At 43.2% G+C, this 288,358-nt stretch overlaps 13 protein-coding genes and 2 long non-coding RNA genes across 19 annotated transcripts; 6 read left to right on the forward strand and 9 right to left on the reverse strand.

Annotated features, from left to right (window-relative positions):
• Positions 1-18,177: 18,177 nt before the first annotated feature.
• On the reverse strand, positions 18,178-22,571 carry myca (MYC proto-oncogene, bHLH transcription factor a). The gene is made up of 3 exons (XM_056434496.1): positions 20,569-22,571; positions 19,549-20,230; positions 18,178-19,238 (listed from the first exon to the last, which is right to left on the reverse strand). The coding sequence occupies exons 2-3, from the start codon at positions 20,195-20,197 to the stop codon at positions 18,583-18,585; spliced, it is 1,305 nt and encodes a 434-aa protein (XP_056290471.1). The 5' UTR covers positions 20,198-20,230; positions 20,569-22,571; the 3' UTR covers positions 18,178-18,582.
• A 48-nt stretch (positions 22,572-22,619) lies between these two features.
• Positions 22,620-25,208, forward strand: LOC130206499 (uncharacterized). Its single transcript, XR_008834131.1, has 2 exons — positions 22,620-22,704; positions 23,185-25,208. It is a non-coding gene; the product is annotated as an uncharacterized LOC130206499 (long non-coding RNA).
• Positions 25,209-35,629: 10,421 nt separating this feature from the next.
• LOC130206498 (uncharacterized) lies at positions 35,630-38,974 on the forward strand. The gene is made up of 3 exons (XR_008834130.1): positions 35,630-35,714; positions 36,761-36,904; positions 38,341-38,974. It is a non-coding gene; the product is annotated as an uncharacterized LOC130206498 (long non-coding RNA).
• Positions 38,975-49,157: 10,183 nt separating this feature from the next.
• On the forward strand, positions 49,158-58,809 carry ankha (ANKH inorganic pyrophosphate transport regulator a). Its single transcript, XM_056434495.1, has 12 exons — positions 49,158-49,722; positions 50,788-51,004; positions 51,145-51,263; positions 51,536-51,619; positions 51,740-51,910; positions 52,042-52,176; positions 53,053-53,145; positions 53,232-53,324; positions 56,417-56,546; positions 56,672-56,795; positions 56,943-57,042; positions 57,961-58,809. The coding sequence occupies exons 1-12, from the start codon at positions 49,627-49,629 to the stop codon at positions 58,081-58,083; spliced, it is 1,485 nt and encodes a 494-aa protein (XP_056290470.1). The 5' UTR covers positions 49,158-49,626; the 3' UTR covers positions 58,084-58,809.
• Positions 58,810-59,132: 323 nt separating this feature from the next.
• On the reverse strand, positions 59,133-69,989 carry LOC130206493 (uncharacterized). 3 transcript variants are annotated; one of them, XM_056434494.1, is made up of 11 exons: positions 69,668-69,989; positions 68,935-69,099; positions 67,038-67,700; positions 65,803-66,000; positions 64,762-65,145; positions 64,515-64,582; positions 63,787-63,893; positions 63,544-63,687; positions 62,174-62,305; positions 61,137-61,406; positions 59,133-60,616 (listed from the first exon to the last, which is right to left on the reverse strand). In XM_056434494.1, the coding sequence occupies exons 2-11, from the start codon at positions 69,081-69,083 to the stop codon at positions 60,404-60,406; spliced, it is 2,328 nt and encodes a 775-aa protein (XP_056290469.1). In that variant the 5' UTR covers positions 69,084-69,099; positions 69,668-69,989; the 3' UTR covers positions 59,133-60,403. The 3 variants fall into 3 exon arrangements, with proteins under 3 accessions (XP_056290469.1, XP_056290468.1, XP_056290467.1); XM_056434493.1 differs by having other exon boundaries at positions 68,935-69,226; XM_056434492.1 differs by having other exon boundaries at positions 68,935-69,229.
• A 1,511-nt stretch (positions 69,990-71,500) lies between these two features.
• Positions 71,501-73,153, reverse strand: otulina (OTU deubiquitinase with linear linkage specificity a). Its single transcript, XM_056434498.1, has 3 exons — positions 72,963-73,153; positions 72,690-72,811; positions 71,501-72,079 (listed from the first exon to the last, which is right to left on the reverse strand). The coding sequence occupies exons 1-3, from the start codon at positions 73,071-73,073 to the stop codon at positions 71,671-71,673; spliced, it is 642 nt and encodes a 213-aa protein (XP_056290473.1). The 5' UTR covers positions 73,074-73,153; the 3' UTR covers positions 71,501-71,670.
• Positions 73,154-82,324: 9,171 nt separating this feature from the next.
• Positions 82,325-152,156, reverse strand: pou6f2 (POU class 6 homeobox 2). The gene is made up of 11 exons (XM_056433943.1): positions 152,071-152,156; positions 149,357-149,425; positions 146,400-146,587; positions 132,411-132,505; positions 126,559-126,766; positions 111,689-111,999; positions 100,205-100,342; positions 94,249-94,458; positions 92,349-92,496; positions 89,276-89,444; positions 82,325-85,671 (listed from the first exon to the last, which is right to left on the reverse strand). Exons 1-11 carry the CDS (start codon positions 152,154-152,156, stop codon positions 85,164-85,166), a joined length of 2,130 nt encoding a protein of 709 aa, XP_056289918.1. The 3' UTR covers positions 82,325-85,163.
• A 1,157-nt stretch (positions 152,157-153,313) lies between these two features.
• On the forward strand, positions 153,314-171,347 carry vps41 (VPS41 subunit of HOPS complex). 2 transcript variants are annotated; one of them, XM_056433940.1, is made up of 28 exons: positions 153,314-153,500; positions 153,837-153,875; positions 157,732-157,839; positions 159,305-159,382; positions 160,441-160,515; positions 161,465-161,527; positions 162,187-162,252; positions 163,796-163,915; positions 164,011-164,157; positions 164,244-164,310; positions 165,318-165,415; positions 165,502-165,631; positions 165,766-165,881; positions 165,968-166,086; positions 166,852-166,933; positions 167,040-167,132; positions 167,231-167,358; positions 167,644-167,788; positions 167,882-167,923; positions 168,015-168,065; positions 168,151-168,288; positions 168,366-168,420; positions 168,510-168,650; positions 168,742-168,878; positions 169,235-169,334; positions 169,421-169,465; positions 169,562-169,641; positions 170,864-171,347. In XM_056433940.1, exons 1-28 carry the CDS (start codon positions 153,480-153,482, stop codon positions 170,942-170,944), a joined length of 2,565 nt encoding a protein of 854 aa, XP_056289915.1. In that variant the 5' UTR covers positions 153,314-153,479; the 3' UTR covers positions 170,945-171,347. The 2 variants fall into 2 exon arrangements, with proteins under 2 accessions (XP_056289915.1, XP_056289917.1); XM_056433942.1 differs by having other exon boundaries at positions 153,842-153,875.
• A 1,207-nt stretch (positions 171,348-172,554) lies between these two features.
• LOC130206137 (mucin-4-like) lies at positions 172,555-188,819 on the forward strand. Its single transcript, XM_056433938.1, has 10 exons — positions 172,555-172,852; positions 173,210-183,014; positions 183,104-183,191; positions 183,441-183,519; positions 183,608-183,716; positions 183,886-184,017; positions 184,783-184,872; positions 185,077-185,220; positions 185,334-185,518; positions 185,766-188,819. The coding sequence occupies exons 1-10, from the start codon at positions 172,842-172,844 to the stop codon at positions 185,932-185,934; spliced, it is 10,812 nt and encodes a 3,603-aa protein (XP_056289913.1). The 5' UTR covers positions 172,555-172,841; the 3' UTR covers positions 185,935-188,819.
• A 758-nt stretch (positions 188,820-189,577) lies between these two features.
• Positions 189,578-200,575, reverse strand: LOC130206138 (oxygen-regulated protein 1-like). Its single transcript, XM_056433939.1, has 4 exons — positions 200,497-200,575; positions 198,014-198,666; positions 197,222-197,378; positions 189,578-196,815 (listed from the first exon to the last, which is right to left on the reverse strand). Exons 2-4 carry the CDS (start codon positions 198,647-198,649, stop codon positions 190,334-190,336), a joined length of 7,275 nt encoding a protein of 2,424 aa, XP_056289914.1. The 5' UTR covers positions 198,650-198,666; positions 200,497-200,575; the 3' UTR covers positions 189,578-190,333.
• A 19,025-nt stretch (positions 200,576-219,600) lies between these two features.
• sox17 (SRY-box transcription factor 17) lies at positions 219,601-221,643 on the reverse strand. The gene is made up of 2 exons (XM_056433945.1): positions 221,183-221,643; positions 219,601-220,829 (listed from the first exon to the last, which is right to left on the reverse strand). Exons 1-2 carry the CDS (start codon positions 221,478-221,480, stop codon positions 219,964-219,966), a joined length of 1,164 nt encoding a protein of 387 aa, XP_056289920.1. The 5' UTR covers positions 221,481-221,643; the 3' UTR covers positions 219,601-219,963.
• Positions 221,644-244,200: 22,557 nt separating this feature from the next.
• Positions 244,201-245,472, reverse strand: sox32 (SRY-box transcription factor 32). Its single transcript, XM_056433947.1, has 2 exons — positions 245,166-245,472; positions 244,201-244,889 (listed from the first exon to the last, which is right to left on the reverse strand). Exons 1-2 carry the CDS (start codon positions 245,470-245,472, stop codon positions 244,201-244,203), a joined length of 996 nt encoding a protein of 331 aa, XP_056289922.1.
• A 6,752-nt stretch (positions 245,473-252,224) lies between these two features.
• Positions 252,225-255,734, reverse strand: mrpl15 (mitochondrial ribosomal protein L15). Its single transcript, XM_056433948.1, has 5 exons — positions 255,588-255,734; positions 255,251-255,408; positions 253,703-253,868; positions 252,779-252,902; positions 252,225-252,673 (listed from the first exon to the last, which is right to left on the reverse strand). The coding sequence occupies exons 1-5, from the start codon at positions 255,690-255,692 to the stop codon at positions 252,336-252,338; spliced, it is 891 nt and encodes a 296-aa protein (XP_056289923.1). The 5' UTR covers positions 255,693-255,734; the 3' UTR covers positions 252,225-252,335.
• A 486-nt stretch (positions 255,735-256,220) lies between these two features.
• On the forward strand, positions 256,221-259,530 carry lypla1 (lysophospholipase 1). 2 transcript variants are annotated; one of them, XM_056433950.1, is made up of 9 exons: positions 256,221-256,541; positions 256,659-256,690; positions 256,801-256,866; positions 257,052-257,099; positions 257,187-257,257; positions 257,378-257,451; positions 258,435-258,536; positions 258,849-259,025; positions 259,117-259,530. In XM_056433950.1, the coding sequence occupies exons 1-9, from the start codon at positions 256,473-256,475 to the stop codon at positions 259,174-259,176; spliced, it is 699 nt and encodes a 232-aa protein (XP_056289925.1). In that variant the 5' UTR covers positions 256,221-256,472; the 3' UTR covers positions 259,177-259,530. The 2 variants fall into 2 exon arrangements, with proteins under 2 accessions (XP_056289925.1, XP_056289926.1); XM_056433951.1 differs by lacking the exons at positions 256,221-256,541; positions 256,659-256,690 and having other exon boundaries at positions 257,011-257,099.
• Positions 259,531-260,082: 552 nt separating this feature from the next.
• Positions 260,083-269,831, reverse strand: LOC130206148 (regulator of G-protein signaling 20). The gene is made up of 5 exons (XM_056433953.1): positions 269,694-269,831; positions 268,641-268,801; positions 266,084-266,167; positions 265,759-265,993; positions 260,083-261,152 (listed from the first exon to the last, which is right to left on the reverse strand). The coding sequence occupies exons 2-5, from the start codon at positions 268,796-268,798 to the stop codon at positions 260,964-260,966; spliced, it is 666 nt and encodes a 221-aa protein (XP_056289928.1). The 5' UTR covers positions 268,799-268,801; positions 269,694-269,831; the 3' UTR covers positions 260,083-260,963.
• Between the last annotated feature and the right edge of the window lie 18,527 nt (positions 269,832-288,358).

Below are 288,358 nucleotides of genomic sequence, written 5' to 3' on the forward strand. Positions count from 1 at the left end.
GTCTCTCTCGTTTTACATTAACGAAGGAAAATGAGGAAGTCCAATTGCATCATATCGACTGATCCTCTCCCACACTTACAAAAAGAAAAAGATTCTTAACCTTTCTGTCCGGTCTAGAGAGTTGACACCAGTTTTCCAGCGGCACATCTAAAAGTACCTCTCTGACCCCCGCGACCCCTCGTCTCTCACACATCCCAGCATTTTGAAGAAATGGCTAACCCGGCATTACAGGACGGTTGAGTTTAAATCCGAGGCACATTAATCAACAACCGGTGGTGGGAAACTCCAAACTGGAAGCTTTGGTGTCCTACATTTAAAAGACAGGTTTGTGATTAATGGCGGCCCTTTCACAATGAAACTATAGGTTCTGCTGTAAAGTTTCTTTATGGACATTTTAATGCATCTTTTTTTGTTATTTATCCGGGTTGCCGAAGTTGAAGCATATCCCCCCCCCCCCCCCATTCATTTCTTCAGCCGCCTTTGAACTCGCTCAAACACAGAAGGCTAAATATTTACACGTCAGCCCTTGCTTGTTTAATGTTAAAGGCACACTCACACAGCAGAGTAAATGAATGAAAGAGCTCGAGACAAAACACCTCCACCGCCTGATGAGTACCAGGCCACTGCTGCAGAGCCGGTCCCACAGGTTCAACCTCCTTTTCAGGGCATGGGAGGCAGGGACCCGGGGGGTTGCACGGGGGCCTCGGCGGAGAAGCACAGCCCTGCTGACACCGCTGTCTCTGAAAAGCAGCGATCTGTGCATTTAGAGTTGGCTCGGGCCCAAAGAGATTAAACGGAGGTGCGCTGGAATACCATGTGAGGGTATTCCAGACAAAGAGCCTTCTGATCAGCTGCGAACGAACCATTCACCATCACAAAGGAAGGAGGTGTACAAAGACATGTACTCGCAGGGGGTTTTGTTTGTATTGATCGACTGTTCTCTAAACCCTCCCCCAGACAGCGATTGTCCAATCACAGTTTAGCAACCGTAACTAGGCCCGTCACACGTTGGATTCGTCTGCGTGTTAGATGGGGTGGTGTTCAAAAAAATTCTAAAAAGTATAGCTTTTCGAAGATTGAATGAAACGCTTCATTATTTTTATGTTTAGTTTGCAAATGACTGCCAAACATGGCGTCTTGTAATCGGGAGTCTTTAAGTACGTGACTGACCGGCAGCGGGCGTTCACACTCTTTCACCAGGAGGACTCCCCAAAGAGTCGGTCCCGTCTCCAAACCACTCGGTCAAAAACAGAGGGAAACTACTCGGTTAGGTTTCGTAAAATATCACGTGTTGGATTCAAAGTCCCTCGTCTGACCCCCTCGACCTCCTCACACAGACATATGCTGACTGATTAAACCAGGGGTGTCAAACTCATTTTCACTGAGGGCCACATCCGCCTCATGCAGCTGCCCTCAAAGGGCCGGTTGTCACGAACACGGGATAATTCTAACTACTCCAGAACATATTGTTAAATAACTGTCTTTGCATTTGTTTATTGTTTATTTAGGTGTACTTATATAAATGTATAACTATATATGCAAATGTATTTAATATTATAAAATAAATCTATTTAATTTCATTATATTTATTTTAACCCACATTACTTTATCAAAGATCAAACAAACATTATTACATTAACTTTGTTAAAAGCTTTGTCACAGTTGAGACAGGTCTGGGCAGTGGTTCTCCACTGGTCTGGGCAGTGGTTCTCCACTGGTCTGGCGCTGTGGTTCTCCACTGGTCTGGCTTTGGGACGCACTATCACCCCTGAATGACAAGCTGAGACCTAAATCGAGGGACATTTTTAACTTCTCAAATGTATTTAATGAAAAGATGGTGCAGTTTGAACCTGAGATCAGGATATCACAGTATGCACAACAACATTATTTAGTAATATTCCCTTTTACAGTCAATTATGAACCAACAAGTGAATCTTAAGGACACAAGGTAATACAACATACATTACTACTCAGTAACTTCAGACTTTAAAACATGTATAAACAGTGCTTTCATGCATAAACATGAAATTAAAAAGTCTGGTTTTAAAAAGCCTCAAAAGATGTAATGCATGTCTCACTCACTGAACCTCTGACACATAAAGCTGCTCTACAAGTCAGAGTCTTGAGGAGCAGCTTTTATACACAAACTATAAATGAATTAAACAAGGGTAATTAAAAAAGATTCACATATTCAACATTAACTTTTCTTCTGACTATATTATAAATACTGAACAACATGAAGCAGCACTCACTTCAACCTTAGTGACCACTGACGTAGACCTGATGGAGGAATTCATAATAGGGGAACTGGGGATGTTTGTTCATGCAAAGTCAATGTGGTCACACACTGACATCACGCGCGTCTGGATGTCCGCCGGGCGCGTGAAAGACAGGACGCGAAAAATGCGCCTCATTCGGGCTGATTTTTTAAACTCGGGCGGTAAAAGTACCTGAGACTGTTCAAATGCTCCGCGTGACGTCACTGACGTCATACCGTTGAATCAGAACCTACGGAGGATATCGATCGTCTGGAAGCGGCCGTCATCCAGACGCAGCTCCTGGAGAAGCTGCGTGCGGCTACGGATAATATAATATGTAATATTTATATTATTAACCCAGACTCGAGGGCTTGATGGTCCGACGTGTGTGGGACTTCCTCAACAAAGAGTGTGTATTTCTTCCGTGGTGGACGGTGGTAACGAACTGTTATATGCCACGATAAGCCACGCCCCCTCTCCGGCGCTTCTAGCGCGAGTGAAGAAAACGTGACAAATAGTCCGGCGACTGAACTCACGCGAGTACATTTAGTAAAGCAACGCAAGGGTTCGCCTCTCCTCTGGCGTGAACGCAGCATGAAGGAGAGTGAACAGACCGCAGTCCGCTGCAAAAAAAAAAGACCGTCAAAATAAAAGCACAAGATTTTTTTCCTCCCTTTTTTAAGAAAAGGCATCATATTTATTTCATGCCGTCGCGGGCCACATAAAATGACGTGGCGGGCCACATTTGGCCCGCGGGCCATGAATTTGACACGTATGGATTAAACGAACTATACGTGAACTATAATCCACGAGAAAATACATTCCCTTAAAAATATCATTGACAATACAGTCACCCCCTACGCCATGTGAGCTCCTTTTTTTTTAGCCCTCATTGGTTGGCTTATAATACTTATAATAATAATTCAAGGACTAACAAGCTCGACTGCAATTCAACAACAACCCCGTCTCTTCAAAAACATGTCAGACAAAAACATTATAAAGTCAGATAAACACATCATAAAGTAGGAGACAAAGTGTTCAACCAACTTATGGATGTAAAGAATTAACCTGAATTAACCTGATAAATCGACATCTGCCTCCGGGTGAAACCTGCCGTTTCAAAAATGATCAATTATGTAAATCTGCCATTGTTTTCATTGTAAACTGCTTAAGTACCAGTTACCCCGCGACCTGTATTTAGTGAACGCCAAATGTTTTCCAAGGTGTGAAAAGCTGTTGGATTTTAAGCCTTAAGCCCCTTCCTTATGTAGTGGTGCAACCAGAACCGCCCATGTGACCATCTTTGGCCAAATAAAAAAAACCTTGGAGGCGAAAAATGCAGTGAGGGTTTTGGCAAAATGTAAGATATTTGCTGCAGGAACAAAAAAGGGGGGAAAGAACAAAAGCTGTAAGGGAAGAAGTAAAGAGAAAGAGCTCCACTCCCTTAATCCTTAATCAGTTTACATTGAGAGATCTCGCTAATTTCCTCACATGCAGCATCGGTTTCACTTCCCACTTAGCAGAACAAATTTGCTCAACTTCACCAGGGAAAATGAATCATCGGAAAGCAGCTATTATTTAATGTGATCGGCTAAAATGCGTTACAAATGCTTTGGCCGCGGCCTGAATCGATGTCACGAGGCGTAAACGAGCCTTTCCTTTGTATTTCAAACGCGCGTTGATAAAGGGAGGCAGTATGAAGGCCCCATGTAACGTTACAGAGGGAAACCAAGCGATCTCATGCCCGGGGACAGCAATCTAATCTGTGGTGAATCAGCAGCAACTGAAAAGAAAAAAAAACACACAAAAAAGTCCCGTCCTGCTTCTGCCCTGATAGTGAAAAGAAACAACAGCCATCAGCAGGAAGTCGGAAACAATGTCCAATGTCACAGCAGAGGAGAGAGGAGGAGGAGAAGAAGACGCGTTCAATTCTCAACGCGAGAAAAACAAACCCCGGGGATTAAAACAAAGGAGTTGTACGTCTGCAACAATTAACGGGGCGTTTCAGAGACGTCCTCTCCATCCAAGATGTAGAATTTGTCTCGAGTCCGAGACAATCTGCCGCGTGAATGAAAGGCTCAGGAGACATGGCACAGACGAGATTTCTTTTTCTTTTTTTTTTCAGTCTGGTGCCGCATTTGTCTCATTTGGCAGAAGCTGCCGATTAGATTTACAAGAACAAGTGCAAAAGAAAAAGAAAAAAACACATTCTGGAAGAAACACAGAAAATGTTTTTAATTGGCCGTTGCACTAGCATGCTGCTCATATCCGACTCCTTCTTCATCAACACTTAGCTGCTTCTGTCTGACAGTGAAACATAATCATGTCAGTCAATGGATTCAATATATCGTCTCTACATACGGTGAAGAGGTCTGGAAGGTTTACAAACCAGCAAGACTACAAAGGTTTTGCACATCAATTTAGCGTTTAATTCACATTTTCCAAACAAAAATGTCCTCTGGTTTCAGCTTCTTCTCAGATGCCTTGAATGTTTCTGGGACTTTATAACAAATCTTTTTTTTCAGGTTTTTTATTGATTTGCGTTTGAATTCATCAGCTTTGGGAAAATGTTCATGTTGGTTTTATCTACTATTTTCTGACAATTCATAGGACCAATGAGTAATTAATCAATAGAGAAAATTAAGACAAAGAAAATAATCCTTTGTTTAACTTTAAACCCTCATTTGTATTATCACTCACTTGTGTAACTCAATCGCTACAAATTTTTGATCCTCTCAAACCAATTTTAACACCTCAGCTAAAAGTATTATCATCCCACGCTAATTAAAAAGCAGCGTACAACAACAACACTGTTTGTGTGGAAGACTTTAGGGATCTTAGGGGGAGTTATACGACTGAATGAAGAGAATGAAAAAAACTAAACATTAGATTTAACTCGGATGTTGATGACCAAATAGCATATTGGATTATTTTAATTCATCATTTAGTCCATACAAAGTAAGAAAATAGCAAGAAAACTTAAACAAATCCAAAAATAAGCAATTCACAATTCTAAAAAAAAGAAAAAAAGATGGTACACCTTCACATTTGAGAAGCTGTAACAGCAAATATTTCATAATTTAACCTACATATTTTTCTTTCTTCTTTCTTTTATCCTTTTAACACTAAATGTCCCAAAATGTGTTAAAAACAGTCATGAAAAGGGGATTACAATGCTGTGGACCAGTGCTGCAGCGGTACTCGCGTGTCATAAATAAAACGTGTCCAACATCCCACGACATTAAGACCCTGAAGGACCGTCCGTCTTTAGGGACAGACGTCGTCGTCCTCCTGCAGAGTGAAGACAAGACGGAGGAAGGAATGCCGGAGTAACGAGCCGGTGTTTTATAGAGGAAGGCTATAAGAATTTGGGAGGAAGGACAAGTCCCGGAGGTCACCTGTAGGTCAGGTGGCAGCGCTCAGGAACCTATTCACTGATGAAGATGAAGGATGGCGAGCGCATAAGGTGCAAACGAGCCGGGGGCCCCAGGGGGCCCATCTGTTGTGGGCTAATAAACGGGGGCTTCAGTGAATGGCAGAACGGCCCCGCTGTCCCCCCGCGAGGCCCAGCAGACAGCTCCATTAATCAGGAGCAGGATGAGCCTGCTGGCAGTGGCAGAACTCCTCCTCCTCCTCCTCCTCCTCCTCCTCCTCCTCCTCCTCCTCCTCCTCCTCCTCCTCCTCCTCCTCCTCCTCCAGGTGTTAACTGGCTGCGGCTTCTGCTCCTCTGTTGTCACTGTCTATGTTTTCACAGCTGTCCTTCAAGAATAACGTTAAAGAAGCGACACTGGAGGAGCCATTAATCCGCCCCAATAAACAAACATTTGCTTTAGCGGCTGGTTTAGTACTAAGTGACAAAAGGCAAACGCTTAACTTAGATTTGAGTTTGACTGTAAGAATGACTCGGTGGTGACGGATTTGGTCACAAATAAACAGTCAGTTTAAATTCCTTTTTTTTTTTAATGTACAGACTCCTACAAAAGACAAGACACATCTGAGGGGTCAGAGGAGAAGAACATCATATTAGACTTTCCTCTAATTGTGTACAATCTTTCTAATCAATAACTGAACTCATGAATATTTTCACCTCTTCCAGTGTCCAATAATGGAAATGGAGTTTCTTGAAGTCGGAGACAGCGTTTCAGTTTAAAGCCGGAGAGGTCCTCCAGTGCAGGTCCATTACAAATACCTTTGCAACAACGGCAGATGTATCCAGAACTAATAATAACTCCTGGCTGTATACAATCCTGTCTCGCAGCCCTCTAAACCTCTGTGGAGTGTCGCATCACATAAGCACCAGACGTATTCTTAAAAACGGACCATGACGTTCGTATTTCATCTTTTCACCGGCACTGGTCTATTTTCGATGCGAGCGCGGCCTTAGCCCCAACTGGCAGCCGCGCTCCTGGACCTCCAGCAGTAAGATAAGAAATGTACCCTCAGAAAGAAAGAGGAGGAGGGGGGGGGGGGGGCAGAGACAGTGGAAAGGAGGATGGAGGAGCACTTTAATAGTATGATTCAGCAGAGGTATCAATTCGCACAGATGGCAAGCTGGCCTATTGACTTACATAGGAGGGGAGAAAAGAGGCAATCAAACCCCCCCACGGGACAGACAGTCAGCACATCAAAAGGGGGCGGGATCAGTGTGTTCGAGGCGCCACGGTGGAGATCCAAGCGGGAAAGACTCCGTGTGAAGCGAACGTGCTAAAAACAAAAAAGACGAAAAAAAGGCCGACGCACAAAATGTTTAAACTGTAAACACAAACCTCTCCGTATTAAAGTATCTCTGCCGTCATGACGCTTTACTCTGGCGGGACTCGCTCCGCCGCCGGCCTCCTTTCGTCCTGAGCGACAACCGAACGAGGGCCTCGGTGACGCCCAGGTGTCGGGGGACGTCCCGCGACACCTCGACACAGTCGCAGGCGTGCCGGTTTATTTTAAGGCCGGCAAGCTTTTGTCACTCGGCCAGCTTTGAATAACACAACAAAGAGGAGGAGGCGAGAGGAGAGGTGAGAAAGTCGTGTTCCGCCTAAAGACGGACCCACCTGAGGATCTCGCCTCTGCGCCTCCTCGCACGGCGACAGCAGGCCGGTCTGGCTCCGGGAGTGAAGCGACATTAACCTTTTGCAGGGACTTTTAATCAGTCTGATGAATTCTACCAGACAGACAGCGGCCTGACCTCCGACCCCCGATGAGTGATTGAGGGAGTCGGCACTGGCAAGATACTATTAATATTTAATTAACGGTGCTTTAATGATCATTAAACCGCAGCGTGAACTCGGCTGGTTGCGTGATGTTCTGTCTGCTTCTCTTTGTGATAAGTAAGGATGAATTGGAATGAATCTACGGGCAAGAAAAGAACTGGCCTTGATGCAAATAATATCGCAAATACAGCTCATGAATACATTTTTTGATGAGAATAAGATAACGTAATGTTTAAGTAAATGTTGTAACCTGAATGCAGAAGGCTGCAGCAACAGAATGTCATCAGTGTGCATTAAGAAATTAAAATTGGTTTAAGATGCCACTTTATTCTGGGCACGAGCATTAAGTTTCTGATGTTAGTCTTTAAAAATGAGTTTTCATTATATCCCCCCCGACCCATGCAACGTGTGGCAAAATAGGAAAATCAAATAAAAGTTGTTCTTCATGCTAACGGATTATATCTGCAGCACAGTGCTTATGCAACGGCATCGGAGCGAATAGCATCTAAATGAGTTCGCTTGAAGTTTTGCATTCTGCGTTTGCACTTTGTGATACTTGAAACAAAAGTCAGACTTCGCTTTCCGTTTGTGGTTTTGCTCGAAATATAATAGCAGTGAATTATCCGTCTCGCTGCCGACAGTTATTGTCAACGTAAAAGCTGCAAATGTGGCCGCAGTTAATATTTTCCACGTCGGTACAAAAACCAAGTCCATTTGAAGAAATTGGCTCAAGGCCTCCAGGAACTAACACTTTGTCACAGTCGTCGTATACATTAAAAGGTACATATGTGATGTTTGACCTCTGCATGTAACCCATCTTAAGCCTTAAAAGGACGGGCTGGGTTACTTTAAGACACATAAGGAAGCAATTTAGGATTCAAAATGCCACTACAGAACACTTCAAGATATGGACGGCAGAGAATCGAACCGTTAACTTGCGGTTCGACCCCCAGAATCTAATCAGTTCATCCTTGAGATCCACAGATGGACATTTGGGCCACATTTGAAGGAAATTCCCTCCGGGCGTTCTTGAGATATCACGTTCGCAAGAATGGACCAGATGGCGTTCAAATGTGAAACGTGGGAGCAACTCAAAGGGACAAGATCCCTGCTAATAAATGACCTTCATGGGGACATTTATTATGGGGGTTATCTGCGCTGGTCAGACCGGTGAGAGGCTCCAGTGTCCCTTCGGCCAACGATGGTTATGAATCAAGCCACAGAGTGCTTTCAACTGAAAAACACATTTATAAAATGCCCCCCCGTGAGAGAACTGAAGAGGACGTACTTCTTCCGTCATATCGTTATCTTCCAACTCATTGCGTTTTCCACCAGTGGCTCTACCACGTGGCACAGCTCCACATGCTGGACTCGGTATATCCAGTCACATCCTGGAAGAACATGATCAGCTTGGAAGGCTTCAGAAATTACTCCAATTAAGAGCTTATTTTTTTAAACGCCTGTGTGATAACTTTGGATATCAGCCCTCTAGTGATCCACGACCGCAATAACGTAGAAACCAGCCTCCCCATAACATCCAACATGCTCGCGCTCCAGGAATGTGTTACAAGACACTCGCAGAGTCAACCCGCCGGCCTCAGAACACGCTCACTGTGGCGTTGCACAAGAACAATCGGCGTTCTCAGCTAAAAGGAGCGGCAAACAAGTGTTATCCATGTGGAGAAGTAGTGGCGGAAAGTCCACCTGAGCGGGGGAGTGAAGTCCCGCCCCCTCTGTGTGTTGTTGTCAGAGCTCCGCCTTGCTTTGTTGACTCAGCCGGGCCGGCCTTGAATGCTTTTAGTGCGTGTGAGCGTGCTCCGCTGGTTGGCTCACAATCAATTATTATTAGTAGAAATGATTCATTTGCTCCCGAGTGAGTCTGGTCCCGTCATGGACGGATTAAGAAACCACGGGCCCCTGGGCCTGGACGTGTCAAGGCCCCCCCCCCCCACCCGCAAAAAAAAAAAAAAAAAAAGTCAACAAAAAAAAGTCAAAAAAATATATATATATAATTTTTTTTTTTACATCGCTAACAAAACAGTCCGTCTGGAACAACGATACCGGAGCTGAGCAGACAACATAACGCGAATTATATGACCATGACATGAATGACTTAAGCCTAGCATATACCGGCTATGGCGCATCGTGTCATATCATCATATCAATACAAAGTTAATAACAGCTACTTCACGCAGAGGCTCTGGATTAGGGGCCCCCTGAGCTCACGGGCCCCTGGTGCCGGTAGGCTCGTTCGGTAATCCATCCCTCAGTAGGACTATTGGGGCCCTGTTACTGACATGAATGACTTAAGCCTAGCATATACCGGCTACGGCGCATCGTGTCATATCATCATATTCATATCAATACAATGTTAATCACAGCGACGTCACGCGCGGAGGCTCAGGCCCAGGGGCCCCCTGAGCTCATGGGCCCGGTGGTTAATCCATCCCTGGGTCCCGTCACAATTCTAACGCCACAGTGACGGTCGCATCGCATTCAATGACCGTCATCGGGACACACACACACACACACACACACACACACACACACACACACACACACACACACACACACACACACACACACACACACACACACACACACACACACACACACACACACACACACACACACACACACACACACACACACACACACACACACACACACACACACACACACACACACACACCTCGTGTTGACGCTCTCTATCCGCAACTGTTTTGTTCGGTTTTATTTAAGCCGTTTCCAAATCTTTTTCCACCCGTGAACTCTTAACACTAACCCACGTCTGCTCATCACCGAGCGGTTGTCGTGAAGATCAATCGATGCCCTCGTCTCAGACCGTTTCAACTGAACGATTTTAAGAGGTCTGAAGTGGTAAAACTTTGCAAGCTTTCACACACGGAGAAAGGAAAAACGTCTCATTTAATATTTGTTCTCTCCGATTCTCTGCCCTGATCGTCCTCTCATGACATCTCAGATTCATCTGAACCGCTGGAGGGAAAACATCCCGTGGGAAAAGGGCTCATGTGCCGCTTGCGGTAGAGCGCGTTGATCTGGTAACGTGTGAGATGGCTCATCGTCTCTGCACACAGAGAGTCGGCATGCGACGCGCATCCCGGCGACGCATGTTCGCTTCACCCTCCACCCTCCACCCTCCACCGCAGGCCAACAAGAGGTGTCTCTCCGCCCGCTCCGTCAGCTCAACAATGATTATTAAACGTGTGGGCATGTTTACTTTTAAACTCAAAGTCTTTCCACTGGCACGGCAGCAGGACACATAAACACAGTATGTAGGTCAGTTAAACAGTTTGTGCCTGTTCTCTCTCTCTCCTCCTCCTCCCTTTCTCCACGTCTGAGGTGAACCGACGGCAACATCTTAAAACACATTGTTTGCCGAGTGCGATTCATCTCAGCCGGAGAACCTGGGAAGTGGAGCTCTTGTGATGCGCGGCAGAAAGAGAGAGAGCGAGGTGTCAAGCGACGACAGCTGTTGAATCTATTGAGCGCATCACGCGGATAAAACACACGACTCTGCATTGGACGCAGTGGGACGGCCACGAGAAGCGGCGTCGTGGTTTGTGCGTTGCATTTAATACGAGTCGGTCAAAGCGTCAGTGGAACAGAATATATGGGATCATTCAGATTATTGCAATTTTTAAAAAAGGAAACGAGGGGTTCAAAGAGAAGTGACTCGTAACTAAATAAGCCTTTCGGACCGTTGGTGCTACATCTTAAAGAAATGAAGTTTCTTTCAGACACAGTATAGACTAATTAAGGTGAGCCAACTAATTTTTCCACAGCGAAGTATTTTTATTTGACTAACTCTTTTTTTTTTTTTACATACATGCTAGACTGCTTTCTCTTAGTAAAAACAGATGTGGACAACTTTATTTCAACCACAAAAAACCCGACAAAGTTTTAATGGAAATGCTGGTGCTCGTTGTATTTCCGGTTCTGGTGGGCGACGTTTTAAATACCCGCGTTTGGCAAAAGTTATTCTCTTTTACGAAGTTGAGGTTTTTCTCCCTTTCAAGTGAGGGAGCGGCATCCTCCCGAGACCGAGCTGAATGCTAACATCTGCATGCTTACGGTTGGAAGCGCCGCCGCGTTGGAGGGTCGCAGCAGACTCGGCACGACGCAACGTTTTGGTTACGTTGGGAGGGACGGCGTCCGCTCGACTTTAGAACATCTAGAAGAAAGCATTCGTTAATTGTCTTTCGTCAAACATCTTTTTGAATAATTGCAGGATTGTAATTCTCACCCATAAAGGGACGCCCTCCGTCAGTGGAACGAATCCTCATGGAAATTGAGCTTGTGAGACTTCCGGTTGGACCAGATTTCCCGTTTAGATTTGTTGACCCCCAACGATTTGATAACACATCCATATTCACCCTGTTAGCTTCGCTGAATATCATACGTTTTGCAAGGTTTTTAAGTCCCAATTTTGAGCTGATGATGCTCAAGGAAAAGTCAAAGTGATCCCCAAAGTTACTACAGTTAATCCTGCTGGGGAGACGTTACCAATATTCACGTGAATCCATCCAGTAGATGTGGAAACATTTAACTCTGAACAACAAGAAGGCCGCCTGCTGAAATCAGAGGAACACCGACGTCTACACGATTGATCTGTGCACGGCAATTCATAATATAATTGTTGACATATTTCAGTCTGCACCAAAGTGGTGAACCGACGGACCACCAGAGTGGGTACAGGGGCAGAATAGTTTGAGTTGACCCTCAACTAACTGCATCACAGGAGCCGCATGAATACTTTAGAATAGAAAAAGTCCCTGTGACAATTCGAGTTAGGATCATTTTCTAGTCATATATTCAGTTTTATGACTGGGGAACATGGAGTTCTCTCCGGATGAATTAAGAATGCCACATGACATCAGTTTCATTCACTCGTGTGGAGTCAAGGCCGCACGTCAGGATTGAAATACTGGGTCTGCGCTTCCTTTCCTGGACAACGTTAATGTTCACTGATCGGCGAGACCTTGGGTAGTTTTTCTTTTGAGGGCAATTCCACTTAATCATGTGGACCCTTCTACTCCTGCTGCAGACCGGCAGTCTCTTGAAACTCAACTCTACGACTCTGTGTTTCATTCACAGAAGAAACGGACACGGCTCCTCATGTTCGGTCCCAAAACACACACTTGGTATTCATGGTATTTATGATATACAAGTCACCTGCAGGCAGCGCCATCAAACACAACGCCAAGCCAGTTCACTGCAGGGAATCCTTCATAATTATTTCATGAATACAGCGACAGAAAATAGTGCAAAATTCCTTCAAATTGCTTGCAGAAGATTTTCTTTAGGGAAAAGCAGGCGATACTCACATTTAAGAGGCTGGTACCAACAAATATTGGGCACTTTTGCCGAATGGGTCGAATTCTTTTCAGCGATGGACCGATTCATTAACACAACAATCTTTTCAGCTTCCCAAGATGAACATTACAATCGTGCACACAAAAAGGAAGTACACTTTCACTCTGCTTTACATCTGTGATGAGACACGAAAGGAAATAAACGGCGTTTCTCAATTCAAAGTGCACGAGTACAGACTTGTGTTCTTTTGGAGTCTGGTTTTGGGAGTCCAGACTCCGGAGGACGGGACGACGGGAGAACGGTCTTTCTGCGATTGGAACAGCAGCTGACTTGATGACGTCACCACATCAGCTGTTCTTGCTCCTGAGTTTACTCTAATTATTCACTGTAAATTATTTTTTACAGTCAAATAAACAAAACATCCTAAAATTACATTCCGTGACTCAACAACAGTAGTATTTATAAAAAGTCAACCGTCAGTTGTTTATTTTCTCCTCCGCTATTGTTTCCGGTTGCTGGTGAAATGCATTCTGGGATATCTGCTGGCCAAAGTACGCACAAGTCTCCTCTGATGCATCCTCCGGAAAGTGGGAGGATCAAGTCACATCCGGGTGTTTTGACCGTGCTTTGCGAGAAGCGAACTTTGAATGTGAACATGTACTCGGGCTGAGACTGATGACGTTTCACGACTCACGAAGACACAAGTAGAGAAAAGTACGCACAAGTACGCTGATTGAGAAACGCCGAAAGTCAGCCGAAGACGGAAGTTAATTGCTTTAACATCTGACCTTCCCTTCGATAAACACAAGTGCATCTCCTCAACACTGCAGCATTCCTCTCCTGTGCCAGGACTTCACAAAACGCTGCCCTCCTCTTGGCCTCCGGGTTGGAGGTCTGCACACATCACGCCGACGGGGCGCTCCTGCGGGAGAATTAGCTCTAATCCAACTGGAGCGTCCCGCTTTGATGGGGATCGGCGGTACAATGACAAAGCCCTCCGCTACGCGCCGACGACGCCTGCATGCAAATAGGAAAAGAAGGGCTGACCGGCTACAAGTTGATTGGGGGGGACAAAAACAGGCTCGTCAGAAACCACTTTCTATGAGATGACGGTGATTGAAAGTCACCGCTACAACGTGCAGTGCTGTAACAGTATGCAGCTAAGCTGAAATACATATATATTTTTTTTTTTTTTCAAATCTTGATTTTCTTTCCCTAGTTATATATTTAAAAAGCATATGCGGTTAGCCAATGACATCATTCACCAGAGGGACCAATACGGTTATATAAAAGCCAGACATGGCTGTGAGCGCCCCACACAACTCTTTCAGGGGCTCCAAACAGAACAAAGGCCGACTCACTTATTTTAAATCATATCCGGTACAAAAGTCAATCTCCGGCTAAAGTAAGTGTCGGTGTTGCGTTCAAGAGCACACGGACCAAACTTCTCCCGCGTGGTAAAATTAAAACTCTGGGACATAATTTGCAAGCGAGGCCGCGTGTTCCCAAAGAGGAAAGTGATGTCATGTGATGATCGTGATGCATGTAAAAGGAGACGCGGCCAGGAGAGAGAGGCCTAGCTGGCGAGCGGCTACAGCTCTGACTACAGGAGTGCGAACCGCTTTAATCTACTCCGGTTCGGAAAAAACGCGGCTTGCATAACAGCAGACCTCCAAGTATTCCTGGGCCTCTAAAGTATATGAACACTGAGCGTAGTCGCTGCGGCGAGGCGGCGGCGTTTGGCTCAGTGTATGTGACTGGAAAACTCCAAGATACGCGTTTACGTGCCCGGCGTTCACGGAAAAACCAAATCCAGTGAAGAGTGCGAGTGTCCGACTGAGAGGTGAATCATGGCGACGCAGGGAAAAAGTTTTCCTGATGCGAGGAACAGAAACCCCACTGTATTCATTCATCAACATCCTCATCATCATCTTCTTACTCGTAGTCTCTGCCAGCTGCTATTATTGCAAGTTTAAATGTTACACATGATTTACATGCACAAGAACAACCTTTAGAGGCCAAATCCGCAATGATAGACAAGTTAATGATCATTCATCAACAAACAAAGACGTTTACAGATCTTTTTCTCGAAGATCTTTTTGTTTTGGACTGTTGGACGGACAAAGTAAGACCTTTGTGAAAGTGATGCTCCTCTTGAACTACTTTCTCTCATTTTACAGACTAAATGATTCGATGAATTCATGACCAGATTGATCGATAATCAGAACAATCAATAGTTTCCGCCCAGCCCCAATGTGTGCCTGTCGTGTGTTAGCATTAGGGTTGCATTTGACTTAGAGTATTGGTTTGTCTACATGATATAGAATTAACAGTTTCTGAAAAATTAAACCAGAAAAAAATTCCAACTATATGGAAAAGATTTTAATCATTATGCGTGTGCAGAAGATGAGAATATTTATCTTCTGTATGGTTAAAATATGTTTGAGGACTCTGGACACACCTTCAGAGAGGTGATAAGTTGTTAAACCTCCTTAAGGTTGAGACCTGAGTCTGTGACTTGAATGTAACACGAATACATGAGGGAAGTGAAGGAGGAAGTATTCAGATGCTTTACTTAAGTAAAAGTACTAGGACCGCACTGTAAGATACTTGGTTACAAAGTTTAATTTAAGTAAAAGTATGTCAGCATAATGATGCAAATGTACACAAAGCAACACAAAAGAACAGTAAACATGTTTTAAATCATTTTAAAATGAAAAGGAGAAAATTCTCACATCTGTTTTTATTTATAAAAGCTCCATAATCTATTTGTTCTATGTATGTTTTGTAAACAAATTTTTTTTAAGTAACTAAAGCCGTCATGTAACTAAAGTAAAAAGTATATATTTCCCTGAAAAGAAAACACTGGAGGAAAATACAAGTAATTTGAAGTTGTACTTAGTTACATTCCAGCACCGAATATGAGACGTAGACTGGGGATATTTCAGCCTTCAGGTAGGTCGTCAGTACAATAGTTCTTCTACCTGATGCTGTCGAGCCAGTTTGGACTCAGAAAGACTCGATTCATGTTATAAAAGCATGAAATATTAGCAGGAGCAGTTTTCAATAGATCGTCTACGCGAAGCAGCTGAATTACTGTGGGTCATTTTGCAGAAAAAGAAAAAGGCTCTCCAGATGCTCTCGATGACCCAGAAGCCATCTCTCCTGCAGGTGTTTTGCAGGTGAAAAGACATTTACACGTCAGAGTGAGAACTGGGGGTAAACGCCCGGTGTGTAACTGTCAAACGCAGCCACAGAAGTCTGGTTTAAAACTGCGGTTATTTATAACCAAGACACATAAACGTTCACTTTTCGCCCCCCAAACAGAGCCCAGTTTGAGCGTAAAGCACCTCCCCGTAGACGTCTTTGGAGGATCCTCGTTAAATTACATCAGCTCCTCACACGGTTTCAGTGTTTTCCAGGGGTGGATGGATGCACGTTGTCATGGAGGCTTGAACCCCCGAGGTCAGCCAGTCACAGCACACGTTCCCCGCTCACAATACCCCGTCCTGCCCACCCAGAAAGTCCACACAATGAAGCCACACTAATCCCATCTTTTGTGGGGTGCTCCCATGTCTCAGTACGGCTGTACCTCATGTCTCCACCATCTCTGTTAACTGCCTTTATATGCATTCACAGGCCAAGGGGGGGGGGGGGGGGGGGGAGGAAATAAAACAAATATAGAGTTTAGAGATCTTCTCTTGTGGCACACAAACAAAAGCTCCACATAAGATAGCTGATAGTGAATCCAGGAGTAGGGAGCCGTGAGCACTTTCAGATGCTATCACAGATGAATATTTAATCATCTTTTGTTATGATCACTGCACGATCACATCGGCAGCAGAGGTGAAACAATGCTGTAGAAGCAGCTCCACACGTTGTGCTCCGAGGGAGAATAAAGGATGAGCAAGTATATGCAGTAGTAGCCTCATATATAGCACTGGACAATAGACTCACAGAACATGCATGCTAACATCTCCAGCAGTATTATCAGGAGTTGGACAGACAATGGAGAAAAAGCCAGGCGAGAATAACATGGAAGAAGAACAATAGTTTTATATTCACATCTCATTAAACCGTATGCAAAGTCGTTGTGATCTTCACAGCGAGGGCATTGCCCCTTTAAATGAAGCTTGCATCAGCCACTCTGAGAGATAAGGAGATGTGACTTTACACGAGCATTAATCAGAGTGATTAAAAACACGTGCTTTGAAATGATGAATGCAATCGTGAAAAAAATAACTCTTACCGTTTCTTTCTTCTCTTTCGGTGTCGCCGTGTTTCGCTTTTATATTCCTTTTATTGTCTCTCCTCCCCCCCCTTGATGATCAGTCGCGCGTCTCACGGACACAAAAAAAATCTCGACCTCACTTCCCCATGTGCTCGCGACCAGGACCACGCGCTCAGGGGAGCGCTCGGGATACGGCGCGTGACGTCACGGCGACACTGGGAAAAAGCCGGTCGAAAAAAAGAAAAAAACGGCGCTATGTCAACTATCGTACAGGTATTTTATGATTATATACGACGTGATATCTCATGGAGAGACTTAAATGAATGTGGTACTTCACTGGGAGGTTATTTTGAGTATTTTATTAGATATTATCGATACATTTCTATTGATATGATCAGTAAATTATAGTTATATGTGTCTAATATCTTAATTTATAAACACACATATGGACTACTTTAGGTCGTCTGCACGTGCCTACATATATGTTTGAATCTGTAAACCAACCTGTTTTGTTTTCACCCAAATGTATTTGATTGAAATCTGATGTGGGGCTTATTTGATCAGTAAGTGCCCAAGTATGTTTAATCATACAAGGAATATGAAGTAACTTATAATGTACTTAGTTAGAATAAACAATGTTCAGGAGGAAAACCATGTTGGAAGTTAAGTCTTTGTGAATCATGTTTTCTTTTAATAACAAGTGTTGATGCATTCTGGGAGCAGAACTGGTCCAATTTAAAAAGCTGAATTTCCTCTTGTCCAAGAAACTAAGCGATGACAGCTCTAACGCGACCAATGTTCACGTTGGCATCGTAAATATTACATCTTCAATAACAAGCTTGCCAATAAAGTGACATGCAGTGAATCCGAGGCCATGGTTTGAGCTTACCTCGTCTTCTTTACGACCAGAAACTAGAACATTCAAATATCGCTTGAAGAGAAGAGATCAAGTAATATCAACCCTTAAACCCTAAAGTCAGAGGGCATTAAGTGACTTGGAGCATCATTAACATGAGCATCTTAGTTGATGTCAGTCACTTTATTCACGTATCTCCTTGAACCCGCTCTACAGCAACATGTACCTCCATTTCTAATGAGATGAAATGTGTGATGTGTGCATTTGCGATGCAAGAACAAAGACACAAAGTTAAGAAGAAACATTTTTTATATTTCAAAAAGAATCTAGGAACATAATGGAAAAAAACAGAACACTGGGTCTGAACATCCAGACAATTGAGATCCAAAAATACATTTTCTTAGGAAATATTAATTATATACAAAACATACAAATTTATATTTTAGTTTGGACCCCCTCAACAGGGTAGCCCCATTTTTTTGTTTTTACATTTTATTAATAAAAATAAACTTTTAAATATTTAATCCAACCATAACTTCAATTGAGGCAGTTTTAACATTGAAATCAAACAAGATTCCAAAAACAATTTAATCCGCTTTGCATTTGCATGCAACAACAACAACAACTATACACCCCCCCAAGTCTTGAACTTGCATAAAAAACAAAAAGGCCAAAAAGTCTATGATGATTCAAACTTTAAGCGCGAGAGCTCTGCAGATGTGCGAGTCGCTGCTTTAAAAAGTCACTTTTCCTCCTCAGCTGTTCCTTGAGCGAGAGGAGTCTCTGTTCGTCCTTCTGCATGCTGTAAATGCACTCTGTGGCCTTCTTCAGGATCACCACTTTGGCCGCCTTCTCGTTGTTGGCCACCTCGGGGATCTCATCCCGCAGGGCGAAGAAGCTCAACTTGAGCTCGTTCCTCCTGTGACGCTCCAGAACGTTATGAGTCCTTCTCTTGTCGTAGTCCTCCGTGTCAGACGTCCGCGGGCTTGAACACTTGCGGTTGCTGCTGATCTGTTTGAGGACCCTGCTGTTTCCACCACCGTTGCTGCTGTTGCTGTTGTTCTCCAGCTTCTGCCTCTTGACAGCCGGCTGCTCGTGCCTCATGGATGGATGGGCGGCGTAATTATGCTGGTGGGTGGAGACGTGGCACCTCTTCAGCACGAGCGGGCTGGGATGCCTGCTCTCTGCAGGGCTGGGGTCACACCGCTTCACCGCCTGCCTCTTCTCCACGGTCACCACGTCGATCTCCTCCTCGTCCTCCTGGTCCTCCTCATCCTCATCGTCGTCGTCCTCCTCATCATCATCATCGTCCTCCTCTTCCTCCTCCTCCTCCTCCTCATCGTCGTCATCTTCTGCAAGGCAAAAAATTAACAGACAAATCACACTCTGATTCAGCATCAAGGATGCAAACTCGTTCACACGGCATGCCACAGTCTCTCCATCAGTGGAGTGCATGGCCGCCTCGAGCTAATCACACAGCAGTCTAACAAGTCTGGACCTCCTGCCTGGAAATCTGACTGCAAACAACAGCAATTAAGCCAAGAGTTGGCCTCTTTTAAGACAAAAACAGCAGCGGCGGTAATGTTTGCTCACTCAGCAGAGGGAAATTCCTAATTGCCCAGAGGGGTGTGTCTGCGTGATGTGTGCATATTCTCAGCTTACCTGAGTCACTACAGCTGCTGCTGCTGCTGTTCGGCGGCGTCTCCAGACCCAAATCCTTGCTGGGCGGCGTCCCCGCGATCTGCTTGGGCGTCTCCGCCATCGGATACGGGAACACCACGGACGGATCAATGCATTCCGCCGCGGACGTGTTCAGGTCCTGCAGGTAGCAGCTGTTGAGCCGCCACGCTGCGGCGCCCGGGGGCTCCGGGCAGGTCTCGGCGGCCGCAGAATCCTTCCTCGCGGCGTGCAGGGAGGCGAGCCGCTCGGAGACCACCTTCTCCAGCTTGGCGGCGGCGGAGAAGCCGCTCCACATGCAGTCCTGGATGATGATGGACTTGAGGAAGGTCTGGGAGTAGTCGGCGTCGCAGATGATGCTCTGGTTGACCGCGTCGTCGCCCAGGAACTCGGTCACCATCTCCAGCTGATCCGCCGTGGAGGGGAAGAGGCTTGACAGGGACGGCCGGCGGCTCGGGGAGAGGGGAGGGGTCGGCAGCAGTTCAAATTTCTTCCAGATGTCTTCGCTCGGTGCCGGAGCCTGAAGCTGCTGAGGGTAGAAATCCTCCTCCTCGTTGTCGTAATAGAAATACGGTTGAAGAGAGTCGTAATCGTAGTCGTAGTTTTTACTCGCCAAACTTGAATTCAGCGGCATTTTGTCTCTGTTGCGTTTGTCCTTATTGTGAAGCTGGTTGAAAATGAGAACAAATGGTTGATTAGATGTGGATTAAAAAGAGAGGTCTGCAGGTTCAAATCAGCTGCGTTGGCACCGGCTCTGCAACGTTAAGTGTAAGCAACATCACATGGTCACTCCAAAACACCGATGCTGGTGTGCACGCCTCGCCTGCAGCGGGCTGCAGCAGCAGGTGCTCAACTGGGAAACTGATAGGAAATTAGAGGGGGAAACCCCGCCCCCACTTCGCTGCTACTTACGATAAAAAAAACACCTTTAAAAAAAAATGTTTTCACTAAACTGACGTGGGAAAAAGTGCCGTGCAAATCCAGAAACCCCCTGCCCTCCCTTACCTTTTAGATCGTAAACTGTCGGCGGAAGAAGACGAGGCTAAACCGAGCCAAGAGGCGCAAAAAAGGGTAGGAAAGTTATTCCGGTAAGAAAGTAACATTAAATCCTTCCACGGAGGTGTCGTAGGCGGTTTCCGTGAGTCTGTGTGAAGCATGCATGGAGCGTTGAATGGCTGCACTAGCGACCCGGTGAGGACGAAGAACAGTCTGTCATCAGTAGCGTGAGAATCACAGCTGAGAGCTCCGCCGGCTGCAATAAAAACGGCCGTAGCACTACCCCTCCGCTCCTCCGCTGTATCCCTCCGCTCGTTTTCCCGCGAAACGCTCGCCGGTCTTGAAACTGCCACTTATCTCAAATAAAATTCCCGCATGTATCGTCGGAAATAATCCCCACGCGACACAATGGTCGATATAAAGTCGAAACACGTGCTCGCGTCGGTTCATTTAGTCACTAGATTGTGCATTTTATCTTCACGCGGGGTCTATTTCGGGGAAGAAGTGGGAGGGGTCATAGTAGAGTACAGCTTCCATTGACGGGAGACATGCACACAATACTAATGCAAGGCGTAGTAGGCGATAAGTAGGACGAGTTATTGTACTCGTGCCGCCTAAAATATCGCCAAACATCCCATGAAATCTGGTGCATGTTTAGCTCCCATAGTAAATCTTCAATAAGTGAGATATGATACCTTTATTAACCTGCTTTTGCACAAACAACAACTTTGCGTTTTAATAATTTGTTGTTGTGTCCAAAACTGTCTGCAATGACAAACACATGTCAGGTTTGAACAATCTGTGCAGTGATACTGCAACGCAACGCTCACGGGTGCAGGAAGCTCACCTCGATCTGTCTGCGGGCTCTGGCTGCGCTGAAAACAGGTGAATTCAACGCGCGAGACACACTCAATAAGTGTAGTTTTTCACGTGACGCATGAATGAGCATGCACTAAAAATACATAGTGTGTGCGATTCTGACATTGTGTAAATGTAGCTCGGGGTTTTTGAGGCTGGACAGATTGGCACCAATTAACTGCAGGAAGGAAGCAATTACAGGAATCGGATGGGTACCGCAGTTGGATGGAGTTGCCCTCCTCCCCTTGTGATGGGGAGGGGGGGTGGGGGGATTGAACGGGCTCGGGGCGCCCTCTGCTGGGCAAAGTGCTCCGGCAGTGGACTGAAGCCAGGGAGGTGCGGGGTCAAACCCTGGGGGTAAACATGGAGGCCACAGACCATCACGAACAGGGGGATTATTGACTGAAAGTAGATTAAATAAGGATGTTTGGTGTAACACTATGAATGGCTCAGTAACACAATAGTGCCGGTTTAGTGGGTTAGTGGTGCTTTTATTTGGGTTACTGGGTCACTTCATTAAAAAACTGAGTTCTGGGAAAACATAAAAACGAATTTCGCTTCTGAAACTAAGACGTTGCGTTTGACGTCTGTGCTTTTAGTCCGTTTAGATCCTGAGCTCAACCGCCACCTGTTTATCCTTTGTTTACAATATTACATATACTCATTTAAGCTGACAGTATATGAGCAATTGCCATCAAATGGCAATAATAAGACTATTCGGCAGTGGTCTACGGATTCAAAGTATTTTCTTGGATTGTTTAAACAACAACAACAAAAAACTGAAAAACATTTTCAATTGTATTCTTATTTCTTTGTGTTTATTTATTGTTATTACATTTTTTTAACAACTATTAACTATAATAACTTTTTTCTTTGTTTTTTCAAAATTCTAAATTAGATCTATTGATTTGTGTGTGTACCTACCGAGTACAGACAAAACAAAGAAGAAAAACAAAACGCAACAACAGGGCTATGGATTAATTTAATTAAATTTACAAACAAAAACTCAGCAGAGCTGAGGGGAACATGTCAAATGAGAAAATGAAAAAGTACAAATTAACTTATATGTACGGTTTATAAATATAATAAATATGTACATATACGAGTGGCTTATTTGTCAACTAGCACCAGTTCATCACCATCTTCATCTGAGTCTCTGTCGTTGGAGAAGTAGCTGGCCTGACCTGCTGCCTCTTCCCAAAGGGTTTTATGTGGGCCTCAAACAGCAGAACCCTGTCTTCTGCATCACATCCACAGCATCACTGCTGCCATGACGACCCACATGTGGTGAGTAGGATTGTGAGTGTGACTGGGGTGGGTGATGGTGGTGGTGATGGTGGTAGTGATAGGAATGGGGGTTATGCTGCCCAGGGCAGTAAGAGTGAGGCTGTGGGAAATGGTGAGGATGGAGAAGAGGAAGGAAAGAAAAATGGTGCTGGTGAGAAGCCCATAGAAGTGGTAGAGCAGGTGGGTAGAGGTGTAGAGGCGGAGGAGGAAAGTGTAAATAGGTAGGGAGGGGCTGGGTAGGTAGAAGGAGCGGAGATGGAGGAGGATGAGGTAGGGAGCAGACTCCTCTGGTTTGAACTTATAGTTAAAAAAGAAGAATTTGACAATATCAAAGCTTTTCCACAAAGAACAAAAAAGAGGAGTTGGTGTTTGTACAGTCTTTAATTTATTTTCATGTCTTTATTTTGAAAAGAATAAATAACAAATTCAATATGTAAAATAATGTGTTCTTGAAACCCCCCACCCCCCTATCTCTCTCAGATCCCTCAGGTGAGCTACGCCTCCACAGCTCCGGAACTGAGCGATAACACCCGCGACGACTTCTTCTCCCGGGTGGTGTCCCCGGCCCAGGCCACGGTGGAGATGGTCAAAGCCATGCGCTGGAACTACGTCTCCACGGTAACTACGGAGAGACTGGCATTGATGCCTTTATTCCGAAGTCCAGAGAGGACAGTGAGTGTTTCCTCAAACATTCCTTCAAGCCTCCTGGGTGTAGATTACGTAACAATGTAGTAAAATATTCATGACACACCATGGGGACGGAATCCTGCCTGCTCTGAAGTGCTGAGCAAACACTTCGCCCTCAGGCACTCAAAGACTGAGGAGGATGAGGAAAAGCCCAAAAGTAAGGAGCTAAAAAAACAACTGCAAGCATGAACCCAGTGACAGTCAGGAAACCAATGATTTCCTTCATGAGGACGGCCAGCAGCGTGAGCAGCAGTCCTTCTATAATTATATCGCTGGTATATTACGTGTATTGTATGTTTACGTGCTCTTCTGTTCCAATAAAATCATGAGAATTTAATGAAGCAACTAACAAATACAGACGGCAAAATAAGAAACAAAGGACTGTGACACCTCGTTACAATTTATTAGGGTGTTCATCATCATCGTGGATTTTGTAGATAACAATCCAGTGGTTGTGGTAAATGCATTATGCATCATCATCATCATCATCATCTTGGGTTTAGTTTCAACCCAGCGAAAACGTTGTCAGGAGAAGAACCCGACTTTTGAAGTGGTGAGCAGTGAGACTCTCTCGGCCCCTCAGGGGAGTCCTACTTATGGTTTTATGTGAGTTTAATGATGGAGAAAAGAACCGGAACCGGCAGAGCCGTGCCGGAGTATAACACTAGCTTCACTTTAATACCAATATCCCGAGGGGTAACGGCAAGCACAGAGGATTGAATGAATTGTAATTGCGGCAGAGTATTTTAAAATTCCAATCGTATTTATTAAAATTGGCTAAGATTATGGAGAGAAATACTTTGAAGATGAAAAGCCACCCATCGTTTTATTTTGTACATACCCCTTTCTCCCTCAATTGATCTTCCTCTGCACCCATTTGTGATTACCTGCCTTTCCCACAATGCATCTGGACAATTGCCAGAGAATCGGCATTAGTTCCACCAGAGCCGAGAGAAAATTAAAACTCGGCCAACTTAATGGCCGACGCGCTCTAACGTCACTCTTGTTTCGTGGTAAAAGTAATATGTTGGGTTCATGTGTTTGCAAGAGTGATGTATAGCCTTGATACCAGCAACAACAAAAGGTTCATTCTTCCCCATCACCTGAACTAAATACAATTATTAAATGAAATATTGAAATCAAGTAAATTATTATTTTACAATCAGCTACATTGAGCACAGTGGGACCATTTCATCAACTTGTTTTATTAAATCCTGATGAGAAAATTACACAAACAAGGACATAACCTAAAACAAGAGGTGATGCATCTGCTGCACTCCAATATATTGAAAAACAAGTACCAGGTCGACTTCATGCATATTCACTATCATCTTGTGACTCGTGCAGTATTAACATTAATACAAACATTAAACCCTGTATTATTCTTTTCAACTGGGTACACTTCCGGGCCCCATACAAATCACATTTACACGGCTTCTTGTTTACATATAAGTGTGATTAATGCACATTTTTTTGCCGACGAAATGCAAGATAAGTCGATTAAAAGCTTTTAGAGCTTCCCAGTTCCCCACAATGTTTAACTGTCAGGATCTGGAGTTTTTGTGTCTTGTGTCCTGTTTTATTTTGAAGTCCCTGTCTCTCGTGTCCTCTGTTTTCCTGCACTTCCTGTCCCTGTGATTGTCTCCGCTGCCCCTGATTGTTTCCACCTGTGTTCAATCACCTGCACCTTCCCTGTGTATTTAAACCCTGTTGTCTCATCCCCAGTGTTGGTTTTAGAACCATGTGGATGGAGTGGTTTGACCTGTTATTGTGTATGAGTCTCTTCATTTGGAAGATTAAAGTTTCTGTGGAACGTCTTTGGCGTTTGGGTCCTCTCTCTCGGGCTACAACAGTCGTGATACTATCAAAGGGCCAGAGACATATTTTACAACTAAATTCAGTACAATTCCTATTAAATATTCACTGAATGATAGAAGCACAATTAGTTCATCCTTCGAGCCGGAATTGAACCGGCGACCTGAGGATACTGCATACTTTCCACATGGAAATGATACTACAGTCCTCTGCTCTACCAACTGAGCTATCGAAGGGCCTGAGACACATTTTTTTCTGTGTCTGTATTGACGCTGAAAATGAAGCCAAAGCAAAGGTTGTTTCCAAATTTTTGACAATGTAAAGATTTAAAAAATTACAAATAGCCTCCTGTTGTCTTCGTACCTGCACTTTTAAAAACTGTGTAAAGTTAAGTAGTAGCCGTTTACAACTACATTCAGTATAATCCCCTTTTTAAATATTCCCTGAATGATAGAAGCACAATTAGTACAATTAGTTCATCCTTCGAGCCGGAATTGAACCGGCGACCTGAGGATACTGCATACTTTCCATATGGAAAATAATACTACAGTCCTCTGCTCTACCAACTGAGCTATCGAAGGGCCGGACATACATGCATTTTTTATTATCTGGAAGGGAACCTGCATTGGAGATGATAATAATTCGCATTAGCCTAAATTTAAGAGAATATTTTTTTATTCTCTGGGAGGGAACCTGAGCACCAGGAGTAAACCTCAATTTGGAGATGAGAGTAGTTCGATCCATCCTACAGAGAATATTTTTTATTCTCTGGGAGGGATCCTGAGCACCAGGCACCAGGAGTAAACCCCAAATTGGACATAATAATATTTTGAATCATCCTACAGAGAATAGTTTTGTATTCTCTGGGAGGGACCCTGAGCACTAGGCACCAGGAGTAAACCCAACATTTAGAGATGATGATATTTAGAATGATCCTAAAGATAATATCTTTGTATTCTTTGGGGTGGATCCTGAGCACCAGGAGTAAACTCCAAATTGGACATGATAATATTTTGAATCATCCTACAGAGAATATTTTTTATTCTCTGGGAGGGATCCTGAGCACCAGGCACCAGGAGTAAACCCAACATTTGGAGATGATGATATTTAGAATTTCAAAAACCCTGATGAATAGCAGCACACGAGCTTCAGCTACCTCGCCCGGACAAGGGAAACCGGGGCACCCTCCCGGAGCCAGACCCAGGAGGGGAGCTCGTCGGCGAGCGTCTGGTGGCCGGGCCTTCGCTTATGGGGCCCGGTCGGGCTCAGCCCGAAGAAACAACATCGAGCAGCAACCCTGTGGACCCACCACCCGCAGGGACAATCATCGGGGTCGGGTGCTATGTAGACCGGGCGGCAGGCTGGGCAGGGGGCCTGGGCGAGCCGATCGCCGGCGACATAGACTAGCTCTAGGGATGTGGAACGTCACCTCGCTAGTGGGGAAGGAGCCAGAGCTGGTGCGGGAGGTGGAGCAGTACCAACTAGATCTAGTTGGGCTCACCTCCACGCACAGCGCTGGCTCTGGAACCAAGCTCCTGGAGAAGGGTTGGACTCTCTTCTTTTCTGGAGTTGCCCAGGGTGAGAGGCGCCGGGCGGGAGTGGGGATACTCACAAGCCCCCGGCTGAGCGCTGCCGTGTTGGAGTTTGCCCCGGAGAATGAGAGGTCGCCTCCCGCGCCTATGGGTTGCGGGAGTAAAGCTCTGACTGTGGTTTGTGCTTATGCACCAAACCGCAGTTCAAGTATCCGCCTTCTTGGAGTCGGTGGGAGGGGTCCTGGAGAGGGCACCGCCTGCCGACTCCATAGTTCTCCTGGGAGACTTCAACGCTCACGTGGGCAATGACAGAGAAACCTGGCGGGGAGTGATTGGGAGGAACAGCTTGCCCGATCTGAACCCGAGCGGTGTTCTGTTATTGGACTTCTGTGCTAGCCACGGCTTGTCTATAACGAACACCATGTTCGAACATAAGGTGGTTCATAAGTGTACTTGGTACCAGAACACCTTAGGCCGGAGATCGATGATCGACTTTATAATCGTATCATCTGATCTGCGGCCGTATGTCTTGGACACTCGGGTGAAGAGAGGAGCAGAGCTGTCAACTGATCACCACCTGGTGGTGAGTTGGATCAGATGGCAGGGGAGTCGGCCAGAGAGACCTGGCAAGTCCAAACGTGCAGTGCGGGTTAACTGGGAACGTCTGGTCGAGGACCCTGTCCGGGAGGTCTTCAACTCCCACCTCCGGATGAACTTCTCACACATCCCGAGGGAGGTTGGGGACATGCAATCCAAGTGGACCATGTTCAAAGCCTCTATTGTGGAAGCGGCCGACAGGAGCTGTGGTCGGAAGGTCATCGGTGCCTGTCGCGGCGGCAACCCAAGAACCTGGTGGTGGACACCGGGGGTCAGGGAAGCCGTCAAGCTGAAGAAGGAGGCCTACTGGGCCTGGCTGGCCCAGGGGTCTCCTGAAGCAGCTGACAGGTACCGGCAGGCCAGAAGGGCTGCAGCTGCGGTGGTCGCGGAAGCAAATCTCGGGCATGGGAGCAGTTTGGGGAGGCCATGGAGAAGGACTTTCGGTCGGCCTCAAAGAGGTTCTGGCAAACCGTCCGACGGCTCAGGAAGGGAAAGCAGGGTCTACCCCAGGCTGTTCTCAGCGTGGGGGGGGAGCTGCTGACCCGGACAGGGGACATCGTCGGACGGTGCAAAGAACACTTTGAGGAACTCCTAAATCCGGCCAACAGGTCCCCTCTAGAGGGGGCAGTGCCTGTAGTATTGGGGGGGGGGGGGGGGTCGCACCAATATCCCTGGCAGAGGCCGCTAAGGTTGTTAAAAAGCTCCTTGGTGGCAAGGCGCCGGGGGTGGATGAGATCCGCCCTGAGATGCTGAAGGCGCTGGACATTGTTGGGCTGTCTTGGCTGACACGCCTCTTCAATGTCGCATGGGGGTCAGGAACAGTGCCTTTGGACTGGCAGACCGGGGTGGTGGTTCCCATCTTCAAAAGGGGACCGGAGAGTGTGCTCGAACTATCGTGGAATCACACTTCTCAGCCTCCCTGGGAAAGTTTATGCCAGGGTACTGGAAAGGAGGCTCCGACCGCTGGTCGAACCTCGGATTCAAGACCAGCAGTGCGGATTCCGTCCCGGTCGTGGAACTGTGGACCAGCTCTTCACCGCAAGGGTCCTCGAGGGGTCCTGGGAGTTTGCCAACCAGTCTTCATGTGTTTTGTAGACTTGGAGAGGCTATCCGGTCTCTGTCATGCTGCAATGGAGCTGTGTGTTAGCATCTCGGCAATACCACATTCACGCGTTGTGGGTGTCCGCCAGGGCTGCCCTTTATCACCGGTCCTGTTTGTGATTTTCATGGACAGGATATCTAGGCGCAGCCTGGGGGTGGAGCAGGTCAGGTTTGGGGGTCTTGGGATCGCCTCTCTTCTGTTTGCAGATGATGTGGTCCTGTTAGCATCCTCAGACCATGACCTCCGGCACTCACTGGGGCGTTTTGCTGCCGAGTGTGAAGCGGCAGGGATGAGAGTCAGCACCGCCAAATCTGAGGCCATGGTGCTCTGCCGGAAACCGGTGGATTGCTCCTCCAGGTGGGGACAGAGTGCCTGCCCCAAGCGAAGGAGTTCAAGTATCTCGGGGTCTTGTTCACGAGTGAGGGTAAGATGGAGAGAGATCGACAGGCGGATCGGTGCAGCTGCAGCAGTAAAACAGGCGCTGTACCGGTCTGTCTTGGTGAAGAGAGAGCTGAGCCGAAAGGCGAAGCTCTCAATTTACTGGTCGGTCTACGTTCCAATCCTCACCTATGGTCACGAACTTTGGGTAGTGACCGAAAGAACGAGGTCGCGAATACAAGCGGCCGAAATGAGTTTCCTCCGTAGGGTGGCCGGGCTCAGCCTTAGAGATAGGGTAAGGAGCTCGGACATCAGGAGGGAGCTTGGAGTCGAGTTGCTACTCCTTCGCATCGAAAGGAGTCAGCTGAGGTGGTTCGGGCATCTGATTCGGATGCCTCCTGGACGCCTCCCGTTAGAGGTTTTCCAGGCACGTCCTACTGGGAGGAGACCCCGGGGAAGACCCAGGACACGCTGGAGAGATTACATCTCCCGGCTGGCCTGGGAACGCCTCGGGATCCCCCAGAATGAGCTGGAAAGTGTTGCGGGCGAGAGGGAAGTCTGGGTAAACCTGCTGGGTCTGCTGCCCCCGCGACCCGACCCCGGAATAAGCGGATGAGAATGGATGGATGGATGGATATTTAGAATGATCCTAAAGATAATATCTTTGTATTCTTTGGGGTGGATCCTGAGCACCAGGAGTAAACCCCAAATTGGACATGGTAATATTTTGAATCATCCTACAGAGAATATTTTTTATTCTCTGGGAGGGATCCTGAGCACCAGGCACCAGGAGTAAACCCAACATTTAGAGATGATGATATTTAGAATGATCCTAAAGATAATATCTTTGTATTCTTTGGGGTGGATCCTGAGCATCAGGAGTAAACCCCAAATTGGACATGATAATATTTTGAATCATCCTACAGAGAATATTTGTTATTCTCTGGGAGGGATCCTGAGCACCAGGCACCAGGAGTAAACCCAACATTTGGAGATGATGATATTTAGAATGATCCTAAAGATTCTTCTTCTTTTCGTTTCACTGAAGCGTGATAGTTATATGGCAGTTTCCCATTTCTTTACACAGTCCTTTGCGATTTTGTTGAATACTGCAAGGTCTTTTGGGCTGCAAGGGTTAGGTAGTAGAGGGCAGACAAGGCAGTGCTCCATTGTATGGTCTGCTTGTCCACATTCACAGGTGGTTGGGCCTGTCTTGTAGCCCCATCTGACCAGAGCATCTTTGGATCGTCCCGTTCTTGTTCTAAGGCGGTTGAGTGTTTTCCATTGAGCCCATGATGCTTCTTGGCCAGGGGGTAGGTTTTCAGTGGGGGGTATTCCCATGTCAGTTGGAGGTGGGTCATTCTCAAGTTTTTCCATCCAGAGTTGTATTCTGGTTTCTTCCCGAGACTTTGTTAGGGCCTGGACCTGGCTGAGAAAGCTTTTTCTTGACTTTAGCCGTTGGGCGGAGGGTGACATCCATGGAGGAGATGGCGTTCATCGCTAGTAGCTTTTGTTTTCTCGACTCGGCTGGCAACTTTCCATCTAATATCAGCAGGTGCAATGCCAGCGAGGAGGTGCAGGTTGCTTGTGTTGGTGGGTTTCAAGCAGCCAGTGATCAGACGGCAGGTGTTGTTCAAGGCTGGGTCAAGTTTCTGGGCATGGGTTGACCTCTCCCAAACAGGGCATGCATATTCTGCAGAGGAATAGCACAGGGCCAGAGCAGTAGATTTTAATGTGTGTGCTGTGGCTCCCCATTTGCAGTTGGTCAGTTTCCGTAGAATGTTGTTTCGGGAACCGACTTTGGATTTTGTCTTTTTGATGTGTTCTTTAAAGGTGAGAGTACGATCCAGGGTTACTCCAAGGTAGACAGGGTGGGTACAGTGCTCAAGTGGTGTTCCAGACCATTTGATGTTCAGTGGTCGGTTGGCTTCACAGTTCTTGAGATGGAAGGAGCAGACTTGGGTCTTTGTAGGGTTGGCATGTAGGTGGTTGCGCTCATAATAGAGGAGTAGCTCATCTAGGGCTGTGGTGAGGTTTGCTTCTACTGCTTCAAACGAGTTCTCTTGGGATGTTACACAGAGATCGTCGGCATAGATGAAACGCTCAGTGTTCTGGTCCATTGGCTGGTCGTTGGTGTAGATGTTATATAGTAGTGGGGCCAGCACGCTACCTTGAGGTAGGCCATTTCGTTGTTGTCGCCAGCGACTCTGCTTGTTATTCAGGACAACAAAGAAGCGCCTGTCTTTCAGGAGGGCTCCAATGAGGTCTGTGAGTGCCAGGTCTTTTGTCAGCTCCAATAACTTTTTTAGGAGGAGGCGATGGTTCAGTGTCATATGCAGCAGACAGATCAACAAAGACGGCTCCTGTTACCAGTCCTTTCTGGAATCCATCCTCAATGTGTTGAGTTAGCTTCAGAAGTTGGCTTGTTGTAGATTTGCCAGGTCGGAATCCTGCTTGTTGAGGGATGATGGCTGGTTCAGCAACAGGGGCAAGTCTGTTGAGAATCAAGCGTTCAAACAGCCTGTAGAGGTGGCATAGCAGGGAAATTATGAAGCTCTTTGCATGCGCTGGATCTTTGCCTGGTTTGAGGAGGGCAATAATTCTGGTTTCCCTCCAGATCTTTGGGATGTTTTTTGTCAGCATGCACTTATTCATCAGCTGAAGGATCCATTTCCTCATCAGAGGTCCAAAATGCTTGATCTCTTCATTGAAAATGTTATCCAGTCCGATGGCTTTACCGGTTTTAAGGGTATTGATGCTGATATTGAGCTCTTCAGGGGAGAACGGCTTAGTCAGTCCCATGGTTTGGGAGTGTTTTACTCGATCTACCTTTGGTCTTGGCTGTTTAGTGGTGGATTTTCCATTGAGCAGCAGCTGGTGCGCAACTTGGTTGGCAGTGGTCGTATACTGTTGCTGATTTGGGGTTGATGGGTCGTTGCTGATTTTTCGGATGAGGCTCCATGCTTTTTGCTGTTTTTTGCCATATCAGTTGTCTCCAGCAGGTTTAAAGATAATATCTTTGTATTCTTTGGGGTGGATCCTGAGCACCAGGAGTAAACCCCAAATTGGACATGATAATATTTTGAATCATCCTACAGAGAATATTTGTTGTTCTCTGGGAGGGATCCTGAGCACCAGGCACCAGGAGTAAACCCAACATTTGGAGATGATGATATTTAGAATGATCCTAAAGATAATATCTTTGTATTCTTTGGGGTGGATCCTGAGCATCAGGAGTAAACCCCAAATTGGACATGATAATATTTTGAATCATCCTACAGGGAATATTTGTTATTCTCCGGGAGGGACCCTGAGCACCAGGCACCAGGAGTAAACCCAACATTTAGAGATGATGATATTTAGAATGATCCTAAAGATAATATCTTTGTATTCTTTGGGGTGGATCCTGAGCACCAGGAGTAAACCCCAAATTGGACATGATAATATTTTGAATCATCCTACAGAGAATATTTGTTATTCTCTGGGAGGGATCCTGAGCACCAGGCACCAGGAGTAAACCCAACATTTGGAGATGATGATATTTAGAATGATCCTAAAGATAATATTGTTGTATTCTTTGGGGTGGATCCTGAGCACCAGGAGTAAACCCCAAATTGGACATGATAATATTTTGAATCATCCTACAGAGAATATTTTTGTTTTCTCTGGGAGGGACCCTGAGCACCAGGCACCAGGAGTAAACCCAACATTTAGAGATGATGATATTTAGAATGATCCTAAAGATAATAACTTTGTATTCTCTGGGGTGGATCCTGAGCACCAGGCACCAGGAGTAAACCCCAAATTGGACATGATAATATTTTGAATCATCCTACAGAGAATATTTTTTATTCTCTGGGAGGGATCCTGAGCACCAGGCACCAGGAGTAAACCCAACATTTGGAGATGCTAATAATTTGAATGATCCTAAAGAGAATATCTTTGTATTCTTTGGGGTGGATCCTGAGCACCAGGCACCAGGAGTAAACCCCAAATTGGACATGATAATATTTTGAATCATCCTACAGAGAATATTTTTGTTTTCTCTGTGAGGGACCCTGAGCACCAGGCACCAGGAGTAAACCCAACATTTGGAGATAATGATATTTAGAATGATCCTAAAGATAATATCTTTGTATTCTTTGGGGTGGATCCTGAGCACCAGGCACCAGGAGTAAACCCCAAATTGGACATGATAATATTTTGAATCATCCTACAGAGAATATTTTTGTCTTCTCTGGGAGGGATCCTGAGCACCAGGCACCAGGAGTAAACCCAACATTTGGAGATGCTAATAATTTGAATGATCCTAAAGAGAATATCTTTGTATTCTTTTGGGTGGATCCTGAGCACCAGGCACCAGGAGTAAACTCCAAATTGGACATGATAATATTTTGAATCATCCTACAGAGAATATTTTTTATTCTCTGGGAGGGATCCTGAGCACCAGGCACCAGGAGTAAACCCAACATTTGGAGATGATGATATTTAGAATGATCCTAAAGATAATATCTTTGTATTCTTTGGGGTGGATCCTGAGCACCAGGCACCAGGAGTAAACCCCAAATTGGACATGATAATATTTTGAATCATCCTACAGAGAATATTTGTGTATTCTCTGGGAGGGACCCTGAGCACCAGGCACCAGGAGTAAACTCAACATTTGGAGATGATGATATTTAGAATGATCCTAAAGATAATATCGTTGTATTCTTTGGGGTGGATCCTGAGCACCAGGCACCAGGAGTAAACCCCAAATCGGACATGATAATATTTTGAATCATCCTACTCATCTTTCTATTTGTTCTCCTGGGCCTCCATTTTCCTAATCATCTTCTGCAGCTCGGTCCTTCTGTCTGCCATCTTTTTGCCGAAGAAACCTCTGCTCTTTTTTTTCATTTTGAGACAGATGTTTTCGAGGATGATGTTGACGTCTGTCAGATTTTGAAATCTAAACCTCCAGTTTAGACATTCAGTGGACAGTTCTTCTTCCATCTCTTCGAATTTAGTGTGCTGCAGCTGGAGCTCTTTCTTCAGGCTCTGATACATCTCAACCATGCTTTCCGTTTCGGCCCGAGCCCTTTTTAAAGTGGCCTCCAACTGGTTGTTTTTGTCCAGTTCCATCTTTAATTGCTCGACCAGAGCCTTGTTTTGGGAGTCCTTCTCATTGAGGTCTTTGATGTTCTGCAAACGGAGGACATCCATCTCTTCGTCAAGAATAGCAACGATGTTGTTGTAATTCTCACGGCTGCAGCGCTGAGCGTCCTCCAGTTCTTCTTGCATCTCTTTGACCTTAGAGTGCAGCAGCTGGACTTCTGTCTGCTGGTTCAGATATATCTTAAGCACGCTCTTCGTATCGGCCCGAGCCATTTTCAAAGTGGCCTCCAGCTGGTTGTTTTTTTCCAGTTCCATCTTTAAATGATCGGCCAGAGCTTCGTTGTTGGCGTTAAATACTTGTTTACTATGCTCCAAAATCTGGTCCTTCTCCTTGAGGTCTTCGGTGAATTTCTTGATCTCTTCCTCAAACGTATCAACCATCTTGATGAAATTCTGTTGGCTGCGGCGCTCAGCGTCCTCAATCTTATCCTCCATCTTTTCGTCCTTTAATTGGAGTTCTTCTTGCATCTCTTTGACCTTAGAGTGCAGCAGCTGGACTTCTGTCTGATGGCTTTGATCTATCTCAGCCAGGCTCTTCGTATCGGCCAGAGTCATTTTTAAAGTGGCCTCCAACATTTTGTTTTTTTCTAGTTCCATCTTTAAATGATCGGCCAGAGCTTCGTTGTTGGCGTGAAATACTTGTTTACTATACTCCATCATATGGTCCTTTTCATTGAGGTCTTCGGTGAGTGTCTTGATCTCTTCCTCAAACTTAGCAACCATCTCGTTGTAATGTGGGTGACTGCGGCGCTCAGCATCCTCTGTCTTTTCCCTCTGTAGTTGGAGTTCTTCTTGCATCTCTTTGATCTTAGAGTGCAGCAGCTGGACTTCTGTCGGCTTGCTCTGGCTTAGTTTGTTTAAGAAACAAGCCGTGAATCCCATTTTCTTCTTAATGTCCACAGCACCAACGGTGGCCTGTGGCTGCTTGACGTGGGGGACCTGTTCATTAGGTGCAGGTCCTGAACAGTTCTGGAGGAGAGAAGCGCGAACGTCGACAGCACTGGACATTTTCTGTGGCGGTTTGAAGTACAGTGTAAAAACTTTGGTGAAGGTAAAAGAGTGTAGTCTGACAAACACTGCTTGTTTGATAAACACTGCTAGTCTGATACACACTACTTAACTTCTTGTATGTTTTCTTGAACACTGATTGTCTTGCAAACAAAGGCAGCACTGGAACACAAGAATCTCTCCTGAGCTGCTGGTATATACACTAAAAGAATAAAGCCACATGCTGATGTCACTGTCATGGATGACATCATCAATCAAAGGACGTTCCATTCAGGGGGTTTCCATGAGAAAATATTCTGAGTGGAAACGCCCTCTTTGTGACGCATTCCATCTCCATGGATACATCAGGGACTACACGATTGTCCAGTAAAATACTACACTGTATTTTTTATCGATGTTACATCATTTATTTAATTCACTTTTTAAAAGGCACTTACATTTGATACATACCCATGTATTCTCAGCTATTTATATAGCGATGCACCCTTGTGTTTCCGATCCCGTGAATCTGGCGTATATAAAGTGTTGAATCGTAATTCTCGCGGTACCTACTATGCTTCCTGAAGGCAACGTAATCGAGGCGGGTCCTCAGATCTCGCGAGAAGAAGGACCCGGAAGTAGAGCGTCCACAGAGTCAATAAGAAAAAGCCAAACATATCTATGTGCCGTTTGACAGCGGAGATATAAATATAACCACCGCGTAAACACCTCCTTCTCCCAACTCCAAACCACAGGTACACCTCATTTCCCGACACCCCACAGCAGGACAGTTATCAACTTCCACTTTTATTAACCATGTGTTGTGGCTCCTGACAAAATAAATAGTGGTCGGATAATTAGTTTCACAAAAATCTCCATTGTTTGTCGCTTGAGGCTATCTTTTAGGATTTATTAGTCAGAGGAGAGACAAGTGAAAGAAAAGCAGCACAAAGGAGGCGGAACTAAACGTGAACGAGTTTGAAGAGACGGATCTTCTCCAGTGGCGCAGGGGATGAAGGCTGCCGAGCTCACAGGCGTCGAGTCCTACAACTCCTTAAAGTGCCGTAGCAGCCCGTGAAATGTCTTCTTAAAGTCGCGTAACCCCATTTGTTTAACGGAGTGTATTCCACCACCGCCTCCGAATAAACCACTGAGCGCTGATGGCAGCGAAGCATACACTATACAGTCAATGTGGGCAGAGTCTTCAGGCTGTGCTGCTGTTTGTGTCCACTGGAGGCGTCTGGGGTCATGCATTACATTTATGTTGCCACGATATCATGGTTGAGAAAGAACTGCATATTTTCTTTGTCTCCATGTGAGGCCTGTGTCTTCAACTGGAGAGTTTGACTGATGATACTGATACGCCCTGGCACCGGTCCAGTCTGGGTGAGAGTCATTCTCTATAGGCACTGAGCACATCTGGGTAACACTTCCTCTATGCACTAAGCACATATGGGTCACACTTCCTCTAGGCACTAAGCACATCTGGGTAACACTTCCTCTAGGCACTAAGCACATCTGGGGAACACTTCCTCTATGCACTAAGCACATCTGGGTCACACTTCCTCTAGGCACTAAGCACATCTGGGTAACACTTCCTCTATGCACTAAGCACATCTGGGTTACACTTCCTCTAGGCACTGAGCACATCTGGGTAACACTTCCTCTAGGGCCTAGAGGGGGTCTCAGAATGTGAGTATAAATCTGCTCTAGCGCACCACACATCTGCCACTTCCTTTTCACTAACACTTCCTTTCGGCACCAAGTACATCTGGCTAACACTTCCTGTGTCGTCCTGTAGGCGACGTGTTTCGTGGTGACCGCCCTTCCCCACCTCTTGTTCATGGCCTCCTTCTCCTGGATGCTGATGGAGGGCCTGCTGCTGTGGAGCAAGGTGGTGTCAGTGAGGACCGCCGGATGAAGCTCTACTACGTCATCGGCTGGGGTGAGTTCTTCTTCTTCTTCTTCTTCTTCTTCTTCTTCTTCTGTGGTTTGTTACAACAACAGTGGCAAACTCGAGGCATGTGGAAGAATGATGGAGTAAGAGGCTGGCATGGGAGGATTAAACATGAGTCTCATAATGCATTCAGAAATATAGATCTTTTTTTTTTGCGTGCAAAAGTCCGAACACTTACTTACCCCCCAAAAAGAGTACTGCCAGGTAGGCCTACTATCAAAGTCTGAGTGATGCCTTTAGTAAAACTGTATGAAACAAAACAAAAACAGAGGTTTTGGTGCTTGAATTAGTGTTTCTGTTTGTTGTGATTGTTGGCAAGAGGCATTTCCTCACGTGACTTGCACGTATTTCTCAGAACAGAAACACGTAGATGAAATTCGACAAGAAAAACACAGACATGTGGAAGATTTCGACTCCAGTACAGAACACATTCCCACTGCTTCCCTGCATGCATGTTCTGTCACAAGCATTCCTTGATGACTGTCATCATATGTCAGCCGTTATTTCTAAAATGTGAGTTTATGGAGGGAACAGATGATGAAACAATAATGCTTATTGATGTCTTCTGGAATCCTGAGCTGCATAAATTGTTTGCGTGTTCAGCTTCATCTAATAGGTGCTGTTGTCAGCTTGTATCCTGCGGCGTTGTTTTAAGAAAGCGTCACATCTCATCAATCAGGGGAGGACATTTACATATTGTTAGGGGGCAATTTTTGCCCCACTGACTGAAATCTCAGGTCATTTAAAAGGAAATTGGGGGCACTTTGTGAAACGTGTGAAAAATAAAACAAAACATGTGTAAACCTGCAACATTAAATTTTTTGTCTGGAAGAAAAGGTGATTGAATACTTACGTTTTTATTTAATGCCAAATAGGAAATTTAGGGAAGCTATTGATGTTACATTAGAAGTGTATTTATTTATTTAGGCTCATTGCCACGATTAGGAAAAACAGATATGACATAACCTGACATTCAATTTGAAATGAATGCACACTATTTCACTTTGAAACGTCGGTCTCTTTTATCTCATAACTCCTTTTAAGTCGAAATGAGATTTCCTCATTATCATAAGGAGTGTCCAGGAGCTCTCTGAGGGGTGTGTGGTTCAGTAATGCACATTAAGTGTGCACTTCTTGAGGCAGCAGAGGAAATAAATCAATGAATCATTGAGTGGGCAAATGGAGGAAAGGAGACAAGAGGATGTAAAAGGAGAGCGGAGAGATTTCCCTTGTTATCAAAGGAAGTGAGAAAGAACACCTAAACTGAAAGAACACCCTTTCTCCTCTCTCCTCTGCACTCATTCCTTCTCTCCTTTCCTCACTTTGGGATGCTGTGTGGAGGATAGTGATCGTAACCGCCGGACTCGTGTGTTGGGGTCATTGTGTTCATCGGCTCCGGATGTTTCTTGTGTTACTGTTTTCAGAGCGCCCGGAGACACAGAAGGACGCTTTCAGACCGGCCGGCATCATTTCCTCCGATAAGTGGAGACCGACGGCTTTGGAGAAGTTTGATCTCAGACCAACTGGTTTTAGACCACTTTTGACTGACAGCGTCTGTAAACGGTGCAGGAGCAGTGATTAAAAACAGCAAAGAAGTGCTTTAACATCTCAGTGCTGCACAGATCTGTATTTTAAAATTAAAGGCAGGTGAATTTACTGGTAATTTCTAATATTTATTAGTAATTGTCGAGAACACTGCTCAGCTGAATGAGATGAGAAACCTGCTGTTGACCCCACAGCTTGAGATCACCGACCTCGCAACGAGACAACAATGCTCCAAAAATAGGGCACTATTCTACGCGGGCATTTATATAATTTTACACAGTGCTTTTATATAAGACATAACATAAGTTAAATAAGAAATAAGATAATAATTTAAAACCAAAATGGAATTATGCAAACTGAGAAAATAAAAAAAGAGGGAAGGACTAAAGGGAAAAAGCTGCAGGGATTTGAGATTTCTTCTGGTGTTCATTATGCAAAAAATAATACCATTAAAGCTGTGTGTTTAACAAACCACTGCAAGCACATATGGACGCAATTAAACGTTCTTATTTATGAATGAGTCGATTATATTTTCAGCAAATATTTGCTCAACAACCAGGCCGAAGTTATAAGATGTTGATGTTTTAATGATATCAAAAGAAGAGAAAGCTGTAAAGCCTCACACAACGAGTATATGATCAATATTGTGATTCATCAATTAATCAAGATCACAATGAGAGGAAAGGAGGCTGAGCCTGAAACGACTTCCTATTAACAATCTACTGCACAACATTTACTTTACACACATCATCATGAATGTCAGTAATATACAGGACTCTAGAAAAAAAGAATAATATTAATAATAAACATCTTTTATTTTCATTAAAAACAATTAAAAACAAAATGTCATGCATTCTGGATTTTTACAAATCAACTGAAATTTGTTGGCAGCTTATTGCTTTAATATATCCTATCTCATAAATTCTTTAATATTTCACAGGACCATCTAAAAAAATTTTTATAACAGCCGAAGAAAAAAAAAAAAAGATTTATAACAGCTGTGAAGTTAAAGGGCTCAGGAAACCCTTGCAGGTGTTTCGAGTCCTATAATTACACAATAGTATATTTTAATACCCTACTAGTATATTTTTCATTTTCATGATATTCTTATATTTAGGATATTTGAGTTTTCTTAAGCTGTAATCAAAGTTGAATCAGCAATAAATCAGAATAAAACATTTTGCAATTTAATTGTTTTTGTGAATGAATCCAGGAAATTCACATTTTTCTTTTTTTTTTTAGACAGATTAAAATAAATAACTTCATTCATCACAATATTCTAATTTTCTGAGACAGTCCTGTATATACAGATATATTGACCTAAATAAGTTAAATAATTTATTTAGCATACTACAAAACAACTATGTGAAGAGTTATGAAACTACACTTTCCAGTGAAGGTGCACAAATAATGATGCATAAGAATCTGTAGGGAAGAATATATAAGAAAATGACAATTAAACAAATAAAAACCTAAAGACTGTAGGTTTTGGGACAGGGATGTCTATGTGTACAGATTGTAAAGCACTCTGAGACCAATTTATAATTTGTGAAAATGGGCTGTACAAATAAACTGAATTGAAAAAAATATGTAGCTTCAATGATAAAAATCCCATATTTTACAGTTATGCCCTTGTTATAAAAACTATAATCGTTTAAAGACTTCTAGTCTGTGCTGTGGACACATGTCAGTTGTTTTCACATGGACTTTCCCATTGAACACAGGAGGTGTTCCCGCAGTGCGCAGCGGCCGCTGCTCTAACCGTTGACTCCTCTCTCAACTTCCCTAAACGTCTGACCACAGATCCGACTTCCCGTGGCCTCTTCTGAAAAAGCACATTCAGCGGATCGCGCCGGTCGTTTCCTCTTCCGTGTCTCGCGCGCGTTAAGTAACGCTCAGAGGTCACGTGGCGGCGCGTTCACACGCTTCCATTCATTCACAGATCGAGGGCCTGTCAGCGGATGAATGGAGGGCGTGTTGGACACGTTTCAGCGCGACGCCTCGGCGCGAGGCACGAAATCAATATCCGCTCAGCTCGCTCGGGGAGAGGAGGCCGCCGACTAAGCAGCCGACAACGAGATCGGTCAGACTACTCCAGAGCTAATTGTGTCATTAATTATTGACAGTGACAACGGGCCGTGATGGACTGGTGCTCGGCCTGCGGCGTGGACACGTGCGCGGGAGATTAGATGTTTGCACAGAACGTAATCCAAGACACGTTTAGTCCGATTAACAACATCAAAATGCCAGCAAGATGCCACAAAGAACATAACACATTGCTGTCCTGGCTCCTCAGTGGTGGAATGAGCTCACCACTGACATCAGGACAGCAGAAAGTCTCTACATCTGCCACCGGCTATATCTGGATTAAAACACAGATTAGCACTTCAGTGGCACTTACTTATGGTATTACTTATGGTATTACTTATAGTATTACTTATAGTATTACTTATGACTTTCTTGAAGGAATGGTACTTTCTGGATTCTTGTTGTTCTGAGTTTGTACTCTTGGTTGATTGTAAGTCACTTTGGATAAAAGTGTCTATTAAATGACATGTAATGTAAAAAAAACCATTGTTATATATTTGTAAAGAACATCTCTGAAGTTAAAAAAGAAGAAGATCATGCTACTGTCAGTATAACAAACGGACTTCGTAAACCTCTTTATTGTAACCCGACTTACAATAACGTTTTATTTATAAAAAACAGGATACCAGAATATGTAAATATAAAGGAAACATAGATGCCACTAAAGAAGGAGCTTTGACATGAACGTCCCCTTCAACCTCCTAGAGAGGTCTGTATTGTTTATACACAAACAGAGACAGGGGACATAAACCGTTGGATTTTCCCAGCTGCTCCTGAACGCATCATCTCACTCTTCCGGTAAGCTTTGCTGGCTGCTGTCAGCGAAAAGCATGACTTTCTTCTCCTCCCCTCTTGCTCAGTGTGTGTCTCATGTATAGTTATCCCCCTGCTTCCTCCTTTAATAATGATAACGATACATGTACAACAAGTGTAGTTTATTTGCTAGGTTGGCAGGTGGTTAGATGCACGGTTTCGCGCTTATCAAGGCTCCAGACAGTTATGTTAGTTAGCCTGCCCTCTCCCGTAGTCGCTGGAGCTACAGTCACAGTTAGCCAGCCCCGGCGGTAACCGTGGCCGGATGGTATGGCAACTGTTGCAGGAGTCAAGCTCTGCTGACAGAAGCTCCGCTGTGCACCAACCACTTCAACGCTTCGAACCAGTTTTCCTGCTCAGGCTTATTAACACCCGCTGAGGAACACAATTCCTGCTATCGGGAGATAGTCAGGAACGAAATAAGCCACGGACCAGAGTCGTGGTGTTTCCGGGGCCAGAGCGGGCGACGTTTGCTCAGCCCGCTGAGTTGCTGGCTAAGGATAAGCGGAGATACAGATTGTACATACACGCCGGTGGTAATCGAGCCCGCCAGCTCGGAACTCTCACTTCAAATTAATGTGGAATCGTGTGCTATGCCAAGACGTTGTCGGACACCGTCTGGCCCCTTCCCAAATTTGCAGACAGACGACTATAGCCGAATCGTCGCCTTTCAACCGCATTGGCTGTCGAGGTGGTGCCAGCTTAACAATGTGGGCTACGAGACAACTGGAAGACTCTGGGAAAACCTTGATCTGATGAGGAGAGATCGGCCATCCCACGTTGGACTTGAGCGGCCTCATTTCTGCGAATATGACCAAGTTGATCACCCGGACTTAACCTATGACAACCCAGGGTTCAGATCAGGAACCGGGAGCAGAGTTGTAGTTAACACCCTCTGCTCTTCCATCTTCGAAAGCAGTTACCTCACCCTTGACTTTAGAGTAGAGACTTCATGTCAATTAAATAACCCCACGGCCAGAAGAGGAGTCGTGACACACAATTAAATAAGTTATCAAAAGTAAGAAGAGGAGTCGAGACAATAACCTGCACAAGTTAACAATAATTATTTCAGCAGTGCAAACAAAATAGGTCTATTAAATGTGGTCTCCTAAATATTCGATCTCTGTCATCTAAAGCTGTACATTGAATGATTTTAATATCAGATAATCACATTGATTTGGTGTTGCTAACTGGAAACTGGCTCAAGTTCAAGAAGAATATGTCTCTGAATGAATCGAATTTCTTCTCCCAAGTCATATTAATACTCACATTCCTCGAGGCACGAGTAGCAGCCATCTTTGAACTATTAATATTAACAAAATTACACTACACCTCATTTGAAAGCCTTGTTCTTAGTCTTTCACATCCAACCTGGAAAACACTACAGCCAATTCACGATTCTGTACCGCCACCAGGTCCATATTCAGAAAGTTTATATTCTGAATTTCTCAGAATTTATATCAAGTTTTGGTTCCTCAAACCATGTTATTATTGTTGGAGATTTTAATATCCATGTGGATGTTGATAATGATTGCCTTTAGTGCTGCATTCATCTTCCTCGTTGACTCGATTGGCTCTCTGTCAGAGAGAACCCACCAGCTTTGGCCACACGCTTGATCTTAGTTCTCACTTTTCATGGCGTTGACATGAACGCCTTCCCACAGAATCCTCTTCTGTCAGACCACAATTTGAATTTATACTATCGGGAGTGCAATCTGCTAGTTCATAGTCAAAAGTTTCTACACTTAGATGTCTAACTGATAAGTGCCTGTAGCTATAATCTCTAAAGAAGCGATTCCTTCCTGTATTTGATCTCGATACTCACCTGGAATTAAGACAGTGCCATAGGCTCTCTGAGAATGACACCCTGTATAACCTCTGCAAACGTCGAAAGTTTGAACGACATGGATTCAACTAATCCTTCTAAGAATCCCCAGATAAGAAGAAGTCAAACAACCCCAGGTTAGCACGAGCATCTTTATAAACCTTAGTGGTAATACGACTTTATGAACTCAAGTGGAACAGCCTTTGGAAACCGCTATCAACCGTGACCAAATTATTTTCAACGGTTTCTATCACGCTCGACCCTATCCCGACGAGGTTGCCAAGACGCTTTGCCATTAGATATTATCAATGTGTCTCTGCTACCAGGCCACGTACTCACACACTCTGGATCCAGAGTGCATATCTCTAAACCTCCCTTCCTCTTGAGAAAGTATTCGCAAATCAGCTAAAGTACAGCTTATTTCGGAGAAATTTCCACCCAGATTTAGAATGATTCTCATCATTTGACCATGACATCTCTGTTACAGAGACTGTCATACCAGGCACGGCACTAATTTGGTTTAAATCCTATTTATCAGATTCCATACCAATTTTATTTACCTTATACATGAACTTAACAGCAGTAGCAGACAAAAACCTGTAGACGGCATTGCCTCTGGCATCCAACACCACTCGTAAAAGAATCTTTTTCATCTACGGTCAGGTTACTTCAAACCAAGAAAAGAGATCACATCACTCCTGCACTAGCTGCTCTGCCTACTCAGAGAGCTGGACTACTTGTAGTTCCTTTGAGGGCGGCAGTGACAACGGGCCGTGATGGACTGGTGCTCGGCCTGCGGCGTGGACACGTGCGCGGGAGATTAGATGTTTGCACAGAACGTAATCCAAGACACGTTTAGTCCGATTAACAACATCAAAATGCCAGCAAGATGCCACAAAGAACATAAAACATTGCTGTCCTGGCTCCTCAGTGGTGGAATGAGCTCACCACTGACATCAGGACAGCAGAAAGTCTCTACATCTGCCACCGGCTATATCTGGATTAAAACACAGATAGCACTTCAGTGGCACTTACTTATGGTATTACTTATGGTATTACTTATGGTATTACTTATAGTATTACTTATAGTATTACTTATGACTTTCTTGAAGAAATGGTACTTTCTGGATTCTTGTTGTTCTGAGTTTGTACTCTTGGTTGATGCACTTATTGTAAGTCACTTTGGATAAAAGTGTCTATTAAATGACATGTAATGTAAAAAAAAACATTGTTATATATTTGTAAAGAACATCTCTGAAGTTAAAAAAGAAGAAGATCATGCTACTGTCAGTATAACAAACGGACTTCGTAAACCTCTTTATTGTAACCCGACTTACAATAACGTTTTATTTTATAAAAAACAGGATACCAGAATATGTAAATATAAAGGAAACATAGATGCCACTAAAGAAGGAGCTTTGACATGAACGTCCCCTTCAACCTCCTAGAGAGGTCTGTATTGTTTATACACAAACAGAGACAGGGGACATAAACCGTGTATTTGTTTAATCTTTTTCATTATAAAACGCAATCATTGTTGTTAAAATAGTTGGATGATACGCAAACAAACAATACATTATTATTATTGTTATTAGTGATAAGTGGATCAAACCGATAGACCTTAAAGAATGAATCACTTTAGCAAACTTATCAAGCAAAAGGGAACACAAGTCTGGTTTAAACAATTTAGGTTAATTTATTTTATTCCCTTATACTGAATGAATCATAAACCAGCAACATGCATACGTATCCACATCTTTCCTACGCATGAGGCTTTGCAGGCCTGTTGACCCTAAATCAATAACCTGAAGGGGAGGAGAGACCAGCGAGAAAGACAAATAAACACGAGGGGAAGACAGTTGGAAGAGCACCATGCATTCAATGCGTTCCTATATTCTGAAAACAACATATATCAGCTGCAGAGAAACAGCTGGCAATGCCAGAGAGACGACCTTCAGGCTGTCGAAGGCCGTCTCAAGGTCATGTGACTCACATCTAGTTCCTCGTATGTCTCGTCACGGTGACAACTCAACATCAGAGGCTTTATTTGCTGCTCATTTTGAATGTTTTACTGAAGTGTCAAAAATGAAGTGGACGTTTCAAAACTGCACATTGCTGTTGAATTGTGATTAGATGGCAATGAAGGAAAGGTTGGCATATTAGAACACACAAACACATACAGAAGGATGTAATTAATTGGGACTGTGATAAACACAATAATACTGAAGTAAATATGTCGGATAGTTATGAGGTTTCGCTGTCCATTTTGAATGGCAGGACGTGTTTTCTCTTGAGTCAGTATAAACAGAAGGTATTATGAACTGAATAATGTGTATTCAGGACCTGTTGCTCAGAGCTGTAGTACTCCTAAATAGCCACAAGAGGGCGTGGTGTGTCACCTGTAAACATTTAACTAATTAAAAACTGCTGTGCTGGTGCCTTAAACTGACTTGTCTTCTGTACTTTATTACCATGTGGATCATTTATAATTGCACTCCAACTGTATTTCTGGTATATTCGATGTGTATTATTTAATTTCAAGTAATTAAATTTCATCTATCTTCTTCAATTCTAATCTGATATTTTGGTTATTTTTAATGTCATGCTTTTCTTTGTCCATGAATAAAATAATTAACTTTGAGCTGCATTGTCAACATGTGTCATTCATGAACAGTTAGTAAATATAAATGCTATGTATTACATCAGTTTAGTTTTGCACTTTGTTTAGTTTTGCACTTTTTTTGAAAATTCGACAACTACCATAGTTTTCTTTAAACCAATTCTTGCAAAGTATTGTCAAAGTTTAGGAAATGTGACCAATGTGAGATTAGATTACTAATCTCTCGCTGCCAATACTTCTGAAAATTAGAACACCATAAAAAACATCATTATAGGAAAAACATTTTTTTTATAGATGTTTAAATAAGTGATAAGTGACATCTCTAAAAACCCATAAACGATGCTCTTGTACTCCTTAGAAAGAACACAATATAATACATGAAGCAGTTTTTTCTTTTACAATCTGGGAAACTTTTAAACACGATTTTCCAAGTTGATAAAAATTAATACTAAAATTGATCTTCAGCTCAGATCTTTGAACAAAGATAACCGGGCACCACTCCACGCTTTGCACAATGTAATGAAACACTCACATCAAGTAATTTATGTTGTAGGGTTTAACACACAAAGTGTACTTGCAGGTAAACGGGTTCCATCATGTGAGTTTACACAGCTACGGGGGAAAGTGATGTGTGTTCGTGAACGGTTGTGTACAAAAGCTCCCTCAGGCACCAACATGCAACTCAACAGTAACTGTAAACCATCGATCGCGATCGACGTATTGAGCACCCCTGCTGTAAACCATACGTGTCAAACTCATGGCCCGCGGGCCAAATGTGGCCCGCCACGTCATTTTATGTGGCCCGCGACGGCATGAAATAAATATGATGCCTTTTCTTAAAAAAGGGAGGAAAAAAATCTTGTGCTTTTATTTTGAAGGTCATTTTTTTTGCAGCGGACTGCGGTCTGTTCACTCTCCTTCATGCTGCGTTCACGCCAGAGGAGAGGCGAACCCTTGCGTTGCTTTACTAAATGTACTCGCGTGAGTTCAGTCGCCGGACTATTTGTCACGTTTTCTTCACTCGCGCTAGAAGCGCCGGAGAGGGGGCGTGGCTTATCGTGGCATATAACAGTTCGTTACCACAGTCCACCACGGAAGAAATACACACTCTTTGTTGAGGAAGTCCCACACACGTCGGACCATCAAGCCCTCGAGTCTGGGTTAATAATATAAATATTACATATTATATTATCCGTAGCCGGCTGCGTCTGGATGACGGCCGCTTCCAGACGATCGATATCCTCCGTAGGTTCTGATTCAACGGTATGACGTCAATGACGTCACGCGGAGCATTTGAACAGTCTCAGGTACTTTTACCGCCCGAGTTTAAAAAATCAGCCCGAATGAGGCGCATTTTTCGCGTCCTGTCATTCACGCGCCCGGCGGACATCCAGACGCGCGTGATGTCAGTGTGTGACCACATTGACTTTGCATGAACAAACATCCCCAGTTCCCCTATTATGAATTCCTCCATCAGGTCTATGTCAGTGGTCACTAAGGTTGAAGTGAGTGCTGCTTCATGTTGTTCAGTATTTATAATATAGTCAGAAGAAAAGTTAATGTTGAATATGTGAATCTTTTTTAATTACCCTTGTTTAATTCATTTATAGTTTGTGTATAAAAGCTGCTCCTCAAGACTCTGACTTGTAGAGCAGCTTTATGTGTCATAGGTTCAGTGAGTGAGACATGAATTACATCTTTTGAGGCTTTTTTAAACCAAACTTTTTTATTTCATGTTTATGCATGAAAGCACTGTTTAGACATGTTTTAAAGTCTGAAGTTACTGAGTAGTAATGTATGTTGTATTACCTTGTGTCCTTAAGATTCACTTGTTGGTTCATAATTGACTGTAAAAGGGAATATTACTAAATAATTGTGTTGTGCATACTGTGATATTCTGAACTCTCAGGTTCAAACTGCACCATCTTTTCATTAAATACATTTGAGAAGTTAAAAATGTCCCTCGATTTAGGTCTCAGCTTGTCATTCAGGGGTGATAGTGCGTCCCAAAGCCAGACCAGTAGAGAACCACAGCGCCAGACCAGTGGAGAACCACTGCCCAGACCAGTGGAGAACCACTGCCCAGACCAGTGGAGAACCACTGCCCAGACCTGTCTCAACTGTGACAAAGCTTTTAACAAAGTTAATGTAATAATGTTTGTTTGATCTTTGATAAAGTAATGTGGGTTAAAATAAATATAATGAAATTAAATAGATTTATTTTATAATATTAAATACATTTGCATATATAGTTATACATTTATATAAGTACACCTAAATAAACAATAAACAAATGCAAAGACAGTTATTTAACAATATGTTCTGGAGTAGTTAGAATTATCCCGTGTTCGTGACAACCGGCCCTTTGAGGGCAGCTGCATGAGGCGGATGTGGCCCTCAGTGAAAATGAGTTTGACACCCCTGCTGTAAACAGACCACAGCAGTTACATGTGTGTGAATGTGTGTGTGTGTGTGTGTGTGTGTGTGTGTGTGTGTGTGTGTGCATTTATGAGTCGAAAACTGCATTCACTCATTTCAATTTAAAACAAATGTTGCACAAAAAGCAAATGTATCTATCTTTCATCTTTCACAAACAAAAGTAATTGTAGTTTATCAGCTCATACTTAAATATAGAGACAACACAAAATGCAGTCCATTTCAGAGATTAGAGTTGGTTTTATTAGACTGTGATCACACAAACAAACCTAGTCCAGATTTTGACACGAATGTGCTAAATGTCACATAATTTGGTCAAATACATATGACAGAAATATGCATATTACAGTAGAAATGAATATCAAATTCCGTTTTGCTGGGTGCCGATGCTTATTTACATTTTGTTGGGTTTTTCCTCAAATGTGATATGTTGTGACGTATTTATATCATAAAACAATCTTAATATATAAATACAAAACATTACAATAAATAGTCTCGGAATAAATGTATCTTGCTTTGTCCACCAGGGGTCAGTGTTTTCTGACAGATAATGCCATATCAGGGTTTATTTGTTTACTTGCCATCTTTAAAGGGGGGACGATGTAAAGATATATTTGAAACATTTAGGTATATTAGGCGGGTTCATCACCATTTTAATCCAGTTGTTCATTCAATGATACACCTTTCTACCAGAGTCCAGTTAAATCTCCCCAATAGTTGGTGCTATTCCAAACATGCACTCGTATTAACCACCACATGCTAGCTGCATCGATGCCTGACAGAAAAACAGCCCCTTTCCCCCGCGCGCCTGCCTCAATGTGAACACATAGCACGCGGTCCTGTGTGCCCGGCGAAAATAACACACACAGGTGTTTCTTTTTTTAAATTGCCGATGACGTCACAGCGGGGACGCCTGGCCCACGTGCGGGCGGCAGTGCGCGCGCTCCTCCTGCCTGCGGAGAACGGTCGACAGCAACCCGACCGCGCAGCACAGGCGCAGTGAGACGCGGCGCGAGGAAAAAACAACAACTAATCCAACCCGTTTCGGATTATCTCTTTCATCTAAACCTCCAGCCGCCAGAAACAGTGGCATACCCCTCTCTCCCACCACCCCCTTGAAGATGATGACTCGCGCGGAAGATGCCCACGTCTGACCTTCGCCTCTGCTCCGCTGCGTCGACGCATCGTGAAGCGCTGCCGCTACCGGAGCCCCTCGGCTCCTGCCGCTGCTCCACTTAGCCTCCTTTTTGCCCCCCCCCCTCGCTGGAGAGACACAGGTGCTTTGCCCGCAGACGAGCCTGCACATCTTTCATTTTATAATTTATTTTTTAATCAATCAAGAGCGAGGCAGATGCCCCTCGCTCTGTCATCCCGGCTCGTACTATGGTGGACTTTCCATCTCTCAGTCCTTACTGGCCTCTCATCCGCTTTCTGGTGCCTCTGGCTATCACCAACATTGCCATCGACCTCGGAGAACAGGTAATAACGTCTCTCGGTTTATTTTAATTCGTTTAGCTGGTTGTTGTTAGTGTCGCTTCGCCCTTTCGGCTCGTAACGGCTAACGGTTTTAATGGAGCTCCTTCCGCCGCGGTGTGTTTCAGTGGCTCTGCTTTTTATTTTATTTGTTTAAAAAAGCTCCGGCAACAACCGTTGGTCGAACATGGACGCGAACATGTGACGTAACTAGCTCTAGCTAGTTTAGCTGGCAGGCTGAAGACATCCGTTAGGTTTCATATACATTATGGAGGAGAGGAGGAGGAGGAGGAGGAGGAGGAGGCGGCCCTAGTTTGTTCAGATGTTTCTGTCTCCAAATGAATACGCTGCTGCGGAGGGTTTTCTGTCTGCGTTATCCAACCTATTTCATGACCAAAAGACTATTCTAGACGAGCAGCACAGTCCTTGACATTTGGTTATTCATTACACCTGACGCCATTTTCTCGATCATGGCGGCTCAAGTACACAAGTCAAACACACACCAGCATTTCGTTTTCTCTCATTATGTTTCCTGTCGTTTCTCAGCCAGACCTCTGAACTGCCCGCTCCCCAGAGACCTTGAGCAGATAGTGTGGGAGTTCAATAATAACACATAAACACACACACACACACACACACACACACACACACACACACACACGAACACGATGTGGCTGGGAGATGTGAGGATTAAGCTTATGTAATGTCTCTGTTGGCTGGTATAAATAGCACACACACACACACACACACACACACACGCAGTCCTGCAAGGAAAGCAGCAGCTGTGGTGGTTGTTCTGAATGACGATGCATCAGGAATCGAGTGTTGTGGGTGTTTCCTGTCCAGACATCGCGATGGCACTCGCTGCTCCGCACTAGTCAACGGTCTCACTTTGTGTATCGTGCGTGTGGAGGAGGTGGAGTACCATCTGGTCAGAGATAAAGTTAGGCTGAGTCATGGTCATGCGGGCTCACCCCCTCCCCCCCCCCCCGCCCATCATGTGCTGTCTCATTCCCCTGACACCTCACCCCCTCCCCACCGCACCCATCCCCTAATATCTTTCTGTTCCAGGCCCTCAACAGGGGCATAGCCACAGTCAAAGAGGATGCCATCGAAATGCTGGCCAGCTACGGCCTGGCCTACTCCCTGATGAAGTTCTTCACCGGACCCATGAGCGACTTCAAGAACGTGGGTTTGGTGTTTGTCAACAGCAGGCGGGACCGCAGGAAGGCTTTGCTCTGCATGGCGACGGCCGGGGTCATCGCCTTCGTCCTCCACATCCTGATCGGTGTGTGCTTCTGCCCTTAAACCGCATCCTACTCTGGTATTCGTTGCAAACCCTCCAGTGTCTTCATGCCGGCACCCTCCGACGGCTCTCCTCATCCCCCTAACCTCTGCTCACTCGTGGTGTCCTCTCTTTCTCCGTAGCTTACACAGAATTAGGATACTACATCATTAATAAGCTCCACCATGTGGATGACTCTGTGGGGGGCAAGACAAGAAAGGCTTTCTTATACCTGGCTGCATTCCCTTTGTTGGATGCAATGGTGAGTGCACAATATGGCAAGATTATTCTACATTAGTAGTCAGACATTTGTGATCATGCAATCGTGGATTTACACACACCGGAACTGGAAATCGCTAATTTTTAATCCTCTGTCCACGCTGGTGTCAAGCGTGAGTGTATTCACCGCTTTAACGTCGAGCTCTCCCCCGATGCATAACGCCTGGGATCCAGGCGCGGTCCTAAATAGAGCTTTTGTTTGTAGTTTCGAGCGTGTTAACTGCGCATAACACGATGCATTGTTCTGTTTCGAAGGCTTGGATTCATGCAGGGATACTTCTCAAGCACAAGTACAGCGTCATCGTGGGCTCGGCCTCCATCTCTGACGTCGTGGCCCAGGTAACGAGAGGCGCTCTTTTTTTATTATTTTACCCTGAGGGTGACATTTGAGGTGTTGGAAGAGAAAGTTGTCTGATCTCTGACTTTGCGTCCGTCTCTCGTCGCCGTTGTTTCCCGCAGATTGTGTTCGTGGCCATTCTCCTGCACAGTAACCTGCAGTGTGTGGAACCTTTACTCATCCCCATCCTGTCCCTGTATATGGGCGCTCTGGTCCGGTTCACCATCGTCAGCCTGGGTTACTACTGCAACATTCACGACAACATCCCAGACTCCAGTGGACTGGATGTTGGCGTAAGTGCTGTCTCCTTTTTCTCTCGAAATTATGAGGTTGGGAAACTTTACCTTTCACCAAAGGGACGACGGAGTTATTTCTATTTAGTCAAGAGTGAGAGTGATTTTCATATGTGTCTCGATCCCTTTAGGGTGATGCCACGATCAAAACGATGCTGAGTTTCTGGTGGCCCCTCGCCCTCATCCTGGCCACCCAGCGAATCAGCCGACCCATCGTCAACCTCTTTGTGTCTCGCGACCTCAAGGGGAGCGCTGAGGCCACAGAGGTGTGTGTGTGTGTGTGTTTAGTAAGGCGTGTGTGTGTGTGTGTTTAGTAAGGCGTGTCTGTCGGCGTGTGTGTGTGTGTGTTTAGTAAGGCGTACGTGTCTGTCTGTGTGTGTGTGTTTAGTAAGGCGTGCGTGTTTGTCTGTGTGTGTGTGTTGCTGTGTGCAAGTGCTCATGGGGTTTTGGTTTTGCTCCTGAAAGGAAACATTGAGGTGTGTGTGAACTGTTGCTCTCCAAAGCATTTTATTTATTATAATCACCAACTGTCTTGAATGATTAAGAATAACTCGTTTGTTTTTATCATTGAATATCCGATGTCATTAATAACGCAGCGACAAATCATTTTATATTAATGCTCGTGTAATTATAGAATGTCGTTGGACATCATAAAGAGGGACTTTACAGCCAATGGACTAATTCTCCCCTCAAGTTGGTGCAGATGAAAAGCCAGATGCTGACTCACTGCCTCTGGAGCTTTCTGACTCACAGAGACCCCCAAACCACTGGAGACAATACAACGCTGTGTACCAGAACCCACTGGAAACCATTGACAGCACTGGCTGCCACTGGTTTGAGTGATTCACCACGCTCACGGGGAACTCGGGGCATGATGACACCGAGGGAAAACATTGCTCCACGGCAGCTACTGTTCCTGCCTGGCGCGGCCCGTTGTTGTTGTTGTTGTTTTTGTTTGGGACAACAACGACAAAGCTCAATCATAAACTTGTGAAAAACCACATGGACGGGAAAGTGAGAAGCCCACGTGTCGCCCTCATGTCTGCTGTTGTTGGACAGCTGTCATTAATTTAGTGTGGTGTTAGCGGTTAATCGTTGTTGTGCCGATGACTTTTATAGCCGCCGTGTCTTTGTCATTCCAGGCCGTGGCGGTGCTCACGGCCACGTACCCGGTGGGTCACATGCCCTACGGCTGGCTAACCGAACTGAGAGCAGTGTACCCTGCTTTTGAAAAGGTAACCCGTTCCCAACCACTCTCCCCGTTTGCTGCAGTTCATCGTTCACGCCACTAACGCTTCCCTTCCTTCTTCCTTCTCAACAGAACAACCCCAGCATGAAGATGAGCGCCGGCACCTCGGTCACCAAGTCCCACATCCAAAAGTTTACATTCTGCTGCGTGGCAATATCAGTCACGGTAAAATGAGGGCGAATCTTTTTTTTCTTTCGAGGCCCTAAATTATACTCTCAGAATATGGCGGGAGGTAGCTCAGGCACAAGTTCTGGTCAACAGTTTATTTTCCTGGTCTGCGTGGAAACAATCCTGAACCTCTGGCTGGAATTCACTTTGGAAAAAAATGAATGCGGTTTGGAGGTGAAGCTTCTCAGATGTGAGGATCTGCAGCTGTTATTCTTTGTTTATGTCATAGATGATATAGAACAAAGCCCTCCCGACTCCCGAGGTTTACAGAAGTAATCCAGTTTCTTTTCAGGCATTGCTGTCATTATTCAAACATCTAACCCCACCCAGCTGAGACACTAGCATCACAACAGGCAGTGCTACACAGGCAACACATTTGTTTCAGTGTTTCGTGTCCTTCACTGAGATTTGACCTCCTAGTTGTCCTGTCATGGTGTCCTCCGATCCAAAGCAAGTCATTTCTTCTTTTTTAAACTTATTGATGCCTGATTATACTGGAGGCACCACATCATTTTTGACTTTTTGAATTCTAAATCGGGGTTGTAAATCTATTTCGGCACGTGCTCACCAACATTTCCGGGCATAACACTCCCCAGAAGACACCCCAGCTATATTTACCTTTTACTAATTCTGCTGCACCACAATGAAAGCTATTGGCTGGAGGTTCACATTCCTTCTGAGAACGACAGAACCAGTCCAGCGTTCTGCAGGAACATAGATGACATGCCTGACGGTGTATTTGCAAAGCTTGCTAAAGTCAATGCACTCTTTGAAGTTAACTGCCAAGAACACATTGACGTTAATCATGTGGCTACAGCTGCACACTAATGTTTATAGTGATGGAGGTTCACAGGAATACGGAGTGTACTTACTCAATTCAGTTTATTTTGTACAGCCCATTAGGACAAATTCCAAATGTTCCTCAGGCTTTACAGTCTGCACACATACGACATCCCTGTCCCACGACCTCACGTCGGATCAGAACAACTCCCAGCAAATAGAAAAAACCCTTTCACTGGTAAAAGGGGAGAAACCTTCAGGGGAGCAACGGAGGAGGGTCCCGCTCCACGATGGACAGAAGCAAGAGATGTCATGTGACCAGAAGGAAGCGTTACAGAGTTACAACACATTCAATGAGTATGACGGAGTGTATGAATAGTTGGTCGTCGGCATGGACCACGATCCAGACCGGCATGATCCATCAGGCAGATGGAGGTAGAATTATTCTTTGTCGTCATGTCGTGGTTTCAAGTTGCAGAAAGAGAGAGAGAGAGAGAGAGAGACATTAGGGTGGAATTTATGAAGGGTAAGCGGCACTCAAGTTACAAGTCTTTTATTGTCAGATGCACAGAATGACACAGGGTCAGACTGGGCACTGACATTCTTAGGACAAGGCACCATGACAACTACCATAGCAAACATAACATAACATGACATACACTCTGTACAAGTACTCTGAACATAATTTACATGTAATAACGTATAATAACCTTACTAAATAAGATAAATATACAATACAATATGCTAAAACATATACCAACCTATACATATAATACTAACATATATACATATAACATATAATACACATATAGTAACATATAATAAACTTAACTACAGACAAATGCAAATACAGACTCCACTCCCACTCAAGCTTTAAGAGCTTAACCCTTGTGTTGCCTTTGGGTCAATTTGACCCGATTCAATGTTTAACCCTCCTGTTACCTTTATATTTACTAACATATTTTACCCTTGAGGTCAATATGACCCCAGCTATTAAAATCTCCAGAAAATTATTAGAATTAATATTGTTTTCCAAGTTTAAGTGTGAGGTACTTTATGTTTGTTTGTTGACTCCCGAAAGAACACCGACATTAAACATTGAATCGGGTCAAATTGACCCGAAGGCGACACAAGGGTTAATAAAACAGGCATTCACGTAAATCACATTGTTTATCACATTCCAAAAGCTCCTCGCAGGATTACTTTAACTGCTAAATAATGAGCGCTGCGGTCACACCGTGTCCGTCTTGCTTCCTCAGCAAAATAGTTTAACGCTTCTCACGAACACTGTCGGATCCACGAGCTTTGATTATACTTGCGAAGGGCACGACTGAAGTAGAAAAAGAAGCGTTTGCCCCAGTCAGCGGAAACAACCGTCTGAATACGGAAAACGGGAAGTTTGTGGCCAAGGTTGGGTCTTTTCAGGAGGAGGAGGAGGAGGAGGAGGAGGAGGAGGATGTTCTGCTGCCGTGTTGTAAAACACAAGCGGGCGGCCGTCGTGTCGGAGCTTGTTCTGATGACACGGAGGAAACCCAAAAGAATGTAAACACCGGAGGAGGCCGCCCACATGTCTTTGAGGAGGGATCCGAGCGATGGCCCGGGAACGGTTCTGAAAAGTAACTTTGCAGTGAGTGTGGATGTCTCACTTTGTTCAGAGAAGCTGCTGCCGAGTCGGGAGGCGGCGGCTTCTTTAGAGCCAAAGAAGTGAGTTGCGTGCCGCCATCTTGCTAAAACAAGGCTAGAGGGCGAGGCGGTGTCGACGGAAATCACCACTTCCAAGTCATCTATTCGTCCATTTTGGCTCCGAGGATGTTCAGCCACAAAACCACAGCAAAGTCTTTTGTTATTAGGAATGAATCATTTCCTTCTTGAGAGTGAGATGGTGAAAGGTTTGTATTCTAATTTCTGTTCCCGTGTAGATCATCCTCTTCCAACAAGGGGTTGAGCTGGTTTGAACGTTGTGAGGAATGCACCCTGAAGCCAATATTCAGGGATGGAAGACAATGGCACCAACACATCTGTCCTGTTAGAGAGAGAGAGAGAGCGAGAGAGCGAGAGAGAGAGAGAGATTTTAAGATTAAGTTGCGTTGTTAGCCGAATTTTGCTTTAAAAAAAAAAAAAGTCTAGCTGGATGCTTTCATAACAACAACAATGTATGTGACGCGTTCGCTCGCCTGTTCTACGTGAGCTTCAAAGGCCCACATGAAATCCCAAACCCCTGGAGTTAATGAACCAATGAAGGCCAAAGAGGCGACTCTATTGTGGCCAACGCAAACCAATAAATGCTCTTTTGTTCATGTGGTTTCCAGCTTTGCTTTGTGGTGTTTTGGACTCCTCATTTATCAGAGAAGATCCTGACTGGCGTCATCGGCGTGGACACCGCTTTCGCCGACCTCTGTGTGATCCCGCTCCGAATCTTCTCCTTTTTCCCGGTGCCAGGTAAGACGCTCCATCTCAGATGTCTCTCAGCACCGGAGTCCGGCGGCTTCTTTCCTTCCTGCTGTGGCTTCAGCTCAGACCAGTGGGGTGATGTTTCCACTGTGTGTGTGTGTGTGTGTTTTCAGTAACTATTCGGGCTCATTTGACTGGATGGCTCATGACCCTGAAAAAGACCTTTGTGCTGGCCCCCAGCTCGATTCTACGCATCATTGTTCTCATCGCCAGTCTAGTTGTGCTGCCGTACATGGGGTAAGTCAACACGTCAGAGAACGGGGTCACAGAGGTCAGCACTGTGACGCGGGCGCACAGTATCGTATGTTTATTTTTCTTCTTCTTCCTATTTATTCCTGAAACGTGATGATGATCGACTTATTCTTGCAATGCTTTGTGTGTCAGGGTTCACGGGGCCACGCTCGGGGTTGGGTCCCTCCTGGCCGGCTTCATAGGAGAGTCGACAATGGTTGCCATAGCAGCGTGCTATGTTTATCGACAGCAGGTGAGGACACCTGGGTTGAGCTCATCGCAGAGACTAGAGCAACTATTTCAACCCTCACTTACACCCCGTTTAGTGTCAGCAGGGATGTAACGGAACGAATCCTTTACGGAGACACGCAATAAAAACGGTGCTCCGGATCACGTACGTTTTCACATACCACAGGTCCCCTTGATAAGTACATCAATGCATTTGACTTGAACTTTGACCTCCTTGCTCATATATGCCCTGTGCAGATAATCGTGAATCGTATAGTTAGAGAAGCTGCCTTGCAAAATGCAACCGTATGCAGTAGGACGTCCCGGTATTTCTGGCACACTGCATTTTGGGACGTACTAAATATTGTTTGGGCACACTCGTCCGTTAGTCTGGGTCTCTTTGACTACCAGACTATTGCACAACATCTACACAGTCGATACTGTGGGTGTGGACGCAAACGTATGTTTAACTTTTCGCTCCTTGTAGTCAGTCAGTGTCTTGATGAGTTTCAGATTAAAGAGTTTCTCTCATCTTCCCTGATGAGTTCCTTTCGGCAGCGTCTTGTTGAATCATCCGGATAATAAAAAGTAGTAATACAAAATAATTGGCGAGAAAAAGAAGTGCATTCCTCAACTAGTCAAACCATTTCTTTAATAGAGCGTGATTACATCATTCTCCATATCTTTGTTGCATTTGACACGCGTCACATGACTTTATACTGCATTTAGGTCCCATGTTGAACTTCCCCTTCTTCAGAAAAGCGTAACCAGAGTCACGTCTCCAGTTAGTAACTGGTTAACGCTGATAACCACAAGCTTCACTCCCCCGGTCGCTCTCCAATAATCCCATTAGCACAACTAGAAACGGCAGTTTGACAATTTTGCCCTTTTTTTCCTCCGATTTTGCGGTTCTCATTTCTCTCGACTTCTTCCGTCTCCGCAGAAAAACAGCGAGATGTCCACCGAGCTGGTGAGGGAGTGCGAGGACTGCGCCCCGATGAGCGAGGCGAGCTCCAGGGCTCAGATGGACTCCATCGAGGAGCTCCAGGAGGAGGAGCAGGAGTGAACCTCCAAGAGGCACGAAGCTGAAGAAGAGACGGCCGAGTGTTCAGAGGAGACCCGGGTACTGGTTTGGTTTCAGAGGTTCTCCCGACAGGATAAACCGAGTAAGAGCGAGGAGGTCTTCTTCACGTCGCCCTACGCACACTGTAAAGAAAGCCATGCGCCCCCACGCGTCGACTCATCCGTGTAAATACCGTGACGTCTTCCGGTCCTTTTCCTGCGTTCTCATAGTTTTGCATCCTAGTTTTGCATCACGCAGCGTCGGCTGCTGTATTAACCACTTTCATGCGTTTCCTGGTAAACAAGGGAAGGCGACACAGGAGATCTTTTCCCCCCGAAGCACGTCTGTCGAGTGGTAGTGGAGTTGCCAAAATACTCATTATTTTATCAAAGTTAAGCGGCAAGGCCTTGCTTGAATTCACATATAGACCTGTTGTGGGACTTGTTGGGTTGTGCAATCGTATTTTACATACAACGGTGTACAGATTATTGTGGTTTTGTATAGGTAATGCAATGTGTATATTTAATTGCCCAGAGGGGTCGGGAATCCCTCGTTATATCACTGCTGCGTGTGTTTCTGAATCCAGTTATGATCGTTCACTTTCCATGCAGTCTGGGAGTCCATCTACTTGTTTTGCAAAGCATTTCCCTGGTGTTCAGACTGTCGTACGTACTGTATATAATGTATAGGCATAATTATTTGGCGAATAAATAGCTTTATTATTATTAATGCTTGGGTTTTGTTGTTGGATTTAGGGCCTTATTGTTTGAGGTCCCACTGCTGTGCACATGCAAATATGTGTTCCCCCCTTTTAATAACACAATATACACAAACCAGTTTTAGTCGATGAACGTGATATGTTAAGACTTTAAATGTGGGATATGCATTAATATTGCCTTTTGCTTGCCAAAAAGTAATAAGTACAACCCATGCTCCGTACGTATCCTACAGCGAGGTTACTTTAGGCTCAAGAAGTTTAACTCCCAGACCCTTTTCTAAACTGGGATTTAAGAGGTAGAGCTGCTACATAAAATAAAATCCACACAATCAGATTTAGAGTTTAGGAAAATCCATCGTATTTAATCAGGTTTTACCGAAATGAGTCTATGAGACCCCAAACAGGCTTAACGTGTCATTTTTTTTGTAGCATACTTCACCTCAAATTCCTGTTAATACTTCTCAGAAAATAAAAGCTATACCAAGCTGATGGAAATCAAAGAGGAAGACAAAAAAAATGACTTTCAAGAATTGTACTTTCATTTTATCCAAATATCTGACAGAAGATTCCTGCAAATGCCACAATCAACGTTTTACTGTTAACGACTCATTAGAAAATGGCCTATTTTATAACCAACATTCATTCTTATTGTGCATTATTTAAGGCAACATGGAGGACCAAGCGTTAACTAGTGAATCCAGTGGCTGGTGGTTGGAACTGTCGCCAGTATCTGCAGCAAGATTGGCAAGTGTCTGCCCTCAGAACAGCTTGGTTAAAGGCAACATGTTACACATTTAGTCGACACACACAAACACACACAGACCATCACTCATCACTCCTCTGACACAGAGGTGTGATGAGTCCAAGACCTCCGACCGGGTGTTAAACCTGATAAATCAAAATCTTCACCTCGTTACACTTCATTTAAAATGCATTTGTTCACATAATGGGAAATAATTTAAGACACAAATTAAAGTTCCCAAATTCCAGTGTAACACAAACCATCGAATCATTTTGGCAGCTGCATTGTGTTTTGATCAGGACTTGAGAGAAAACTCAAGATTTGTGCCCCCCCCCCCCCGCCCACACCTGAAAGTTACAGACACCTCAACAATTCATTTTAACGGAGATGTCAGATCCACATATATATGTACATTTACCCAAATAGAAAACTCTGTATACAGTACAGTGTGTACAAAGTGTGTAAACCACTTCTTGTACAGGGTCTCAAATCAGCATTTTCCTTTTTTCCCCCCAAACGAATGGAGCGACATTTTGGGGGGAAACACTTTCTTGCCGCGAGTTAGACATGAAGCTCAATACGACTCCAACGCCTGTGCATTAAATATGAAGCTGCAGCCAATTACCTCGACTTAAAGACTGGAAACAATACAGAGCTAGGCTAGCCGTTCCCCCCCGTTTGCAGTCTTTGTGCTAAGCTAAGCTGTCGCTTCACATTTAAAGAGACGGACCTGAATAATGTCGATTTTCTCATTCAACTCGGCAAGGAAGCAAAACGTCCCAACATTCCTTGAATTGGCGTGAAGTGATTCACCGCGATTGACCTGAGGAGTGTTCCGTTCGTACGGCGGCGGCCGTCTCAAATCAGCCGGAGCCGAGCGGCTCGCGTCGCTCTTCTGCGGCGTCGGCGACCGGCACGTTGTAGTGGCGATCGTCCTCCGTGACGAGGCACACGCACGGCCAGTCGTCCTTGTGGTCGTCCGGGTAGTACGTGACGAACTCCTCCGTGTCGGCCTTGTACAGTCTGTAAACTTGAATGGTGCACTGCAAGGCGTAGCCCAGCAGGAACATCTCCACCTGCAAGGCGACACGCAGGGCGACAATAGCACGGTTACAGAGGGACCCCTCCCCGAAATTAAAAATGCACAATGTTTAATCAACTGCTCGAGCGCATGTTGTTTATGGTCTGGGGTTTCTTTATGGGAAGAGTGTAAATAGAAACTTGAAAACAACAATTAAATCACTCTGGAGATTTCTCTCCAGCCCCCGGGGCTTTGGCTCTCAATCTGAAAAACAACAACACAGGCTCCAACATGTTTTACAGTCGAGGACTCCGGTTATGAAACAATCACGCGCCCAAATCAAGACGTCCACCGTGAGAAGTCTTTGTTGATCGGCATGAATCTTAAAAAAGGGGGCGAGGAACTCCAAGCAGCTAAGTGTTGTTTACCAGTCGAGGCTTCGTGTAAACGCTCCCGACGCGCCGGGAAACTACCGTCTGCAGCGAGCCACGCGGTACTTTACACGCCCGTCGTGCGGTTGCCCGGGCAACACACGAGCAGGAGCGCCGGTGTTTTTTCTTCTTCTCCCGTCCTACCTGCTCCAGCCCGGCGCCGAGGCCCACGTGGCTCAGGTGGTTGGAGAGGAAGGAGCGCGGGCCGTCGGACGAGTCCCGCGCGAACAGCAGCCAGCAGAAGAGCGGCACGTCGCCGCCGGCCGCCATGCAGCCGTGCAGCTCCACCGCGCTGCCCAGCATCAGCAGCTTGAGCGCCTCCAGCAGGCCCAGCTCCTCCTCGCCGCCCACAAACACTCGCTCGCACAGCTGCCGGCGCTCCGCCGCCGAGGAGCAGGCCGCCGCCGCCTGCCACTGGACACGACACATGGAAATTAAACACATATTTTGACCATCACTACAAGCGGCAAAACATGTGCTGGTTATCGCCACGTGCCGCGCTTTGCTTTTTGCTTCCGCTTTGAACTGTTGTTGAGAAACTTGGAGTTACTGAAGAACTCCTGGAATTCCATTTCCCACATGCATTGCGTAAACATGAGTGCACGTTAAAAGGATTATCTGAAGCAGGACAACAGAAATACACAATACGGTCCGTTATGAGTGAAACTGAATAGAATAGAATAGAATAGAATATACACTTTTATTAATCCCCAAGGGGAAATCTATTCTCTTTATTAACCCATTTAGTTAGTAATTAGCAGTGGGTGAAAGCGCCGAGAAAAGCCTGGGGGGTTGGTGCCTGCTGCCAGGCACAACTCTTGACACTAATGGGAGGGGAGAGGGGAACCGACCCAACCCTGCGTTGCAGGACCCCCCTCTTTCCCCCCTGACCCCCACTGCCCCCATGCACACAGTCATGCACACAGTTACCCCTCATAAAGCAAAAGAGTAAAACCCAGTGGCTGACTACATTCTGCATGGGGCCCTCCTCAGTCATCGTAAAGGTCACTGTGGTTTGAACAGTTGAAAACAGTTTCTTTGAGGGCATTAACATGTGGAACCACTCACAACCAGGAGCCCTGGAGGATGAATATGAAACCTCCGTGTCTTAAAAAGCGGTGTTTCACTCGGCCGCATGTCTTTAAAATACTTTCTCCCCGCAGTCGCTCTGCAGCCGCTACCTTCTGTCGGAGGAGCTCCATGTAGCCTCGCAGCTGCAGGGCGGCGCCGCCGGTCCCGTCCCCCTGCAGGCGGTGTCCAGGAAATGTCCACTGGCTGATCAGACCCTCCTGGGCCTCGAGTCGCTTCATCAGCTGGAATTTAAAAAAACGCCAAGATGAGATTTCAGCTGCGATATTAAAAAACACAAGACATTAGAAATAAGAGTCCTTTTGGATTTTTATTTTGTTTTGGGGCTTTTCTGTGCTGTTTATTTGGTCACATCACGTTAACCGTTTACTAAACCACACCCCCCCAAACAGAAATTGACCAATCGTAGTTTAGCAACCGTCGTGAGGCGCGGCGGGTCTGAAGACAGCAGCAGACGCATGAGGAATTAACGAAGCAGTTCGTTAATATTCACACAGCTGATGTTAACTATTAATCAGAAACTTAGCGGTTGGTTGAAGTTTCGCTGCTCACCACCTGCTCACCTTTAAGAGCCAGAGTTCACCGGCAAAAACAGGATAACGTTAATAGGTTGGATTTTTTTAACCCTCCTGTTGCCTTAGGGTCAATTTGACCCCATTCAATGTTTAACCCTCCTGTTACCTTTATATTTACTGACATCTTTTACCCGTGGGGTCAATTTGACTCCAGCAATTAAAACCTCCAGAAAATTATTAGAATTAATATTGTTTTCCAAGTTTAAGTGTGAGGTACTTTATGTTTGTTTGTTGACTACCTAAATAGCCCTTTAAATATATAAAAAAGTTGATATTTCTTATACGTTTGACACAGTGAAAAACAGCCTGGGGTCAAATTGACCCGAAAGAACACCGACATTAAACATTGAATGCGGTCAAATTGACCCTAAGATAGCAGGAGAGTTAAAGCACTCAACACAAAAGCGGTGAGCGAAAAGCTTCACTCAAAAAACAGCAGAGTTAAAAAATAGTGCTGTAAAGTTAAAATTAATAATTCAAACTTATATAGTGCTTTTCTGAATACACAAAATTAGTTTTCATTTCTAAAATCATATTTATGATCGAAGCTCGGCCACTTTGGAGAAGCATCAAGAGCCTAAAACGGATTTCAAAAAGTATCCGAGTGAAAATAATCCCAGCGCCTCAAGACGCTGCCGCTAAACACACGGACTCAGCCCGACTCCCCCACAGAGCTCTGGGGAAACCCGATCATGACGAGTGGAAACACTTCAGTGAGTTACTAGTCCTGCATCGAAAAGGAACGTCGATGGTATATCTGCATCTTTACGGTAAACCGCATAACAGTTATGTGCGGCCCGAGTATGCGGCGCTCGACGCGCATAGCAACGGTCGCTACGGGGCCGAGCCGCGGATACCATCTGGGCCCGCGAGTCGTGGGTATTTACCAGGTTGACGTCCTGCTCCTGCAGCCATGCGGGCAGCCGGGTGCTGTGGGAGAGCGCCTGGAACAGCGTGGCTCTGAGGGCGCAGTAGTTATCGCCCCTCACTCTCCTCACGCCGACAAACCTCTGGGACATCTCCTTGTAGCCCTGCAGCAGCGGGACGTCACGACTTCTCTTTAAGCCATTTATGAAAGAGAACAAAAAACTAAAGTGACCCGCTTCTTCCCGGGAACTCCAGGCACCGACCTTTCTAATGAGGGCACTTTTGGCCGTGTTTCCTTTCCACTCTCGCTCGCTGTAGGACAGAATCTCCACCAGCGGCCCCAAGCTGCATCGGGCCTCCACCTTTGCAACTGACGAAGAGGGGGAAGAAATGATGAAGGCAACCGCACGGAGTACCGTCGTGACGGTGTCGATACACAGGCTTTTCTGAAGCACTCAAAAGACATAGTTTTCCTCAAATGTTTTGTTGTGATGCGGCTTCTTTTGACCCGACATAAGATAATGACGTAACACCATTATTATGACACAGCTGTGCCTCGGACTGGTTACAAAAGAAGAAGGCCGCTCTAAAATGCAACGATGCTGCAGATGTCACACGTTGTGGGGGAAGGAGTGCCCCATTGATTCAATGTTCATCTCGCCACGATGAGCCATCTCTAAAGTCATTTCCTAGAATCTGTCGCCATAGTGATGTGAAATCTATAGTTCAGAGAGCTTGTAGTGACTCGTACAAATATCCAATATTATCTGAAAGCCACCGTCAGGACTGCGCGTGTCAATTCTCTTTGTGCCAGCCTCAAAAATAAAATAAAACTACATCATGGCCCATTACATTTATTTTTTCAAAATAAAAGCTTTGGAGTGGCCCGTTACGGTGACCAGTGTCACGCAGGTTAATCATGTTGTTAATCTTGATCTTTTATATGGCAAAACAAGATTAACAACACGATGTGGTGGTGGGTTGTACCGACCTGTAGTTCGTGGTTTATCGGGCTGGGATGCCGACAGCTCCTCGGCTCCTCTGTAAAGATCTTCGTCACTAAAAACGGTTAAACAAACAAACGCATGAGCAAACTGAACTCTGCAAATACAACGATGTGTGCATGTGTTGACACATCGTTTTAAACCGTCTCTTGTCGTGTAGCCACAGGTATGGCGACACAATATATCAGTGTGATGTTTACTCTGTAAAGAAACCATAAAATGATCACCACCAACCTGTTCCCCACGCCATCTTCAGAAGAGTCTTCCTCCTTTCGGGCAAGCGTCTCAGGAGCGTTCACATAAGGGGCCACGCCCACTGCCAGCTGCTGCCCTTTTCCTGGGACCTCCTGGTTCTCAGCATCTTTTACAGTCTCGGCATCTGCCTCCTCCGCAATCTCCTCAATCTCCTCCTCCTCCTCCTCCTCCTCCTCCTCCTCATGCTCCCCCTCAATTTTGGGAACTTCTTCTTCGTCTTCTTCTTCTTCTCGTTCTTTGTCCTGCCCTTTCACAACCATTTGCTCCTCAATTTCCTGTTTGATGTCCTCCAAGGAAGTGACCTCCTTTAAGATCATTATGGCACACTCAACTTCTGGCTCGGCATCCTGGTCAGACTTTGAGCTGGGGAGAGAGAGAGAGAGAACGAGAGAGACAGAGAGAGAGAGAGAGAACGAGAGAGAAAACACATCTTTGGTACTTTCCCAGTTTTAATTATATAACTCAAAAGTAAACTCATAATATGAAAGTATTGACATTTAATCTTATGAAACAGACATTAACTTGTACAAATGTTGTAGAATAATAATAAAACAAAGGTATGAAGAAGAACAAAACAATCATCTAACTGTAAAACAAGGAATCTGTCGGTCCGACGTTCAATAATAATAAACTTTGAACAAACAGGTGGTGATATTTTTGTTTTTAAACATAATTTAAAACAATCTTTAACTATTGGGGGTCCAGGCCTCCTCTAACTAAAGGTAAAGTCGGCCCCTGGTGTGCATTTCATCTTTCTGACCGCTACGCCAGCTGTGAGTTGAACAATGTCTCGGTAGTGGCGTTGCTGAGGACCCGAGGAAACGCCGTATAGTGTGAAGTTGTTTGTCGAGGAAGCTGCAACCCCACAAGCCCCATGCCACGCATTCAGCCCGTTGTGCTAATGCAATGAGTCGTGGTGTTTATCCGCCCCCTAGTGGTCACAGGGTGGCTCTCAAAAGCACACTTGGTTAACGTTACCGTCAACAATCGTCTTGTTTTGATGTCACTGAACCCACTGACCTCTCGCCGGCGTCTGACGGCGCTGTGGGCGCCGGTTCCCCGACACAGTTGGCGGGGTCTCGTTCCTCGCCCGTGTGGTCGAGTCCCGTGGGCTCGGATCCAGGAGGAGACTCGCAGACCTCGTGGCTTGTTATGACTTCAAGACCGCCCTCCTTGCACTCTGAAGGACGGCCATTCTCTGAGTCCTCCGTCACCGCACTAGAGAGAGAGAGATTAACGATTAAGGGCTCAGTCCGCTAATGCACACCAGAGTGTAAAGGAGGGACGTGTTGTGAATAGAATCTTTTTTATATATTTATAATATATTCCACTGTCAGTGGAATATCAATAGGGTTAAAATAATAAATATAATATATTTTTTTAATTATATATATATATATACATACACAAAATAAAAAAATATATATTATTTTATATTAAAATAAAATAAATATGATGTATTTTTTAATACACAGACAAAATAAAAAATTATATTATATTCTTATTTTATATTAAAATAATTAATATATTATATTTATTATTTTAATATATAAATGTATTTGATATATATATATATATATACAAAATTAAAAATATATATTAAATTTATTATTTTAACCATATTGATTTTTAAAAAAAGGACTATCTAATTGTGACCAGTGACCATAGAAAGGCCTCGCCACAGTAAACAATAGCCAAATAAAGCCATGGCGTCTGTATGGAGCCCAAAACAACTGGGCGACATGGTCAAAATAGTGTAAACACAATAGGAGCCAGAAGACATCCTATTAAAAACATACTCCATGGTGTCTTGTGAAGTATGACATATCTCATTACAGGGCGTCTAGTTTAAGTTGTTACCAGTCTAACAAAAAGGGACATTTTCCCTTCACTGATTTGTTTCATCAGAATATTTTAAAATGAATTAAAGAGGCAAAACATATTTTCCAAGAAAAAATATTCCCATTAACTTTTGTTAAGTAGAACAGTTGTTCCTGCTTTCCCATCCTTTAAAAAACTCATATTTAACTTGCTCCCAAAACGTCATATTTCTAACCACTAGTCCATAGATCTACAGCATGTTGTTTATCATCAACTTCATAAAATATGAAAATGCAAACTGAAGGATAGCTATATTCATCTGGATGTTTTGGCTCAGCCTTAATGGCACATATTCCAATTCAATGTTGTTGTTTTTTTAAACCAACATCCAAAACTGCAGCAGAAACTCTGCAGTTGGTCTTGATGCGACTCACCCGGCCGGAGACTCTTCGTCTTCGTGGTTCTCTGGACTGACCACGGAGGCGGCCGCCGTCTCACCGGCTGCTGCAGAGAGCTGAGGGTTTGGCACAGACGTCACTTCATTGTTTTGAGAAAGCTCCTCCGATGGCTCGGCTACATGGTTTTCCACAGTGACTTTGGATCCCGCTTCTTCTTCCTCCTCCTCCTCCTGCTCCTCCTCCTCATCATCATGAGTATTGTCCAGTGTAATGTGCTCCGTTGCCGTGTTCGCCTCAGCGAGCTCTTCGGGGCGAAATGCCTCTGCTGTTGGCGAGCTGCTCTCGGGGGTCTCCTCCTGCTCCGAGACCGGGTTTTCTTCTTCCGTTGCCGCCGTCGCTGCTGTAAAAACCTCCCAACCCACTGTGGTGTGTTCTTTCTGCGGGGAGTTTAAAGTGCATTGCGTGAGTTCAGCTGCTCCATCGTCTGCAGGACAGTCCTTCACGTCGTCATCTTGGACTTCGACGGAGTTTTCTTTCCGCTCGGACTCCTTGCTGGGAGAGGGCGATGCCGTTCGTGGGACCTCCTTCTGCAGGGATCCGTTCTCCCGAGTGTCATTGGGCTCCGTCTCTGCGACCTCGGGACTCCGCTTCACCTGCGCGGCCTCCTCCACCTTCACATCGACCTCCGTGGCCATTTTTCTAGATGAAAAAAAAACACAGAGAGGATGAGCAACGTCGCGTCACACGACGACAGAAACATCCGTCGGACTCGGCAGCAGCAGCTTTGAGGTTCTGAGAAACGCCCTTTACGTGAACAAGAACCGAGAGTCGCCGCGTGGTCACGGACAATAGTTCGCGGGGAGATGTTTTAAGATTATTTAATGTGGGTGGGGAGGAAGTGGGAAAATATATAATCAAAACAATCATGTGACGTGACAAAAACAAGCAACGTAAAGACCTCTGGAAGTCCCCTCGCCCTATTGTTAGCGCTCCTTATGTTCTTCTGTGATTTGGTCACATAACCTACGTAGGAGGGGGAAAACCTAAATGTAGTTCTTCTATCAGACTTCATCAAGTCGATTCCCAATTTTAATATGATCTCAGTCTCATAAAACTGCATTTTTTAAGTCAGACACACACAAAATTAATTGGGGTGGGGGGGCAATCAGTCCTGTGATGAGCTACCGGCAGCTAAGGCTGTGTGTGTGTGTCTCTGTGTGTGTGTGTGTGTGTGTCTGTGTACTCAAAAATAAACATTAATCTCATTGAAATGAAGGCACGTGTCCTCCAGTGCAACATGCTGGATCAATAGCTCTACCTGGCATCGAGGAATACGATGGATTCATCGTTGGCTTTGGGAATGTCACAGGAGTTGTCCTGGTGACGGTTCGTTCAAAACAACTTTGGGAGTTTCTAAACAGGATAGCGTAGAATTTAGATCGGTTACATCCGAACTAGAGAGCATGTTCACTGGAAGGAGAGCAAGGAACGCCACCGAGGGCTCGCTCTTCTCCCGATTGGCTTTGGTAACGGTTTGATTGACGGATCGTTCAGCCAATCACACGACCAGCATTTGTTTTCAGCTCTCAGATGGTCCTGTGTAACCACCTGGTGATTCAGCTTACTGGCTTTTTTCAACTAAGTATGATGATCTGTTAGCAGATTTGGATGCAACAGTGTCCTCCAGGTTTCTGGCTCTTTTTTTTAATGTAGCTTTAATGTGTGTTTCTCCGTATTAGTTCACTGCAGTACGTGAGCAAAATGGCCCCTTCGGGATACTAGAGGTTTACTCTACTCTGTGGGATCATGAAGTGATCCTTGAGTAACATGCTGCTGAATTACAGGTCTGAAATAACATTCACGCGTCCCCTGAAGTTTTCACCCACGTCACCAAACGGCGAAACAAATCGACTGTCGCTGCAACGGTTCTCACCTGATGTCATTGTCTCCTACAGGGCCACAGGTGCCTACCACACCGGCTTCCCCCGAGGGCCCCATGACCTTCGAGTCGTCCTTCAGCAGACCACTCTTCTCCTCCGCACTGGCACGGGGACTCTCATTGGCACAGCAAGCGTTCCCCATCTGCTCGCTCCCTCTGCTTGGGAGGTCAGACGAGTTATAGTCTGAACTTTGACCTCTGGTCCCAAAAAGAAACGACAAAACACAAGCGACTCAGGTCGCTGGAGTCTGAAGACTTCAGGGGTCCATGATGACGAGTCAAGCCGCTGCTAAAAAAAACAGGAAGACACCGTGTTTATGTCTCGTTATAGAGTTTAAAGAGTCACTGAATGAAGGGTATGGATCACTTATGAATCATGGGACGCATCATATAACCGGTCCTGACTTTTAGCTGGAGCAACATGTCAAATATTAAAATACTCTTTTATGACAGATGTATCTAAACAGCATGTGGCGCCACGTATTAAATGTCTCAAACTGTCTAAATACTCTATTAATACACAGTCATCGATACACAGACACGTAATATACCCTAAAACGTCTTCATAGCATCACAACAGACTGTAATGCGACAATTGCTCCGTTTCCGGTAAACATTGAGAGTACAACGAGCTTAGAGCTGCACCCCGTTAATGTCGAGACAAAACAAGAAAGTAACGACCCGTCAACCGTCACTCCCACGACAGGAACGGCCGAAACCAACTTACCTCGATTGAAGATATTTAGAGACGAGTTTTCATGCAGCTCCGATTCCTGTTTCACTTTGTTAGCTGGGAAACAAGCTGAAGTTAGCCCGCCAGCTAGCCGAGATAAACTTAAAAAATATAAACACACGCGCCACTTAACACGAGAGTCGCTGCTGTCGCCTTGGTTACCTTCTACACCCGACGAACCGTTACCGTTTAATACGTTTCATTTCTCAGATAACGGGGGCGTTGCTGTATTTTAAGCGGAACATCTGTCGCCACGGACCCCTAGCATAGCCGGAGCAGCGGGTCACGGCTCGGTCCGAGCGCATGACGTCATACTCGTGTGCGCCAAGGGGGCTTTGCTGCGTTCAGGTGCTCCTCGGAAATTTGAACACGATAATATATTTGTTTACGTTAACTATTATATGTCAGTTAAAATGATGAAATAATAATGTTAATTATAGCGGTACTGATTCCACATATTTATGATGATCGGGAATATATATAATAGAATAAAGAATAGAGAAATATTTACTATAAATAATCATCTTAACCCCCTTCACAATGGGAAAATACCTCCTTACTAATAATAAGAACAAAAATCCTCAAACTCGGTTTCAGATTTCTCAAAAATCTTCCTCAACCAGAAAAGCAAGAGACGGTAAAGAAGTCTCGAAAGGACCAAAGAGCAGAGTTTCTGCAGCCGTATCAGCTAGAAAGGGGGGTCTGTATTAACCTGGTCTGTGCAACAGATGATCTGAATTATCCTCCAATCAACTCAGAATAATTGTTACATTCTGCTCAAATTAAATGGGAGGAAACGTAAAGGACAAGTTCCACAGAATGACGTAATACCGGTGTGTCACACCGAGGGGAGAACGGTGGCCTCTGAGAAAAGAAGCAAAAAAGCAGATTAATTAACAACTTTAATGATACGTTTCGCTCCAGCTGAAGACGTGTGCATCCCTTCACAGAGAGCACGTGTCTCTCAGGTTAACTGATGTCGCCTTGAATTTTTTAAGAACACGTTTGTCTCGCATGATACAGAGTACATCCTTGATGAATTAAAGGAATCAGAGGCCAGAGTTTACAAAAGCAAAACTATATCAGAACTCCATCTTCAACCATGTGGCACAGCTCATGCAGTGGACTCCAGGGGTGTCCGTCCAGTTGAATGCTCAGAACTTCCCAAACACAAACGTATGTATAATGTTAATAATAATTAATTATTTAAAACACTTTTCGCAACTATGGGCATCAATCTTGAGAAACGTGCGCGAGGACGTGTTTCAATGAACTGTGTTCCAAAATTCATACGACCATAACATCTAGTATGCAGTAACTTTGATGCATTTCCTTTCAGTGAATAATGCAGCTGCTCCTTACACATTATGAACTGTTGCATGAAGCTAAATGCAAACACATACTAGCTCTGTGGCATACAAAATATGTTTATAGAATACATTGTATGGTTACGGTAGTGTGGGTATTGGGGCGCACATAAAGACATCACAGGCTCCTCCAATGGTTTGAAATGGTACACACTCGTCTCCTGTAAGTGAGGTGTTGTTCAAGTTTTCTTTAAAAACTCAAGGTAACACAGTGAGGACAGTGAGTTTGCTTGATCAATTATACCAATCTGATCTGATAATATCAAATATTTTACAAGTCGAGTAAAAAAAAAAAAGTAAACAAATGTAAAGGACAGGCTAAGCAAAGGGCCGACACAGATCCTAGATATTAGAATAAATTAATGGCAGTTCTACATTACAAAAATATATGTCGATACAATAAAAAGTAATATGAATATGTTCGTTCGGCAACACAACAAAACAGGGATAGGAAACAGTGGATTATATCATTTTGTAGCATTTTAATTTTAAAAAATTCATCTTACAGGTTTTGCCAAAATCTATTTCACATTATATACATCAAAAGCACTTCATTGTTCCCACTAAAAACCCGTTAAGTTCCACAGTTCATGTGCTCATTCAAGTATTGTCCGCGTGGTTCTGAAACCACTACAAGTCCTTCAGCTCCTGTATGTGACTGAGCAGCTCCTCCGGGAGTTGCAGCTCCGACACCAGATCCACGCAGCGCTTCAGGAGGAAGTTCAGGCTTTCGCTCGAGCAGTCAGCGGAGCCAGAGCGCAGCTTTGGCTGCTGGCGAGGAACGTCCGCGTCTTCTCCCTTCTTGCAGCAGTCCATTTCTTTACATCCCTCTCTTCCACAGCCAGAATCTGCCCGCTCCACCTCCAGCTCCTCCATGCTCTCGGAGACGGAGCTCACACTGGGAGGCGGGTTCTCCAGAGCCATCCGAATGCCCTCCATGATGGCGTCTTCGTGCTGTGAAACGCGCCGCAGGAGGTCGGTCACGGAGGCCGGGAGGGGGCTGTCCGGATGTTGGAGCTGGCACCAGCACCACACGGCGCTGTGGCGGGAGACACAGCGGTCGTCAATACAGTGACACAGAGAAAGGACTCGGATGGAAATCAGCTGGAGACAAAAGAGTCTTCAACAATGACCAAAAGAGTTTTAAAACATGCGTTTAGATGTTTCTGCTCACGAGAGAGCTGTAAACAACCGTTCGTCTGTCTCTGGTGGCAAAAGCAGGACTGAATTAAACATGTTTCTAATGTTAGTGCATCAATATTAGGATGCAATATACTGTTTGGGGTTTAGCGTTTTGAAATTGCGTGACATTGCACCGTTCTTGCGGTATAGGGATGTCTATTTAAAAAAAAGCAATGTTTTTTTGTTACTGTGACCTTAATACGAACATGAATACCGAGCAGTTAAACCAACGGTTGGATAGTTTCAATAGATGGACTGTGAAGAGGCTTTAAGAAGTAAAGCATCCAGTACTGCACAGGGGAAAGAAATAGACAAAATTAGGGGGGGGAAATCACGATCATTTTGAGTAATATATAAATATAATGTCTGACACTTTTAACCTCATTGGTATTCCAAAGTTGTGTCCACTGCTCTCACCCAACCTGTCTATGAAATACGTCACATGTATGGGACACAAGGCGGTTTACCTCACGATTCCTTTGAGCCGGCCCACAGCGACGCTCCGCGCGGCTCCCTCCCGGAAGCCCTGGTTGAAGCCGGCCTGGAGCGAGGCCTCCTCCCCGGCCTCCACTCCGTCCACGTACCCGTCCTGTTCACAACGTGGAGGAACTTCACTTTAAACGGAGTAATGACAGAACATATCACCAGGAACCTGAGCTCGTGCTTCCATAAACACACAGGGTGACAGGGCAGATTTAAAAACCACTATTAATTAAACATATTAATAAGTTTGTCTTTACCGTGACTCGCTTCTTCATGTTTGAAGTCCACTCTTTGCTTTGCAAATTGAGGTCGTCCGCATTCTCGTCGAAAACATCTTCGCTACGAGAAGCGGCGTTGACCCAAGACATCGTGCAGTTGAAACAATAACCTTATTAGTGTAAAAGGATGTTGATGTGACGCACGCATCTGGAGAACAGCGCCGGTTGTTGCCTCAGCAGCAACTTCTGGCTCCACTACGTCATCGTCCTGCGCCTGATTGAGAAAATCCACCTGAAAAATGAATTTGCTAACAACGTAAAACAAATACATTGAAAGTTGATATTTTTTTCACTAGAAAGAGAAACTCTGCTCATTGACATAATCCTAATTATGGCCACATATTGTAGACTAAAAGCCAAATTAATTAGATTATTATAAATAAAAAATCTTTTGAAAACCACTGTTTTTTTGCCAGTATTTTAAATCCTTGAAATATATTAGTTTACAATGTGACATATAACTGCTAAATGGTGCTATTGTACAGATTACAAGATTTACAATATGTAATTTAAATATATTTTAAATGTCTTTGTTTAAATATTGATAGAACTTTTGTTTTAATAATTTTTATTCTATTGCGTTTCAATACGGTGTACATGTGTTGTTCAAGAAAGGAGAAAACAAGTTAACACATCTAATTTATTGTACATAAATAGCATGAACACTATTGCAAATGAAAGGGTTTTGTATTACTACATGAATGTGTTAAACGTTTTCAAAATCCCTGAGAAATGTCACCAAACAACATCCCAATTATTAATAACCCATTGCATTACATGTTTTTTTTATTGATGACTACACAATTAGAATATGTAATATCTCTTAGTTTTCCTGTTTGAGTCTTCCAGAGATGTTTAACGTGAGGGTGTACTTTACCTTTAACGCACACTTCTTCTGTGGTGAAACTGTGTTGCACACTGCCATCTAGCGATATAGTCAGGTACTAATATATTACAATCCTGCAAGGGGCGCGAGTGCATCGCTGTAAAACTGGTCCTAACACAAAACTGAGGACTTACACAACATTATTATTATTATCAAGAGTTTGACAATTTGCACCTGAAACATATCGATTTGCATTTCTTCAAATCAAATCAGAAATTACTTTTCAATCTGTTTTTCTAAGTAGTATTTAACTAAATGTTTTTGTGGAATAAAAAGCACATACAAATAAAAAGGAGACCGTTTTTCAAGTTCATTAGGAAGAGTTTTAGTTCCACATAAATACATTGATGCATGGAGATGTTTCTGTTTCCTTCAGCTTATAAGAAAAATGTGTAATTTAACATTCATGACAACATGCATCTGAAACATGTTGTCAGGGTGTAAAAATCATTTCTTCTTCTTCTTCTTCTTCTTCTTCTTCTTCTTCTTCTTCTTCTTCTTCTTCTTCTTCTTCTTCTTCTTCTTCTTCTTCTTCTTCTCCCCCCACCTCCACCCCCGCGCTCAAGGAGTCAAAACAACAAAACCGGGGCAATCACCTGACACATTTCCATCCAATTTCCAGCGCGGAATGTGTTCATTTTGTGGCTAATGGCATGTCATTCTGCTCGAGCCTTTGGTCAAGAATTAATCCTGGAATCAAAACAGATTTTCCGGGGAGCAATCTTCCATCAAGTATTGATTTTTGTACACTCACGGAGCCTGTAGTCCCTAATTTAACCTGACAGCCGGCAGCACAATGGACCGGGAGCACCTTGGCATCTCACAGAGGGAGCTCTCCTCCTCCTCCTCCACCTCCTCATCCTCCTCATCCTCCTCCTTCTTTCTATTAGGTGAAAGAGAGATTGAGAAGGAGAGAAAAAAGGACTCCCTGATGTATAAAAACAAAGAGCATTGCTTACAGAAAACACAGAGATAAAGCTTCCTCGGTTTTTACCTCTAATTATGTTTTCTAGTGCGCCGCAGCTCGGGCAGGTGAGGCCGAGAGTGTTCTGGGGCCATCAGCTATCATTATGTGCCTGTTGACATCTCCCTGTCTTTGAGTGATTTCTCGTCCCGTGATTTCCCCCCCGGCCATTTTCCCACCGATGCGCCACAAGAGGGGTTTCATCACGGCCCCATGAAAAAGGGCCCAAAGTGTCCGTATACGGACGCTCCGCTAATAAGAAAGCAAAGATGTGTCCCGACCGTGTCACTCCGCTCCCATCCATATCCGCTCTCTCGATGCCTTCAGATATGCAATCATCACCCCCCCCCCCCCCCACCCCCTCCTTGTTCCGTGTGCTGTAAGTATACTATACCGTATACGCACAGAGGTCAGCAGGATGAGAGGATGATGGAGGGCAGGGACGGCTATTTTCCTCCAGCTCTTAAAGCTGCGATGACCCACGAGCTGGCGAGTTGCACTTTGCCGAAGGGTTTTCCAGTTCCAGTTGTTTTCATCCGCCGCTTTTAACTCATAAACGTCGTTTTTCAGGCAAAAAATGTGACGTGAAAAATATCAACCTGGTGATGTTTTGGGATTCTGTACATTATTATTATTATTATTATTATTATTATTATTATTATTATTATTTTACGTCCAGGCAGGAGGGACTCGACTCTCTTTACGTCGTATTTAACCGTCACTCTAACTTCCTGTTTGAAATCCTTTCCCAAGCCTCGTGCCACGGACACGTTAAACACCCGGTAGACCGATTCTTAACCGTTTTTGCGCGTGACCCCTCTCGTCCAAAATGTCCACCCGGCAGAGGAACTAAAGGAGCTCTGAAGTGGAAAAGAAAGTATGAACTGCTTTAGTTTGAAGCTGATTAAGAACCAACATGAGACCTAGAACATGCGAGTGGATATTTATAAACAATAATGTAAAGTTATTTTGGAAGACAAGGCCTGTTAACTGAAAAGAAAGGAAGTTAAGACATGTCAACAAATACCTAGAAAGGTTCATTATTCTGGCTTTAAAACAGAATTTTTATTTACAGAAGAATTCATACTTGACTGAATCAATTCAATATGAAAAATACAAATATATAAATATTTTTTTAAATAAAAAAAGCTTTATTTTGGTGCTTAACACTTTTTCCCCTCCTGCTGTCCTCCAAATCCTTTTCAACCCGTCCCTGAGTAGAGATGTGCTCTACACCCAACTTCTCATCACATACAATGTAATTATCTAAAATACACAACACACACATTCTTGTGTACAGACTGCCGGCATGAAGATGAAGCACAACGAGAGTTTGTGGTGAAGTCTGGATTCAAAAGATTTGTTTTTAGATCTGACAAAACTCATTTACATATGTTCTAACCTGATGGATTTCAGGTGGAAGTAAGAGAAACTTTCAAATGAACCAGAGGACAATATGTAATGAGAGTTGATGCTCAAGGTCAACGCAAAGAGACTCAGATTCTGTTGTACAGACTCAAAGCCGGATAGACTTATTATTTTAATGAATTAATTGAATCAATTCTGAAGCTATTCACTGACATTCAGCGGCGGGGTTATGATCACTGCCGTCACGTCCTTGAGCTCCTCACATTATACGCTCACTGAATTCAAAAGAAGCACCTTCAGCCTGCGCCCGGCTCCAAGTATGTGAACTTTTAAATAAAGTGTTAATCATTACATTCCTTTATCTTCAACTCTGGAGAAATGTAGAATAACAAAGTCGTGGAGGACACATTTATGTTCTTTACTTTAAGTAAAGCTGTAAAGATACTCCATGAGAAGTGAACGTCCTGCACCAGAAATGATCTGAAGAAAAGTTAGTATCAACAAGATGACTTCAAGCATCTGAAGGCTCAATGCAAAACTTATATTGACCTGTCTACCTACCCACCTGTCTATCTATACCTGTCTATATATACCTGTCTACCTATCCACCTGTCTATCTATACCTGTCTATCTACCAACCTGTCTATATGCCTACCTATATATCTTCATGTCTATACCTGTCTATCTATATACTGTACTTGTCTTCTACCTGTCTACCTTTGTAGAGCAGGTAGACAGGTAGGTACCGTGATCATTTGGGGGCGGGGCCTGAAGGGAGGCCAGTGTGGCTACCTGGTGACCTTCTCTCTAGATTCAGAGACTTTCTGAGCCAGTGCTGCTATTTTCATTGGAAAAGAGTCAACAACACAGTATTTTAAAAGTCTGCTAGTTCTCGTTACTCATCCTCATGTAGTTTTAATTTAATTAATCAGTTTCCCAAATATCAGATGACAAAATCTGAATCTTCAACAACTGCCAAATAAACGTAGAGTAGTAAAAAGTACAATATTTGCCTCTTAATAATTGAAGTAAAGCACGTCCAGATAACAATGTGCGGAGCTTTATGAAATGTCTTGCAGCTTCAGACAGCGTGTGTGCAGGAGGCAGCTGGGGAGCAGGTGGGCAGCAGCAGCAGCAGCAGCTGTCTCACCTGAGAGACCTTCGGGAGAAGAAATGTTCCTGCACAGAATCACAGAGCAGAGTTTCAGCCGGCGGGAGAAACCCAGACATCACGGCCAGAGACACGCGCTTCACAAGCCGCTGCGAGTGAAATGGACTTTAAGAGCGATGCAATCAGCTGCTGCTGCAGACAGGTGTCTCTGTAAACACCCGGGCTATTAACTCCTCCACCTGCACACACACACACACACCTCCACAGCGTGTCACTGCTAATGACGCTGGGGAAAAAACACCAAAACATTAATAAAAAACAACATAAACACAGGAACATCAGTGAAAGCAAAAGGGATCATGCGCATGGCCAACCCCGGTTGCATGTGAGGATTTGGTAATTGCAGGCCCGGAGGCATCCGGGTGTGCAGAGCAGCAAAGTGGGCGACGCCTGAGCAGCTCGGGCTCCACAGCCCGGGTACCAACATCTCAACCTTGAGCGGAGGAGTGGAAACAAGAAGGCGGAGGGACGCGCCGACAGTTCATTTACCCAGAACATCAGCGCGGAGAGATAAGGGAAGTGAACGCTTCACGCCTGATGGGGAACAAAAGGCAGCAATTTAAAACCATCTGCATCCAACAACATGCACTTTCTCTCTCTCTCTCTCTCTCTCCATCCCTCCATCTCTTGCTTTCTGTGTCCTGGCTGATATTGAAACATAATCCATTTGGAGCGCCGACGTGTCGGAGTGTCTGTGTCCGGCCTCCAGAGCTCAGGTCCATCTCAGCAGGAATGTTTCAACAAGTCAGACTTCACTTTGCTTCTGCTCAGAAAGAGACACTCCTCATGTTATTTCTCATAAGAGGAGAGGAGGATGTGTAGGAGGCCAGGGGAAAAAAAAGGGTTGAGCACTAAAATACTGCTTTAAAAGTCTCTTTGCGTTGACCTTGAGCATCAACTCTCATTACATGTTGTCCTCTGGTTCATTTGAAAGTTTCTCTTACTTCCACCTGAAATCCATCAGGTTAGAACATATGTAAATGAGTTTTGTCAGATCTAAAAACAAATCTTTTGAATCCAGACTTCACCACAAACTCTCGTTGTGCTTCATCTTCATGCCGGCAGTCTGTACACAAGAATGTGTGTGTTGTGTATTTTAGATAATTACATTTAATGTGATGAGAAGTTGGGTGTAGAGCACATCTCTACTCAGGGACGTGTTGAAAAGGATTTGGAGGACAGCAGGAGGGGAAAAAGTGTTAAGCACCAAAATAAAGCTTTTTTTATTTAAAAAAATATTTATATATTTGTATTTTTCATATTGAATTGATTCAGTCAAGTATGAATTCTTCTGTAAATATAAATTCTGTTTTAAAGCCACAATAATGAACCTTTCTAGGTATTTTTTGACATGTCTTAACTTCCTTTCTTTTCAGTTAACAGGCCTTGTTGACACATCATCAAAAATAACTTTACATTATTGTTTATAGATAAATATCAACTCACATGTTCTTGGTCTCATGTTGGTTCTTAATCAGCTTCAAACTAAAGCATTTCATTTCTCGAGTTTTTATTGAAATGTACACTTTAATTTCTCAATGTGCTCTGAAATTAATGCATATATAGAACAAATAAACAATCGGAGATGAAATAAATAAATCATGGAATCGTTTTGTTCAACAAAATGTAATCGACATCGTTGACTCATCAAAGTAGACGAACACACTCGTGGCATTCTTTCTTTCTTCCTTTTTATTTATTTATACGCACAATAACAGAAAAACAGAACAAATGTAACATTATGAAAAGCCACAGAAATGAGTGCAGGTGAGAAAAGAAACCCAAAGGTCTGAGACAAGGTTCTCACCTTAAGTAATAAACAAGAATGAAGTGAAATGGGGTCAATCATAAGACACGCTAAACAAGTTCCTTGACCTGGTCCTGTGGATTCAAACATCCAAACACACAATACATCAACAAATACAAAACAATATGTTCATGACGGCTCAGTCTTGATACAATGGAAATCAAATATTGTTCAGAAAGTTCTTCCCAACACTGTCGTAGGAGTTCCCACATGTGTGTTGCACTGGTGGGTTGAAAAATGAAGAAGTTCTAAAACTTTTGACCGGTAGTATATATATATATATATATATATATATATATGAGGGACATGAAGAAAAGGACTTATAGTTTAAGTCCTTCTTAATAATAATAATAATATTATTATTATATTAATAATATTATAATATAATATATATATATGTAGGTATATATATATGTAGGTATATATATATATATATATATGAGGGACATGAAGAAAAGGACTTATCGTTTAAGTCCTTCTTAATAATAATAATAATTCAAACGATTTAGGAGACCTTGTCCTTTAGGTTCATAAAAGAAACAACAAACCTCAAGGTTCAGAGGTCAAGACTTTCCTCCACTGGAAACTATCTTAGAAACAAAGTTAAGAAAAAGAGCAGAACTTGTAGTTTTGATAATGCTGATGATGCGTTTATCTCTTTGTGAGACATTTACATACAGACACATTCACTTATTAAACTTTACTTTACTTCATATTCTACTCAATATCGTGACTATGGAGCTTTATTGTCTATTTCCCTCTCAGTAATCCTCTCAGTGGCTCGTGGCTCCGCCCTGAAAGAAGCTCCTCACCTGGTGATCTGCCTCTTTCCCCCGATTCAAAAAAGCTGTCGTTTGTTTGTTTGTTTACTTAATATTTGTTTTGTGCTTATCGTGAAGTAGCTTTCAAAATCCAGATCGTAATACCGTGTCTGTTTAATATATGTAATATCTAGTATATGAAATTGAAATGTTCTCGTGTTCTCTTCAGACGCGGCCGTGGGGGGATCCTGTCTAACGCTGTAAGAGAGCAAAGATCTCTGACAAAAACTTATGACTTCAGGCTTTATTAATACAATTAAACCTGGACCTTAAACTCTAGATCTGGATGATGTTGGACGAGCAGCGGGAATCCTTTTGTGAACAAATATGTCAGGCGATGGAAGACGTCTGGTCGGTGCTGAGTTGAGTTTGTCTCTGATGAGATGATACGTGATCAATACTGAGCACTTTGTTTCATAAAGTAGCTTCTTCACTCCTGATTGTTTTCAGTGCCACCATGTTTTTACATTTTTTGGAATGGGATACCGTTTTCTCTTTTTAAAAGAAGTTGTTGAATCTCAGATACTATAAAACCTAAAAAAACTTGTGCACAAAGAGAAACTTTTGTGTGCTTCCTATCCAATTCCCATCCAGAAATGATTGATTCAAAGCTTAAAACCTTGAAATCTGCAGCAGGACTCCTTTTCAAAGTGCTGCGCCTTCATCCCGCTGCAGACGGAGAACAGAACGTACACTTTTAAAGTTTGAGGGAACAGATGTGGGTCAGGAGCTGCATCTGCACAATCACATTGTTAATGGGAAAGACAATACAAATGGAAAACAACAGAACATCAAATACCTGACTGCAGCCATCACCGCTCAAACATACAGCCGGGGTTTTGAAATGAAGGGGGGGGGGTCTGAAAGGAAGACGAAAAAGCATCTTGAACATCAGTTTTCAGTCTAATGTTAATAATTTATGTTGTCTGAGCTTTTTATCATTATTATTTATTTATTGACTACTTTCTTTTCAGCCGCCTGTCCGTCTTTCAAAGGCATCGCGGACGGGGAAGCCGCCTCAAAACTTTTGAGTTTAGTTTTCAAAAGGCTGTCTCCCCTTTTATTTATACATTTCTTCTTCTTTACACTCGTCTTGTTGTGATGAAGCTTTGATGAGCAGCCGGACATGCTGCCCATTCTTCTCTGCTGAGCCCGAGGAAATCTTAATACACGGATAAATATGGTTCGTCAAATGTCATTAAACACATCAAACACTCAGTTCGTCCCTCCAACCACTAGAGGTCAAAGGTCAAATAACATCTGACACATGAATCTGTGTACAGGAGGATTTGAGATGCACCTGACCATGACCCCGCAGACAGAAAGTCAACACAAGTTTCTCCATCACCGTGTCGATGTGTTGAAAAGATGAAAAGAGGAAAAGAGGAGCCAGGGATGTTGGTGGAATATTTGTATGTTCCTGAAACGTTTGAACTCAGCAGCAAGCTTTACCTGTTCCATCCATCATCCATCCATCCCCCTCTCTCTCTCTGGGAGATGGCTGCTTGTAGTCGTTAACACGTGTTTAGTTTTCCATGATCATGATTTAATTGATTTATTTATTTAAATGTGGATTGACAAACTGGATTTCCATTATTGTAATCAATGATAAATTAATCTAGAACGTAATCAATTTACATATTCGATTAAGAGTATAGCTCAAAAACAACCTACCACTGCTTCACTGCTAAACTAGTTACTGTTAAATCATGATTTTATTGATTAAAATGAATTACCAGCATTCAGATTAATGATAATTTAACTCTAAGGATTATTCTTAAAAGTGATGTGGAAGTTACGTTTTAGTTTTCTTTTTCTTATTTAGTCTCTGCCTCATTGAGTTATGTGGAATTACAAATGTGAAGCCACCTCATTTGAAATCAATCATAGATTAATCAACAATATAGTGGATTTAAATGTGATTTAAAGGCTGTTTAATGACTTCAAATCGTGTGAGTCTTTCTCAGCATCAGCGTGCGACTATGCTAAGCTAGTTAGCATCAGAAGGAGTTTAGCCGTTTGTTTACATCATAACTGAATCAAGCTGACAGATTATATATATATATATATATACATATGTATATATATACATATATATATATACGTATATATATACATATATATGTATATATATACATATATATATACATATATATATATGTATATATATACATATATATATACACATACATACACATATATATGTATATATATGTAAGCTTAATAACTTTAAATCTAATTCTGTTTTAACCACATATGTTTTTAGCTTTAAGGTGAATAATATATCTTTAAAACCAACATTCTACTGAACACAGGACACACAATTCATGTTAAACAATTGTTTATTACTAATTATGGTACAAATCAATGTGATAGACTTGAAGCTTTTTTTGGTCTTTTTTGGGGGGAAATACACAAAGTGCTGCTGAACTGGCCAAACAGATATTGCTCTATAGATTACAGCTTTCAGTCTATAAAAAAAATTGAAACCAACCTCTGCAGGCTCTTGAGCTTTGGCATCGGAGTTCTTCGACTTATTAACAAAACGTCAGGAAAATCTCACAAAAGCGCTCAAAAAGGTGATTATTGACAAGTCGTCCTAATTAGATTAAGAGCGACATGCCCTGTAACCTCCTCTCTCTACGCGGGGCTGAAGGGCCGTGGAAACCGAGAGGTGAACGTCACGATGAATGAGAAATAATGCGACGGTGAAACGTAAAGACTGACGACTTCCAGAGCCACGCGTCTCAGGAAACCAGCTCACACAAAATAAAACAATCACGTGTCCCGTAATAATAAATAAAACCGCGGCCTCTCGCTCCACACGGAGAGCCGTCTCCTCCTGTCTCCAGAACAGTGCTGAGGTAAGCCGTGAATTACTGTACATTTCTACTTTCAATTATTTTGATCTGCTTTTAAAGATTGTCAACATCATGAATCTATTATCTCTGTACAATGTGCATAACTATAGAGCTTTGGTCCAGCTTTGGAAAGTTGAGCAAAGGCATAACTCCTTTCTGTGTCTTCTTTTTTTTTATTGATTTGGTTTTGGTTACAGCTTTATTGACGAGATCCGTTTTCTACCTGCGGGGACCTGCTGCTCGACGACTCCGCCTGCGGGTGGATGCAGACGTGTCGCTGGGGTTTTTTTTTGGCCGAAGATTTGCCTGAAGGAAATATTGAAACATAAAAAGGTGGACAATTGAATCCAATAAAAAAAACGTGAAGAATCTGTAGAAGTGGCTGTCGATGTTCAGATGAAAATGTACTTGAATGTTTAAATAAATATAATTAAGATTATATTTAAAAAAAAATCCCAGCACCAAAGGAAATTAACTCCCACGGCCTCACTTATTTCTTTAAAAACACAGACACGTAAAGCTTTTTCCATGTGTTTTTTTAACATGTACCGAGTGTGTGTGTGTGTGTGTGTGTGTGTGTGTTTTCCCGGCAGTGAAGAAGAACACAGGGGCCCGAAAGACTGAGATAACCAATGTGACATGGAAGGACAGATATCGAGCAGACACACGATTCTGAATCAATTGCATCAAATTTCGGCTCACTTCAAATTAAGTTCACTCGCTCCGACATGTGACACTTATTCTCAACATTCACTTTTTCTTCTTTTTTTGTGACAACCAAATATTTGTCGGGATGTTGTTGCCTTGAATATTGACCTCTCGAGGTCATAATCCTGTAAAATGAACCACTCGGTACACGGCGATGGAGTCAGATGATGGAAGTTAAATTATACCCGAAGAATAACCACAAATACATGAAATTAACCACAAATACACGACATTTTGAACATAATCTGTACAAAAATAACAATTTAAAGCATTTTACTGCATAAAACTAATATAAATAAAAACACAGTTTCCTTAAAGTGGTTGATGGTAGCTTGTTAGCAGAACGTAAAGGTAACACTTTGTGTTGAAATACTTGTTCATACACACTTCTGATCCGGAATGAGCGCAGCAGTTCAACCACACCTGTTTGTGCTGGGGGTAATTAAAATGTCTATCGCGTAAAATAATGTTATTTTGAGTTCATTTAGGGTGAAATTGATGAACACATATTCCATCTCCGTGTGGCGTGAGAATGTCAAAGTAAATGCAAAATAAAATCCAACACATTTTGTATATTGCCGAGATATTATTACAGTCGACGCAAAGGCGGCTGCTTGACGTGGCGGCGTGTGTTCGTTTGTTAAAGTTGAACCCACAGAGTAAAACACTTTAGAAAAAGGGGGAGAAAGCCGTGTGAACGAGTAGAAAAACAAAAACAAAAGGTAAAGTCTTCACCAGTCCTCGAGCTGATGTATGTGTTCTTTGGCTTTCAGGCTTTGGCAACAGAATGACACGGTAGCTCAAAACAAAGCTGCAGTCGACGTGACAGACACTCATCATCATCATCATCATCATCATGTGAAAGTCCTTCATTTACTCCCTCCGTTTGTCCTCTGAAACAATCTCATGAGATTCTTCATAAATACCTGTAAAAGTTGTACAAAGTTACACTGTGACTGAAAATATTTGCAGATGAAACACAAATCAGAGGCAAACGACATTATTATTGTTTAACAGCAACGGTTTTCTTTTTTGTGTGTGAAGACAGCACTTTCCTGTTTTTGTGTGTTTTTTGTTGATATTTACATACAAAGAATGAAGGAAAAAGTAAGCGAGACAAAGATAAAATGTATACTCGACCTCACACATATAGCTTAGATTTGCCAGTACAAATGTAGAAATTTAGAGCACATTTACATTAAAAAATTATTCTTAGTACTCAGATGCAACAGACTTTGGTAAATAGTGTTTTGATTTGGTATGATCTCTTTACTAAATCCCTCCTCGTCGGGAACCAAAATGTGGGCGGAGTCTGGTCTGCGAGGCCAGGATCTAAAACTCTTTGAAACAGCACACCGTAAGTTTTTACACAATTCTCAAGAAGTTCATCTCTTTTTTCATGTTTTTTTTTGGTTTCGCCAAGGTCATTTACATAGCTGTGGGAATCACACTGACAACACATAGTTTTTGTTTGCTAACTCACGACCGTCCATCCAGGTGACTTGGGAAATTTTTTTTTTTTCAGTTCTCGTCTCACTTCGTCCACCATTGTCGTTGTTTTTTCTCGACGGCGGCCACTTTGCCGCTCCGCTGTTCATTTGGGGAGCTCCTCTAGAGAGTCGGTGAGAGGGTCCATCGGCGCAGCCGGGTCGAGGTCGGGCTGTTTCAAGCGCTTTATTGTGTTTTTCAAGGCTTGCCTCTTGTTGCAGAACCAGACGCGCACCACCTCCCGGTCATAGTTCAGCTTCTCGGCTATTTCCGTCATCTCCAGCCCGGAGGGGTGCGTGTTCTTCTCAAAGTGGCTGTTGAGGATCTCGAGCGCCTGCGGGGTGAACGAGGTCCTCCGCTTGCGTTTTTTGGAAGGCTCGCTGCCGATAAACTCAGTCAGGTTCTGCATGCCGGATCGGTGGCGGGCTTCAGCCTCGGCCATCCAGCGCTCCAGAACGGGCTTAATCTTCTGGGCGCTTTTAGGGGTGATGTCCAACTTCTCAAACCTGGCAGGATATAAAAGGCCAGGGTTCAGTTTGCCTGTCAGACTGCTACCTATAGTGTTCTCTTGGGCTTCCTGTGGTAGGAAAAAGTGGCTTCTCAGGATGGTGTGTCTGGGGAGAATCGAGAAAAAAGAATCTTAGGTGCCCTGCCAGAACAAGGGATAAGCTGCCTGCCTCTTGTCTCCTCATCCAGAATGCCACAGGGACGGAGACTAACATCCAGGAACACACCCGAGCCAAACTCTTGTATCCTGCACCTGGAAACACCTCAGCTGCAGCAGCTGGAGGTGACGGTTGCCAGTCGTGTGTTACATCTTTTGGAGGAGGCTGTGCCTCTGTCCCAAATTGGCAGTAGTGGAGCGAGGAGATGTTGCCAATGACGACAGTGTGCTCCAGTGGAACCAGAAACACAGCAAACATCTCAGTGAACTCTAAATACTGCACTTCGCAGAACAGGAATTACTTCTAAATATCCCATTTCTTTCCCTCAGGTGGTAGAAAAAAACAAAAATCCACTAATGCATGCAGTTAACTATGGTACCATCATTTATTTACAAAAGGAGCTTGAATTATTAATCAAAATGTACATTTAATACATTTTCAGACTTTCTCATCCTCGAACAACATCTTATTTTATATTTAATGAGAATACATTTCCTGCAACTTCTCGGCTGCTCGACACGTAACTGACTTTACATGAACTGCACAATGTCAGCAAGTCAGAAAGAATGGATAAAAAACTGTGATATGAACAATATAATATTACATATCGATAACATGAAGGTCTTATATTTGACAGTAAATGCATTCCTCTCACGCCCGTAATGTTTATGGTATTTAAAGAAAAATCATTTTATTTCATTGTTTTTTTGTTTTTCATTTCGTGTTATTGACCTACGATGAACCAATTTCTGGTTATTCAATGAATAAATAAATATTCTATATGTACCTTATGCTTTAGTTTGCCTCTGTGTGGAAGTATTTTTTTCTCCTCATTTAATTAAGAACACTAGCGCAAAAATAATCAGATTTTCGGAAAGATTTCAGTTAGTTATTGTTGTTATTATCAATTTAGACGACGTAAATTGTGTATCATTACATCTCAATATATCATTTAATCAGGATATGATTCCATTGAAAGACAATACATTATAAAACTGAATTATAGCCCTAAGAGTAAGATGTAATGCTCATAATGGCTGCTTTTTAATAATAATGAAATAAACAAGCACACCAGAGTCGATCAAAGCGGCCGCCGTGTGTGAACCAACACGCTGCGCTCGAGGCCGGTTAATGGCGAGGTGAGCGGCTGCAGACAACCACCGTGAGCGCGAGATGACCACGCGTACATGAGCTTCCTCTGCTTCTACACTCCTCCCTGTGGACAGGCGGTATTATTTATAACCTCCCCCCAAAACAGAGGCAAGAGGAGGGCTCCAGACTGCGGGGGATACATTAGTAAATACTAATAGATTCTGGGGAAATGGGTGATAAGACAATGAGACAATATCATGTTCTCAGCTGTCAGAGGTCGGGCCGCACTGTTTATATTTTGGTTTCCGACCTATTCGTTTATCTCTGGCCGTTACGGACCAGTGTAGGAAATGTTAAAAGGCATTGGATAGGAGTGTTTACAGCAACATCATTGGATATGACTGTGAAATGAATGTGATACATCAAACAGCTTGATTTGACAGGTTCTATTTTTATCACAATTTATAGTGAGATATGACAAATACCGTGATATTAGTATTTTGTTCATATCGCTCGAGCTTAGTGTGTCGGGAGAGTTGTCATCGATTTGTTAGATTCTATGAAAAGTCCACTTATTAAATATGTACTGGTTTAGATTTTCATTTAGCTGATTTTAAACGGTACACTGCAAAGTGTTGAAAAGGTGCTTCATGTTGAGTATGTCCAACCACGGATTCTATTAAGAAATGTAGTTTTTTTTATTTTTAAGACAAATATTTTCTAATTTTAAAAGAAAGTGTTGTTTAATCTTCTTTTGGGATATACGTTTGAATCCGTATCACATTCGTGGGTTTATTATCCGGCTCTTCGGGCTACTGATAAAATAAATAAGATAATGTGTTTATAAGCTGCTCATATTTATTCATGCTGACTAAAATGTGGCTTTTGAAAGCGTTAGTGATGAGGAAATAGTTTCTAATGGTGCATTGACTTATTGACAGTGTGAAAACACTCATAAAAGGGAGTTGTACATGTTTTCTACGTTAAATGGTGTATTTAAAATGACAATGCTGTGATAGTTTTTGCATTTCTTTAATATTTGTCTTGTCTAAAGCGAGTCCATTTGAGCCAGAGGAGGACACACTGGCACGTCATGGGCTCGATGATGCCCTCCTGTAGAGCCCATGCCCGTTTGGATAAACTAATAAAGTGCCTGGGAACATAGTGAGCAAGGAAAGGAGACGAGAGTGAAGCATCTGTCAGTGTCTGTTCACTGTCTGGGTTCAGAGGCCCAGAGCCACCGTGACGTCCCGGTTCTCCTCAAACTTCATGTCTGTGATGATGTTAACTAAACTAAAGCATGTGGAGCTAAAACGTCAGGATGTCATGTTCAATGTCATGCAAACAATAACAAAAAGGTCTTAACGGCATGAATAACAGCCCCGCAGAGTGTTTATTTTTTTGAAGCTAATGGCTTCTAATGTATGTTATAAATATTTGAATTATTCCTGGCTGTAAATATTTCATGTGTGATTTCAAGACTTTAAATATTAGTCAAAGACGGCTGCGCCTCATAAGAACCCCGGCCCCTGTGCGGCTTCACATTTTATCGTCTGTTTGACGTTGATGTGATGACATTTCTAGAAGTGCGTGGTAGTACCGAGTCACGTAAACAGTCCAGGTCATCAGCTATGTACACGCAGAGGGACATTAAAATTAATACAGGAGTCGGAGCTGAAAACAGAGAAATACTTTTAAAAACTGATGCAAAGCTACAATCGTGTTATATCGTGTGTACAAAAGTTGTCACACACATATATCTTTTAATTAGATTTAAGAAAAGACAAAGAAACGTAACTGACTTGTCAACGTTTAAATGAATCTTACACTTTTAACTGTTTTTTGCATGGTTGAATAACATATTTTACAGTGTGGTTCTCTTGAAAAAGTAATATTTGGGCATAATGTAGCCCAATTATTCTGACTTGGATGAGAACCGTGGCTCATTTGGTGTCTTCATGCCAAATGTTAGTCAAGTGGAAAAACAGGAGGGCTGAAACACTGATTGTCTGATTGTCTCATGAATACATAATGCTCCATTTATGACTAAACTGTGCCGGTGGCAGCAGTAAAACATGGCAATCTTATTAACAGATCATTGCCGTCAAGCTCTCTCATGTTCAGGCGGAGCAGCCGGCGTCAGGCCTTAGTAATTATTAAATGCTTTAAGTGCTCTGTGTAATACGTGCGTATGTATTTTACATAAGTAATCTCTGGCTGTCATGTCGGCGGATGAAAAGCACCGGAGAGGAGGACGGGGAAGTACGGACAAGAGAGTTTCGTTTGTCGGGGCGGTGGAAGTCAATCATGTATTTTAATATCTTAATAATGTTGAAACGCCGAATGAAAAATAGATGGCGGCTGCACGACTTCTATCTGCTTTGGTTTGTTGCAATCGGGTCGTATTGATCAGGTAATGAACACGTGGTGGTTTGCGTTGCGCCCTCTTCGTGGTTCTTACCTGCAGATGGCGGACTGGCTGTACGCCGGCCCCTCGGCGGCGCTCAGCGCCTGGCCCACCTGAGTCTGAGTCAGACCCAGAGACAGCCGGCGGATCTTGAATGCTTTGGCGAATTCACGAATCTCCTCCAGGTTGACCCCGTCCACCTCGCTGGGGGCGGTCTGCGGGTCTACAATAAACACACACGTCTCATCTTATTAGCCCTCTGCTCCTCTGTTGCCGTCCTCATTTTGCAGAGTGAAAGAAGCAAACATCGAGACATATGTGAGCGCGACCGTCTCTGAGCCGCTTTTCTTTTTAAATAGGGCGGCTCTGGGTCAGAACTTATTATTTCTCCGTGGCCTTCTGCTGTAAACGCTCAGAGATGTTGGTGAATGCAGGCGCGCGTCTTTAATCCGACATCCAAAAGCATACGGACAAAAGTACGTGACGCACAGCTGGTTAACTCAATAGATGAGCCGATAGAGACGGGAGGTCCTTTGTTCTGATCTCATCTGCCTGAAGACACACATGTACTGAAGAGAGCACTCGCGAATGACCATTGAAGAACATTTGAAGACTCTATTTCGTACCGTTGACCCCTGTGTGGAGACGGCTCCGGCCTTCACAGCGGCGGCTCATACGATTCCCGGCTTCAGTCCAACAGAGAAAAGTCTTCACGCAAACAAATGACGCTTCTGAACCTCGGCATCTGAGCAGATCTAAAAAACTTCTCTGAAGCATTTTGACAAATTTCCCCGTTAATAAAAAGTGATTTCACGTTGTACATCAATGTCAGGTGCCCCGGCATCCTTGCTTACTAAAGCAAAGTTTGTGCCTCTGAATTATTCATCTTGGTCATTATCAATGAATTATTAAAGGAATCCTCCAAGCGTATTTAAGCAAAAATCTATGGGGCTGCCATCTCGTTGTGCCTCATAAGTGACGTGTAGCGTATGCGCCGTGCTCCAGACGTGTGAACACTCGGAAGATGAGGGCTGGAGACTAAATGGGAGGGATGAGCACTCACAGCTTCGGGTCCCATCGTCTCCACATTGATGAGCATCTCCTCACGATTCCCCACTGAGTCCATTTACTCAGCGGTTCAGAAGACTCCAGAGCAACTGGTCCGACCTCTGGAGTCACAACCCAGAGATTTAAACAATCCTTTTCTATTGTGCAATAACGATGGAGTAGTATAGCGTTCACGAAACAAACAGAGAAGTCAGTAAAATCTATTTCTGGGCCTCCAAAAGCTCTTTTTTATACAATAATGCAATAATAAGCTTAATAATGTCAACAGGACAATAACGAGTTAAACACTGCATTTTCTTAATTGGAAAGGAAAATGAGAAAAGAAAGAGCTTCATATATATATATAATGCTCTTCATCCACCTGAACAAGCCTGAGTGACGATGACCTTCATTTAAATCTACAATGAGAAGCACTGTTCTCTTGTTCCTCAACAAGAGAACAGTGTCTATACTGTCTTTGCATTGACACCCGGTATAAATACGCATTATTGTTATGCCAGTTCTTACTGCACTGTGATCAGGTACCAAAATGGTCAATAAATGCTAAATTGTGTGCTGCTAGAAAACAGCAGAATGCTCAGCTGACTCTCTTTTAATAAATAGAAAGTAAAAATAAAAACAACCCTCGAGGCAAAACATTGCTGACATTCTTCTTTGTGATTGACATTTTCCCATCCGATAATTTCTAAATAATAGGAACAGACATTCTCGGCTTTTTAATCCGTTTCTGGCACTTTGTTTGTGGCCGGCGAATGCAATGACATTTCATCTTCTCTCCTCAGCAGACGAGTCTGATCCTGTCACGGGATTTTCTCCGTGTATGTATGATGCAAGTGATATTGAGAGGAAGTGAGATGGCTCGTACTCAGCATAAAGCATTGATTCTATTTACTGCAGCACTGAGCCACAATGATTTGGTGCAGACTCAAAAACGGTTTATATGATTTTTTTCCAGGCTACAAGTAAACACACACAAAACACTGTGTCTACAACGAGTTGATCAATGGCGACTTGTTTTTTATTGAATTCAGTGGCATTGTAGCTGCCTTTGAAATGAGTTTACACAGAGTTTAGAGGAATCGACTGTGACAAATGAAATTTATCTGAATAAAAGAGAGTTTTAAAAGGCTATAGCTGCATGCTGACAGGCTGTGGCCCGGTGATTTATAGGCCCACGCATCAGGAGAATAAGACTTATGTTCATTAAACAAACCAAAGAAATAACAGTAAACATGAAACAATCATAGGAGGCGGGGACACGTCAAAAGTAATGTCGATACTGTGCGGCCGCCACGTTGAATCTACTAAAGGAACAGTTCAGCCCAAATTACTAAATATATTTGTATTCTCTTCCCTCCAGTATTTAGCCATGCAGAGAGTTTGGGTTTAATCTGTCTAAGTCTGTTAAATTATGCCTCCACCTCAATGCAATGGACGTACATTGAATTGCATTCCTCAAAACATAAAAAAATTGCATTAAAATAAATCTGTAGCAGCAAGTCTTTAGAGAACATGTTGCAACAGTTTTTATTTAGTGGAAAGTAGTGAGTAGTGAGGTCTGGGCGCTCTAACATCCCATGTGATCACGTCATTTCTGTATACTTGGTTCTATAATAATAATAAATCTCGTTCTTATCAAGATTTAATTAATTCATCAAAGACATTAATTTTCTTTCTCAATTTTCTTTATTTCCTTTTTTAAAGAGAAGGTTGAATGATATTATACATATTTAACAATAACTCCTTTGTACTCCTTGAGCTTCATTGTTCCATCATAACGTCAAAATACTGTGTAACATGTTCCTTCATTTGGTTGAACACACACGTTGCAGTTTTAGCTTAAAAAAAAAAAGATTGTATATTCTTATGACCCATTTTTAAAGATTGATCTCTTAAGTAGAACAAAACCAGTTTGAGAGAATACGTTTTGGTGACATCACTCCTTAACACACATTGACTGCCACACAATACGTTTGAAGAGTGAGTGCACTTGTTCCGGTTCTTTCTTCCGTGCGTTTGAAGACATGTTGTGTTTTTGTGAGCTGGGTCGGACACTTACTGCTGACCAGCTGGCCCACGCTGAGAGCCGAGGAAGAGGAGGAGGTGGAGGAGGAGGAAGAGGCCTGGTGGAGAGGACTCTGTCTGTGGGGCATGTGGAGCAGGCTGGGCTGAGACGATGCAGTCTGACCATGCTGAGCCTGAGGCAGCTGGACACACACACACACACACAAACACATTTAATACATTGACAACATGCATTACAGAAAAATATCTGTATTTCATTACCGACATCATCACAATATTCATTATTTACAGGTTATCGTGTCATTATGGTGATTGGGTTATAATATTAAACCTAATCAACAGATATTAAATTAGCCACTTAGAAGCTGAATTTAATGGCATCTCCCTTGTAGCTAATGATGAATAACTGTTATTTACAGCCTGCGGTATCTAAACTGACAGCGCAGGATACAGTGTCAATAGGCAGCTCAATAGGCTGCTGCAGTGGTTTTCTATTGCAGGAGACAGTGAGAGTCAACTCAGGTGCTCCACAGATAAACAATCGCTTCTCTGCAGAAAAGAAAACTGCTTGTGACAATTAGAGTCTTCTCTCTCGTCATCAGAGCTGCGAGGATGCCAATAATGGCAGCCTGAATCTGAAATATAAATGTGGACACAGCAGTCCCCATATCAAACATAATTCATGATCCACAAGCCACGTTCTCTGATGGTGGAAAAAAACGATGTATTTTCATGTTTTATGCACATTTGAATTGCTTTTACAAGATCAAGATGGTACGTCTTCTCTCTTAAAGCGAAAAGCCGTCTCTGCCGTAAGCTAGGCCGGCTTCTCCTCTCCTTCTTTGCTGTTAATTATTTTCTCTGTGGCATGTGTTTGTTTGGATGGTGGGGGGGGGGGGGGGGGTGTCAACAGCGATGCACAGCCTGTCAGGAATGTTGACAGGCACTGAGAATTATCTAGCTTCACTGGAAATATTCTCCACTGCAGAGTCTGACAACCGTAAATTATGCCCATAGAACAATGTGCACAAGCGAGCTTTGATGTGGAGACAAAAGCATAAACATTATTACAAATGCATTAATTCATTCAAGGGTATGATCTGGTGTTTTGGGGAGCCACAATTAGGTGTCCATCTGAAGTTCATTCATTAGAAACTGTACGGGCCTTCAAATGTGAACTTTTACCCTGTAATTCTACGCTGACATCGTCATTATCGAGTCAATACCATTCTGTTTGTTGTCTGACTGCACAATTGAATACTGTATAGATCTTCAAGTTGGAAGGAGAAAATGTTTGAGAGTTTTAAACTCAAATCTAGTGGACAAATCAAAACAAAATACTTCTTGTTCAGGTCAGAGAGGACAAAAAAAAAAAAGGAAGGATGGAGAGTGTGATTGAGGAAGGAGAGAAGGGGGAGAACACAGGCATGAGTGTTTTTTTAAGTGGTGTGATGAAAAGTGTGTCTTTGGTTTTTTTCAGGCGGGGTTTGGGCTCTGCAGGGGCGCAGCAGTCTAAAAGGTTGGCTGACAAGTGCCTTCCAAACATACACATAGTGAAACATGCAAACACGCACACACGCGCATGCACGCACGCACACACACACACACACACACGCACACACACACACTGAACAGTTGTACCAAAAGTTGCAATTTTCCAAGTGGAATGACGCAAATGATCGTTACGAGTGTTGAAGCAGGAAAAACACCAGATGCTGAGCATAGTTTAGAGCCGACTCGCAGTGCTGGAACGATGCTCTGGTGAATACACAGAGCTCTGGGCTGACTCCACTAGGTGTTGCTCATTCGACAGTTTTAACGTCACCTCTTGATCATTGTTAAAGCTGCGGTTTAAGTAGATCATAATCCGTGGCTCTACAAGACACCTTGCTCTATATGTGTGTGTAGTGTCTGGGCATTGGAGCGTATGTTACCTGCTGTCCAGGCTTGATTGGCGACAGCGTGATTCCCTGGGTGTTGATGACGGGCAGGATCTGATTGCCGATCACCGTGGCGATGATCTGGCCTTGAGCGTTGGTCAGAAGCTGAGGTGTAATTGGCTGTACGTGCAGTGCTGGGTTGCCACCCCCTGATTGGCTGGAGGGCCCTGCAGAATTGGGCATCAGTGGGATTGTTCCAATTATCTACAAAGGGGGTAAAGAGGAGACAAAATCAGCCGGGCAGTTTTCAAAAGAAGATGGAGCAGAGAGGCTAAACGCGACTGGAGGTATGGGCCTTAATGATCTCGGCTGCTGTGAGGTTTTTTTCTTCAGCTTTTTTTTGGGAACAAAGCGTGAGCCGGTCATTTAGCCGTGTTGTGAGGTTAATCAGGGCGCTCGGTGCTCCGGTCGGTCCGTGTGTGATTTCCAGAGGAAAAACATGCACAAGTGTCCACTGATCATCTGTCTGGTGGTTTTACAGGCTGGAGCAAGTGAAGCCAAAGCAGACTGCTGGGAGCGCACTGCAAAGGTCAGCGCCGAATACCTGTGTGTGTGTGTGTGTGTGATGGTGCACACCACTGACCGTCTTATCCATCACCAGGCCGAGCCCGGGATGAGTGTGCGTATGTGCGACTGTGTGTGTCTAAGTGTGTTTGTGCTTTAAGTGTCTTTGTCCGTCTCTGGTGAGAAGGGAGTGAGGCTGCTGAGAGACCCCCCATTTCACCCTCTCTCACACACCCGGGCAGAAAGGGAGAAGTGGGAAGAAAGAGCAAGAAAAAGAAACGGTAAGAGGGAGAAGAAGAGGCGCATCAGAGAGTGAGACAGGACCTTGTGTTTCTAATTCAACTCCCTGGGTCCCAGGGGTACTTCACCCCTCCTCCCCCCCCCTCTCCAGCCCAGGCTTTCCTCTCCTCCGTGGCTGTAATCAGGAAGGGCAGATCAAAGGGGGCGGCAGAGAGTCACTGCAGCGTTTTAGCTCTCAGAGCTGCCAGAGTGTGGCCAAGAGTGGCGCTTTAGGGGGGACTTAGTGCCTCTTCACCATGATGAAGGTTAATGTCATCTGGGGACTGGTTCTGAGCAGCCGTGCCCCCCCCCCCCCGCTGACATCGCTCCTCCACCAAGCCTCATTTCACCAGAGAGCAGCTCAACGTGGATGAGACGCCCATCATTCAAAATTGTGTTATTTGGCAACCGGACAAAGGGCTGCTTTTGCAAAGATTGCATCGACTTCAACTTTAAGTTCATATTTTATTTTATGCTTCTCCACCTTAACACTACAAACAGCTTCTACATTACATGATCCAGGCCTTCACTGGGTCCCTCATAGCCACCGCTGCTGATGTGTTTCAGCACTGGGTCCTCCTCCGCCTCCCCTCCCTTCATCTCCTTGACATAATAGGGAAGGATCAGTGAGAGAAAGGTGGGCCGGCAATCTGTAATTCATCCCTGCCACGGCTCATTTGCTTACGTTCCTTCGCATTAGGGGAGAGATAATTTATCTTTCTCTCCGCGCCGGCTTTACAAATCCGCTGTAATGCCCTCCTGCCACTTAGCATATTTTATTGCCCTGCCTGACGCTCTTGTCTCCGGAGTCCCACTGATCCCGCTTTGCATGCCGCTGTGGCAGGGAACTTGTTCCGCTCAATTATTCATCGTCATTGGACTAAGTGGTTGTTCTATAAGCATAATAAAATAGCACGTAACTGACAGCTTAGCTCTCGTCCCTGTCCCACAATGCAATGCTTCTCCATCGGACTATCTCGGGCAGATGTTCCGCGGCAGCGTCTCACAGCTCAATGCTTTGAGAGCTAATTTATAGACAGAGGGGAAGACTTTCCGAATGGGGAAAGGCTTACAGAGCACGGCCCTCATTTATAAAAGTATTCTTCAGTTTATAGATTAAGATAATGACAATCAAACATCAATACTTTTTGAGCGCTTCTGTTTCATAAAAAGGGTCAATTAATAAACAATGGTAGGTCAGAATCTCAGGTTTACATATTATTTTACAATAATGATCTATATCATTAATATATTTGTTCACTTCAGCTTATATTGAAGCAAAGTTCAACACTATCTGTTTGTCAACATGCCTCCATTCTGCATATCCAATTATTAAATTCTTCTTTTGATATTATCACCAAACCTCGGCGATCAAAACCTAATCTAAAAATGTCCAAACCAGTACATGTTGAGACCATTTCCGACTGGATGCTTGTGTTTTTAAAGAAGTGCAAGTGCATCACAGTGTAATGTTTAAATCTCGAACAAAAAACCTTTTTAAACCTCTTCTAATGAGACAAAAGTGACAACAGCACGTAACTGGTTTCATTCATCCTATCGTTGCTATACATTCCTCGTGTTTCTACTGGTTAAGCACACCAGTGAAGTAACTCTAAAGAAGGTTGCATGTGTGCTCTTAAAGCTGCAGTACTCAAAATACAACCGCAGGGGAAAAAAAGCCCAAATTTGACGGAGACATGCAATTATTTTAATTTCTCCAGGTGCAAATTAATCATCACACCATTTCATAAACACACAGCCTTCAGGACCCTGCGTCACTGCCGAGGCCTCTCCTCAGCTATCTTTCAGTTTGTCCTCGTATTTTTGGCTTCCTGTTTTTGCCTCCCGCTCCACTCCGTATGGCATGTGAGGAACGCGCCTCCCTCCACCCAGCAGAACTCATTAAGATTATGCTGCTCTTGTTTCTCATCTCATCTCTCCAGCCAGGGCAATCTGTATCTTTAGCCATGGTCGCCAGGCAATATCTCTGCCCATTTTCTCTCCTCCACTGTTCATGCGGTGAATCGAGATCGAAGAGGGAAAATGTTTGGGAAGTTTGGACTTGTGTCAACACACACAAGTCCAAACACTCAGAGCAAATCAAAGGCTGAAATAGCAGACTCATCATGGTTGATTGGATAAAAGACATTTATTTTCAAGTAATTTGACAGCCCTTGTACAGTTTCCTTAAATATACACCAAGATGCAGATACAGTAGATTAATGCAGCAAGGATTAGTCGTATAATTATACAACACAATCAAACTTTAGCTTGTTGCAGATTCTTAAATGTAAGTATTTTCTGCTTTTCTGTGCTTTTCTTATATCATTATAAATGTATTATCTTTGGTTTTGGGATTGATGGCCGGAAAAAAACGTCAGACTGGGAACTTGGTAGTTCATCGAAAGAATAATTGACACTGAAAATAATCAATAGCTGTAGCCCGACAAAAGATTTTCAGTTACAAGGGCAGCAGCAGTTTACACTGCGGCTACACCTAATCTAAGGGCTGGAAGCTTCCGTCAATACAAAGGGCACACTGGCTCCGCAGGTTAACCGTGCACGTGTTCTTTACCTGTTGTTCTCTGCATTAGTTCCAGCAGAGTACACCTCAGGGGCACAAAGGCCTCTCCCAATGCTGGGGATGCTGGGAGGAAACGGGATGCATGGCCTGACAGCCCAAATTCGGGGAGAAGCGAGTTCCAAACACAAAGCTAAGGAACCAGTGTTTATTAAACTGGGATTTTCCACACACACACAAACCATTCAGGTGCCATCTACACCTTTCAGGGCGTGCGGTACACTCTCCATGAAATAGCCCCTAATGTCCTCATTTCCCAACACAGTTTGACTGCCACATTAAAGCGAGTGAGAATTTGCATTGAATAGAAGATGTTCACAAAAATGCCACAAAGGGAAAAAAAAGAATCTGGAGTGACAGTGACTTAATAATATTCTGGCTTTTATCCACAGCCTAAATCACTGATGAAGAGGCGGTGAGGGTAAAAAGAGCCTCATTGATTCTCTTTGGAGAATAAAGAAGCTGGGCCAATATAATTAAGTTTTCAAAACATATTGAACTCCAAACGTCCATCAAACACGAGACTTTTCAAGGTCCCCAGAGCGTTCGCTTATGAAAAGGTCTTTTGACAGAGTTGTGGAGGAAATAAAAATGTCAAAGACAGGAGACTATGTTTTAAATTCAAGCAACAGGAACGTTTTACTCATCGGAAAAAATGTTTTCTCCCAATTCAAATGAAACACTACCGTGAATGGATGAAAGCCGATGAGGAAATACAAACCAACATGTAGACATAAGTTCTCGGAGTGTGTTTGGTGGACCTCTAGCCTTGTTTAAATACGTACACTACCGTTCAAAAGTTTGGGGTCATCCAGACAATTTTGTGTCTTCCATGAAAACTCACTTTTATTTATCAAATGAATTGAAAATTGAATAGAAAATATAGTCAAGACATTGACAAGGTTAGAAATAATGATTAATATTTCAAGTATTAATTTTGTTCTTCAAACTTCAAGCTCAAAGGAAGGCCAGTTGTATAGCTTATATCACCATCATAACTGTTTTCAGCTGTGCTAACATAATTGCACAAGGGTTTTCTAATCAGATATTAGTCTTCTAAGGCGATGAGCAAACACAATGTACCATTAGAACACTGGAGTGATCATTGATGGAAATGGGCCTCTATACACCTATGGAGATATTTCATTAGAAACCAGACGTTTCCACCTAGAATAGTCATTTACCACATTAACAATGTATAGTGTGTATTTTTGATTAATGTTATCTTTATTGAAAAAACAGTGCTTTTCTTTGAAAAATAAAGACATTTCTAAGTGACCCCAAACTTTTGAACGGTTGTGTATTAGCCTGTATAATTTCCTTAGTGCTGAGGGAAAGGGAGGGGCGGGACCTTCTGATATGGCAGTGCGTGTTTCAGAGCCCCCCGTCTGTATAATGCTGTGGAATAATGAGGTGGGGAGTAAAGGCTGTAGCCCACGGCTTTGACCGTCTCTGTGACCTGATTATGTCAGGGACTGTCAGCCGGCAAGACACCACAAAAGCACAGAGCATCCCATCAAGTCCACATCCAGTGATCTGTCCCCAGTGCTCCGGGCACCTTGTGAGTCCATACTGTGTCATTAGCGACGTTTAGCATCAAGCGCTCGCTCACGGACAACACTCTACGATAAACAATGAGGCATGGTCACACTGGTGGACCTGGCACTGAAAACCAGTGGGCTTAATGTAATGTAGTGGGCAAGTTTAACAATTAAAAATCAACTGTTTTTGCTTGTTTTCATTGGTAAATAAATTCACTTTGGCTTTGGTGTGTACACACAATTCTCCTTTAATGTGTGCTGTGTGCACCTGCGATAAGATGATTCATTAGATAGGGACCCACAATGACAAGCATCATCGTTCAGGCCTCTGGCTACTGATGGAACAATTCTGCCAGCCACCCTGTAAATATGACAAGGTCAGCAGTTTACAGCGACAGGCGCATGCGAATAAGAGAAAGAAGGACTTTGTTTATTCCCAAAAAGCTTAATATATAGTGGGGTGGCGACGGCAGTGTGGACAAACAGCTTTAAGACAACACAGTTTCCCCACTAGAAATCTATGAGGAAAGATCAGAAATACTATACAAATGTTTTCTTCGGAGCTGCACATTCGTACGTGATGGATGGTCCAGTAACATCTCTTACAGATCCGTTACCAAGGGAACTGACGTACTTAATTAGCTGTAGGTATAATATATCATTACCTTCGCATTGAAAATGCGGAAGGTTTTGTTTTGATCGCCGTGTATTTATTTATTTATTTGTATGCGTGTTACTCGCATAACTAAAAAAGTATTAAACCGAATCGCATGAAATTTGGTGGGATGATTGGTTATTATCCGGGGACCATTTGATTATATTTTGGGATCGATCGGGTCAAAAGTCAAGGTCATGAAAAGGTCAAAATCTTCTTTTTACCATAGCGCGGTCAATTTTTATCCAATTGGCATGCAACTAATGCCAAAATGTTCATATTTCAATGCCCAATATTGTGATATGCGAAGGTATGCGCTCTACCGAGTGCCCGTTCTAGTTCAGAATGTATTTAGTTTGATCATGGCAGCATCCAATGCTCAGCACCCACCTGTCCTTGTGCGTTGGTGACCAGCTGTCCGGTGGCTCCTTGCAGGTTTGACAAGGCGTTGCCGAACACCTGAGAACCGGCGATGGACCCCATGGCGGCCGCCGCTGCCACCGCCGCCTGGCTGGCCAATGGGTTCAGCTGGAGAGGGCAAAGAAATCATCCGTCAAAACTTTACGTTTTTATCTCACCCGTGTTTACAAGTATCATGGTAATTCCTAAAAGAAAGCAGGTTCATGAGGGCTTGGTGTGTGTGTGGGGGCGGCTTCATTGTTGCCAAGGCCAGAAAAGGCCTGTATAGACCAGTAGTCCATCATGCATCTCCCAGAGGTCTGTGCTCCTGAACCCAGTGGGAGGCTCAAGGGTAGGGAGGAGCAGAGAGAACGGGAGGGTGGTTGTGAATAAGTGGCCATTTTACCACTCTAAGTGCTTCCTCCGGCCCCCGGGGCTCCCCACGGGCCGAGCCGAGCCGAGCCGCCCGCAGCATTGGCCCAACAGCATCCGCTTTCACAATAGAGCCGGGCCGCGTGGTCATGCATCACTGTATCGCCAACTCCCTTCAATATGCTTCGACTAAGAATTCCTCCTGCGTCACGATGCACTATCGCACTGCTACTTTTGGAGGAGAGGAGGGTTAAAACGACCGTCTTTACCCCCCGCTGTAATGGACTCATCCGGTCTGGCCTGTGGTTGTAAAAAGAGGCTCCTTGCAACGGGGACGGGTTGTAGAGTCACATCGCCGAGATTACCCATATAAATCAAGCTAACCACTTATTAGGGGGCTGAAAATGCACTGCTGATTTGGTTGTAGTGCAGCAGAGCAATGTCTTATTAGGTTGAGTAAGTAGATCAAAGACCTCCCAATTACTCAACAGAATAGAGACATCATAGAAACATGGCTTAGAAGGATGCTGCCTGCTGCGGATACTGGTTCAAAACACATTCAAACAAAACTGCTGAAATTAAAAGTAGAGTTTATATGAAAGGTTTAACATACAAATACAATGTAATGCGAAATAAATGATTTTACTGAGAGCGTCAATGTTTCCGCACCCTCTGTTCTCTGCAAGGAATTCACCCGCGTGCGTCTGTAATCATTCAGTTGCCATTCATTTCCTATCTTACCCCACCACCATATATTATTACACTTTCTGAAATCAAATGATGAAAAAATGCCACAGTGCGATCAATACTTTTTCATTGACAGTAAAGGTTAAGCACATTAAGAATGACACCGCATTTGTCTTATGAAATCATATTTCATGTAGGTGGCCTTAAATTGGCCGTGATTGATATTGCCTCCCCGCGTCTGAAAGTCATCCAGTTTTTCCCCCGATAATCGCAAGATTGTCTTTTATGTGTCCAGCGGTTGTCCTTCATAGATCTTGACGTCTGAAATGTTAGAAAAGCACAAAGCTGATTCTGACTTGTATGCAGCAGTAACGGGCTCCCACGCCTCTATGTGCCGATACGGGATCATATGTAAGCTCATTTGGATGCTCCGACACTTTGGGAACATTCAAACGGTAAATTGCATTTGTCAAAGCGTCTTTCTAGTCGTCCGTGTTACACTACATATCAGCATTCAGCCATTCACATACTCTCATACTCATACAGTGATGGCAGAGGCTGCCATGCAAGGTGCCAACCTCACGCACACACACACACACACACACACACACACACGTGACACTGACGACAGAAGACCTAGAAGTTGAAAGGAAGAAAGAAAGAAACGTGGCCCTAGTTACTGTTTTAACCCTCCTGTTACCTTCACATTTACTAACATATTTTACCCTCGGGGTTAATTTGACCCCAGCAATTAAAACCTCCAGAAAATTATTAGAATTAATATTGTTTCCCAAGTTTAAGTGTGAGGTACTTTATGTTTGTTTGTTGACTACCTAAATAGCCCTTTAAATATATAAAAAAGTTGATATTTCTTATATGTTTGACAGTGAAAAACAGCCTGGGGTCAAATTGACCCCAAAGAACACCGACATTAAACATTGAATGGGGTCAAATTGACCCTAAAGGTAATAGGAGGGTTAAGCGTCGATACAGGGGCCTTCAAGCCACGTTGGTGAGAACAGTATTATGGGCGTTGTGATGGTGAATGTGTTAAACAGAGCGACAAAAAAAGTGCTACAGATCAACAGACAGACAATGTGATCAGCTCGGGCGAGCACACCCAGAGTCCCCCTGAAAATCGTCTGCGCTTGCTTGGTGTCATTGTGTCGAGTGATCGGTTGTTGGAGAAGCTTTCAGATTTATTTGAAACATTACCATTGAGCCTCATTCGATGATAGCCCTATCAGGTGCCATGTTATTCTGGTAAATCCAGGAGAAAAGAGAGCGGGCTTCACGGCTGCATCCTTGCTGGCAGCGGGTAATATGGATAGCGGGTGGAGGGAGAGTTAGGACTGAGGAGAGGCGAGGCTGTGTTCCACTCTCAAACAGGTGATTTTCCGCCACGGTGACTCCTCTTGGCGGGAGGCACAAAATGACAGACCTGGCCGAGCATTTGTACTGATTGCATGTGTTGGAGGAGATAAACAGTGGTCTTCCGGTTTGCAGAGCCTGCATGTTAACCATTGTGTTTCATTCTTTTCATTCCCAATGAAAAGGGGCGTCGGGAGGATTTTCAGCAGCGTCGACCACTCTGGTCAGTGCCGGGATGAAAAAAAAAACCGAAGCCAGTGTATTTATTCAAGAAATTGTCGGAGACCGTAAAGTTAAATTCAAGTCAGAAACGTCTATTTCGTCAGGAGCAGCAGACCTTAGCGCCACTCGAGCATCCATAATATCATGAGACATCATCTTGTCGCCTTTGAGTCACCACAACTGCTATCACTCTCCGCGTGATCACAGTTCATTATAGCCAAATATAAAAGCGCTACACAGGGATCAGCAAACACACAATAAGTGTTTCTGAAGGGCCGAGAAAAAAAAGCCTGCAAACTCCTAAAAATGCATCTTTTGTCTGGACGGTGTGAAGGGGAGTGAATCTAAACTCCGCCGGGCTCTCCGTTGCCTGTTTGGCCATGAGGGTCAGCTGGTGCAGCAACCCGTGTAATCTCAGGAATAGAAGGAAAAATAGCGTCCCCACAGACCGTGGAGAGACCCCTGGAAACTCAAATTGTCTGACACAAACTAACTGGAGTTTATTCTTGGTTTTGCTCTTTTCATATGGACGTTTGAAACTTAATTGCTTTTTTCTTCTTCTGGGCCTGCACAGGACAGAAAAGAGCAAAGGTAAATGGACAAAGTGGCGCACACACACCAGCAGGCAGATTTGTCTATGCTTGTGCTTCAGCTGCGTGTAAAATGTATTTTTTGCACATCTATGATTCAACAACAGAATCAAATGTATCAGAGAGAAAAATAGAGAATATAAGACCACACAGAAGGATTTCGCAAATTGGTGATCAGTCATGTTTTTATTTGACAATGAAACCGTTGCCTAGAAATTGATACAAACATTTTTCTTTTCAAAAAGACTCTCCGATTGATTATAGGTGGAATAAGTAAATGTGGACAGTTGTGACACACGCCAGCGTCTTCATGCTTTTCTTGCTACCACTCAGCCTAAATTGTGTCAAAGTGGGTCAAACAGAAAAAACAGTTAATAGCACTATTGTTCCTGAGAAAAATGTCCTTTATCTCTGGAACAACGTGGAAGTTTCCCTCGTTTATCCCGACCCCACATCTCTGTCTCCTCCGCGCTCTTTTCCCACTCCGGAGTGAATGTAATCAGCTGTGACATGAGAAAACGCGCTCTCTGTCTGTCAAGACTCTGCTAGTCTTCTGCTGACAGTCCTCTGCTGACTCTCCCCCTCCCCTAAAACAGCCTCTCCCCCACCTCCCCCACCTCCCCTCCTCTGTGCTTATGAACATCGAAATGCCATTAGGCTCTCCGAAACACCTCTGGTCCCTCGGTTAGCTGGGCCTCGCACTGTGGCCGTGCACTCCGAGTCCTCCGAGCCCCGGCTATTGCTCACCACTGGGCCTCTGCTCCAGCCATTGTGAGAAATAAACCCCCGAAAAAGCCATTCTTGAGGAAAAATATCGGGAAGTGAAAGACGGATAGAACAACTGGGCCAGATAACACCCGGAGAAACACAATAACGCCGCACCCGGAGACGGTCGGACATTGTAATTGCTTAAGGCGTTGGAGGGATGGTGGTGGCAGCGGGTGTGGAGGTGGCACGGCGGGCGCTAATGGAGTGATGTCATATGAAACGCCAGAATGACAGCGAGTTAACGGAGGAGGTTTGGCTGATCAAATAAAATGCATTAACTCCAGGAAATGGATATCGTAGGCAGCTTCAGAAATGGCCATATCTAATGAGGCAAAATGCAAATGAAGGAGGAAAAGAGTCGTGAAAACGTTTAAACAAACTATAAAGGGATGATGGAGTGTCGGACAGTGGCCGTCAATCTCCCCACTCATTACCCTCATGTGAAATTAACAGCAGCTTTAATCATGACATAAAATCTGCTCCAGCCCATTTGTTGATAATTGTGAGGCACGGAGGTTCAGAGTGGGTTCTTAGTCATCAATCACAGCAGCAGTGTATTTCTTTTGGTTAGGGGACACTCAGCGAGTGAACATAGAAGGTAAACTACATTCCTCTTACACTATTTCTCTTCCTGAGGAATGATCTATAATATTTAGCTGTTGTATTAAATGTGAAACTACTTGGTGATTAAGTATCTCCAGGAAAGTGCTGACCAGTTCAGCCGGCGATGTGACATATTTGGTGCAGTTATTTCTGTACCATACGAGTGTTGGGTTGGAACTCATAGCAGCGTTAAACCCGCGTCACAGTAAATCTACTGCTGCTCCGACTTTAAAGTTTATACCTGGCTACGTTTTCTCTGGTTGCTGTGAGAAAATGAAAAATAAAATCATTAAAGCCAGGAGATCAGAGCATGAAGAAATGATGTTGTATTATTAATACTCTCCTCAGCCTTTGGATGACAAGTACCTCAATTATTCAATATGTAATACAATATATTTCTTGATTTCAGGGGTTCCATTCCGATTGCAACGACCTCTTCCCATTTGTTTTCGTTTAGTTGGAAATCTCTTTTCACTCTGCTGTTGTTTGACATATAAATATAGCATTTGAATGACTTTAATATCCTTCTAATCAATGTCCAGTGATCTTTTGATGTCCTCAATTCAATATAGGAAGGGTCATCCATGCCGCAGCTTTATAAACACAATAAAGGTAAATGATTACTCTCCACTGTGGTGTCCAAAAATACGGCCGGTAATGAAGAGAAATGGAGGAGTTTGAGGGGGAGGCCTGTCATGTGTCATTGGCCAACTCTAAGCCCTAAGATTAATCACGAGAGAGGGGCTCTGTGGCTAAGATGTGGTCACCCTTGATCGATAAATGCGCCTCCCTCCCCTCCCTCCGTGTCTCTCTGCTTCACTGTCTCTGGATTCTTTTCAAAATATACACAACCGTTGGAACAAGCTAAATCAGCATAAGTAGAGAGATGAATTGATGACATTTACACCCGTATTTGTATTGATTACTCGAGTTTTGACTTCTGAGGCTCCTCTTTTTGAGGAGTCGACTTAAGAAAAATGCACTGTTCTTGCATTCTGGTTGAATCTATTTACAAAACCATCAATTGCACACTCCGATAATAAAAGAGAAAAGGCTTAAAATCCTGTACTAAGAAAAATATAAAAATGCTCCTCATAGAGTTCAGAGCAGCAGGGTACAGTTTAGAGGAATTTCAATTCACGCAGCCCACGATACATTGAAAAATACCAAAATATAGTCGTCGCTAAACCGCGACTGCAAACGCGGTGGAGAAGCATTTCTAATAATATTCCACAAGGATCACACATGGGACTTTTGACTTGGTCTACGAGGAGGGCATAATGCAATAACGTTGCATGAGAAGGGTCTTTTTACAGGCTGTATTCCTTGTGTGAACCGGTGCTCTGTTTGCGGTCACTAATGGGCATCAGAAATTACAGGCCGTGGAATGGCGCCCCGCGGGGGGACTGGCCTCCTCAGCGGAGCGGAGCACTTAGACGGTGTCTGGGAGGCTGCTGGAGGAGGAAGGGGGGAACTCAATGTCACAGCCCTGCCTCATAATTAAAGAAACCCTATTCCTTATCCTCTGTTAGGTGAGCCGTTGCTCGCTGCTCTCTGTGAGGGCTCCCCTGTGGGCGTCTAATACGTGTTGGCCCCAATGTGCATGTGGGCTGATCAGGGCGCCGTGCGAGGGCAGCGGGGCCACGGTTAGAAGAATCACAGACCTCGAAACAGAGAAGAAAAAAAGATGAAGCCTGAAAAGCCAAGAAGTAAGTGCAAGGCAGCCTTTAGGTGTAATTTTAAAAGTTAAGAAATGATCCTTCTGAAATATGACACATTGAAGTTTCTCCCTGTTTATAAATTCAGAGCTCATCGTTGGTCCTTAAGTCTGTCGATTTTTTTCCTGCCTAATCCCTCATTTGAAGTAAATAAAAGTAGTAGAGCTGTCATGGTCAGGTTGTTTTCCTCATCTAGCTCCCGTGCTTTATAATTATTCATATGAAATGTGGTTCTGTTGATGGGCAACAGTCTTATTTTCTGCTTCAGTCAACAGTGCACATTTTGTATTTCTAAAATGTGGAGCGCTTGTTATGTAAGGCAATTTTCTGCCTTCTTAAGAGCCTCCTGTGCATTAATAAGCGGCCGGGCTGAGCTGCGGGGGAGCCGAGGGCCCGTTCATGCTCTGAACCACGCCGCACACACACTGACACCACACAGCATTCAGCTTTATGAGGACAGTGTGATTTTAAAACAGGTGTTATCATGGATGATGGACACATGTGAGGCTCATGTGTATTCAGATCCGTTGGCAACTTCACCTTCGTATTGATGTCACATGTAAGAACACAACTTTCGCCACTATTTGAGGAAACCCAGATTTATTTTTAATTGTTTTTATTTACTCAACTCTATTTACCTGATTAATTATGTTGTCTGACAACTTACAGTCCAAGTGTTTGTTTTTTAAGCCTCGGAGAAATACTAAATACACTCATTAAATATTAATTAACATCAGTGTCCTCATTATTAGACATGGTCCAGCACTTTACTTCTACGACTAAATAAACAAACATATTATTTTGATATTATAATGATAGTTATATTATATTAACTTTGACAAGCACTCAAAACAATTATATTCTGGAAGAAATTTACTGCAAAATCAGTTGAAAAACATCTGTGAATGTTAATAAACTCAGTGATCGTTTTCCAAACCACAGACACCACAGTTGAGTTATGAGACATTTGATAGATAATAGACTCTTTGCTCAAACTGAGTGTTGCCAGTTCCATCGACAAGCTACAGCCATTGGGTCCACAGTTGAGCATGTCATTTTAATTTTGATTTAATACCCCAAGGAATGATGGCGGCCCGTTTCGCTAAATTGAAAAGACGTGGAACTAATCTGCAAAATCAATTAATCGATGTGCAAGGCTCATTTAATACACAAGTTAATATAATGGGAGAGACACCCACCGGCCATAAAAAAAGACACATTCGGAGCAAATTGGACAGTGGAGATTTTAACAGCGGTTGACATAAGTAAAAGTGCACTGCAGTGGAAAAAAGACTGACAGGAGTGTCTGAAGGGGCCTCAGCTGGAGACGAAAGCAGCAAAGATGGGCCCAAGACTTGAAGAGGATGGTGGAGCGAATGGGAGGAGATGGAGGGCAGAATGGCAAGGAGGTGAGGGGAGAGGGAGAGTGCAGACAGCCAGGCCTCTGAAAGGCCGTTGTGGTTGGCAGCCGCTGACCTTGGTGACGACGGGTTTTCACTAGAGGCCTCTAATGAAAGCTGATTGCCGGGGAACAGTGAGGGAGCCAAGGGGTAGAAAGGAGAGCAAGAGAGAGAGTGAGAGAGAGAGAGAAAAAAGGATCGAGGAGAGGCTCAGGTAATTGCAGCACTTGTGGGTCTGAGGCCCTGCGGTCGTGTGATGCCGGGGTCCAGTGGGGAAGAAGAGAGATGTCTGTGGACGCTTTGGTGGTAAATTGTGGAGCACAGGGGTAGGAGGCAGGCCCCTGGGCTGTCATTACCCCGACGAGTGTGCGGCTGGAGAGTGGACAGGCCCAGTGTGGGGCTCTGACAGCGATCAAGGAGACGACTGCGAAGGGGAGACGGAGTCTGACGGAGGAGGAGGACAGGACACCTCCATTTCCAGCTCCCCCCCCCTCCCAAAAACCAGCCAGCCAGACACTGGACCAAGGTCAGAGGCGATTAGCTAACACACAACATGGGGGTGACAAGACTGACAAGAGCCGGTGTTGAAGATGCCGCCCCCGGATGAAGAAAGACATAATGTAAAAAAAGGAAAAGACGACTAATTAGATCGGAGCCAGAGAGAGCGAGAGATGTCGGGGCTCCACTGGATGGCGCAGCAGGGTCAGGAGGGTCCAGGGCATTTGAATAAGGCAGTCGATAGGCTGGCCTAAGCTTCCCGCCGCCACGGATCAGTATGTACTACCTCTCCTCTCCCAGCCTGGGCTGATGTAACTCACTGGAGTGGCAAATTACACCAGACCTACAGCTGTAGCCCGACATTATGATTAATTTGATCAGTAATTTCTCCTGTTTTTCATTTTAATCGCCGCGACCATTCTGCTGTGGCAGGTCTTTCAGATCTAATTAAGATCAATTCCGGTGTAACCGACTTGGCGAGCGCCTTCACCCCGTCAAATCCCTGAGCTCTCTGGGCGTGGAGAAAACCCGCAGCTCTAATCAATCAACTTCCAGCGAAAATCCAGCGGGCTCCCACAATCAGCCCATTAACACACTTAAGCAAATTTCATAATCTCCGCCCGTCTATTTGTCATCACCGTGGTGGCTATTTCAGGCAGCCACCGGCCGCGTCGCACTGCACTCGGCGCGAGACGGAGTGGGCGGGGCAAAGAGGAGAATTCCAACTCTGTTTAAACCAAATTAGATGCAGTAATCGGAGTTCAGACCACTGACTCGAGGGGACACAGTCTGCTGTGGTGTGATTTGCATTCTAATCGGGCTATTAATAAACCAATTAATTAATTCCGTTTCACAAATTAAAAACAGCAAACACTAGAAACTCTGGGGATGTAACACATGCTCAGGATTCCCTCGCTATGGGTTTACCAAGAAGATCACACACCTCCCATGAGATGAGAATTACAATGGGACATTAATTGGAACATAATGAGTGTTTGTCTCTCTGCAGCTCTGTGCTGTATTTCCGGCAAATAGTTGAATGGCGGGGTAATTCAGCCGCCTGAATAATAACGGTGTGTTATCTGTGTAATGCCGATTGTATTATCCTAATTATGACAGACCGGCTCCTCTGGGTGAAGCATGGAAATACCAGAAATGCCCTTCTGTGTGTTCAATTAAAACAAACAAAAGGAGGATAACGCTGGCAATTCACGTGTGTTTGTGAGAAGGTCTCTGCTCAGGGAGTCTGCATGAATATATAAAATGTTAAACTTAAAACGGAAAATCCAATCAATGACCCCGGCGGTGGAGAGAGGAGCTGCTGTTTAAATCCTATTGCATCTTTGAGTGGGTGCTGAGGCTGCGACCTGTCCTTGGGCGAGGCCCTCGCTGGGTGACACAGTCTTTGACAACACCAGCACTGACCCAGAGAAACTAAACCTTTTATGGCCTTTCTGTCTCTCCCACACACACACACACACACACACACACGCACACACACACACACACACACTTCATAATCCTATTTGATGAGGCAATATCTTAATGATACCTGATGTGGCCCCTTTGGCCCCTCTCCAGGGAGCTCTGTCCTCAGTCATCATAATCATCCTCACTGCTTCTTTCAGAAGAAGACGATCCGTATAACGCTAAAGGGTCTCAGCCGTCTCGATGCAGGGAGCTTGTTCTAAAGTAACCTGCTGCCTTTGGGAGTCAGAGAGGGAGAGCACAGGAAATTTAACAAAATAGTGTTTTCCTCATAAATCAGAGACTCATAAGTCGGATGGTCTGATTAGAGTGTATCTGGTATCCAAGGTCTTTGTGCATTGCCTGGTGCAAGCTCAATGTGTGAATCTGTATGTTGGTCAGTAGCTCTTGTATCCACAGTCAGACTGGACAGTGTGTTTGGTGCAATGTAGCGGCTAGCCTTTGGAGCCCATTAAATCCAGAGGCTGTTTTTCCTGCTGAGTCTCACTAGGCCGTGACAGGGCCGGAGAGGGCTGCATGGGGGAAACAAATAGCCCGACTCATCCCGGCCATAAAGAAGGTTGCACCACAACCCAATAAGGGTCTGACGCTGATGAATGTGACCAGGGACAGAAAGGCGACCCTGGCCAGTCTCCACCAGAAATGAAACCACAGGGATATAAAATAGGTTATTATCGTCACCCGGTGACAGCCAAACGGACAGACGGGCCGAGACGGATGGACCGACAAAGTGACTAAAAAGGAGGTTGAGTAGGAAGATTAAGGGACTGATTACAGCCGGATAGTCCAAGGTTAGACAACCTCAGAATCCTTCCTGAATCCGCCGTGAGAGGATCTGAGTCGGGCGTCTTGTCTGGTGGTGAAGTTTGATGTGCTCAGATGTGTCAAAGCTTTAGCAGCAAGATGCATATTCTAATAGCTCCAAATGGACAGACGAGCCGCCGACCCCGATTCAAACGCTGCCGCTTGATGAAGATCAAGTGCGGACAGAGAATTAAGCATCCTGTACGCTGCTTATGCACGTCCTTCCTTGAAGTGGAGAATTACAGAAATTACAAATAGAATGTGTCGAAACTAATTATTTGGGTATTTTTTCTATGCTCCTTTTGATACAATATATTGATGTTGTCACCGATATGCATGGGAGCCTTGTATCTGCATAGAATGGCATAAGTTGAGATATTGCAAAAGCAAAGCACCAATCTTACGCACCGATCGAGAATATTGGATGAATTATATCAGATATTAGTCAGAATTAAACAATGAATCCACATTAAATGTTGTTGCTCATTATTAAGTATACAATTGTAAAAACACAACTTTATAAATCTTCTAGAAAAGTATATTTAACATTTGTAAAAGTCCGAAGTTAATTGATCTCTAAATTGCCCGTAGGTGTGACTGTGAGTATGAATGGTTGTCTGTCTCTACATGTGCCCTGAGATGGACGGGCGGCCTGTCCAGGGTGAACCCTGCCTTCGCTCTATGTCAGCTGGGATCGGCTCCAGCGCCCCGCGACCCTACAAAAAGGATACGCGGTTTGGATAATGAAATGGATAACAAAGTGGTGGTACGTAGCTACAGCCTCATGTGACCCGAGAGGAAAAGAAAAATGATTATGATCAGTTAAAGACATCTTAAATGGACAAAAAAAAAAATTTGATTAAAGAAAAGAAAGTCGGTTCCAGATTGGCATGAGGCCAACTCTATTAGCTGGGGTATCAGAATGAGTTGGACTGGTGCAGCTCTCGGACTCACCGGCAGAGGCATGGGTGGGGTGACGGGCGAAGAAAGGCTGCGGGCCGGCGACTGGTTGGGCCGGTGCGGCGGGGAGTGCTGCGGCTGTCCAGAGGTGGAGGAGCAGGTGGAGCCCGGAGACGAGACGGAGGTCTGCTGGTGGCCGGGCGGGGTCATGTGATGCTGGGATGACAGCTGGTTCTGGGTGTGGGCGAGGGTCTGTTGGTGATGGTGCTGTTGTTGCTGTTGTTGTTGTTGCTGCTGGTGGTGGTGGTGCTGCATCTGCTGGAGCTGCTGCAGGTGTTGGAGCTGGGAGCTCAGTGATGAGGTAGCTGTTGATGAAAGAAGAGAGAGTTGTTTTATTCATCTGTGCTGGAGACCTGAACTCCCCATATAGAGAGCAACACATGCAAATCAAAGTGGAACTGACAACATGTGTTTTAGCACAGAAACATCAAGCCCTCATTATTTGAAGAACATCACACCTCAGATAGAAACACCATAGACACGGGGGTGTGGGATGTATAGCATGAACTGTGAGAGACAGATGCAAATTGCATGGAGCCAAAACAAGGTCCTCCAGGGTTTTTAGGCTGCATGATAGAGTTAGGGAATTTAATTTAGCTAGTTGGAGGACAAAGCTATCAAGTCTGACTGATATAATTGCTCTCACCGGAGCCAAAAGTCTTCATTGTCACTTGGAGAATGTCAGAATCTTTGGTTTAATGGCTTAAAATCTCATAAGAAAGAGACATCCATCTTCAATGGAGGACTTCAGAAATAAACCCATTAACTAATTGGATCCGATAATGGAGCACCATTAGAACTTAATTTCTACATTTAAATGCTTATACATTTTTATGCTGTTTAAAAAAAGCACTCCGGCTGAGCCGGCCTGCAGCCGCACCGGCATTCAGATACTCCAGCGGAGCCGGAATGTCCACCTCAAATATAAGAGGGACAACAAGTAATGTCTGCTAAAGGTATGAGCTGTGATACTATATGTGGAGAATCGGGCTAAAAAACAACATCCAGGCTGACCTTCACAGCTCTTTAAATAGAAAAAAAGGACAAGCTGAGTTTCCACACAGATATGATGGAGAGAAGGGTTTTTATAACGGTGCTCACATTCAGAAACATCTTCACTGCCCTTTTTCAGTCAAAATAAATCTCTAAAAGAAACTGTATTCTACATAAAAAATGTATTTACACAGCGAGCAAATGGGCCATGCTGAATGCAAAGGGAATAAAATAAACAAATATCCATGACTTTAGAAACATATTGTTCCTACTTACAGTGAATCTGTTGCCTTTGACTGTGTGGTTTTACAGCTTTGTTTCGAAGACAAAAGGAGAACACAAACAGATCACAACATGATTTCCTCAGAATTAAAAGAGGAAACGAGCTCGGAGGGGACAAGAGTCCGATGCGTGTGATGGAGGTCAACATATTTGTATCAGAAGATAGAAATACAGGGTAAAGCATACATGTTATAAACTGTACTTGTGCAATATCTATAGCTCATTATCTTAGACTTATCAAACTGGAAAAGAAATCCAACTACACATTAAAAAGGATTGAAAAGTAAAAAATGATAACTAATTAAATAGCACAAAGGCAACTATTTTTCTCTCTAAACTAATTGAATGAAACACGTTGAAGAGAGCGCTCACTACATCTTAATACATGACATGAGGACAAAGCGCATACACAGTGTACCACGACACACAAAGGCATCACTAACAATAGAGCGTTGTGGAACATCTGTTGATAATGCAGCAGAACAATTGTGAACACAGGCGGAGGCGAGCTTCTATACATAAAGAATCGATGCACTTCAATAATTTACGTATGGTTGCCTCATAAAAGATGAATAAAACATCAGGGCAGACACGTCTTTGATCAGCGTGGTCACTCAGACTCCAGGACGGACACATATGAACATTTGATGAACATCAGATCCTCCTCCTCTTTCCTCACAAGCGCAGCAAAAGAAAGCCAGCGTCTCTCGGCCAGTAAACAGCACACTGTTATATTTCTTCTACCTTTTTGACACATTGACACCTCTCTAACCCCCCACCCCCCCATTATGAATTATATATCAACTGTGCAAACGGCAAAAGAGTCCAATTCTCACTTGAAATGTTTGGGCAAGTTGTCGAGCAACAGGGCCGGCTCTTCGTTCCCTTTGCGGCTTCGCTGCGACAAAGTGTTGAGCCCTTTTTAAAAAGATGGACTCAGAGGGAACAAAGGAGGGCGAAAATGAGATTTCTGTCAAGAAATTATCCAAAAAACGGGCGTAAGATCAAAGACGACTGAAGAATTTCCTGCAGCGCCAACCATTACGTCGAGGAACAAGAGGTACAACGCAAAGAATGAGGCACAAAAAAATATATATACAGAGGGAACATGGAAGAAGCCCCATGTGGCCTTATTATAAGGGCGACAGCGCAGGTATTTTATTCTTTAACAGCAGTGCTTTATAAATTCTGTCATCTTGTTAAGATCGTCAGGACCACTGACCCTCCCTCCCCCTCTAACGGGGCAACTGGCATCTGGAAGCTCGTTCTTTTAACCGCAGCTGTCTGGTTGCTTTGGTCGAGCACATGATCCAAACGGCTCGTCTCAGCTAATTGTTTGCGCTCCTTCCTCCAGCAGACACGAGGAGGCCGGGGCCGAGAGCGGGGGCCTCACGCATGATGGAGAGAGGGCCAAAGGGGGCCGGGATCCTAACCGGCTCATTATATCTCCCACTGTCTCTTTGTTGTGTTTCGTATTCACCAGTTCTGCCGACCGCAACGCGTGCAGCGCTCCCACTTGATCATCGCGCCCGAGGGGGTGTGTGAGTGCAAGGGGTCCCATTTCACTGTTGTCACAACTCGCCTGTGCTAATGTTTATAATGAGGAATGAGCCAGATCGTAAAAAGGGAGCCGCGCAGCTCACTAAATGATCAGCTACGAGCGGAACTGTGGCATTGTGTGCTCCGTTTGACCGTTTAACGACAGTCGTTTGGGACCACGTGACTCCGGCAACGAGAAGTCGACGCACGGAGAAATTCTCCGACCGTCTCTTTTCTTTTTTTTTTTCTTTTTGTGCGTTATAGCGCCACAGTAGAAATCAACTGTTATCTTTGGCTGTCCCGGCCCCAGCTTCTGAAGTACTGGAGGACGAAGCGAGACTGATTGTCAGAGGTCGCGAGGCTAGGTCAAAGTCTGCTCATTCGTCAGACAAAATGCTATTTTTGTTTCCTGTGCGGTTGAGGAGTGAAGGTGGGGGGGAGGCAGCCTGCTCTCTCATTACCAGCGCTATCCCAGCAGTCCCTGCCAACCCCCCTATTACGGCACTTTTCTCTCTGGGGCTGATTCGACTCCTTGTTTCCCTCTCAATGCACAACACCTTGCTTTACAAGCATTCCCATATACCGTTTGTGTTTGTGACTGTTTGTAATGTCGCTGAGCAGGTGGCGTCCAGGCAGCATCCAGACATCTTAAATATCTGCCACATTGATAACTAGTAAACCGATGTGTGAACTTTGCGGTACGAGCGAGACATTAATGCTGAAAGACAAAGCGGCGCAGCGTGTTTGTTGTGCGTGGATGAAAGTGGCGCGAGATGCACACGGCATAACATCCCCGTTTCACCTCCAGCTAAGCAGCCGCTGCAAATGAAGAAATATATATTGATGCATTTAGAAAGTTTATCGGAATAGGTGCCCATCATATTATAACCCTTAGAAAAGGCCCAGCCAAGGCCAACAGGAAGTGTGACTACAGTCATTATGTCCTCATAAAAGGAGCGCAGTGATTAACTCATGGCACAGGAATTCAAGTTTCCTGCGGGTCGAAAAGGAAAACAGACTGTACAAACCTCCGGTGAGAATGTATTGAGTTCACAAGGATGAATACAATCCAGTGGCCTTTATGTCAGATCGGTGTGTGTGTGTGTGTGTGTACTGAATGCTTTTCTTGAAGAAATAATTGCCGTTGGAATACGTGCGTCGACCTGCTGCTGTGGAGCTCAGTTTCTTTTGGCAGCATTTAGTGGCGCTGTACATTAAGAGCTCATCAGAAGCTGCAGATGAGCCTGTCAACAGTTAATGAAATTGTCCAATGGGACCCGCCCTGTGTTTTTTTTAGGAACTGCTTTCGTCTAAACAGGGCTGTCATTCTCCAACCAGAGAGGTGAGAGGGGACAAACAAGCTCCCCATTACTGCTCCGCCTCACGTTCCGCTACGGGAGTCCATAAACCACCGTCTCAATTGCCTTTTCAGAGAGTCACACTGATAATTACTCCACTGGAGGTAAGGAGATTTAGCCTCTATGAGATCTGGTAATTACAAATGTGGTCAAAGGAAGGTCATTTTTACTCTGCGGATTAGATCGGAGCCCTCGTCGCTCACTGATGGAGTGGATAACATCGCTGCTTCTGCTCCTTGCGGTCACAGCTCTGATCTACGCCGGTCACTTTGATGGCACAGAACAAAACATGCATTATTTTTATTCGTGATCAATCTGTCGATTACGTTTTCCTCTTAATAATTTATTTAGCCAATAAACTGTAAATGTTTACACAACTCAAAGTTTTGTTTGACATAAAAAAGAAAAAAATGTGCGATATTGAAATATCGGGAACAAAGAAATAAAATATTCGACGGTAAAAGTACTTAGAAATATGTGAGTGTTATATTAGTGTTTTACGTGTTACAGTGTGTTTCTATGACGGATGCATTCGTGTGTAAGTAGCTTCTTACTGTTCTCGCAGGTAAAGGTGGAGCAACTATTTTGTACGCTGCCGTTTCATTTAGAACAATTCAGAATGCGTCGTTAGCTTTTGTACAATCGAAATGTGTAAACTGTAGCGTCCAGATTAATGCAGAGGAGTAAAAATAGGTTCAGAGCACACATTTGTGTTACATCCCTTTTCCCAGCGAGTCCAAACAGTTGGTAATCACTTTGAAGACATGGAAAATAGACTCCTGCCTCGGCGGTGGCTGGAATAAACATGGAGAAAATGAAACTTTAAAAAGGAACTAGTGAGCTCCTGAATGAAAGCATTACTCCGAGCCACAGCAGGCACAACCACTGCTTCAGTCCAGGGGAACTCAGCCACTGCAAAAAATAAATAAAAAATAGGCAGTTAAGATTTGAGTGGAGTTGCGGAGCCACGGGATTTTAGAGAGTAAACCACATCGCTTGTCGGGATCCAGAGATAATGCTTTCACTTTGTGATGCAAGCCAATGTCAAGCTGCGTTGTAGAGTCCTCACGCTGGGGAAGCGTCTCAAAGCATCAAACCCTCTCCATGGAGATGTTACACATGCAAGAAAATCCCTGTGTGCTTGATAATGTTGCCCTCTTCTGTGTCGCTCACGCAAGGTTTATCGATTTCCAAAGTGTGGTCCGGGGACCGTTCGGGGCCCTTGTGAGAGTTCCAGGGGGTCCCTAGCAAAGGAAGTTCTTGTTTAATTTCACGATTGCCTTCCTGAGATAAAATAATATTGCAGCCTGTTCTGCCTTTTAATACGGATCTGTGCAATCAAACGGTGCTAATAAGGCAGAAAGTTTGCATGTTTTCTTTCAAACTGTATGAATAATTTCACAAATAAATCAAACTCTCTCTGCTTGAAGGTTTCTTTATCAGTGAAATGAGTTGGTTTGGTCTGATTCAAAGAAAAAACAAACTAACTGAAAAGAAGAAGAAAAAAAAGAGAACGATTTATTACCGACAGTACATCTTGAGCCTTCTATTCATTAATTATAAAGAAGTGCTTCGTCATGTGATCGAATCAGGTTTTAAGTGTTCGCCCTAGATGAGAACAGACAGCAGCCTTGTGCCATGAATGGCTTTCTAAAAGTGAAGTATTTTGAAACCCATTACCTCTAATTATGCAAAATGTTCTGAAATCTAATTAAGGACCACACAAACAAGTTTTCTTGTGCACATTGAGGGTTCCCCCCTGTTTTTGGACACGATGAGTTCCAATCTGGACTCAGATATGTGGACAGTTTGTGATAATGTGTCAGGGTCAGGGGTCCAGCGCTTTTGTCCTTCAGAATCCAGAACGTGCCGGAGCCCCGCCACCCTCCCCTCGTTTGTAGAAAAAGAGAGCGCGTCTGCCTGCCAGGACAGACTGGATTATTACAGCGTGTTCATGGTCCCATCATGTGTCGTCAGACCAAAGCAGAGGCCGCAAGTAAAAGCCTCATGCAAAATTTATGTTCATGCGGCTGTTTCAGTCGGTGGAAAAATCAATATTGCGGGGCTGATGCACGGAGATGACTGAGTGCTCTCTGACTGACAGTAAAAGCTGAGAGAGATTGAGGGGCTACATTTACTGCGAGTGGAGTACAGTTGCTCTAATAGTCTAATGCCCCCTAAATTTGAATATCATGGTGGATTATTTTGGGAACAAGTTGGATTTTGAGGGCTTGAACAAATTCTAGAAAAGAGAATAAAATGAGGAATGAGCCGCCTTGTTTTCAAATCGTCTAAAACACATCTTGCGTTGTGGTTTCTGAGCAGCTCCAGTATTGTATATTATGGGGTTATTAAGCCTTCCTTTCCTTTCCAATTTACACGGATATAAAATGATTGTTAAATAATCAAAAGACAATGTGGGTATGAGGACATCAGAGGGATTTTGCTCCGCGCCGCTCCGCTTACATATGCTTTTGATAGCGTACCACATATCCACAGTGCATTTGGGGAGGAATGTGAGAAGAGACCGAAAGAAAGTGAGAAAAAGAAATTCAGTGGGATGAAATAACCCCAAACAATGGGATTTGCTTTCCATTCTTCTGCCTCCATCTTCTGTCTTTAATTATTCCCTTTGGTTGTCTGAGAGAGCGTGTAAGCACTTTCACACAGCACAACATGCCCAGCAGCACAACACTGTCTGCCTCAGTGATGTGGAGACTTCTGAGTGACACTGAGCCTCTTGTGATTATTAATGCTGTTTAATACAACACAGGGCAGCCGCTGTGATGGAGGGAAGAAACAGATTTCAAAATGAAATGCACGCATTCGAAATGCAATGTGAGTGGAATGATGTACAACACGAGCCCTGCACTTGAGATACGTTCTCCCCGCGCGACATAAACAATGTGTACACCGAGCGGTGAAGGCTAATATTTTGAAGACGCACCGCTGGAAAATGTGTATTTGATAACACGTAGCAACTGAGCGGTGTTCTGTACACAACATTTAATGGAACCTCAGCTGATCCTGGTGAATTTTCATCTCTCAATCACACGTTACTAACTCTGCTTTCTCCCCCCCTCCTTTTTTTTACTTACGTCTCATGGGTCATCGGGGACTGACACGACACACATCTCTCCCCTCTGCCTGATGGATGGTCTGGGAATGCCTGCTCTCTGCTCCACTACTGTCCTGTCCTGTTGAGACTCCTCCCTCCTCCTCCCCACCATCTGCCTGATGGATCGTGGAGGTCTGGAATATGGAATATGCCTACTATGAACTATTATTCATGCATATTCATTATTTGTATTTTTTTTTAAATCTAATAATTCTGTACTCACATTATCTATCTATCCATCTCATCCATCCAGAGAGAGCTCTCCTCTCCTCTCCCTCCAGGTTTCTTTTTTTTTTTTTTCCTTTTTATTTGGGAGTTTTTCCTGGTGATGTGAGTTTTTGGGGGGGGGATGTCTATGTAGATTTGTGTGTAAACAGACAAAAAACAATTAATTTGTGAAATTGGGCTATACAAATAAACTGAATTGAAACTGAATCCTTTTGTGCCGGTTTAGTAGTTTCTTCCAGAGTCGTATATACGAGATATTTGAGAGCCCAGAACGATGTATGATGAATGAAGTAGCATGCTACTTATACGCTTATCGGGCTCACTGACTAGCAACAGGTTCAGCAAAGGGCAGCGGCAGTAAATGAAATTCCGCACCGGGACAATATATCATCAAAAGAAATGTATGCACCCAGAAACTTACAAGCCTTCTTCAGATGCGGACAAGGTGCCTGGCGGGGTTGGGGGAGGGAGGATAGGGTGTGTGGGGGGGGGGGGGAATAGGAAAATAAAAATAGGGGGGGAGGTTTTTTTTCTTTTCTGGATGGGTGACGAGCAAGCAAGGGGAAGCAGCAGATTTTGTTGAATCAGTGTCTTTTTAACCATTTCACTGCAGCTGCAAAATGAAAATACCGGGGCTAATTTCACAGTGAGAGCTCACTGAACAAAACCCCCCACGGTCTGTGGAAAAAAGTGTGCTAAGTCTACTTTGTCATTGTGAATTACGGCGGTGTAATTCAGGAAGCGGGCTTGCGTGTATGAGAAGGGAAACAAGTGGAGGATGTGTTCAGAAAGAAAGAAAGAATGAAAGGAGGAAGATGATTCTCCTTTCATCTTCCTCCCTCGCTGGTGATAGTGAGTTTTACTTATGAAAGTAACAGATATCTCTCTCTCCAGACACGCCGCCCTGTACTGATGCCACAGGATCCATCTGTGATGTGTCTGCAGTTAGTCCAGGAATAGCCCCCACGGGACTTAACACACTCCTAAGGCCTCCCACGGGACCTTTTAAGCTGCAGTGATACTGATAAAAGCTCCACATATCTGGCCCCCAGATACCTCCATCATTAATTAACGTAATTAGGCCCTGGTCAGCAATTAGTAACCACAGATAGCTTTTAGCAGCGGCTGAGGCGTCCATGCTGGTGAGGGGTTTGGTTCCACACCATCTGCTGACAAATGTCACCGCAGGACTCTTCGGTTTCCCAGACGGGGAACCGGAGAGTCGTGTTTAAAGATGACCTCTGTGTGATCCTGACCGGCTCCCAGACTCCCACAGCCCGTCTCCTGCTGCCGCTTTGTTTGGTCTTCTCACTTCTTTGGTTCTGTTCCCTTTCACGCACAGAGGGCCGAGCTCTATGAAAATCCATACATGCTGTACACGGCCAGAGTGGGAAAAGGAAACATTCACTGCACAAGGTATCGATCAAAATTAGAACATCTGGGCTGAGAGTAAGTAGTATTGATTAGAGCGTAATGCTACATTGATTTGCTTGTATTATTAAGTCCATGATTGATCCATATTGATAAGATGTTAGTTTAAATTATAATGTCACATTAAAAGTGCAGATACAGTGTATCAAAATGAAGCTGTACATATAGTAGCATTGAGTAGGTGTTCACAACAAATCATTACTCAAGTGAATTATTTATATCAGGACATTCCTGAATGCAAAGTACTAACATTAACAAAAGCAAACACTGACTGTAAAATGGAAGACATATTCACACGCAAATGTGGCATTCATACTAGTATACAGCAGTGTGTGCATTTCATCCCGTCGCAGAGGTTTGTGGTTTGAGTTGCTCTGCGTAAAAACACTGGTACAAACCTTCGAGAACAGATCATGCCATAACTCACATTACTGGCGAATGGGAAATAAAGGATGCAGCTGTGCTATTTTACACAATTCCACATTTGAAGCAATCGGTGATAACACCATTTTCATTCCGCTTCAGTCCCATAAAATTACCATTAACATTACAAGCCATGCAGAACACAGATAAATGTAAAATGTCACCCAGTTCTGCCAGGCGGGAATTCCAGTTCCACAAGATTAGCATCCCTGTCTGCTCTCTCCCACTGCACCTTGTCTAATATTTCATTTACAACATTTCATAAGTTCATTTTCCCCTCAGCGACCATGTAAAATCACAAATCAATTTTCATTTAAAATGCTTGACTACAGATTGTTGCTGAAAGCCACTGAATTGCGCCTCAACAATAAGGCAGACCTTTAGCAAATCTTTTGGAAATAGTCTGGCCGGAAAGCGGAGGGAAAAAAAGTGAGATGTCATTTCTACAAAACAACTCCGGGGTCAAGTGGTCAAGGCATTTACTGGAAGCACCGTAAGGGCTGAAATATCATGAAAACAATACACATTATGGCCTGTAATTGTTTTCCGTTCCACGACTCATTTATTTAAACCTCAGACTTGTGATCAACTGGCCGACTCACCAGGAACAAAATGCTTATTATTATTATGATGAAAAGATGAACATATTGGTTGGGCATAATTGTTTGGGACATAAAATCCATATTTATAAATGCAACAATCTAAATTTGCTGAATATTTCTTGAGGAAATCAATGTGCAGAAGATTTTGGAAAAAGTTCAGATAATTGAGATTTTAGAAGAAATACTAACAGAACTTGGAATATCTTTCAATGGCAAACTGTTAATTTAGTTGGACGGACACAACAGTATAGGCATGTTCCACATTTAGGTAAATGCACCGGGGAACGGGTCATCTCTTACAGGACAGGAGCTAAGGGAGTAGAACACAGCCGGATTAAAATGGAATCATTCTACAACTATTAATTTGTTTGGAAGCTAATTTGAAAATGTGTCATGTTGGCATTCAAAACCTATTCTGTCCTAATAAAAATAAAAAATAAATTTAAATGAATGCAGTGCACAGCCTGCATACACAGTGTGTAATGTAGAGGGACTGTCTTGTAGACTGTGTGTTCATGGCAAGAGGTTTGCAAAAAGCCTCCCTCAGTGTTTACCAGCGAGGGCAGATGTCAGGGTTAGCTGTGGAGGAGCAGCCACAGCCACATCTGATTAACAATATTATTGTCCTCCTCCACACCGCCATAAAGACTCATCCTCCCCCCTTTCCTTTTCTTTCTTTCTATTTCAGGCTCTGGCAGTGTGCTGTTCTGTGGCTCGGCCGAGCCAGAGTGACACCGCCACCGTCCACAGAAACAAAACCCCAGCCGAGAGCCAAAAGGTTAAGACAAACAGCGCGGCTGCGTCCGATCAGACGGAAAATATCTTGGGATACAGAGATTAAAATAATATTGCTGTGTATTCAAATACACTGTGCAGCATTTGTTCTGATATTTCTGTGCAATTATGAAATAGATCCAAGTTGAATTCAGAACAAATCATTCGCACATCTGCGGCAAGTGAAACACCAGAGAAGAAATTTACTTACATCTCAGCTTCAAAAAAGACATCAGAGTATAAATCGTGCGTCTCGTGGGAGTGTCAGTGTGTCCGACCTGCAGGTACATTAAACCTGCGCTTCAGCCGGAGTGTAAATCTGTGTGTTGGATTCTAACCCTCTCAACTCTCCTCTGTACATTTCGATTGGCGATTCCCCCCCTTCCGTCGCCAAACTGTCACAAAGGCAGTAACCCCGCACGTTTCCAAGCTGCTTATTGAAGACAAACAATAAAACCACTGGCAGAGATGGGAACCCGGGTGCCATATCTGCTGGGACTGCCTGGCGAACCTCCCTGTGCCTGCGCTTCATCTCCAGCAGCACCTCTCACTCTCAATTATTTGGCTGCTGTCACAACAAATCAATCAAATTACCGCTCCAGGACTGTGTGCAGCTGCTCCTATCGCACCGCTAGTTGCATTAGCTTTGAAATGTACGAGGTCTACATTTTATCACTGTTATTTATTTAATGCGGCTCTCTCCCCTGTGAGTCATCTTACAACCACAGCAAAGTTAAATCATTAAAGGACGACGTGGAACACACACTGCCTGAGAACACTTCGAATTAAACAGCGATAAGGGAGAAGGGATGGGTCTGGCCTCTATTGTGTTAAAATGGCAGGTGTTGATGTGAGGAAATGTGGACCGCTTGCCTTTGGTCCTCCTCTTAATGCCCTCCACTCGTGGCTGAATGTGCACACAACAAATGGCTTATTTATTTTCTTTGCCCCAAAATGATTCGACAAATTCACACATGAGGAAAAAGAAACGCGCACCGCGCAACCAGTGCGGCTGTAACGAACCCTAAAAGGATGTTTGAAATTCTCTAGTTCCGATAATGTGATGTGTAAAGGGACACAGAGGCATCCCCGCAGCAGACAGGGGTTAAGTCAGTGGCCCGGCCCGGTGATCTAACCTCTTAAAGGAGCAGCAGTCAGCCGAGGCAGAAGAGATTCAGTCTGACATGTCTTACGAGTGTGGAAACAGTCGGCTCTCCCCCGAGGAGCCCGCCCTTTGGTGCAATAATGAGCAGAGTGATTTCCCTAATTTGTATCGTACCAACAACCGGCAACCTGAACGTGTTCATCAAAACGGCAGACATGCCTTTGATTGGCACCGACACCGGGTCTCATTACCGCAGGTGAGTGGGATGCCGACCTTTATCGGGAAGCCTGAGTGCTGTTTTGTGTTTCCTGCGGACGAGTACAGAGGAACAATGCTCCCTCCTCACCAGTAGAACTCAGCTCTCTGATGTGAGGCGCTGCCTGGCTTTCTGCTCAGAGCAAATAAGATGGGATATGCTTATTAATATGAAAGCGCTGCAGTAAACTTGCTTCTTGCATTAGCTTTGAGTGAGTCTTCGGGAAGAAGACGAGACAGATGAGACTTTGTTCTGCTTCCTCCCACTGGGCGTTACACGTACAGTGCTCTCATACATCTAGTTTTACAAGTAGGGTAATCATGTTTGGCTTGTTATAAAATCATGTGAAATAATAAACCTATTAAAAATGCATCGCAAAGTTAGCATCACATCAAACAACAACAAAAAGACCTGTACGTGTTCTGTCTGCATCAGTTGCACATACTTATCTTTGAAATTGTGAAAATCCTGTATGTTTTTTTTTATACTCACACGAGCTGTCACAATTACGGAACTCTAGCATGACCCAGCCTAGTTTTTGCATCTGTGAAGTCAGCGAGAATAGTGTGCACTCTGTCACTAAAGATAACTTTCTCCCTTGTTTAGTTTCATTGGATTTTTTTTTTTTTTTACTGCATGTTTGCAGACATAAATCATTCTGAAAAAGAACCAGTTACACTGGTGCCTGTGTTTACCGAGTCCGCCACGAGATGCTGCTCCGTTTTATTTAAGCTCCAAATGTATAGCACAACCCCATTACAGTGATAGTTATTCCTCGCAGTGGGAGAGAGCTGCCCTCCTAAAGCTCACAGCGGTTCAGCCGGTCCCCTCTTGTCAACCAGCATGCCGACAGAGCCAGCTTTGACGAGCACGATCAAAGATGCTGTTGCTACTATTTCATCTGATTTGATGCTCTCGTTTGATTTCCATCATTAAAACAGAATGTGAAAATATACGATATGCAAGAACAACGTGGACTGAATAGAAAACAAAACGTATTCTAATAGGACTTCACATTCTCAATACTATGACTATGAGACGACAAACAAGCTTGCCGGCTCTCATGTAAATAATTCAATTCCTCCCCCCTCAGCCGCCCGTTCAGCAAGACAAACAGCCTGATTAGTTGGTCATTAGCTGCCTCATTACATTTAAATACAGCCATTGGCTGGGCTCCTCCCGGAGTCTCATTACGGCGCCTCACAGTTGTCTCGTGTCTGATCTGACGCTAATTAGCTAACAGCGTGAGCGCTGTAAAGCACACTTGCTCCCGAGGTCGTGAAATGAGCCGACTGCTCCCTGGCGCCGTATTATATGTGTGATTAATCAGGCCCGGAGACCCGGAGGGGAAGCGGAGGGGAAGCGGAGGGTGGGGTGGGGGGGGGTGCTGTGCCAGCAGGCCTCATTCAGCGGCGCCGTGATGAGCTCAGACAGGGCAGAGCGGAGGAGCGTCGCGTGGCTCGAGGCGCCCGGACACAGTCAAGACATTTAGCTTCACTCGTGACTTGTGTCACTTTCTCCCCGCGGCGGGCCCTTCAACGCATCCCCTTTCGATAAGAGGACGTGCGGACTGTCAGTCCACACGCTTAAAGAAAGATCTGCCACTGAGGCATTTCTCGACAACATTTCTTTTGTTTTTGTTTGTTGCTATCTCTCGTGGATGAGGAATTTTATCAGCACATTGGATTCCAGGCTGTCTGTCGGTTTGATTGTCAGTGGACAATAAGGATGACCGAGAGGCGTTTGTGTTGCCGTTCTGACACCCTGACAATGTGTTTGTCAATCAGTTCATCAGATCCCCGAAGCCTCTGGGTTGTTCCTCGTGCACTAGGAGGAAGATCTGTTGAAGTGTGAGTCAGACGGGCCTGCTGGGACCATTATCGTCCACTACTGATGGATACATTGAAGGGCTCGGTGGATAGACGCAGGTTTATTAAAAGCTCTGCCCACAGCGATGGCTGCTGTTATTTATGCATGTTTGTGTCCATTAGGCTTCTACCTCCACATTTCCTCACTCAGGGCATCTGTCCATCCATTTCCCCACACGAGGGGAGCTTTCCCTGCACTTTGTGCTGCACTGGCATTATTGTAATCTCCGTCCCAAAAAACGCACTGCTTTACATGTAGCCTGGCATCTTTTTACATTTGTGCATCTCTCTCATCCAAGATTTATGACTGACGGTTCCCCCATCCATCCCTCAATCTAATGGTATAAAATAGAGACAATGTTTTAAACATTAAAATGAAAACCATTTACAACTATGATCAAAAGAGAACACTTGGGCATTAAAGTTTAAAGGCAAGGATGAGTACAGCCATGTGGATGGACAGATGAGGTGGAAAAAAAGATAAAAAAGTGAAGCGCAGAGCACTCTTGTGTAGAGGAAAGAGGCATAAAGTGCTTTTGCGCTGCGCTGCAAAACGTTGACCTGTAATTAATACGGTTGTTCCTTCGGGCAGTTGAGGATAGCGGCTTTTTGGGATTCAAACCCCTGAAGGATTCTTACCTATTCAAGAGCTTTGTAAAACATTTTCATTGAATAAAAAAAATAAAAAAACGTGCCTATGTCATACAATGGATGTATAACAAGTTGTTGGTCGGGATCATTAATTGTTGTATTTATTACTAATCAGAATTGAGTCCAATACAGAAAAACCTTCAATTTTCTCGAGTACCTGAATTATTTTCTAATTTCTACACGGGATGCACGTTGACCCTGTTGTCTCTGCTTGTCGACGCTGCCCTTTTTCTTACCTTGCAGGTTCTGGAGAGGGAGTGTCATGATGCCCCCTGCAGCAGCAGCAGCCACCAGGCTCTGGATGTTGGCTGTGGGCAGGGAGAGGACGAGGCCCTGCTGGCCGCCCGCGTTGAAGGGGATGAGGATGGGCTGGTTCATGCCTGGCCCCGCCCCCGACATCACGCCACCCACTACGTTGGCCAGCTGCTGGGCCACCAGGAGAGACTGCAGCAGAAACACACAACACACATACATTATTAATAATAATAATAATAATAATATAAAATCCCAGATGTTTTTCCCTTTAATGCATTTCATATCACCAAAATGATCATTAATATAGTTGGGCGGGAAGAGTTGTGTATAATATAGTCCTTCTTAATAAACACTGACACTTTTGATCAGTTCAAATAACTATATTTGAGGTAGAGAGACAAGAAGTAAGTTCTATACTGTCCCATTTTTATACCCCGACCCTACTTTATAAAGACCTGATGAAATGAAAAATACATCTTCAAGTTGTAATATTCTGTCCCTGTGAAGTATACAAATATTTTGGATAACTCATCTTGAACAGGCGGCGGTAACAGTAAAGTAACTCATCATAAGTACGACACGCTACCAGTCCCAGCTGTGGAGACACTGGTACAGCATATGTAGTTCTATGTATTTTACTTGTGATTTTGTATGTATTTTATACTATTTAATGTTTTGTACTATCTGGACCTGAAATAAAAGTTTGATTGATTGATATTTGAGTCGGGGGGACGAGCAACACACTCGTGTGAGTCACTAGCTGGGAAACATAGCATAGCTGTGCTTTTGTATTTCATCTGGTAAACCTGTGAAAACGAGGATGACGTCTAATTTGTTTGCATTGAGTCGCTGTTTTCAAAGGACGGCCATTATAGCTACTAAATCACGTTCACTTATCCAATTAAAGAGTTTGAATCCCAATCGAAGCTAAATCAAACACATGGAAATACGTCCCGTCACAGAGGCTAAAGACGCTCTCACCTCCTTTTCACGGTGACTTTAAATGTAAATGTTAGTAATAATTTAACTAAACATCCAATGTTTAAACCGTATTGGATTTCAGTAACGACATTGTTAACTTAGAAGGCACAATTATTAACATTAATGTAAAATATCTCATTACCAAACCAAATGCAAGACTATATCATTGAAATCATTCCCACGGTAACATTAAGGATATTTTCCAATAACTTCATATCTCCTGACAACAACACATATATAAACAATGACATTAAATAATCAGTGTTCCACTGCTATATAAAACAAACGTACACAACAAATGTGAAAAAAGAAAGTTTCCATATCTAGTTTTTGCTTACAATCCTTAATTTACCATTTTGTAGAACAACAACATTATTCACTTCACAATAGCGTCCCAATAATTGTTTTACAGAAGAAAAACGCAGAGCAAGAGTATCACATTTGATATACATATATATATATATATATATATATATACACACACCATTTTATATTTTGGGATGCATAATTGATTCTAGTAAAGCAGAAGCCACCAAAGTGACTGCATCACTAATCAATGTGTAGTTGTGTTGCGGATGAATTGTTGTGTGCGTTGTGTGTGTTGCTGCGTTGCTGACAGTCAGACACACACTGTGTTTGACTGCTGTTGGTGGAGACAGAGATGAAATCCAATCGTTGTGAAAGAGAGTTGAAAATGTGTCTTTCACAGAGATGCAGAGTGATTTATGTTTCCTCCCATTGAACATTGTACCCCAGAAATGTGCCTGAAATACACGGTGCTTTTCTTAAAAACATAGCAGTGCTTTACTCGTTTGATGAGGGATATAACACATCACTCTCGAGTCTTCACGTATCCATTCATTCACATTAGTTCAAGTGGATTCGGTGCAATCATACCCATAGAGGAAAAGATATGTTATCAGAAGTACCGCTCTGAGATATTTTGCACAGTGGAAGATCTCTTCAAATGTATTTTACGAGGAAGTCGGTTTGGAAACACAGCAACGCATTTTTCATCGAGAGCTTTGAGCCAGAAGAAGTAATGTTTGTACCGTGGCTGAAATCTCCCTGAATGCACAGGAAAACAACGTCTTAAATTGTGTTCATTCTGATGAAACCTTTAAAAAAAAAATGTTTTTTAAATGATGTCATCCTTAGAGCATGTCAAGCTGAATTTACACGGGAGGTACGAGACAGGAGATCCTGAGGATGCTGGAAAATCCAACAACATTCCCGTTTAAACATCAAATTGAATTGTTTGGAATAAAATAATACACTGTCAGCTTGCGTTGTGTCCACAGTAGAGCAGCCTTTAGACGCTGCTAAGTAAGCCTGGCTGCACTGGGCTGACTCCTCCACTGTGACTTAAGTTCACGAGCCTTTAACTCCAATTGTCAGTGATCTGCTTCTGTTTTGCAAGGCGTGTCTGCAGCCTGCCCAGGAGACTGGTGCGAAGACCCCGCCACACTCCCGACTCCGGTGCTCCTAGGTGACAGGCGTGTCACTGTGAGAACCCTGCATGGTGCAGAACGCCTGCGCCCACTCCGACATACATGCAATCACGGCCCCCCCCCCCCGCCCGAGGTACGAGGTTGTGTGGGTTTAAAGCCGTCAACCCGCACAACACGAAATATCTGCACTGAGAGACAAATAAATACCTGTTTGTGTTTCGAAGGTGTTGAAAGAATAACAAAAAGCACGGAGAGGTGATAGTTGCTGGCAGGAGTAATCATACACGCCCTGTAGGATTCCGCGTTCGCAACATCTTCTTTGATACGTAACAAATTACAATATCTGACGCTTCTGAGAGCATTCAAAATGACATAAGGCGTTAACTTTAAAAAGATGAATTAATCATTCGAGAGCGCGAAGAATCCTCAAAGGACAATACCAGAGGCAACCCGTGTGTGACATGTGTTTAATCTTGCATTTTAAACTATATTTAATCTTGAATCGTAGCAACATATAATCAAAGACGCTCTTTAAACATTCATCTCCGAGTCAAACAAAATGAGACTGCCAGGCTTGACAGCAAAGACAGACTCACATGGAAGAGAATAACATTAAGATAAAAGGCAATTATCAGATGTAGCCCTGATTTATTTATCATTGTAGGCAACTCAAGGCGGCGGCACAGAGACATACTTTGGAGAAATATCTTAGTCTTTAGGCTGTTTGTTGAGCCAGTTTGATTATGATCTTCATCTGAAGTGACAACACTGAACACACACACACACACACATCAAGATCAGAGATGAGAATGCATTCAGCATTAACATAATTAGCTCGACAACAAGCTTTTACTACGAGGATCCCCAGCTCCTCTCATCTAGATTAACAACCGCAGTTCACCTTTTGGCTTTTCATCCGATACTCTCACTCTTCCTCTCCTTCGGTGCCGTTGTACAGTGCTTGGCAGGCTGACGGCTGAGTGTTGAGAAGTGGTCTCCTAGGGGCCACACAGACAGGGTGTGTGTTGGGCTCTGGATGAGGAAGCAGCCCCACTCAGGCCTGGATGTGGTACCCAGCCTCTCTGCCCATCAGGGGAGAATAGGCCCTTCTATCTGCTTGGCAGCTCTGGCACTGAGAAATTGCCCATAATCACCCAGATAGCAGACTTTTGTCATCCTAACTGCGAGTGGGAAACAGAAGGAAGGTGGATTCATGTTGGGTAAACTACCATTGGATAATGGTTGTTCGAACAATATCCGGCTCTGGAGCGAGAATCCATCAAAACATATTGATCCTGGAACAAGAGAATTGGGTATGGCATGCGGAGCGCCTTTGTTTCTGAAAAGTGTTAGCTTCACAGAGACTGTACTGACAGCATTAATATATTAGATGGTGACTGTTGAGAGCCGCCTGCTGAGGCTGCGGCTGTAACTGCTTCCTGCTCGAGATGCCTTCCCTTTGTGTTTATTTCTTATCCATTACAACAAACGGTGGCATTGACTGCGAGGGTGTCGGTAATCAAAAAGAATACTTTTAATTAAGCTCATTCTTCATTTCCACCTGCAGCAGATTGACTCTTTCACTGGGGATTTCTCGCCCTCCAAAGCTGCCCCACGAAACGACGCTCCCTCTCTCATGTCTCCTCCTTTGTTTATCCTGATGAGGATCGACTGTCATTGAGTAACACCGGGAGCAGGGAGAGTGGCCTTATTAACGAGGGTGGCGGGAACCTGCCGCTTGTCTGTGTTTGCGTGTTGAGCGGTGGCAGCGAGCAACACTAATGAGATAGATGTTCGTTAAACATCGCAGATAAATCCAATCAGATAGGACAAAGCCAGATTGAGCTATCAACAGGGCTGCAGGCTCGGGCTCTTTGCTTCCCTGCTTGTTTTGACAAGGCCTGTATCGTCAGCTCATTAGTGCCACAAGTCAATTATGTTGGATGTGTGATGACTAAACCTTTACGACTTCACAACTTAGCTGACAAACATTCACAGTTTAGCATTCAGTGAGTGGTTTTTTGTTCTGTTTCACTCACCACATGCACTGAAAGATTTAAAGTGAATTACTGCAACTGACAAACGCCTTAATCTCATTCTCGTTACGGCTGTGTGATCAGTGTAAACACAACTCAATTAACCGCCCAGTTAGTCGACGATTTGACATTATTGCTCCTATTATGTGGAACTTAGATTGGAGTCCCTTCATGAATGGAGGCAGAAAAATAAACTACAAAGGAGCCCAAACACAACATGGGGGCCGGGGCCAACGTCAGAGTGCTCATCTTCAAACGGAAGGAAGCCGACCGAAGTGTTTGTCGACCCGCTGTGTGATCTGCACTTCACACATTTCATTTACTTACACTACACACATACACACACACTTCATTTTCATTTACACTACACACATACACACACTTTGCATTTTGCACACTGTCTATATTTAATATTTTTATATTTAATTTAATTTGTCATTAGTATTGTATTGTGTATTGTGTATGCATATATGTTGTATAGATACATATATATTTTATTTTATATTTTACTTTGTATACTTCTTGTATACATCTTTATCTTTCATCCCTGTTTTTTATATTTTATTTTTTATTCTTGTGTGTTTAGTTTATTGGTGCTGCTACTGTTACGACAAATTTCCCCTTGGGGATTAATAAAGTACATATCTATCTATCTATCTATCTATCTATCTATCTAAGAACATGATCGACTTCAGATGTGAAGCAAAGTTTTCAGGGACAAACAACAATACATAATCAGGAGATTATAAATGTATTCTTGTTGTGCCTGAATAGCTTCTCCGCCTTTGTTTGCTTGATAATACTTCAGTTTATTTCACACACACACACACACACACACACACACACACACACACACACACACACACACACACACACACACACACACACACACACACACACACACACACACACACACACACACACACACACGCACCGCCATTTGTTTGTCAAATATCTTGAATTAAATTTCTGCAGATTTCTGTAAGCTTTATGAGAAGGCGGCTTACTCGCCTTTCATAGTTGAGTGCAGGTGTCATGACTCGTGTCGATTTGAGTAATTGTGGCAGTTTTGGCTTTTGCTAACTTCTTAAAAGCCTCAAGCAGGTGGTTGACACCTGATGAGCAGCCTCATTAATTCCTAATGGATATTTGTATTGGTTCTTACATTTTATTATATTTTATATGTCTTCTTATATTGACAATGTATTTGTTCCTGTTATTAAGCCTCCCGTCAAAAGCATTTCCAAACGATTGTACCTGTATAACTGTTACGACAATAAAACATCTTGAATCAAAATATTAGCGGACTTAAAGTGTTCACATTATCGAAGATGGTCTTGAGTTTGTCTTCAGTGTGTTGCTCACCTGTTGACCCATTGTGAATCCTGGGTGGGACTGGCCCAGGTGACTCTGCTCAGAAGGACTGCTGCTGGCGTCAGACTGGACCGACCCGTCACGAGCTGCTGGCAGGCCGAGGTCCATGGAGAAAGGAAAAAAGAGACAACAAAGAATCCAGTTTAGATCAACACAGAACACACAAGTAGATAAACACACAACACAGGCCGCATTGTGGTATTACAACACAGCGTCGTACGGCGCGGAGGAGGGCAGTTGGGAAAGGAGGGGAATTTGTATTTAAGTGCTTTATCAATAACCGCTGTAGCGCAGAATAAATTACCAACCAGCGGAGAGGCTCATTGATGGGGGATGATGCATACTGGCGGGTCCCCGATGGCCTAGATTACCGCTGAGAGATAGAGCTCCGCCACAAACGCTGGGGCCATATTATTCAGCCATTTACATCACCGAGTATCACTCATCTAAACCCACTCCCCCCCCCGCCCCCCTCCGCCCCTCCACTCTGGGCCCGCAGCTACGAGACACAATTAGACCTGTTTGCTATGAGGGCAGAGTGGAGTGGAGCAGACAGGGACATGATAATAAGCTTGCTGATGGCTGCTGGAAAAACAAAGGACACCACCGATTGGATATCGGAGCGATCACTATCTCACAGAATCTCTCAGCGGTGCGGAGAGAGTGTGGATCGCTCTGAGAGGTCAGAGAGACTGCTTTGACCCTCACCCTCTGACCTCCGTGGTATCGAGATTGCACGATGCCCCACTGTGGACACAAAGGCTGGCTGAGTGCAAAGACGAGTCAATCTTGCAGAAGAACTGTCAGAAAAATGAAATGTCTCTGAGATGTCTTTTACCAAACTGACCGCGCAGAAGAAAAACACAACCGGACTAAAAATGTCTTGATTTAATTTTCTGGGAGTATTCGTTTTAAAAGAAGAGAAAAACTAAACGCTGGAAGGATCTAATGTGAAGAGTGTTTTTTGATCAGACAAAAGCAAGAATGGTCTTAAACTGGAACCAGAACCTTGTGAACGTTGACAAAACAAAGAAACAAGGGTAACATTCAGGTTTCCTGAAAATAAGGGATTTTTAGAATTTCAGAAAAGATGTTCAGAGGATGAATGTCTTTTGTAATAAGTCGGTGAAGGTGAGGTTGTATTGATCAGACTATGTGCTATTATCAACAAGGACCAATGACACCTGCAGGCCTTTTCTTGATATATACACTACCGTTCAAAAGTTTGGGGTCATCCAGACAATTTTGTGTCTTCCATGAAAACTCACTTTTATTTATCAAATGAATTGAAAATTGAATAGAAAATATAGTCAAGACATTGACAAGGTTAGAAATAATGACCCTAACCCTAACCCTAATTGAAGTATTAATTTTGTTCTTCAAACTTCAAGCTCAAAGGAAGGCCAGTTGTATAGCTTATTCAAGATTCAAGATGTTTTATTTGTCACATACACACACAGGGTGTGCAGCATAACTGTTTTCAGCTGTGCTAACATAATTGCACAAGGGTTTTCGAATCAGACATTAGTCTTCTAAGGCGATTAGCAAACACAATGTACCATTAGAACACTGGAGTGATAGTTGATGGAAATGGGCCTCTTTACACCTATGGAGATATTTCATTAGAAACCAGACATTTCCACCTAGAATAGTCATTTACCACATTAACAATGTATAGTGTGTATTTTTGATTAATGTTATCTTTATTGAAAAAACAGTGCTTTTCTTTGAAAAATAAAGACATTTCTAAGTGACCCCAAACTTTTGAACGGTAGTGTATATATAAACTTTTGTTACAACATTAGTCTAAACCGGGGTGAACACGGATGTCCTTTGAGCAATTATCCAAAGAAGTTGAGCAGTTTCTTTGGACATATTTATTTTGGAGAAAACTTGTCCGATACGTTAATTTCTTCCTTATTCTTTCTGCTCCGATCGAGTTTTGATTTTGAATTTTAAGGGAAACCTTCTTTGTCTGCTGACAACAGGAAGAATACTTGTTTTGCATGCTGTGGTTTGAGTCCTTTTCTAGAAAGCTTCAGACCGAGCAGACTCTGGAATAGCATTGCCAGAAAGATCTCATTGCCTGTCATGTATATTTATGCATTACATTTTTAACTCCCCTCCGCCAACTAAAATCATTCAATCTTTACATAAAATCCAAATAATTGGTGAGTGGCATGACCTAACAAACCACGAGCATTGGATGGCTGATGTGAGAGCCCAAGGGGGGAGCCTGCTTTTCGAGCTGGTTGCTACCTCTGGCTGGCCGGCGCTGCTTCTCCATGAAGGTCCTCTCGCTTATCAGCCTCGCAACGCAGTGGATATTTTGACAAGCCAGTCTCTTTTCACCAATTATTTCCCCCATTATGGATCACGTTGTACGCACAGCCCCACCCTCTGCATTCAGTATCTGGAATTAAGATCAATCTGAGCAGAGACTTTGTGGCTGTATTAGAGTCAATAGAAAGAGACAGATAGAGTACAATATCATCATAAATTGCTGTATAATTTCACATTTATTTTGGAGGGTGAATATTATGAGGCCATATTTTATTTACTGGATTTCATTAGTGGTATTGTCTCCAAGCAGTTAATTCCCACTTTGGATGTTTAAATTAAAGTAATGCCTCTCAGTCTGATTTTCATCTCCCGCCAGTTTATCATCGTAACAAAGCCAATTTGCTAAATGAAGATATTCAGCTATACTGAAGGAATGAGACTTTATAACATCATCGATAGGCTCCAAACACTATGGCTCATGACTGTAGATAAGATATTGGTTGTGAATAATGTATTCTATCTGATAAGCAGTGTGGGAGACTTACTGAATAACGATTCTTTGATGCCTTCATTTCACAATAACTTAGAAAGCTTCATCCCCTTGCAAATATCTGTAACGTTAACACATTTATCGCAGGGGGGAAGAATCGATAATAAATAAATACACATGCACATCTTACCCCAAAGGATTTGTGTAATTTATTTAACTAAATTAAATAGCTGACAGGAGAAGTGGCGAGGGAGTCGGTCTTCAATTCTTTTTTATTGCTACAATCTTTGTACACGTTTTGCTTTTCTTTCAAAATAAATAAAAATCTGCTTATCCAATGTGAATGATTCTTAAATGGATTTCCAGATTGAGATTAATACTATATACAGGGGAAAAAGTGAAAATATCTTGATTAAACCTTTACTAAAAAGAAAGTCCTTTGATGCCGCCATCCGCAGGTTACACAATGGGTCAAATGAAATGAATGGATGTATTGACGTGAGGAGAGATGAAAGGAGAGGCCAAACGGGGGAAAGAACAGGCGAAGCACATTCAACATAGCTGTGCATGTATCTAGGACACCCACTACTCTTACACTCTTACACTATAAGTACTCTTAAATCAAAACCGTTTAGATGTGATTAAATATACAGGTGTGCTAGTTTATCACGACCTTGACTGAAAGTAAGAGGATGAATTAAATTACATGAATCAAGTTTTAATCCTTTCAAACTGACGCTGACAATGAGTGACATGATGATATCTTTTATTGAAAATGCTTTTTTATGTCAGTGAAATAATGATGTATATTACGGGGCACAGAGTGCGTGTTGATGCGACTTCTGTCATGGAAATATTGCCAATATCCACCGCTTTATATATTCTCGTTCATTGATCACCAAAGTGGCCACTGGAGAGCGACTTTCAATGCCACGCAAGGCAGAAGGTCTCTCTGTGGTGTGTGTGTGTGTGTGTGTGTTTGTGTGCGACGGGCGGATGAGGGGGGGCAAAGAGCCATATATATTTGACTTCGTTCAGCCTGTCTTAATGCAGGGTGCCCCTAGGACTACGCCACAAAACAATTAGCCTGGATTTCATAAAGCAATCAGCACGCCACCTTGTCTAATGCAACCGCTTCATACATTGACAGTCTGAATAAAATGGGTGTTATTGAAAGCTTTGTGTTCGTGTTCGCTTTCGCCTCAAAGCATTCATGAATCAATTTTTGTCCATAAAAGAAGCTTTAACACTTAAGCTATTTTAGTGGAAATGCATTATGTAAGTTGTCAAATGTACGAGAGAGGCCTGGTAACGATTCGGGCTATTCAGAATGAACAGCCAACCTCCCTTTTTATAATGGTCCTTTTGAAAATGTCTGGCTGAGTGCATGTGTTTGCTATTAAGATGGTGTCAATCATTTTGCCACTGAAATCTAATCCATAGAAAATAATTTCACATGTGAACACATTTTAAAAAGAGTATAAAAGGATTACGTTCGTAATAGAATACATTGAATTATCGAAGTAGAGATCATTATTATTAGAGCGCACAAACATGAAAAACAGCAATATGATGTTTGTCATCAACCGTGTGCTGTTGACTCGGAGCGTTTGTTGAGCTGTTGAAGCGTGAAGGATGGGCCCAGATAAACACGCCACATCATACACAAGCTTTAATTTCATCAATACACAACCAATTGTCCGAGATTGTTGGCCATTGATTTTGTTAATACCGCTTTAAAAAGTTGATGTTGCATTGCAAAGAGAGTTGAGGGAGACAGAGATGTAGAGCGACACCTCATTTCACTTCCACTTTTCCAGCTCAAGCAGCCTGGAATAAAGTCCAAAAAGCGTCGTTCCATAGGCGGCTCGGTGCCGAATGGAAGAGAGCAGCCTGTAACACGCGGCGGCGGCTTCATCGTGATTTACTATGTAGAGGGCCAAAACACACCAGTGATTCAGCTTAGTGTTTCATTACGGCCACCAAAGCCCTCAACAATAACACGGGGCATAATCTGCTGCCAATAACTCCAGGTGCTCTTAGTCAGATGGCTCCCTCCGGACCGGCAGCAAAGTAATACTCTGTTTGGAGACTGGGGTGGAGAAGCTGCAAAGGATAGGTCAATAGTGGTTCTGGGGATAGAAAATCCCCAGAGATGGACTTTTGACTGTCTGCCTGTAAAACTATTAGCTCCGTTATAGCCGCTGCTGCTGCAAGACGAGCTGTCATTTCCTTAATTAAGAGCCCAGCGGAGGGCAAGAGGAAGAAGAGGCCACGGCACTTTGTCTGGGCCTCTAACATTAAAGCATGATTCCTCATCGCGCCAGGAAGGAGAACTTACAGGGGAGAAAAAAAATCTATCTCATTCATTATTCCGGTGCAAAGTGGAATTATGGAGTTAAGGAATTACATAGGAGGGCGTGCCAAACCGAAAGGATTTTTACACCTCAGCAGTTCTGTGACTTTTTCTGAGGCGATTGTTAAGCCACGAGCGGCAGAGGGACGACTCAGAGGACAGAAGGAGCAGAAGGACAGGCAGGGAGGAAATGGATGCACCTGTGTAATCGATGTATCCAATGGCTGGAGGTTCTGGACGTAAACAAAAGAAAATAGTACACTTTGGTTTGTCGGGATGAATCTGCATGCAGACGATGCTTAAAGGACTCTGTGCTCCAACACTTACGCTCTCACTCGTGGCCACAGGTCTTTACCAAAAGGCTCTTGGACAGGAGAGTGCTCCTCTCCCGCTCGTACCTGTCTCTCCCTTGATGCTGGAGTGGAGATGGAAGCAGCACAAGCATGAGAGGGACCAGAGGGAGGTAAATTGGTGAGAAGAGGCAATGCCCATTTCAAAGGTCAAGAAGGAGAGATGGTGTGATGGAGAGAGGAGGATGGAGCAGGGAAGAAGAGGGAGGAGGGGAGAGGGCTTTTGTGTCGCATCTTCACGGGGGACTTGGGACACTTTGCACATGAGCACATCTGTGATGGAGCGTCCTCCTCATTCCCAAAGCAATGTCAACCTGATTAGCTCAGGGTTGAAAGAGGCAAATAACAATCCAAATTATTCTTCATCCTTTTATAGCCATCAGCGAAGGTGGGATGCTGAGACTAGCTTTAGAGAGCGGTAAGCCTTTTAGGAGGGACCTGCTTCACTCTTGCTCCTCCTCCTAAATTACTTAAATGATATTTGCTGTAAATAGGATTCTGCTGCCGGCAGCCTGCAGCCTTGTGCAGGAGAAAGGCTTTGTTCTCACTCCGTGTCACACATCTTTGTTCAGACTAAAGAAACCCAAGGCTTCTAAGACGAGAGTTAAAACGATCAATCAGTTGGTTGATCAACGAAAGATGTGTCAATTTCAGTAATCGGTTAAGTACAGACATGAGTATATTACGTAAAGCAAAATTATTTGGGTTTTGGACTGTTGGTTGGACAAAATAAGATATCTGGAGACATCACTTTAAGGTTTTTGAAATACTCATGTACAAATATTTGCTGCTACGGTTTTATAGACAAAACTTATAATTGATAGGTTCAGAAAAATAATCAGAATTATTTAACAATAATTAAAATAAACTATATTTGCAGCCCTTTTTTGAATTAAATTAAATTTCAAAAAAAGGATCACATCTAACTGAACAAAGCTACACAGTAAAAATGCGAAATGAAAGTGAAAAATAATTTATGTATTTATGAATGAATGGAGTCAATCACCATGACATTATTGAAGTTTTTCCAATTTTTCCAATCAGATAATAATTCGAAGGTATTCATCAAGCCAGAACATTTACTGGTTCCAGCTTCTCAAATATGATGGTTGAACATTTTTAATTGATTACATTTTCCAACAGTTTTAGATGAGTTAACAGATTAATCGTTAATAAAAATAATCATTAGTTTCAGTTGAACCGTAAACAAGTATTTCCAAAACGACAATCACTTTGTGTCCATCCGATGTAGCATCTGGTCAGCTGCAGGACATTTAGAAGTAGTGGGGTGTCAGGGCAGTCCCGGGCAAAGAGTGTGTGTGTGTGTGTCTGTGTCTGTGGGGGGGCTAGACACCCACATGTCATGCCTCACACATCAGCCTGGGCCCCCAGGCTATACGGCACTAATGCTGCCTATGTCCCACTTTCTACCCCTTGCCCCTCAAAGCCCCCCCCCCCTCCCCCGTTCCTTCTGTCATAGAGGTATTATAACAATGAATCACACGAGTGCTGCAGCACAGGCTCAATCACTATCGGATGACATCAGGTGATACAAGCTGCACAAGACTTACTGTACCTCCACTGAACCTGAGCTTAACAGAGTTTATCTCCAAAAATACTTGATCTGGTAAAAAGACCGGTGTTAGTTGTTACTGTACTCCCCTGTTGCAGTAATATTTACAGAGCCGAGTGGTTTAAGGTGGAGACCAGCAAATAATCATGGAGCTAAAAGACACCCGACCCATCACATCCCACCCGACCCAGCACATTATTCTGGTGGAGCAGACAAATAGTAGAAGGAGGGACGTCTGGAAATAGTATTGCTTTGAAGCCCATAACTCTATTCTGTAGGAAAGAATCATCACAGTGTTATTTCACATCCTCAGATATAAATGGAAAAAACATAATAACTTCTCGATAGCCTGGATCTTAACTGCCCTATACTAGCTCCCGCCCGCCCACACCCCTGCCTCAGCCACCATACACCCACTTCTCTTGCCTCAATCTTTGGTTTCAAAGGAAGCGAATCAGCCAGAAGGACAGAAGGTTATGCATTAGTACTGGTCATTGCTCAAAGAGCGAGCGTTATAAATAATAAAGGCTTCTGAAGGACACGAGGGTTGTGGGATGCATCTCTGGTTCACGCCACACAAGTCAAAGACAAGACTGTAATTTCTATTCCGAAAATGTGACCCTTGCAGCTTCAATTACATCTCAACAACACCAACCGTGTCCATGCCAGGAGATGTGACGCCTCTTTGTTAGCTCTACATGAAAGGCTAATATTGGTTATGGAACGCAAGCTACACAACATATACGTTTTTCTGAAAATGATTTTCCAACTTAAAAGACAGTGTATAACGAAAAAGAAAAAAATGCATATTGAAATTCAATTTATTTTCTCCACACCTACAAAACTTGTGATGTGCTTTTGTTTGGAACACTTTCGAGTCGAGGCAACCATAATACTCTCTACTTTAAATAGACAGACAACAGGGAGAATTATATTGTCACGTATTTTGAAGTTCGTCATTTTGCTGAAAGTCATTTCTGCATAACCAAGCATCCGTGAAACCAGATGACCTTTACTGCCGTTTGTCTGGAAAACAAGACGTCCTCCTTGTGCTCATCCTCCCTGTCCTCCGTGCCACGCGGGGATTGTGTTGCTGTAGCCATGAGCACTGCGGGCACATTAGCAAATGTATTACACTTGCTTTACAGGCATGCATTAGGCTTGTTTTCTAGTCTGCGGAGACAGCTGAAATCCCCATAATGAGATCTACCTCCCGGGGAGAGACGTGTTCTCCTTTATCCACTCTTATTTACTCAACGTGGCCCATTCAGCACAGGGTTTGTGCCACTTTATTACTTAACCTCGCCGCACAACATTACGTGGCTCTTTGCATCAGTAAGCAGCCGATCCCACCGTGCATCCTGCTCACTAAGCTGATTACACAAAAAGAATAAGAACGTGTGCCTCCAGCAATGTGTGTGTGTGTGTGTGTCTCTTTGCAAATCCGTACACACGTATACACACAAAGGCAAGCGAGAATTTTGCACAAAAGACAGTCCCATATCTTAACGACATCATAAGAAGAAGAAGTATCCACGAGGTATATTAATCTACAAAATATGTGGGTTTTATTGTTTTGCAGAATTATACAAGATCACAACTAAGTTTACACCTCAGGGGCTCAACGTGGGTTACGGCGCTCGCCAATGGGGGAAATAACTGGGGTTTTTTGGGGGGGGGGGGTGACTCCTACTCATTGTTTTGTTAACAAAAAGAAAGAAAAATATTTGTCCAAATATTGAAAAGTGTTCTTGCGTGGTTTCCAGGTAGACTGAAACTATTTCCCCACTATGAGTTCTATTTGTCTCCAACTGAGTAGCTCCACCTTTCGTCACGTGGAGACAATAGTGTCCATCAACATCACCCATTATGAAAATAGTTTGAAGCTACATTTAAGGAGAAGACGGGCGGAAGCCTTTTGCTCGGTTGCTTGGTAGAAATGCTTTTGATCAACCAGGTTTTCGGGTCGGGTTCGGGTGGTTGATTAATGCGTATCTTTGCAGGTTGGGTTGGTTTTTAAGAAACTTTTACCCAGGCGATACTTCTTCATGGGCTTCGAGTGTGTACACATCAGAAACATATCAATACGTTTTGTCTAATAAATAACCATATTGTTTCAAATATGACTAAAGGCGCATTTCTCCTGAACATTTATTTTTTGTAATCATACGAATATGGGCAGGTGCTTTGAGTGTTGTTATCATTTAATTATAAACAACGGAAGCAAATAAATTATTGAATATGGTGGAGCTACTCAGTTGGAGACAAATAGAACTCATAGTGGGGAAATAGTTTCAGCCTACCTGGTAACCACGCAAGAACATTTTTTTAGGCCAATTTAGAGATTACGTGCCGATAGTTTTCCCCCCATCGTCATCAATCAGCTGAACAGAAGGCAGATTTAAGTTGACTACAGCTCTCAGGAGAAGTACGGCTACTTTTGATGCAACTCTAAATCCTCACCCAAATAAAGACCTGTGGGGGTGTCTATGAATAGTCTGCATGACATTCATTTCACTAATCCAGCATACAATCTGATTGGAAGTGAAGCCTAACACGCCTGTAAATAAATACAAGCCAGCAGCATCATTACAGCAGATTTGGCATTTGGCGTGGACTTTTTGTTCCGAATGACCTCCAATACCAGGAATCAATGAAAGATTCATTTCGCTATTTTTGGGGAGGGGGGGGTCTCTAGGTGACCTTTGTGAAAATGTTCCACCATTTTGGCAGAATCCGAATAAGTGCAGACCATTTCATGTAGACAGTAAGTGTATGAAATGAGTGCTCCTGTCGTTCCAGCCGGGCTCACTTTGACAGCGTGATGATAGAAGCGTCACATCCTTGGGAGAGTAAATGCAAACTGACAAGAGATGAGCCTTTGGTTGCTGAATATAATACGGAATTGTGCTCCGAGTGTCTTATTATCTTGTCTGTTGATGTCTGAAAGGGGGAGATTTGCTTGAGAAGAGAAGACAGAAACTGTACGCATCCAACACCATCCCGTCCTTTGAAAAAAGAATTGCTTGCCCTACTAACCACAGCTTTCCCACCTAATGTCCACTTCTACTTGGAATAAATACAAGGCGGCAGGATGTTTGTTGTGCCTCGTAGCCCCTGTTAGCTGAAGTGGAAGACTATTTGCACAGGCACGCTTTTAGGAGGAGAACGACCCTTTCACCACCGCAGTAAGCATGTGGTGGGTGTAGGATGGACAATTTACTGGAGACAAACATGACCGCTGCTGTCATTGTCTTCAACTGACTTCTCCTTCTGACACGAGCACAAACTCCGATACGCGGACGACGAAATCTGGAGTCAAGTATCAACTCAGGAACGCTGGAAAACAAAGTGTGGTCGGCCCTCTAGAAAACACACACAGTACATGGCGCATGCAATCGCAGAATAAAGTAGACACGCAGCAGGATCTGCATTCAATGATGATATAAAACGGGTCAATATTAATATAATAATGTGTGTATTGGTTTAAACTGCCAGACAGTGAGGTACACAGTGCCATATTCATCACACCTTTTGCATGGAAAAGCATGAGCGACAGTAGATCTTGTACATATGATCTTTTATTCTCTCGGGATATTTAGCTGATTATCTGTATATTGTCCTGAGCAGATCCTACACTGTGTGTGCATGCAATACACATTTTCTAAACATATATACTGAATGTTCAGTTTGACTGCTTTCGGGATCATTTTGTGTTCCTTCTACACGATTTACAGCAACATTGGAATTCTAGAGGATGAGAAATTTAGTCAAAACATGATTTGCATTTCCCTGAAACTTTTCAGTCTGTGCTGTTATGTGCATGTGGTAAGCATGTTGGTTTGTGTGAAAATGTCACTTGTGAAAGTGGAGCACTTTATCAGAGAAACACCAAACAAAGTTTAGACTCTAAAACTGGAGAATCCAGAAATTATTCATGCTTCTTTACCACAATGCAAGTAAAGAGAATAATCTAAATAGTGTGGTTTAAAACCACATTTTAGAAAGCCCCTGAATAATGTCACTTTTAGGATTGTTTTCATATCTGTCACATACATGTTGATAATAATGGTGAGAATTGCAAACTTAAAACAATCTCCTTGTAACCACGAGAGTTCACGACAAACACAAATACAAGAAAATGTGGCTCAAATAACGACAACATAAAATCCAACGGGTGTAACAAACCTCAAAGTCCTTATTATTGTATAAAATATGTGCTTGTTGTTGTATATCATGCACACATGCATCCGAATTCCTTTAGATACATTACTTCTTATTGTATGGCTATTGAGTATCTTCAAAATGTCAGCTTGCCTTGAATTTAGACAAACTGGAGAGCTTTTACCTTTATGGCTGCATGAGCTTCGCTCAATTGCTTCTCGGGGTCCATAGACCCGACGCAACTCACAGCAGGTTATATAATCCATCAAATTTAGATTAAAGTTTCCAAAATGTTCACTCAAACTGAATACCCGACAAACAAGGAGAAAACCATTCTCATTCTGAACGGAGTAGAAAGAAAAAATTGCAAGTGACCACCAAACCTTCTTCTCTTGTAGCATTTCAGGAAATGCAGTCACACACACACACACACACGACTGAGCCTTGCTCCTCGTCGGTCGCTGCCTTCCTCTTCCTCTCTGACAGGTCATGTGGGCAGTGACTCCCAAACCAAAGCTGCCGCTGGCACGGCCCAGGGCTCCGCCAGCGGGCAGAGAGAAACCATCCCCCAAACATTCCCACTAGAAAGGCTCCGACGAGCCATCAGACATAAGCGTAAGGTCATGAGCGAACGCCAGGCACAAAGTAGACACACAAAGAAACGTAATCTTGTTATTATAGACATATAACACACCAGCATGTTACTCGCATGTTTTCCTAATTGTCAAAGTCATATTGGTAATTTAAAGCCCAAATAAATTCAAATGTAAATACCTAGTGAAGCATTTCACAAGATGAGAAATAGAGAAGCAGAAAGAATCAAGTGAGCAGCAGGCAAAGGAGTCAAAAAGAGATGATCGGAAACAAAGAAAGAGGGAGAGACTTGATGCTTATTAAACCAAATTGCAACACTTCTGAGACAAATCCTGCAGTACACAGCCTTGTTTAGAAGACTTTCGCCTCGGGTTATTCTTGAAAAAGGGATTTAAAAGACAGCTGAACTCTCACTGATTAGGTATGAGCGCATTTGGCTAGCCCATGTCCAAATTCTTATTTCATTTCGGTAATTTTTTTTTGGCAAGCTCAGTATATAGGCACTATATGATACCCTGGGCTACTTCCCAGGAAGCACACACACACATGTACACACAGACACCCGCACACTGATATGCTATGAACAACTTCTAAGGAAATCTTGAAAAACTGAAATTATGCACTGTTTACAGCGGTATAAATTCAAGACTAGCAATAAAACAATTATGTCAGAATCTCATACCCACCGAGAGATGCACACACACACAAACACACACACACACACACACAGTAACTTTGAGAAATGCAAAAACCGACAAACAGACACAAGCAGAAGAGACTGCCTGTCCACACACAGAAGAGAAAACAGCTTCTAAAGCCATTAAAGAGAGATTTCTGCTACCTTGCAGCCACAGACAAAACAAATACGATAATTTAAGCAATGTGAAGCAAATCAGCCCTTATTAGGATCTAATTTGCACACTATTTAGAACGGTCTTTTCAAAGAAGCATTTCACTAAAATTAGGCAAATAAAAACAAAGTCTTAGAATTAATTTATTTAGTGGAGATGGATACATTTCACAAATACTAGGGATGAGAGCACACCATTTCTTTGAAATGAAAGATATAAATTTAAGATTCTGAAGCTCTCCCCACAAGGATAAACACATTAAATCTGCAGTTAAAATGTACAAGTCAATGTAATTCCAAATATTCAGTTTATAATAATCTCAAATTCTAATGACTTTGAAATATCTCTGATAAAAAAACACTTTGAGCTACATTACCTTTTTCATTACATCAAATTATTTGGAAATTATCTAAAATTTTTATTTAAATCATTATGCTTATTGATTCATTATGTGGCCTTGTGAATTAGTTCACATAATTAAAACACCTCATAAAAGAAAAACACACACAGACACAACCAAAATAGAGAGTAAATATTCAATTAATGAGATAACTGCAACAATAATGAGGCATGTTGATATAGAAAATGGGCTAATTTGAAGATCATTTGCAAATGAAGATGCTTGAAGACTAAAAATAACAGAATAAACTGAGAATAAATAACTGTAGGAAGAGAAGTCTCGACAATAATCTAGAAAGAATAATATTATATCTGATGTGCTTATGATAAATATTATATCTGACATAAAGTAGAGGCTTTAATTCACTAATTTTCACTTGTAATTATCTAAAAAGTTGCAATTAATTGAAACAATTTGAATAAAGATAAAAAGACCAAAACATTACCAAACACCACCAGTTATGAAGGTGGGGTTGAAGCAAAATACCGTGACAGCAAAAATTTAATTAAACTTTTTGATAGTTGTGCAAAGATGCTGCCATAAAATATACAACAGTAATAAAGCATAACATGTATCCAGTATTTAAGACAGACAGTGCAACATTTCTGCAGTATAACTGTCCGTTGTATTGTCAAAACACTTTCAACTAACAAGACTGTACAAAAATAAAAATCTGAAAGTAAATGAAACGTCTTAACAAACCAAAATCCTATCAAATACGACCCCCCCGTGAGTGAATCCAAGCTCTAATAGAGCCAAACATCGACTTGGACGTTGCACTTAAACTTAGTTTGCTGTCTGATACTGTTGACACCTGTCCCAGCACCGGAGGCTCTCTGTTCCCACCCACCCCACTGCCGACACCAGACTTCAGCCAGCAGCTCCGTGAAAGAGAAGGGACCGACGAGAGCCGACTTACCGTACGGCTTGTTGGGGGTGCCCTCTCGCTCCGTGGCATCGGAGGGCAGGAGCAGGGGCTCGTCGTTCACATCGCTGTCTGAGGTGGCCGCTTTGTCGTCCGCCCGGAGTTCTGCCGCGCTCATCTCGCTGCGCAGGGAGAGCAGCGGCTTGCTCAGCTGCCCTGTAATCATCGGATCCTGGAGGGAGCTGCTCGCCCAGGTGGGAAACGGGGACGAGAAGAAAAAAAGAAGAGAAAATACCCCTGGTTAGATGTGCTTCGGCGTCTCAACCCTCACCGGCTCCTTCTCTCCGTCTCTACTCACTCTCTCCCTACCAGCTTCTCCTTTCTATCGCTCACTCATCACTCTCGCTCTCTCTCTCCTGCTCCCTCCCTCTCCAGCTCTCTCTTTTATCTGGGGCTGGTGCTACCCCGCTGATACTGCCGGCTGCTGCCTGGTGAAGAACTGTTACGGATGGCGTGGCGTTACCATTACACCCTGCAGCCCTAAAACGGTGATACATCCATCTCCAAGGGCTCATTACTACCTGACATGTGCCTCATCTTCAGCAAACACTAAGCTGACAGCAGTCGACAAAGAGGTGTATGGGCTGTGGGCTGATAAATAAATATCATTCTACATCTAAAAAGAAGATATGAGTGAAAACACACACCAGTGATTATATCAATTTTCACATCGTTGGGAACATGAAATGAGATCAGAGGTGACATCTTGCAGCAGAGTGAGGCAACATGGACTTAAGGCCCGATTTAAACAAGAGATGAAGTCACCGATGGTTCCAAAATGTTATCCCAATTATTTTCATTTTTTGTCAGCACTTAAAAACTCAAATCTACATGACATGATGAGAGCATTATCTGTCTGAACATCTAAATAGAAAGAAATCAGCATAGAGAATAATTTAAATGAACTGGAGCACCGCGGTTTAGAAATACCAACATAAAAAAGCAAGTTTAAGAGCATTTTAAAGGTTTAAATGTCCAACACAATAACTAGAATCCAGCGTACGTATATTTGTATGACTTTTACAAATATATAAAGTTAACTTTCTTGAAAGCCTCTTACCTAAACAAAGCTCCAGAAGAAAAGGGTAAAAAAAAAAAGAAGAGTTTTCAGAAAGTCCAAATGTTAAAGTCGTTCAAGCAGCAGCTAAAACATGGATCCACAGCGCAGAGCCCAGCTAGTATGTGTTTCTACTGAACCAGAAGCAGCCTCCTCAACCCTCGTGTATCTGAATGGCCACCACAGGTTCAAACCTGGGGCTGCTTCCTCGGACAGGCACTGGAGATGTCACCTCCTCCCTCTCACTCCCTCTCTACACACACACATACACACACATGCACACACACACATATGTACACTCCCTCCCGCCTTCACTCCCCTGTCTCTTCCCTCTTGTGTCCTGACTGGAGAGCTCCTCGCAGTGTGCGCCCCACCTCAGGCTCTGAGACACAGAGCAGCAGGACTACGGCCCGCTTCCTTACTTATGAATAAAGCCCATCCTAAATATATTCGGGCAAAGGACAGGTGACCAGCACATATAGGCAAAGAAAGAGGGTTAGTCTTTATCGTTTCCCTGCACCCATCAACCCCCCCCACACACACACACACACTTTCACCACCATCATTTCAATCAGGCTGGTCGATGAGTTCCTGCCCACAGGGGCCTTTTTAATGTGTTCATCACGGGAATCAGCCCTCTTTGATATGACACATGATAATCTATGAAAATGTTAATCAATAGAAATAGTTTAAGCTGTCGTTAAAAACGTAAGCCGACTGGTCAATACTCATACCCCTGGTAACAATGTCCCTAGTCATCAGGGCTTCATTTGTGGAGCACTTAAATGTGGGACACTGCGCATCAATGCACCTCTCTGCCTGCCGAGGTAAACACATTTTCCCCTCTGTCTGAGCCTGGCCACACTATGCATGCATTTGGGTCCACCCCCCACCTCCTACCGCCTCTCCTTTGAGTTGCTTGATAGGTCCACTGGAGGGCAAAATTAATACCTAATTGAATCTTGCAGTCATCAAAATAATCAATAGTTTTTTTATTATTTATTCTTCACAGTCTGTTGGCTGTTTGAAAGCTCAGAGGGGCAGAGCACAGGCAGCCCTGAAATTTCTACCGTTTCACAATGTAATTTTCACTGGGGCATGAGAGTTTGCAAGACCTATAAAAAATGAGAGTAGTGTTTTTTGTTCGGAGGTGAGGGAAAAGAAATGGAAGGAAAAATGGGAATCTTTGCCCCAGCAGCTACGATGAAAAATAGAATAAACAAGCTACTGACATTGCAGAGAAGGGCATGGTCCTTTCTGTCCATCCCTCCATCTTTCTCCCTTTCCCCTTTTCTCCTTATTTCATCATATCAGTAGTGTGGCGGTACCTCTCTAATGCTGGCATTTCTCTTCCTGACAGACTCCAAACAAGTGCTGCGAATGAGATCAGAGCTCTAATCTTCCCCATGGCCCCTGAAGCTCGAGGATAGAGGGGCAACACATCTCTCACCGTCTCACGCAGCTGTTAATTACCTCATTTCAAAACCGTTGGCTTTGCTTATTGGCAATCATGCCACCAAGTCGGGTGTGTTTATCAATTTAAGCTTAGGGAGTAATGTAATAACGCATAATGGGATAACTGGAATCTTATTGTAAAAATCCGTAATAAAAAGGGATATTCAAAAAATTACCATACAAAATTACATTACTGATACTAAGCAGTGGCTGTGTAAGGGATTCGCTTCATTTTTTAAAGTAACCCTCAGACCTGTGACAGACCTGTGATTAGCAATAATGTGAGTTTGTGCATGTGTGTGTGTCCAAGAGGGCTGGCAGGAGTCGACATGAGGGAGGTCTGTCTCATTTCTTTTCTGTTCACTGAGTCTGGCCACCGCTCAGGTACAGGTTGCAGGAACAAGACAAAGCACTTGATCCCCTCTCTGCCTGGTCTTACCAGTGCTGTCGCAGTGTGAGGGACACTGTGTGAGGGATTTCAGCCTGTGACCGGCACACTCTGGATCCTCTAGTTATTGAACAGAGAAAACAAACATCAATACATAATTGTCATAATATAAGAATAAGAAAAAACAATGATCTCAAATATTTATACCAGTATTCAACATGTACTGCCCAAACAGCTGGAAAGTTCAACAGAGTGTCGGAAGCTATAAGTTGGAAGTTTATACACAAAAAATTTAATGACTATTATATATATTTTTTAATTAATCCTTTAGTCAACAGAAAATGAATAAACAACTATTTAAAAAACATTTCCTGGTTTAAGCTTTCAAAGTGGGAGAATCTGCTGGTACGTGATAATATATCTTTTGGTCAAGCAGGGTATGTATTCACCTTGTAGTTAACCCAAAGATATTAAATCTACTATCATTGGTTGTAGGATAAGGTTATTTGTCACTATTTTCTGACACTTTCTAGATAAAATGGTTCATTAGTTAATTGGAAAAAGAATAGGCGGATTAATCGATAAAGAAAAGGATTGCTTGTCAAAGTCTCATACACTAAAAATCTAACTTTTCCTCATACAACCTGACTTTGGAACGTCATTGAAAATAAATTATAATATCATCCTCAATCTTTCTGATTAGTATAACATATGCAGCTCCCCCTTATTTATTTCCTTTTTGCATTGCACTGCAGAGGAATAGTGTACATCAACAAAAAGACACTCAAAACACACTCTTTTTCTAGAATGCACACAGACATTTATGTGTATGCTTAGTTTTTTTTATTTCTGTAGTATGTATTATGGAATTGGGACATAGCATTCAGACTATTCATATTTATAGTCGCCGTAATGCACTAGGGACCTGTCCTTTTTTCCAATGCATGCTGGGATAGACGTCAACACACCTGTGACCCTGAGCTGGTGTGAAAAAAATCCTTAAAGAATGAGGTTTAAAATATCTCAATCAGAATCAGCACGTATTGTACAAGCAATATATATCTTAAAAATAGTCCCCATCATGTTTGTTCTTTAATAATGTCATATGTGTTTTCTATGTCCGTCATGTATTCTAACACAAGTCATGGACACAAATCATTTATTGTCTGCCATCAGTCTATGGAAGCTTTATTTTAAACCCATTACTGTTCAAAGTGGCCCACTGGATGAAAAGCAAATAAAAAAACATCTCATTAGCTGATTAGTTTTTCAGCAGGAACCCAGTGATGCAATCGTAATGACCTGAGTAATGAAAGGACACAGATACCGCCAAAATGTATATCCAATGTCTGCAATAACACTTTATTTTTCATTGCTACAGTCAAATTTGTTTTTGTGTCACATTTTCAGCCACTCTTTTATTTTATTTACGAGAGAAAAAAGGCTTATTGAGCTGTAATAATGTAGGTATGTAGTTAAGATATGCTTTACTCTAAACATTACAAACATCACGTTAACATGATAAAAAAATGAAAATAAGAAAGAGTAAATATTTCCTTTCTCAAAGTTATACTGTTGATTTAACAACTTTAAAAAAAATCTAAATACTTAACTTTACATGTTTGTGTTAATGTATTAGTCAAAGGCCAATACAATAATTATGAAGCACCTATTTTGAATAACTGCCGTTTCACCCCAATGTATTGGGCAAATATCCCATGACCCAAATGTCTAATGTGGTAAGTTATATGATGATTTGTCTCCCCCTTAGGGTTATTAACCAAACTGTTCCCCTCGTTCAAGGTGAATGGATCTTTGTGTAGTTTATGCTTTTCATTGGTAGTGCTATTAAATCACATCACCAGCTAAGCTACTTCCTCTGAATAAACTATTTTGGTATAGCAGGCCAATGGTACCAGTACTCACGATTTGAAGTGAATTTCTTCACACTCATTAATATGATCAGCAGTTATTCCTCTCTACTTCAGTAAAGCTAAAATGCTCCCCAGTGGATGGTCGGTGGGTCAGTGAAGGCTGAGGGCTATCAAAGCAGTGTATTAAAAGGAGCTCTTTGAAGCTTGTAAACCACGGTGCCCAGCAGGTCCACAACAGATAGACGCCTCTGATTGGTCAGGTGTGTGTGTGTGTTTTTTGCTCGATCAATCCACGGAGCTGACATTCTGGAGCATCAAAGCTTTCAGCACACTAATCTGACTCCTCCTATGAGAGCAAGGGTTGTTTTTATTATTTTCCTTTTTTTTCTTTCTCCTAAAACGCTCATACCTCAGAGTGGCTCCTGCATGCTTATGATATGGGAGTGAAAGAAATATGTTTTAAAACCGTATTGAAATCATGCTCCTACACTGTATTTATCAACCGATAAATAATGCAACACGATAGAGAGCGATGTGGAGAGCAGCAGCGAATCACAGGGCCATCCACGGGGCACAGCGCTGGCAGTAGAGGAGTGACACTGCAGAGATTCACACACCGCTGCTCCTCAAAGTCAGTTTCCCCTCACAGAGTCTCTGGAGACCTGCGCTACATACACACTCATGAAAGGTGTGAAAATCTGATTTCCCAAAAAGGATCGGTAATTCTCCGTGAGGGTGGAAGCCACAATCAATAAATCATTGCTAAGTAGATTGTAAAAAAAATTTAAAAAATGATTCCCCGTTGGTATCAGTGCATTAGGATTCTCCGGAGGACGGATGAGACGAGATGAGGGTGTGAGACAATCTCAATAAAGTAGAGGCAAATCATACCTTTGCCATTCATCTGGACTCTGGCACGCAGCTGTCAGCAGGGTGAAGAAGGACCGGGAGAGTCGAAGAATATCTGAGGGATTCATTTGGCCTTCAAGTCCAGGAATTTCTAGAAATATACAAAGCCAATAAGCTAATTAATTGTCTTTATACAGCAGTCATGAACACAACTTTACCCATCTACTCTATCCATCTACTATATTGTACATACAAAACATGATGCATTGTTGAAATGAGCTCTACCTTGACCAAATAATAAATACTCTAAAAGGGGCTAGTCTGCATAACATGTATTTTTCTCGATAGCATATTTTTCTAACAATACTAATAATAAAGCAGGACTTTTACATGCTGTATTTTAATATTAGAAAAATGTTAAACTACTCCATTACAAATTAAAGGCCAGCATTCAAACTCCTTAAAAGTCTAGAAACATTACCAGTTAAAGTAAACATACTCAATATGTATCAGAATGAACCCTGAGGATGTTTTATGTGTACTTAAAATGGTTAAGTTGTATCTGGCTTGGGTTGTGCTGCTTTGAACAGCTGTATACTGCGGGCTATTTATTCTAAAAAAATCATCTTATTGTTTTATATTTTATGGTATTTTTTATATTGCTTATTATATATTTCGAATTGAAACTATGAAACAGCAAAGTGACCATGACGTTAACTGTTTAGCTGTCAGATAAATGCAGCTATAGCTAGGTTAGTGGATTAAAACGTGCACTAGCTACATCTCACTGAAATGTCGTCGAGAAACAGTGTTAAGTACCATAAAATAAAAATACTCAATTAAACTTAAAGTAGCACAACAGTACTTCAAAAACGGCACTTGAGTAGTTAAATGTTCTCTGACTGATTAACTAGACTTGTTAGGACTCCTGGTGGCTCTATTAAAAATAGACGGGCGGGATAAGTTAAACCTTTATTTGCGTAACGTTAGTTTAATGGCGAATTTGAAGGCAGAAGAAAAAAAGCTAAATTACACTTTTCCAGGTAAAGCTGCTCACTTAGCTGACGCTAAATATTAAACAGAAGTGAAAAAAGGTTAACACGGATTAAAATGTACTTAACAAGCAGAATGACTTTTGACAAATATAAATACCACGTTATAAAAAACCTTACCTGTCGTTAATTGGCGTCACTTCCTCCTTTTCCGACGGTTGGCGTCTCTCTGCCAGAACGACTTCAATTCCCACAATGCTTAGCGGTTTTGTTGCGGTCATGTGATTGAACTTATGACAGAGGGAGCACAGGCTTCGACAACAAAACATCACTGCGTTGTATTGTGGATATTTTTGACATGAGGCCAACCCAATTGCGATATTGTGGCCCTTTAACACGTGTTCTCTGAAATCGTTTTAAAATATTATATCGATTCTGCTCGGAAAACCGCTGAGAACGATGGCGGATGTGGAGGAGCAGGTAAGCATAGCATGCTAACGTTAGCTGTCTCTTGTTGTTTTCCGTAGGCTATGTCCATCAAAATGAATGACAATTGTGATCCGAGACTCTTGTCAACGGCCTATTAATTTGATTTATCTTGATATGTTTCTTTTTCTGTGACGCAGAAAGCTTAAATATGTGATTTGAGCTGTATTGCCCTGCCTAAATTGCTGCAGTCTGTACAGTTAAATCATGTTATAATGCTCTGTCACTTTAACTGTAGGCCTACTACTGTATGCTTCGGTACTTTAATATAGTGGTACTTTTTGTATTAACCGACTGTTCAAAATCCATTCAAAATATCTCTTTGCTCAGGGCAGAAAAGAAAGTGAGGAATTCACAGATGAGTCTGAGGTAAGAAACATCTTTTTGTGCTGCCATTAATTTCTCTTTCTCCTTAAGAAAGACGAGAATAAGTTTATATAGGAACAAAATTACACCTGGAAATGTCATGCAGTTGCACCAGTATGTCTATGTAATAATGCATCAAGAGCAGCATATTGTTCATGACGGGGGTGTGCATAGTTCTGTCAAGTATAGAACTCGAGTCAAGCTCATACATAGCCAGCCTTTATCAACCCAGCTTGATCCCGGAAGAATCTTTGTCAGATTTTGAGAGGTGTCAAACACTCATGAATTACAGATAGCTTTCCAGATCCATCAATATTAGGACTGAGATTCGGCATGTTACAGTGCACTTGTGCTTCTGGGAATCGCAAGTAGGCTAAATAAAATATAGCTTTATACATCAGCCTGGCAGGAAGGGAAGTCTTTATAGGAAGCAGAAAATTGAATGATATATCTCTCAGAGGAAAACTGTTCAGAGTGAGCGCAATGAAAAGGTGAACATTTCAGGCTTGTCCATAGAAAGAGTTCCTACATCCTGTTTGCTGTCGGTGCTCAGTGTGTTCAACACTGTGGGACACGAACACTCACAGAAAGCGTTGAGGTTGTGTGTGTCTGTGTGTCTCTCCTCCAAGTGGCTGCAAGCATCTGATTTAGTTACTTAGAATACTGCAAATGAAAGCAGCCAACGTGGCATCTTGGTACTGTTGTTACCTGATTGACTGCAGCCTCAATGGATCAAGGAAGTTAGGGCCTGTGTGCTCTACACTCTACTGCTCACACAGGAAATTAGCATGACAACAACTTGATCTTGAAAGTAAAAGGCATGCTTTTCATCGTCATTGTAATCTGGCCAGACTAGTCTGATATATTTATGACATAATACATTCAATTCAGTTTATTTGTATAGCCCATTTTCACAAATTACAAATTTGTCTCAGAGTGCATGAGCCCGGCTCTAAGTGTTTTTGATTGGTGTTTGTTTGATTCCTCATGTAGTCAAGGAAATAAGGACGCTTTTAACTCTCCTCACTAATGCACCAACACAAGAAAACCCTACTTGACACATTTATACATAAGAGTTAGGAGGATCAGTAAGGAAGTAAATGATGACTTAGATCCTGATCTCAGGATTTGTTTCACTGCATTTACAACATGCGTGCTCTGTTCTTAATTTAAAGTACGAAAGGTTCATTATTTTTAGAAGAATGATGGTCTTAAAATGTTCTTTGACAACTGTGCTACTAATGACCACTTAATAATTATGTGTTCAAGTAAAAAAACTAAAGCATGCGCAGTGGAGTGGATTCCTTACTTTCTTAATATTTAGGGAGATATGCACTCCTGTTTATCCTTAACGCACATTTATTACACCAGTGTACTCTTCCTTGTGTGTTTGAATAATGTAATGGAGGACATGTCCTTCTCTCTCAATGTAAGTTAGTGTGTGGTCGTCATTGTGTATGTGAAAGCTGCATCTTACCCCAAAGACAACATGTTTCAGCCCTAACTGTGAATAAGCAAAGAATATTGCCGACATGGTTACAACACAAAGGCCAGCTCAGTAGTTGACCAAACAAAAGGAATCTTACAAGAGATGACACATGTTTGAAAATGGGTAGTTTCTCTTTGGGGATGAAGTTTGCTTTAGTTGTTTGATACACCTTTGAAACCCGTGACAAATGCTCCCGCATCGGAAATCACGCAACCGGAATACACAGGAAATAGCCTATAAATGGCGTTGTTGAGTGGGATAGGATTGTTTTTGAAAATAACATTTTTTCCACGCTACTGTCCCCCACCTCCAACCCAGTAGCACATAATGGCATACAATGTTTTGAGTTGATGCATCCTCTGGGCAGCCACAGACTGTGCAGCATTGGTTATAAACTGAATTATGAGTAATATTCAGTCTGTGACTGGCCGCAAGTGTTTTCTCACTCTGGAAAGTGCAACACAGTAGAATACCGTAAGTGTGCTTTATGAAATGACTGAATTCATGTTTGTCACTGGGGAGGAACAGTCTCATGAAAATATAGCTTTATGCCGCATTTCACGCAATGTAATGGGAATCTGTTTGTGCAAACATCTCCTGATGCATAGACATATGAATGTCTTGGAAGGGGCTAGAATACATATAGGGTTGACCTTTAGTCCTGCTCGGTTCAGGCTCTTGCTCCGTGACACGATGGCACTGCGGATGTGAAACCATCCCAAAATATACTTTTAATATTACTTTTTTATGCCGATTGTTAAAAGGAATGCTGCTGAAGACGATGTGGGGCCCACTGTTTATCAGCTGTTTGACAGCAGTATTATACTGCATATGTGTGTAGATAAATAAATAAATAATTGGTTAATCATTTCATTCATTTTTCAAACGCATGGTCTTAAATGATGTATTTCTTTGCCATTTATGATAGTTTACTTAATATATTTGGCTTGTAACCTCTTAAGTCGGGAACACAAGACATTTGTCATATTTTGTATCTGGATATTTTTTCGTAGCCTAATATTTTCTGACATTTTATTTATGGGTGTGCAATATATGGATATCGATATAGTTGTATGTGAGAGATATCTTCTCCGATTCAGGATATGGTATTATGAAGTGTTTCCTGATTTTATAGGCCACAGTAAAGGGATGAACATTTCTTACAGACTGGTCTTTTCTATCTGCCTTTAACCACTTAGTTATTATATCCAGATTACTTATAACAATTTATTAAAATCATTATATACATATTTTGTAAAAGCAACAATGAATTTCGCAATGCTGATATTGTGATATGTGTTAAAGATAATTGTGATGTTTTATTATCACCATATTACCCAGGCCTACTTTTATGGACAGATACATTATTTAATCTAACTAATATTGAGCAGATTAATCAATAATGGAAAAACCTCATCACCCTAAGTGGATGTTTTTTTTCCGTGTTCAAGCTAAATGAAGATAATTGAGATCTAATTTTGTACATTCTGCCCATAGAGCAACAAAACCTCCACATATATCATTGTGTAGGCCGATAATGTGGCTTAATTTCATTGCAATGATATAATAATAATTAATAATTCTAAGCAACAAAAACAAGCAATATTTCAAGTTGGGTCGATTTGATTTGACAAATTGGCCTCACGGTGTTTTGTGTTGGCAATCTTTAAAATGTTACACTTTACACTTTTTCAACAGATGAACACACTTATTTGCAATGAAGATCACATCTATTTAAGTAATTGTCTGGGTTTGTGTACACTGATATTGAAAACATTCTATTCAATATTCTGATAAGATTACTTTGGAGTTTTTTTACAAGCACACAAAAGTTGCGTTTATCTTTGACATCTATCAAACACTTTGCATGCGTCTCCTCCTTGCATGGAAATTGTCTTTGTAAATACAAATATAAATAGTTTACATCCATGTTTACTACCTCGCTGTCCTCTTGCCTTTGTTGGTGCATTCCTGGATTTCGGTGCATTACCGCCACCAATTGTCGGTCAGTGGAATACAAACGTTGCCCCATAGCACCACTAGTGGTGAAAAACTCTACAGGGCACCTTTAAGTTGAGACCTTATGAGTTTTTATGCATTCAAACTCATAATGTCCAGCCCCCCCCCCTTTGTTGACCTTCTTCTGACTTTGTTTGAAGTGCATCAGATTGTAAGACAGGATTTAAATCACTCGATGTGGACATTCTGTACATGCGAGTTTCCCGCATGAAGGGCCGTGTGGCTTTCAAGGAACATTGTGAACTTTAGCATTTGTTACAGGACCCTGTGCTGTTGTCATGAATGCCTTTTTGAAGAAATATGTATATCATACAGTGACGGCCCACCTTACAAGTCCACTTTGTCAACCAGGAGGAGGACAGCGAGGAGGAGCCCAAGCTGAAGTATGAGAGGCTCTCCAATGGGGTGACAGAAATCCTCCAGAAGGATGCAGCCAGCTGTATGACCGTCCACGACAAGGTAGAGCCTGAATCCAGCACAGGTTTCACATTGTTTATGTACACATTTGAGAGATGGCATCCCATTCTTTTCGCACCTTCCCCTGCTTTTCCTCTCAGGGAGGTGCTTCGGAGCCATTGTCTTCTCTTTTTATTCCCACTCTTCCATATCTTTCGCTCCTCTCCTCTGTTTGTCCAATGTTGATATTTCTTTAATCGGCCACTCTCCGCGTGGCGGCTAATCGTTGTGGCAGCACACACGCACGCCTGAGCAGAGCAAAAGTCATACCCAGTTATGTCTCCTCACCTGATGTTTTATTAACCACTATTGATTTTCATTTATTTATTTTTTTACTTTGAGGATTTGGTCCCCTCTTATTCTTGTTATTTGTTTTTTTGAAACCTCAAAATAGCAAACCGCGCCACAGCGAGAAACGTCGCGTTGCTGACATTCTGAATTTGATCTGACTGTCTTTCTCCCGGGGATCTCTGTGCTCGTGTAACTTCTGCCATCCAGCTACCTGTGTGGTCACACCAGCCCCCCCTCCCCCCCCCCCCCCTCCGCCGCAGAAAACTCCCACAACCTCAAAGCCACCGACGGCACACATTGCCTCACGTTGCCTCATATTTTAAGTGTCTGAATCGGGATTTCATTTGAACAATTCCATTCTGATAAATCCCTTTTAAAAGTCGCTCCGCCTCACAAGGTTGAACCCTTTTATTTATTTATTTTTGGTTATTTTATTTGGGGAGATTGCAGCGGCTCTGTCTGACATGCTCAGCTGTGCCTGTAAATATAAGCATTTCATTATAGACTGCACTGAAGCATGGTGGACTCGCCGCACATCCACATGCTGGTCTAGAAGGGAGGGGGATTAGGGGGAGGCCACGGAGCAGGGGCTGGGAGGGAAGAACACACACTTAATCTAATGCCAAAAGCCCCCAGTTTCTATAATTTTTTTGTCCCAGTGGACATACGCACACGCACATGCATATAAACACACATATACACAGACACATACACACACACACTTTTGCTGAAGCACAATACACAGAAAGCAGTTGCTGCTCAGTAGAAATAATAGCTCTATGCTAGGCATTGAGGGGATTGGCTTGCATGGGGAGAAGTCAGATGTACAGCGCATTTATTATGCTTAAGCATTTTAATTTGGAGGGGGAAAAAATGCCATTTCACACTGTATGCTTTAATAAATAGGGCTTTCCCACCCTCTGCAATTTCACAGTTTTGCCTCCAAACCCACCCAATCCCCACGCTGCTCATGTCGCTCCAGCTCCAGGAAGTGTTTTTCTTTTCTTTTTTTCTTTTTTTATCCTTCTACAGCAAGGAGCGTGAACAGACCGCAGTCCGCTGCAAAAAATGACCTTCTACAGCCTTCATCACATTTATTTTTTCTAAATTCTTGAATTTGTTTCATTTGTCCTCTTTCTAATTTGGTTTGATTTAAATTGCATTTGTCCCTTTCCAGTTTCTTGCACTAGGGACCCATTTTGGGAAAGTCTTCCTGCTGGACATCCAAGGAAATGTAACTCAGAAGTTTGATATTGTAAGTACATTTAAATCCTTAAGAAAATAATTAGGAAATGCATTGGACCTACTGCTACATGGGATTATCTTTTTTAGCAATGCTCAAGACACATACTAATTATATGATATATTACTAATATGAATTCATAGTAATTAGTATTATTAACACTAAATAATGCTAATGACTTTGGTAATTTCCTGACTTTTCCTCTAGCGCCACCAGCAGGTTGAAATCTGTGTTTTTTTGTGTGAAATGTCTTAATTATTGGATAGATTGCCATTAAAATTGGTTAATATTTAAGTCCTCCTCAAGACGAATAGTCATCACTTTCTTGAGCCTGTGACTTTTCATCAAGCTCCATATTGAAATTATAACCAGCTGTGATCTCTGATAGTGATTGAGGCCCACGGTTTTACTTGACCCAAAGATTTCTGTAGGGATTGACTGAAAAATAACTTAATTTGCAAGTAAAAGGCATTCAGTAATCACAGCTGATTTGACTGTCGTGTCCCTGCCGAGCACATTGATTCAAGTGCTACTTACCTGAGGAACTGACTGGCCAGTTATCGGTCAAGGAGAGGAACAAGGGCGCAGAAAAGAGTTCTGGTTGATAGATTTTTGACGCAGTTTCAAAATTAAGCGTTCAGAATTCAGTGAAAAGCTGAAAAGTATCAAATCAAGGCCCAAATACCCAAATGAACCTAATGGACTGGAGTAATAAAGCAACAATCTATCTATTGTCTACACGGTCCACTCTTTCGGGTAGTTTTTAAGTAACATTTGCTATGATTTATGCCATTGAGATGATCCTTTTAGCTAAAGAGCTCTCTAGTGTCATGAATGTGTAAACTTTAACAGCAGCGGCAGTGAATTTGCAGCCTCTAACCTTCACAGTATTAATGCCGCGCGTTATGCATTGACACATGTGGGACCGTCCGTGCATCTCTAGTCAAATGTGTTGCTTCTTTCTGGCATTTCACTTAATGGGATAAAATGTCAGCCAGCAGCATTTGGCCAGCCCAAAGATATTCACACCCGCCTCTAAAAAAAGATGCCATGATATTGTGTCTCCGCAGAGTTCAGTGAAGATCAACCAGATCAGTCTGGATGAAAGTGGAGAGCATGTGGGCATCTGCTCCGAGGATGGGAAGGTGAGATCTCTCTGCTCATCGCCGCTGGTTACTGATCCTCAGGCTTGCAGAAAGAAAAAAAATGTTAATCTGTTTTTAATCTTTATAATTCAGCCTAAGATTTGTATAAAACTCATCTTATCCGGGTTAAACTTTATGCTAATGATGTGGAACCTGAGGTGTTTTGTTGTCCATTTTTACCTCCACAGTCAGAGCATTAACCTGAAGTTATATCTTTACCGTATATGCACATATTTTCTCTATAAATCATGAATTTATAAAAAACGTGCTTATTTTGACTGTGTTGAGCTGTCAGTCAGCCATCAGCCGTCTATGGATACCCTCTCCATGTTCGCCACCTTGCTGTTATCTTGTCTCTTCTCATCATTACCACCATCCTTCAAGGATTTCACAGTCAAGATATGCTCTCTGATACCACCCTCCCCTCACTCCTCGCACTCTAGTGGCAAAAACAAGATCTTGTCGCACACAAAAAAGTGGAGCACACAATTAAAATCAATGCTACAGCAATTGTTCGCCCTCAACCAACTGAGTTGGCTGTTAATCCTTTGAAAATCTAACTTAATCCCTAATCGCTGGTGCGGTTCGCAAAAGGAGATTATATCAGAGTTTTATATTATTCCTCTACTTCGAGAAAAAAAGAAGAAAAAATACGTCTTCTTGTTGTTGAGGGCCTCAGAAGAAGAGAGACTGGGTGTCGTGCACTCTAATGGTACATTAGGGTGTGTTGTAGCCAACTGAGGCTGTGGTCGGGTTTCCTGCGGGGGTTCACAGAATCAACTCGTCCACTAATTGGTGACCCAGCGGAGAAGTAGAGAGCCAATCAAAGTCTTTTCTGACCACACTTCCCCCCACTGGCCTCAGATAGTTGCTGAGGCAGCAATTAAAGGGAGAAATGTTGAGTTATTCACCTTTTGCTTTCCGGTCTTCCGTCTCGTCTCTGCTTCAGGTTCAGGTGATTGGTCTCTATACAAGAGAGGGCTTCCACGAGAACTTTGACTGTCCCATCAAAGTAAGTTGGTCTTACATCTTCTGAAAACTTGAAGGAATGCTTCACCCACAAAATGACTATCTGTACATCAAGTACTCACCCGTTTTACCGTAAGCTCTTTTGAGAACAGATTTGTGTTCCTCAAATGCCTCTTTGGTGAATAAAGAATAAAAAGAACAGAGTTGTCATGATGAGTTGAAGTGAGTGAGGGCCGTGTTTAGTAACCTCAAAACGTTATCGAAATATCGGTTCACAAACGCTTACACACCTCATGCTGCATAATCCAAGTCTCATTCAGCCAGTCTTGTGCTCATCACTTCACAATAATACATCTTTGCTAAAACAGTGCAATATAAAACACTTGAGTAGCCTCTTCATATATTTAAATAGTTTGATTTTAGTGTAGATGCGTGTGTTCTGGAGGTCATTCCGCTGCTGTTGAATGCAGCCCTCCAATTTACTTGAAATCATCAAGACTCATTATTTTAATCTCTATTGGCATGAAAGGAAAAACAAGATTTCAGGTAACACAGAGTGATTAATTGATAAACAAACAGTCATTTTGCACAACTTTAAGTGCCTTCATATGCATCTGTTGCTACAGCATAACCTGCATATAACATAACAATAAAAAGCATTTTTGATACTCCATAATCTGTCACACATGTGTTGTTTTGCAGGTGGTTGCGTTACATCCTCAGTTCAACCGATCAAACTACAAACAGTTTGTCACTGGGGGCAACAAGGTAGGTTTGAGGAGTATTCTTTTCCCGTGCAGTCATTATGTACAGTTTTCGCCATTTCCTGCCACAATAATTCATCCTGATTGTGTCCGGGGCGAAACCGAAACCAGCGAACCCGCTCACTCTGGCTCGGCTGATGGCGACGCATCTTTTGTCTGCCGTGAAAAGGCTCTTAGTTTTCTGTCTGTTTGCTGGAGTGCTCTCGGGAGAGCGGCCCATTTTCACAAAGTGCTGTTCGCTCAACAGCGTTTGAAAGGCAATGCTTCACAAGCACGGCAAGTAGATGTCATTATCCAGAGGGTACATAGTCTCAGGATTTCCGGGATTTCCATCCTAAAAGTCGCCTCTGGAAGGTGTGTCACGGCGGAAGGTGAAACCTAGCTCGGACATTTCAATTTGTCATTTTAGTTTTTTGATAGTAAAACCACCAAATGCCAATGACTGTACACACAACCTTAAACTGCGAGGATGTAGCGTCGTTCCAAAACCACCCTTACATAAAGTATACTGACATTTATACAACAGGGGTGAGGGGATAAACAACTTTTATTTTTTTATGAAACCCCATTGTTAGTGTTACTTTGCCATTTTCTTTCAATCGGCGCTGATTCCTCTCAGTTCCAAGTTGCGAAGGCCTCCACAATGTGCCTGTGATGAAAATCAATAAGCCTCAACGGGAGCCACATCCTGTCAAAGGAAATTCAATTTTGTCTCCACAGTTCTTTTGTCATATCATCTCTTTGTAGAGCAAACTGTTTATTAACACCGCCCAACTGATGAATTAAAGAGCCTATACAACCTTTTCCCCGCATCCTTGGTCATATTATGCACATTTAGCGGTTTATATACTAAGGACAGTAACAATGCAGGGAATGTGAATGGCAGGCTTTGTCCTTGACAGCTTGTACTACACAAAGCCTGAGCATTAAACTGCACTTGAAGTAGTCCACAGGCCGCCTTGATGTCGCATTGCAATGTGGTTAAACACTCGCTGAGCCTCCACACCTCTGTGAGACAGTAAACATACATTTGTGTTTCATTACTTGTACACGATAAATGGTGAGTGTGCCGAAAGCAGCCTTCACCATTAGGGTCGGAGGAAGAAGGATGTATGAAATCATGCTCGTAATGCGTCCAACACTTTTCTTTATGGCCTTCACATCATCTTCTACTCGCCAATTACGTCGACCATGTGACGCTGTGCAACGACTTCTTCCGCCACTGAATGTGAAGCTAATGTGGAGCCTTCTCACTTAGATGGAGACTAATGAGCAATCCGTCTTCATCGTCTTAGTGCCTAAAGTGGAATCAAGATCTTCATATAAGGACTTAAATATATATATATTTTTTTACGTCATACTTTTGTAGGTAGAATTAGAAAGTTGCCTGCAGTTTAAGTTTATATGTTGAAGGATGTTTCCCTATCAGACGCCGCTCCTGGCTGGCTGCTCCCGTGTAATGTTCTATTCATCTGCTGCCCTCTGTAGGCCGGGCTGCACAACTGCAAGCCGTGTGGCATTCAATGTCCTCCTGTTGTCGCCCTCAGCTGCTGCTGTATGAAAGAAACTGGTTGAATCGCTGGAAGACGTCTGTTCTCCATGAAGGCGAGGGCTCCATCACCAACATCCAGTGGAGGGCTAACCTCATAGCCTGGGCCAACAATGTGGTGAGCGCTCGGTCGCAGGCCTCAATCCGGAGTATATTGCTGAATGTGTAAAATGTTTTGTGTGTTTTGTTTTTTTCTTCCCTCGTGTCTTTTAGGGAGTTAAAATCTATGACATCGGTACGAAACAGCGGATCACAAACGTGCTGCGGGATAACATGAGTCTGAGGCCGGACATGTACCCCTGCAGCCTGTGTTGGAAGGACAACTGCACTCTCATCGTCGGCTGGGGCACTTCCATCAAGGTCGGATGCTTTTCGGTTTCAACTCATTTCTGATTCTAGCTGTTCCAGTGTTTCTGGCTTCATGGAATCTTCTCATTTCTCCTCAGATTTGTGTTGTGAAAGAGAGAAATCCGACTGAAATGAGAGACCTGCCCAGCCGCTATGTGGAAATAGGTACACAACACACTTTATAATGAACTATATGATTCTACAGTGTGATTCACAAAATAAAATAGATAGGATGGTGGTTAAAATGAACTAACTTAAATCTCAGAGTTTTACAATCGAAATCAGCGTTGCATTACTCGACTCTGGTCTCAAGACCGCCTATTTGAAGTCTAATATATTTATTAACATCATTACGCTGATTGGATGAAAAACTTTCTGTTTTCAATGCAACCAATAACTTGACTCAAAACATGGGAGAGCAGTGTGGAAAAAAAAAAGAGGGTTAAGTTGAGTTCAGCTCCCAAAAGGAAATTCTCAAACAGAAACATCACCCTTTGATTATTTTATCAAGACATTTCTGATGGTACACTTATGCATGCACATATATTCAGTATAATTGGCAATAAATGAGACCAAGAGGAGGAATCTTCTTTTGTTGTGTTTGGCAATGTGGATCTTTCAGATTAATTTGAGGAGTTGTTATGTGGGTCGGCTGTTCCACATTTTATCGCTGTGTGGGCCTCGCCCCGTCTTGGTCTCGGTCTAGTGTCGATCATGACTTGGTCTCGGTTTAGAAGGTTTTGACTACAACACTGGATAAAAGAGGGATTTAATCCGGTAGAGCCTCTTCATCTGCCTGATATTCAATTCAATTCAGGATGGACAGATGCAATAGATGAAATACATTCAATGAATATGACAGCATTCTACTTTTAGTTAAGAGAAGAATTTTAAGTGATTCTTGATTTTAACAAGAAGATGCTATGAGATGCATAAAGGGATTTGTGATTGCCAAAATGTCCCCGCACCATTATCACAATCGGGAGAGGAGCAGGTCAAGACAGTAAAACAGTAGATCTCATGTTCTGGGTGAAGATGCAGCAACAAATGCAGCAAATATCCTAATGTTACCATTCCCAATTTACAGATTAATTAAATACACTTTATTATAGTGTCTATCGTATTGTCCATGAGGCTATTTTATTTGGTTTCTTATATTTTCTTCCAACCAGTTTCTGCATTTGAGACCGAGTTCTTCATCAGTGGTCTGGCCCCGCTGGCAGATCAGCTCGTGACTCTGTACTTTGTGAAGGAGAACTCTGATCAAATGGTAATTATACTTATTTCATTTATGTATCCATATGTATATTTTAAAGAGGCTGTTATGGTGTTTTTACTCACTGTGTGTGTGTGCAGGATGAGCAGTTTCGTGCGCGGCCTCGCCTCGACATCATCCAGCCTCTCCCTGAGAGCTGCGAGGAGATCTCTTCAGACGCGCTGACCGTGCGCAACTTCCAAGAAAACGAGTGCAGAGACTACCGGCTCGGTGAGACTATAAAAACAGCCCTCAGAGAAATGTCACGCGGCCTTTTACTGCGCCCTGATTTCATTATGCTTCGACCATCAAATGTCAGCTCTAATGCGCAGCACGCCGAGGCATAAATGTATTTTCCCTCACAGAGCATTCTGATGGAGAGTCGCTCTTCTACATGATCAGTCCCAAAGACATCGTCGTGGCCAAGGAGCGAGACCAGGACGACCATATCGATTGGTTGCTCGAAAAGAAGAAATATGAGGTCTGCGCGGTTACATTTTCTGAATGTTGCAAAAGGTTACGGTCTACAATTATTTGGTCTGATTGCGTGTCCCGTTACTGTGACAGGAGGCGCTGATGGCTGCAGAGATCAGCTTCAAGAACATCAAGAGACATGACGTTCAGAAAATCGGGATGGCTTACATCAATCACTTAGTGGAGAAAGGAGACTATGACGGTGCTGCCAGGTCGGTTTACCTTCTGCAGGGATACAGTCCGTTTATTTACACCTCCAGGGTCCTTGTTACGGAAACTTTACATGTTAAGTGTGAAGCAGAATGTTTCACTCATGTCTTTATTGGTTCTGTAGAACGAGGGAACACCATTAGATATAATCCAACAATATATTTACTAAAATCACCCCAATTACTAAAAATATAAGAAACTTAAACAAAGGAATCTTAACTCAAGGTTCCCTTGATTTAGTTATATTTGTCAAACTTTCCATACATTTTCCAAAGTGAAGAATTAACTATGCACAAAGATTATATAGTTTATTCACTGTTTGTTTATTTACATTTTTTTTATATAACCTTTCATTTTCCAGATATTACAAATGAAACTTTAAATTCCATTTACAAGAGACCAAGATGATGACTTAAAACAAACAACAAAAAGCGTCAACCAATGAATATGCAATGTTGTTATGTAACAGGACAAGTACATGCAAGGTTCAAATAACCTTTAATCTCTTTATTTAACGACTTAAACAGTGCTTTCATCCAAGAGGTGCACTGACGTGTGCAAAAACCCCAAATCTGTGACAAATTACCACAGAATTGTGCACTGAACCTCACATAGAAGATGAATTAGAATGCATCAACAGAGAGACTCGACATGACGTCCAGAAGACGTCATGTCTAACATTCCTTATTAATTTACACTGCTAACAAAGTCACGAGCCAGAAAGTTCTTGTTTCATCACGATGATGCATGTGCTTCTTCCTATTCAGGAAGTGTCAGAAGGTTCTTGGAAAAAACATGGAATTATGGGAAAATGAAGTATACCGGTTCAAGACCATCGGACAGTTGAAGGCAGGAATTTCTGATCCTTAATAGAATTCAATTACAGAAGCGATTTTGTTCATGCATTGATTATGAAATGTGACGTGTGTTTTGCTCCACCTCCCTCCACGTTCAGGCCATCAGTCAGTATTTGCCGAGAGGGGATCTGCGTCTCAGACCGGCCATCTATGAAATGATCTTGCATGAATTTCTCAAAACTGACTACGAGGTACTTTGTCCTTGTATAGTCTGAACGTCCTGTCCAGTTCATCCACTGGTTGATCGTCGGCCTAATGGTTTGTCCCTCCTCCTTTACTGTGCCCCAAGGGTTTCGCCACACTGATCCGGGAATGGCCTGGAGAGCTTTACAATAACTCGGCCATCGTGCAGACGGTCACCGATCACCTGAGGAGGGACCCCACCAACAGAACGCTGCTCACCACGTTGGCCGAACTGTAAATTAACTTAACGTGTGCTTAATCTATATATTCTGGTTTTTTTTAGATGCAAATATTTATTATATTTTTATAATACTATCTAGTGTCACTTATCGATTCCAAGATATTTTTAAATGATATTCTGTGTATCTGAACAAAGCTTGGTTGCACAATATTTTGTCTGCAAAGATGTAGTCACCGAGGTGCCTGCAGCGTTGACGGTGTAATGCTCTCAAGGAATTAAAAATGACACACAAAATCAAATTTCATAAACTAACCTGTTGGTCCCTGATGCCGTTGCAGATACACGTACGACCAGCGGTACGACAAAGCCCTAGAAATCTACCTGAGACTGAGGCACAAAGACGTTTACCAGCTGATCCACAAACACAACCTTTTCTCCTCCATCGAGGACAAGATCGTGCTCCTCATGGACTTCGACAAAGAGGTACAATGCTTGAGACTGAAAACGTGGCATTTTTATTCTCGTCTTCCACTGTCACATGTTTGAGTAATGTATTCTCTAAATTGACGCTGTCAGAAAGCTGTTGACATGCTTCTCGATAATGAGGACAAGATCTCGGTAAGTGTTCCTGGCTTCTTTTCAGTATTTAATTAAGGATGCGATGAAAATCCGCCGCCCGCTGATCCTGTTTCTCGTCTCCTCTTAATAGACCGACCGGGTGGTGGAGGAGCTGGCGGACAGGCCCGAGCTGCTGCACGTGGTGAGTGGAGATCACTTTTATATGCAATCATAATAACTGAAATGTAAACCACAACTGATTTGACTTATCTTCCCCCCCCCCACAGTATCTCCATCAACTATTTAAGCGCGATCACCACAAAGGCCAGAAATACCACGGGAGGCAGATTGTCCTGTACGCCGAATACGACCGTCCGAATCTGTTGCCTTTCCTGAGAGACAGCACACACTGCCCGCTGGAAAAGGTACCATTCTTACATGTCATCCTGCTGCGCTTCCAGGTGTGCGGCCTGAGTGATGTCGTCTCCTCTTTTCTTGTCAGGCTCTCGAGGTTTGTCAGCAGAGGAACTTTGTGGAGGAGACTGTCTTCCTGCTCAGTAAGTGTTAGTTAAGGTCTGTTTTCTTGTGTTTTAAGGGTGTTTTTAAAAGATGAAAAGGAAAACTAACCCAGCATGTTGCCTCTCAGGCAGGATGGGGAACTGCAGACGAGCTCTGCAGATGATCATGGAGGAGCTGGAGGACGTGGACAAGGCCATCGAGTTTGCCAAAGAGCAGGACGATGCAGAGCTCTGGGAGGATCTCATCTCTTACTCCATTGATAAACCACGTATGATACAATCTACCATTGACCCGTCAGTTTTCTTCTGTCATTTTCTCACTTTCATAATATTTATTTGTCCCTTTTGTTGTCGCTCCAGCATTCATCACGGGTCTCCTTAATAACATTGGTACTCATGTGGATCCCATCCTGCTCATCTATCGCATTAAGGAGGGCATGGAGATCCCAAACCTCAGGGATTCACTTGTAAAAATCCTCCAGGACTACAATCTACAAGTAAGTAAATAATGTAATCTAAACTGATTAACTCTAGTTTAGAAGACAGATGATTTAACAGTAGTACAACTATTTAAACTGTTGTTGCTTTTGTAAACTCAGAAATTGAAGAGTTTTACGGTAATTTTAGTTGGATAAAATTAGATTAATGGGGAAATTACATTGTGGAATAATAATTTCACAGTTTATGTGGTTCGTATAACCTGAGTAGCTCCAAAAGTATTACTCTAGCAGTACTTCAAGTAATTTCACAGGAGGAATAAAAAAGAACATTAATGAATTAATTAGAACTTAACTTACTATTTATTTTGTTGTTTTTCCTTATTAATCGCTCTTTGTTTTTCCTTGTTACTAAGATTCTGCTGAGGGAAGGGTGTAAGAAGATCCTGGTGGCCGACTCCCTCTCGCTGCTCCAGAAGATGCACCGAACACAGATGAGAGGCGTCAGGCTCGACGGTGGGTCCACTTCCTCTGGCTTCAGAAGCAGTGGAGATGAAGTCCCCTTCACACTGTACTCATGCAACTGCTGCTTTTCTTTTCAGAGGAGAACATCTGCGAATCGTGTCATGCTACAATATTACCGTCAGGTGGGTTTCCTTTGTAGTTGGAACACAGTATTTTACTGTTGTGTTGCATTTGAAAGCGGTTCATTGCTAGTTTTTTGCTCCACACCTGTGTTTCAGATATGGCCAAACCCTTCAGCGTGGTTGTGTTCCACTGCAGACACATGTTTCACAAGGAATGTTTACCATCTTCAGGATTGGTAAGCAACTTCACTGAGGCACATATCTCATATATTTAAGACTGCCTTTTATCATTTTAGAAGAATATATAAAGTTGGATGCTTCCGGTCCCAGTCAGAATCTAAGGACTGCTAGAACAGTGTCTTCTTTTAAAAGGAGACTAAAAACACATCTTTTCCAAAGCTTTTAGTTAGATTCAAAGTGTGTGATTCACGTCTATAACATTTATTTTAGAATCAGTATTATTATCCTATTTTTAATTAATGATGTTATTTTATTCACTTTTTATTTTTATTCAGTTTTTTTACAAAATGTTAAAAGGAATCTTACTATATATGATTACATTTTGTATTGAATTTGATATGTTATATATATATATATATCAGTGGCGGGCCGTGCATTTTCTACCTAGGCCTTCAATGCCGTCTTACTACAGCTGAACAACCTAATGTAAGATTAGTTCACCATGTATTTATGTATGTACATGTGTATATACAGTATATATAAATATATTGAGACCAGTGCTTGAGCCTGCTCTATCTAATTGGCTGCTGCTGCTCTCGTGGCGCTGGATGCGGAAGTCATTCACACCGGGGCGCTAGATGTTACGACGTGTGTGGCATTTTCACAAGAAGTATAACGTAGAAAAATTGGTTAATTATTCCGTGGCGGATGGTGGAAAATATTTTCCCACGGAGCAAAGTAACGGAGATAAGCCACGCCCCCTCAACGACGCGTATGACGGGGTTAAACCACAAACAGTCGGACTAGTAAACTCACGCGAATAAGCGCTGTCAGTTCTGTTTGTGACAGGGTTCATACACATGCTGACCAATGGATCTCCAGGACCTTTCCAGGATTTTAAACCAAATTTCCATGATTAAACATTTTGTGAAAACTGTGTATACATGAAAAAGTGAGAAGATATAGTGTATATATATATATATATATATATGTATGTGTGTGTGTATGTGTCTATATATATATAATTTATTTGGTCTTTTTTATTTGAAATTCATTGCCTGTCTTATTTTGTTATTTATATATATTTGTGTGTATATATTTAAACTTGACATTAATCGGTGTCACTCTTTACACAGCGCTACCCAGTATTTGTATCATTTGGTGTTGAGTTTCACTTGATAATATTTCCCCAGGCAGTGTTCTATTTTATCTGAGAATCTTAAACATTACCTGACTGTTTTTCTATATTGAGACTCCTGCCTCTTTTCCCTCCTTCAGATTCCTGGGGTGCAGTTTTGTAACATCTGCAGTGCGAAGAAGCGCGGGCCAGGAAGTGGAATCCTGGAAATGAACAAATAAACAAGGCTGTAGGCACTCACAGTGTTATTATTGATGCCTTTACCTTCCCCCTGTTGCTTAATATTTACTGTCAGTGCATTGATCAATATATACCACCATCCCTCTGCCAAAATGCAAAACATATATATTGGATTGTCTCTGTATATTTAAATCTAACAACTATAAAGTGCTTTGCTTGTTTTGCTTGCCACTAATGTGATTTGGCGAGGAAATATCTGCAACGTCTAAAAAAAAAAAAATCACATAAAAACTTTTTGTGTTTTTTGTCTGATTATCCTGCGTGTCAATCAATTCTGAGGAGAAATGAAAATGTATTTCTTCCTGATCTTTGGGTTTCTTTGTACTATGGTGTCTGTAGATGAAAACACAATGGCAAAATTAAAGATTCAGTTTAATGTATAAATGTGTCATAATTGCACAAAATACTCCCTGAAAGCACATAGACCATAAATAATTCATGATATGAATCATTTATGGTATCCATTGAATGTGTTGTAGCTCTGTTGTGTTCTTCATTCTGTACACATGACATCTATTGCACTGTCCATCCGGGGCGAGGGATCCTCCTCTGTTGCTCTCCTGAAGGTTTCTTCCCTCAAAGGGTTTTTGGAGAGTTTTTCCTGTTCTGATGTGAGGGCACAGATTGTGAAATTTGTGATTTTGGGCTATTCAAAAATTATGTTTATTGCTCGTAAAAAATACGGATGCGCTATTAGTTTTCCAGATATTTAATGGTTTTCTTTCAACGATATCAACACATGCTTTGAAGAAAACCATGAGAACTGGGGATAGTTAATTAAAAGAAAATGTACAAACTCAACATAGAAACGCAGCTAACTTTTGAGACCTGGCCATGCAGTGGAGAGTATTTAGGAATACTAGTGTACAAATACATGAATGACCTGCATTGAAAATCTTTAGTGAAAGTAATGAATGTTTAGCATAAAAATATAGATACCAAAAGTAAAAGCACTCATTGCATGAATTTTTATTACTGGATTATAATTCTTGATGGATGTCTTTGTCACTTTAATATTGCATGTAGAGCTCATTTGAATTATGTTGTATACTTGTGGGTAACTTGACCAACAATAATACATCATATTTGATTAGTTGTTTTCAATGTTATATTATTCTTAATCCGCAGTCATCAAAACGATACAATGTGACTAAATGTAGTGGAGTAAAAAATAAAAATGTTGCCTCTGAAGTGGAGTAAGTAAAAAGTATCATAAAATGAAAATACTCAAGTGAAGTACAAGTATAAATAAGTATAAATATAATAAATAAGTATAAATTCTGTTGGCAAGTAATTGTATTCCGTAAAAATATATTCCACATGCAACTTGTGTCTGTCTACCGATACAATCAGTCTATGTTTAGCGCATATTATTTAATTTAAACATCCAACCAGGCGGAGAGTCATTAATTTGTCTCCATCTTTGTGTTTGTGTTAAAATGTATAAAGTAGAAACTTCAGTCCCGCTCGTGAGGCGCGTCCGGAGGGCTGAGACGTCACATCCGCCCTTTCCCTCCGGAAGTACAGTTAATTTTTTTTTATTTCACAGGAAAGAGAAGAAAAAAACAGCTGTTGTTGAAAAAGAAAACATCAAAGTGAGTTTGGTTAACGCGTGTCTCGGCTTTATGTTCCCGCAGCCGTGAGTGCGGCGAGGACCGCTCTCCCCTCTCGGTCGGTCCGCCTCCCGCTTCCCGCTGACTTCACCAGCGAGTCCCGGTTCGCTCATTTGTTGCCAGTGGGCTGCTGCTAGCTTTAGCTCCCATCACCCATCCCGACCACTCGCTAGCGGGCTAACTGTCCGTCTCTGACTGTCCGCACAACTCCCGGAGACACGGATCTACGTCGACTGTCGGACTACCAGTGAGCTACTGAATGTAAATGGCGAATACGTGAGTAAATTGTGTCACTCGCTAGCCGGCTGGTTGAACTACGATGTATCACTGTTTGTGTTCAACGTTAGCTGTGTGGGTTGTTGGTAAACCCAGGTAACCGTGTAGGAAACGGGCTGTAGTTCAATTTAGTATAAAACTAGTGTTGATTTTGGACACTAAGCATTTGTGTCGGCTCTTTTGAAAGCTTATATTCTGTATTCACCTCGTGAAAAGCAGAAACCACATGATGCCTGGAAGAAAAGTGTCAATCCTGGCTACTTTTATAAAGTAGAAATGTGAGGAATATGTTGCATCTCCTCTGTTGTGTTGATCTCACAACTCTTAGTGGTTATTTTTTGTCCTGTGTTTTGACAGGATGCCAGCCCCAAAGAGAGGATCATCTCCTCATGAATCTCAGCCCAAGATGAGGAAGTTGGATGATGATGGGGAGGATCTGCCTTCCAAAACTGCACCAGCTTCCAATAACAGGTCCCTTAAAACAGGAAATACGCGAGAAAATGTAACGGCCCCACGGACTAAGAAAAAACTGTGTACTTCTGCGGAAGGGGGAAATATACCCTCCAAGTCATCCCAACAGAGTTCCTCTCCAAAGGATTCCAGCAAAACCATTTCTGACCCGCCCGTCAAAAAAGCCAAGCTACTGATAGCCACAAGTGCCTCCTGCGGAGAAGCTCCCTCACAGAAAGCTAACCCCAAAGCTTCCCTGAAACGGACAGCCTCCACAGAGTCCGAGGATGATTTGAGTAGTGACAGTAGTAAGACTGAGTTCTTCAGAGAGAGGGATGATGACGACAAGTCCTGCTGCATCAGAAAGTATTCTAATCGGGTCAAAGCTAAGCGCAGGGTTGAAGAGTCAGCGCCCGACACACAGGCGACGACCAGCGGGTCGCCATCTGCACCTGGAGACCCTGTTCAGATGGACCACAATTATGGTAGATTTTCCGATTCAAGTGTGGGAGAGGAGAATCCGGATGAGAAAAAAGAATCTGCACTGTCTGACACTGAGCAACAGAGACAAGACATGTCAGTTAATGCCACACAAGCAGAGTCTAAGGACACCATTGTCTCTATCAGAGGGAGTGCAGAAGCTAGCATTGGATTCAAGTGTGCAGCCGATGAAAGTAAATATGAGGAATTAACAAATCCAGACAGCCAACAGCTCACAGATGATGACACACAAACATCATGTAGAGAAATATTGGACCCTGTTACTGCAACAGCTGCCGGTTCGCCTTGCATCACATCCAATGTAGAGGATAATGAAAAGACGGACTTTGCGGCCAAAAGCCAAAAGGATGTAGTTAAGGAATCTCTTTCAACGTCAGCGGAAACACTGTATTCTGTTACTGTGGAGGAAAATCCAGGCTGTGACGGTGAAGTACAGGTAGATGAAAGGACATCTTGTCAAAGTTGGCCGGAGGTGAGCAGTGAAACTGAAACAAAGGAGACGACAGAGTCTGGTTCTGAGGAGATAAAGCTGGATATCAAATGTACAAGTCAGCAAGGAGAAAATAAAGTGCCGGAAGTGATTACAGCAGCCAGTGTCTCTGCAGACCACATCGATGTAGAAGATAAAGCATTGGTAAACAAAACAAATTCATCACCAGAAACGATCCTGGTAGAAGGCAGTAATCCACAAAGTCAGAGTGAGGAAAGTCTAACACCAGAGACCCAAACAGACCTCAGTGTCAAAATTCAAGTTACCTTCAAAGAGGAATCAAAATCGGAGGATCAAGTGAGCCATGAAGTACCAGCTACAATTACCAACTCATGTGATGGTGTGAACAAACTAGTCGGAGAGTCGAAAGAAAAGCTTGAAGAAAGTGAAAGGCGAGACGTTGAGTTCCTGTCGACTCGGGCTGCTGTCGGTCCTGGGTCTGTTGCTGAGCTACAACTGAGCCAAGAGGTGCTGGACACAACAACTGACAGCCAGAGTGAAATACTGACGTCAGATTCTGATTTGGTTCCAGAGCAAAATCAAAGCGAGGTGCTCCCCGATTGTGTCGCAATCTCAACCGTTCCCACTGACGTGGACATGCCGACTAAAATAACACCAGAGGAGAGATCTGACTCTGCACCTAAAGAGGATAATCAAAACCAGGAAGACCACACTCCAGGAATACACGTTAAAGTCAAAGAAGATGCAATGACGAGTCAAGAAAACGAAATGGAGACAAACTTTGAACGTGCCCCTGCGACACCAGAGCAGGAGATTTCGAATCAAGTGGTTACAGCGGAAATACAAAGCCAGAATAACCAGGGTGTCTGTGAACGCTCCACAGACACTTCTACGGAATGTAATGAGGAGCATGCGTTTAATCCTAAAATAATTGAAAATGAAGAGGAGAACTTGGAATGTACTAGTAGTGAAACTGAGAGACCGACCACGATGGCATCAGAGATTTCTAAACGCATCACATCTACAGTGGAATTACAAAGCCAGGAGAAGCAAGAAGACAGTGAACGCACCACGGACATGTCTGACAATGCAGAGAAACATCCAGTTGCAAATTGTCAGAACGCCAAAGATGAAGGTGGGGTCGGTGCTGAATATGTTGCTGCTACTGAGAGTCAAATAGAAGAGAAAACATCAGAAGAGACTTCTAACATTGTAGTAGAAATAATAAATCAGGACAACTGTGCATCTGCTGAACGTCATGATGATCATATGGTTGAAATTATGGAACAAGAAAATATGAAACATGAGGAAGAAAACAAGCTGAGCTTTGAATCAGTGACTGTAACAGAGAGTCAAATGGAAATGGAAATGCAGACTACATCGACATCAGAGGTTTCAAATCAAGACGCTTCAGTGGAAATGAAGAAAAGCCAAGTAGAAGTGGACATGCAGACTACAACCACATCAGAGATATCTAACACAGCGGCGACAGTGGAAACATGTCAGGAACATCAAAACGAAGTGAAAGGGGAGACTGCGACAAAATCAGTGGATATTTTTAACATGGCACCGACAGTAGAGACGCAGGACCAGAAAAGCCAAGAAGTTATTGAACCTGTGAAAGACCTATTGATGAAACATCATGAAGAAGAAAACAAGCTGAGCTTTGATTCTGTGACTGTAACAGAGAGTGAAATGAAAATGCAGACTACATCGACATCTAAGCTTTCACATCGAGAGGCTTCAGTGGAAATGGAAAAAAGCCCAATCGAAGTCGACAAGCAGACTACAACCGCCGCAGAGGAGATATCTAACACAGGACAGAAAGTGGAAACATGTCAGAAACATCAAATTGAAGGGAAAGGGGAGACTGCGGCAAAATCTGTGGCGATTTCTAACATGGCACCGGCAGTAGAAACACAGGATCAGAAGAGCCAAGATGGCATTGAACCTGCAACGGACATATTGACGAAACATGAAGAAGAAAACAAGCTGAGCTTTGAATCTGTGACTGTAACAGAGAGTCAAATGGAAATGCAGACTACATCAACATCTGAGCTTTCACATCGAGAGGCTTCAGTGGAAATGGAAAAAAGCCCAAAAGAAGTGGACATGGAGACTTTAACCGCATCAGAGGAGATATCTAACAAACCAACAGTAGAAACGCAGGACCAGAAGAGCCAAGAAGTCATTGAACCTCCGACAGACCTATTGACGAAACATCATGAAGAGGAAAACAAGCTGAACTTTGAATCTGTGACTGTAGCAGAGAGTCAAATGGAAATGCAGACTACATCGACATCAGAAGTTTCAAATCAAGATGCTTCAGTGGAAATGGAGAAAGTGGACACGCAGACTACAACCGCAACAGAGAAAATATCTATCGCACCACCGACAGTGGAAATACTAAGTCAGAGAAGTCCAAATGAAGTGAATGTGGCGACATCAGCTGATATCTCAAACATGGCGCCGATGGCACAAACACAGGCTCGGAGCAGCCAAGAAGTCATCGAACCTGAATCTCACGAATCGGAGAAAGCTCAAGAAGCTCTTATGATTCAGACCTCGGACAGAAATGGAAATAAAAACAAGGTCATCACAGAATATCTCATTGCACCAGAAAATCCAAGGAAAGTGGATTTGCAAACAACAGCAACACCAGGGGAGACTTCTCATCAGACGACTACAGTAGAAATACAAACGGTCATCACAGAATATGTGGAAATGGAAAAAAGCCCAAAAGAAGTGGACATGCAGACTTTAACTGCATCAGAGGAGATATCTAACAAACCAACAGTAGAAACGCAGGACCAGAAGAGCCAAGAAGTCATTGAACCTCCGACAGACCTATTGACGAAACATCATGAAGAGGAAAACAAGCTGAACTTTGATTCTGTGGCTGTAACAGAGAGTGAAATGGAAATGCAGACTACGTCGACATCAGAAGTTTCAAATCGAGACGCTTCAGTGGAAATGGAGAAAAGCCCAATAGAAATGTACAATCAGACTACAACCGCATCAGAGGAGATATCTAACACGGCACCGACAGTGGAAACATCATATCAGAAACGTCAGATTGAAGGGAAAGGGGAGACTGCGGCAAAATCAGTCGAGATTTCTAATATGGCACCGACGGTAGAAACACAGGATCAGAAGAGCCAAGAAGTCATTGAACCTGCGACGGACATTTTGACAAAACATCATGGGGAAGAAAACAAGCTGAGCTTTGAATCTGTGACTGTAACAGAGAGTCAAATGGAAATGCAGACTACATCGACATCTGAGCTTTCACATCGAGAGGCTTCAGTGGAAATGGAAAAAAGCACAAAAGAAGTGGACATGCAGACTTTAACTGCATCAGAGGAGATATCTAACAAACCAACAGTAGAAACGCAGAACCAGAAGAGCCAAGAAGTCATTGAACCTGCGACAGACCTATTGACGAAACATCATGAAGAAGAAAACAAGCTGAGCTTTGATTCTGTGACTGTAGCAGAGAGTCAAATGGAAATGCAGACTACGTCGACATCAGAAGTTTCAAATCGAGACGCTTCAGTGGAAACGGAGAAACGGCCATTAGAAGTGTACAATCAGACTACAACCACATCAGAGGAGATGTCTAACACAGCACCGACAGTGGAAACATCATATCAGAAACGTCAAATTGAAGGGAAAGGGGAGACTGCGGCAAAATCAGTGGAGATTTCTAACATGGCAGCGACAGTAGAAACACAGGATCAGAAGAGCCAAGATAGCATTGAACCTGAGACGGACATTTTGACGAAACATCGTGGGGAAGAAAACAAGCTGAGCTTTGAATCTGTGACTGTAACGGAAAGTCGAATGGAAATGCAGACTACATCGACATCTGAGCTTTCACATCGAGAGGCTTCAGTGGAAATGGAAAAAAGCCCAAAAGAAGTGGTCATGCAGACTTTAACCGCATCAGAGGAGATATCTAACAAACCAACAGTAGAAACGCAGAACCAGAAGAGCCAAGAAGTCATTGAACCTGCGACAGACCTATTGACGAAACATCATGAAGAAGAAAACAAGCTGAGCTTTGAATCTGTGACTGTAACAGAGAGTGAAATGGAAATGCAGACTACGTTGACGTCAGAAGTTTCAAATCGAGACGCTTCAGTGGAAATGGAGAAACGCCCAATAAAAGTGTACAATCAGACTACAACCGCATCAGAGGAGATATCTAACACGGCACCGACAGTGGAAACACAGGATCAGAAGAGCCAAGAAGTCATTGAACCTGCGACGGACATTTTGACGAAACATTATGAAGAAAACAAGCTGAGCTTTGAATCTGTGACTGTAACACAGAGTCAAATGGAAATGCAGACTACATCGACATCTGAGCTTTCAAATCCACCTGCTTCAGAGGAAATGGAGGAAAGCCAAATAGAAGTGGACATGGAGACTACAACTGCATCAGATATATCTAACACAGCACCGACGGTGGAAACATGTCAGGAACGTCAAAATGAAGTGAAAGAGGAGACTGCGTCAAAATTAGCCAACATTTCAAACATGACAACAACGGTAAGAACACAGGACAAGAAAAGCCAAGAAGTCATTGAACCTGCAACGGACATATTGACGAAACCTCATGATGAAGAAAACAAGCTGAGCTTTGAATGTGTGACTGTAGCAGAAAGTCAAATGCAAATGCAGATGTCATCGACGTCAGAGGTTTCAAATCGAGACGCTTCAGTGGAAATGGAGAAAGTGGACACGCAGACTACAACCGCAACAGAGAAAATATCTATCGCACCACCGACAGTGGAAATACTAAGTCAGAGAAGTCCAAATGAAGTGAATGTGGCGACATCAGCTGATATCTCTAACATGGCGCCGACGGCACAAACACAGGCTCGGAGCAGCCAAGAAGTCATCGAACCTGAATCGGACGAATCGGAGAAAGCTCAAGAAGCTCTTATGATTCAGACCTCGGACAGAAATGGAAATAAAAACAAGGTCATCACAGAATATCTCATTGCACCGGAAAATCCAAGGGAAGTGGATTTGCAAACAACAGCAACACCAGGGGAGACTTCTCATCAGACAACTACAGTAGAAATACAAAAGCAGAGTAGTCTGAAGGTCAATGAACTCACGACAGATGCTGAAGTAGTTGAAGAAATTGTTGATGCCAATGCTGAGAGTAAAGAAAACCCGGAAAAGGTTATTGCAGATTGTTTGGATGCCACTGAGAATCCAACCGAAATGGATCTGCGAACAGCAACACCAGAGGATATTTCTTATCCTCCACCTACAATGGAAATACAAAACCCTAGAAGCCAGGAGGTCCATGAACTCGACACAGAAGTTCAAAACGATCTAGTGAGCATAAGTTGTGAGCGTAAAGAAAATGAAGACACGATTAATGCTGAATGTGTTGAGGGTGCTCCAGTGGTTCAAATAGGTATTGAAATTTCTCCAGCGCCAGAGGAGGTTTCTAATGCATCAGAACAGCAATACCCAGGTATGGAGGAAGTCCATAAACATCCTGTGTTCTTATCAAATCAAACCCCCACGCCTCTTCCTATGGCTGAAAGTAAGGATAATGTAAACATGCAGACAGAGCAGAGTGCAGATGGTATCCAAGTGGATATGGATGTAATAAGTGGATCAATAGGAAGGGTACATTCTGCTTTAGAAGAAGACACAGGGGGGCATGTGGTTAATCATGTTAAAGAAGAGGCTGCAATCATGTCCTCTGATAAGGCTGACCGTGATGTCGTTGGTAATATTGAGGGACACGCAGGAGGAACTGGAAGCAATGAAGTAATCGTGTTTGTTTGTGGCCAACCAGATGCCGTTGATATTGTAATTCAGGCGTCAGAAGGACAGATTAAGACTGCCTATCAGTCAGAGGTTGAGATTCATGACAACCAGATGGTGTATGAGCCCATTAGTAGTCCGGAAAGTAACGATGAGAGAGAGATTTCTACAGCATCGGAGAACCACAATGGTTTGTCTTTACTGGACATGCAGAGCACCCAGCAGATGGAAGGAGATTCGCCGACTAATGAAGGAAACGGTTGTGACCAACAACTGGTCTATGAGGAAAGCGTTGCGCAACAGGTTTGTGTCTCAGATGGCCAGGAAGTTGAAATGGAAGCGCAAACTGTCCGAGTGCCAGAGAGTTGTGTCCCTGCACAGTTGGAGTGGAGTAACATGAATGAGGATGTGAAACAAGTCGCCGTGATCAGCTCTAGCGATGACGTCTCAAGGCCAGATAGCCAGTCAGGAGATGCCCCAGAAACGAGTGAAAGCAATGGATCGCCAGACTGTGTCAGTGCTACAGAGTTTCCTCACCACGGTGACTCTGGACTTCAGGAGGTTTCAGACGTCACAGTGACGACGACTACAGCCGCCGCCACCAAAGTTGAAATGCCCGATAGCACATCTGAAGAGGTTTTGATCTTGGAACCGATCCCAGAGGGTGAAATTCACATCGATATTGTCACTCAAGCAGCGGCCGAATCAGGTTTGTCTGACTCTTTTTCGGCGCAGGTGGATCCAGACAGTGCTTTGGAAGGGGACATGGCAAATGAAATGATTTTAAATGCTTCCCAACAAACTGTTTACCTTGAAGCAGAAGTGCAGCAATGTCAAATGTCTGATGTGACGTATACAAGTGAGGTTTTATATCAGGGGAGCAGGCTTGAGACCGAAATTTCAACCGACGGTGTTGAAGTTCTTCAAAATTCGGACCAAAGCCAGCAGCCATCATCCGCCATGATGGATACCTCAGAGATTGAAATCGCAAACTCTCACACTCAAGTCACGAATGAAAGCAGCAATGTACTGGAGACAGAGAACACGGAGGCTAATTTGGACCTAAAAGAAGTGCAGATTCTGGAGGATATGGAGATCGGCCGTGAGATCGTTGTAGCCGAGGAAGAGAGTGATGCAGATAGTGACATTGCAATAATAGAAAAACCCCAGGAAACGCCCAAGGCAGTCCCTCCTAAAGAGTCTGAGAAGATGGCTGATGAGAAACCTCAAGATGACACTTGTGGGACCAGCTTCAAGCAAAACACCACAGCTGAAAAGACTGAAGACGATAAAAAGAAACGGGAGGCAGAAAAACCGAAGAAACAAGAAATGAACACACAGGCAAGAACCAAAGCCCGTCTGGCAGCTCTGGCCGAGCAAAAAGCCGCTGCTTCGAAGAGAACGGCAAACCGACAGCAGCTGAACCTCTTAGCGTTGTGTCAGGAGATCGCAGAGGACATTGCTACAGACAGCATGCTGTTGAAGAGGATAGAAGAGGAGAAAGTGGCGGCGGCGGCCGCAGCAGCCAAGAGCGAAGCCAGTAAGAAGGAAAGTCCACCTGTCGACACACCGGAGGCAGACGGTGCTTTGGTTGCGACTCCTGCCGGACCAGAAGGGAGCTCTGCTTCTGTGACACCTGCTTTGGAGGCATCGACAACCCAGCCCTCGACGGACGATTCGGCTAAGGCCAAGCCTCCCGCCGAGCCTGCTGCAGAGCCTCCAAAGAGGCGTTTCTTCGTCACGCAGATTTGTGTGCCACTGAAAGCCCACGAGAAAAAGAAGCTAACCCGATATCAAAGACTGAGACAGGTTGAACTGCAGAGAGAGAAAATGTCTTGGGCACGTGTGAAGAAACTTAAATCCGACCAAGCAAATCAGATGTTTTCAGACATGGATTGGCAAGTACCCCTGTCTGCCTCCTCTCCTTTCTCAGTGCGTCATGTGACCACGGCTCCTCCGCCTGCCGCAAGTCAATCAAAAACACCTCTCCCAAGTCCTGCCTCAACCAGCAAGCCTGCAACACCCCCGGCAGAAGTCCCGAAGGTTGAACCTCCGAAGCTTGAACCTCCGAAGCTTGAACCTAGTACGACTGACCCCACTAAAACGGAAACCTCCCAAAGCGAACCCACTAAATCTGAACCTGACAAAGCTGAAGTCTCCAAAACTGGGACTCCGAATACTGGAACACGTAAATCCACAAGGCAAACTAAGGCTCAAACTCAGAAGGAGACCCCTGCTGCAGTGCCCGTCCCAAAAGTGACCAAATCAGCAGCCAAGAGAGGGCTTCCGGCGGTGCCCCCGCCCATGCCCAACGGACTGAATGCGGCGAAACAGCAGCCAGTTGAGTACAAGCCATACAGACCCAGACCTAAGTATTCCTTTGCTGACTTTGAACTAGATGATGACCCATTACCAGTAGCTGCGACGAGGCCCGGCCTTCAGTCGAGGCCGATGCGACCGAACGCCCAGTTAAACCCTGCAGCTCAGTCAAAACCCACAGTTTCATCACAGCTTGCCAACCAGGCGAAACTCCAAGCTCAGCCCACACCTGCCAGACAGATCTCAGGTCAGCCAAATTCCGCCGTTTCAGCGTCGGCTCAGTCAAAGCCTGCCGGTTCCACGACTCCACAGTTAACGCCCGCCCTTGCAACGACACCCCAGTCGAGGGCCTCCGCCACTGCCGCGGCTTCATCAACACACGGACCGTCGGTTAAAGCACCATTGAAGTCTCCCGTTTCGACGACGCCCCAGTCGATAGCTGTGTCGACTCCGGTTCAGCCCAAGCCCGCTGCTTCTGCTTCACCTCAGTCGAAGCCTGCTGGAAGTACAGCTCCGCTCAAGCAAACGGCATCTCAGGCTGCTGGCTCAACCAAATCTGAGCCCTCTGCTTCGGCGGCCGATGTTGGTTCGATGCCCCGGAAAATCCCAAATGCACCACCATCATCAGAAGACGGCAAATGCAAGGTAATACAAAAATGAAGGTCATGATGGGCGTCTCAAACGGCAGTTTGGATGGAAGATGTTACTCACCCCCCTGTCTCTTTCTGACTTAGGATGCAGCTGATCCCACCTCTGCCGTTTCTCCTGAGAACAGCTCAAAAGAGTCAGATGACACACTGAAGAGTGAAGAAAAGCCTGCAGGTATGTAATTGTTTACAGTCGGCGTCAATTTGTCACATTGTTTTCTTTCATGTTATCACCGTTTATAAAATCACAGGGTTATGAAATCTTTGTGAAACACACTGTATATATATATTATTAGAATTATTAAGAAGACAGTTCAATTGATATCATGTCGTTGTTGCTACTTTATAGCATGGCAACATAGAGCCAGAAGATTAATTTTAGTTTTCCAAAATGTGCATGTGTGAACTGTCCTTTTTCTTCCAGTCACTGGTGTTGATCCTTCTCCGGAGAAGAAGACGGAAGCAGTCGATTCAGCCGAGAAGACGTCGAAAGCACCTCAAGAGTAAGAAGTTTCTCTCGCGTAATTTGACATGTTCTCTCCTCGTAACGGCGGGAATCTGAAGTGATGCGGCGTGTGTTTTGTATCGCAGGAGAGCAGCGGAGCCGCAGGATGGCAGGACTCCTCTCTCGGATGCCTGTCTGCAAAAAGAAGTCAAGAAACTAAAGGAGGCGGACAAAGATGGCACCCAAACCATTATTGTGAGCATCCGTCTGTTGTTATTATACAGGGTATAGCAAGCAAACCAGAGGTCAGACTTTGCAGGTGGAGGCCGTTACACATTACTCAGGGTAGTTGAATGAATTGTTGTGTATGTTGGCAGGATGAACACCAATGCAAGGCGTGAACTTTGCTTTCTTTGTCTCGTAGGATGCAGGACAGAAGCATTTCGGAGCCGTGGCCTGCAGCGTGTGTGGGATGCTCTACTCTGCTGCCAACCCTGAAGATGAATCCCAACATTTACTCTTCCACAACCAGTTCATCAGCGCTGTCAAATATGTGGTGAGAGGAGGTTTCCTCGTGTTACTTGTCTTATTATCGGTCCTGCCTCCCGTCTCACAGCATTCACTCATCTGGGCAAAACACAGATGCATTTATGAATACGCGAGCATCACACCAAGCATGTGTGGAGTAGTTTAATTTACCAAATAAATCCCCAAGAGTTAGAAATGTATCTGAACCAATTCGAGGAAACTAGCGTGTATACAGTACATGGCATGCACTCGGATGCCGCCTCCATAGTCTTACACTTTTGTTGTGACTCAACACCATGAAACACCTCAGAACTTTGTTTGATTGCATCTTGAGAGTATAAAATATTACTCTGGCATACTTTAGTGATTAAAAAAAAGAAGAGCCACTTGGTGTTCTGATCGCTAAACTGTCTTAATGTTCTCTACACTTTAATCTTTAACTTAAATCATATAATGAATCATCCCGTTAAAAAAATGTGTCTGCAGCAGCATGAAAGAGGATCAAGCGATTATAATTACGAGGATAAAAAGTCTCAAATATAACTGATAATAGTACCAAAGCTTTAATAGATAAAAGGACAGAATTGATGAAACATCCATGTGATGTAAATAGTTTACATATTTAGTATAATGAAGTATGCTCATTTGCAACATCGATAGCACATGGGAATGAACTCTATTGATCAAATGAAGACCATGAAGAACATAAATGACTCATGAGGACAATAAAAACATTCTGTACGAGTTTCCCTTCCATAAAATCCCTCTTTTTTTTCTCCCCTCATTCTTTCAGGGATGGAAAAAAGAGAGGATACTGGCGGAGTATCCTGACGGCAAGATGATTCTCGTCCTGCCGGATGATCCCAAATATGCTCTGAAGAAGGTACAGTATGTTGACTGCCCTTTGCCATTAGAAGATTATTTATCACTGGTGAGGACAATTCTGCTCAATCAATTAAAATATATTTAGTTTTAGGTGTGGCAATGTAATTTAGAATGGTGAAATAAATACTAGGTCATTGTTTTATACGCCGCAAACGGCAGCATGTTATTATTTGTGACGACACGGTAACTGTTTGTTTCTCAGGTGGAGGAGATCAGGGAGATGGTTGACAACGACCTCGGCTTCCAGCAGGTGGAGACCAAGTGTCCCTCTCAAACCAAGACCTTCCTCTTCATCTCCAATGACAAGAAAGTGGGTGGATGCCTTATAGCGGAGCACATCCAAGAGGTAAGAGGCCGCAGTCCTGCGTCATCGGCACACGTGTATCACGTCAAAACAACAGCCATGGAACGACAGTGCATTGTAGTGTTCCGTAAGCTGAGCCTTGTGCATGATCACAGGGCTACAGGGTGATCGAGGAGCCAGTCCCCGAGGGGTCAGAGGGGGAAAAGGTGATGTTTGAACGTCAGAGAGCTTGGTGCTGCTCCACCACAGCGGTGCCGGCCATCTGTGGCATCAGCCGCATCTGGGTGGTCAACATGATGAGACGGCAGGGCATCGCCTCGCGCATGCTCGAGTGCCTCAGGTCAGTGCGTCTTTAAAGAAGAAGAACAAAACCCAGCAACATCTGATGTTCTATGGCCTCAAAAACAAATTTCACAGGTTCATTGTGTGAAGTATTCTGTTTAGTTCGCATGTGCAAATTCAGTGTGGTTCTAGAGGAACGTATGCAACGTGACCGTTGTTATTGTGGGCTTGAAGTGAAGCTTTAAACGTCTACCGTTGTCACTGGGATGATTGAAGTAACGCATCGTTCACTTTTTCTCGCACAGGAACGACTTCATATACGGCTCGTACCTGAGCAAAGACGAGATCGCTTTCTCCGACCCCACGCCCGACGGGAAACTCTTTGCCACACATTATTTTGGCACCTCTCAGTTTTTGGTGTATAACTTTGTGAGTGGAACGAACTCGTCCCAGTCCAGCACGGATGCAGTATGACCGTCTCCAGTAGAGGTAACAATGGATCTAACTGAGACGCCCACTGAGCAACGGGAGGCTCCATCTCTGCACGCTGTCTGAGGCAGAATCTGTATTTGCATAACCCTTTTTTTTCTTTTTAAAAAAATGTAAATTACTCCTTTGAGTGGACACACATTGGTTTAAATCTCAGGATGAAAACAACAAGGTGTTGTTGAACATTTTTATTAATTCACCCCTTTAATCCCTCCCCGAATAGTATTTTGAACAAAAGAGTATTTTCTTTATACATTTTTAAGCAAACGATTGGTTTCATTAGAAGTATAGCGTTGAACTGACGGCAATAGAAAACAAAGAGCATTTCATTGTTTTTTTTATCGTAATCCCCGAGAAGCATAAAGTTGCATTAAAATAAAACGTTTATTTTAGTGCAGGGCTCCAGACTAACTTTTTTAACTAGGAGCACAGTGGCCCCTAACTTAAAATGTTAGGGGCGCAAGCAGAAAATTTAGGGGCGCACACAGGGTTTTCCAGGGTCAAAATTTTTTCACCATCTATTCATACAATCTAGGTGTTGAGTGAGAGATCAGCAGCTGACCGCTCTGCCGTGATGCGCGCACACATCCGCGCACACGGGTGAGCACACTCCTCACTAGCACCCCCTCCCCCCGTTAACAACTCTTCTCGGCTCGCCCAAATTTACTTTATGCAGGAAAAACCCTGCGCACAGTAGAAATCCACTTGCAAAGTTTTCCCATCATTTCTACTGTATTACTGATAAATAATTTGAAAATATACAATCTTATGCCTTTTTGCAATCATGAACTGCAAAACATTCACAACAGAGAACTCTTCAGAAGTTACTGTATTGAGTTTAAACATATTTTAAGAGAAAACATACCTTGAGCATGTGCATGTTGCACTTCGATGTGGCCAATCAAAACATTTATTGGTTTCTAGAGATGCACCGATCAGGTTTTTGGTGCCGATCAGCGATCACTGAAATCAGTATCTGCCGATCACCGATAATACCGATCACGGTGTCGATTGACGCATTCTATTTATTGTGGAGCATTATTGCTATGAGGACTATGAGGAAATACATATATAAAGCAACTCAAACATTAAAGAAATTACAGATTTCTTTAAACATTTCGGACTTTTACTTTGAGAAATGTCCTAATTGATACATTACAATTGTTTGATTGCTATTGTAGGGGATTTCAGATATGTATGGAACACATCTGCATTATTCATTTCCTGGAACTCTTGGGGAAATCTATATACAGGACTTTTCTTAACATACAAAAGTCTGACTAATTTTTATAAACTCTTCCTTGGTCCAGTAAAAATGTTCTAATGTTAGCATATGTTAAGCTAAATCTCAGAAACGATCTCTAAAGATACTAAATCAGTTCTTTGTTTACTTTTATATGTTCGTGTATGATTTGTCGACATCTTATTTTGAAAAACGGATGTTTCACGTGGTTCTTTACGCTAACTTTGCAAAACCGGATGTTGTCACTTAAATCCTTCCGCTAACTTCATCAAAACCCTCGCGCGCTCCCGATCGAATGTGTTTACCGTGAGCATCAGTCTCTAGGGGCTCAGACATGTGAGAGTCGGCTGAGTTGACCCAGAGATTCAACTCGGGGGACGGGGACGCCGCTCGGTGGTGAGGATCCCCTCGTGGACCTCTCACTCTGCGGCCCTCGCCCTCGTTGTGTCTCCGCTGCGGTGCGCCTCTTTTCACACATTAGCCCCCCCCCCCTGCTCTCACACACAGGCCAGCCTTCTTCTTCGGTTTTCGTCTCCTTTCTTCTTCTTCTGGAGTTAATGTCGGTTAGCAAACCAGTCATTCAGGCATTACCGCTAACTATAGTGGGCTGAAGTGTAGAACAAGTTTGTCAGCAACAAAAATATTTAATAACAAAACCAAAAAAAATCTGCTAATTTACTGGTCGCGCATGCGCGAGTTGATGAAAAATTTACTCGCACTGTGTCTAATTTTAGGCGCAAAATGCGACCATTTGGTCGCAGTCTGGAGCCCTGTAGTGTTCTTTTTCTTTATTTTGTTTTAATATTTTTTACTTAATTGATGTAAACTATGTGTTCATTCTTTTATGGTTAAAAGCGACAATGCTTTAACGTCACAACCACACGGTTAAAGTATCCCCCGTCCCTCCAGGATTTCATTTTTATTGTAACATTTCAAACGGATCATCCAAACCAGGCGACTTTCAACAATCTGGTTGAAGAGATGTGGGTTAGAGATGTAGCTCTGGCATTAATTGCGTGCTCTAACTTTCTAAGATCACCTCGCTTGCGTCGTCGTGTTTTCGAGCTGAGCCATAAACTATACACCGTTTAGCGGGGCGTTGTAGCCGCTACTGTGTGTGAGTGCCGTCTTATATTGTCACCGCTTTTGTTTGTGCCTGGACGATTAATGTGGGACTTAAAATGTCCATTTGTTTTCTTAGCCATACGGTATGGTCTTTTTATTGAGTTAGTCTAGAGCGTCATCCTCCTATTCCTTAGCAACAACAAATGTATCACAATATCATGTAGAGTTATGCATACTATTGACGACATTTATAATGGTCGAGCGCGCGGTCTTGAGGCTCGGGTGTTAAATGGAAATCGAGCGAAGGTAAATGTTATCCAGATTCAGCCCAAACAGGAATATTTGCTCAGTGATCAACACGAGGGAGGGGGGGGGGGGAGTGGTAGAACCTCAGAACTCCTCAACACAGATTTACAGAATCATTGTAATCCATCCCTTATTTTCTTTTCTTCCTTGTCAAAGCGGTTGCTTTTAGAAAGACGTGTCGTGTAAGAAAAATAAATTTGATTTATACGAAGCTGTTATGTAAATATTTATTTAAATAATAAACGATTTAAAACAATTTTGCTTGCTGTTCTCTTTTTGAAAAGCACTTACTGTAAATATTGTGTTGTTTTTGTAAATATATGTGTGTGTTGTTGCCTTGCACATTGCTGAGAGCATTTGCATTCATTTCCTCACTGCACTGTGTGTGTGTGTGTAAAACAAAACATCTTCTTCTCTTGAAATGTGACCTGAGCGTTTACATAGTTTACACTGGGCCCATAACTCCTCTGGTTGTATTGATCACCAGGGCCATCTAGTGGACATTTCTGTTTATGTGCCAGTGGCATTTAAACTATTTTACCGAGCACTATTTTGGAGTAAAGATAATCTATCTCCAGAATGAATATACATGTGTAGCTTTTTAGGACCGATATATATTTGAGATAAGTGTGAAATGCGGAAATTGTGTGTCTGTTTTCTCTGTGTAGTTGCAGATGTAAACACTCCCCGCTTAGTGCATTCCTCGACACTCCTGTCACAACACGGACCAGCTCGAAGGCAACTTCTGAGAAACGAAACGACCCAAGAACAACATGGATACTTCCTCAGGCAGAGAGTGAGAAAACAGCTCCCACTGATCAGCGGGAGAAAACAAGCCAGCGGAGCTTCCTAAGGCATCTTTACCGCACCGGTCACCTCGGCCTGTTGTCTGGGATCCTCGCCGCCTGACTTCCCCCTAAATGCACACTTTGTTAAACCCGCTCCAGAATCCACGTGGATTTAATTAGATTTAATCTGTGAAAAAGGGTCAGCAAAATGTAAGAGAATACTCGATGTTTGTATACACACTTTTATTCAGTATTATGCATTCAATATATTTATAAATTTAAAGAGATGTCACAGCTGCCACATTGAAAACATAAAACCATCTATTGTATAATTATAAAGGTCAGATTATTGTAGATTCATATAAAGCTATGGCTGCTTAGTGAAAGTCAATAACATTATATTTAGACTTTACAACCAAGATACATTTTTTTTCCTAGTATTTACTGTCAATTTCTACAATTTGCCCTCAACAGTTTCATTTTTTTTTCTTATGATTTTGACCTGAACTTTATCCCTGACCACAAACCGGCACTGTTCACTCGCTGCAGTGCCGATTGGCCTTGTTGCCGGACATCTGCAGGGACTTGATCTGTTTTAAGAGTTTTAAAACCAGATTACAGTAATGCTGCGGGTACTTGATCTGTTGACAGGCGTCCTAAAAGAAGAGGAGAGCTGCACTGGCGTGTGCGTGGCATACTTGCACGTTCGAGATGTCACGAAGACACATTCACTACTTTAACCAATAAACCGACGAGCTCTTATCACACGGCGTGAAATCTGAAGGTTGAATAAAGGTCAACCCGTTGGCTTGTAACGCATTCGACGGTCGGCTCAAATGAGTTGACGTGCGTTTGTGTGTTCTGCCATGTCTATGGCAACATTCAAATGTAGGCACCAAAACAATACATTATGCTCGAACTGTGTTCACTTATTGAGACAAAAACAAAAGTCCTTAGTTGTGTTTAAAAAGCTAAAATGTCCTTATAGGATGGGACAATTCTGACCACAAAAATTGTAAAGCACGTCCAACATGTCGGGCTCCTGAATCCTTCTGCTCATAACGCCTTGACCTTTCTCCGGCTGCACCACCACGACCTCGCCATCGGGTGGAGGCTCCATCAGCGGGTGCACCTTGTTAGCCTTCATCTTGAACTCTGTGACGCCAACACCGGGCTGCGAGTCGTTCCTCTCGTCCCGCGACCTGGTGTCCGCGGGGCCGTCCCCACCGGCGCTGCTCTTGCCAACTGTGTTCAGGTCATCCTGATGTGAATCCGAGTCGCTCATATGGGGCAAAGAAAAGTAGGTGCACTTCCTGGAAAGTAACGACATCTTGTCTTCCTGTTCAGACTTGGAGCTGAGAAGGGAATACGGGGAGCTCTCCTCTGTGCCCTCGCACGTTGCCTCGCCTCGAACGTTTGTGGAGGTTTTGTTTATTCCCACCGGGTCTGACGCTGACTTTCTGATCACGTCGTTTTCTCTAAGGAACCGTTTTTCATGATCAAGAGAGACTCTGTCTTCGGGCCCGACTCGTGCATTAAAAGCGACGCAGCGTGTCGCTTCGCTCGGGTTGTCCGCGGCGTTAGTGGAATTGAAGTAAGACAACTCGGACATCGCTTTGGACCGGGACGTTTGGAAGGGAAAGAGAATGCTTGAATGTTCTTTCTTTTTCTGTTTTGGCGCCGATGGCGGCCTTTCACTGGCTTCCTCGTCAGGTTTCGCATCTTTCCTGCCGTAAAGACTTTCAATCGTTCTTCTCACGAAGCCTTTGGTGATGGATTTCCGCGCTGAATCGTCTTCGCTGCTAGACAGCTCACTGGAAGTCTGAGACTGGTACCCGCCACTGGCGGAGGTCTCTGTTCTGGTATCGAATGTGTTCGAGCTTGGGAAACATCTGGGCTGGGTATCTGTGGCACTCTTTGCCAGGAACATGTCCCGAATGAATCTGACCGTGTTGCCTTCAGGCTCCGATGTTATAACACCACTGGAGTCGTAGCTGAACGATAACGACGACTGAGGAGCTGATCGGGTGGCGGGAGCCGACTGAGATGTGGGCGATTCGGAGGGCGAGTCCTCCGCGTCCGGCTCACGCGGCGCATCTCTTTGTGAGAAACGTCTGATCGCTGAACCCTCTGTTGTCTTCTGGGCGTCGGCAACTTGTTTTTCCAGAAGAATCACTCTCTCTGCGATGGTTTGGGATATTATCTTCCCAGTTTGATGCTTGAGCTTTTCTACAACCTTTTCACATTTGGTATCTTGAGACTGTGCAGGAGCTTCTTGATATTCTGTGCAGCTCTCTTCTGTATACGTGTCCATGTCGGCATGTTCTTCCTCTGAACTGGACTCTTTGTCGTCGGAGCTTGAGTTGTTGATTGGTTTGTCTGTAACGGTTGGTTGCTCCATCTCTGCGTGTTCCTCACAGCTGCTGTGGTCATTCCCACTGTTGTCATCTGCATTAAATCCATAAGTCAAACTGCTTTCGTCTTTTTTGGTATATGAAGACTGGTTTTCTCTGAAATGGCTTGGATCCCCTCCTAAAGTATCACAAGTGTATGTTTCATCAGCACGATGGACCTTTTCCTCTGAGCTGACCTCCTCTTCTATCAAAGTCTTTAATCCTCTATATTTTCTTGTTTCTTTTCCGGGATCCGGAAGATTATGACGGTGTTCTTCCTCCTCTTTCTCATTGTCGGACACATTTTCCTCAATAATAACCTTTAGTGTCTTACACTCCACCTCTTGCTCTTCCTCTGAAGATGGATCATCAACATCTGAGTCACATGTGCTTCCGTCAACACTCACGTTGGACCCCATACAGGCCGCTTGACATTCAACCTCTGGTTGCTCTTCCTCTGACGAAGACTTCCTGTGACTATCTTGGCGTAATATGCTTTCCTTCCCTCTTCCATTCACTTCTGAGTAGTAATTTGATTTCGGTTGCTCGTCCTCTTTCTCCTCAGAGTGACTGTCATTGTTGGGCGGGCGTCCACCTCCTCTGCTCTCCTGTTGTACCTCCTCACATTCACCTTCTGGCTCCTCTTCTGAACCATGTTGCTCACCTGCTTCTGAGCTCGATGCACTTAGCTTACAAAGCACCTCCTGCTCTAAATCTTTTGTGGCACTTGACGTGTGCTGCCCTCTCTCGTCTGAAACTGACTCTACATCCCGGGTAAGCTCATTGTCAGAGACGCTCTCCTCGCTGTCTATCTGCAGCTGATGACCTTCCATGTCTTGCTCCTCTACCTCAGAGGAACCACTGTCTTGTTCAAGACTTTTCTTACTCCTGACTGATCTATTTCTTTTAGTCCTTTCAGGGTTGGATTTATCTCTGTTATCTTTTGCAAAGAACCCTGTACTGTAAAGCTCTGGTTCTTCAGGTGTCTGTTTATCAGAAGTTTCAGCTGGTGGACGTTGGTACCCACCAATCGGCTCATACAGGCAGTCCTCGTCTTCAGTGTCTTTAGTTATACGACCCGTGCTGGATTGTTTTGGCTGCTTAATATCTGTGAATTCTTTATCGTTCTCCTCTTGAGAAACATCCCTGACATTAACAGCATCTTCTGTGGAGAAAGGTGATCCCTTGGCGTTACTGTTATCTTTTGGTTCCAAGCCGTCTCTGTTACTTTTGTCTTTTGAAAAAGAGGTCAACGCCTCCTTGAGCCTCTCGGGTATGTCAAGATTATCCACAATCTCATCAATGACATTTTCGTCGATGCCACGGTCTTTTTCAGGGCCGGCCTCGGTCGCGACTTCTTGCTCTGAATTATTTGATGTTGAGCTACGACTCTTGGGTTGGTCGCCGAGATTCTGAAAGCCCTTCCAACTTTGCAGCAGCTGTTTTGAAGCTGACTGCTGTAAATTGGACAAACTAGCTTTTAACTGGTGGGAATCCTCAATACTGGCGATTCTTCTGAGAGAATCGATCATTTTCAAAGCTTCGACACAGCTAACACCGTCTGCATTCAGCTCATTCATATTTACGTCGGCCAGGCCTTCTTTTAGGGTCATGACGGACAAGAAAGCGAGGAGAGCTTTAGATGAGGAGCCAAACGTTGAGGTCACATGAGAGGAGAAGTCCGGCAGGCTGTTGGACCTTTCCAGACGTTTGTTTTGTGTGATTTGTCGAATTGATTTTATTGAGTAGCAAATCTTCTCAAGCACTGCTTTCATTTTGGGCCGATTTGCGATGTGTAATGGCTGTGGGGTTCTTTGTGTTCTGGATTTCTCGAGGTCATCCGTCATCCTGCTGTCATCACTCTGCTCAGCATCCAGTGGCATGAGAGGGTTACCAGCAGGTGTTTTTTCCAGTTTATCTGTTGAGTTTATGGACTGAGGTGTTTGGTGACGCCTCCGTTGGGATGGCGTTTTGCTTTGTGTCTTATGTGTTGGCTCTGATGCATTGTCCGAGGACACGTTTCTTGAGAGCAGCCTTCCACTCGACTTGTGTTGTGACGCAATGTCCAGAGACTGAGAATATGGAGACGGTCTTTTTTGCAGTGTAGGTCTGTTAAGCTTTCTCTCAGTGGAGGGGCTCACGTTTGGTGTTGCATGTCTTCGTAATCCAACACCTGCAGGGTGCTTATGTAATGATGATACTTTAGGAGAGTTATGGGGAAGTTCAGAAGGGAATTTCTTGGTTTGGGATTTTCTCTCTGGAGATGGACTGCTCATAACTTTGCCATTCTTCACCGAGGGTTTAGTCGACAACGCTTCTTTTTGACTATAACATGTGGTTTCATCGTTTTTTATCTCTTGAAGTGGAAGATCACTTGGTGTTGGAGCCTCAATTGATGAAATACTGTGTGATGACATTCTCTCTTCAGATGTTAAACTCGGGGGAGATGCAGAAGTACAACATGACAGACGACTTGTCAAATCTGAGATGCTGTTTGATTGCCGTGCCTCTTCGCGTCGGCTTTCACTGGGCGGTTGTGTCCCAGTTGAACAGATGCCGCTTGGCAGCACATTGCCACCGACTGTGTTGATGGGAGCAGATGATGTGCTTGTCTCGGAAGGGGCATCACTACATGACGTATATTTATCCAGACAAGCCTTTCTGAGAGACATTTTCCTGTCAAGAGATTTATTACTGACCAGCGGGGTCCTTTTAATGGATGGAGTTCTTGGTAATGGCGCTGCGCTCTGCGTGGACGTGTCGGTGTGAATTGATGTTGTCATTTCCAGTGTGTGGTCGGCCTTGTCAGCTTTGGTACTGATGGTTAATGGCTGTTTATCTGATGTTTGACTGCTCACTGACACTGAGGATGCATCCGTCATGGAATATCCTGTGTTTGGTATATCTGTATTTTCAACAGGTGGTGGTGGTGGTGGTAGGTCCATTGGAAATGAATCTAGAGAGGTTTCTTTTTTAAATAAGATTTTCATGTGACTTGATTTTTTTTCCATTTCACTGCCTGCTGAAATTTCTGTTGAGCTCTCAGAACAGAAGAGAGGTTTAATCGTGTCTGTGTTCGTGTGAGCTGAATTGCCGTCGCTCTTTGTGTTTGTCGTGGTTGTACGACTGTCGAATACTTGTTGATTGACCACGGCTCTCCCCATTGGTCGACTTGATGATTTGTTTTCTAAGGACCGGATTCTTTGTTTGACAGAAGCTCCGAGCTCATCCTGAGGCAGCGGGCCGACTTTGAGAGGGCGTACTCCCGATGTGTCCTCCAAACACTTTGCCTCATCTGCCACGAGCATCAAACCTTTCTTCTTGTCAGACTCCACACACCTGCCGCTCTCTGTTTGTACAAGAGTTAGTACATCTATGTTTCTACTTTCCTCGTTCGGGTAGGCTGAGGGGTTGAGACGGGCTTTCTCCAGCCAGTTTCCCACATATTCATTAGTGACAGCGCTGGAGGAGTTAAAAGCAGGCAGTGACATGCTTTCGCTGACATCATAGGACTCCTTTTCTTTCTTTTTCTCCTGCTGCTCTGATGTCTGCCGTGTTAGTATTCCCTGTGGTTGGCTTACTTCATTGGGAGCAACACTCAGGCTGCATTCTTCAAAAGAAACTATCTCACTTGTGGTTTCTTTCAATGCTGATGGCACGTTTGAGTCTTTGATAATACATTTTATCGTGTCATCTGACTGTCGCGAGCTCCCTGTTGTAACACCCCTGTCTCCATTTTGTGCTAGTCCCTTGCTTAGCTTCATCATGCTTTTTGCTGATTTTGATTTATTCCTAGAACTCTTCTTCATGAACCCAGCACTGGAGATAGTTTTCACTTTTTCTACACGTTTGTTGATCACATTGGGTTTTGAGGGTACCCCCTTGTCTTTGTTGACCTCTCTTTGTTGGGGCTTGGATTTGCCGTTAGCTTGAAATGCAGCCGTCCTCAGTGCAGACGAGGTCAAATCACATGTTTCTGACGTGCTCTCGGTCCTCCAGATCCTGATCGACTCGGAGGCTGTCGATGGTCTCCAAGGCTGGGGTTCAAACTCAGTATCGGAGGAGAGCTGTCCAGTTTCCGACGTAGCCGGCCTGCCAAAAGGAATCCCAAATGCAGGCACACCCTCTGAACAAAGGTTAGCGAAGAAATGACCCTGTTCATATACGTGTAAGACAGTTTCAGAGACCTTCTCTCTACTGGATTCAATCCGTCGGATCTCAGTCCTCCCTGCTGATTTGAACGGGGATACGTTCACGCCGTCCATGTTGTCGGCGTCCACAGAGCCATGTCTTGTAGGTTTGGGCACTGGTCTGCTGCACGTCTGTTTGACCATGCAGTACTGCTCTGTCACGGCTCCATTCTCCGTCTGCTCTCTGTAGGCGTAAGAACCAACCACACCTTCCTGGATCCCCTCCACCGTCACTGATTGGATGCTCTCTGCAGAGGCTTTCTTTGTTCTAATTGGCTCGTGCCCCGGTGAAGGAGCGCTCCTGGGAGGCCCCATGTTGGTCTGTACTTTGCTAGCATCCTCTTCATCGATACTCCCACTGAAAACTCCGCTGCCCAGCGACGGTGGATCCTCGTCATTGTTATCCTGAGTTTTGTCCTTGTTGATGTTGATGGAGGCGGCAGGACTCTCTAAATCCAGTGAGGTTGATTTCAGGGAGCTGATCTCCTGCTCCGACACAGGCTCCGGCAAACAGGTCACATGAAGCTGATTGGCTACACTCGAGCGTGCCAGAGTGGTCGTCCAATGAATGGTTTCCTCTTCCTTAATTGTCAGCCGCACCTTCATCTCCACCGTCATGCTACCGTCTTGGTTCACTCGAAAGGACTTCTCAATGTCGTCTTCCGTGGGCAGGAGGCGGTCCTGCTCTTCAGCTCCGACGCCCAGGCAGCTGTCTGGCGTTTCTGCTACAGACTCCAGTATGTGACCTGACTCCAACACGACACTGGGACGGTCGCATGAATTGTCCGCGATGGAGTTGTGAATCCGGTTCACGATGTACCTCTCCGATGACAAGGAGAAATTTCTTGACTTTGGAGTGTATGATTGAGACTTTTTTTTACCTTTTCAGTCAGGAACAAAAGGTTCATGTGAAAAGAAATGAAGTAGAAATGTCCAAAGATTTCAGGCAAGGATTGAAGAGATGTAGGCAGGCGGTTCGAAGAGTAATCCAAAAGAATCACGGAATGAGAAGAAAGGGAAGAAAGAAAAGTTAGAAAGAGAGTACAGCTATTCACAGCTCATGAAGAACATTAGCTGGCAGCCACATAGGCATCGTATGTAGGTCATCCACGGTATTATCATACATCATATCATCGCCTCAGCACTATCCCAATCTTCATCCCATAAGGGCAGGTAGATTACTACAGACACTGTACGTGTCAATCAGTTTGAATACATCAACTCAACAAATCATAATGATTACAAAGAGATCCAACAAAAAAACAACTAAATTGTACGTAAACTTACGTTTTGAAGCCTTTCGTCTCCTGTGACCCAATCGTTTGGGAGGCACCGTGGTTTCGGCTGGTGGTTTCTGTTCATTGTAGTTTGCATGTCTGAATGGCTCCCTGCCGACAGCCACTACTGTCCCTGAACACAGCATCAAGCCTGGAAGGCCATCCACCTGCAGTGAACAGACACACATGTCACTCTACTGGCATTTCATCATGTTAGCGCTTGATAGAATAGAAAAACCTTAAATCTAAATATATTAGGGAGTGATGTAATTACAAATGACATGCATGTATATTAGCTCTTCCTTAATGTGTTATTTGTTAAATTGCACCGTGCAACACTAGCTCTGCATTTCGAATGGCTCCTTGACCCAAAGCCTTCCACAGCGGTATCCCAGAATGCATTTCAAAGTATTAGGGTGAGTTGTTTGATGAGATTACCCCTTTCTCTCCTCATGTGACATCTATTTACAGGCCAGGTTCAAGCCAGTCTTCTACGCGGCAACACTGATGCTTCCAACACCTGAAACGTATCTTTACGTTGTCTTTGAACACATTTCAGGGGATTGCGCGTCATATCTTGAATGACTCGATGATCATGTTTTTCCTCTACGTCAAATATACTCTTCAGATGTAAAAAGATGATGTAATAATATGATTCTGTGGTCAGAATGAGGCTGTACTTGAGTCTTTTAGATTTCCTAAATAAATGAGTAATTATGTTTGTTCGTATGTACAGCAGACTTTCTTGGTATTAAAATTGAAGGTTTAGTGAATATGAAAGTGTAGGGTGGAGAACACTCACACGTCTGCCATCAGCTGTGTGTAATCTCCTCACATGGAACTGCATCAGCTCTGAAATATATTCCAGGATGGACTCAAAGGTGGTTGTAGTCCTCTTGTGAAGCACCACAGAGTGTTCTACAGTGGGGTCGCCATTGCGGAAAACCAGCAGCGTCTTTGGCGTGCGCACAAGCATCGACTCTTCCTTGTGGAAGTTCCTGCCGGGGAAAAACCTGGCCTGCTGTACGGTCCGACGGCGGGAACTAACGGGCCTGGCGTGGTACCACGGCGCCAGCTTCCTCCTGGCCACAGCCAGGTCGATGGGTTTTACTTTACGAGTGTCCGAGCAGATGTAGGATTTTCCATCCTCCAGTTCATCCAAAGTGTGGACCGCGTGAATCCCCCTGGGAGTGGTGATGTTCCTCACCCCGAACGCAAGGGGAACCTTTTTAGAGAGACTGTCCAGAAGTGTGTCAAATGTCTTAAAGGTGCGATTGTTGATGACCATGCGCAGGCCGTTGAACTGAGGATCTCCACTTTTGTAGAAGCAGACCCTCTTCGATAAGATGGGGTCGATGAGGCTCGGGTGGCGAGTGGTGCCATAGGTGTGCACACTCCCAAATGACTGCTCGGGGAGGACCCTCCGAAACCCTCTCATTCATCATCGCTGATTGGCTGGAAGGAGAGAATAAGAGAAGTATTGGGTATACACATCAGGGTACTTTCTACTTCCCAGTTCAGATTTTGTTGGCCGAGAGTACAATAAATGGTGATTAATGATGTTTATGAAAAGCTTCCTCCACAGAATCAGTGGTGAGGAACCCCAAAAGGTTTCTCAAGTTGCTTCTTCACGTAAAATATTTCAAATTTTTATAAAAAGTAATAATCTTCACATATATTGGTTGTCAGATTTGTATGAATACATAAATAAATAAATAGGTATTAAATAGTCTATTTGCTCTGAGTGATGCAGTCAAAAACAATCGTGACGAGAGTAAAACGTGGTTTGGTTTATGGTGAAATGTCCATGGAGACATTCAAGAGTCAACTTCTTCAATCGGGTCAGCACAGAAACACAACACCGTGACAGCTTACGGGGCTCATGAGGTGTAAACAGCTAAATGACATTTTGTAAACATATGTTGTTTACTTTGTTGAACTGGGCCATCAGGTAAATGACTTCTGGGAAACTTGTCATGTGACTGACATCTTCAATTATTTGATTTCCTGGGTTTTAACAACACAATCAAGCATTTAACAAGTGATAAAGAAATGATTCTTTCCAGTATTTATTTTGTCATAATTATCAAGGTATACAATTAATCCTATATCACATTTCAATATTATGCTTTTATTATGGAAAATGTATATGAAATAATAATAAGAAATGTCCTGAACTATGTACATCTGCAACCTATGTTATATTTAATATAAAAAAGATATATCAAAACCCTTCAAATCAATCAATTAAAACGTTTTCAATATTAAATTGCTTATTTATTGTACATGTCACATGAATTAGTGATCATTTATATATATATATATATATGTATAAATGATCACTTATGTTTCACTAAAACTTTTTAAAATGGTGTTAAAATGATTCAATAATTCAATATTAAATTGCATATTTATTGGACATGTCACATGAAAAAATAAGTGATCATTTATATATATATGTATACAGGACTGTCTCAGAAAATTAGAATATTGTGATGAAGTTCTTTATTTTCTGTAATGCAATTCAAAAAACAAAAATGTCATGCAACTGAAATATTGCAAGCCTTTTATTCTTTTAATATTGCTGATTATGGCTTACAGCTTAAGAAAACTCAAATATCCTATCTCTAAATATTAGAATATCATGAAAAAGTATACTAGTAGGGTATTAAACAAATCACTTGAATTGTCTAATTAACTCGAAACACCTGCAAGGGTTTCCTGAGCCTTGACAAACACTCAGCTGTTATAAATCTTTTTTTTAACTTGGTCTGAGGAAATATTAAAATTTTATGAGATAGGATTTTAGAGTTTTCTTAAGCTGTAAGCCATAATCAGCTATATTAAAAGAATAAAAGGCTTGCAATATTTCAGTTGATTTGTAATGAATCCAGAATGCATGACATTTTTGTTTTTTTAATTGCATTACAGAAAATAAAGAACTTTATCACAATATTCTAATTTTCTGAGACAGTCCTGTATATATATATATATATATATATGTATATATATATGTATATATATATATGTATAAATGATCACTTATGTTTAACTAAAACTTTAAAAAATGGTGTGAAAAAAAATTCAATAGACATAAGATCCTTTTTTGGGATATTCAGGAGGAAGATCTGCAGTTATTGTGACTACAATGATCAAATACAAAAACAGGATTGGGTTAGGATTTCATGACCATAGCAATTTCTACTGCCGCAAGTATAGCACATAAATACAGATTATAACTCGAGGCTGTAAACACGCAAATAAATAAACAATAAGTGCACTCACCTACGCCGGCATCATTACATTCCTATCTGTTTTCAAAGGATTCATCAAATGTTATTCTGTGCTCTACATGTTGACGGCTGTTGAGCTAAGTGCACAGCAACAGTTTATTTCTGGAGACACCATCCTGGTTAATTTGCTTAATCTTTGCACAACGTTAATCTCCACTGCAAGTGCATTGCTTGGAAATCCTCTTGGGAAAGGTGTGGGCCACAGATGTACATAGAGCTGTCATAGCAGGACGATGAGGTGGACATTCAGTCTATGTTTTATAACTGAAATAATCCAGAAAATGATGTGTTGTCAATGGGGCTTTTTTCAAAATGAATTCCCCTACTTAATTCTTACAAAGTGATACAAGTGAAATTAAAACAAAAGAAGTTTAAGAGTTATCGAACAAGTTACATAACAGTGTAAAAAAGCATATTTTTTTGTTTTTGTCCTCTTGTTTGAGACTTAAAGAAGAGCACAGCATCGTACCTGCAGAAGGTTATAAAATAAAAGGAGAGCAGATGGTGGGCGAGTGTCCGGTTGTAATATCGTGCCGGGGTGTAATCTCATTAAGGGACTCTTTAGATAATATGGATTAGGGAGCTCTCCATTCGCAGGACCCTGAGAAGAGCACTTGTATTCAATGAAAGGAGTCAACATTCACCTTATTACCTCTTCATAATGAACAAAATATCTTTATTAATTATTACATTATCAGGGATTCTTTGTGTTTTTGACCCTGTGTGACCTGAAAATATATTAGGATGCAATAAGACACTTAAAAATAACATGAATATTTATTTAATAACAAACACACATTGAGGCTGTATAGACCATACCATACACATATAACCGTACAAAAAAATAGTGCTCGTTTAAGAAATCCCATTAAGTTTAACAGGGCAGTGGAGTCCGGTGGATTATCTCGGGCCGTATTTGTTAGGACTCAGCCAGCCGGGGCCCCACCTCCAGAGCACACCTGAAGCCACTCTGCACGTCGCAGCTGTAGCTCGTTAGACAGAGTGTAAATAGAAGGACTGCCAGTAGCTCGCTGAGAGTTCGTTCTTGAAGCTCAGTAGGAGAGCTCAGTCAACCCTAGAGTTTTTTGATGTCAGAGCGTTTTTTTGATTATCGTGGAGTAAACTTTTCCCGTGGATTATTTCAAGAGTGAGTTTTTGTTTTTGTTTGCGTGCTTCCCTCTGCCAAATTAAGGAGGCAGTTTTTCTTTTGTTTTCTCTGATCTTTCCGCTCCCTTGTATATTGAAATAAATTACGCCGTGCTTTCCCGGCTAAACAGTAACAGTCTGTTGTCGTGCAATTGGGGTCGAAGACAAATCATAACAGTACGAACTCGCCATGACGACCCCAGCCGACACAGATCAGGACTCTTTTCGGGTTGTCCTAGAGAGACAGCGTCAGCTGACGGACAACCACACTCACCAGCTGGAGGCGGCCGCCATTGCCGTGCAGAACCTGCAGGGACAGGTCCAACCACTCCATGTTTTGATGGAGCGGCTGACTCGTCAGCAGGCAGCATTGGCAGCCCAGCAAGTGGAGATCATACTCCAGCTGCAGGCGTTGACGGCGGCACGCACCACCCAGCCGCTGGACCATCCGGTGCCTAGGGGCGCAGGGAGTCCACCTCCCGTGGATCCCTTCCCGGTTAGCCCTGCGGGTTTCGACCCAGTACCCCGGGAGCCCTGCCTTTCCAGCCCACAACCATTCGAGGGTGACTTTGAGACCTGTGCCACTTTCTTGATGCAGTGCGAGTTGGTCTTCGTTCACCAACCAAGCCGGTTCACCTCGGACGCTGCTCGAGTCGCGTATGTGACTAACCTGCTCACCGGCCGGGCAGCCCAGTGGGCTGCTGCTTCCTGGTCCATGGGTGCCAGCTTCCGGCACTCCTACAGGGACTTCGTGGCCGAGCTCCGTAAGGTGTTCCACCATCCAGCCAGGGGTCAGGACCCCGGTGCCTGGTTGGTCAGCATCCAGCAGGGCAGTGACCGAGTGGCGGACTACTCGGTGGAGTTCAGATTGGCCGCTGCGGAGAGCGGGTGGAATGACCCAGCTCTTTGGGTTAACTTCCGAAGAGGACTCAGCGAGGCGGTGAGAGACCAGCTAGCTACACGGGAGGAGCCCACCTCCCTCGATGACCTCATCAACCTCGCCATCCGCATCGATGGACGCCTCAGTGAGAGGAGGCGGAGCAAGTCCTCCGGGGATCCCTTCCTATCCCTCGAGTCCCCAGTACACGGGAAAGGAACCCCACCCCCACTCACTCGTTTTTCCCTAGCCCCTCCCGACCTCCCACCTCGCAGACGGCAACCGAGGAGGAACCCATGCAGCTGGGCCGTGCGCGCCTTAGCCCAGCCGAACGGGAGGCCCGATTCAGGACAGGGCTATGTCTTTTTTGTGGCCAGAGGGGACATCGCGTCAGCGGCTGCCCCATCCGGCCAAAAGATTAGGCTCACCAGGACCCCGGGAGTTCCTAGTGAGCCACCTTTCCTGTTCCCGTAGACCTACACCACCGAACCGGCGGGTTAGCGTTACCCTGGCCTGGGCGGATCAGCGGATTACGATGGGGGCCCTCCTCGATTCTGGGGCGAATGATTGTTTCCTGGACTCAGAGTTCGCTGCCCAGGCTAACATTCTGTCTAAGACACTGGAGGAGCCCGTGGAGGCCTTTGCACTAGACAACCGCCCTCTGGCCCGCATCACCCAGTGCACCCATCCCATCTCCCTCACTGTGGCGGGGAACCACGTGGAGACCTGCCAGTTCTACCTAATCCAGTCCCCGTTGGTTCCAGTGATTCTGGGTCACCCCTGGCTCGTACAGCATGAGCCACACGTTGCCTGGTCCTCTGGAACTATCCTGGAGTGGAGTGCCTCCTGTCACGCCCAGTGTCTCCAGGCAGCGACTAGCCCATCACCCCGGTCGAATCCCAGTGCCCCTCCCCCGGACGTTTCTTCTATCCCTCAGGAGTACCATGACCTAAGAGAGGTTTTTAGCAAGACCTGGGCTCAGTCCCTTCCTCCGCATAGGCCATACGACTGCGCGATCGACCTCCGTGCTGGGGCTCCCCTTCCCAGCAGTCGACTGTACAGCCTGTCCATACCAGAGAAGGCTGCTATGGATGACTACATCTCAGTCAGTGGCAGCAGGGCTCATTCGGCCTTCGTCCTCCCCGGTGGCAGCGGGTTTCTTCTCTGTGAAGAAGAAGGACGGGGGTCTCCGACCCTGCATTGACTATCGCTGTCATGGCTTGGCTCTCAGCCACAACAAACACACGATGGAGACGGTGGCGCGAGTAGGAAAAAGATAAGTTTTATTCCACCGCTACAGGATAACAACACCGGCGGAAACACAATTCATAGGCCGGAGGTCAGCTGCTCCTCGTCCTACATCCTCTGGCCAGAGAGAGCGAGACTGCAGCCCTCCTCAGGTCCTTTATGGAGATCCTGATTGGATTGAGAGCACCTGGGGAGAGGCTGCACCTGGAGCCAATCAGGGAGAGAGAAGCACACCCACCCACACCCCAGCAGAGACAGTGAGGCAGAGGTCGTCACAATCGCCAACTGAATGACATTACTGTCAAGAATAAGTACCCTCTTCCCCTCATGAGTTCCACCCTTGAGCCCCTCACCCAGGCTACTATCTTTACGAAGCTGGATCTCCGGAGCGCCTACCACTTGGTTCGGATCAGGAGAGGGGACGAGTGGAAGACCGCCTTCAAGACACCACGAGGGCACTATGAGTATCGGGTAAGGCCGTTCGGCCTTACCAATGCCCCGGGGGTATTTCAGGCACTCATGAACGACGTGGTCCGCGACATGCTGGATGTCTTCGTGGTTGTGGACCTCGACGACATCTTGGTCTTCTCCAGGAACCTCGAGGAGCATGTCCAGCACGTTCGCCGGGTGCTCAAGCGTCTCCTCCTCAATCGGCTCTTCGTCAAAGCTGAGAAATGTCGATTCCACTCTGCCTCTGTCGACTACCTAGGTTTCATCGTGGAGAAGGGGCAGACTCGGGCCGACCCCCGCAAGATCAAGGCTGTGGTGGACTGGCCGACCCCCACATCGCGAAGGGAGTTGCAAAGCTTCCTCGGATTCGCAAACTTCTACAGAAGGTTCATCCGAAACTACAGCGTTGTGGCAGAGCCTCTCACCAGGCTGACCTCTCCCTCCCAGCCGTTCATCTGGTCCCCAGCTACCGACGCTGCATTTCTGTCCCTTAAGGGGAGGTTCACCAGCGCCCCAGTTCTGCTCCACCCCGACCCAAAGAGGCAGTTCATTGTGGAGGTAGACGCCTCAGACACCGGGTTGGGGGCGGTCCTCTCCCAACGGGCGGTGGCGGATCAAAAGGTACACCCCTGTGCGTTCTTCTCTCGACGTTTTCTTCCCGCAGAGGAGAACTACGACATCGGGAATCGGGAGTTGCTGGCAGTTGTAGCTGCTCTGGAGGAGTGGCGCCATTGGCTGGAGGGGGCGGAGCAGCCATTCACCATCTGGACAGACCATAAGAACTTGACATTCATCCGGGCGACCAAGCGTCTCAATGGGCGACAGGTTTGTTGGGCTGGCTTCCTCAGTCGATTTGATTTCTCCCTGACCTATCGTCCCGGTTCCCGCAACATTAAGGCGGATGCCCTGTCCCGTCTACACCAAGGGAGGCGGACCACTGAGGAGTCGGTTCCCATCGTCCCCGAGGCCAAGGTGGTTGGCGTGGTGGCCTGGGGCATTGAGACCGTTGTAAGAAAGGCGTTGCGCTCCCATCCTGCTCCAAGTGGCGTGCCCCCGTGCCGGCTGTTCATCCCGGAACCTGTCAGATCCCGGGTGCTTCAGTGGGGCCACACCAGCCAGTTTGCCTGCCATCCCGGAGTTAAACGCACCTTCACCTTCCTGGCTCGGCGTTTCTGGTGGCCTACTATGAGGAGAGAGGTGAAGGACTTTGTGCTGGCCTGCCCCATTTGTGCCCGCAGCAAGGCCTCTCACCAGGCACCCGCCGGGCTACTGCAACCCCTTCCTGTTCCTAGCCGCCCCTGGTCCCACGTGGCTTTGGACTTTGTGTCTGGACTACCGTCCTCCCAGGGTAAGACGGTGATACTGACTGTAGTGGATCGGTTCAGTAAGGGGGTGCACTTAGTGGCCCTCCCCAAGCTCCCTTCGGCATCAGAGATGGCGGACCTCCTGATGAGCCAGGTGTTCCGGCTCCATGGTCTTCCCCAGGATGTCGTCTCGGATCGAGAACCCCAGTTCACATCCAAGGTATGGCAAGCATTCTTCAAGGGGTTGGGCGCCTCTGTCAGTCTCTCCTCTGGTTATCACCCACAGACTAACGGGCAGACGGAGAGGATGAACCAGAGTGTGGAGTCGGCACTCCGCTGTGTGGCTGCCAGGAGCCCATCCTTCTGGAGTCGGTTCCTTCCCTGGGTCGAGTACTCCATCAACTCCCTGGTCAGCTCTGCCACGGGCCTCTCCCCCTTCGAGGTATCTCTGGGGTACCAGCCACCGCTGTTTTCTGCACAGCAACCAGAGGTGGCAGACCCATCTGGACAGATGTCGTCGCATCTGGGAGGTCACCAGAGCCGCCCTACTCCGAGCGGCGGAACATGGCCGCCAGGGGGCCAACCGTCGCCGGAACCCAGCTCCGAAATACCACCCAGGGCAGAGAGTTTGGCTGTCCGCCAAGGATCTTCCCCTCCAGTCGGCCGCCAAGAAGCTGGGTCCCGTTCAGGCCCTTTTGAGATCACGAGGGTGCTCAGCCCTGCGGCAGTGAAGCTGAGACTTCCGGCTTCCATGCACGTACATCCCGTGTTCCACGTATCGAGGATTAAGCCCGTCTCCCTCAGTCCCCTGATGCCCCCTGCCCCTGATCCACCTCCACCTACAATCGTAGACGGGCACCCTCAGTGGAGGGTCCGCCGACTGATGGACGTTCGGCGTCGAGGACGAGGGTACCAGTTCCTGGTGGACTGGGAGGGCTATGGCCTGGAGGAACGTAGCTGGGTGTCCCGCCAGCTCATCATGGACCCGGGGCTTCTGACCGACTTTCATCAGGCCCATCCCGACAAGCCTGGCAAGTCGCCAGGTGGCTCCCGTAGAGGGAAGGGTATTGTTAGCCAGCCGGGGCCCCACCTCCAGAGCACACCTGAAGCCACTCTGCACGTCGCAGCTGTAGCTCGTTAGACAGAGAGTAAATAGAAGGACTGCCAGTAGCTCGCTGCGAGTTCGTTCTTGAAGCTCAGTAGGAGAGCTCAGTCAACCCTGGAGTTTTTTGATGTCAGAGCGTTTTTTGGATTATCGTGGAGTAAACTTTTCCCGTGGATTATTTCAAGAGTGAGTTTTTGTTTTTGTTTGCGTGCTTCCCTCTGCTAAATTAAGGAGGCAGTTTTTCTTTTGTTTTCTCTGAACTTTCCGCTCCCTTGAATATTGAAATAAATTACGCCGTGCTTTCCCGGCGAAACAGTAACGGTCTGTTGTCGTGCAATTGGGGTCGAAGACAAATCATAACAGTATTACTGAGGACATGAGCCGGTCGTGTATATGTATGCTTAATGAACTATCATGAGTTACATAACAGTTACCAAAACTGGACTGAGTTGAGTCTATTTCTGTAGTAAAAGGGATTAGTGGACAAGGGATGACTTCATTCCTCAGTAAACCTGGGGCTGACGTTAAGGAATCAAAGGGAAATACTGAAGTTATCAGGTTTCAGCTTGAATAGAGAGATGACACACTTGTCATACGCTTCGGTTTACTGCCGTAGAAATATCCCAGGTGTGTCGATCAAATGGACAATTCTGCGCTGTAGGAAAGAATTCCTGCTGCGCCCGACCAGACGGAGATTCAGGAATGCCACACAGGAGGCTCCCATCGTGCCGAGCCCATGAACCCGTTCCCAAAAACAACAGCGAGCAAAAAAATGTGAAAAATCCGTCAAAGGAAGCGAGGGGGACCGGGGGGAGCAATGGAGGAAGCTCTGAGAGTAAACAGGTAGGCCTGAAGGCCGTATGGCCCTCATTCCGGCTCCAGAGATAAGAGACCGATGTTGAAACCAACGGGTTCAGACGGCGGCTCACACTGATGCGGCCGCGCGGATGCTGCCAAACATATATGGAATCAGTCTGAAAATAGGCCTGAGCTGGATCTGCGCAGGCAGGTACTAGCAACCAATGTCTGAAGCTCCATTTGTCACACAGCCTTCCACGTCAAAGAGTTATAACGGACCAGCTGGTCATATGAATACTGTTATGTTTCCTTCGCATGATTACACGTGAAATCACACGCCGCCATGACAGAGACATCTTGCCTCTGCGTCTCGGGTGCATCGGCACCCCCCCCCCCCTGTGCCATGTGCTCTATTTTTAAGTCCTTGCGCCTATACTGCAACTAATTGGCGCCAAGTTAGATTCAAACCTATGCTGTTAATGGGGAAAAATGTGCGATATGTTTTGGCCCTTGTCCCCTATTCTATATTTGACCCAGCGTCCTCCGTGCAGCTGCTCCTCCAGATCTGTCTGCCCGGGTTCCCATCAAACGCCTCTCTTCAGCCGGCGTATATATTCACATCAAGAGGCGAGGAGTGCTTCTGCTTTAAGGGTGGAAAGACAACGGCGGCTACATGGAGAATAAGAGTTTGCTCGGATATTGTGTAATGTTTAGCGTCTGTATTTTGCATTTGAAATAAAATTCCCAGCTCCTTTTTTTTCTTTAGCCCTCGTAAGAACTGATTAAAATTCCAAGCATCGCAGCTGTCAGGAATTCAATTATAAGTGATACAGCTGCACAGTGACCGACAGACATTCACTTGAATTAAAAGACGAGTGCACACACACACACACATATATATACATAATCTCCTTTAAACTTGACTCTGCAGCCAAAATCTCAATTGTCCAGAAACATTTGTACATATACAACTAGAATGGGCACTCGGTAGAGCGCATACCTTCGCATATCACAAGATTGGGCATTGAATTATGAACATTTTGGCATTAGTTGCATGCCAATTGGACAAAAATGTATCGTGCTATGGTAAAAAAAGAGTTTGACCTTTCCATGACCTTGACCTTGACCTTTGACCCGATTGATCCCAACATCTAATCAAATGGTCCCCGGATAATAACCAATCATCCCACCAAATTTCATGCGATTCAAGAACATTTTGACCTGTTCTTGACCTTTGACCCGATCGATCCCAAAATCGAGTCAACTGGTCCCCGGATAATAAACAATCATCCCACCAAATTTCATGCGATTCGGTTCAATACTTTTTGAGTTCTGCGAAAGATTTTGACCTGTTCATGACCTTTGACCTTTGACCCGATCGATCCCAAAATCGAATCAACTGGTCCCCGGATAATAAACAATCATCCCACCACATTTCATGCGATTCGGTTCAATACTTTTTGAGTTCTGCGAAAGATTTTGACCTGTTCATGACCTTTGACCTTTGACCCGATCGATCCCAAAATCTAATCAACTGGTCCCCGGATAATAAACAATCATCCCACCAAATTTCATGCGATTCGGTTAAATACTTTTTGAGTTCTGCGAAAGATTTTGACCTGTTCATGACCTTTGACCTTTGACCCAATCGATCCCAAAATCTAATCAACTGGTCCCCGGATAATAAACAATCATCCCACCAAATTTCATGCGATTCGGTTCAATACTTTTTGAGATTTGCGAATAACACGCATACAAATAAATAAATAAATAAATACACGGCGATCAAAACATAACCTTCCGGCATTTTCAATGCGAAGGTAACAACGTTGATAATGTCCATGTTTCCTTTGAGGTCAGTTTAATGCGAGCTAGAAGAAAAGAAAAAGAGATAAACGCTGAGCCAAAAATGTGCTTACTCTTCAAAATTCCATTCAAGTTACATGATGTTATATATATTTTTCTTCCCCGCCCCCCCTCTCCCCCTCTCGACTTCCACTGGAATTCCCAGGTTTTGAGTGAAAGCCTGCCAAACAGGACTCAGTAAGGTCACGCCGCCGTCTGTCCCCGCCCCTGTAAAACCCGGAGCACCGCAGTCAGGAGGTCCCCACCCCGACCATTTTGAGCGCTGCGTATCAGCTGTGCCAAGCTTTTAATCTGCCTGGTGACATCCCAGTGTTTCCTGCATGGGACAAGAGGGAAAGATAAGCTCGCTCCTCTGTGCCGTGAATCACTCCACACGTGTTCACTGATATGACCATTATTCAATTAAGGCTGCACACAAACGGACCGCAATTGTTATTCATTACGTGATGAGGCCCGGCGATTGTTTTCCAAACCTATTTCATTTTCTCGACCTCTTCTCTTCTCTAATCGCGACAACGTCTGCTTTAATCGTTCAAATGTGAAACATAACAACGTTTGTCGTGGAAAGCAATTTTGGAAGCGTTGCACTTTTTTGTCTATTTTAAGAAACAAGAAGACAGAGAAAACGTGAGCTACGTGGGTTAATTTTGATTCTCCACAACTTTATTCACATAACATTTACAATCTGCAGACAGTTACGTTAAGATAAAAATCTGATTTATTGTGTACTTGTAATGTTGTTTCTACATTGATATGCTAACCATATGCTGCTGGGTGACACGCGTTACAGCAAGATTGACATTTCCTGTTTCCTGTTGACATTATTTAGCCGGTTAGCATTAATGAGCTAGCCCGGCCCTTCTGGCCCTGAGGTGACCGCGCAGCCCCGAAATGATTTGAAATATTTAATTCCTGTTGTACTTTTGAAGCTGTTTTTTGACATCAATGAGCTTGGTAGTCCACGTTAGAGAGTTTGAAAAATATTTAATAATTTCATAATTATAAGTGTATTTGTATTTTCTTGTTATTTGCATATATTTCGTTGCCTCTGTACTCTGTGCAATGACAATTAATTGAATTCAATCCAATTTTTCTATCCATCTATATAAAGTCAACTTTATAAATACAGTTGCGTAACCATATTTTAAGTACCTGAGCAATATTTTATGTACAATGCAGTATTTTAAATTCCGGTCGGTCTATTGCTACCGAAGTGAACTGGCTTTTGTTAAATGTATATCAATACATACATAAACAGTCCAACAATTTTCTTTTAACCCGTGTTTCACCAGAACAGTCACTATGAGAGGCCAAAATGATAACACAGTTTAAAGAAAATAAAGACTGCGAGAACGAGACTTTGTGGACTGAAACAAACCTCACTTTAAGGAAAGAAAGACTAAACAATGCCAAAGAAAAAAATAAAAGTCATGTGTATTTTGATAGTCTGCAGATTCAGCAACAAAGCCTCTTTTCACCAATATAAATACTGATATGCACAGAATGAGGACTATTATCCTCCAGAGGGCCGTGGCCGTCAGGGTCCTCCTCACCAGAGGGCTCAGTACCACATGGCTGTTAGCTTTGGAGGATCCGGGCGGACGGCCAGTCGGCTGACGGGACAACCTGGCTACGCGGGACCCAGATAGCAGCGCAGGGTGAGGAGTGATTTATCCGTCTGCGCTCGCATCAGACAACCTTCCTCTGATTAAGGGTCAGTCACCGAGTGGACAGGGGCGAGACAGGCGGCCTCCCTGTGTGAGACACTGGCATCCTGACCGCCACACAAATGGACTTTCCAGACGCTGCACACAGCACATGTACTGTAGCTGCGAACACATTCACCATTCGGCTATTACACAGGAATGTGCACGTAGTCCTTATTTCTCCTCTCCTTTTTTTATTCATAAATGCTGGCTGATTTACACACACACACACACACACACACACACACGCCCCAGAGCCAAGATAAGGACTTATTGAGCTGGCCTTGACATTTGCTCGACCCGACAACAAAAGGATGTGGCGAATCTGAGTCGCCCAGTGTTTGACTCGTCTCTGCGGGCTGTTAAAGACCAGTGTTCCTGCTTTTCAGGGTTCACAAACAGGTTACTGGCCTCATCAATGTCAATGGGAATGGTGCCTATTGTATCCTGATATTGTACGGGAATTCTGTAGGGATGAAAAGTACCCTTGTCTCAGTTGTTTTTGAGGGAATTCTCTGTTAATACTTAACGTAGAACCTCCATGTTCACATTCGTGAGGAAAGGATTGGCTCATCGTCCATTCCAGGATTTTGTTGGATCTGCCACATCTCACCCATTTAAATATTTCACATATTCTGCCCGAAAACACGGTCCGATGGCGACCCCAGCTGCTAGCTCTCTTGCTTCAGTAATATGAATATGAATGCATTAACTCAGTAGGGATGTCCTTGCTGCCGCTACACGCTGTGATGTGTGTGTTGCTTTCTTTTTCTTTGTTGTAGTTATTGTTGCCGTCTTCCCACGTGCTGTCGAAACCACAATGGCCCTGTCATCGTGACTAATAGCCGTGGCTCAGAATGTTCCTTCTCTTTCACTAATCCTTAAATCATGTACAGCACTTTAGCTTGAGCAACAAATTACACTTCTCTTTTCAGTTCAGCTATTGAATGGTGTAGTGGAGGAAAATAAGGTTATAATATCAATATTGTCCTCAGAATAGTATTATGAGGAAGTGGTTGCTTCTTGCTTTGTGATTCTTGCAGTTTGATATTTTGCTTAATCTGAGGACAAAATAATTTGCACGTTAAATATTTGTGCTAATGGGGGTTTTCAAATGTAGAAATCATCACCAATATTGGATCTGGGAGCCGGAGACAGTAAAGGGACAGAAATAGTTTCACAGCTGTTAAGAAACACTTTAATTAGTAAAGATCATCAGTTGAGTTTAAGAGAAAAGGGATTTTAGGCGGCACTGCAGATTGTAATATTCTGCTGTGCGTGACCACAACAGGACTTCAGTCAGGGATTACTGGAGCACGCCATCTCACCTGATCCTCTGGGACTCACGTGCTCTACGGTCCCTCACTCCTTTATGATCTCCAAAGGACTCTTACTGTTTTATAATTAGCAAAACAATCTTTTTATCTCGTGAAAATCGTCAATTTGATTATCGGCAAAGTCTTTACTGAGAAAAGTTTGCTTTAGCTCCATGATTCCCACGAGAGGTCGATATTGAAAACCAGAATGGGGACATCATATTACATAATCAATGTAAATGAAGTAATTTATCAAAATGCTAAAAGATATTTCCCTTTAAATGATCTGTAAATATAATCAAACTTTTTAGTTGAAAAATCAGATATATTCAATCGATGAAATACAATTATGTTATTTAAATAGAAATAAATTATGTTTAAATCTTACAGTTTATAGCTCAACCAATTAGAGACATATTTGTATTATAATTCTAAAAGCTGTCACATTACCTGTCAATAAGTACATTTTTAGGTTGTTAGCAGACACAGTGAGCCTCACGCAGTCCTGTGCACAGCTGCCACCTGGTGGCGACAAGTCACAGTGCAACTCATCGTCTTCAATAACGACAGCAACTTTCAAACTAAGAACACATTGAATACAAAATATGACTTTTAGAAGTGGACATTTTCTGTGTGTGACTGCATTACAGATTGTGCAGACGTGACAGGACAGAGCGTCCCACCGAGAGGAGACGGGGCTGCAGAGGGAGGAACACACTGTCAGCCTTTAGGGAACTGGAAGTGGACTGTTTGCTATTTCAGTGGAAATGTGTTTGATATTTGTTTGAAGCTGATAATCCAATAACATGAGCACAAATACACTTCCTGTGTAAGGGACAGCTCTCAGACTTATTGTGTTATTGAAAAAGAAAAATACCAAACAGTGTCTAGACATGTGTCCCAGCTGTTGGTTCACACAATTTAGACATTTATCTAAAAATACGCTACTGTAATTTGCCTTCTTCACATTTTCTGACCCAAAACAGAAATAAGTGTGACGGAAACTTTTATTTATTCAATTTAAGACTTTTGTTTTTTATATTCAGATGGAGAAAGAGCCACCAAATATATAATCAGTGTATAATGATGAAAAGATTAATACTAAAAAGTAATAACATGTTACAAACCTCTCGTATCGAACAGACATGAAGCTCAATTAAAATGAAATTAACCATTTACACAATGGTGATGACATGGCAGTGACATGATCCACTACAATAAACACATACACAGAAAACAGATTGTTTTTTATTGAATGAAAACAAAAACATGTCAGCTGCTCACACACACACACACACACACACACACATACACACTTAGAAATACAATGAGACAACAAAGGGTAGTTGACCCGGGTCATGACACTCTGCCCTCCTCCCTTTATTTAGACTATATTTTTATGTATTTTTATTCTTTAGGAAGTCCTACCGGTGATTCCCAAAATGGTGCTAGGGGTGTGAATTTCTCAGCGTCGGGTTTCCTCTCGGATAAAGGATGTTCCCAGACAATCTTTCATGGATGGAGCAAACAGGAGTCATCTGAACGAGGAAGTGGAGACAGGTGCTCGGTGGAAGATTCAAAGATCCACAGAAAGAAAAAAAAGCGTGAACAGACAATAGTCCACATTTATCTCGTGAGCCTCATGAGTTTTTTCACTGCCATGAAATACAACCAGTTTCTATTTAGGTCATCCAATCCGTAATCAAATGAATCCGTGTTCCTTTTGTGTTCGACAGTCTTGATGTTGTCACGCCACAATTTAGTTCAACCATTGTTTTTTGTGCGCTAACTCAGCTCTTTCTCCACCATTTTAGCCTTTTCAACACTCATATATATATATATCTATTTCAACAATGTATCTATTAGCTAACGAGCTTTTATCTATTACTTGACATCAATTAGCTTGCTATTTAAACTGTTTACCCATTAGGCTACATTTAGTTTTTAGCTGTTTGGACCATTTATCCATTCAATATTTCAATCATTGATCCATTAGTTAACTATTAAAATCATCATTCCAATACTTTAATTCAACTATTAATCCATCAGCCAACTGTTTTAACAGTTAACTTCCTATTTCAACCGTTTCTATTCGCCTACATTTACCTTCTTCACTCTTATCTCATCAGCTAACTGTTTCAACAGTTAATCCATTAATTACTATTAGATAACTTTTTCAACTGTTCATTCATTACTTTTAGCAATATTTCCAACCTCTTATCAATGAGTTAAATAGTCGTTTATCTTTTAGTTGTAGAAAGTAATTAATGTTTCCCATAGATAACTGTTTATCCATCCTTTACTTTTAGCTAACTTTACAACTTTCCATTTCTTTACTATTACTACGACCCATTTCATAACTTTTATGTATCACTTTCACCAGCTAATGTTGCGTGTCTCTTTTTTTTGCTCGCTTGATAACTATTTCGATGGACTGTTCAGGTTTTATCAGCTGGATCGGTTAGCGGTTACATATTTGAATCTTATCATTTAAAAACTCTAAAATCCTATCTCAAAAAGATTTATAACAGCTGAGTGTTTGTCAAGGCTCACCTACTAGTATAAATCAGCAATATTAAAGGCTTGCAATATTTCAGTTGAAGAACTTCATCACAATATTCTAATTTTCTGAGACAGTCCTGTATATATTTTTCAAAATTAAATGAGCTATTCCACAAAATGCCCACGTGGACACTGAAATAAGTTAACTGTCACGACATAAGGATGAATGTCTTTGTTTTTCATTTAAAACAATTAAAACGCTTTCTTTTTTTCCTTCCTACAAACGTAAGTCATTGATGAAGTTCCGGTAGTCACGACGTTCTTTGCTCCTAAACGGCGTTGCTCACTTTCCTCTCACTCACAAAGGAAGGTGCAGAGTCAACAGGAGCCAGAACACGGGACTTAAAGAGAGCAACCCGTGGCTGTGCTCTGCCAACACCTTTCTGCCTTCCAAAGGAAAACACAGCGGAGAGGAAACTGACTGCTGATGTGGTCATCTTCTACTCACCCGCCTGGACGTGAGCTAAAAATTGTCCTGAATGCCACAAGAGGATTCAAACAAAAGAACGGGGAGCTGAGCTGACCAGCTCCCTGCCTGAGTAAATGCCTGACTGAAACAAATGTCCCTGGCACCAGTCAGCCTCTCTTTGTCGTATTGTACTGCGTGGCGATTGTTTACCATGTGTGCATGCACTTTTACACTTGTATTCACTGTGCAATCCTTTTTTCCCTTTATTAAACATACATTATATTATAGCCATGTATCACCTGTATATTTCCCATTTATTAACTTCATAGTTAGAAGCTGTATCACATTTTCTTGGCTTCAACATGTAGTTCAATAAATACATCTTGATTTCTACTTGTATACAACTTTACTACTTTGCTACTAAATATACTGAATGTGTTGGTAAAAATCTAAAGGACATATCGTCTCATTAAAAACCACCACAGTGGGGAGAAGGGTGTCGTATGCTGCACACATTTGTGGTATTGGGCAATATAAATAAATATGACTTGACTTGTTTACACGAAGCAGAATGTAACCAAAAGTCTACGTGGTATGTGTCATGTTCAGATACGTCGACTGGATTTTATGAGGATGTTGGGTCCACATTGCTGAAGAGCTATTTTGGAGGGATGGTGAAGATTGTATTTTAGAAAACAAGCTTTTCTTGACATGTTTTTGCAAATCGTGGGAGAGAAAACAAACTTCTCTGTTAGTGATCGAAAGTGTGTGTAGTCTGGCCACGTGTGTGCATGGCACACTATGAATTACAGAACTAACTAACACACTGCTATTTGTAAACTCAAGATCTCAACCACAATCTTTAATAAAATGAGAATCAGAAATACAAAAAACACGTACTGATGCAAAGCTGTTAAATCGTGTTGCACCTTATGTTACCGAACCGTCGCAGCCAGGCAATAAAAATACTTCCAGAACCATTTGTGAAAAATCCCTGTGAATTTTGACGCAAAACGTTCGGTCTATTAACTCACGAGCCGGTTATTTATAACTGAATGTGTGACAAAAGCAGAGCTGGAATCAGAAGAAAAATAAACTATTGAGTCACACACAGTGGAGATTGACTGGATCCACTATATATAGTGGGAGCACAACTGGACGGTGGTGTGACTGGAGACCATAAAAGCGATCAGGACAGAGAGGGACAGCATATGCCCGGGATTATGAGCAACCAGCCCTGCTTTAGACGAGAGGCACACCCTCTCCTGCAGCTGTCTCACATGCTGTATTTGCAATCTACTATCAATGACTTAATCAGTCATGCTGGAACTGGACAAAGGAATCTTCACTTCGACCAGTTTGCGGAGAGCGTTTAAAAGATAAAACAAGTGTATATGTCCTTTTCTGGATATTTATGATCAAACTATAAACTCAAATGCAGATTTTGTGGTTGTCTTGATGTGTGTTTTGTTGTCTGATGAGATGCCTTCAAGTTCTTTATTTTCTCCAAACTGAAAGAAATGTACATTTACAATATTACAAAACATAGAAAAGCAGGTGAGAAAATCCCGTCGTCTGAATTATTTAGCCATTAATAAATACCTTTTGAGAAGGAAAGTGGTCCAAGCAGTCAAAGGGATTCGTCACAGCCTGATGACCCACAATATGCACTTATAACAAATCTCTGTTAACCATTAAAAAGACCGCTGGCTGCAATTTATTCAAAGTGAGTCTTATTAGAAAGTGGAATTAATGGGTTATCAACATGACTGTCTTCGGCCTATTAATTGTTTAATCAAGTAATTGCTTCTGAATTATTTGTATTATCATTTTCTACACAGCCCACATCTCTGCAGAATCCACAATTATAAATCACTCTTTAAAAACGTCTTTTAATTTGCTCTCCTTGTTTCTAAAGAAGTAAAGTTAATAGACGGAGAAACCAACTGGCCATAATTGCTTGCACCTCTTCCGCTCATGACGAAGAGGAGCATTATCATTGTGTTTGCTCAGCACTCAGCTCGTGACGGGTGACTCTGAACGTCACTGCGTTGGTCAAATGGAGTCGATGTTGACGGTTCATTGGAGGCTTTATTAAAGACATTGCAGACGGTCTTGTGTGTGGATGAAGCTGCGTTGGTGAAGGCCGCTGTGAGGTGAGATCAGGGCAGGGCCGTGATGAAGAGCTGCTGCGTTGATGGAGACGGCCGTCCAGCTGTAATCTCTGAATGGCTGTCTGCAGACTGCTGGAAGGGAGGCCTCGGGACACATACACACACACACACATGCACACACACACACACACACACAGACACACTCACACGCACACACACGCACACACACACACTGCGGCAGGGAAAACCATGACAGCCCACATTTCCTGAGCTGTGAGCTGCTCTGAGTTCTGACTTTCTTACTTTTACCTGGAAACATCTCTGTGCTGCTGCTCACGTAATTTAAATCTACATAATATAATAAGTAACACAGACTTTTAAAATAATTTAAATATAGACCCGCTGTTTTTAATTTCTTAAATTGTAAATGTCATAATGTATATGAGTTCATGAGAACATGTTATATTATTTTGACTTTATTATTAATATTTGTTATATATTATATATATATATATATATATATATGGTTGTTCTATGTATATTTGTACTCAACCTAAACTAAATGTTTTCTGAATTCACTCAGGTCTTAGCCGCACTGCATTTCACGACATATTGTTTGTGTATGTGAACAATTAAACCTTTTAATTCTCGAATATGGGAATTTATTTAGCTTCTGAAAGATTTCCGCTTTCTTTGCCTTTCACACAAAGGATAAAATAAATCCTACCTCACAGAAAAAAGCACAAAACACACAATAATATAACTGTTTCTCGAAAAGCAGTCATAGTCTCATATTAATATCTACTTTATTTTATTATCTGACATCTTTAGGATAAATAGTGGGCTCTTCCTCATCAATTAGCCCCGATCAATTTGTGTGAGGAGATAATAACATGGCTCACATGGGGGGGTCTGCCCAGGTGACCCCCACCCACTCTGCTGATGCCTCTGGGGCTCGGCCTGAGCCTGTTGTTATGCACCTATTAGCCGTAACAACAGGTTAAGATAAACCTGCCACTCAGCTACAGACTGAATTTAAACACATTCACACCAATTACAGTGGATTTTTCAGCACGGCCCGAAGGGAAAGAAGTCAGTTTGTGTGGGCGGGACGTTGGAAGGCGTAACAACACCTCACACACATCAGACAAATCAGTTTGGAGTAAAAACACACATACAGAGATAAAAACTAAAAATAAATCACTGTTGGTACCTGAATATAATTATTGTCCTTCTTGCCAGGAACAAGAGCTGACATCATCATGACAACCACGAAGAACCAGATATATATATTTACCTTGAGGACCAACCACATCTTCTCCTATATGAGAATACTTCAACACATTAAGTGTGAACAAAGCACATTAATATATACACCTCTGGAGCATGTTTCCTCCCAAGTGCTAAAAATGGATCGCAAGGTCAGGGTGATTGACCCCTCAGAGAAGAACCTCTTCCTTTTAAAATAGGGAAAATCTCTATTTATATAACGGGACTCTGTCAGCTATAAATAACACAAATCCTTCTCAAGGTTTGATGTAATCTCTTAAAGATGTTCATCTGATACATTTGACGTGCGATGAAGCAACTGCCTGTTGGTGGATAAATATATCATAGCCCTTCAGAAATAAAACCTGGTGTTATGACTGTGTAATAATGCATATCTGGAGAATGGTTATCGAATCATAAACTCATAGTCAGCTGGGAAACTACACAAAATAAAGTGTCACCATTGTTTAACAGAGGCGGAGTGAATTTTAATGAGCGCTTCCATTAATCAGAAGAGGCTAAATCATTCAGAGGCAGGATGTCCGGAGCGTAAACTGCGCTCCCATGCTGCGAAAACAAGGCGCCATGTGTGACGCGGACACTGAGATTACCTCCAGTCTGAGCGGGACAGGAAGTGGGGTCGCGGCCCTCCGCCGCCCCGCTTCCAGGTGAGCAACCGGGGCTGCTGGGAGCCCGTTTACGCTCCATGTGGAAGAGAGATAGTGGCGTGTAATACAGAGTCGACGCCGAATGAGTAGAAAAAACATCTGAAAAGTCAATTGTTCACAAGGTAACGGACCCGACTGCTTTTAGGTGATACAGCATTTGATTTGGAAATGAAAGAAGACAATAAATACATGTGAGAGAAAGCTTATTTCGGTGATTACATGCAAGAGAATGTGAAATAATAAATACAAGAGGATGAGTCTATTTGCAAAAAATTTATTTCTCAAAAGTGCAAAAAAAACAACACCTTTAGTATATACATAAACGTTAAAATAGTGGCCGTTCAATATTTAATATCACAAAATGAAACCCTGCAAGAGAGGAAGAAAAAGTTAAAACCAGTGTTGAAAATATTCTACGCCTTTTTTTCTTTCTTACAGTACAACAGCCTTCCCGAAGGCGGCATTTTAAAATATCACGGGCCTGGTAGTGTGTGTAGCCTCGCGATGACAAATAAAATAAAAAATAGAAATTAAAAAAAACATTTTTGTTCAAATTTAGCTACAGAGATTTGAGGTCAGATCATGTGTCCGTGCAGCCGGCTAACGGGGGCGGGCAGGAGGTTAGGAGTTGTTGTAGCTACAGTAATACACAGCTGTGCTGGCCTCTGACAGCACCGATGATAACAGGCTTTCGGGTCCTTGCATGCCGGCCTCGTGTGGCCCGTACGCGCCCGCCATGTCCGCGCGCGCCGAAGAGGAGCTCAAATACTGCTCGAACTCGCTGCGGTCCACCTCGGCCAGCAGCTCAGAGTGGTGCATCTGCTCCACGCTGTCTGCCGAGTGCGGGTGGGAGTCCGGTGGCGGGGAGAGCTGTCCCGCCCCACCGGGATGCCGCTTGGGGTGGCTGGGACTGCAGTGCTGCGTGTAATACATGGCCAGAGGGTTGGGGCATCCCATGTAGGAAGGAGGAAGGTTGGCAGACTGATGGGGCTGCTCCGGAGCTGAGGCAAGGTGCCGGTGCAGGATGGCGTTGCCGTGGTGGTCCTGGGGCTGGTACTCCGCCGCCTGGGAGTGGTAAGCGTACGCCGGCATCATGTGGCAGTCCTCTTGTGAATGTGAGGGGAAGAACATGAGGTCTGACTCGACAGCGTCCAGAGGAGAGGTGTCAGGCGTAGGGAGGCTGTAGGCTTCGTAAGAGGGGCCCCCGAGAGCCTGAGCGTCTCGGTAGTGGCTGAGCGGCTGCGGGGGAACTTGGTAGCCGTGCTCGTGGTAGCCGAGGCCCAGACTCTCCACGCACCCTCTGCCATCCCCGGGCATGGACGGGACCAGGAAGCCAGAGTCCAGCCTCTTAATCCTCTTCACCTGCTTCCGCCGCCGGGGCCGGTACTTGTAGTTGGGGTGATCCTGCATGTGCTGAACCCGCAGGCGCTCGGCCTCCTCCACACAGGGCTGCTTTTCTGTGACAGGAAGGGCTTTCCATGATTTCCCTGCAGGTCAAGAGGAGAGTGCACATCAATGATCTGTCAGCAGAGACTGTATGCGGTCTGGTGATGCACACACAAATAGATTGTTGCCATTTTAGGGGGCAGGGGCAGGTTTTTGAGGTTATGTGCAGCTTAACTCCGACACTAACTTTTAATCACGTGGTAACTTCACCTGCTGCCTCAAGCGCCCCCTGCACGGATCGAGAAACAACCATTCATGTTGTTTGAGCCGAACGAAAACGACTTTAAAAACAATAAACGCGTATAAATAACAGAACATATAATACTCTTTATAAATAATCCGTACAGCCCTGGCACATAGACATAGAAACGAGGTATATAAAAAAAAGACTTACCCAACATTTTGCTGAGCTCCGCGTTGTGCAGGTCCGGGTTTTGCTGCGCCAGTCTCTTGCGCTCATCCTTCGCCCAGACCATGAACGCGTTCATGGGTCGGCGGATCCGCGGTTCGGTCTTGCCGCGATTCTGGCTGCCGGAGCCGGAGGCGCACGGCTCGTTCTTCACTTTGGCGTCCCCGAGAGGACTGAGGGGGTCGGCCCACTGGCAGTGTCCCATTCCAGGCATCATGACTGACATCTTACACCTTGCCTGGGTCTGATCGTCGCTGGCGTAACCCGCATCGGGACTACTCATCTCTGTCCAGCGGGGAGGTTGTGGAGAACCGGCGGGCAGCAGCAACGCACTGCGGCGGAGAACCAGCAGACAGACACAAAGAACTTAACGCGGGTTCTGGCTGAAAAGCTGGAAAGTAATTAGTCACATCCATAAGCCATTCGCAGGAGTCGCGTGGACTGAAGTGAACCGAATACTCAGTGCTGGATGTGAAGGCTGCTGCGCTATAAACTCACAGGCAGCCAATCACCATGTGGTGGGAGTGCCCGCGACTACAAAGGTGTAAAAAAGTTCGAGTAGTCCGCCTCCGACCCTTGTTTGAAGCGCTCAGCCCCTCTCAGGAGAGACGCGGGAGATTTATATTATATGCAAACTATAGATAACAAATAATAATATATGCACTTAAATGTTTGCTTTTTTGGAGATATCAAACATTGCGATATAAACCCAGGCTTTAGTACAAAGGCTTTAAAAAGTTGTCAATATGTGACATACTTCAGGAGAGAAAAGAGGTGAAACTCTTTCATCCACAATCACGATTATTTCGTCCAGTTTTAATAGTCCCCCTTTCTATTAGACTGACACTAATGTGCAGACAGCAATACACTTCATCCACAGTCTGTGTATTGGAGAGAGAGGGAGGGGGGGGGGGCGTTAAGTGAGTTAAAATCCAGAATATCAGGTCTACGCGTGGAGGTAATGGTCCCCTCATTCGCAACCTTTACGCACAGTCGTCTCTCGATGGAGACGTTCGTTGATTGCAGCCTAATGAGAAGGGCCGAACAAAGGGGCGTTGGAGTATTTTACGTTCCTCAAAGTGAAATCAATAGACCTAAATAAGAAAGCTTAAATAAACACCCATGTCATGTTGTGTTAAGTGCTGAGGCCTCTGACTCAAAGAACCTGGAAGATGCTGTGATACTCGCGCGCTTGTGTCTGGCTGTGATGCGCAAACGTCAAAACGGCCGTGGATACACTGTTACCCGACTAGACGTCGGTCTGGGATGTTAATGACCAGCTGATTGATTGAGTTGTTGGCGTAAAATGATCTACAGGACTTTTTTTTGGGGTATCACATTTATGAAGAGAACAGATGTGTCTGAAAAAAAACGCTCACATTTCTTGTTTTTATTTCCATAAAGGTACAAAATGGCAATAATGTAATGTCTGGGAGGACTAAAAATAAAGCATCATGTTAAAAAAGTAAAGAAAGTAATGTATTATTTTGTTGTTATACTTTGTATAGATGATATTTCTTTCAACAACTCATACACACATTGAAGGTGCGTTTCATTTGAAATGTTTGAACTATACTACCATTCAAAAGTTTGGGGTCACTTAGAAATGTCTTTATTTTTCAAAGAAAAGCACTGTTTTTTCAATAAAGATAACATAAATCAAAAATACACACTATACATTGTTAATGTGGTAAATGACGATTCTAGGTGAAACGTCTGGTTTCTAATGAAATATCTCCATAGGTGTATAGAGGCCCATTTCCATCAACTATCACTCCAGTGTTCTAATGGTACATTGTGTTTGCTAATTGCCTTAGAAGACTAATATCTGATTAGAAAACCCTTGTGCAATTATGTTAGCACAGCTGAAAACAGTTATGCTGGTGATATAAGCTATACAACTGGCCTTCCTTTGAGCTTGAAGTTTGAAGAACAAAATTAATACTTCAAATATTAATCATTATTTCTAACCCTGTCAATGTCTTGACTATATTTTCTATTCAATTTTCAATTCATTTGATAAATAAAAGTGAGTTTTCATGGAAGACACGAAATTGTCTGGATGACCCCAAACTTTTGAACGGTATGTCCTAGTTCAATAATTTTTACCTCAGTGGATCCTTATTCACTTTATTGTATTATTAATAAGCTTTGTCTCAGTTTAAAAAGGTACAAAAAGATATTTTCATTTGACAAAGAATACATTTGAGAGAGAGTTTGAGGTGAAACTTGAGGACTGCTTCACTGACATCAAACCAGTTTGTCAAATATAAACTCCATAAACTCTTTGAAACACACGTGCGAGCTACATGCGTGAGACTGTATCCTTGTTTTCGGAGCAGCTGTGCCCGACCAGGACGGTGACTCGGTGGGGGAAAGATTAAAGCAACCTGTTGCACCTCAAATGTCCAGACTTGGAGTGTTTATATTGAACGAAGCCCCCTGTTGGTGGTCAGAAACCCAAACATCACCCACAAGCCGGTGCCGGTTCTTATCGGAGCCAGCAGACCTCAACCTGTCAGCTCTTCTCGGCCCGTTCCCTCGCTGTGGCACACGGGCCACTGTGTCACGGCGAAAGGGGCTGACAGAAATATGAGAGATGCTTATGCAACCTTTCGGTGCCCCTGGGCAGACACCAGCGGGGACACAGAGAGCACGCCGGGCGACCCTCTAGGGGTCGGTGGGCGGGTGTTTTGGATGGAGCGTCAGGCCAAGCGCTGCATGGGACAGGATCTGGACTATAATACTGTCATCGTCTATTTTACTGCTTATGACCTGATAAGGTTTCCCCCTCCAGTCCCAAGAGAGTGGAGAAAGAGAGACTCTGTTTGCATGTGTGTCTCTGTGAATGCGTGTGTTGACATGGGCGTGGGCATGAGCGTGTCCTGGCCACCTCTCTCTCTCTCTCTCTAGCTGTGTGGGAGTGTAAAATCCTGTCTTTTGATGGGAGAAGTCATAAAGTCTGGAGTCGTAGCCACACTTCCTCCACAAGGTGAGGTTCAGAGTTGACCCAAAGGAGTGGTGGTGGGGGGGACAACTGGGAGGGGGGGACACGCCTCATGCCCCCACCCCCTCCTCCCTCCATTCCTCCCCCTGTCCCTGCACCAAGTCCCCCGCCCCGTGCCTGGGGAGTCTGGGGCTGGGTGGGGGCCAGGGCTCTCGACGCCAGCCTCTGGACTCAGCGCTAAGGGAGAGGTCACTCGGCTTGCTTACACAATGGCATTATCTCAGTTCCAGCCTCGGCTACTGCAGCAGTGAGCACTTCCTGTCCCTCTGCAAGCACTTCCTGTCCTTGGCGTAGCGGCACAAACTGTCCGCCTTCCGAGTGAGTCCTGAAACGCGGTCGAGCTGCCGGCCGCCAGTCTCGCTGCGTGAATGTCCGTGGGTGGTTTCCTTGGGAATTGCACAATGCGTTTGCTGGCTCCTTTGTGCCGCCCTGCGAGGCAGTGGTGTTAGTTTAAATCACAGGGGCGGAAGGTATAAATATGTTAGCACTCGCCGCTGATCCCCTGAGCCGCGAAAGGCCTGAGCCGGACAAAGCCACAGAAGGGAAAAGTGCTCAGAGTTTTAACAATACTCTAATTATCAGCACATGTTGAGGGACTCTGCCCAGTATGAATCCTACACTTCTTCAAGGATGTGTCGTGAATTCACGGGGCGGTCAAATAACAGAGCATAATTAGCTTTTTCATAATCAGTTAATCACTTGGGTCATTTGTCATGAAGACAAATTTGCTTGTGTCTTTGTCTCGTATGAGAAGATGCGTTCGATGTCTTGGCCTTATCGTGGTTCATTGAAGGTTTTTGGTTGGCGGGCTGTTGGTCAGACACAAATATGACATTTTACAGACAAAACACGTCATTTATGAATCATTTACCACACTGCTCTACATATGGGGAACACACACATTATTTAAAATGCATGGATTGCAAGTAACAATGAAACACTACATGATTATAACACTGTAATACATGTGTTGTTATAGATTAGACTCACATTTTCCAATCACACAGGTCTTTTAAGTATAAAAATGTCTATTTGCTTCAGCTGGAACCACAGCATTTTCATTTTATCAGCTTATAAAGATAATACGGAGAAGAGTTAGCAAACGGTTGCTTATTTAAAGGGCCAGAAGACACGGAGACACACTCACATTTATTTGGAGTCAAGTTTCAGTTCAATATAGTCGCTCTACTCTTAGCTCTTAGTCTCTGTCACGTGTTCACAGCTCGTCTTCAATGCAGGTTGCCGACAGCGTGGCGATCGACTGACGTTTTAATCGACAGTTAATTTGTCATGTGTATTGTAGGACAATAAATTGGGAGCCATACAGTCAGCGTGCAGACCTTTGTCATCGCCAATGGTGAGATAGGGATTGTTTAGATTATCTGATTAGACTATGACTTCCTCCAACACCTGCTGGAGAGCGGGAGGTGTTTTAGGATGGGGGAAGGGTCCCCGTCAGGAGGAGAGAATGAGGAGGTTGAGGAGCAAGGGGAGGGGAGGGAGGGGGGGGGGTGCACATAACAGGTGTGCAGAAGAGAAATGAGGAGAGAAAGTCTGGATTCTGAAAATAGAAATCACACTCTTTTTTTTTAGACTTTAGGTTTTAACACTAATAAAGTCACTTAGGAATTTAAAATGAATTTGAATTCCGCTCTCAAACAGTGCGAGGGGATCGGCGTGGAAATAAGTCAAGGAAAAATGTGACTTCTTTATGGCTTTTTGTTGATGGTTGATCTTTAGCGACCTGAGAATCACCCCATGAGGGAAATTGCAGATGTGAGAGATCGTCCACAGGTTACGGTGGTTAAATTATGCTCACAAATAGGATATGAGAGTCTATGTTTGATAGGGTCCCTCTTCGGTCACAGAAATTGGGGACTTGAAATTCAGACACCATAAAAACAAGACAGAAACCTGCCTCTCTCTCCCGTGCACACGGAGATCACCCGATGTGTTGTTGGTGGTACGGTCTTCCCCCCTCCCTCAGGGGATTGCTGGGAAAGTTCCCTTGCCCGAGAGCACACACCCGAACCCCGCAGAAAGGGTAGCGCTGCTGGGATGTTGTCTGCCTCAGACACGCAGGAAGCGGTCGCCACTCTCGTCTCATTGTTCTGGAGGCGTTAATCTGTCGGGAATCAGGTGGGAATCTACTCGGCCCTGCCGTGTTTATTGGCCAGCTTCAAGAGGACATTTTGATATCTCCACCCCGTGCCCGTCTGCAGCACCACCCGGAATGCAGATGCACCGATGATAAAAAAAACGATTGCTGCTCAGTTTGGAGATGAGCACATCCGCTGTATCTTCTCGTCTCGCCCTCATTCTCCTGTGGTTGACTGAAGCCCCGGGGGCCGGGCGAATAATATACGCTGGATCCTGAAAAATATGCCTTTAGTCATGCTAACACGAGGATGTTTGGGAACTTTTCACGACAAGTTGTGGTGACCTCGGCGTTTGCGAGCTGCCAGCGGTCGGCCAACAATAAAACGGAAGCAACAAGTAAAATAATCAAAGTCTCTTTCCTGAGAACATCCATCGTGCTGTAGTTTCACTCAGAGGCGACATGGAGGATGCAGCTACAACTATAATGTCAAGGATACGGTGTGAGGCTTTGAATCAGTGGCATCACAAGTGGGAAAGGAATCTCCAGAAGATCATATATATATATATACAGGACTATATATAAAATGTATGTATATATATATATATATATATATATATATATATATAAAATGTATATATATATATATATATATATATATACATACATTTTAACACAAATACAAAGGTACATTATTATTCCCGGTCGACAGCTCACAAAAACCAATTAGGGACCAATCAACTGGAAACGTAATTCCCAAAATGTCCAACGATGGCTCTAACCAAACTGACGGATTATAAGAATCATCAAAATCACTTTATATATCTACGTATATGCATTTCTATATTCATACTAATATATATATATATATATATATATATATTATAATAATAATTTCTACATAATAATTTCACTATTTAAAAAATAAATAAGCTAAACTGGGATTTGTTTGAAAACCAATACAATTATCTTAACTTTGTTGTGTGTTTTCAGTGATTAATCTTCTGTGTATAAACCAATAGAAACAACAGCCAAACCTTTAAAACTATAAGATCCAAGTCCTACCAGAATGATAATTTAACTCCATGTATACTTATACTCAGCCACTCCCCTTGATCTCAGGGTGACTTTCACTCATTTATAACTGTACTTTTTTTCCAAGACCACAGGCAGAAGGAAGTATTAATAGCCCGTCTTGATTGACTGATGAATCACCATTAGTAAGCGGGGAATGGGAGAGCCGAGGCTTCCTCAGAGAAACGGGCAGGGAGGTCAGCCGCACGGGAGGGCGGACTCTTTCATCTCCTCACTCTTACTGGCCCGACCCAAATCCACATTGTCCCGACGGAGACTTATCGAGACCCGTGTTTATCATTTTTATGGCTTTATCCATTAAGACAGAGGTACAGGGGGCTTCCTGTTCTCCAGGTTCCTTGACAAGACCAGTCGCATTATTAGGGTGAACCTCAGCTCCCATCTCGCTACGCCATTGTTCCTACTGGTGCTATGACCATTCCCAAACTGATAAGCCGTGTCTATTTTAGGTCATTCTTTTCTTTTTGTCCTTGACACGAGTTTGAGCCTGAAATAACTCATTTTAGTTGTTAGAACAAAACATGCACGTGAATATTTGCAGCTAAGATAACATCCTAAAAAGAGCTTATCGCTATTTAATGAACCATTTTATAATTAGTTTTTTACCATCAAAGGGATGAAGTTATACTCCTAAACAATAACTTATGGGCACAACAATACTTCTGTCCAGCCGAACCGCCATTTTTTAAATTTTCATATGCTCTCGCTTTGTGGCACAAAACAAGAATTGCTTTACAAGTATTGGTGAGAAAACCAAAGATAGATTATGTCCGAGCAACATTATTGTTTTTCTGACAGCCACCGGCCACATAAATTATACTCACCGCAACTTGACCTGCCTTTGACCCCTCCGCCCCAGAAGTCTCTCAATTCGTCTAATCTGTTTTGCAGCAACATGATGACGACGCCGATGATGATGATGGTGATGATGATGATGCACCTTCAACAGAATAATATCGAGATTTTAAAATCAGTGTTTGATGCCTTGGCGATGAAATGAGTTAATTACTGATCAAACTCTCCAGACTAGTTTTTTTGTAAACAAGGGAAGAGACAGTGAAGCCTTTGTATCTGACAATCGGGGTGTGAATTGATTCCTCAGTGGCTCAAACACGCTGGATCCTTTCATGTGTGGCCTTTGCCTTGGCGAGGCGCTAAAGCGTAGAACAAAAACGCAGATACCCCCGAGGGTGCTAACAGGACGCCGCGGCGGCCCAGGGTGACCGATTTCGATCAATAATGGCGTGTGTGATCAGTGGCATCGCACCTTGCAAGAATCTGGATCAATAAGGGAGCTGCAGAGACAGCAGATAAGAGGAAACATCCCCAGCTTCAACTTATCCTGCGCTTTCGTGGAAATAAAATCCTAAGACTCGGTTTAAATGAGACTTTTCATCATATTTTCTCTCATAGTGAACGAATGCAACGTCATTTCTGGAGATCACAGAACAAATACTCCAAAAGTCATCGCTGGAACTTCCTCATCGACGCAACGACTTCTCCTTTTTTGGACCGCGGTTAAAAGCTCCTGAAAACTGTTTTCCCACGTCAATACTGATCTTTTGCATTACCTATCTACGATGCAAGAATTTTATATGATCGTGCTGTCAATTACCAAATTAGCCGCACACGAGTCTTTATTCAACTCAGCAACGTGAGCGAGTGCTCTGCAGACACTCGAGTCCTTTATTGTGCTAAAGTGAGAGAAATGGCTCAGGAATGTGTTGTTTTCACACAGCTGTGGTTTTATGGAGGAAATGCACTGTGTGTGTGTGTGTGTGTGTGTGTGAGGGCTTCCTCCCTACGTTGTTCCCTTTACACTAACGCTGTATAAAAACAAGCAGCATTGATAGTTAGAGCCGACCCACCTTTAATCAGATTCACACATATTTTCCGTCAAATTATTTCTTTCTCTCGCTCTCGTCAAAAGTCCCGTCAAAAGTAAATCGCGAGGCAGATGGATTGGTGTCAGGTTGACGAGTCTGTGGGGCGGAATTCAAATCAACCTGAGGCGTGAACATTTTACTTTCACCTTTTTTTATTTCCTATTTAAGAGCAAAGTGAGAGCTGGCATTAATATGTTAACACATAATGAACATGAAACATGGCGGTTCGAACCACAATGAGTCTCAGTGAAATGTACGCCATGAGAGCATTTTATCAATACATTATCTCAAATATCTGGCCTATCTTACACTTCAAGGAGTTCCTGTGTTTGACTAAACCTCTCAGTGGTAGAGTTCACCTGATGGAGATTATCTCCTCAGTTCATTTACACACAATGGTCCGGATCATCAATATCTACTCCCTCCCTACAGTTGTAGTGAAGCCCACCATGCAGCCTCACTTTAAATGAATACATTTGACGATATAAATGCCATTTAGTAGATATTAATTTACTCAATACCTGTGTCTGTTGGAAGTATAAACAGACAATAGTTTGGTAACACATGACGTAGCAACCTGGCAATGTGTCAATACGTCTGCTTTCAATTGATTAAACAAACTAGATGTAATGTTTGTAACATTTAATTTCACACTGAGCCAGAATGTCTAACTATGCTGTGAAAGCATATGCAGGCCCATGTTAAATAATCAGTCCTACTTAACCCTCCTGTTACCTTTACATTTACTAACATATTTTACCCTCGGGGTCAATTTGACCCCAGCAATTAAAACCTCCAGAAAATTATGAGAATTTATATTGTTTCCCAAGTTTAAGTGTGAGGTACTTTATGTTTGTTTGTTGACTACCTAAATAGCCCATTAAATATATAAAAAAGTTGATATTTCTTATATGTTTGACAGTGAAAATCAGCCTGGGGTCAAATTGACCCCAAAGAACACCGACATTAAACATTGAATGGGGTCAAATTGACCCGAAAGGTAACAGGAGGGTTAAAGGTCAAGTGGGTATGAATTAGTGTCATCTGGCGGGGAGCTTGTAGATTGTAAGCAACTGAAACTTTGCCCGTGTGTCAAGTGTGTCTGAGAACTCCTGTGGCCAACGGAAGAACACGATCTAGAGCCAGTGGTTGGTTTATCCGCTCTGGGCTACTAGAGAAAACATGTTGGGTCAATATATAGCAAACGCCATGATTCTTGTTTTCAAGATGATGAAACACAAACATACTTATCAATATGAGCCTATATTCCATTTCTGCCAATAGATTATCTTAAATCCCACACACTGGACCTTAAAATGAGTAAGAGACGTTGTCAAACTATTTTAAAACAGATTACAAGCCTTCTTATGTTCTTCCTTACAATCAAATTCAAGCAATCCCTGTCAGCTGATTGGCACACACACACACTCCCCCCCCCCCCTCCCTCCCTAGTGATTATTCCTACATGATAACATGGGAAAAGCTCATATCAGGAAACTCAGGGGAAAGTCCCTCCTGATATCATCACGTTTCTGCATCCAGACAAAAGCTCACTACCTACACTGACATGCTGCCGCGCGTGAAACAATGGAGACCCAAGAGGACGCTATTCGCAGCTGAGAAATGGCATCCAGATATTCTGATCAATGCCCGTAGTGCAGACATTGAACTTTGCTGGAATTGTTGCATTCTGTTCGGCGACAGGTTCGGCTTTTTTGGCTCGACACCATCCAAAACATGTGTTATCGTTGCGGGCTGCGGAGCATGGGGCCTTATCAGATGGCCTTGTGGCCTTACAATAACACAGGCTCTATCATGCCTTAGCAGACCCGTATCTGACAGCAGTGTCATAGAACAACAATAAATACAACCTGCAAGCAATGCACATAATCATGTATACTCAAGATGCTCATGAGAATATATGAATCTGATTTGACAAATTTGAGAAAGATGTTAGGCAAACGAGTGAGTACGATTCTACAGCGTAATGATGAAAAATCCAAACCCAGGAAATATTCTTTAATGTTATTCATGAAATTAAATCAAGATAACGTCAACTAAAGCATGATTCTGTGCATTTGAACCACAGACCAGATTTCACAGCCGTGGCCCCCTGCAGTCACCTCTTGGTGTAATATAAGGCACAGCTTTACGAAGTAAATCAAAGCAGACTATTTCCTCCGCTCAGAGGAAAACCCCTCGGAGGAGAATGAGTTGATAAAGTCCCAATGTGCCCACGGCTTCCTCTGAGATAAATAAATACATAAATAAAAACACGCCTGGCCACTTCAGATGTATTGTTCCTCTGTAGGCTGTGAAGTAGAGGCTATATTGTTTATAATAAATAAGTCCATTAACAGATTTGGCCCAGGTGGATGACATGGCCTCTGTGATATCCACTCACTCCCCTGCAGGCACCGAGACCCCAGCGGGGCCACAATACTTCCATTTAAGGCAGTGATGGCCAAGGAGAGGGGGGTCTAGGTTAGTGTTGGTTTGACTGGGCTGAGACCGTGTCGTGTTTTCTGGAGTGATAAGAGCCGGAGCAGGAAGCTGTGAGAGGGCAGGAAGGAAAAGAGCTTGGGTCTGGAAGGAGAGAGGGGAACTGTGGAGACGGAGGATGAGGGTAAAAGAGAGTGCAGCAGAAAAAACAAGACTTAAAAAAAGAAAAATTGTATCAAAAAGGTTATCCAAGGAAATGCAATACATCTTAAACGCATGCAACCGTGTGTGGCGTTTGAAGGAAACGCTTTCTGCATGGAGGAGGGAGGGAGGGAGGGAGGGCTGAGCTCTGCTGGGAAACGCAGAGGGAACCTGGGGTCCAGGGGGAAGTGAGTGGATGACTAAATCTGGTCTGAAAAGCCACACCAACATACACCTGCTTCCCGCAATCAAACAGGCCACACGGCGATGACGATATCGAGTGTCAGGCATCTGAGCAAGAAGACTAACGTCATTCCCCCAAAACCTGCACCAAACAACTAGGGTTCAAAATGAAAGCGTAATGAAAAGCAAGTGGCTTCTTTGAATTGTGCAGGCAGAGCAGGTTGTAAGATGTTTTTGTTGCAGCTTCATTGATGGTTTTAACTTGAGTGCGTTTGAGTTGTTTGTGCGATGATGCAAATACCCACAAATGATCTAAATGCAACATTGTTTAGATAGTTGCGGCACAAAATCACAATAAAAGTCTTTATGCTAAGCTAAGCTAAACTAACCAGCTAACTATCGGCTGTAACTTAATATTTAATGAACAGATATGACAGGAATATCTTCTCCTAAAAGCAAATTAACCTGTTTCCCAAAATGGGGACAAATGGCAAATGTTTTGTGAAATAACTTAAAAGCTAACGGATGTCAGTGTGCACAAAGACACCAGCCAGTTCTTTCACCAGATTTGCTGATGGTCAAAAGTAATTTTGGATAAGGACCGTATAACTTCTAATGGATCAAATGTTTTTGTTTTGAAACCGTTTGAATTCATGAGAGCTAAACACACGATTCAGCGTTTTCATTGAGTTCCAAAAGGACTTTCTCTCCCAGGTGAGAATATCAGCAGCTCAGTGCCACCCCACGCTCATCTTTCCCCCTTTTTAATCAATCTGTTCAAAAGGATTTCTCTATTTTGAGATTTTAATCCAGGGTCTGAGTTAATCTCTGAAATTCAGGGATTGGAGGAGGGGACGGGGGGGGGGCACCAAAGCCACTCAACTTCAGCCCTACTCTCACAATTATACCCACAAGGCATCGAGGCAACCCATAAATCACACTCCCGTAATGCCTCTCGGAAAATTAATTTGTGTTCAGGCTCGGGACTCGGTCATGTAGGTCAGATAGTCGGCGCTGGTCTGCTCTGTTTCGGGGCATTTTTCAGTCAGATTAAAACATGGGAGGAAATAAGTGTGAATAAGTGATCAACTGGATTGGAAAATTCCACCTTAAATCCAAAATACAAATGTGTAATCTTCATACTGCATGTGGAGTTTTAAGGGAAACGCCGCCTGTCTGACATTTCAAAGTGAACGTGTATGTTCTGCTTTCTTGTGTTTTACACATGGATTATGAATCAGTACAACGGAGGGAGCCCTCCACTGGAACTCAAAGGCACTGCACACACACTTTAAAAGCCTGTTTCCTCATGTTCATAGCTCATAAGAACACACTCTACATGGACTGAATACATCTGCACACATGTTGCTTTGTCTCAGTATCATTTTAATATTTTGATAGATCTCATCACAAAGCCACATCTTTGCATTTCTTTTCCACTTGTTGCACGACTGACTTTTCAGATTCGTTGGCTTCATTTTTGCAAATAATCAAAAAGGTTTAAGAATAGGAACCGTCTTTAATTTTTGCTTCATCAAAGTTTATCAAATATAATGAGCAACATGACGATATCGATCACATGAAATACACAAAAGACACCCTGAGTAACCAGATTAAACTGTTGCACTGCCTAGAGCACGCACACACACACACACACACACACACACACACACACACACACACACACACACACACATCCAAATACATCCAAATGCATTCCAGATATTTGTTCATTATGACTCGTATTAATTGCTTGTATTGGTTCTTATTACTTATTTTTGACAGTGTGTACCTTTAATGGTTTATATTACTTGCTTGTAATGGTGTGTATTACTTTACTTTTTTAATACTTACTTTTAAATAGTATGTTCTTCTTAAATTTAAAATGCTGTACTGTAACTTTGCTTTTTGTGCATTTATCATGACCTGTTTGTTATTGTTTTATTTTATAAGGTCTGTCAGGGACTACAGATGCAAATGAGCTGAAGCTACACTCTACAGTGCATCAAATGGTGACATTTATGTTTTAACTGTACATGGTCCCTTTTAAGTAAAGATAATAATAATACAAAAAAAAGTATTTTTAAGCTTACAAAGTAAGCAATTGGCTGCCACTTAAGGACTTTTTCTAGTTGCCTTTTTCTTTCCTGAATGAATACTGTCATTTCTGCTGCTTTCAAAGCTGTAAGATCTCTTCTTTTTCCGAGATAAAAGATTATTTATTTATTTAGAAGTAAGACAGAAAATTAATGTAAAATGACTCCCTGAAGTATATAATTGTACTATATATTTTGGCGTTACCATACTATGTGAAGAAATGTCCTCATTCAGACAGCAACGTCATCTGCTATGAAGTTGACGAGAATTTGAATGCACTGTGTGATTATAGTGACAACTTCTCTTCCCTCAACTCATGGGACTGTTTTGATCCTGTTTCCACATATATGTTGAAGTGAGTTTTCTTAATAGATTTAACATCTCACCGGTTGGGTTTAAAATGGACCCGCAGCAGAGCCAGAGAGTCTGGCCTCTACTTGCCCTCTGAGGACTTTATTAGAGGTCTATTACTGTAAAGTTGTTATCAGCTATCAAGGAGGGGGGGGGGGAGGTCTCTCTGGCTGCACTAAGCAGTAAATAAATATGAGCCTATTGTATTCTTGTAGCCTCACTGTCCTTGCTCTTCCATGCTGAGTAAACGCTCACATACAATGGGAGGCCGGACTGCCTTGTCATCCCTGATCCCCCAAGATTGCTCTTCCAGGTCCTCAGCCTGGGAAAGATGAAGCAACCAGCGTCTCACTGCGCTGCATCCCAGAAATTAAGCAGATCCGAGGAAGATGACGATCAAAAATCATCATTGTGTTGTTGTTGATGTATAGGAGGAAAGTAACAGAGGACTTCAACTCGAGTTCAGTTCGGACGCACGTGTACTTTATTTCACTTTACTGATACTTCTGAAAGTTCTCCATTTTCTCAAAGTCTTCTTTTCTTGATTCAAGAGAGAAGACGTTGCTATTGTGGCGACATCATAAAAGTTGGAAGGTTTTATAACTTTTCTTGGCTAAGGTATCATTGTTTCCCACAATTTTAAAGCATTCTATCTTTTTCAAATTCTCATAAATTAAACATTTTGATAAATTCCATGGGAAGTTGGTTGAAATAATCTGACTTGACTCGATTAATACCCGTGTATTTGAAAGTATTTGAGGACTCAAAAAGGTGATAACTAAGACGTGTTTTTGAGTGACAATATAATCACAATTAGGTTTTGTATTTGTTGTTGTTGTGTATTTCATTCAGTCATTCATTGCATTACAATACAATATTATACTATATAATATACAAAACAGAAAGGTATAGGTAGATGCAAAAAATGCTTTTTATATTCCTATCCTAAATTGCCACTTACACTTCATGCAAGGGTTAGTAATGGTTTGTAATAATATCATGCAAGAGCCAGCAGAAGCCTGTTTAGGGAACCAACCAACCTAGTTAAGTTGAGAAAAAGTTCATGGTTTGGGTTAAAATAAGTACTTATATTACATTAATACATATATCTATTGCAGGGAGTTAAATGTTAAAGCTTGTGGTTCCACATGGGACATGTACAGCTGCTTCCTGGTTGAAGGTCCTGTGTTTGTTTGCTCACGATTGGCTCATATATACATTCTAGTGTATTCCTTTTTGTAGGTATAAGAACAACCTGTGATTGAGAACCGCCTGCTCTTCAGCGAAAGTGACATCGTCTTGACTGGAGGCCTCTCAGCTTGTGATGGATTCTTCTCACGGCGCCGTATCTCGCCACCGCTAATTGACGGTTCACGTGTCGGCGGTCCGTCACTCGCTGAGACGTGAGAAGTGGAAAAGATAAAAGTGAAAGAAATTGAAAGTCGCGTATGTTTCTGGCCGCCTTGGGCCGGCGGCCTGGTGGAGCTTCCTCTCCGGTTTCTCCACAGGAAGCGAGCGCTGACGGGGCTGCGCTGCACTCACGCAGTGTTCCTCGCATGAAAGCAGAAGCGAGGCCTTGAGTGAGGAGGGGTGCTGGACGGCATTATTCGTGGCCTGTCGCCGCGCCGCGAGCCCCACGGCGTGAGGCTGCCAACGCCAGGCGCAGGCCGTCCTGTAATCACCGATGACATACATGAAGTAGTTTTCCAGATCGGTTTTCCTGTCCTTCCAGCTGCGAGTGGGGCAAACAGCACAGGAAGAATAACACGAGTTGCAGCCGGGCTTAGGGAATGTGGCCTTAACAAACACGGCGCAAGTATAAAGAAAAAAATGAAAAGTTAAAAGGCACTCTGCTCTCCTTCTGAGAGCCTCTGAGAGAGGGAAGTGAGGCCACGTCCTGAGAGAAGGCCCAACCTTCCTCAACACCCACACAGACCCAACAATAACCTGCCACTCAAAGCCAGCGCTGTTGACTCTGCGCTACCCGCCAAGCGCGGAGGCCCAAATCAAGACCACTTTTCTGACATGTTATCTCGCATGTATTTTTTCGACTCAGGTCGATCTCATTCTCTGCCGCTTCTGGGTGTTGAATCAGCTTTTTCCTGCCGATGTTATTATCTGCAGAGAGATCTCAGACTAAGGAGCCCTCGCGTACGATGCAGTTATTAGGTTTTTGTGTTAATTGGCTTAAACCATTATCAGAATATGGTTTATTGTCAAGTAGGCGTCACATGTAAACTGGCTTTGGTGTGTAATGGGTACATAACAATAAACGTAGAAAAACCAAAAGCTGTAAGAATGGATGAATGAGTTTATTTATTTCGATCAGCAAAGAATATACAACCACCAAGAATTAAAAAAATAAGAAGGATACATGTGGCTGACCGAAAGAGTTAAGGCTATCTAGCTTATAAGGGCCCGAACCTAGAAATGCTTGAAAACTTGTTCCTGAAGAGCCGAATCAAGATGCTTGATTTTAGAAAGAAAAGTAGTGTTTAAAACATATTTGACTTCCTCTGGCTTTACTTTATGTCAAACACTTTCACTGGAATGTGGTTTTAAGATGTCATTTTGACTTAATGGAAGTAGTTCTGCTATACCTGCAACCTTATCGTCACTCCTTTGCATCCTTTTGACCGTTTGACTCCTTCAAATGGAGCTCGCGCCCTTCCATCAGTGGTTCCATACGTCTGCCGACTACGACCAGTTCAAACGACAGATATATTTTCCTTTGTTTTATTTTGATTGTTTAAAGAGGCCCGAGGGAAGCCAGTTGTTTCTAAATATTCACATTAAAAAGGCGTCACTTCGAGGTCATTCTGAGAAGTAAATGTTCTTTTCCGCTTTCCTGTCTCGTGACCCCTCAGATGAAACTCGTGACCTTTTTGGAGAGGACGTCCGACCGCGAAGAAAAGATGTTAAATTCCGCCTTTTTTTTCTCCTCCTCTGTAGCCTCCACATCAGAGCATTATACCCAAAGTGATTTTTACGGCAGCAGCTTAGCACACAATGCGTTGACCTCAGGTGCTACCGGCTCGCCGCTGTATGCACAGTCCGCTACCCGCCGAGGGGCCCGGCGAGCTGTCAGGATCTTACTTGCTAAGTCAATCAGCTGAGGTGTTAAAGAAGCCACGTCAACACAAACATACAGGTGCCCACTGACAAAGCTGAGGGGATGGACCGACTGTCACTTCAGCTCACCGCCACTGTCGTCATTGTATGGAGATGTTTTTGTGGTCATAAAACATGCACATGCTCACATTACATGCTAATTTGAGATAGCTGCATTATTAGCCTTCAGCACATGCAAACGCACACATATATAAATGCAGAATGTTACTTAACTATGATATGAAATCAATGGAAATAGTGGTTTATTCGTCTCTTGGGGCTACCGTTAACTCAATTAGATGGAAAGCATTAACAAGGCTTTATTTCAACCGAGGCGGCAACCTCCGCATCTGAATACTGAATCCACTGTCGTGTGTCTGAAACCTGCATTCTTATAACGACCAGCAGGGGGGCGACTCCTCTGGTGGCAAAAAGAAGTCTGATTGAGTATAACTAGTCTATTACAAGATGATCTCATTTATAACTTGATTTATTACCTCAGTAAACATGAGTTCATGGTCTTAATTGCTATAGTTTCAAGTCTTCTTCAGTATGGTGTTCGTTTAGTTTCTCTTGAATTGCAAAATAAACCTTTTTAATATAGACAAACATCATATGTGTCATGCATAGCTCAATTCAATCAGGGTAAAAACAGAAGTGACAGATCTTTGAGTTTCTATTCGATTTGAACAACCGTCAACTGACCTGTTAAAAAATTTATCTGAGTGAGAAGGAAATGTAAAGGTTGCTGGTGACAGTTCCCGTTGTGCTATTCCACTGAAATGTGTCTGTGTGTGTTTGTGTGTGGGGGGAAGTGTGTGTGTGTGTGGGGGGGGGACAAATAACAAATGCACTTTTTTTTATCAGGAGAGAATCACGTCCTGAACTATAGTGTTGATAGGTGCGTCTCATCTGGAATGGTCATTTAATCAGTATTTGAAAACAATGATGCTCACACACACACACACACACACACACACACACACACACACACACACACACACACACACACACACACACACACACTCATGCAGATAAACTCATTGACTCGCTGACTGAGTCATGAAGTGCCAGAGGACGCTGAGGAAGAAGGTGTGACGTTATTTCCACATAAAATGATCTGGCAGGAATTGCTGTGAACAACACGCCACGTCTCGATCTGACGATTTGATGTTAGAATACAAACGTACACAAAAATATGAGAGGAGAAAAAATACAGCATATATATATATACAAAGATAAATATAAAACATCCCAGACACAAACAAACACTTCCAGGCAGCTTGAGGATTGTGTTTGTGTTAATCATCCCTGAGTGTTTGTTGACAGGCGTGAGCGTCTTTGCTGAGCGACTCTGATAGTGAGTATTGTGTCGGCCCAGCAGGCCACCGGGACACGCCCAGCGGCGCCACGCTCTGTCCGTCGGACCCGCTACAGTCACCATCTCTCTGTCTGTCATGACACACACAGAAAGAGGTTTCTCTCTCCGCACACCACGGGCGAGACCTCGTCCTTCTCATTTGGATATTTCTTATTTATTAAAGGTTTAGGTCACCCAGTTGGACTTTAACGATTTCCATTTTCTTGACACTTTGACCTCACTACTAACAGAACAATGTGTATACTTCTAACTGAACAACCCGTCATGTATTTGACAGCTATAGTTAGATACATGTTATGCATGTTGTAAAATATGTTGCATTATTATGCATTGAACAAGTAAAGCAGCATATAAAGTTCTTACATTTAATCTATTAAGTATATATACTTATATATGAACGCACAGGGTGTTTTTTTGCTTCGTTAAGTAATGTATTTTCAACCCTTTAAGTATTTTAATTATTAATACTTACTTTTACTTGAGACACATTTTCAATGCATGCCTTTTAGTTGTAATGGAGTATTTCTATATACTGTGTGGAGTCGTGTGGTACTTAAATAAATTATGAAATAATCAAATATAAATCTCTGGGATTTCTGCCGAATACAGTTGAGATTAATAAAACAATCTTCTTCATGATGCTCACAGCATTCATGTACTAAAACCCCTCTGAAGAGATTCAACAGCGACAGAAAGTAGTTCCCATAAAGGAGAAGTGGATGTAAATGAGCAGGAGAGTTTGAAAGAGATATCTCAAAAAGCAGAAGGATCTCCGCGGGGCCTTTAGAGGAGCCACGAGCTCTGCACACGTCTGAAGTACCACACGATGCAGACCCGTCAGACCCACAGCCTGATGACGTTATAGTAATCGGATCGGCCCAATTAGTGCATGATGGGAGCCGACTGACATAATGAAGTGATCAGACGCTTGAATTCAACCTGGGATTCCTGTTCTCCTGAGCTCTCGAGAACGCAGGTTTGTTTCATGGAATTGCATTTTCCACTTGTAAGCAAGGAAACCCTCTCTTATTCCTTTAGGATAAAACACAACTATCTCACTTCCTGTTTGAGTTTCAGACGTCGCTGCAGGATGAGCATTACCTGCAGCCTATTTACCCAAAAGGAAACTATTGATGACCTTCATGCAGGAGGGAAGATGAGAAAACCCGAATAATGGCTCACAAAATTTCAAATATCAGAATCAGAATCAGAATCAGAATTGTATTTATTGCCAAGTAGGTTTACACCTGGAATTTGTTCTGGTGTATAGGTGCATACAGTGAACATAAAATGAACATAAAACATAAAACATACAAACACAATAAGTACTATACAAACACAATATGTACTACAATACAAAAAGCAGGGCAGGAGTGCAAAAGTGCATGTGCAATGTTCAGTGTGCAAAGTAGTGTGTGCATAACACAGGCTTGAGGTGTGGGGGAGGGATAAGTGACCACGTCAGGTGAGGGTCCGGGCCTTGTTCATGAGGCCAACCGCAGCCGGGAAGAAGCTGGTTTTGTGGTGTGAGGTTTTGGTCCTGATGGATATGTAACAGGGTAAGGGCTAAAGTCTATTTTTAGGTTTAATATGAATCCAGCTATTCGGCCTGCTTGTTTGACAGATTCCTCACATTCCTCAGGTGATAAGATCCAACATGCCGCTGTGAGCTCGACAGCACATTTATGATGTAAGCGTCCATTCCTGGAATAAATAACTCTGCAGGGAGACAACATAAATGTTTGGTGGATGGAAGAAACTCGTTTTTATACTTTTTTGGGGGGCGGGGGGGGGGGGGACAAACAGAGAATATGTGGTTTTGTTCCTTCATCTTGAGAAAATAATACCCTTTAGTAATGCTGAATGAAAGAGCATTAAAAGACAGAATATTGATGTATTTTGAAGGTTTTAATGTCACAATTAAATAACAAGTTTACTTTAAAAATAGAAACTTATTTATTTACATTTATTTTCCAGGCTCACTTTTCAGTTGTTTTATGTGAATTAACAAACCAGAAGCCTATAATAAAAACCCAGCCTTGTAAATATTTATCAAAGATATCTGATTTGTCCAGCTGCCATTTCCATTCACTGTTTACTGTTGATGATATTTTCACCTGAAACACTGATATCATCCCGTTGTTTTTCCTTCAGGAAGTTCCTGCGACTGGTCATTAATTGTTGCTGAGGGGCCGACTTTGACAAAAACAACAAGTTGAACTAACAGCTTTGAGTTCAAGTGACTCAAAAGAGGGAAAACAAGGGCTCAGAGCACGCCAAGCGGGAATATTTACATATTTCGTTGCAAAATAAGACTGTACAATAAATCACCTCTGGCCAGATGCTCCTCAAATTGAACAACATCAATAACCCTTGCCCCGCTTCACATTATATACATTATATACACTCAGATACACTTTGCATTTTTATTTTTTCATTTCCCTTATTATTTAAATTCTTAAATGTAATATGCTCTGCTATTTGATTTAATTGTATTATAATGTGTTGTATATATTGTAAACAGGCATCCCTGATGCAACAAAGAAATACCCCCCGCCCCCTCCCCGGGGATGAATAACGTATATTAATCTAATTTAATATCATCCAGCGTGTTCCACGTCAGAGCACATTGCACATTGCAGTGTGTTTTGGAGACATTGCCTTGGGAATTGAACTGACGTCAGATTTCTTCCGCTCATTCAGGTGGTTGTTGGATTGCAGCAGGTCTTCACTTTCCTAATCAGCTCGTCTGCTCTCTCCTCCGAGTAAGGTCATCCTCCCCTCAGCCCTCCGCTTCCTCCCAACAACTGCACATCGGATTTCCATCACTGACTCATTTCCAAACGCTGCTGCTGCTGCCGTCTGTCTTTTTGTGTGGCGGAGAAGGTTTTTAATGAATTAAAGTTGTGATATCTTGTTGAGAAGCGAGTGACTCAGCCGGACTGAGACGTCAGGGAGTCCTGAGACTGTCTGCTGACGCCAGGTGGCTTCCTTCAAGGAGTTACAGGAGGAAAGTAACTCTTTGCATGGTGGAGTTTGGATTTAGTTTAGTTTCAGAAGCTGAAATTAGCGTATTAATGGAAGTGTACACTGCCAAAGAATGTCCATTATTAATATTGACAATATATTTTCTAGAATATCTTAGTCATCTGATCATTTATATTTGTCACAAATGTTTATTTCGTTGTATATTTGCTGAAATTCACACGTCAGCATAATTTCTTTGAGTATTTAGATGTTTACAATGAACCTACAGTCATACATGAGGTGCGTTGGAGGAGATTCTTGTAATATCTGCTATGACTGTTTAAAAAAAGACAGATTTAAGCACATTAGCAGATGTGGAAATCGACCCCTTCACTCTGACCCCTGGATATGGTGCAATGTGCTTCAGTGTGATTGAAGTGTAAAGAAAATCTACTTTTTTTGTGTTTCATCACCTAAAAAACTGTTAAACACATCTGATCCAGATAGTCCAGACTCTTAGTTGTTTCTATTTTATATGTTTATCTTGTATCAATCATATCTTAAGGACTGGAAAAAAGAAATTTAAACAGATTGACAATGTGCAGGATCTTTTGGGGTCATTAATGTATCTTACATTTCTTTTTATATTTATGTTGTACGTAAGTTTGTGTTTTAGTCTTTGCTCTTGTCGATGGAAAGATTTAAATAAAGTTTAAATGTCTTTTAATCACCTTTAAGGGGAACAGATCCATGCACATTAATTTCTTTTTTACTTTTGCTGTATCTTTTTTAAAGTTTCATGTTTTTCAGTGTAAATGCAACTCCATTTCTTCTGGATTTCGGCGATGCAGCACCTGACATGCTGGACAATCCGGATCTTACATCCGAGTCGACCTCGAAGGCTCTGACACAGAAAACACGAGGCGGGCAAGTAAACATTTTCCTAGATGAGAAAACATTTGGCAGCCAGAGTCGAACGAGTTCGGAGATGTGTCGATTTTGGGTGCATATTTTTAGAGCCTTTGTGAGATGTTTAAAACTGAAACAGGAAGTTGGGAAGTTTATGCCCCACCCTGCTTCCCTCTGTGAGCCAAGGAAGACATGAGGATGGAGATAAAACCGCGGGTCAACAGTCTGGCTTCTGCCAAAAGGTCGTTAACTCCGACATTGTTTAATGTAACAGATATTTAAAGACATCTGAAAGGGAAACTTCACACGTTTTATACATGATCAGATGAAGAGTCAAAACATTCTCCAATAACAAAGCTCTGAGTGGCACTATATGTTCTTCAAGCTAGGACGCTCTACTCAACCCTGTTTGGGATGCGTGTGCTGGTCACTAGACGCTCTTTGCATTTTGTCTTTTCAAAATAAACTTCTGTCTTCACAGGAAGTACGATTCAGGCAACCCGACCACTGAGATAGGTTTAGGGATTGGGGAAGAGACAAATGGGTCACATGACTAACCACTGATGGGACAAGTCATTGTTTACTTTGAGTTTCGCATGCGACGCAAACAGCGGCCTCCGGTTTGTTTGAACTACCTTAATATATATAGTAACCACAATTCATGGGAAGATTTGGGTAATAATTCCCTTTCAATCCCTCATTTATCAGCAGTTTATATGCATTATTAAATGGTTTATAAGACAATATAATGTAGTTTTAGCTTTTAGCTGTTAATTATTATATAGTTAACAATTCTGATTTCTTGTTACAAACCAGTTAATACAATACGTCAACGTATCAATACATTATTGCACTCTTATATCTGCTTACAACTAGGTTATAATGTGTTAAAAACACGTTTCATGTGTATATGCCGCTTATAAATGCAAAATACAGGGTTTTAAAGGGTTTTCCCTCACCTAAAAATATTCCTATATTTATATTTAATTTGGACAAAAAGATTATAAATATGCAACTCCTTTTAACACCATCTCTAATGAAAAATAATGATTATATTTTAAGTGTTTATGTCAGTTGAGCTTACCTTTTTCTGGTATTTATTCCAAATATGAAGAAAGACATAAACATCGTAAGGTGAATTAGTTATTTATTTATTACATTCACATTGGACAGACATGTAGAGTAGTCATTTATCACAAATACAAAATGCACCTTCAGCAGTCGTTATCAAACGACACTGAGATAATATGAATAAATACAGCATGTTTAGTATCTTCATGAGACAGAGCGCCCCTCTCTGTGGCTGCTCTGGTAGCTGCCGAGGTCCACCGACTCCGGCCTGTGAGGGCTCGGGCCCAGGTACTGTTCGAACTCGCTGCGGTCCAGGTCGTACAGCATGTCCAGCTGAACCTGTTCCAGGTAGAACTCAAAGGAGGGCCCGGCAGAGTTCAGCAGGCCCCCGTAGACCCTGCTGGACTCCCCCTGATCCACATGGGGAGCCGCAGCGGTGGGGAAGCTGTGCTGCATGTGCCTGTGCTGTCTGCCAAAATACACCTGGGCCTCTGCAGGGTACGCAGGAGGGTTTAAGTACCCCACGGGCTTATTTGATAAGACGTCCACCGCCGCTGCTGCTGCTGGGTCTGGAAACACCGGAGCTTGTTGGTAGCAACTGCCCAAAGGGGCGAAGGTAGCCGGGGAGTTTGTGAAAGCAGTGCTGCTTGGGTAGGAAGGCCGCTGGTTCTGGAGCAGGTAGTGGAGGTTAAAAGGCACGGGGTAGCCCGAGCTGCAGAGCGAGGCGTGATACGCCTCCGCCCCCTGGGCTTTGGCGTTCTTCTTCAGCTGCCTCCTCCTGCGGGGCCGGTACTTGTAGTCGGGGTAGTCGATGGTGTGCTGCACCCTCAGACGCTCTGCTTCCTGCATGTATGGACGCTTCTCAACCAGGGGCATGGCCTTCCAGGTTTTTCCTACAGGAACACTGTGGGGTTAATGATCTGCATTCTCATTGGTTTAGCGAAACTGACTTGAATGTGAAATATAAAAACAACATTTGATGCTACTTAACTCTTATTAAACCAATTTAAAGCAATAGTGTAGTGGATTTCCCCATATGAGAACTATAAAAAAATAAAAAACCTAAAAAAATAAAATATTTTAATGAAGGAAAACTTAAAGAATTCTAAGGGGCTGCTCTAACTTCAGCAACCAGCTTATCCATCACATGGTCTCACTTCATTTCTCACCTAGTATTTTGCTCAGATCCGTGTTCTCCAGGTCTGGGTTCAGCTGCGCCAGCCGCCTGCGCTCCTCTTTGGTCCAGATGATGAAGGCGTTCAGGGGTCTCCTGATCCTCTGCTGCGTCGACACGGACTTGGCCTCCGGGCTGGCGCAGCTGGAGTCCGAGTTCACGGACAGCGGGCTGGGGGGCCCTGAACTCGGGGAGCGGACCTTGGTCATCTGCTCCCCGTCCACGGAGCCCGAGTCTTCGCCCTCGAACGGGACGTTGTTTGCGCCAAGCTGGGACGCAGCGGGCTCGTGTCCGAAGAGCATGTTTACAGATGGTGATGTTGTTGTGGCTCTGCTGCGGGCCGCTGTCATCCTCCTGCGCCGTGACGGATATATGCGGGAGCTCCACCAATGGGAGGCCTGGAGGAGTGGATTTAAGGTGTGAAATCCAGGTGTTTTCTCGGGTCGGTGATATAGGCCCATCGGACACCCCAATCACCACGAAACTTAAGATGAAAAAAGAGACGCGAGTCCGTAACACAACTCAATGTGGCTTTCATATAACAAAAGCTTGGATTAATCTACAAGAGACACGAACCAATCAGGCTTATCCTTTCAAGATAACGCGCTGAACCCGATCCCATCGTGTTCACTCTTTACACATGCATGGGAAATAAAGCACGTCATAAACTAAATTGGTACAAGTACAACACAATGACTTAGACTACGCAGTTCACAATAAAGCGGTTTAAAGGACTGGCATTCGGTTTGTCTCATCTTTCTTTAATCACCAATAATCAATATAATTGACTGCTCCTATATCTGTGCATGCATATTAAGAGTCGATGACACGTGGGTATTGCGTTATAATTTGAGAAAAATAGATTATTAAATCCAAATGAAGGTAAAAATCAAATGACACCTCGTGCCTATCGGAGAGAAATGGAATCTAATCAATAGTTCCTGAGAGGCGGCAGGTATTGATAGGTGGACATCAAAGTGTCCAGGAGGCAGCGCTGGTTACTAATTACATTGTGGCTCTTATCGGCCATCAGTGTCTCTGTCAAAGTACATTTTACAGGACTGAAACAAACATGATCAAGGAGGGTTTATTACACGATTACGGCTCACACATATTTGCATGTACAAAGAAGCGTGATGAGCTCACATTTAGGGTTCAGAAACTAAAAATAGCTTTTAATCTCTGACATTTATTAATTTAAAGTGGCTTGAGAAGTGTTATCGCTAAATCAAAGAGATGAAGTGTATTGCAATCGGTCACAACTTCATTAGAGAGATTCAAACTCACAGAAACCATGTCTCTCTGCAGTGTTTTCCCCTTTCAGACTTTCAATGCTGACATTATTTTGTCACTTGTAACAAAATGTATGTCATATTTAAACATAATAGCTATACAGCTCAAAATGGCATTTTGGAAATGAAAAAAAATCCAAGCTTTAAATGATCTTATCCATATTAAAAATAATCACTCTTGAATACACACACTTTATTTATATAGGAATATTTTAGTTTATCATAAAAATGTGAAAATAATGTTATGCACTGCAAACATATTGGAATCAACTATATTTTTCCAAGCACTAAACACTCATACATGGTACATGATGGCTCTATTGTGGTGGCACAAAGCATAAGACATAAGGATACAGTATGTTACAATCGAGTATAATTAGTACAGTGACGTATAATAGCATATTGTGAATATATAAATACATGCACAACTTATGAAAGATAATTCTGTGCACGCTCTCTCCGCGGACCCCTCTTTGATATAATAAGATGGCATTACAGGTGCTCGCCTCCTCTGTGTGGGTTCAATGAATATCTGTCTTGGAGACTGCTGACCCACGTTACACACACAATGGACGCCATGATCTGCAATACACGGTCCCGCAGTAATGCCGGCACCTGCACGGCTTTGTCCCGGCAGACGAGCCACTTACGCTGCCTCTTGAAATTGTAAATACTGCGTGTATTATGGTTGAGAGCAGAGAGGTTAATACACAAGGAGAAGAAGAAAAGGACTGGTTTGGTCCTTTGGAGGAAACTCGTGTGCAAACTTTTATATTGTGGGGATTTCCCGTTTAGGAGCATATTGATTCTTATAGTTTTAACCCTGCATATGAAGTAAATCAGGCTTAGTGGAGCTTGATATCTTAATAAAAAGACCTGATCAACACTGTGATATTGATACATTCAATACCAGAAGGGATAAAGAGAATGTGCTCCTCATCTATAATGTAATCCATTTTGTATCAGTCGAAACGAGAGGAAGATGACAGAACAAATATCAATATAAACTTAAGAAATACATATCTTGAAGGCTTTATTCACTCATTTGAATAACTAGTTTGTTTGTATTTGGTGGAGGGGGAGGGGTGCTCCTTTACTTCACAGCGTGTCAGAATTAGAGGTAGAATCCACATCCGGGGTGCTGAACGGGACGCGCGCTGTGAGAAGCACTAATGGATTTAATCAATTCGCTTGAACGACTCAGCGTGAATACAATAACGTTGGTTTCGGCTGAGCTTCTCCGTGAATTGAGGCCGAAATAAGTTGATGACGTCATATCGTTTAATTAACTATATTTGGTGAATTAAGGGTCATTTGTGTATTTGGTCAAATTGAATAACAGAGTTTATTTTCTCGCCTGAGGAGTCAAAATAAAAAGTTATTTTGTCAAACTACATACGGGTAATCAAAAGTGTACGTCTTCATTGGTGTGACACGTCACGTAGGTGGGCGGGGTAAACATTAAACAGGAAGTTTACCCTGCAAAACACGAGGTGAGGAACATTCCTATAATTGGCAAAGCAAATATATTCCACAAAGCTGTGATGGAATCGCTAGTTAGCAAAAAAACATAAAGTGTACCCTAATACACTAACCAAGATTAAACTGTGACATCTTACTCCATTCATAACTCATCCTGATTCATCTATGAGTAGAATTTAAAACCTTCAGTGAGACCGTTTAGCATCAATGAACATGTCTTCATTTATATTGATAAGCCGGAAAAGAACAATGTGGATGTGAAATCATATCAAAGTGTAAGTTAAATAGTGAAATAAATATGCTTAAGAGGTCCCGTTAAACCAAATGTTTAAAAAAGAGGTTTTTCCAAAGAGTATGCTCCTTTTTGGAATATGATATAACCTTATTTTCCCCTCAAATGGATAACATGTTTATAATTACTGAAATGCATCATTAAAAAAAATATATTATTTAATGGCAAGAAATTTGACACAAGTTGGAAATTCAAAAACAGTCCCAATCATCTGTAATTCCTCCTATTAATAGAAAACCAATCTGCCTTTCATTCTGGTGCTGTTGATGAATCCTAATCTATAAGGTGACAGTAGGGTATCATCGCATTGTCTCAGAGCCAAACAAGCAGAATGGACACAATGCGTTCTGAATAAGGATTGTTCTCAGTGGCTTTCTGATCACAATGTGCCATTGTATCGGACAGAACTCATATGGGACACTCCTCTCCTTCTTCACTCTGGATCGGTGATGGCCAGGTGGGCACAGGTAGAGCTGAAGACCTGCGAGAGTACGAGACAGTTGAGCAGGATTTACAAAGAAGGGCCCTCGGGGATTCTCTGGAAGACGCTTGGGGTTATACGTTTGCTGGATCTGGAGCACTTTTTCATTTCTGATACGGAAAGGATGCTTTCCTGACCACATTTTCTCACACCGGACTATAGTTTTTTTTTGTGAATGAAGATGCCACGAAAGCTCTGGTCTCTCCTCTATTTTTATGGATAAGTGAGGATTTGCTGACCTGAAGACATCCATCCGAAGAAGAAGAAAACCCCGGGAGTGTAAAGCAGGAGGCCCGTGTCTTGACCTCCGGTAATAAAGCACTGTATTCCTAACTGTCCTCAGCGCCATCCCACCGACTTTCCTTACAGTGGCTCATTCATGAAGCGCCGCATTGTTTCATAGCCAGGAAGGCGTGAAGGGGATATATGGCCGCGATCTTCGCGGCGAGGGACTGTATTGCATTGTGTCGTATTGTATGGGGCACAGCAGGCCAGCATCAAGATACACTCTGTCAAGAGTCAGACACCATTCTATGCAGTGGCGTGTGTTTGTGTGTGTGTCCCTCCCCCTCCCACCTCCACCTCTTAATCACGTGTTTGAGCAGATTTAACAGTAGACTAAGGGCTGGGGTCCTGAGTGCTAGCCTCCACACTCCCCGTGTAAACAGCGCCCTGCCCGGCCCTACGTGCAGGCCAGCTGAGAGGATTACATGCCCCCCTGGTGTAGACAGGCTTAATGTGGCCTTATTAGCAGAACACAATGATGCCCCCACCTCTGAGCAGAGATAACAGGCTGGGCTCAGCCAGACTTCAAACACAAACTCCTACCGACCAGGTGTAGCCATGTGCAGGGTGCAAAGCTGAAAGAGCAAACCTGAGTGCTGAGGATTTGCACGTTTGCTCTGGTTTTATCCAGCTCACATCATGGACCCCTGATCAATATTGACTATTTCCGGTGTGTCACAATGTGAGAATGTACCGCTTTTTTGTTTGTTTCAGTTCTTTGCAAGTTTCGGTGAAAACAAGCAATTTCAAGATGTCACTTGTGAGATAAATAGTGAGATAAATAAATAGCAGGTAAGTTATGAAAAAAATTAACAAATATTTTAAATAGAAGTGAGAAATAAGAAAATTAGATAAAGTGTCTGTTATTTAAAACACATTAAACACTTAAAAGTACTTTAAATTACTTTTTACAATCAATATATTTAAAATGTAAGACATAATCATTAGATGCAGTCCACAACATTAAAAACAATCTAATTCAAATTAATAAATTATTATTTTGTCGATAAATGACTTAATGTGCACTTATACGAGGTCAGAATCTAAATTCATTCAAGAACACATCCATCACATCTTCAGTCGGGCTCTTCAGCTGGTCACACTGGTCTAATTGTATTGCATTTGTCTATCATGCAGACCGGCTAATGCGGGAACGCTCCACTCGTGCCAAAAAAAGGGGCCTTTCTTTGTAAATTAGGAATTGTATTCATGATAAGAGTCTTATCTGAGGAATTGAATGAGTCTTCCAGTTCTTTTATGGTCCAGACAGCCGAGCTTTGGATGTTACTGGCTTTGTGCCACAGCAGGCCGTTTGTTATATATTATATAATATATGTGTATCCATGTTTCTGGACCCTACCTTCCCCTCCGGTGTTTGTGGTAATCTGACCTTGATGCAGCTCCACGCAGGCCGACGCGTCTCTCCCCAGCAGACAGAAGAGAAGACGGCTGCATTTAGCTGTAATTAGCCCTCATTAATAACTGGAACTAGACTAAGACCTGTGAGACACCGTGATTTCCGTGTCTGTCGTAAACGGCTCACTCACGGCGGCAGATAACCAAAACGATCCGGTCTGCTCGGCTCCAGCAGCAACGCTTGAATGTTTAATTAAATAGTGTGAACTGGTTAGACTCAGACATTAGATTATTTGGAGGAGAAACCAGAGCCCTAAAACAGACTAACACATCTTTTTAGCCAAAGTGAATGGCCGTGTTCTGTGTAATTGATGGAGACCTGATTGGATTTCTTTATTCTTTGAGGCTAACTCTCTGCAGCCACACATTCACAGACTTGATGGGCTGCTCGCTCTCTTTCTCTCCTTTCCTCGTCTGAGACTTGATACAAATTCAAAAGGATCTGCTGCTTTGAAGATAAGCGCTGTAGTTCGGCCATAAACAATGATGGTGCCGTTTCTTTCCTGTGGCCTGATTTATTTAAAGTATTATGCTGTAAGGATTTGGGCTGCTTTTCCTGGCAGGGCCGGCTGTGTACGTATCCACTACTTGAGGAGTTTATTGGATACTTGAGATCCAGGAAAACACTCAGGGAACCACGCGCAAAGTCATCAAAGTGTAACTTTAGTCTCTTATGGTAACACATTATGACATGTACAAATATGGTAAGAGCTACACCTAAAATGCTTTATTTGTATTATTTGATTCAATAAAACTTTATGAAATTAGTTATGTCTAACTCGCAGTTTGGTGCATCATATTTTCTTGTCACTTTATTTGTGGTCTGATAATAATAATAATTGAGACCTGCCTACCAACTAACATGGCACACGGGACTTTGTATAGAAACACAATGCTTGTGTTCTTGCACACACACACAAACATATGCTTCCTTTGATAGTGTTTTTAAACCAGCAGAAACTCTGTGGCAGCGTTTCTTAAGACAATTGTGTGTAAAATACAGTTATTTATAGTGAGTGTGCCATTTTGACTTATAATAATAAACATTAGCTTAATGGAGAGTTCAAACACGAGAGAACAATTATACAGCCCAAACCTCCGAGAGTATATTCTGGTACCTGGTCTTTAGTGCCATAACGTGTTGATTGCAATATCTCAAAATCTTAATGAGATTCTACTTTGCAATAACTTGGCTTTAATAAAAAAAAAATCTCAGCACTGAAATAGAAGGAACAAAAAAACCACTTGAAATATGTAAACTAGTGAAAGTGTACATTTTGATTAAGTGGGTGATAACACATTAATATTAAGTCAATAGTAATTTCCTTAGATATCAAAGCATAAACATACTTTTTTCAATGGCACTTTTATGTCCGAGGCCTGACGGGTGCAGCGTTGTATGTATGCGTTTGCCTGTGATTGTACTCCAAGAGGATGGAGAGGGATCTTTTGAACGTCCACACCAGGATACAGCTGCCTATGACTAATTTAAAACTCCCCTTCTACGGCCTAGGCAACACATTTCACAAGTAGCACATATCACCAGGCATCTGTTTCCTGTTTTCATTCTTTGAGTTATCTTATTTTCCTTATTTCCCCCTCACCTGTTACAGTTCACGTTCCTTCCATCATGCGGCACGGGCCAGTTGTGCTTTGCCACGAGGCCGTCAGACGTCAGCCACGCAAAGAAACACTCAACTAATCACATCATAAATATACTGTTTGAAAACATAGGACACCGAAAAATGTTTTCACCAAAATATTTGAAAATGTAAGACATTATTGAATGACAACTTCATACTGAAACAGTTTTTTCCAGATTTTAATTATATAATGGAAACTTCCAACATCCACAAATCTGTATCTTTACTGATTTTTGCCATGAGATACTGTACATAAAGATTTATTTGACACCTCTTATGAGCTGTAATATTTCAGGAGTTTCTCATCAGTTGGTTTCAGGATCTTCTTCTCTGACATGCTAACGACCCAGCCTGGAGCGAGGCCAAAGAAGATCTGTCGAACATCCTTCCTCATGGAGAGCATGCGATACAGTTCATCCTTTGAAATGTCTGGCAAAATATATCCATACTTCTGTGCCAGGGCAAGACGGGCCTGCTGGATTTTCTCTGGATCCGATAAGTAACCCCGGTTTCCAGCATCTGTGTAATACGGGACCATATTCTCACCCGGTAACATTCGCTTTGGAATGGGCTGCCCACGTAAGAAGAACGGGACGGGCTTGATGACAATCCCTGCAAAAAATAAATTTAAAAAACAGCTCGTATTTATTATCTAAAATACAGAAGATGAACTTTATACCATCAGTGAGTGTATTAGACTGATCCGTCATTAGTTACCAAGACTTATTGGATCGTAGAAGCAGGTCGTGATGACCCCTCCGTTCCTCTCAATAGCAGCGACAGCTCCTTCAGAAGCTCTCTGAACCTCAATGTTGATTTTTGCAGCAAAAATGTCGGCACCCTGGAACAGAGAAAGCACTTGAAAGGAGGAACTTCTGGTGGAGGAGTGTGAAGAAGAAAAGAAAAAACACAGGTCAAAAACAGCCTCTTGGCCTATTGACAACATTGTTATGTGGTGCCACCTGCTGGCGCCAGATGATCGAAGCACCTCAGAGGGACCCGTTGGTCTGCATCCTGACTACCTGGTATATTGTTCAGCAATTCAAAACATGGGACCTTTTCACAATGTTTTTATGTCCAACTTCTTATGATATGGCTCAGTGAGCAATGGAAACAAAACTGTCTAGACTCATGAAGTTGTGGGTATTTTCCTCGCAGTGTTTTATAAATTACTCAAGCTAGAGCTTTACAGCACAAATTAACTGGTACGTATAAAATACGATACGTTTGAGCAAATCGTGCCACATTGCATTTTTCTCTGACATTTCTGTTACTGCGCCTACAGTTGGTACAATAGTTCGGAGTGGTGGAGGTTTTTAGAGCTGAACTAAACATGCAAATCCATTTCTCTTCTAATAATTGATCATGAAGTTATGGATCGATGTATCTTCTCCAACGACGTATCGTGGCCAGGAGAAGCAAGCGGTTCCCTTACATTTCGTAGTCAAACATTAAGCCTTCAGAATAATATGGAAACATTAATTTCCTTTCACAAAAATGATTGCTTTTCTTTTTAGCAAAATATAAACCAAATGATTTCTCGAATATTGTTTCTTCCACTTACAAACAATCTCCAGTTACAACTTTAAAAAAAAACTTGTTTCATTGATGCTATGGGTCTAAAAACAACAACGAGCATACCTCATCAATGAGCTGGACTCCGTAGTCCCTCTTCAGAGGCTGGATCGTCACCCCTCTGGCATTGACCAGCTGGGTCAGGTCTATGGGCTGGTTTGGGTCCACTCTTCCCAGATCAATCAGGTACTGCAGTCGTTTCAATGACAGAGGCTGGTACTGCGGCCGTCGACTGGGGAGGAGCGCACCAACACTGGTCTTAATGGTGTGAAAGTCATTGTGATATCCCTCAGTTTAGCAAAATATTAAATACAAAAATGATCCGTGCAAAAACTACTCTGACTGAATTATTGACCAAGTATTAAAAAAAACATGTGCATCAAAGTTTAGGATTTGATGATTTGGATAGAGTGTTACCACCATATTTTGTGACAAATACACATTCATACGACTAACCCTTAATTTGATTTATCTAGTTGTACATATGTGGAAGGAAAGAGATCACATCACTCCTGCACTAGCTGCTCTGCACTGGCTCCCAGTAAAATCAAGAATCACTTTTAAAATTCTTCTTCTCCTACAACTACTTGATGATGATTGCTCCATCATATCTTAAGGAGCTGCTTGGAACCATATATTGCCCACTACTAGAGAAGCACACTAACTAAACTTCTCCCTTGTACTTAAAGTTAAAAAGAAAAAAAGAATGAGAGACAGAGCCTTTATATAGCTCCTCTTTCTTTTATGGCTTCCAATTTCCAATTTCAGTCCAGACACAAGACCCTCCTCACCTCTTTTACTTAAGACTTTGCTTAAGACCTTCCTATATAGTTAGGCTGTATCAGGTTCACCTGGTCCCTCACCTTGATATGCCCGTATAGGGCTATAGGCTGCTGGGTGCCTTAGGATGCTTTTTCTCATCTCCTCTTTTCTTTCCTCTTTTCTCTCTTTCATCTCTCTCTCACACCTCTCTAACTCTCTCACTAATCCTCATTTCTTGACTCTCCTTGATGGGGGTCATCAGGCCCTATAAGGTCATATAGATCCTGATGCCTGCCCTGGGATCCTGTGGGTCGGATTGACTGTCCTACACACACCTGTGTCCTGTCACTGTCCTCCCCACCGCCATCCCTCCCTCCCTCCCGCCATCTGCCTCATGGATATGCCCTCCATGAACTATTCATATGGTCTGTCATACTATTGGAATATGCCCTACTATGAACTATTCATTATTTCTGTAACATTAAATCTCTCTTTCCTTTTCATCTCTGTCTGTCCTCTCCATCCTGGACAGGGATCCCCTCTCTGCCCTCCTCCTTTTCCTCTCTCCTTTTCCCCCTTTTTTTTTTCCCCTTTCCTTTTCCTGGGGAGTTTTTTGGGGCCGTTGTGGGGTTTGATGTCTGTATGTACAGATTGTAAACAGATTGTAATTTCGAGACAATGAAGGTGAATGCAATTTTGCACAAGCTTAACCTGGAATAGTCAAAGACTATTTGCTGCTTGCATTTTAATGACGACTTGTTTGTATGATTTATAACAGAGACTCCATTTTTTATTGCAAAACACTCACTGGTTTGTTCCCGAAGGTGGAGAACTAGGTGACGAGCTTTTTACCTGTGTCCCTCATTGAAGCCGTATTTAGGGATCGCGAGATAAAACGGAGTCTGACCCCCTTCAAATCCCAGCCGAGGCCGGTTGTTTTGCTGCCGCTCTCCTTTGTGTCCTCGACCGCTTCTGTTGCCACCATGTTGTCCTCTGCCCCGCCGCGTCTTCTGCAATTACAGAACATGAAGCACGTCTTTTTATTAAAAAGTATAATTCGATAAAAACACCAGACGTATGTTATCGTTTGTCTCCACGGACCAAAACAACGTGGTAGCTAACGCTAGCTATACAAGCTAGAGTGAGCTGCAAAGTATATATTTTATAAAGATGCCACAATGAAACTTACCGGCTGTCTGGCATCGGAATCAGGGCGCAAGTTTGCTAAAGTTATCCGGGGCAGATTCTGTAAAACAGCCAACGCTTTACTGCCTGTTTTTTTGGGGAAAGGCATGTTTCTGTTGCTCACATGTCAGTGACAAACCCAAGGACACGTAGGTCACGTGACCGAGGTGAGCGGAAGTACTTCTTCATTGCTGGTGTTTCAAAATAAAGGCACGGCCACCATCTAAATGTACTACAAACTGTGAACCTGTGATGCGTTTTTGGTGATTGTCATTACATATGAATATCGTTAAGGTCAAAAAAGTAAATGTAATAACCTTTTTAACGTTTAAGCAGAAAACAGAACACATGACAAAAAAAAAACGTGGTTTTTTCCAATCTGTGTCAAAGGTCACGCCACAATATGCTACACGTTCAATGCATACACTTAGTATATATTTTATATTTGAATACTTTTTTTGTTGCATAATCTATATTTCAGCGGCGTCGAAGTGAGCTTTTCTGTTTCACCGTTAGTAAAGTAAAGTAGCGGATATTGACATTTCAACGAACCAATCTGTGCTCTGCATCCGTGGAAAACCTCTGGCGACAGCCAATCACGTAGGCGAGGGGCGGGACTACAAACGGTGTCAGCTCAGTTGGCGAATAGTGTTATCCGGCGGCGTATTGTTCTTGAACAAAACTCAACTTCTACAAATAAATTCACGTCTGCCAGAGGCCATACGAGGCGGCGGTTCGTTGACCTCCGTCTTTGGTCGACCTTCGTCTTTTAACTGTTTGTTATTTGACGGCCAGAGTCGGACAAAGATCGACCCAGATTGACAGTGGAGGCGGACGTCGTTATTAGCCGACAGTAGCTCACTCGTCCCCACCGGCTGCTCAGCGCTGCATGTGCGGCAATAACATGTCAGTGCCTTTACCTGCCATCGTGCCTGCTGCCCGGAAAGCCACTGCAGCGGTGAGTCAGAGTCCACGTGTATTGAAGTTAAAAGAAATGCAACTGTAAACCAGTTAACAACCGAGCTCGATGCATAAACAAACTACTGCCTCCACCTTACCTGTGTGTTTTATACAGGTGATATTTCTGCATGGCCTTGGTGATACTGGGTAAGTGACGTGCAGAAAGGGTTTCTTTTTCTTCTTCTCTCCTTTGGTGCAAAATGATGATTGCATGTCCACTTTTATCTGAACTGGGTTAATTGTGTCCAATATGACAGACATGGTTGGGCAGAAGGTTTCGCAGGCATCAGGTCACCACATGTGAAATACATCTGTCCACACGCGTAAGTATTCACAGCAGTTATAACATCACACAGGGTGTCTACAAGAACATGAAAAGCATGAAAGCGCCTCATTTCAAGGCATTATATGGCATATCGTCCTCTGTAATGGACATTAATGGTGCAACATGTGTATGTTTTGTGCAGTTAAGCCACGTTTAGATTGGTCTTTTCTTCCTTGACTACAGTCCCACCATGCCCGTTACTCTGAACATGAGAATGTCCATGCCTTCTTGGTAAGTATCACAGTATTTCAACCTATTTGAGGAGACTGCGGCCATCACAAATACAGTGTGCCTCCCATGTTTTCCCATTGTGTAAAGGTTTGATATCTCCGGGTTGAGCCCAGATGCCAATGAAGATGAGGCTGGTATTAAAAGAGCATCGGAGAACAGTACGTTTTACTTTTTTAATTTCCACTCATGATAGATAGAGGAGCTGCAATTTTTTGAGTCGCATAAAGAGCTTGTTTATGTTTGTGATTGTGTTATTTCCTTTTTTAATTTGTCCACAGTTAAAGCCTTGATTGACCAAGAAGTGAAAAATGGAATACCGTCACACAGAATTCTCCTCGGGGGATTTTCACAGGTAAGTTTGGCTTGACTGCAAAAGATTAGTTACGAAACATTGTTTTCACGGGTTTCAGTGCTTATGTACTTCATGCATTTGAATAACCAAATACAAAAAGTAAAGAAACACAAGTGCACTTCTCAAGGCACTCGATTCTCAAACAGATAAATGCATACATTTAAAAAATAAATAAATAAATCAAGCTTAGAACAATTCAGAGGTCCAGAACTTTCTACTTTGGTGTGAAGAAAGTCAAAATGTGAGGGAATTACAGTTTCATGCTGATACATAATTATGAAGTTTGGTGTTGTTAGAGAGAGGGGAAGATGTTGGGAAATTTGCTTTCTGGTAGCGAGTTATAAGAGAAGAACATATCACTCATATTTGTCAGTTAGATATGAAGCTGCAGCCAGTAGCTGGTTATTTTGCTGTTCTTTTGTTTGTCTTTACCATTTAAAGAGCCTTGAGTACCTTTTTAAGGCACTACTACAATTTATTATTATTATTATTATTATTATTATCAACATGTTACATCTCCGTTGGTGTAAACATGACATTTCAACATTTTTCGGTGGGTCGTGCATCGGACTGTTTCTGGCGCTGAGCAGTTGCCAGACAACCAGAAGAGGCTCCAGGAAGTCACTGCGCTCGGTCAAAAAATAGATCTGGTACAAAACCCCTTAATCCTTTCTGTGAAAACCACAAGGTCAACACCGAGAGTAGAACTTGAGAGATTTGTGATTCAACAAATCAGTTGTCGGTTTCACTTTGGGCGATTCGCAGTCATCTGTGTGTGAGCGTGTCATTAAAATGGCAAACAGACAAAAGCCCAAGTTAGTTTCAGAGGACGACAGCCGGGTCTGTTTTTGTTATGTAATCGGAATCTGAAATCACTCCCATTCTCTGCCGCCGTGAAGAGGATTCTTTTGTTCTTGTTGTCTCTGTTGATAACAGAGATGGGAGATATGTGTCTAGGATTGTTGTTGTGTTGTCTCGTCCAGGGCGGAGCGTTGTCTCTCTACACGGCTTTGACGACTCAGCAGAAGCTGGCTGGAGTCATCGCTCTGAGCTGCTGGCTTCCCCTCCGCAATTCCTTCCCTCAGGTAGACGAAACAAATATGTAATAAAATGGATATACTTCAGATTTTCACTCTCTGAAAAGCTACTTCTTCAGTGGTTCAGAAAATATTCAAACAAACTGAAAGAAATTGTTCATCCGAAAGTTCAAATTCGTCTTTGAATTGCTATAATATTCATATGCGATACACAATATATACAAAACATAAAATGCACCCAATTTTCATTTTATTGTACGATTCTTTTAAATGGAATTACAGTAAAGGAATATCTTGTAGCTAAATCCTAATCTGTCACAACAAGATAATGTGAATAATCCTAATCTCTTCTATTCTCAGGCATCTGCCAGCAGTGTTAACAAGGACATGCATGTCTTCCAGTGCCACGGGGACGCCGACCCCCTGGTGCCCTTTATGTTCGGCAGACAGACAGCGGAGAAGTTGAAAAGCCTCATCGCTCCGGCCAACGTCACCTTCAAGTCGTACCGGGGTCTACCTCACAGCGCCTGTCCCGAGGTCAGCGTGGGGGACGTCTCCTGTGACTCTGGCGCTCCAGATCCGTCGTGTGTTTCATATTTGCTTTTTACTCTATTCTCTATGTGTGCAGGAAATGGTGGATATCAAACGATTCATAGAGAAGCGGCTTCCTCCCATCGCCGATGAATGAACTCGGGAGCAGCCGCTCAACCGCACGCCGGCGTCAGAGTCCTCTGGGCGTGACTGTGTGGACTCCAGGAACCGCTGACTTACTTGACAATAAAACTGCGCTGCTACTTGTAGAGCCAGACAGGACGGGGGCTTCGTGTTCACCCAAACAATAAACACTGTTGTATCCTGACCTGGAGCCACACACACACACACACACCCCAGTGTTAGAGTAACATTAGCTGCTTGATTGTAAAGCTACTTCCCATTGAGACGAGTCTTTTCCGACAGGAAACATAGTTATTGGAATAACTAGGGCGATACTTTATGGTTTAATACCTGCTATCTCACAATAAATGGCCTGTTGTTTAATGCCCTTTTTTTATGATTTTTTTTTTTTAATGGAGCCGATGTCTAGTAATATGAAAACTATTATTAGTTGATCAAAAATGACGTTTGTTGCTTCTAGCTTCTGACATTTTAAATATTTGCTGATATTCTTTCTCTTTCAAGGTCCAGTGTAATGTAAGATTTACGGGGGAAGTAACTAATGACGGGAAACTAAGAATCGTTGTGTTTTCGTTGCCTTAGAAGGAGGCTCTCTTCCCAGAGCTGGCAACCATGTTCCTACGGTGGCCCAGAGCGGTCAAACCAAACACTGCCCTCCGACACACGCTGCACACAGGTTGGTGTGTCAGTCGCTAAATGCCGCTTTATCCTACAGACTGGACCATTTTAATAATTGTAAATATTATATTTTGGGGTTTTGGATTGTTTTTGGTAAAAAAAAACTGAAAGACATCAACCTGGGCTTTCGTGAGACGTGTAATCAACAATTCATTCATATGGAATAAATAATATTTTTCAGCCCTAAATCTGTAGAACATTACATTCGTTACACATTTTCAAACAAAGAACATCTGCAAAAAATGTTTTACATTTTAAAGTAACTTAATATGCAATGCACATATGAAACATTTCTTATATACCAGAATATATGTATATATACGTATGTGTATATACGTATATATACATACATATATGTGTATATGTATGTGTTAAACACAACGGCAAAAACAACATACGATTGTGCTTTATTTAATTTGTGAGAATTCAATGAACTATTTCACACAAATCTATTTTTAAATACACAAATATATATCAGTGGTCACGATCATGTATTCAGCTTGCCCACGTTTTGTTTGAATTAAATATAATTTGACTAATATCACAGTATTGAAACACAGACGATCTATTTCCGGGCATCAGCTCATCGAGTTGTAACAACTGTTATCTTTGAGAAGAGCTGAAAGCACCAACATGTGAAGTCGTTGTCATGTTAGAGTCGCGGTGCTCGTGTGTCGAAGATCTTATTCCAAGGCACTTTCCTTCTTCTTTAAATTACTGTTAAATAAATCCTATTAGATTCTACAAGAACTGGATATGCATTAAGGCCCACGATTTACCTAAATACAAACGCAGTGCTCACAGATGCATGCTTTCCCTCATTGAACAAGGTAGAAAAGTGCAATGTCAAGCGCTAGGGATTATATAAAAATATAGATATGTTTTCCAACAAGTGACCGCTGCTGGATAGCGTTTGTTCTTGTTCGCTCCGAGTATTTGGGGAACTCTAATCATGGGTAAATAAACAGCAGTGAACAGCTGGATAAACACCGGTTTTATGCAGTGTTCATTTCCCCGTCTGTCTCTCTCTAAATAGCAGGACTCCAACGGGAACACAAGACTCCTTCAGGGCGGGAAGCATGCGCCGATATTTGAAAAGCTAAGAGTGCGGCGGTGGCGCGTCTACGGCTCGGGGGGAGGCTCCTCCAGGCTCTTCAGCACATCCGTGTACGCGGAAGAGTTTATGAAGCGGGGGTAGGAGTCTCTCTGCATCAGCGTGTAGATCTGCTGCTGAGCGTCGTCGTACGTGTGCGAGGTCGGCTCCAGCATGTTGCGGTTTATCACCTCTCGAACGCGCGAGTCCAAACTGACCTGGAGAAGAGGAGCGGGTCAAAGGTTAAAGGTGTGAATGCACCACATGGAGCTTCAATGATTCATCGACAGAAAACTAAAGGGCTCCTATCATTACCTTCGCATTGAAAATGCAGAAGGTTATGTTTTGATCGCCGTGTATTTATTTATTTGTATGCGTGTTATTCGCAAAACAAAAAAAGTTTTAAACCGAATCGCATGACATTTGGTGGGATGATTGGTTATTATCCGGGGACCATTTGATTAGATTTTGGGATCGATCGGGTCAAAGGTCAAGGTCATGAAAAGGTCAACATCTTCTTGAATCGCATGAAATTTGGTGGGATGATTGGTTATTATCCGGGGACCATTTGATTAGATGTTGGGATCGATCGGGTCAAAGGTCAAGGTCAAGGATAGGTCAAAATCTTCTTTTTACCATAGCACGGTCAATTTTGATCCAATTGGCATGCAACTAATGCCAACATGTTCATAATTCAATGCCCAATCTTGTGATATGCGAAGGTATGCGCTCTACCGAGTGCCCATTCTAGTTAGAATATGCAACAGTTTACTTTTGCAATTTAGAGGAGATTCAACATGCTTTACTGGCCCTTTAAGGAGACACGAGTACTATTTTGAGCAACTGATTTTGCTGCAAGATCCCCTGTATTAACATAATAATTTGTGTGATTATATGAACAGCAAAAAAAGGGCCCATATTATATCAAATTGTAACGAGACGGCTATTGTGGGCAGAGAGAACTCTTTAGAGACTTCTATTGAACATTTTAGATGTTTTTAAAAATAATGCTAACAGTCGAATTCATCTTTAAAGGTGCTATATTCAAAACTCAAGGATTAATACAGCGGCAAATCACTATTTTCTATGTCAAGTTTCAAGTTTTTTTATTGTCACATCCCCTTTTATACAAGTATAATCGGTTTGTGAAATTCTTATGTTCAAAACACCCGACAGCAGTAGCAGACTAAAAAAAGAATAAGAATGAGAATAAACTATACAATATCCACACAAAAAAAAAGAAGAAAGTATTAACAATATATATATAAAACAATGTAATAGAATATACATCATGACAATATATATATATAAAACAATGTAATAAACTATACACTTTTTTGAGACAATATATATATATATATATACATACAATATATATATACAATATATATATATATAAAACAATGTAATAAAATATACACCATGGCCATAGATATTCACAGAATATGTTCTGGTGTGTGGTGTTAATGAGGGTCTCAGTCCTTGTTCAGCAGCCTGATGGCCTGACTGAAGAAGCTGTCCCTCAGTCTGTTTGTGCGGCACTTGATACTGCGGTATCGCCTGCCTGACGGTAGAAGGGTGAACAGTTTGTGGTCGGCGTGGTTATTGTCTTTCATCATCCGTTTGGCCCTGGCCACGCACCGCTTGGTGTATATGTCCAGGATGGAGGGAAGCTCACCTCCAACGATGTACTGTGCCGACCGCACCACCCTCTGTAGTGCCCTACGCTCCAGGGCGGTGCAGTTCCCGTACCAGGCGGTGATGCAACCTGTCAGAACACTCTCGGTGGTACTGGGGTAGAATGATCTGAGGATGCGGGGGCCATGTTGAATTTCCTCAGTCGCCTAAGGAAATACAGGCGTTGTTGGGCCCTTTTCACCACGTGAGTGGTGTGCGTGGTCCATGTGAGGTCCTCGGAGATGTGCACGCCGAGGAACTTGAAGCTGCTGACCCTCTCTACTGCAACTCCGTCTATGGAGATGGGGGTGTGCTCTCCTCTCCGCTTCCTGTAGTCCACGATCAGCTCCTTGGTCTTCTTGACGTTGAGGACGAGGCTGTTCTCCTGGCACCACTGTACCAGTGATCCAACCTCCTCCCTGTAGGCTGTCTCGTCGTCGTCGGTGATCAGCCCCAACACTGTTGTGTCGTCAGCAAACTTGATGACGTTGGAGCTGTGCATGGCCGTGCAGTCGTGGGTGTACAGGGAGTAGAGGAGAGGGCTCAACACGCATCCCTGAGGGGCTCCCGTGTTGAGGGTCAGCGGCTCTGAGGTGGTACTGCCCATCCTCACCACCTGGCGGCGGCCCGACAGGAAGTCCAGTATCCAGCTGCACATGGTAGAGTGCAGGCCTAGACCTCTGAGCTTGGTGTCGAGCTTGGCGGGAACAATAGTGTTGAACGCTGAGCTGTAGTCCACAACCAGCATTCGCACACAACAGTTCCTCCCCTCCAGGTGGGAAAGGGCGGTGTGAAGTGCCATGGCAATTGCGTCGTCGGTGGATCTGTTTTGACGATATGCAAATTGCCATGGGTCCAGCGTGGCAGGCAACATGGAACAAATGAAGTCCTTGACCAACCTCTCGAAGCATTTACTGACAATCGAGGTGAGGGCTACGGGTCTCCAGTCATTCAGGCAGGTTACCTTGGGGTGTTTGGGGACAGGCACAATGGTGGACATCTTGAAGCTCTCAGGAACAACAGCCTGGGACAGGAGAGGTTGAAGATGTCTGCGAAGACTCCTGCCAACTGGTCTGCACATGCTCTGAGGCGCGCCCGGGATGTGGTCGGGACCTGCCGCCTTCCGGATGTCCACCCGCTTGAAGGCTCTGCGCCGTCAGCCTCTGAGATGATCAGCAGGCTGGTCTCCTCGGCGGCGCTGCCTTGGCGGGCTGCCGTTCACGTCGAACCGAGCAAAGAATGTATTTAGCTCGCCTGGGAGGGAGGTAGAGGAGTTCTCTTCACCGCTGGTTCTCCCTCTGAAGTCCGTGATTGTCTGTAGCCCTTCCACACACCTCTCACGTCATGGCTCTTGAGCTTTTCCTCCACCTTGTTCCTGAACTCCCGCTTGGCAGAGCCGATGGTCTTCTGGAGGTCGTGGCGGGCTCTTTGTATTCCGCCATATTCCCGGAGTCAAAGGCGGTGTTACGCGTCTTGAGTGCAGCGAACATCGCCATTTATCCACGGTTTCTGGTTGGGATAAATCCGAACCGACTTGGTAGGAACAACGTCATCTATGCATTTCTTGATGAACCCGGTGACTGAGGACGCGTACTCACTGGCGTTGTTGTCCGGCGCGACCTTGAACATATCCCAGTCAGCACGTTCAAAACAGTCCTGTAGCATAGACTCCGATTGGTCCGACCAGCGTTGCACTTCCTTCACAGCGATTGGTTGCTGCTTCAGCTTCTGCCTGTAGGCGGGGAGTTGTTGGATGGAGCGGTGGTCCGATTTGCGAGCGGTGGGCGGAGGAGGGCTTTGTATCCATCCGGAAGGGAGTGTAGCAGTGGTCGAAATCCGCTCCCCGCGTGTTGCTTGTTATGTGTTGGTAGAACTTCGGGAGAACTTTCTTCAGGTTCGCTTTGTTGAAGTCCCCCGCCACAATGAAAGCAGCCTCGGGGTGTGCCGACTCCTGCTCGCTGATCGCCCGTAGAGTTCCTTCAGCGCTATGTCCGTGTTAGCTTGAGGCGGAATGTACACAGCAGTTACGGTGACTGCTGTAAACTCCTTGTAGCCAGAATGGTCGACACATGAGCATTAGGTACTCCAGGTCCGGGGAACAGAACGACTTGAGAGTATGTACATGACTTTGGTTGCACCAAGATCTGTTTATCATGAGACATACCCCCCCTCCACGATCTTTACCAGAGAGAGTCTTTGTTCTGTCAGCGGTGGACGGAAAATCCTGCCGGCTCGATGGCTGAGTCGGTAACCTCCTCCGACATCCATGTCTCCGTAAGGCAGATGATGTCGTTGTCCTTAGTTTCCCGGTGGAATTGAATACGAGCCTGTAGCTCGCATAGCTTATTGTCCAAAGACTGTACATTTGCCAGTAAAATGGTGGGTAGTGGGGGTCGATTGGCTCGACGTCTCAGCCTGACCAGCACGCCAGCTCGCTTCCCCCTCCGTCGGCGACGCTTGCGTGAGATCGCGCCTAAAATGGACGGAGATAGTTCCGCTACTGTTCCTGGCGGGACGTCCGAGTAAGAGTTGAAAAACTCTGGTAGGCGGCGAGCAACTGCCGATCCAATCTCCAGAAGTGTGCATCTGTCGTACGTTAACTGGCTGCTAACGTTTTGTGCAAAAATAGTCGCAATAAGAAGAATAAATAACAAAAAACTACTACAAAATCCGGGAGCTCGCAACACAGCAGCCATCACGTACGGCGCCATATCCCAGATATATCGGAGGAATGGCGTCCTGAGCAGACTGCGCTCATCAACTGTTGTTAGCACCGTTAGCGATGTTAGCACCGTTAGCTTGCAGCTATTGGTTATTGCTAATATATATATAACGCGACACCCGTAGGAGTGAAGTTCCTCTTTAACTGACAATTTTTATTTATTTTTACAAATCAACCTTTTTTTGTAATATAAAGCATACATTTTTCGTGCCTATTGAATAGTTTGCAACAATGCAAATAGGCATTATTTGCTAAATGTAGGATATTTTCAACTGATGGTTGGTGAATTAACAAGCAATGTTGTTCAAATGATGGGATTAATCAAGAAAATAACCATTGGCTGCCTGGTGATTATTATCTTTAAAGATTATATATATATAAAATAATAATAATAATTGCAGCCATAACCTCATACAGTGGCTCACCTCTTTCGGGGAGAGGATTGAGATGAAGTCCTCGTATATCTGCCGGACTTTCTCCTCCACCACCGTCTTGTTGGTCTCCTTTTTGAGCTCCTCGCAGGCGAACCAGAACATCATGTTCTCCTCGCTGAACTCCGTCCGCAGGAACTGCCGGAAGCAGCCGCGACCCGCCGCACTCTTCATCATCCTCTCAAACGACATCGTCCAGGAGCTAGCGTCATCCAGAGTGGGCTGCGCGCTGAAAGGTGAAAGAATTGCGGGTGCATCGGTTCGCTGTTATTTAATGATCTCTCGCACACGGGGGAGGGCCGCGGCGTTCGGCCGTTACCTTTCGTCAAAATAGGAGTTTCCCTCGGTTCTGCGCTCAAAGGTGGACCTCTGTATCGTCTCGTCCTCACTCCTCACGGTCAAACTGGAACGAAGAACAACACAACGAGGCGCGTCATCCTGATGTGATGCTGCAGCCGAGCATTTAAAATAACGTGAGAGTCGGTTTAAAGTCAAGTCCGAGCTGTCAAACAGCGACATCTCTAATACACGACACGGTACGATGAATGTGGGCACGCTTGCAAGCAGCAGACGGCTAACTTAGCTTAGCATAAAGCAACCGCGTGGCGAAAAGAATTTTGGCATTGAACGTTTCTTCACTGCGTACATTTCAGATCACAATGCCACGTGGTTTGGTTGTTAAGCAACAAAAAGACTTGATTACGGTTGTAAAATATTGAACGAACGCCGTTACGTGACATTGTTTGTTACCTTCGCATTGAGAATGCGGAAGGTTATGTTTTGATCGCGGTGTATTTATTTATTTATTTGTATGCGTGTTCCTCGCATAACACAAAAAGTTTTAAACCGAATCGCATGACATTTGGTGGGATGATTGGTTATTAGCCGGGGACCATTTGTTTAGATTTTGGGATCGATCGGGTCAAAGGTCAAGGTCATGGAAAGGTCAAAATCTTCTTTTTACCATAGCACGGTCAATTTTTATCCAATTGGCATGCAACTAATGCCAAAATGTTTATAATTCAATGCCCAATCTTGTGATATGCGAAGGTATGCGCTCTACCGAGTGCCCGTTCTAGTTTGTTTGTTTGACCTGTCCACTTCCTCTCCCATCTGCCCCTAGTGGACACTCCTGCCTTTTATACCCGTTATTATACCACGCAACTTTTTAGTGGTCACTTAGTAATAACACTCGCTCTGACCCAATGCAACCACGACCACACTCCACGTGTCCGTGGTTTGCATGAACAATGGGTTTTTGCTGGATATGCCGCACTATTTCTTGGCGGGGCGTTTTCCCGGAGTCGTTGTCATGGTGAGGTTGCCAGGAAGAAAACTCCAGAATTTTGTAAAGAAGGCCAATTTAGTCTATTTCCTGAATAGTGTCGCCCCAAATCACTAACAAACCGCCCACCAGTACATTCCTTCTGATACATACCATTACAGAGAGGTTCTGTTGGCCTGTTGTAGCGCTTTAAAGACGCTGCATGTCGGTTGTTCCACATTTGAAATGACAGAACACCGCCAGTAGATTCAGGAGGATCTCCTGGGAACGTTTCGGTAAATAATAAAGGATCCCGTGGGGATCACCAGCGCGTAAATAAACTGTTTTCAACACCCGGGGTAGCAGCCGGCTTAATTGGCTCAGGTGTGTGAGTCCACTGTGAGCCATCCCATCGGGGGACGTGGTCGCTGTAGCCGTGCAACATTCGGAGGGAATTGATACAGAGGCGGAGATGAAACGTGTTTCTCCTTCCCGGTGGAGCGAATTAACGGCGTCAGGTTGGCCGTCCTCGAGACGGAGCACGAGTTAACGGGGGATGATTCCAGAACAGATTAAAAACCCCGAGGATGAGATCCAGCGTGGGTCACAGGACCCTGTGTTCCTGTGTTTCTCTGATGATGATGATGATGATGATGATGATGGTGGTGGTGGTGTGGGCGGTGGTGTTGGTGAATGGGTGGGAGGATGGAAGCAAGAAGGAAGTTGTATCTACGATTGAGCTGCAGTTATTAAATGAGTGTCACGTTATATTTATATGTCTCAAGTGCATTATCTGTGATTTACCATCGGCCTCAAAAAACAACAACAAAAAACAAAGTTCGGCCAAGAATTCCTCTACTTTAGTTCGAGTGTCGTGAGCAGGACGAGTGTTTGAATGCACAAAGTGGCGGGTTTGACGGGAAATAAGCGCGTTAAAAACAAACATTTGCGCAACAGCCTACTTTTTTCTGTAATTAATTTATATTTTATAGAATTGTATTATCAGACACCGTAGCTCAGCTGACATTATTATGCATAACGTTAAGTGGAAAAGATAGAATTGTGAATGATATTTTAAAAGAAACCCGCAGATTTGTACATATATATATATATATATTGTTCCCACTTTCCATGCTGTGTTCGGGAATGTTACAAATAAATTTAAATGTGGATTTAAATGACAATAAAAATGTAACTATAAAAAAATTAACTGAGTAATAAGAAGTATTTTTTCTTGTTTCTGGAAACATTGGAACGAGTGTATGTTTTTTGAACCACAAGTGACTTTGTAACTGCAGTGATTGTACCTGCGTCCTCTTATTGTATTTTATATATAGTTGCTGTGTTTGTGTTGGTTGCTTTATAGACTTATTTGTCTGGAATATATATATATATATATATATATATATATATATATACACACATATATATATAAATATATATATAATATAAAATCAGTTGCCTGTCCATTTCCGGAGTGTTGCCTAATTGATAAATCGACTCTCCTGCGGACTGAGAACCAGAAGAAAGGCAACTGCGTGGCCTCAAGAGGAAGACCCCCCCCCCCCCCCAGCCCGGCTGCGTGGGGAGCCGCGCGGCGTGTCATCAGTACCAGGAGCAGCTACAGCAGCAGCACCAGCAGAAGCAGCAGGCGTTGGAGGCGTTGGTGGGCGTGTTTCCCATTCTGTGGCGCGCGTGGAGGACACTGGCAGCTGCTTCCTGGTGAACCTGCATCTGTCTCTGGCGCATCTCCTCCCGCTCTGAGCCCATGGACTGCGAGGAGGAGGAGAAGGAGGAGAAGGCACGGAGAGAGGACCACAGGGAGAGAGTCACGCGCGTTGTGTTGCGCGTGTGCGTATACACATCACACAGGAGAGGTTGTTAAAACAGCTCCATTAGAGCGGTTACATGTCATACATTAAGACTCGTCTCGCGGAATGCACGACCACTACATGATCGTGACGCGTGTGTCCACATCAAATGATGCGTGTGGTGCGTTCAGGTGCAGATGTCGCGATGCAAACAGCTCGAAATGTAAGTACCGGTGTGTTGGATCATGCCGAATGCAACAACACGACAAACCGCCTTTCCGTCGCTCGTCTCTCCTGCTCTCACTTGGTGTGTGCGGGAGGAGCAGAGAGAAGCCCGGTGATAGCGACAAGGCGTTACTCTTGGACCGCAGTCATCATACCCATCAGTCGCATCCTCGGGAGGATACACACACACACACACACACACACACACACGCGCGCGGAGAGACATACACGCACACATGCATGATGGTCGGTTGGAAGCAATCACTCGAAAGCCTGCAGCGTGCAGCCGTTTATAGAAACATAATGACATTATTTGATCAGAAAAGCTGATACATTTATAATCTGGATTTTTCTTTCCAGGCAAAAAAGAAAAGAAAAGCAGCAGATCTGCAGATATTTACATGTATTGTTACGTATTTGATAAGAGATTATTACCATGTTTAGTTCAGATCCCAACACGTAAACGAATGCTGTTATTTATGATTGCTGCAATATCCACATAAAGATGCATCAGCTTCATCCTGACATTTATCCGCCTTATTTTTTAAATTTTGTTTTAATCCCGAAAAAAGATGTGCACCGACACGAGGGGTTGTGATGATTAAAGTCAAATATAAACGTCTACTCACTGTGTCACCATGAATGCCGGAATACAGGTGATTTTAGTTTGGGGCTCGATCCCATCCGTCTGCCTCGACTTGACTCGAACTGGTTGCTGTCCTCTGTGCGCATGCGCTACTTCTGCAAGTGTGAAAATATGTTTCTGCGCGCCGCGCATTACCGGCCAGAACCGAATGTGCGATGTGTGTATCAGCAATGGCTTCTCCGGGATCCATATTTCAAATGATTTATTACTGATGTAGTATACATGCTGTCTCGCAAAGACATGTATTATATTCCTCTTTCTTCCTGGCAAACTAAACCTCCCAGATTATGTATAAAAGCATGCATGAAAATAAAAGGATTTTAAAATATTGCAAGAGATATTCTTTACTTCTTCACTCTCCTGCTGTCAGTTTGTATAGCTGTCAAGTTATGTATACCAAGGCTTGAATAATTCAATTACACATCTGGAAAACCCCATTAACCACAGCTGCAACTTCCCCGCTTACGGTGCGGCCAGCAGGCGCAATGCCTCTTTTGTCCACCAGAGGGCAGCAGTGGCTCGTTTAGTCTGGAGAGCACGTAATACAAAAACAGAGATGACGCAACGGTGCTGATGTGTTTAATTCATTATTATTTTATTATTGGACTTATCTTGCTCGTCAGTTATATCTGTCTACACAATCTAAATGCTGCGGTGGTGCAAATAACCTGTGAATAAGTATTGAGCGTTTCCATTTTACTGGACCATTTAGTAGACTGCCTCTCATGTATTGAATCAGTGTTGTGGTCATTCATTACTGTCAATCAATCAGTCAATCAATTAATATATTTTGTCCAAACAAATTGGAAATGGTTATGTTTTTCTTTTCCATCACCCAAAAAATACAAATTACAAACCGAGCCGTGGGCTTGTTGAACCGTTGCGTCACTATTTCCTTCCAGATGAATCATCTCATGACCCGTTGGAGGAGCCCAACAATTAGCCACAATTAAATAACATGACATCACATGTTACTTAGCTGCAGCTTTTATCCAAAGCGACGGACAGTAAGTGCATCAACCACGAGTACAAACTCAGAACAACAAGAATCAAGAAAGTAACAGTTCTTCAAGAAAGCCAAACTACAAAAATACCATAAGTATTACCATGAGTAATAACATGAGTAATACCATGAGTAATAACATGAGTAATACCATAAGTAATAACATGAGTAATAACATGAGTAATACCATAAGTAATACCATGAGTAATAACATGAGTAATACCATGAGTAATACCATAAGTAATAACATGAGTAATAACATGAGTAATACCATAAGTAATAACATGAGTAATACCATGAGTAATAACATGAGTAATACCATAAGTAATAACATGAGTAATACCATGAGTAATACCATAAGTAATAACATGAGTAATAACATGAGTAATACCATAAGTAATACCATGAGTAATACCATGAGTAATACCAAAAGTAATAACATGAGTAATACCATGAGTAATAACATGAGTAATACCATAAGTAATACCATGAGTAATAACATGAGTAATACCATGAGTAATAACATGAGTAATACCATCAGTAATAACATGAGTAATACCATAAGTAATACCATGAGTAATACCATGAGTAATACCAAAAGTAATAACATGAGTAATACCATGAGTAATACCATAAGTAATAACATGAGTAATACCATAAGTAATACCATGAGTAATACCATAAGTAATACCATGAGTAATAACATGAGTAATAACATGAGTAATACCATAAGTAATACCATAAGTAAATATAACGTAGACACTAATCAAAAGCACCAAATATTACAAAATACAAGGTGCTGTTTGTTTTGCAGTGTTATTAACAGCAGCTGTCCTTTCACGAATGAGCCCTTCAATCTTTTAGTGTGGGATAATCCGCCCCAAACAGACTGCAATAACGCCACACACTGGACACAGGAGGAGGAAAACCAATCAAATCACATACATGTTTGTCATTGCACAGCACATATTGTGAAATGAGATTATCCGCTGCTGCCGAAGTTTCAAAATGCGAAATTGGAAATATGCTAAATGGTGATTGCAGCAGAGGATCCACATCCATCCGCTCCCACTTTGTGTGTGTGACGCGGCTATAAGACTAATTATAAGTAAACAAGTTTCTCACTGAGCCTCGTAATACATCACACGTCCGGTTAAATGCTCCATTTTTTCTGATGCGGTAACTCTCACTGTCCTCTGGAGCTGCAACCCAGCACAGTGTTTCCATAAAAACATAAAAACGATCCAGCCTCCCAAAACACATCCAGTAACTCAGCCATCGAGCTGGTGCCACAACTCAAACCTGCCGTGACGTTCACTCTGCAGCTTATTAAGTTCCCATTTTACAAGCCGGGGCCCCGATTAATTTACAAGTCATTTTTTTGCAGTGAGACAAAAAAATCTTTTAATGCGTCAAAAGTCTATTTTTTGGGGCGTTGGAATATAAAGTCGAGTTACACACTGCAGAGTTTTATCTCAGAGCCACAGAGGTTTTCGCTGACTACTCTCCTCCTCGCCTCCTCTCCTCCCTCCTCCCCTCTCCTCCTCTCCCTGCTGATTGGATGCCTTTCCCATCTGGACTGCCACAGGGCCAGATTGGGAAGGTGAGGATATCTGCTTGAGTCCTCGTGTAAAATCCCATGAACTGTTGATCATAAGCAGCTAATTAAAAATGTAATGTGCATCATGGAAATTGGGAAGACCTTTCTTTTTTTCATATTTTTCTTTTGACAATTTACAACATTGATTATCTTGTTCTGGTCTCCTCCAGCTCCAGAGGGAGATATATCGTTTCTTACAGGTGTGCGGAGCGATTGTAGAGAACAGCTGCCAAAAAAACATGAGAGCGATGGAAGTGAAGTTCTATACACACACACACACACACACACACACACACTTTAATTAAGGTGGATCAAGCAGGGATGAGTTTTTTTTAATATTGAAGTGCCCTCTGAGCCGCATGCCAAACCAGCCGTTAGCAGGTGTACACGTTTATTTAAGGTTGTTTTATTCATTCCCCCATCGGCCCGTCATACTCGGCCTCTGATTGGTTGGTTACGTGTTGCCTTCTCTTTAGGATCGGTGAGGTTTATTGCTGATGAATGAGGTGGGCGCTTGGCGGGTTGATGATGTCTACATAAGGACGGCAGCCTTCTCACAATGACCTGATTTAAAACACGTGTTATGTTGCTGTTCATGTCCTGCACATACGGATGGAATGAAATTATAGATCTGTGGGGGATTTCCATTGTAATGTGGTGCCGTCATAAAGCTCAGGGTTCATCTTAATGTTGATATGTGGCTCACTGAACATTAAAAAAACGGCACTTCATATTAAAACGGTCGCCGGTTCTTGTCGTAAATTATTAGAATAAAAACATTGACTTGCTTAAAGTGTTTATTCAGTATCTATGAATGATGACTGCAGGGGGTGAGATGTTATCATGATTAGACCCTGCTGCCTTATCTAGATTGAACTCATCTTAATTGATCAAGAGCGGCCATTTTTAAAATTCAAAGGTCAATGCACGCGAGTGATATCCAGTGTATTGCAGCTTGTGTCATTCTGGAGGAAATTGTCTTTTTTTGGGTCAATATTACCTCCTTGGGGTTCGCAGTCAAACATTTGTCTTTTATTCAGGGCTTTATTTAAAAATGTATGTTTGCTGACATTATTCTGCACAAAGCTCGAGCATGCACCGTGTCTGCTTTCAGCCACATGGGAGGTCGACCTCCCGTGACCTCTGATGTTGGGCGATAAAAGCCTCCCGGTCCGTCCCGGAGTCCCAGTTCACCCTGAAGGTGTCGGAGAGGTTTGAGTTCGGTCAGGATCCTCCACTCACCACTGGGAAAACAGTCAATATTTCTGTTAAGTTTATTTCCTTCAGACTTATCTCTTATTTAATCTTTATTTGGACCTCTTCAGGCTTTAAAAACTCCTTCAAACACAACAAGCCGCCCATCTCATGTTACCTACGAGGCCATAACGTGCCTAGAGTTGGGATCATTATTAGACAATGATGACTTTATGATATTTATATATGTATACATATATATATATACATATATATATTCATATATATATATATAATATATGTATATATAAATATCATAAAGTAATCATTTTCTAATAATGATATATAGATATATATATATATCATTATTAGACAATGATTACTTCATGATATTTATATATGTATATATATACATATAAATATATATATTAATATAAATATATATAAATATATATACATATATATAGCATATATATACACTATATATAAATATCATAAAGTAATCATTTTATAATAATGATATATATATATATGTATGTATATATACATATATATACTGTATATTGTTAGCTGGGAAAATCCTGGTGTTGCATTAAGACTTCCAAAGGACAATCAGCTCCAGAACTCGGATGTACAGGACAATCAATGATTCAAATATTTCTTTTGATTCACCAAAGAAAAGCACAAAATGAATCACCATATATTCAATAATCTAATTCCTGTGTTATTGAGATGATCAAATCACTTTATTACAATTGCATTTTAAATATGCTTTTTGCTGCATATATGTACACCATCGAGCCACGATGGTCCTGAAGTGAGTGATTTGTAAGCGGCTGTAATGAGAAGCAGAGAGAGCAGGTAATGAAGGGATGAGGTGGAGATGAGATTCACTTTCACGCCTCATTCGCTGCCAGACAGTCATACTGTCCACAGGAAGTCGGAAGGCAAACGCGTGAATGTGGTTCTTCTTCTGCCGGAGCTGGAGCCGCCGAGTGGATCGCCCTCTGGTTTCCAGAGTGTGACGGATGAAGCTGACGTGTCGCCTCCTCTCGGCGCCTCGCTGCTGCCACGCCCTTTAACCACGGTGAGCGTTAGTTGATGTGCAGGTGGAACCTCAGCCCCTCCCATCGGCATGTGAATGGGTGAATGGCGTCATGTTGAACGCGCTCGACAAGCACGGGGTCCATTTACTCTGTTTCAAGGCCTGACGCGTCTCCTCGAGGACAGCGACTTGAAAAACGTGGAAACCAATTAGAGATCTCTCAGGAATATAATGAAGGTTGGGAGAGATGCAACACGCTCCTCCAAAATAATTGGGCCGACACCGTCGATGGCTTGCGGATGTATACCGCTGCACCGCGGCGGGAAGAGAGACCAGGTGTGTCTCCTTCCTCCTCCTCCATGCCAGTTGGGCTCATCCTTATATAAGATAGCTATATTTATACTGCAGTACGAAGGGAGAGAGAGGAGCATGAAAGTGAGAACAAGTTAGAATGTGTTATAGTTTGAAGGCCGGACAGCAGATATAAAAGCCTTCATGTTTATGATTATTTTAGCATAAAAGTCATTGCCATTGAACATGAATAATGTCTGACTAATGGTTTGAGTCTCGCTTGTGAGCTTCCTGTCCCCGACTCCTGGAGCCAGAAGGCTGAACCATCACTTTCTGTATCTTCCTGCTTGTTTTTGGTTTTTAAACTCTGTTACTTTGACCTTTTCATACCAGTAAGCTCACGTTTCTCTATTCTTTTGTCATTAAACCCCTCAACTATTCCAATCTCCATCTGGGTCCTATATTCCTTGATGCCTCACGCTCACACCGGGGACATTTCATGTCCATTTGTTGCATTAAAAAATCAACTTTATTGTAATTATTTACAGTTCATAGTAGAACTAATGTGTCGGTTTTGCCACCATGTCCACCGACTGTTAATATTTGTGCTGAAATCAAGTAACTGACAGTTTATTCAGACGTTTTTAATGATACAAATTTGTCAGTCAATAAACACAGAAGTTAGACTCGGCCCACGCTGCCAAATTAATCATCCTGTCGAGGAATCTCCGGTACAGTATTTCTTTTAGCTTTTTGGAAAAACTGAGTCAGACTCCAGACCATTTTGTTCCCAAATGTTCTGCTTGTGTGTTTTGTCTTTATAAGGCAGCAGCGTGAGCGTCTTTCCCTTGGAGCTGACGGTCCTTCCTGCTCTCGAACGCTCCGTGATCTTGTATTCTGGAGAGCTGCCTGGTTGCATCATCTCGAGCACCCACCGCGCAGCAGGCGACGAACAGCTAACACCGTTGGCATTTTGCTTTTTTATTTATTTTCAGCATTTTGTTTGTGACAGAAGGAGCAGAAGGAGTCGGGGTGGCAGATACGTGCCCACACACATGCAATGGGTCATTTAGTCCACAGGACCACAGCATCCAACTTCAACGATGCAACTGCAGCTTCTATCATATCATTGATATGAAAATGTGAGTTTTCCACTCTGCAGACCCCTCTGAAGAGTGGCTAATCCTTTTGCACCAAAAAGAACAATTTAAAAGCTCCCAAATGAGGACTTTGTTCTGTCAGAATCCGTTAACCTCCATTATTTTTCCTCCAAAGCTTTAAGAAGTAAATGAGTTATTCGAGGCAGAGTGTCTGTCTGAAGGCGGTGTGACGCGAGGCAGCAATGTGGCGTCCCGGATAACGAGCTGCTTCCACGCGTTCAGGAGGCCAGAGTCACGCTTCTTTAGTCGGTTGTCGTGTTTCTCATCCACCGCAGTGAGTCGTGGAGAAAGCGTTCTTCAGGTTGTTGATTCCAGTGGCTGCAACAGGCCGTTTATTCCTCCAGGCATATAGTTTCACTGTGTTGGACTTGAACGTCAAGACTTGAACGTCCTCCAAGATCTCTGTTGTTTACGGTTGATTACTATTTTCCACTTTTGTTTTTACTGAATGATAGATTGTAGAGATTGCTTTTCTGTGACTAATCGCATACAAAAATGCCTCTTTTTTTATCTGAAAGATTCATTTAGGTGGTTTATGTAGTAGTAGTAGTAGTAGCTTTATTGTCAATTTCTATACAAAGGAATCGATAGGATGTTTCCCAATCTCCCACGGTGAAACATATAAAAGTGCACAGGCACAACAGATAAGACACACATCCGAATACTACTAAAAAAACATAAAGAGAGAATTCACGTTTTGTTATTTATATATATATAATATATATATAATAAATATGTAATACAATTTTAAACAAGTGAATACAATATTAAATGTGTATTAATGTAAATGTATTAAATGAGTATGGTAGACCTCAATATCCTGAAGGCAAATGATGGAAATGCAAGATAGAAGATAATTATGTCACACAAAGCAGCCCAATTAAACCATTAATAACATTAAATAGAACTTTGTTTTGCAGTATAATAATAATAAGGTGCACACCCACTGAGGGTTGAGTTGAGAATCAGTACCCTTAACTCAGTCAGAGCTGCTCGAGGGGGGGGGGGGGTCAAACTGGTGAAGAAGATACTTCAAACTGTTGGGTTTTTTTGTTTGCTTTTTTTAATCTAAGGTTATTATTCCGGTCTTGGTATTGAGCCTTCCAATTAGCTCTATTAAAAGCAGCTAAATGAGTATGAAAATAATGATCAGTGGTTCGTGAAGGGCAAAGCTGAACCCCCTGGAGGAGGCGGCCATCTATTATTTAAGGTGTTACAAAGAGAGAATTACACAATTTAGCTATTAGACGGGAGGTTTCTTTCCTGGTCAAAAACAAAAGCTGTGAACATTGATGCAAAGGTCAAAGGTTCTGTTGCATAGCACAGTAATATGTTTAATTTAGCTATAGGTAAATAACAAAGGTGGTATGTAAACGATAAGTAAGCTTCTAGTGACTCAGAGGAGGTGGATTGTCTTTAAGTATCTATGTGGCCAAGATGTCTGCCTCCAGAGGGTCTGTTTCAAAGTATGTTCTCTGTTTACAGGGTGCAGTGTGATGAGAGCAGAGACATTTTGACAATAGAAACAGAAGTCTCCAAAAAAATAATGTAATATGAAAATAATCTAATTGGCTTTTATGGACGAGCGAACATGTTTTTTTTCATTGTTGCAATGTTTTCTATTTTACTGGTTCAATACAGAACTATTGCTATTCATGAATGCCTGAGGCGTGACCACTACCCTCTCAGTTGTGTCCCCTTCATCTTATATGTATGGTTATGCTTTGGTCCTTTCACTTTAAATTAGTCATTATTCAGTTGAAAGAATATACTCCGTTCTAAGGTTGGAGAAACATCTATTATTCATACTGTTTTCCTACAGCTGAGAATAAAGATGTTTTTCTCATGATACAAATGTGAGATTATTCGTATTAATAACGATCCACAGACAATAGAAGTCATTCATGAGTTGATTGGTTGGTCCGTCTCAAAAGATATTGGATTTATTTCCAAGTCATTGTTCATGGTATTCAGAGGAAGCATTATAATCTCTCTGTTGATCTCTTAAATATTCATCTAAGGCCATCATCAGGGCAACATTTAGAAAGTTTAGTGGTAATTAGAAAATACTAGTGAGCTAATATACAAAACCATGAGTGTGAGAATGTCATGACATTGAGGAATTAAATAAGTCCCTTTATATTTTTCAGGCTTGGTAAGCAGAACTGAATATCAACAAATATAAACACAATTTATTTCCCTAGATTGAATCAATTCATTCATTAATTGGCGGAAATGGTCTTCCACACCGAACTGACCTGCAGTCACGGGAAGTTTAAATGAATCTTTTCTCCGTTGATCCTAATCGTCTCAACCCAGTAACGAAGGTGAGCAATAAGCAGAGTCCAGCCTGGAATAAATAAACACACCTGGGAAATTATTGAGAGCAGATTTGATCTGATGGCTGTCAAATCTGTGACACTGGACACCTGTTTGGACCGAGTGCACCCTGGAATCACGCTGCAACGGCCGGTTCGTGTTGGACTGCTGAAGTGATTTGATGCACTCACTGATTTTACTGCTCTTGGTTTAGCGTGTGCTATAAAGAAAGAAGAAGAGGACAATTTAACGAAATTCTCACAGCTACTGTATTAGGCACCATACTGGTCGTATAGGCATCAGCATCCCAAGAGAAATGGTATATATACGGCCATCATAAAATCAGCTTGTGTGTGTGTGTGTGTGTTGTCTTGAAATGTGCCAGTGTGTGTGAATGTGGGTGAGTTTGAAATCTGCAAGGGAAAGTCATGGAGTTGCATTTTCTTGTACTGTTCAATTGGAAAAAGGAAAGTAATACAAAAGAAAAGTTGGAAGAGGAAAAATGAAAGCATCATAATAAAGAAGCATTTAGTATTAGATTTCATCATTTATTCGGCAAAATCCCATTAAAACTATTTCCATGTTCCCATTGAATATTATAAAAGAGAAAAAAAACTACAATTTGGAGACATCAATCAGAACCAGGTGAACTTAAACACAAAGAAAGTTGGAAAGGATCATAACAGAGACGTTGAGTTTGCTGATTTGGAAACCTAATTTGTTCTTGTCAAAAAGCAGCAAACACGTACGAAAAGACTCCAGGAAGTCAAGAAGTAATGTATTTTAGGCTGCTATTCGACACATTTAATTTATCAGCACGGATATATCTCGAAGTCCAATCTCTGAGATCCTAAACCTTTCATCAGGGCGACTTTGATCTTCTGTTGGATTTGTGATTCGGAGTCATTTCCGTCGTTGGAATCTGTTTCATACGCTTTCCTTTGATGAGCTAAATCACGCTGTGATGTCTCGAGTTCGGTCCCACATCTTTTCCAGGCGGTGAGTCACATCGAAAAGATCCTTCAGCCTCTACTTGCATGCTCGGCCACTTAAATCACTCTTACCGCCTCGTCCGCCAATCGAGTCCAACAAGCAGGCGAGCCCTTCGAAAGATGATTTAGATCAAAGTCGAAAAATAATAGCAGCCATGTTGGGAGCAGAGAGAGGGGGCGGGGGGGCGGAGGTGGGGGTTGCAAGATATAGAGTTAGTGGTATCTGCTTGAGCTCAAATTTTATTTACCACCTATGAATTGTTCAAATATTCGATGCAAATGATCCTTCTCAGAAATATGTGTGAAGCCGCAGGGTTTTACTTTTAATGCTGTTTGCTAGAAGACCGGCGTGTATGCGCGTGGAGGAGAAGCCGAAGGCAGAGAGGAGCTTTATAAACCACGTCTTCACCTCGCCGAGGTGTCGGAGGAAGAGGATGAGCAAATGTGCCGTGAGGGGGAGAAAAGTTGAAATATTAACACCTCAAAAAAACTTAGTTTCACTGAATTTATCACGCCGGTCGTGTGTTATCTAAATCAACACGCAAAGCGTTGCACATTTTTCACGTGAGTGGATCCCGTGCTAAGTCAATGTACAGACGTGAATGGTTGCGATTGATGCACCTTCTGACGCGAAAAATGTGTCTCATTCGCCTCAAGTTGAAATATTTCCCCAAAAGTTTGCCCGACGTCGAGTTGCGAAAGCCAATCAGCGTTGAGATGCTCCGCCGCGGTTGAATTTAACCGGCTGCTGCTGCTCTCATGGCGCTCGAAGCGGCAGTTATTCAGACGTATTTAAACACAAACAGCAATATTTTCCTAAACCTAAACAAGTATAGTTGCTTCGCCTAAATTGAGTTGAGTTCGTCTTAAAAAACACTATATGCAGGCAACCAGCAGAAAATGCATGAAAAATGAAGAGTACGTCTCAGAATATGTTGAATTGATACATTAAACACTGTTATCCAGGCAACGTTGTTACTATGGTTAAAAATACGGCACCAGCACGAATATGCACACCTTATTCGGTAAATCTTTCATGTGGTTGGTTTTAATTGAGCCCATCGCGTGTTTTTGTTTTTTTCCCATGAAAGGTTGCAGGATTATGAGTAAGTGGGTGATTATCATCAAAGCATCCTCTCTTCGTCAGTCGACACAAAAAGGCTTCTAATTAACCTTTCCATCACTCCTGATGTCTGATAAGAAATACGCTCTTTTGAGCCGACCTCAGCCTCCTCGCTGATGAGTGCACTTATCGGTTTGAAACCTTCCTCTTTCTTCCTGCAGCGCTGCATTTGTTTTTCCTCCCCGCTGTGCGAGGGAAAGGGCAATTGGTCCAGAGCATGGAGGATGTCGACTTCAATCACTTCCAAATGAGCCGACAGAACATAACTGGCAGCAGCTGATCCCATGGAGCCCAGGAGAGGACGGGATGGAGATGATGTCATTAAAACAGTGTGAAAGAGAAAGCCAGAGCACAGTTTATTGATCTTTGATGAAAAAGGTTCACGCCTTGGAACAAATGTTTGTACTTTTGCAAAAGGATTTTCCAGGTAGGTTCTGGGTGGTTGTCCCTTGTGTCCTTAGAGATGTAACCAATGACCCCGTGAAGTTATTCTTCCAGAGCACACTGTGGCCTTCAGGGACAACAGATTTAGCAGAAAAATGTAAACAGTAAATGGGATTTTTCTGTATGCTGCTCATAACCTCTGGGGCGACAAAGATAAAGGCAGAGTGGAGAGGAAAAAAGCAATTTTCTGTAAATCAGGAGCTGGAGACTGTGCTTCTCTATCAACGTGTGATGAGTGTTTCCATCAGAGACAAATAAATAATGCACTGTTGATTGAGATATTGGTGTGGTTACTTCATCAACAATCAGACCAGCAATGAGCCAATCAGCCAGGCTTTGAATAATTCACATCTCTATGTTTTTTAATAATTAAGCTTTTTTTCTTATTTTGCACTGGCCATGCTTCAAAAACAGAAAATCCATCTCACAATAACGACTGGATTTGAAGTGAAGGGGCTGCAGCACTCGGAGAGCACTTCACATTGATTAGGACTGTTTTTATTCAACCATATGAAAGTTAAAGAGATCTTAAACTATTAGCACTCTTTGTGAATCCAAACTTAGCCTATTTGTAACTAAGTATTTACTTATTTACGCATCAACAAATAGAACCATGTTGCGAGAGATTTTAATGTAATTTCGTCCATTGATAAACATAAAAAAGGGAACGATTTAATTTAATTTTTGTCATTTTCCCACGTAAAAAATTAAATGTTACTCTAACCACAGAAAAGTACTCGTCAGGTAAAAAAAGTAGCTACAGTGTAATTCTCTTAAAGTTCTAAAGGTGTACTGGTTTACTCGACCATTTGCCGTGTTCACGCCATAAGCGTTGCGAAGCTCCGTGAGGGGCGGGGCTTATCTCCGTGTTTCGTCTCCGTAAAGACAGTTATCATCTCCTTCATCCACCATGAAGAACTAACCACTAGTTATCCGTTATATATTAAGAGAATATATGTCACGTACTGTGGTTTCAAAATATGACAAAAGAGCTACATGGGAAATGCAAAAAATATATATTTAACATTTCTAAAATCACAGCCTCAGCGTGACTGTGTTGCCCGTTTTTCGGCTCGTGTTTATTTGATTATATTCCTCCAATAAACAAAGACATTCTGCCATGAACTCTGGGAACAAATCCCCAAACATTCAGCTCCTGATCTGTGAACCTTCCTGTAGCCGTGTGTGTTAACGTGTCTCCTGCAGACAAACGGGGACAGTAAACAGCTCCTGGGGTCGATTCCATTCGCTAAATACAATGATGCAACACCACTTGATGAGTTGGTGCTGACAATAAAAGACAGTTGTGTTGTGACAGCCTGGGCGACACATTGAGGATCTCAGAGGAGGATGTAGACATTTAAATGCCATTTAGCTGCCTCTCAAAATATAATATTGGATAAATCCTGCAGCTGCTATAATAGATACTTTGCAGAGGTTACTGTACAATTTACGTCACTTGGTTTTTCCTTCCCAGCACACAGCAGCCATCAAACCGCCACTTACCGTCGATGTTCTGGGTCGAGATAACAAACAAACAAATCCTCCTCTGCGCTGAAGGTGCTTGACACCGGCAGCACCAAGGCAGGAAGACAATACAGTCAAACACAACGATGGGGTATCTTTGAGTCTTTGTGGTCGTGACTCGGGGGTCAGGCCGGAGCCACAGGGGCCACTTGATCTCATGGGAAGGCGAATAAAGAGCGCAACACTTTCCAAGTGTCATGATACACATTTTGAGCTTTTTCGCACTTCACGCCCCTGGGTTAAGGTCGTGAACAGGGTGGGAAAACATAGAGCATTATTAAACACACAACCAGTTGACTGTGGTGAATTTCCATTATCTGGATAATTTTCACTGGTGACTTAAACATGATGAAGATAACTGTTTCCAGCGTGCTTTAGTCGCATTTTATGGCTTTAGTCGCATTTTCTAAACGATTATTGGAATACAAACATAAGGAAATATTGCATATCGGCTGATTTCTAGTCATGTATTGCCACGTTAAAAAAGGTGAAACAGTCTTGGTAATGTTAGGGCAACAACTACTACAACGACTAGGCTTAAAATATTGAGAATATGGAAAACAAATGTCAAACAATTCTAACAAAACACATGTTTCACCCACAGACAATGAGTCTCACTTATATTTAATATTACGTGCTTTGACCGTCTATTATATATATATATATATATTCTAAATCACAAGCTCTCCCTCAGCTTATACACCCGGATGAGTTTGCATTGCAGACTACAGACAAGAAAGGCATTGAGATCTCATGCTACATGCTACATGAGTTATAATTTAAGTGTCGGTTTCCATCCTCTCTGGCTCAGCCAGTGAGAGGGACAAAAAGCGGTGATTCAGAAGAATATTTTGTACCTTCTATAAATGCAAATAACACACATCCACACCTCACACAACTGAACTGAAGTAAGTTATATTTTAAACCCCCTCCAAGACATATATTATTATTCAAGGTGATCCAAAAGGTTAATTTAGATCGCGGCGATTCTGGCACTTCAATCATACTTCCTCTGATACTTCCTCTGAGCTTCAAGGTGCTGCTTGGTGCCGGGAAATATGATTTCTGTTCGCCTCAAGGACTTGACTCTGAAACATCGGCACAGTAAAGTTTAGCAAAGGAATCATGTTGCTGTCTTGAACTTCTTTACCCTTTTGGTAATTAGATCAGAGAGGATGATGACCCATGCAGACCTGAGCCCATATGTGACGTGTCCTCCTCAGGCGTGAATTTCTGGATGATATTTTTCCAAGATGAAAAGTTAACAGTCCTCTAATTGCCTCGGGCATGAAGTTCAAAGCATGTAAGGCGAGTCAGGTATCTGTCCGAGGGATCGAGGGCCTATTAGCAGGCTGCCTGTCAGGCTATTGACCGCCACTGGTTACCTATTAGCCTAAAGAGCAGTTTGGGGAGCTTCTGGTCTAAAGCAATATGAAGCTAGTTGATGCTGAAGAATAGCTTTGATACTTCTAAATGAGTCACAGCTTGAGCCACTGCATTTTATATAATAATCTCCATGTGTTCGCCCTGAGAGAATTAAAATGTATTGCTTAATGATCAAATAAATCATCAACTGGTGGTGTGGAAATGAAACACTCAGCAGATTCCACTTAAGGTTTGAATACAGATAAATGCTTTTATAGATCAAATCACTGAAGTGTGGAAGAAATAGAAGCATGTCGGCAACATTATCGATGTTTCTTTTACTGATAAGATGTGGAGGTTTTGCAAAATTATTGTCATTTTCTGTCCGAATATATTCAGGATTTTGACGATATTGATCGCATAAAAAACTTTCTGTGCTTTTGTTTTGTCTTGTGGGGACGGAAAAGTCACCATGACGATGACAAGCTATATAAAACTTCAAGCATCAAACTGTCAAATCTTCCATCTCTATGAAGGCGAGTCGATGTCAAAAAACGCAAATACAAGTGAACCGCTAATTACTTTTAAAGAGTCAATATTGTACTTTTCATATATATTCAGACAGACGAAACAAAAGCACAGAACGTTTTTTATGTGATAAATATCGTCAAAATTACAATCATTTTGCAAAAGCTCCACATCTTGTCAGTAAAAGAAACATAATGTTAATCGATAATGTTGCCGACATGCTTCCATTTCTTGCACGCTTCAGTGATTTGATCTATAAATGCAGTGACTTCATTCTCTACTCAGTCAGACATTACTCCACTATCACGAAAAGTGAGTCCGTTTTGAGCCCTTCGAATTATATAAAGACGGTTCAACTAAGTGTTCCTGAACTCACCATTCGAAGAACTGAAGTGTAAGACTTTGGAGACGTCTCGGGTGATCTCAGGTGACTGTCCAACTCAAAACCAACTTCATTTCAACCGGCGGTAACCAAGAGCAACTTATCTTGTGACAGAGTATTTATGTTTGCCTCGTCTTTGTGATTAAGAGGCGGCACACTGCATGTTTTAGGCATTAGACGGTTGTCTTATTTGCTGATGGATGCGTGGCGTGTCCCCCGTTGACGGGCCTTATTAGGGAGAGTAATGCCTGGTGTCTCGACGCCACCTCTGGCCTCCGACTAATTTCATGTGTTGCTGTGTGGGATGCGCTGTCTGGGGTGATTTGTCATAGTTAAGAATAGAGGAGAGTGTGTCATGCCTGCTGGTCGACGTGGGAACACCTCAAAGACGAATCAGAGGGACATCTTTTGCCTCCATTGAACTGAAATACATGTTCTGTAACGACCTGTTCCGTGTCTCCTCTGTGTCTCATCTGTCTTGATTGTTTCATTCCCTTCACCTGCCCTCAGCCACTCCTCTGTCTCCTTGATTGGTTAATTCCCTTCACCTGCCCTCAGCCACTCCTGTCTCCCTGATTGCATCATGCCGTACACCTGTGTTTTTCCTCCGATATTCTGTGCCAGTCTTTCCCTCGTCTCCAGTCGGTTTGTTGTCTTTATGTCTGTCTCGTAGTGTCTCTGTTTCGATGTCTCACTCTCAGTTTTTGTTTGCATGGTGATTTCTAGTGTTTTTTGTAGTTGCTTTCAAGCCAGAGTTTTTATGTTTTACCTTTTTCCAAAGTAAAGTGTTTTTTGTTTCACTCAAACCTGGAGTCCAGCCTGTCTCTCTGCACCTGAGCCTCACCCCGTGACAAACTCGTGACATGTACAAGGAAACCACTTAAGAAGTGGAAAAATGCAGACAAAAATGCATCAGGAACACATTTTTAGAATCAAGCAAAATAGCTTCAACTTTCCATTTTTTGTGAAAATACACCTTTAATTTGTATATATTTAATCTTATAATCCCATTAATTTCACTTCCTGCAAACAGTCTTTTGGTTGAGGTCATTAAAACATAATTATCTCCTCACGGATCGTTGAATAAGCCCATCTGGCTTTCTCTCCCAAATGAAAATCCTCCTGATTTATATCCGTTCCTGTATGACGCGGAACTTCCGCTCTATGGCGAACTTTCGAGTGAGGAAACATTCATCAGGTTGATGTTGTCATTTTTTTTTAAAGCGAGAGAATGACTTAAACTAATTACTCCCGAGCCACTGTCGAGCTGTTAGCCGATGAAACATTCATCAGGTTGTTGCTGTAAAGCCGAAGCCATAACGACGCCATCAAGTCAAATAAAGATGAATTGCCAAAACACCTTTTTGACGGAAATCTGAATTTATAAATTATCAGAACGGGGCATTTGCTTTGCACCTGTGGTTTTTTACTCGACACAAAAACAAATCAGTTATCGAGCAATCACATCTGCACAGCCATTGCACCGGTTTAGTCGATGCCGTGGCCCCTTTGGGTGCCTTCAGGTGTGTGATTATGCGTCTTCCTGCCATCACTTCTCAGGCTCCTCCAGCAACAAAGAGCCCAATTGGCTCTCCGTCCTCTTGGGCGGCACCTGGCACTCTGCTCGCTCCGCGCTCGCTTTCACATCTGAGTTGACGAGAGCCTGCAGACATGAGTTCTGAATGAATTACGAAATGTGTGTGAGCAGCGCGATCTATACGTCTTGCAATATTCATGGGTCCGCTTTTTGAATAATGTCAAGTGTAGATAACATTCTGACGTACCACATACATATTTTATATAACATCCCTCCTCACGTCTGTAAGTGTGTAATTTAAAGCAACATCATCCACGTGGAATTGAGGAAATATGACATTCACTTGAATTTCCCTACTTTTTAACAAGAATATGAGATAATCTTATAATTCCTTGCAAAATATTCAACTTCTCTGCAGTCTTTGAATGGATAGGCCCCTGACTGTCTTCCCTCACAGCCCTTTGCAGTGCTTTAATCAGATTATACTTGTTACTATTTGGTTTATTCTGGATAGACCATAAAAATCATATTTTAAAAAGTGTAAAATCAGTATTTCATGGTTGTAGTTAGTTGAGGTCTTGCAAATATTAAAGCAAAATCTCTTAATTAGAGAATGAGAAACGCTGTCACAAATTCTTAAATAGTCAGTGTTTCAGCTCTATTGCTGGGTCGTTTAATCAGTTTAATATATAACTAAGTAGTTAATTCAAAATCTGCAGTAAGAAGTAGAAGTAGAAGAAAAGACTCAAGTAACAAATACCGTGTAAAGGTGTTACAGATTATTTTATACCCTGAAACAGGAAACACATCATTTTGTCGAGTTTGTTTAACAACCTTTAAAATGTCTTTTTCACAGAAAACCTTTCGATGTGTAGTCACGTGACACGAGGCTGATTTACATTGTGCATCTTTCCTTTGCTCCGTACGATAATTCACTGTCGGAAAATGCTCATAAATGTCTGTTTGAATATGCTTCACCTCCTGCGCCTCCACCCTTACACCACAGCTCACCGTGCTACACAGACATATTCATCCCCTCTTCACATGTACATAAATTACAATGCCCTTCATTAATTCACTGCAACACCTCGAGGACTGTGGAGGTTGTTCATCAGTCAAAGTTCCTTGATCATGATTTCGACTGTGGCCTTAATTTAATTTGACTTTTTTTCCCCCCCCGAGTATGTTATTGTTTAAAGTGTGTTAACGCTCGGTGTTAAACTTGTATTTATTATTTATGGTCGCAACCAGAAATATGAAGTTAAATAAATCAGTGTAAAATCGCAACAGCCAGTACAGTGACTCGTTTACATGGCATGTACACGATGTGTGATCAGCACGTGTTTTACAACATACAATGTAGTTTTCTCTTCAGACTTGGAACATTCAATCCATTTTAAACCTTTCTTTGAGAAGTTTTAACGCCACCTTTTCAAATGCTCTGTGCCGTATTCAGAATCTCACGTGCATCCAGTTTCTATCTGTTCCCAGTGGCACGCCATGCTGTCACTATTCCCCGAGAAGCACTCTGGGCATTCACAGCTCCCAGCACCATTGCAAATGAGAGCCAAGACTATTGGAGCCAAACTCCTATTCATCAGCAGCAGATGCAGCTGATGTGTCGAATCCATGTTTAGATATAATTGTCGGAGCAGCTGGGCTTGCAGAAAGGAAAATTGTGCAGAAGATTAACTCTTTAGAGCCTCTAAACACTTATCATGGCTCAGAGAGGAATGGCCATCCCTCTGTGGGCCCTCAAAGAGTGATTTATCACATAATCCATGATGACCCGATTGAAGGTTTCCTGTTAGGAGTCAAATAAATCTCACTTGAGGGGACAAAGTTACGGAAGGAGCAGGTTATCATACGGAGCGAAGGGTCACGTCTCACACTCTCGACGCTCTCAGATGAAGAGGGGAATACATTAGTGTGTAGGGCGCTGCTGTGGGAGGCCGCCGCTTTAGCCTTCTGTTGAAACTTCAAAGAATATTTCACAGGGGAACCGTCTTTGCTTCCTCCTCCTCCCCTCCTGAGATCATTAATTTACCTGATAAAGAGACAATAGAGATGATATGTGGGATTATACATCATCACTGTTAGATTACTTAGGAACGAATGTAATGATTACAAATACATCA

Source organism: Pseudoliparis swirei, chromosome 16 (assembly GCF_029220125.1).
Source record: "Pseudoliparis swirei isolate HS2019 ecotype Mariana Trench chromosome 16, NWPU_hadal_v1, whole genome shotgun sequence".
Classification (NCBI taxonomy): domain Eukaryota; kingdom Metazoa; phylum Chordata; class Actinopteri; order Perciformes; family Liparidae; genus Pseudoliparis; species Pseudoliparis swirei.

Coding starts and splice junctions, on each gene's coding strand:
- myca (XM_056434496.1), bottom strand. CDS start 20,197: ATGCCGCTGAATTCAAGTTTGGCGAGTAAAAACTACGACTACGATTAC. Junction 19,239..19,548: donor CAGCAGCTGTAGTGACTCAG/GTAAGCTGAGAA, acceptor TTTGCCTTGCAG/AAGATGACGACGATGAGGAG.
- ankha (XM_056434495.1), top strand. CDS start 49,627: ATGGTGGACTTTCCATCTCTCAGTCCTTACTGGCCTCTCATCCGCTTT. Junction 49,723..50,787: donor CCATCGACCTCGGAGAACAG/GTAATAACGTCT, acceptor TTTCTGTTCCAG/GCCCTCAACAGGGGCATAGC. Junction 57,043..57,960: donor GCTATGTTTATCGACAGCAG/GTGAGGACACCT, acceptor CCGTCTCCGCAG/AAAAACAGCGAGATGTCCAC.
- LOC130206493 (XM_056434494.1), bottom strand. CDS start 69,083: ATGGGGAACGCTTGCTGTGCCAATGAGAGTCCCCGTGCCAGTGCGGAG. Junction 62,306..63,543: donor AGGAGCAGGACGTCAACCTG/GTAAATACCCAC, acceptor TTTAAATTCCAG/CTGATGAAGCGACTCGAGGC. Junction 60,617..61,136: donor TCGGCGCCGGGCTGGAGCAG/GTAGGACGGGAG, acceptor GTCGCCTTGCAG/GTGGAGATGTTCCTGCTGGG.
- otulina (XM_056434498.1), bottom strand. CDS start 73,073: ATGTCTTGGGTCAACGCCGCTTCTCGTAGCGAAGATGTTTTCGACGAG. Junction 72,812..72,962: donor ACATGAAGAAGCGAGTCACG/GTAAAGACAAAC, acceptor CGTTGTGAACAG/GACGGGTACGTGGACGGAGT. Junction 72,080..72,689: donor CGGCTCAAAGGAATCGTGAG/GTAAACCGCCTT, acceptor CTCCCGCCACAG/CGCCGTGTGGTGCTGGTGCC.
- pou6f2 (XM_056433943.1), bottom strand. CDS start 152,156: ATGAATCCCTCAGATATTCTTCGACTCTCCCGGTCCTTCTTCACCCTG. Junction 132,506..146,399: donor CACCCCCAACAAGCCGTACG/GTAAGTCGGCTC, acceptor GCCTGCCAGCAG/CTCGTGACGGGTCGGTCCAG. Junction 85,672..89,275: donor AGCCAGTCCGCCATCTGCAG/GTAAGAACCACG, acceptor GATTCTCCCCAG/ACACACCATCCTGAGAAGCC.
- vps41 (XM_056433940.1), top strand. CDS start 153,480: ATGGCGGATGTGGAGGAGCAG. Junction 153,501..153,836: donor TGGCGGATGTGGAGGAGCAG/GTAAGCATAGCA, acceptor CTCTTTGCTCAG/GGCAGAAAAGAAAGTGAGGA. Junction 163,916..164,010: donor TAGCCTGGGCCAACAATGTG/GTGAGCGCTCGG, acceptor CGTGTCTTTTAG/GGAGTTAAAATCTATGACAT.
- LOC130206137 (XM_056433938.1), top strand. Junction 183,520..183,607: donor ACGTCGAAAGCACCTCAAGA/GTAAGAAGTTTC, acceptor TTTGTATCGCAG/GAGAGCAGCGGAGCCGCAGG. Junction 184,873..185,076: donor CCAAATATGCTCTGAAGAAG/GTACAGTATGTT, acceptor TTTGTTTCTCAG/GTGGAGGAGATCAGGGAGAT.
- LOC130206138 (XM_056433939.1), bottom strand. CDS start 198,649: ATGAGAGGGTTTCGGAGGGTCCTCCCCGAGCAGTCATTTGGGAGTGTG. Junction 197,379..198,013: donor ACACAGCTGATGGCAGACGT/GTGAGTGTTCTC, acceptor TGTTCACTGCAG/GTGGATGGCCTTCCAGGCTT. Junction 196,816..197,221: donor GAGACGAAAGGCTTCAAAAC/GTAAGTTTACGT, acceptor CTGACTGAAAAG/GTAAAAAAAAGTCTCAATCA.
- sox17 (XM_056433945.1), bottom strand. CDS start 221,480: ATGAGTAGTCCCGATGCGGGTTACGCCAGCGACGATCAGACCCAGGCA. Junction 220,830..221,182: donor GGAGCTCAGCAAAATGTTGG/GTAAGTCTTTTT, acceptor CTTGACCTGCAG/GGAAATCATGGAAAGCCCTT.
- sox32 (XM_056433947.1), bottom strand. CDS start 245,472: ATGCTCTTCGGACACGAGCCCGCTGCGTCCCAGCTTGGCGCAAACAAC. Junction 244,890..245,165: donor GGATCTGAGCAAAATACTAG/GTGAGAAATGAA, acceptor GTGTTCCTGTAG/GAAAAACCTGGAAGGCCATG.
- mrpl15 (XM_056433948.1), bottom strand. CDS start 255,692: ATGCCTTTCCCCAAAAAAACAGGCAGTAAAGCGTTGGCTGTTTTACAG. Junction 252,903..253,702: donor GAGTCCAGCTCATTGATGAG/GTATGCTCGTTG, acceptor TCTCTGTTCCAG/GGTGCCGACATTTTTGCTGC. Junction 252,674..252,778: donor CTACGATCCAATAAGTCTTG/GTAACTAATGAC, acceptor TATTTTTTGCAG/GGATTGTCATCAAGCCCGTC.
- lypla1 (XM_056433950.1), top strand. CDS start 256,473: ATGTGCGGCAATAACATGTCAGTGCCTTTACCTGCCATCGTGCCTGCT. Junction 256,542..256,658: donor CCCGGAAAGCCACTGCAGCG/GTGAGTCAGAGT, acceptor TGTTTTATACAG/GTGATATTTCTGCATGGCCT. Junction 258,537..258,848: donor TCCGCAATTCCTTCCCTCAG/GTAGACGAAACA, acceptor TTCTATTCTCAG/GCATCTGCCAGCAGTGTTAA.
- LOC130206148 (XM_056433953.1), bottom strand. CDS start 268,798: ATGGGCTCAGAGCGGGAGGAGATGCGCCAGAGACAGATGCAGGTTCAC. Junction 265,994..266,083: donor AACTCCTATTTTGACGAAAG/GTAACGGCCGAA, acceptor TTCACCTTTCAG/CGCGCAGCCCACTCTGGATG. Junction 261,153..265,758: donor CAATCCTCTCCCCGAAAGAG/GTGAGCCACTGT, acceptor CCTCTTCTCCAG/GTCAGTTTGGACTCGCGCGT.